The sequence below is a fragment of the Diorhabda carinulata genome, chromosome 2 (assembly GCF_026250575.1).
Source record: "Diorhabda carinulata isolate Delta chromosome 2, icDioCari1.1, whole genome shotgun sequence".
Taxonomy (NCBI): domain Eukaryota; kingdom Metazoa; phylum Arthropoda; class Insecta; order Coleoptera; family Chrysomelidae; genus Diorhabda; species Diorhabda carinulata.
The window spans coordinates 6,866,970-7,076,318 of record NC_079461.1 but is presented as its reverse complement, the minus strand read 5'-3'; the positions used below and the strand labels follow the sequence as shown (position 1 = coordinate 7,076,318).

General features: G+C 32.8%; 2 protein-coding genes across 2 annotated transcripts; one reads left to right on the top strand and one right to left on the bottom strand.

The window, feature by feature from the left end:
• Positions 1 to 7,659: 7,659 nt before the first annotated feature.
• LOC130903706 (visual system homeobox 2-like) lies at positions 7,660 to 174,620 on the bottom strand. The gene is made up of 6 exons (XM_057815943.1): positions 174,012 to 174,620; positions 135,774 to 135,830; positions 88,043 to 88,127; positions 84,592 to 84,715; positions 11,600 to 11,774; positions 7,660 to 8,039 (listed from the first exon to the last, which is right to left on the bottom strand). Exons 1-6 carry the CDS (start codon positions 174,412 to 174,414, stop codon positions 7,660 to 7,662), a joined length of 1,224 nt encoding a protein of 407 aa, XP_057671926.1. The 5' UTR covers positions 174,415 to 174,620.
• LOC130890755 (uncharacterized) lies at positions 29,550 to 31,012 on the top strand. The gene is made up of 3 exons (XM_057795050.1): positions 29,550 to 29,706; positions 29,781 to 30,215; positions 30,821 to 31,012. The coding sequence occupies exons 1-3, from the start codon at positions 29,635 to 29,637 to the stop codon at positions 30,932 to 30,934; spliced, it is 621 nt and encodes a 206-aa protein (XP_057651033.1). The 5' UTR covers positions 29,550 to 29,634; the 3' UTR covers positions 30,935 to 31,012.
• Positions 174,621 to 209,349: the final 34,729 nt, after the last annotated feature.

Sequence of the window (209,349 nt, the reverse complement as noted above, 5' to 3'; positions counted from 1 at the left end):
AATTACAACAAACAAATCTTTGATTTCTTTGTTATTCAACAAATTTGAACAAAGAAAACCAAATAACAGAAATAAGAAAATGAATTAGATTGTATGTTAGTATAGGTTCAAAATTTTCATGCAATACGCTAGGAAAAAGAAGAGAATAGGAAGATTAGAAATGAACATCTATACTCATTAAATTTTGCGGACGATCGAGCAGTCGGAGCAAAGGATGAGTAAGGTTTGGGTTACATGGGGAGGAAGCTGAAGGAGGAGTATGAGAAAGAAGGATTCGAAAAATTTGTTGAAAAATAGAACATCTAGTAACGTCTTATGAAAGAGTAAATGACATAGAAGTGGATGAAATTTATAATAGAGTAGATAAATTGGAATATTTAGGATTTATCATCACAACAACCGAAGAAGGAATCAAAAGTAGAATGGGGAGACACGAAGATGCATTAAACAACTAAGTTACGGATTGACGAGACAAAATAACGGATAATATAGACTGATGAACTTGAGTAAGAGTGCTATTGAATATGAGTAGAAGGAAGCAAGAAAGACCAGAAAATATTGACGAGATAATGTCGATAAAGTAATGAGTAAAAGAGAATTAGAGGACAGCCACTGGGAGGACAGAAATAGATGGGGAGCACGATTGAGAAAATGGAAATAGCGGCAGCAAAGTATATATATCAAACATGGATAATTACAAGACGGAGATCAGTGGAAAGACAAATGCTGTGTATGAAACTGATAGATAGGAAAAGAAACAAGTGGATAAGAAGCAAAATAAAAGTAAGAGATGCCAGAGAAGAAGCAGTAAAATGAAATTGGAAATTCTTCGGTTTCAAGAGCGGAAAAAAGTAGAAGTACAAAAGAAGAAGAGTAAGACCACAAATAAAATGGAAAAACGACTCTAAAAACGCACGTTCGATCAAGATGGAGACAAAGGTATCAAATCACTTAGAGTAACTTTACGTATTGAAGAATGCAAGATAAGGTGAATTCTTTTTCTGAAAAATCTTATTAAGTTTATTTTGAAGACAAATAACAAAATTAAAACAATAAAAAGTATGGTCCCAGTTCACGATGACGTAGAGTACTATAATTATTAAAAACAGTCAACAAACTTAAAGAAATCCAATAATATCCCAAAGATGCAATTGCTTAAGGAATGTTTAAACAAACTTATTGCATTTTGGTTTTAATTTCAGGCTGCTTCACCTATTGATCTTGCAGAGACATGTGCTGAATTTCGAAAATTATAAATTGATGACATGAAAGATTTCGATTCGGTTCTTTCAGTGAAATATAATGATACTTAAAGCAAAATTCCTTGTTTCACAGTAACAGAAGTACTCTACCAAATTTGCAAATATTCGACCATGTATGGACGAGATTTTAAATTACCAATACTGCCAATATAAAAAACAGCCCGTGGGGATGAATAAATTTGATACCATGGAAAAGAGACTGCAAAATTTTTGCAATTGCCTAATCTGGTCATCTGCGACTATTTTATTAAATTTAGAAGCCGATTTTTTAACTTTAAAACACTATGGAATTTGGAAACTCAACAATGTTGTTGAATTCTATATCGATAACTCTGTGACTAACAAAATGAAAATATCAAAATTAATAGTAGAATCGTTTCAGCCACCAGCACCACTAGAACAATGCTGTGAAAGCCCCTTCATTTTCGACCTCGGCTAACGAAGCAACCTACCAGGAATTACTTTCCAGAACTTCGATTTGAACACATAAAATCAATGCATTCATAGAAAAAGTACAGTGTATTACACATGAGAAAATGACATTGCATTTGAAAACTTCTCTGACCGGGAAAAAAAAATTGTAATTTTCCTCACTTGTACAATATTCTGTTATTAAGTATACAGTAACCTTTGCATTACACTAATGTCATTGCAAAGCATTTGTAAGCGATTAAAAAGTAACCAGAACCAGTTTAAAATGAATAACAATCAAAATCTTTTTTATACAAAGACTAATAACGTTTTCATTGTCATTCATAATATTACCTATTAATACCAGATTATTATTTCACTCCACCTATTGACTTTTTTAGTAAATATTTCTGTCTAGATATATTGCACATATGCATATTCTCTAATAAGGGTGCACATTTAAGGTTCAGGTTTTATTCCAAAACGTAAAAAAATAAGGATAATAAGATTAGTTTCACTCAATATTCGATGTCGATTTGTACATATTTTCAAATTTTTTAAATTGAAATTGTGTATATAATTGAATACGGTAAGAGAAAGAATAATACAAAAGGCTTTTTGAAACCTATATAATATACTAAAATACAATCACACGTCAGTTATAAGAATAAAAATTTGAATCACATTATTTTTTTACTTAAAGAAATATGTAGATGTACTGCACGATTTGTTTCATTGATGTCTTGAAAAAAATTGCAATAATATCATTGAAGAGTTTCTAATTATAAATATTTTATTATTTTCCTGTAGGGATATTAGAAATCAATAGAAAAAGGAATGAATCTCACTGTATCTGAGTTCAGGCAAGTCACATAAAATAGCGAAGCTTCGAGGACGGTCCCCTGGCCTGACCTAAAGACCGATTGACATGATGCAAGATAACATGCAAGAACTTGCATGCAATGCCTTGTAAGATGAAAATATTACATAGACGAATATTGCACGTATTTTGCCATTATGCAAGTCTCTTACCATTGTAGCATGGTTGCCACTAATCAAAATTTCAAAAGTAAACAACTTCCTAACCTCAAACTTTATTATTTTGTGGACAGTTTAAACATGAAAATAACAAAGCTGAGTAAAGTAAACAAAAAAGAAGTGGTCGGTGCATCACTGGCAATAATTATATCTGCTGCTGCCTTGCTTGAGTTTGATGGACACTTTGACTAGAGAATTAGAAGGGAAAACATTAAAAAATTAGTTGAAAATAGATGAAGAAAGATTTGAAAAACTCCAAACGAAAATATAATAATAAAAACTCGTTCCTTTCTAAAATTTCAACTTACACGCAATAAAAATGGTACAAAATTGATAAAATTGAACGAACTTCATCTGCGCATGCTTTTGATCAAGAAATATGGCATCTAGATGTTGCATTACACGTTGTGTTGCATCATGTCAAGCGGTCTTAAAGATGACGATAGTTGCTTAAAAAATACCAATGTATTAGAAATTACACAATCTATACAGCATACGTTTCAAGTTTGAAGACGCCACGTTATTTAATATTTGCTTGGCAGTCATCAATAGTGATCGTTTTCGTCCACTGAAATTGCCTGAGCTAGAAGACATAATAGGCATTTCAAAAAGTGCGGTTTATCGCATATTAACTGAAAATTTGGACATGAGAAAGTAGTGGACTGCGTTTAATCATAATAGATCAAAAACAGCGTCGTGAAGATGTGTTTGGCAATGTTTCACAGAAATAAAGTCGAATTTTTGTTCCGTTTCATAACTATGGATGAAATGTGGGTCCATCACTTCACACCCGAAATAAAAGAAAAATCAAAAGAAATGGACTGAGAAGGGAGAGCCGGCTCCAAGGAAGGCAAAGACCTCTCCATCTGGAGGCAAGGTAATGGCGTGCGATAATTGTCATTGACTATTTTGAAAAAGAAAAACTATCAACGGCGAGTATTATGCGACTTATTGCAAGGAAGAAATCAAGCAAAAATGGCCGCATTTGACTAAGAAGAAATTTTTGCTTCATCAAGACAATGAACCAGCTCACAAATCCGTTATTGCAATGTCCAAAATTAACGAATTAACGTTTGAATTGCTACCTAATGCATCTCATTTGCCAGATTCAACCCCGTCGGATTATTTTCTGTTCCCGGACTTGAAATAAATAGCTTTCTGGACAAGACAGGGCTTTCAAATATCATATTACTTCCTCGAAAGCATGAAAGCTACAACTTACAACTCACCAATTCATTCTATTTAATTGAAATAATCGAAATTTAGGCATCGAACTTCTATAAGTCATTTAAACATATCATTTACTATAATTATATTGTAATAGATTGAACGGAAGCCTATTTTTGTCCCCTATCTTGAATTAGCAATTTCCATGTAAATAATATTACAAACGGGCCTTATTAATTATTAATAAAATAATTATTGAACATAGTGCTGTTATCAACATATTTTTTAGCGGCAACAAATTTACATATTTTCTTTCAAGAAAATCTGTATTTTTTAACTTACTGATAATTTTCATTTATTGATTGTAATTTATTGGCGTTGCTATGTTGGTCTTTACATCAATTAAAGTGGTTGTTTAAGTCTCAAAAATACGCTTTATTGTTCTAGGAAGAGAATAATTTATGTTCTTAGCCATACTTTGAAACGAGACATCATTATACCTTTCGTTGTAATGAAAATAAAAAAATAAATTACATATGTAGAATAAATGGATTCGTACCTTCAGAAAATGTTGGGGCAATGCAAGACGTTGATTATGTACGCTATTCATTCGAAATTGCAGAGTAAATTAGGCTAACAGTTGCTATAAAATTTGAGAAAAAACAAAGCTAAGAAGACATAAAAATTCAAAACGATTGAATGTGGAGCGGTATCTTGTGGAATATGTGAAATGTTTACATAACAACAACGAAAAAGCTTCCTTATTATTGCTTATTCGACTTTTCAAGAGGGTAAAGTGTTACCCACCCCTTAGTGCATTAGTTATGAGCATTTGGTGAAGCAGTATTTATTATTGCGGCTGTAAAAAATACTTATATAGGATATATGATAGTTTTTACTTCAAATAAGTAAGCAATTTTGTAAAAAATATCAATTTCAACAATTTTTTGAGATTTTTCAACATTTCATTTCATAATTTTGATATCATTTCTTTAAAATGCTTAATCTAGTTGTTTTTAAATCTTTTTGTTGCCTTGAAATGGTTATTTGATTATTTATTCTGAGATATTATGAGATAAAGTTATTTTGAAATAATCAAAACATACTGAAAGAAGAGGCACCCTCACAAGTTAATCCAGATATAAAAATTAATTGTTGATCCAGGGAATCTGACAGGTCACTTAAGGTCACTTAAAGTTCTACTTTATCAATTCTAGAATCTTCTACAAACTCGGAATGTATCTCTCTAGAAGCCAGTTGGTTCGAAACTAGCGCAAGATGTTGAATTGGGCATTTTTGGACCAAAAGGCAAGCTCTCCATGCAGCTAGGAAATTCACTCACTATTTTTCAAATGTTGCAAGTTATAAATATGTTTGTTTGGAGAAAAAAGTTTCTAGAAAGCACATACATACATTGTATCCGATAGCCAAGCGGCTAGAAAGCACATACATGCATTGTATCCGATAGCCAAGCGGCTAGAAAGCACATACATACATTGTATCCGATAGCCAAGCGGCCTTGAAGACCATGAAGACTATTGAGTGCACGTCCAAGCTACCTTGGGAGCTTAAACAAACTCTAAAAGCACTAGCTAAAAGAAAGAAGGTAGTCCTAGTGTAGTTGTACCAAGCAATGAGGAAGCAGATAACTTTGAGAGAAAAATGGCAATAACTTATTAGATCTACTGTGGCGTCCTGTGGTGTCGCACCAACAGCGAACTAAATGGATGGCTGAAGAATACTGGAGAAATACTAAGGCCTACGACAAACCAAAAGGGTTAAAACCATATCTTCCAAGAAGTTTGAGAAATGACATTAGACACATAGCAGAGGACGACAACTGCAGATTAATTGAGCAAGTCATAGAGACAGCAGAGCATCTACTCTGTGAATATCAGTAAAAAGCTCATGTATCTCGAAGGAGTAGTGATAATACCTTGGGAAGTGGGACATAAAAAACTAGAAAAATGGCCTACTTTAAAAGGAGCATACGTATTTTTGAGGCAGAACAATAATATGCAGAGTCATTCATAAAATATCTCGTAGCTATAGCTGGAAAATAAAACTAATAATCCAGAATCTACAAAAAACTGTTTAAAATGTGTTTGAAACGTTTCAGCACTATGTTTGTATTTCGTAGATCTATCAACTAAAAAAATATTTTTCTATCCATAAGTTCAATAAGAATTTGGCCAAACAACCAAATATAAGACTAGAAATAATTTAACTGAAATAGGTAATTTTAAACTAAAATTCCTCTTTTTTAGGTTAATAATAAATCCAAACTTTTTCAAATATTTATCGAATGAGATAGATCTAAATGCCATAGAAGCTAACATTGAAATTAGAAAGATTTCACTGAAAATAAAAATAATGAACAAACATATCTGGTTTTCTCAACTCCTTTAACTCGATTTAGATAATTACGTATATACGTATGTAAAAATATTGAAAAACTTTGCTTTAGTAAATTTTTACTGTAATTATCATCTTCTAATTTATCAATTCTAATTTATCCCAGTATTAGATACTGTAATCAGACCATATTTACGTCAAAAGTATTATTATATTCTAAATTGCCATGCTTATCACTATTTTATAAGAATTATTTCAATCTAACCTAACCTCACTAATCTCTATAAATAAACTAGTATATGTATAACCGAGATAATCACTGAATCTGAATACCTCTATGCAGCACGGCCGGAATAAGTTGCTATAGGCCTTTTCGGAAACTATAACCCGGGTTCAGATAGATTACCTATCAGCTGATCCTGATCCTAACCCAAACCGAGATTTTGATCACAGTTTCCAATCATCGCGTTCAACTTTTGATTTCTATTGAGCGCTAATTTTTCAATTATATTTATTTAGTTGTAGTTTTTCTCTTAAAAACCCACCCTCTTTTCTTTCCCGACCTTAGTTCGTCCATAAAATTACTTTTTCTTTCATTTCTGTTGTATTCTCCACCTTTTTTCATTAAATAATTTACTATTACATTAAATTTTAATGATAAAAAGCTATTTTTATGTCATTTATAAAAGAACAAAAATGTCAAGAGTCATTAACCTGTCAATTATGCTACTGAAAATAACCATTAATAACTTTTGAGGTTAAAAAAAATCACGCATTTACCCACTTATACACTAGAGTAGAAACAAAAGTATCGAATGTTTATGCTGAATTCGTTTCGATTAAGCTTATCACATTTTCCAAAAAATTTCATGGGTACTAGTTTATTTGAGAATTCTTGAGGTATTTGGTTATATCCAAAAAACTCTTTTCAATGCAAGAACTGTGAATCACCCATAGAAAAACGCATTCATTTGAAAACAATTTACTCCCAATGTGATGACCACATTTCAAAATACTCTGCGTATATTCTGTTTATCTCATTAATTTCAATTTATAAAATTTGAATATCATGAAAAGTAATGAGAGAATCTCGTGATGTTCAAGGTCAATAGGAGAAAATTCCCGTTACCTTCGCTAAGCTGATCTGCTTTGGTTGATTGAGAAACTTGATTGACTTATCGATTGTATCGTTGTGTCCAATTAGAAAAGTAACATGAACGTTCCCAGTATTCTTAGCAAAAAATAATTTATCTATGTATGACTTAAATACATTAAAATTTCACATAAATAGCCTTAACTGAGATTTGACAAATTGAATTCTATAAATTCCATACAGATAATGAACACCGAATATCTACCAAAATTTTATAATTAAAAGAAATTATCATAACTTACAACCTTAACCTGAACCCTCATTGTCACCCTGTCAGAAAACGTTATGAGTCTCCCCCTGACTCGCTACCTGTAGATTATTAGCATTCGCATCACAATTCGTCGTTGGGCCAGGTCTGACCTGCATCATTAGATTGTGATTCATCAACTTGGCGCTGTGCTCTTGCGCTTTAGCTCGCAAACAAGCTATCGAGTTATTTCGGAATGCTTCGGGATCGTCCGGATAGGAAGGTGGGTTTTCTTTTTCTCCATTAGCGCTTGGAGTCACGTGATTCGATTGAGAGACCGGGGGTTGATTAGAGGTGATGCTGGTATCGCTGTTTTCGGTACGCATCGAAGTGGTTTCTTCGTGATCGCTGTTGATGTTATCGTCTTTTAAGTGCTCTGCTGCTTCGAGGGACTTTCTGTGCATTCCTGGAATAATAAAAGATATATTAGTGTTGTTTTTGATGTGTGTTGCTTGAAGTCACACAAAAACAACTTTAATTCTTTATCTTTACGTAGAATAGATCTAAAAATTGTAATCGGAATACTAGGTCTCTATCTAACAGAGATCGATAATATCACCTTAAAGTAGGCCTATATAATGGTCCCTTGCATCTTTCAACTTCTCTCTCTCATCTTTTGACGCTCCATCTGTTTGCGGCGTCTTTCCTTCTTTGACTTGCTTCACCTTATATACTTTCTCTTTCTTAGTGTAACCACGTGCTCTGTTTCAGACTTGTAATAAATTTGGTTATAGTCTTGGATCTTGTTTACTTACAGTACGAGTACATTTGAAATGTCAACAGTATAACCTATAATACAGCAGTGAAGAGAAGTGTTTTTTGATCCAATGTAATCGTTTGTACGTCACCAGTAAATTGACTAACATTGAGCACACTTGGAAGTTTGAAATTGAATCCCTTCAGATAAAAATTTTGAGATATCTGCGGATTAACAGAAGCCAATTTGTCTCATCACACCAACAAAACTAAAAACAGTGCATTCCTTATATTTTTTGAGAAAAGTAGTAGACATCTTGAAATAATATTTTAACCGGCTGTCCAATAGTTCTGTCATTTAATAAAAGATGTCGGTATTGAGTTTGTTCATTTTGTTTTCTCAAATTGTTAGGTCTTTATGAACACATGTGAATTATTCGTAAATTCTCAGTTCAGTTATTGTTCTTAGTGTTGGAAGGTGCAGGACAAAAATAAATACTCGAAGGATCATTAGAATTAAATAAAAACTCCTTAGTTTGCACTCGAATAGTAGAACGGTGAGGTTTCTGTATTTAAAAGTAGTATACAAGTAATGAAGGCGATTCACGTGAAGAACGATTTTATTAACAAAATTATCAAGTTCCATTGGCATTGGCTTATCAATTATATCCAAACAATTGAAGTTGAAAATTGAGCAACAATACTACAATACATTGAAACCATTCCAGGTTTTAAGTACTCTGAACTTTAAGTACTTTTAACAGAAGAAAATTCGTATGGTATTAACGAGGAGACATGTAATATTTCACCATTTAGGGAAATCTCTTGCACTCAGCCAAAACAAGAAGTAGAACAAGAATAAGAGGTAGGAGAAGTATCAGACAATGAATGATTGAACCTTAATTTTATATCGTTTTTATTATTCCCAAAGGGATACTACTATTTTTGGTTATTTAATAGTTTTACATTAAATAGGATCACAATACGATATCTCAGAAACAGCGATTTTTAGATAATACAGTATTGCAACCTTTTGAGACCTTTAACTTTAAATAAAATTTGATAGGGACATTTTAGCATTTGTTTATAACGAGGTTCCATACCAATTTACAGCTCTATACGAGCTTTTGTACTATTGGACAATAATAGTCTGACCTCCCGTCATTGGAATCGCTGTATTTCTATCTTTTCTCAAATTTCATTATCTCATATCTGTCATGACCGCATCGCCCTCTTATTTCCGTGTATTCTGATTTAATTCTATATTATTCTAATTATTTCCTCCAAAGTTGACTCTTGTTTTAGTTCAAGTCTGTTTTCGATTATTCTAGTGGAACTTTACTAAGTAGGTCCACCTCTGTAATTTTTCAAATACTTATTTATTGTTAAAGAGCATTTTAATGTCTATCAATGAATTCTTTTTTGGTTTAATATGTGAAATAAAATTGTTCTTTTTTATCTTTTCCCAAGTACCCGTTCATTTCAAGTTGAATATCAATTGAATATGAATTTCTTTTTAGATAAATGTTTGTAACTCATTTTCATCCTCAATTTTTATTTGGCTCTAGTTCTCTTAACCATCATATAGTTTTCATAGTATTATTATTTTAACATTTCAACAAAAAGATATATTTTATTCAAAATAATTCTTTCATTTACTTTCTTAAACATTCACATTCTACGTAGAGAAAAAACGAATAAATTTCCTCTTTAAATTTATTCTTATGAACATAAAAACACATAAATACTTTATTTTCATGCATGATCCTTTTATCCTTCAAACTACGCCGGATATTCTACCGGATGTTAGCTACATAACCGGTTTGTTTATCGCGATTAAACGATATTGGAAATATTGCACAATTTTTGTAAGCTAGCGCCACCAAGCATTAGTAAGATGAAGCTGGGGAGTAGAAAGCTTTTACAACGTGTTAAGTTTATAGGGTGACTATTAGAAGTACCGCTAGAGGGCGAGAGTAAATAGTTTTGAATTGACGAAAATTTTGAAGGTAATTCATGATTTACTAAATATCTAAAGTGAAATAATAGACAGCGCAATTTTATTTTGTGGCAGGATTGAACTTTGTGACTACCTATATGGCAATTCTTTGTTTACATGGAAATGTCAAAGTATTGATACCAAAATTCAACAGGATAATTGTATCTAGATAGTCCGGAAAACTAAAACTGACATTTTTGTAACTTGTAGTACGTGTGTCTGATCGTTTTTCTAGTTTCCCATACCAGTAAGTTGATAAAGGAGTCCAGCGTGGGGTATTCATAAAATTTTTGAAATAATAAGACCATTTTTTTTTTCGGAAATCAAAGTAGGTAAGCAGTAATTTTATTTATAACGTTTTTTGAGTCTTCATGTACACCCAAAATGGTTCATATATTTTTTACTGTGACTTCAAGCAACATTCAAAAAATTTATATAAAAATTCGACAATTTTATAACAGCATAATTATTCCTGAGATATGGGAAAGCTTAATTGCTTTTAAGACAACAGAAATCGGATATGTGTGTGATAAACTCACTCACTCAGATTGAGCAGAAAAGAATTACAATCACCAGAGTATGTAGTAAGAACAAAAAAAGGGAATAATATCAGGAATAATGTAACGTTAATTGGTCTCGTGGAGATACGGAGAAACAGGCACTAGCGATAGACAGAACTTAAAACAAAGAATTTAACAAAGCAGTCAGTGGACATGTTGTTACCTGCCATATGTCACACTAAGAAAGAAGAAGAATATTACAAAATATTCAGAATATTTGAAAGAAAAATGGTTGGAAGTAAATGGATGAGATTGAATATAGAATTAAAAGAGACAATGGAAGACAAACCAGGTAAAATCACAGAGGCTGAAAATGTGTGGACACGTAGAGAGACACCAGCCTGTTTTTATAATGAAAAAAGTAAAATATGGAGATCAATAGAAGGTAATTCAAGAGGACGACTAAGATTGAGATGAGAAGTTAAGATAAAGAGAAGTTATAAAAAAAATGGAATTTTCAAGACGTTAGATACAAGATCAAAAATAGGAGAGAAGGGACCAAAATAACAGAAGAAGATAAAAGCCTCAAAATTCAATAGAAAAACGAAGACATAAGATCGTATGAGCTATGAATAAAAGAATCGAAGAGTTCTTAGGAGAGAACTAATGTATCGACCTATTTTTATAGCCAAAATATATCGGTAACTAAATTTACGATTTGTGTATGTTGTTATAAAATTGTCAATAAATAAAAAATAATACAGACATTACCTAACAGCCAGGGGGCGACACATTCGTTTTCTTTTGCACTCTTGAGGATGGTTTCTGGTAGAGGAAGGGAATGTCGAACCATTGCACCGTATAGTCCATATTCGGCCATTATTGTACTCCTGCCCCAGCATTTTTCTGTTTTTCTCCATTTCGCCCTTCGGTTTTGAAACCATACCTTGAATAAGATAGATATATAGATGAAAAATAGATAAAACAATTAAGGTGTCCGGCTGTGTCAACTCATATTGATTAATAAAACTTTTCCACCAGACTCCAAGCAGTAACAACTATTAAATATCTCATTGTAGATTATTGGAAAATATAACAGAAAATAGTAAATCGAGTCAAGCCTGTGTAGCCCAAAGTTATTTATACCCCAAAGTAAATTGTTAAGAAAAAATAGTTGATGCATACAATTTTCCTTCAACTTTATCAGTTTGTGAGGTGCAGACTGACGAAATGTTGAGAAAAAATTCTAATTTTCTTGTATAACACTCTGGTGATCCCTCTCTTTTATCATCTCATTTCTCTGCATCTGTTTCACTGTCTGTAACTTGACAGTGGAATTTTCACGAGGTTTTGCTGGGAACCATCCACCAAATCGCATTAAATATATCATTCCAGCATTCATTTATGGGCTAGCCTACAGGCGTTTTTCCAACCTAGTTATCTTTCCATATACATCATATTTCCCTGCTAGAGAAGTACGCGTGCGGAAATCGCCGGCATCCGACATCTGTTACAGATAAACCTTCTATTGTGATTGTAAATAAATCAGTATAGTCGTTGCCTTCATTACATCAGAGATGTTTCCTCGGAAAAATGCTAAGTTTACAAGTAGATCAACAAAATTTCACGTTGAAGTTGAGAACTTAATAATTTATTAAAATAAGTGTACAGGAGCGAATTGGAATGTCTTCGGGACGCAATTTATATATGACCCTTACAGTAACCCGGATTAAAATGTGACTGCGGGTCGCAACTCGTATGCAACCAATTCGAGCCTAGTTAATTTTTAAATCAAAAGCTACCCCGAGCGAATTTTTTGAATATCATTTTTTTTCGTGTTTTATTCTAGATTATTCTAGATACCAACTCAACGAACATTTTCGTTGAAACAACATGTCGGGACACAAGTCACAATGTAAAAATAGGAAACAAAAAAAATCATTTGCTGTAGACTGTCGTTAATGACTTTATCTAATAAACAACAAGAGTTTAAAACTGATTTATGCGTGGCGATAATTTGTGTCAAAATACCTCTTCAAAAACTACATTAAAATATTTTTAAATCTTTTTGTAAAAATATTTCAAGGAAAGTGCTTCCGGTGAAAGTAAAGTACATACACACATAATATGTGCCATTAGGCCGTTATGTTTTTTTTCAAATCTTTTTTAGTTCACTTATTATTCAATAACATCTCTGTGTTGTTTTTAAAACGTCCTCTATCTTTATACATTCTACAACTGATGGAATTTAATATTAAAGTAAATTTAGTAAATTGGTGGTGTTATTATTTTCATATTCCCTGTTTTATAACTACCAGGTTGGAATTAGACTTCCACCAAGGGCCCAACTAGTGCACCACCATCAACCCTCCAGTTCTTATCTTTAATACATAGAAATCTGAGTTGTTTTTAATTTTATTCGATGTGCTTTTTTATATACGCAGTTAATGACAATTTCATTATTTTTCTATAAATTTATTATTTTCTTAAACCTTTCTTATCATTTTCAGCAAAAAATATTGATTGGGGGAGTTTATTCAATTTTATTAATTCATTTCATAAAGTGTTTCCAGCTTTTCCACCTTTCTTTATTCACTTTTAACTTAGTTCGTTGAAAAGCTAGTGGCGTCCAATTTATGACATCACTCAACAAGTCGTGTGACTGACACACAGATGTCGTTGCCATTGTCAAATTCAAATGAGGTACCAGCTTTCAAAAGACTATGTGCAAAATTTCATGACATTAGTCAGAAAAAAGTAACAGCCATTTAAATGAAACCACTTTTGTAATTTTCAAAACAATTTCGTGTGTTAATTTATTGTTGCTTTTTGATGAGAAAAAAATATGTACAAGCTCAACAATGGCTTCAAAAGCCATATCCGGACTCTGCTCCATTGAAAAAAACCATTTGTTATTGGTTTGCTGAGTTTAAACGTGCTCGTACAGAAATCGATGATGGTGATCGTTCTGGTAGTCCAAAAACAAAGTGTTTATGATTCAGAGCAGTATTTAGCATGCAAAATATCAGATTTTTTACGTCGATATGTGACAAAGGATGAAGCATGGATCCATCACTTCACTCCGGAATCAAAATGATCATCATATGAGTGGAGTACAGCCGAGCCGGTGAACCACGTCCGAAGCGTCCAAAGGCACAACAGAATATTGTTCATCGACTATCTCCAAAAGGAAGAGACAATCAATAGCGAATACTACTTAGAGTTGTTGGATCGTTTGAATGCAAAAATTAAAGAAAAATGGCCTCATATGTCGAGGAAAAAACCACTGCTTCATCAAGATAATGCACCGATTAACAAATCGATGGCAACGATGGTTAATTTGAACGAATTACACTTCGAATTGCTTCATCATCCATCGTATAGTTCAGATGGCCCCCAGTGACTACTGGTTATTCGATGATCTCAAAAAAATGCTCACCGGTAAGAAATTCAACTCAAATGAAGAAGCAATTGCTGAAACTGGAGCCTATTTTGAGGCAAAGGACAAATCCTTCTGCAAGCACGGCATCGAGAAGTTGGAAAGAAGCGTTGGAATGATTGTATTGCTCTTGAAGTAGATAACATTGATGAATAAAATCGATTTTACTGAGACTTTCGTAGCAAATAAGGTATTGTTTTCAAAGTTCAATACTGAAGACACTACTGCTAGTATAAAGGCACAAAATATTGTAACAAAAGCCTCATTGGCAAATTAACAAATATTTAACAAAATGTATTACAGTTTTGTAATAAAATCTTTAGAAAAACAAAAATTCCCTTTAATAGAATCGAGTAAAATCCATGTTGAGGAAAATATTTTATAAGTTTCAATTAAAATTGATAATCCAGTTGAACCGCTTTAGAAAAAAACAGTGACCACAAAACCCTCAATAAAAATTAAGAAATTTTGAATGGAAATATTGAAATTGATGTAGGTATAGAATTTTCATATAAAATTCACTTTAAATGTATGCTCTAGTTACCTCGGTAGATTTATAATATATTGTTACGAGCAGATAAAAGAAAAATTTACTTGTTACAATAATATTCGAATTTTCCATTCGTAGGTATCTGCAGCTTTGTAAATAAAGGTGAAAAACTGTAACGTTCCAAATAAAACATATTCAAAATATTCATTTTTCGAATTTTTCCAATGTGTGTATTTATATATAAATTTTCGCATATAAATCCGCTTTGTAATAATGATTATATCGTCTATTTTCCAATGTTTTGATAGGCACTCCAATTGACGTGTAACCGTTTTTCGAAAATCTCTCGATATCTATCATAAAATTGCTTAACGAATGAAGCGAAAATTGAACGCCAAATTATTCAATTTCGAGGCAACAAACACATTAAATAATTATAGAGTAACAAAACTCGCGAACAGTGCAATGCTCCACTCTATAGCAATAATCAGGAACACGCACAGGAGTATGCAATAATGAAATAAACGTCAATAACAGGGCTGGAGGGGCGGTACCTGACAACGTTTGAAAAGGGCGCCGCACCATCGCGAATAAGGTGTAATTTCGAAATACAATGAAACCGATTAGCCCCCCGTCTGCGTTCGTTGCTTCATTCCAAACCTACACAGAATTAATTATCAAATTAAATTAGAAATTAACTTGTTCAATGGGAAACGTTAGCAGACGGATTTTTGTTTGTATGAACTTCTTCGTAAGATTACCTAACAGATTAAATTTGCCGATTTGTACAGATCAATTTTGCAAAATGTTTTTCGTATTTACTTCATTTTGTAATACTTGATCAGATAATTTGGTTCAATATCAATTGGCTTGAATTGGATATAAAAATAAGATATAAAATTGTTTACTAACTTGAGTTCATTAAGTGATAGCCTATGTATAACAATATGCAACCAGTTTATCTACGATTATTATTAATCTTGCAAAATAAAATTATATGACCTGGCAACACTGCTATGAATGTTTGTCGCTGAGCGACGAAATTGAAATACGGGTTGTTATTTAAAAGGTTTCCAACCTAGCAAAGAATCATCTTTTTTTCCTTTTTCTTTTGAGCCTTTACAGTTTTCCAGCAATTCTCCTCCTTTTTAACCTATCCAATCCTTCCAAATAATAGTTGCTTAACAATAGGCCTTTACATATGTAAAAACGTCCTCGCCTGATAAAAATATCTCTCTTGCAAGTGATACTTTGAAGTTAGAAAACAGCAGAATCTTCATCATTTTTTAACCTTGCGGCTTCACGTGTCCCTTAAGGTGACAATAACCCAACAAGACTCCTGTTGGTCTTTCAAAATTAAGTTGGTGCAAAATATTACATGATTATGCAGTTGGTAACAAAATTTCTTGTTGCTTGATCCAAGATATCCAAGTCGAAAGAAGATTAACGCGACTGGTGCAAAAAAGTCTCCAATAATCGAGGTTGTTATCCTAGAAATTCATCTAGAGCACTTTAAGTGGTACTATGGGTGGTAAAACGACATGTCAGAAGAAGTTCGGCATGAAAAGAGAACCAAGATCCTTCTGACCCTACCTTCAATTTGTGAATTTTAGCTATTGCTATCACCGAAGTGTGAAAGGGTGCAAAAAGTACTTTTTTTTCTTCAAATGTGTACAAGAAAAGAAAAGTACCAGAAAAATGTTGCCATCACTTCCAGATGATGAAACCTTCTTTTCTTTTTTCAGAGTAGCTTCGCTCTTTGCAATCCACTGTCTTGACCACTTTGTTGTTCCAGAAGTGTCGTGGTGCATCCGGATTTCATCTATAGTTATGAATCGACGCCAAAATTCGACTGATTTTTCTTAAGCTGCGTCAATGAGGCCTAGAAAATGTTTAATCGAATGTGCTTTTGGTCCAAAGTGACCAAACGTAGCACCTAAAGCGACGATCGTTCGATATGACCACGTTTGAATTCAAATTATGGTGCAGAGTCTCCGTGTTCAACTCCTCTTTCAGTTGTGTAGGCGTATTGTCTTTCTATAACAAATTTTCTTCCATTTTCAGAACAATCTTAAGAACTACTCATTAATACAATTGTCCAACAGATACTAGGCGTACGAAAAGTTTCGCCAAGAATCTCTAAACTGACATCTTCAGGATCAGGTCAGAAACTTTTCAGATAATCATCTTATGAAAAAATTGATAATTTAATTAATCATATTTAACAGGTAATAAAAATTCAGTACGAGCCAATGAATACTATTAATGCGATAAATTCTTTTTTAGACGACGCCATCTAAAAGTTGTTCATTCTGTATTCATTTACATACCGAAAGTTGCGTTTTGAGTGTTTCATGGAGTGAAAGTGACAGTTCCGTACTGCAAAACACTTTCGGGACGCTCTGGAGTAGACAACTTCTTTAAATGTGACTCTAGCCACTTCATTGTTGACAGTTGACAGTTTCACTGACAATGATTTTGCATAACCATAAATTTTTAATTTTCTGGAATTATTTGTTTTTTCCGAAGTTTTGTCTAAATTAATGGATAACAATGAATGATGAAAAAGGAAACATCGCAAATATTGTTCTATAAATAAAATGTTTATAATTTTCTCTATTATTTATTTTCATTCAGTGTAATTGAAAAAGTTTTGGATCTTATGCGTCGTCTAAAAAATGTTGTGTACGCCGCGGCTGAAATAGTACTTTGTTGGACTCGTCTGCTGATCGCCTCGCTTCGCTCGTGTCGTAATTTTCAGACTCGTCCAACAAAGTAGCACTTTCAGTCCTTGGCATACTAATAACTATTTTACTTTCTTAAAAATTTTACTTTGAAATTTGTAATGCCATCTTTTCGTGAAATTATAAATCCACTTGTTTCTTGTGCTACCAGTTTTGATTAGAAGATTCCATCTAAGTTTCATGTCTATAAACATATTCAAATAGATACTTTAAGCGCGGTAGCTCTGAAGAGTCCTGCTTTTTAGATTGATAAGTTGATGACTTTTTTTTGACATTCAGTAGAATTTGGTTTATCGATCTGCTATGAAACATCTGCGAAAATCATTTTTGGACGTGATAGGAAGCTTCCTAGTGAAGCTGAAGAACAGAAGGAAATTTCATAGAAGGGGTCAAAGTATAGTTACATAACGCGACGAGAAAAAGAAGATTTGGTCTAAAAAAATCTGGGAAGGTCTGGACTTAATGAAAAATTAGGATCAATGATGTTATCTATCGTATAAGTGATATTCCGAATAGAAAACCGAAAGTGTTCACCAAAATCAACTAGCGCCGTTTGAGGGAGACTATGGAGAAAGGAGTGAACAATATCTAGAAAGGGACGAACCCTGCCTTCGAGGAGTTTATAGGGCGCGTATGAAGGTATTGGGAAAGCTAGATATAGAGTTACTACATATTAAAGAGAAGATTTGTTTACTCTCCCGAAAGATTATTCACTTGCATACAACATCCCAGCTTATATTAAGAATCTATGAGGGTTGGAAACCATCTTAGTTATATGTTTTGGTAATTAGAAAAACACCAACATCAGATTCCAGCCTCCGGCAAGACATTAAGACTCAAATACAATTCGCGGTACGTCTTCTACCTGTTAACCAAACGAATTCCAAGATGAATCCACCTTCCGCTATGAATTGAATCCAAAATGAATAAATTGACTATAACTAAGATAGCAATCAGGTAGATTGACAATCTGCAGGAACATGGTGGAGGTGATATTTCCACATATCAAAAGCCGAGCTTATTTATTAGACCGGAAATAAAGTTTTCGATTTAAGCATCTAGTCCCAGCTATACAGAAGTTTCAGGAGAAATTTCCTTCTACGGAGGGGGTAATGCTACGAACTCGTCAACTGATATATACCGTGAAACAGGTACTGTTCTAATTTGTTTTCGAAGCTATGGCTTTGGCGAATGTGCATAGTTTTTGTGACTATTTTCATACAGACAATTTCTACAAATTAGTGTTTGTTTGTGACATTTTAGAGATCTCAAGAATCCGAAATATCTAGAATGTGATTTTAATACATAAAGTGAACAATTTGATGGCATTGCGAATACATAGGGACAGCGGCAAGTGAATAAAAAAGTAAACTAGATAAATTAGACGTTAAGTGTGTATATGAATATTAATGAATAGTTAGTGTACAAAGTAAGATACACTGTGTGTATAAATTTATCCCACTTGATTCTATTAAATGATGGTTACATAAATAAAAGAAATATTACAACAATAAATTCCATTGTGGAAAATAAATTATATAGAAATGGTAGGTTTTCAATAAGATAAATGGGTTAACCTTAATGGAGATTATATTGAAAAACGTAAATGAAATATTTGCCGATTTTTCATTGTAAGTGGATCAAAGGCAGAATAAATCTTTATCTTTATATTTATTAAAATCAAAGGGGAAATCAATTCATAGTGGAAGCCTCGGTAGAATACTATTAGATCTCGACTATTTAATAACTTTCATGTTTACATGATAAGGAAACAAATATATAGTGGGTGGAGGTTAATACGTTCCACTTAAGGAATACTTCCATTGTCGTATTTTCCGATCCCTTAAGCAGAAGACGCCATAGTAAGACGATATCAATCAAAGGCGTACGCTATTCTTAATTATCAATAAAGATACGAATGAATAAAAATCAATAATAAATTTCTAAAAATTCATAGTTAACATAATAAAATAGAATCAATAAAATATAAAAAGGTTTTAGCAAAGAAAATGGTTAGAGTAAATTATAAATTAGTCTGAGAAGATGACATAAGCAAGGAATGCTACAAAAAAGGGACGAAAAGTGCCAGTTATTTAGGAATACCTTGTCAAATCAGTATTGTAGCAATAAAACCGTTTGAATAAATATGAATATTGGTAAAATGATATCTCCGACGCCTATGCGGACGACGCCAAAAGCAGTAGTCGTTTTCTAGTTGGTAAACTGTATACAAATGGCGTATTTATGCTCTAATATGAATTTATTACTGGACGGCGAATCAGTAGGGTCTTAATGTAAACATTATTCATATTTAAGGCGAGCTAACGACAGACGCTATGCAAATGTAGCGATAGAAACAAAGTTTCGTTCAAGAGGCCTATTTCCAAACGGTTACACTCACAAAAGGAGGAGTTAATAGATTGTGAAATATTTTATGGGTGGGGGATGTAGTGAAAAATTTAAATTTTTATTTTCTCTAGAAAAACTAAAGAGAGTAGTGACACATTAAGTTTTTAAGTAGATACTATTTACATTTTTTCAAAACCATGTCCTACAACAAATCAAATTTGGACAGTTTTATCATGATATGAGGATGGTCCCAGATGTACCTGGCCTGACCTAGAGATGGCGGTAGTTGCTTGAAAAATATTGAAAAATACACAATCCATTCAGCATATTTTTGGGTGAGACTGCCGTACATCGCATACTAACTGAAAATTTTGACATGAGAAAGTTGTGCGCACAATGGAATAAAAACAGCGTCGTGAGGATGTTTGCATCGAGTGTTTGGTTGTATGTTTCACAGAAATTTTGCGCCGTTTCATAACAATGAAACGTGGATCCATCACTTCACACCCCCCAATAACAATCAAAACAAGGAACTGAAAAGGGAGAACCGACCCCAAAGAAGGTTTTTTTGGATGCGCGTGGGATAATTCCCATTGACTTTTTTGAAAAAGGAAAAACTATCGGCGAGAATTACAGTTTGAATTGCTATCTCATTCACCAGATTTAGCCCTTTCGAATTATTTTCTGTTCACAGACTTGGAAAAATATCTTGTTGGTTGAAGATTTTCCAGCAATGAAGGAGTGATGTCGACAGTTAATGGCTGTTTTGAGGAGATTGACGATTCTTATTATAAAAAGGTGCTAAAACGAAATTACTTTGAAAATAAATATATTTTTTTTCTAAATTTTCGTGTTTTCTTTGTTGGGCCAGGTACTGGGATCTTCCTGGTAATTATCAATGCGATTTTAAAAGAGGAAAGTCCACAACAGATCAACTGTTCTCTATCAGATATATCATGGAAAAAATAAACGAATTTAATGTCCAAATGCATAAGCTAATCGATGATTTCAAGGCCGTGTACAACACACACGGTTTGCCTGGAAATGGAGAAGCTTTAGTTGAAATTCATAGGATTATATAAAATGGATATGGATATGAAGGACATAATGTTGCATAGGATTGCAAAGGATCAATTCCAAAAAATGCCAGTGGGCTTATAGACAAGGTGACATACTTGCCTACAATATGACGGTTGATAATGCGATTAGAGATGATATTATAAATACCATCGGCATCGGCTCGATCTACAATGAAAACGTATTGATGTATGGTGACCATCTGCGCTTTATTGGAAACTCACTAAAGACGCATTCTTAGCCAGTTAAATGGCTCTTGAGATAAATAAAAGCAGGACGAAATATATAACAATGACAGCCATCCAGATCAACCCAACGATAAAACTGTTTAGACAAGATTAATAGCTGCAAATATTTAGACTCAGTGAAAATAACTGATAACGATATCAATCAAGAAGTGATGCAGGGACTTGTCTTTTGAACAGAAGTTATCAAAGACACATTAAGTGCATATATTCACACACCACTACCTAGATCAACCACAGTATCCATCTATAAAGTTCTCATATGCCCAGTTCTGACTTATAGGTCGGAAACTTGGACTTTGATCATGACTGTAAATAAAAATTTCTTCTATCTAAAACGTTTCGCCTGGATTCGTGAAAGTATATTGGTTATTCCTAAAACATGTACAGGTATATCGGAGAGGATTAAGTTAATTGCATCCTATTGAGAGATTAAGGTTATAAAAGAAAGGTGACTTGAATTTCCCAGGTTCGAAGGATTATTGTTTTATCCAGAGAGTTGTTCGGGAAAATATCAAAAAGTAAAAAAGCAAAATTGGCCTTCTGGATTCTTCATTACCGAAGCAGGGTAATTTTTATACGAGTAATGTTTTATACATTGTAAACTAATAAACATGGTTTTATAGAATGAACATTGCTCAAGATATACAACTCTAACGCAAGCTACAAAGCTTATATGTTTATATTTTTTATAACCAAATTATTCACAAGAAAAAAATTGTAGCGAGCCAATTTATTGATTACATTAGACATTTTTGACAGGCGTTATATCTATGTTTCCGGTGTGAAAGACAAAACTTGGGATGCGCCTATTACATCGTTAACTAAAAAAATGCTTGTAACAAGGTTCAAATTGGGCGCTATCTTGTTTATTATAAGAAATAGAAATGATTATTTCTTTCTTTCTAAACCGTATGTTACTTCAACTGACACTTCTATTGTTATAAAGTTCAAGTCATGCTCTTCCTCTTTTTAGATTTTAACTCTAACTTAAGAATTGCTTCTCCTTTATTATTCATTTGTAGAGAAAACAAAGTAAATAAAAAAGGAGGTACTATTATTTTTAGACGTACATCAGATGTAGATGAGCAAATTGGATAGAATTTCATTATTTCCCCGAGGTGATGCTACAGATGATATAGATAATTTCATCTCAAAACTTAAGGAAATTAGTTGGAAACTAATTGACAGTTACTATTCTCAGATAGTACTTAGTACTTAAAAATAAAAATAGGTTCTAATTTGATGCTTTTATAAAAAACACTAGTACAAGTCTATATACCCCTGTTGATTCTTTCTATAAGGGGCTTGCATTTTTTGATAATTGACAATTTCCCACTTGATATAACTTTGATTGAAGATAGTTGTAATCAACGGTTATGAGGGAAAAGAGTAGAAGAGTTGATTAATCATTTTGAGTTTCTAAAATCTAATTAAAAAAAAAGAAATTAGTTCATGAATTCAACGATTGTTATGTTACTAAGATAATCTCAATGATATAAATGGATTGTAATTGTTGTGGAGGGAAGTATGTTGGACAAATTTGGAAATCTGTTAGTGTCCGGCTTAAAGAACACCCAGGTCATTTGAAATAAGAACGAACTGATAAGTTAGGTATTGCCGAGCACTGTCTTACTCATAATCATGAAATAATTTTAAATATTGTGAAATTTTCAAAAAATGTATTCAACAATAGATTCCTGCATACATTTGGAAGTATTGAGATTGTTAGATCAAAGAGTAGAGACGGGGGATGACAAATTCCATTATAATTTATTCGGTAGGAATTTAATGTGAAGTGTCCTGCTGAAGCAAGGTTTTCAGTTGAAATTATTTTCAAAGTGAGGAGCTTTAGTGGCGGGAAAGGCTAGAATATGAAGATAGTGTACCAAGTTTTAGTTTACCTCTAGACTCTAAAAACTATCAGTTTAGTGTTTTCATTTCGAAACATATAGGAAACTATTTTATTATTGATATTACGAAAAAACTTTTTCATACGAAGTTCTGCATGGTATAAAACCTGAATTCCTTATTATCATAAATAAAATTCATCAAAAATTGTTAATATCTTATGTTTACATTGATTTTTTCTTTCATTATCACTCAATAACATAATGTTAATTGTCTGAATATATATTTGAGATTCAAATCAAATTTGATTTGAATTTGCCGTTAGAACGCTCTTTTTTTAATAGTTTATTTGCTATTGTATAATAAAATGTCTTTTAAAACTTATCAATTGATGTATAGTACTTAAGTGTACTAATACTTCCTTGAAAAAATCTGAAAAACCATTTTATGTATGTACAGGTTCCTTCACGACGAGCTGAATCGATATGCATATGGGAAAGTACTGGGACTAGTGTTCTGAAAATTTTTCTTGCATGGGTTTTCCAAAATGCTCGTTTCAGCTATAATAATTTCAGTTTTCTGAAACTTCCTGTGGACCCAAACTTTATTATTTTGAACGGAATGCTATGGTTTTCAATAAATTTTTGGAATCTACGCGAAATTTCAATATAATTATACATTTTCGATATTTTCGGACACATGCAGCCCTCCACTAAAAAAAAAATATATTTATAAGATTAAGTGAGTCAGGTCTGATATTTTTGGGATGTGGACAAATAACACTTACAATTTTCAAAATTTGTTGAAACCTTGACAAAAATTTATATAGAGTGTTCAGAAAATGGTGCCGAATTTTGCTATCTAAAAACATGGAAAACTTAATTTTTTCAATTGGCAAACCCCATTTTTCTCTTCACCATTGGATTCTACGCTTTAAATTAAGGAAACTTCGTTAGTAAATTCATATACATACAAATTAACAGTTTTTGTAGAAACTTGAAAAAACTGAAATCTTCATGGTTTTTGATTTCATTTCAAACATTTACTTTAGTTTAATTTTTAGTTTTGTTCTTCTCCTCTTAGTGTAGTATTTTTAAATATTTTTTAATTGACTAAAGTATTTCAATTTTTGATACGTTAACTTTTGTTATTCGTTGTTCGCCATCGGCAGGTGACAATTAAAAACCATGAAAATTTCAATTTTTTCAAGTTTCTACAAAAACCGTTAATTTGTATATATGAATTACTAACGAAGTTACCTTAATTTAAAGCGTATAATCCAATGGTAAAGAGAAAAATAAGGGTTGCCATTCGAAAAAATTAAGTTTTTAGATAGCGAAATTCGGCACCATTTTCTGAACACCCTATATAAATTTTTGTCAAGGTTTTAACAAATTTTGAAAGCTGTAAGTGTTATTTGTCCAAATCCTAAAAATATTAGACCTGACTCACTTAAACTTAGAAATATAATTTTTTTAGTGGACGGTTGCATGTGTCCAAAAATTTTGAAAATGTGAAATAATTAGAAAATGGTGTACTTTAGGAATACGATGCCTTATACAAAGTTATATTGAAATTTTGCCTAGATTCCAGAAATTTAATAAAAACCATAACGTTCCGTTTAAAATAACGAAGTTTGGGCCCACTTTTTGTTGCGATACTGAAGAACCCATTATTTACAGTTGATCTGTGGATCTCCCTTCTTTCAAAAAGTCTAGAATGTGGGATGGCTGTTGTTGCCAGAAATCTTCTCTGCTCTGAAGTTCCTTAGTGATTCACACTTCGATCTGCATGCCGTATTATCTGCCTCTAACGTCTTCAGTGTTTATTGTGGCGATAGTGCCCCGAATGGACTCCTGTTATTATTCGTGGATTGTTCTTACTTAGGTTGATACATCTAGCAGGACTTCTCTCGTTATTGTTTACCAAAAGAGTCTTTGCCTGTCTCAGCACTTGTAGGTTGTCCCAATAATTGGTTTTGCTTCTATCTACCTTCTTTTCCAGTGTTTTTCCCATTGTTATCTAGTTGATAACACAGAAGGGTCCAGGTCCCATGAAGGGCTTGTCTCCCCGCTTTAGCGACCTTATCTTTAAATTTATTTTTCTTGGCTAGCTCGTTCAATTTTCCTAGGCAATCATAAACGAGTTTGAATTTTACGATATTGGAGTTTAAAGCTCTAATGGCTGCTAGGCTATTGGATAGGATGTGATGATCTCTTGTTTGAGATAGCTCTTCTCTAGATTGAACTGGATACATTTTCAAATTGCATAAACTTCTGCTTGAAAAATGCTTCGTTTTCAGAGTGTTTGGTTCTAAGCCCATACACCTCTATTCCAGTTCTGTCTGCTGTTTTAGATCTGTCCATATACCATTTAATGACACTTTTTGTATGGTGTTATGATACCACTTATTTCCACAGCTTAGTATTGAGGTAAATTTTTTCTCGAAGCTTAACCCAAGTCTCAGGTTCGGTCATTATTAAGGGACGGTTTTTACAACGAAGTGGTTACAAGATGTTCGAACAGATCTAGATATCTTATCGGCCACAATTTATATTTGTAATGATTTCTTTGACATCAGTATAAATTATAATATTCATTTTTTTAACTTTATAATATATGTTATTGAAATAATGACATCAAAACTTAGCATAATTAACCCAAATATCATAACTTTGAAATATCTTAATTCAGCATCAAAGAAATCATTGACAGCAAAGAAACCTACCATTGATCTAGTATTGCTAAGTTGGCGCTTTATATGTTTGCACCTGATAATCAAAATACAGAAGACATCACAATTTAGGTATAAATGAACTACAAGACAACAAATTTCTGGTCCTCTGATAGCCAAAACGAAGCGGCATTCAACGGACTGCATCGGGCATTCACTATGTAGTGACGTCACTCCTAGCTGATTGGTGCCCCGTCTGCTTGTGATTACATGATAGAATATTTAAATTTAATAACTTTTTATTGTAATTGTTGTATTTTTCATAAAAAAGTGGAAAAAAATGTTTGTTTTATGAATTTTTGAGAGTTTTAGCGATGGTCAATAATAATTTTTTTTACCATTGTGAAATACGCTATCCAATTTTTGAAAAATTTTACTCTTCTTATGGGAAATTTAGTATATGACGAAAATATTCGATATGCTCGCAAGTATTTTCATTTCTTATAATTAATATTTTTCAAATATCTCTTATATGAATGAAAGTAATTTCAAGATTTCTCTAATGAACGACTTTTTCTCATAAACATATTAATAAGAAAGTTCCCATAATCTCCGAGCTTAAGTGGGCACACTGTATATATATAAACAGAGGTTTTGATATAGAATTGTTTTAAGATACGATACAATACAATGCAGATACAGAGAACAGTGAATAAAATTCGTATGAAAAAGAAGTTGAAAATAGGATTAATTCAGTCTTGTGGAAGCGGTAGGTTATCAATCACTGACTGCGGAACTTATGGCTTTATATTGGGATATAACAAAGAACCAAAAATAGATTACGCTCAAGAAATCCTCGGCAGTGGGTCGACGACGCGGCATAAACGATGAAATATACGATGGATGTTTCTTCATAAATTAGATTATTTTCGTATTTTCCACAAAAGATAATGGGAGATCATCAGCGTGCTTATCGGAAGTAGATTAAGGATTTAAGAAACATATATTATTAAGATGTTTGTTACTATTATTTAATGGATGACACCTTGATTGACTTGACACCTTGAAGTGAATTGACCAAGGTACCATATTCAACGGTGCAAAATCTAGTACACAATTTCGAAAGAAAGAAACGAATCATTGAAAAAATTCGTGAAGATTAATGATTCGCTTGAACTGTAGATGAAATATACCATATAAGATTCATACAAACAAAATGCCAGTGGGTACAAAAAGGACGTTTTCAGCAGATTATCATCTTATCATTGTGTACTCAATCCTCTCGAAATGCCAAATTCAAGCTCCGGTGTTGTAAATTTAATAAGTAAAGGTAACAACTTGTGGAAAGAAGATTTGCGACACGTGGTTGACATATCTACGACATGGATGATTTTTTCAATGTTGCTGGTAGAGCTTAGATGTACATTTCGGTTCATATTTTTATGTAAACTCTATGTAAATAGTTTTGTACATTTTTTTGTATATATGTCGTAGGTCAATAGACAAGTTGGAATTTTGCTAATATCCCCAGGATAATAGGCAGTTGGCTGATGGCGCATGCCTATTCTCCCGGAATATTAGCTTAATGCCGAACAATAGATTATTCTTCGAAAAATGACCAAACGTTTGTCCATTCTCCTGGGACTTTAGCAAAAATTCGGATAACAGACTGTTGGGTTTACAGAATAAGATGAAAAATAGGATTAAAGAAGTTTTATTTATTTATTTTTTTCATGTCAATCATTTATTGCAACACGTGGAGGCTTGGTGACATTGTGATTTACATTTTATTTTATTTTTGAAACAAGAACACCGGTTTGTTCCACATTGTTTACCTGACCTAACCTAACCTAACCTAACCTAAACTGTCTGAGCATGAGCTTCTACAATTTTCTCATAATAATCATCTACAAGTAAGTACACAGCATCTGTTTGTTTTTTTCATTTTACGATTACGTGACATTCATTTTCGATTTGCAATAGTTCACAGCTATTCACATAATGTAAGTATTGTAAGCTTTGGACCCAACTTCTCTGTCTGGAGGACCAGCGAGTAAAAATTGCTTTACTTTGTTTAACTTTTCTTTATTTCATATACCGCGATTACCTATCTGACTATTAAACAATTTGGCCTTTTTCATTAGATATTCTATTATCCAAATTTTAGCTAATTTCCCAGGAGAATAGATAAACGCTTGGTCATTTCTGGGTGAATAATCTATTGTCCGGCATTTAGCTAATATTCCGGGAAAATAGGCATGCGTGGCGCGCCATCAGTCAACTGCCTATTGTCCTGGAATATTAGCTAAAATCCCAACTTGTCTATGGACCTACGATATATACATATGTATTTTTGTTAGCAACTGTGTATTAAGATGGCTCTTTAAATTGCCAGGTGAATTTTTAGAAAGAACAAGTGTCGGCATCTGATTTATTGCGTGGTGGGAAAATGGCTGATTAAATAATAATTATTTGTGACAAGCAGTTATACAAACTTTAGGATGCAGGTTACTTTAGTATCTATACGCATCTGGATGCAATGTGTTGACATGATTCAATGAACACTGTTTCTTTACTCAGTATTTGAGCTACAACTTGAGATTTATTTTAAGGTTTTTTAAGCTATACTGTGAGCAGTATCGTAAGTCATACGATCTATGGAATTACGTTACATCGACGAAACCATTTCAATTTTTGCTTTGACTGCTGCTGTAGGAGTCTACTGATGTATAGTGGTGAGACGTTCTTTATAGCTAGTTGTAGCATCTAGTACACTTTACGTCGCATAAACTAACTACGTGTCTACTTTTTTTGATATTGTCTTCTATATATATCTGTTCGTTTGCTATTCGCCCAAATTTTTAAAACGTTTTCGGATCCATTTGATTTGAGGTTCAAAATTTCCTTATGTTTGAAAACGTAACTCTAGCTTGACCTATTTCGTTTCTTATTTGTCTCAATTGTCATCACAGAACATTTGTCTTGCTTATTAGAAACAATTTTGTCTTCTGATTTATATTATAAATTGTATATCACCAAAAGCTGGATAGGGAGTAATTTGAGCTAGTACAAAACACTTATCATTGCTACGTTTCTGTTTGGAAATCTTGCAGGTAGAAATACTTGTAATTCAAACATACCTTGAAGGTAACAGAGCCTTGAAGATCCATGTTATCGAGCCGACAAAACAAAAGAATGTTCTTAATATGGGTTTGTCGAACAGTAATCAACAGATATGTAGAGGGCAATACAATTCATCACCAAAGGAGAAAAACACTTTGTATTGGCCTAAAGTAGTGTGGGAATATGTTCGGAAAAAATAGAAGCACTTTGGCTTCGTACTAGTGAAATATGATATATGTTTGAAAATTTATAATAAGATATAATTTGCTTATATTAAAAAGAATCACTTCTTAATTGTTAAACTGGTACAGTTGAAGTTAAAAATGAATGTTGAATTTAATAGTCTTTAAGATTGCCTTTTATGTCTGTACCTTATCAAAAATCTACCTTTAAACTAGGTCAAACTGTTCTCTTAGGATTCCCTGGGTTTACAATATATCTGTAAAGAAGAGTGTGTGCTCTATTAAAAATAAATTGCTGATTGGATATCCGCAAACTTTGGCCTTAAACTACTTAGTATTCTTGTACTCAAGCGACGCTATTTCTTTTCTTGGTAGTTTTATCTGTAATATATTCACTATCAAGAACATTCCTTTCTTCTGCTTAACATTTAAATTTTCATTTATTCTCAAAATTATGTTATAAATATAATTCAGACATTTTAGAATAATGGCCACTAGCTCTCTCACTGTTTTTTACACATTTTATGATTTTTAATGTTTACGTCAAATCTGACATTTTGACAATTATAAATTACTGTCATAACGTTGGGAAATGAACTAAATTTTAGTGATAAATACAATACTTGATCAAAATGAGCAGTTCTGATAAAAATACTACAAATACAACAGGATCAAAGTCTACTAGAGCTCCATCAGAAAATTTGGTAAATATTTTTAAATGAAAATGATCAATCTCTTCGAAATATTCTAATCCTCTATTGTATTATTATTTTAATAGGATCAATCTGTTTGCCCAGCTTCGGTGGATAAATGTGTACATAAATGTGTCCCTTCCTCCTGTTTGAATAAAAGAGTACAACCAGCCTCAACAGCGGCTGCTATTGCTCCTCTACCAGACCAATCAAAATTTTCTCCAGAACCTCCGAAACAAACTGCTGCACCTGACAAGAAGGCTGCTTTAGAAAGCAATCAAAATCGTTCACCAATTGCGTTCAGCTGCTCACCAGACAATGCCAGTTGTTCGAAGGGTCAAAGTGGATCACCACAAATAAAGTCAAATGCTGCATCGGAGAATCCAAAAGACGCGGCAGCAAAGGGATCTTCTTCTCAATGTATAAAACCAAAACCTGTTTGTAAGGATTGTGCGAGACCGGTATGTAAGGATACTAGTACCGTGATAAAACCACCTCCAGGAAGACCTTCGTTCAAAACTGTAAGTAGATTGATAGATTGATATGTTTGACGGTTTTGTTGAACTCTTACTTCTCTAATGATGATGCTAATGAATATATGTTTCGTGCAATGGTGGAAAACAAAAGGTTTCATATGTTCAACTTCTTGTGCTATGTCCGTTATCGGATGCCAACAGTTTAACAATGGTTCCGAACGACGCTGTGTTGATGTTAAACTTGATAGAAGGTAATGTTAAACCATCAACGTTGTAAGTAGTTTCTTATCCTGCTTATTTGGTCAAAATGTCAGCTAAATAGTCATCTTATACTTTGATTAAGGTATAAAGTTTGTGAAGTTAGCGCGTGTGAGAGTAGTACAGTTTTCCCAACGTGTACCACACGCGAAAATGGACTCGGCGGTTTAGCCCTTTCACTATAGGCCATTTAAATGTAATGGTAAATCACGGTACCAAATGATTAGGAAGAATGAGACCAAATATAAGTAATTGAAAGCCATAATATCAGTGAATTTCTAAGGAATGACATTTTTATATTTTTATTAAAAGATTTGAAAATTATAATAAGTGAAACAATTTAAGGCTGATCATTAGTATTATGTCACATCCAATTTAACGATCTTTTTCAGATCGCACTAACGGCAGTAGCCCTGGCTGGAGGAATATACTTGTACGAAACTGTTTTGAAAGATTATATATTCGGTGGACCAGAATGCGCTTGTGGATGTAATAAAAAGAAATGACGATGACATTGAATAGAGAATAATAATGTAATTAAACAGCTTGTAATCGAATTAATTCTAATAATAACAATACTAGGACTTGTTTATTTTATCAATAATAATGTTTCAAATTGATGAAAATTAAGGAGGTTGTAACAATAGAAATTATTCAAGTTCTGGAAATGATTTTCGAAGGTTGAGTAGAAACCCGCTAGTTCCATTACTTTTACATCGTGTTACAGTTCTTCCAATATCAATTGCAAATTATAAAAACCCTTGCCGAGAAAGTATTAATTAAAAGGCAATCGAATCATTATAAATTGGACGGCATTATATATCGTTATTTAATTAGACAGATGCACTTTATTGTATTCCTACTTGGAAGATAGAAAAAAATCATTATTATACCTTGATAACTTGCTACAACTAAATATTAAATTATAAAACGTAAATAGACGAGTAAAATATAACTTCCTGTAAGGGAGTTTGGTTTAAACACGGTACCAGACGTTAACTGATCCCTTTTTGTACCACATTCGTCTATTAGAACTTCGGTAGTCTTTTATCAAACGCAAATACTCCTTGTCGACATTCGGTTATCGAAATCCGTTTATTTGTATTTAAAACCGTATGCCTACAAAACTTGACGCAATGTTTCTAAACTAATATGTCGCAACCCTTTTCTCCTTATATAAACTATAAATTTCCCCACGTATAAACACTTGAGTAGCTTTGTCAACCAATTTCAGTTTTTCTTTACACGTTTTTCGGTTCTGTGAATGATCCACAGCAACCCCTTTGGTGACTACCTACTCGATACATGGTAAATTTAACTAGTTAATCTGGTTAATTTCCTTTTTCAAAAATTCGAATATATTTAAAATAACTTGCTGTGTTTTATATCTAAATTTTCATTATTAAAGTCATACCTGCATTTGCATGCTACACTGTCCAATTTCATTGTCTTCATTCACCCATGGTCTAGAGAACGTCATAATTCTATTTATTTAAAGAAATTTATGAATTAAATGAATCTCACCAACCCACGCCCTTGCTTATCGCAGACTGTCTAGCAGGAATATTACAAAAAAAATTGTGTACATACGACTTTCTGCAGCTTCAGCCAATAGAAATGCATTTATGTTTACGATTCGATGTTTTCATTGACAAACAGTGGAGATGATGAGTCCACGTGGACTGACGGTTTATGAGATGTTTACCGAATTTTATACGGGGAGTAAACATTATTTTTCATTCCTTAATTTGGTATGAGTACATAACTGTCTTCTACAATATTTATACTGTGGTTGTTTTGATTGTTAAAAAGTATATCTCTGAAATAGAATAATTTTTTACCCACATAATTTCTCATACATACCCTCAAAGTCAAAATTTCTCTTAATTTAACTTCATTGATAAAAATAAAAGCTGCAGAAAGACAAATATAAGTATAAGTTAATGTACAGTCAGCAGCTTGTATAAACCCAAAAGGAAATTTCTATTGCAATGTGTACGTCTCTCCTCATTGTCTATAAAGTTGGTCTAATGGTCTTTATCTTCTCCTTGGATGAGTAAAAAGTAGGAGATATCTATATCACTAAATCATTATTTATTAAGTCAAGTTAACGCTTTTTTACTCCAACAGTATAATTACAATAATTACATACAGAACGAGAAAAGACTGTCGAGGGAGCTGCTGGATGCGTTATGCATAGGTTTGTGTCAGGGAGAGAAAATATGGAGAAGGAATTAGGGAAACTATGTGTGCGAGTCGTGAGTTGATGAAGATTAAAAGGTGAATTAAGTAAGAAATGATGGTTACAAAATGGATTTAAAGATTTAGGAGGTGATTTGATACTGTAATGGAAGGAGATTAATTCAAATTGTATATTGTCTCTTAACTTACATTAGTTTCTTTCCTATCTCGAAAACTAGCATATTTATATTCATCTTTGTTCCGAATTACTTTCACATTTTCCTATTATATATATAATAATATTGTCAGTATTTTTATAAATAATATCTGAAAAATAATTATATTTTTCTAAAGTCTTGCGTGTTCGACAAATTGAATTAAACAAAGATTGTTCTTGGCGTGGACATGGGATTAGGAGAATTTGTGTCCAATTTGTGAAAATCGGTTGAGAGATTAGCAATCGTGTTGATCGGCTTAGATCCTTTAGCCCCTTATGTTCCACCGGCAAACCAAGAGCTGGATTAAATGACTCTATTATGTTGCAACCCCTTCTTCCTCACTTACAGGGACGCATTTATTCAATATTCAATAATACCTATATCTTTCCATACAAAACATTATCGTAATTATTAAAAAATTCATAGTAATAAATGAAGAGAAATTATTTGTTTCATGAGTAACAACATTAAGTATGGGTGTTTGATTATACTATTATGTGTTTCGAAAAGACTATAATCTATGAGAAAATTAAATTAAAAAAAAAGTCTTGTAAAACATGAGATACTCAATGTTTGTCCATATAATTTCCTCTAGTTTTAATCCGAAATGCTGAGTCAGTTTTAAAAGAAACATATTGTACAAAGCATAAATGATATAATATGCTAGGACATAAGTTTCTCCAGCAACTGAGATAAACGATAGCAATACAACTTTAAATCTTGTGGACAGTTAATTCTCAACAATGACAAACTTTTCTATTATTTTAACCCCACTTCATGACTGGATAATCATTGAGGTACTGATTTATTTACGTTTGTGCAGTAGGCTCTCAGGTTGCGTCAATTTCGATTGACCAATTATTAATTGGTGAGCATTGAAAAATTTTTTATTAACGGTTCCAGTTTTTCAGGGTCATTGTGATATTTTAGCACCTCATTCTCAAAAAAAAAAAAAAAATTCCACCTATGCGTGATCGAGAAGCATTTGCTGATATTTGGTCAGCTTATATAAATATTTGCTCAGTTTAATTGGACCGGTTCATTGTATCAGGGCACAGATCTTTACTATGAACCAGACGAATTGGGGGAAATCTTCTTTTATAAAAAAGAAACTTAAACATGTACTGCTATTAAAAATTTTAATAGTGGACGAAGAAATAGGATACGTTTTTAAAATAAGTGAAGGTCAAAGTGCAAAACACAACTTTTACAAAAGGAATATTTTATTCACTTAACAAATTACTATGAATATTAATTTCTAAAATACAAAACAAACACGTTACGACAATGATAACTTATGAGGTGCTAAAATTTCTCAATGACCATGAAAATCTTTAACATTAAATAAAAAATTTTCTAGCGCTGATCAGATAATAAGACCAACTGACCTTTTATGACCAATTTCTGTCCTTTCAGTTGGTGTAATTGGTCGATCGAAATTCCACACACGGGCTGCTAAGATCGCGGAACTGGAAATCATTGATATTCATACGGATTTTGAGTCAAAATTTTGAGTGAGTTAATGTATTCATCACATCAATTCACTTATATTACGAAATGGGACACGGTGTAGGTATTGACCTGTTCCACAATATGTCTCCACGGTCCTCTGATCTCGATAACATTTCTTCATCATCTGTCAACTTCTCCTCCTCTCCTTAGTGAGGTGAACTTTCTCATTTAAGATTGTATTTTATATTCCTCCATCCTCTGTACAAATAACTAAGATATGAATGAATTTTACTGTGTTTCCTCCATTGAGTATATAATTTAGTTCATCATGTGTCATATGTCCTTAAATCCTTATTACTATTCTTCCAAATACTTCGATTGTTTCTAGGTCTACCTTGATAAAGAGTCCATCTTTCACTGCTGCACGTTATTATTAGTCTGATTATTGTTCCAAATTCTTTTAAATTCCTCAACTCATAGAACTTTTAATATGCTTTTGATGTTAAACGGTCTTGAATTCATATCTTTTTCAATAATGGATTTTAGACAATCTTTTTCTATTGTTTTATAGATTTTCATCTTCTTTTTGGAACATTTTTATTTACAAATCATGCTTTGTTTCTTAATGCAATTCTTCTTCCTTAAGCCTATTCCAGAAACACTAGGGATGAGACAAGCTAAGGCATACATGGGCCTTTCGCGTCTGTTACCAATATACTATATGCTATGCTATACTAGGCTAGCTAAATCTCCATCCATCTTCATACTACAGGCATCACGGAAGATCCGGGATACTGCTGGTAGTCAGAGGAGGAAGGAACCGCAGACCACATCATTCGTGAGTGTCTAGCAATCAAGATACCTAAATCATTTTTTTCAAGTCAGGAATTACGGGCCTATCAGAAGGCCTATTTGTATGCCGACTATTAACCCAACTATGAACTATCATTAACAAGTCATCTTCAAATTTTCGACTCATCTCCTTTCATTATTCCTCCACCAAAAATCCTTTACATGTTTTTCTGTTGAGTGATGATAATCGTATGAATTTATGAAATGATTGTATTGTAACAGGTCTTTCACTTAAAATTGAATAAAACTGCGATATTTTTGTGGCCTATGTCGTTTTCTTTAGTTAATTATGTAGTTTGATCACTTATATTCAATAGGAATCTCAAAATTGATCCTGGAATTTCTGGGTTTAGCTAATACCAATCAAATGATTGATAGTAGTGTATGAGAAAATTTGAAAAATGAAATTGCTGTTTAACTAAAATTTATTATCAATTTCACAAATCACTCTGTAAATTAATGAGTGTAGTTGACACTTTTTAGTAGCTTCATGATATCCTACCTAAGGGATTTCACATATAGGAAAAGTTCCTGATGACACACTGTATAATAGTACGAGTAACGACTATCAACGATTACAAAGAATACATTTTCATTATATAAACTTTGTCACTCAATGTATTTAGATGATAACTTCTCATGATTTTGCAGTATGCTCTTTTGACTGAAAATTTATCATTAAATAATTGAATTCCAAAATTTTAAGAGTTGAATACCCTTTCAAACAATGTAATTGATTTTTTTCTCCAATATATGATTTTATTTACCGGAATAATCACCTTGTATAATCCTCCTAAGCCATTCCTCGAGCAGTTGGATATTTCAAGCGTGCATTCCAGCTTTCCAGCTCTAGTCATCCAACTAGAACATTCATCCCGAATGATCCTTTTGCCTAGTTTGAAATGCAATTGGCCACCCACTTCAGAACCAGTTAATCTGAAGGACCGGAGGGCATTAGTCAATTATTGCATGTGTTTGTGTCCAACCCTCAACCTCTCTTTATATATTACTTGCAATATATTGTGTAGTTTCCACCCGAAATAATTAACTCGGAAGATTGGTTCAAATTATTTTCGGATTTTCATATATCTTTATCCGATTAATGTTTCCAATTTAATTAATGTGCATAACTATTAGTATTTCCATTATATTTAATCAACTACCGGAGTGATGATGATAATTTTTTGTTTACATGCCTGTTGAAGTATTGAGAGATGTGATAATGTTTAGCATAATATGAATTTGGAAATATACTGGATTGGTTAGAAGATACCTGATACTTAGAAAGGAATATACCATATCTTTAATATTTTTTCATTCTATATTTATTCAATTCAATCTTAAAATCTGAACAAAAATTTACTTTGTTGAAACCTCGAAACTAAATCTGGAGCTGCTAGGAGAGCTAAAATGAATATAAAGATAAAATATGAGAAAAATTAACATAATACAAGAAGAGGGAAATAAAAGAAAATAAGGAGAGTCTATGGAAGTGTATTAAAAATGTCGCAGAAAAAATTGTTGGCTCGAAAAAAAGAATTGGAAGATTGTCTGAAATGTTTCCGACTTCCGCATAAAAATGTCGGTAGTTTTCAATATTAGTTAAGAAATGTATTTGCGCATTCAGTCATTTTGGACGCTTAGTAAAGCCATACGTCTTGGCAAAAAAAAAATGAAAAAGTTAAAGTAGATAGTTAAGCTTTTCGTAGTGGGAATGTGGCAAAATTAAACAGGAAAGTGCACTAACTTTAATATATTCCGAGTTTTCGAATGTATTCATGATCTGGGAAATTATTAGTTAAGATTTGTGGAGGTTTTAAACTGTGTTATTTCTTTCTAAAAACTAAATACATGGATTTCAAACATCAATATTCAAATTATGAGAATATTGATTTTTGAAATCCATGGATTTAATGTTTTTTTTTAAGAGAAATAACACAATTTAGAACCGCCGCAAATCTTAACTAATCATTTCAGAGACGATGAATACATAAATAAATATTCGAAAGCTCCGAATATATTAGAGTTAGTAAATTTTGGTGTTTAATTTTGCCACAGTCCCACTCATAATCTAGCTGGCCTCCAGTTCAGATCTCTTTTTTTCAGGTTTTTTGCTATTTCTCCATTCCATTTCCTTCTGGCCCTACCTCTTCTCTTCTTCTTGTTTGTTTCGGTTTCATATATCATTAACTGATCTGTCCGCCTTCATGCTCCCTATGTGTCCAAATCATCTGAACTGTTGTTCAATTTTTTTTTCAGTGCACTCACTATGTTTACCTACCTCTTCTGGTCTTACGATTGTCCCTAGATACTTCAGCCTTTTAACGTTCTTCTTTTCCATTTCTTGTATTAGCACAGTTATTTCTTCTGCTTTGTTTGATATTTTCTTTATTTCTGTCTTTTATTTACTTATCTGCAGCTTGTATTGCTTCATTCCATTAATCCACTGTACTCTATTTTGTAGCTCTTTTTTAGTAGATGATTTTGAAAATTCTTCAAAATGTTTCAAATTCTTCAAAATATCTACATATGTCTAAGTTCGAGGAATGCTAATTTCTTGATTTATTCTTGCACGGAGACCTTCTTGATACCTAACCTTAATAAAAATCGAGCTGAGTAGGTTCGGAGGATCTCGGAGGTAAACATTTTGGTATTCAGCGCACATGGAATTATCGATTCAACCAACCAACCAACCAAGCAAAAACTTGTTTTATATCGTCGTCACACTTTTCCAGTATTATTTTATTATTAAATACCTTAATCGTTTGTGGTAATCAATATCAAGTGTTATTGTAATTTTTTTTCATAAGGTAAATTTAAAATTGCATAGTTAATATTTCAGCTTCAATGACGCTTTAGATTGAATCACAATGAACGAAAGTGTAAACATTCGAGTTTAAAGTCAACAAACCCGAAGGCAATTATGTTATAGAGACGTTAGTATCTTCAGAAATTTCAACTGTCATCGCGAGTGGGTATATTCTAGATGGTCTGAAATAACACCACACATAATTATGTTTTTTTTTTTTCATTCGAATTCAACAATAGAGTTCTGTTAACTGGGAAAATTATTTATTTTGAATTACCATAATTATTGTTGTTAAGGAAACGCCTGTAAGCAGCAATTTTAACGACGATTTATGTATGGATTGTATTAAATAGGCCACCATTTTTATTGTTTCAATAATACTGGTCTGTTTTTCTTACATAAGTATAAAAAGTCAGAGCCTGTCTTTGCAAACAGTCTACGTTATGTTTTTGGCATATAGTATTTTATTACCCCCGTACGGTTTGTTAACCATTGGGCATGAGCCGCCTCTGGTTTTCAGATAGTTGTGTAGAATTATTTATTACGTCAAACACACTAGATAGACATACGTAATCATCTTTTAAAATCTCATAATATTCGGATGCTTAATTTAGAAAATATACTTAAATATAAGTTCTGATTTCGCATCTTTAAACGACTATAACTCAGAAACGAGGGGTCGTATGAGAAAAATTTTTTTGTATGTCACAGCATTATTTTCATGTCATCTACTAACTCCCGAATTTTTTGTACCAAGTACCGGAACACGTCATTTGAGAAACAAATTATCTCCAACAACGTTTTTTTTTGAATTACCAAACCCCCATAAGAAAATATAATAAAATCGAAGAAATATATGTTAATGACCTTTTAAATTTAGTTGTCTGTTTCTTATTACCTTTTTTTTGTTTGTATAGGTGATTGATTTCTTGAACAGTAATTCTGTTTGTACTAAAATTATTCTTTTGTTTAATGCTACAGAATCATCAATTAATTTCCTAAAGACCGCTTGAAATTTTGTCACACAACGTGTAATGCAATGCAAGACGCAATATTTCTTGATGAAAAGCATGTGCAGATGAAACTCAGCTGATAGTTTCATGCAAGATTCCGCGCTTACAACATTATCGGTTTAGTACCATTTTTATTGCGTGCAAGCTGCATGTCTAGGGATAAATCCAGTTACTTTTGGCTCAACAACCAACCTATCCATCATGCTCAAAAAGCAAGGCAGCAGCAGATATAATTATTTATTAACAGTGATCCACTAACCACTTCGTTACTTACTCACTTGGTTTTGTTATCATCATTTTTAAACCGGTCACAAAATATTGAATCAAATTTTAGGCAAGATATTGGTTTAATTCACTTATTGAATTTTTGTTAGTGGCAGTCATGATGCAATGACAAGAGACACACGACGTGCAATATTCATCTTGCATTTGACCATGCAAGAAATTGCATGCATTTTCTTGCACGTTGTCTTGCACCTTGTAAAGCGGCCTTAATATTTTGATCTTGCAACGATTTGCATGCAATCTCTTGCATGTTGTCTCGCATCATGTCAAGCGGCCTTAATATTGTATTTATTCAACTGATGTATTAAAGATAAAGAATGTTAATTTTTATATTGTGTTATTTTCAATTCTAAACATTTTTTATTTATTATTTTCAATATTGTCAAAAATAGAGTTACTTTTACTCATTTACCCATTACTCTGGAGCAAGAAATTGCATGCAATCTATTGCAAGGTCAATTATTGCATAGATGGATATTGAATTTTATTTAATACTTGTGTGCGGTTTAAAAATGAAAATAATACTTTGCTTTTGGAGTGTGATAGACAGAAAAGAGTATTAATCAAAATTCTAACTTCAAATTTAATTTAATATTTGGTGCATAGCTAAACAATGATAATAAAAATAAGTTTTACGAAAGTCCGCTGATTTGTTGAGCCAAAAGTAAGAGAAATCTTTCTAGAATTGCAACTTGCACGCAATAAAAACATCAAACCGATAAAGATGCAAGTGCGAGGTCTTGCATGAAATAATCAGCTAAACTACATCTGCGCATGCTTTTGATCAAGAAATATTGCGTCTTGCATTGCATTGCACGTTGTCTTGCATCATATCAAGTGGACCTATGACTATGAAATAATAAAAGCGTTATGATGTTCTGCTATCAGGAAGAAATTTGAAGGTTATTGACTTTCTTCGAAATAATTTTACTTTAAATTATCAGGAACTTTTATTAGTTATAAATTGTCAAGAAATTAAAGGATAAATTATCGAATAAATTTTTTCGGTTTAAGATTGACCTTATTTTCAAAAAAATCCCATCGGAATATCATAGCTCGATATAGATTATTTAATCATAGAGAAACACAAATGCATTCCTTCTCGAGCAGTTAGAACTAATAAAGTGAAATACTTCATTTCGATGCTCGACCCCGACGCATTCATCACCATTCCAAATCTATGATGAATTGAGAGTGGCGTACTCATCTATTTTTATTAGAGGAAAATAGGAAAATTTCTTATAGTCTTAGGAATGTCAAAACTCAGTTTTTCTTGTGGCATGAGTCCCGTTTTGTGTGGTTGTATAATGGTAAATTGACTCGGTGCGTTTAGAATTTCTGCCAAGGTAGTTGTGTCATCTTTATAATAAAGACTAATAGCATTCAGTAAAAAGTGAGTAGGACTTATGAAGACACCAAAGTCGACATTCAGACAACATTAGACGTGTGTGTATTTATATGTGAAAGTTGTTGTGTATCTAATTAGTGATCTTTAAATTCAAATTAAATATATCATTTATAGAATAGGGGTATAGAACGAATTAGTAGATCTCCGAAAAATCCTGTATCATCCTAATTCAATATTTTTACCAAACGTGATGAGTCGTATGATCAAATGAGATTTAAAATTAGTTGTCAACATTCGTAAAGTGGAACAATGTGCTATTTTGTTTACAAATATGTGGGAGGACCTAAACTAGAGCTCAGACCACTCTTCTGAACCACAGATGGAAAAGTTGCTGATAGTTTGGATGAATTTGATCATTAGAAGTATTTTCTCATGTTTAAAGATAGACGTAAAGTTTAATGAAGGTTTTGCTTGAGAGACAGTGTGATTTTTTTGGTGTTAAGTATGATATCTATGATGTATTGATTTAGAAATTATCTATATCATATTTGTAGGTTAAGTTGTTGTTTGTTTCAAAAAATAGAAGTGGAAAATAGCTCAAATGATATTATAATTTCATTATATATATTTCAATAAAAAACCAAAAGACAATACTTATCATCGAAGAGATATTGTCTTCTTGGATTGACAAGAAATAACTGATACTGGAAAAGGACTTTTAGGTATCAATCAAGTTCAAGTTCAAAGAACGATTCTATGCTATGTTTGTGACCAAATAATTTAATTCTACGTTCAAACTTTCACTTCGTAGTCAGACAAAACCCATGAACTATATTAATAACAAATTAATTTACTTGGTTAAAGTCTTCTGAAGACTTACATTCAGTAGTTCTAAAAACTGACTCAATCTTCAGGCATAGTAATCTTATAATAAAAAAGCTAAACACAGTTATAATTAACAAATATAGATTATAATCATTTTGGTAGCTATGACCGTCTTTTTAGCTGGTGGTTTGTGTTTTAAAAACTGCTTAAAAAAACTTAATAATGTTACAGGTATCATTTAATAAAATGTTATTTGAAAATGCATCTACATAGTACTTTGTAAATTGAGGGTTTACGGAGGCGACAGCGATCCTTGCTTACTATTCCTTAGTTTTCCCTTATTATAAAATAGTAGGAATCAACCAGAGTTTCTTAACAGATATAATTTAACGGATTAAACGAATATGTAACTATTTAATATTAGATAATCGAATTATTTAATGAAATTAAAGAAAATTTTTAATCAAACCTAAAGCTATTATTTACCGATTCATACTCCAGGATTTTATAACAAAGGGACGTATAGTCTATAATGATCTTTTTCAGAATATGTCTTTATTTAAAAGGAGTATATTTAGTACTCAACCTGATGATAGTAATGCCATCTTGAAAACGTTCCATATGTATTCGTTTTCGTCTTAGAACTTAGAACATCTTAATGCTATTCAGGCAGCATCTATTCGATTCAGCAGAGAATTTGTAAATTTGATATATCTGCCCGACTCTTTCGTTTTTTTCATTCTCTAATTAATTTGGAAAGCGAGAATATTGACTTGTTAGTACCGGGCTCAAATCTGCTTATCTTTTTTTGCCAATTTCGTGTATGCAGTATCCTTCTCCGTACATTAATGATTATTATGATTCTTTATTTTCCACTGTGGAACATTTACAACTTGATTTATTTTAAATTATTCAGCAAAAGATTCGATTAAAATAAAAAAGGTAAGATAGACAAATTCTTTACCAGAACGCTTCCAAGTATGTATATTTTGGCCAAAGACCACTCTTTGGATAGAACTGAGAGAGAGATGGTTGCATCTTTGGTGATTTTTAAGAATATGACCGCTTGTGATAGGGATTAATGTTACAGTGTCGATGGAGTTTTTTTAGAAACTATTATAGAAAACATCAACCATATGAAACTATAGTTTAGTACGTTCAGTCTTCAAAACTACTATTTAAAAACTCAATTTTCAAAGCAGTAAGTACAGACAAGAACAAAGACGATCGTACAGGAGACGCTCCATTAATGATTTAATTTAAAAATATATTCGTTAAATAGTATATGAGTATTTAACATTTAACAATATAAGAAGCTGTAAATGAAACACACACTAGAGAAGGTTAAAAAAAATATTTTTACTAGAGATGCGTCGATACCCAAATTTTTCGATTCTCGATTCCGATACCTAAAAAATCTATTCTCGATAACGATACCATCGATGTATAATAGCCGCTTGTGAAAAAAATTCTTTTACTAGAAATATTCATAATTTGTTTGAACAACCTACGAACCAATTTTAAAATATCCATGCCTATACAGGGATAAATGAGGCAATTTCGCAAATAAAAAACAAACAATGGTTTAATAAACATTTATTCTGAAATTAAATTGGACCTATCCTTAACAGAGGGAAACACATGGTCTACTTTATTTTAAAAGCAGGATTTTTTTATACTCTACACCTAATATATCAAAGACGATATGGAACTACTTTGTGTGCAATAAATGTACCGAGGCAGCCTGTTTAAACAAAGACAAATATTTTAACAAATGATTTTTCAAAATATGATAATAATTTTGATAACAATATAAACTGGAATAAAAAATAATTTTTCCCTCGATTTACTGGTATCAGTATTGACTTTTTGCGATCGATTCTCGATACCGATACCAATGTCCAAGAATCTATGGTATCGAGAATCGGTATCGAGAATCGACTCATCCCTAATTTTTAACCACTCTGTTCCTATGTTCCTCTCGAAATAAGTACAGAATTGCCACACTGTTAGTACAGGTATACTACTTTCATTGTAATGCAAAAAAATCTATGGAATCTTGGGTGTCCAAATCACAAAAACCACTTTTCGAAGAAAGTAAATCTGATCTTTTAGACAAAAAGGGAAAATGTTGTTAACACAAAGTTCAACGTCTCACTACAAATAAATGGACATAACGTCGAGAGGATCTCCATCTTTATATACCTAGGATGCTACAATTCCGAGCTACTGGACCCGAATCAGGAAATTAGATGCAGTATCAAATTAGCCCGTGCAACTTTCCAGAAGATGATATTAAGATTTTGTGATGATAGTTTGAACTAAAAACTGATTAAATGTTATATTTGGTTTGTGTTATTGTACGAAGCTGGATACTGAAGGCCGTCACAATCAACCATATAGAAGTATTTGAAATGTGGTTACATAGACTAATGCTGAGAATATCATGGATCGTTATGCAAGGAAATTAACCAGTCTTAAACAGAGTAAATGTAATTACTGTTTAATGCTGGAAACTATCATACCTCAGCCATATTTTCGTTACCAGATTCTACAATTTATAATGGAGGGCAAAATAAAGAGCTACAGGGATATAGGAAAAAAACAAAATCTTCTGGTATGTATAAACACGTCTACATAGCATCGAAGAATTAGAAGAAACGCTAATTATGAATTGTATGGACACGCTATGATACATAATGGAAGGAAACTACTGTTTCAGTGAAGTACTCAACAAGGAAAGTTATAATACTTTGGACAGTCTAGAAAATTGACTAATTTCGGAGAACAATTAAAATTACGAGCTAGATGGAAAAAATAACATTTCCGATTTTGATACTAAAACAAAAATAAGATCAAAAAGAAATTGCTATTCAACAAGGTATCTTGAAGATTATCAGTAAAAAGTAAATCTGGAATGTGATTTATTCACGACCTTACTATTTTATTGCTTGTTCTTTTTGCTTATAAAGTATTGTCATACAATTAAATCATGTTTTTGTTGAATAAAGCCTATTAATATAAAGGTTCAATCATCACTAGAACAAAAAATGTTCAACCGTTCAAATGTACGGTTCACTTGAACTGTAATTAAAAGAGTAACACACTTCAAATTGTACCTACATTTAAACAGTACAGAGTTTAAATTTGTCACTAGAGTTGCTGGTTTGTGGTCCTCGAAATGTCATGTGGAATTCACTTTTTGTTTGGTGGATTTGGAGCAATAATCGGGAGTGAAATATTTTGTCTTTGAGTGATGTATCTTCTTTTTTCCCAACAAAACGGAATAATAGAAAAATACAGAACGAAATAAACACATTTCGACAACTATAGTTATACATCAATCGCCGATAACTACTGTATGCTTAAGACATCTTATTATTTCTTTTTTTTTAACAAACAAATAGTTTTTTGTTTGCGTTTAGTTTTAATGGGCTTATTTCTTCAGTTTAACACGCGTGTTATATGATTTTGACGTTTCGTTTTACAGTCTCGACGAGCCGTCACTGTGATGTCACCGGCACACCAGCGGTTCGGCGTCCATATAATCCCGAAGGCATTCCAGGCTCGCGAATTGGGATAGAGCCGCATCTTAATTGACTAATTCCTCACATAATGCCCATAATGGGTAATTGCTATGCCGGTGACGTATTGCCAGACTCGACTCCTTCTATCGTCGATTCTAAGCCACCCATTATATTAATACTCATCGTTCGGAGGCATTAATCACTTTTGATTCTGATAATCATAACGTTATACAGAATGTATTGGATTATATCGCGATTTAAAATAAATGCAACGTACTATGAATATAAATTATATAATTATAAACCCGTATGTATCTTTTTGTTCATGTGTAAATTTCTGCCACCAATTTCTCGTAGTCTCCGTCCATGTTACTCTTTTTTGTTTTTAAATGTTTTGTGTTTTTCCAAGTTAGCTTTTAGTGTCCATGTTTCCGCTTCTTCTAACTTGCCCAATCCTCTTTATTTTACATTTATTATACAAAGGTGTCCAAGCAATATTTTTTTTAATTGCAGATTCTATATTCAAGTCTTAATCTCTTTTGCTTCGTATTCGATACTTACCGATGACTCCTCTGACTCGTAAGATTTCTGCTGCTTGAATTTTGCTTTTCATACCATGTGTAACGATTTGATTTATCTTGATTTATACACGTTCGTTTTAGTGTTTTTTAGTATGTCTCTCTTTCCTAGAAACTTTCAGCTTAACGCATATTAAAATTTAATTGCCACACTGATTCTTTCATTCGCCTCTGCTTCTTGATTTCCATCTGTTTTGTTGCTTTCATGTTAAAATGGAAAAATTCTAACTATTTCTATATTTCTGTATCATATTAGTACTTATTTCAATTTTGTGAGTAGCGCCCGAGACTCAGTACTTCCTCCCCCTGCCTTAATTCTATTTTATTGTTGCGAAATCCTCGAATTGGTCATTATTTTACCTTACGTGGTTCATATACATGAGCCACGACGCGTCGTGAACAATGCTCAAACGACCATGACGCGTTTTGGATGATTTAGAGATCTCATAAACCGACTTTTATTTAATTATGTAAATTTACATGGATTGTTTCTCAGGTTGGCTGCTCCTCTTTGTTCCATTTTTGAGTTTTTCGGACGTTGTCAAATGCTTTTTGTATACCTATAAAACTTTAATTTGTTTTCAAGTTTTTCTCTATTATCTATCTCAATGTCTATTATTTTAGTGGGTTAGAGTAAAACTTGAAACGATTAGAGACAACATATTATAAAAACAATATGCAAAAGGAAAATAAGGTAGACAAAAGATTTACGATAGTATACAACAAATCCATGTACCTACCCATTTTAGATCTAAAGGAAGCTTTCGATCGATCGATTGATTAAATCAAAAGTCAAAAATTATCTCATAGATAAATAAATATCAAAACCAAAATAAGAATTATCTCCACCGAAAGAAAACTAGAAGATATACTTGGTCATTGCATTTTTATTACAATATTGTAACAAATAACTGAAAATATGAATGAGGTTAGGTAACTAACAATCCTTGCGAAGCTACAGAAACTAGATCAGAAGCAAAAAGAAACCTTAGAATAACAGAGATTAAACTATACGCCCAATCAAAAGTTAAGGACATTTCTAAATCGCTCTGCATTCGGAACTGAATCGATCTATTTAAAATTATTTGTTGAAATTACGGAACAGATGAATGAGTTTAATTTTGGTGTTGTCTTGTGCTCGTAAGAATCCTCGTAGTACCTACGGAATCCTGGAAAGAATACCTTTTTAATTTCAGATGTGTTTCTGTACAGATCTCAACAATAACAAAAAAAAATTGGTAATGTTCGGAGATCCAGGCGACTTTTAAGAAGAGTACAATTGACACCTGTACATAGGCAACAAAGACTAGCTTAATAATTGGAATACCAACACTAGCGTAATTGAGGGAGGAGCGCAATCTTCAGAGATGGAACTCGTTATGGATAGTTTTCAGATAGTGGACGAGAACGGCATCAACGACCTCGTATCAACTGTCAGTCCAACAAAATCAACCCTTTACAGGAAGTAAAATTAGGGTCTGGACAGGACCATGTTTTAAGAGTCATAATAAAGAGATTGTATTGGATAAAAAAATGTCAGGACCAATATAAAGGAATTAAGAGGTACTACTACCAATTATGCCGCAATATTCCCCAGGGTCATATTTATTAATGATAATGTGAGATTACATCGAAATGCGGTAGTTCAAGAAGGAACAGAAAATGTTCTCTTCATATACTTCATCCACTCAGGTCGCCTGATCTCAATCCCATAGAGCATGCGAAAAAGATTAGATGCAATTGAGAATCACCCAGAATATTATCTATTTTTAAACATTGTTTTTTATTATTGTAACTTTTTTTGGTTAGATTTTTTATATTAGCCCTTTTTTTAATGTGCAGAATCCTAAGATAAGAAAAACTAATTTGATTCCTTTTTGGTATCTAGCAGTCAACAAATTTGGAAAAATATTGTTAACTCTTTTGTTCTAGTTTCTAATTTCGAATTCAATTAATATTATTAATTTTTAAATAGCTTTTTGATTATGGAAAGTTAAAAAGCGACAGAATACGGACATATTAAGTGATAGAACAGGCTCGATCAATGAATAAATCATATGGAACGTATGTTTCATTTTTTATTAAATAAATAATCCGCGGTTATAATTTTTCGAAAATATTCTGATACCTCTAATACTGCAACAGCGCGTATAATCAATCTTAATAGTAATGGATGCAGTTAATAGACATTATGATTGAAATTGGAAAGTCTAGAATAAAACGGAGATCAGAATTACGTTTTTAAGCTGCTGTGGCTGCAGTTCGAACCAGGTACTTTACTAAGTGCCCCAATCATTTTGCATTATCGAATTTCAGGGATTCATTTGATGATAAACTAATATCGATGTAATTTCCTTAAGATAGAGTTTCATGAAATGAAATTTTTTGTAGAAATTATGAATTATCAAATCAAAATATTGTAATGATCTTCTCATTTCTATAAAAAGTATATAATCCAAAACCAGGTGGGATAAATTTATGTTTACTCTACCTAATTTATTTATTTATACACTACATACATGCACAGTTAACTATTCCACTAATAAGCCATTCAGTTCACTTTAGTATTCACTTATCACTGTCCCGATGTATTATCTATGTCAATTATATACTAAAATTACCTTCTGAAACCTGCTAATTCTTGAAATCTCTTTTATTTTCGTAAATAAACAAAGAGTATTTCTTAGAAATTGACTACATAAAAAAAGTTACGGAAAAAGGTGAACAGACTTTCCAATAAACAGAAAAAATATCCGATGCATTTGTCAAAAGTTAGCTTCTTTTACATATGAGAATAGGACCGGTTTCGCTATCTATATCAGTGGACGAATTCGTAACATTACTTCAATTTGGATTATAGATTCCTTCTCAGTTATTTTTCTCTAATCAGCTGGATGACATTTTACAGTAAATACAGGAACATGCAACCTATCAAAAAATATGAATATGTACATTATTTTAGTTGCCTGAGTACCTCGTACATTAATCTAGTATTGAAATCTGCCTGACTGACTGTAACATTATGTGCTGTTTGTTTAGATATTATTTAGATATAATCTCCTCATTGTAAGGTATGATCAAACTAATTTTAAGTCAGTTCCAGCTGTATTTGAATCTTATATTCTCTCGGTTTTTTATCGGCTGTAACATACTTTGCTGACTGTTTACTTGAATAAAAAAGAACTTTCTATTGTTGAAAGTAATGAAAATGTACAATTTTACTTTGTTATGATTTTCGATCAAACAAAACGCGTTCAGTAGCGAGTATTCCCTCCTCTGGCAGTGATAATAGCTTGCAAACGACAAAGCATGCTTTGGATCAGGTTTTGGATCAAATTCTGCACCAGTATGTCGCGAAGCTTTATAGAATTTCTGAAGGCCAGCACATGTTTCCGTAAACGTCACCTCATCTCATCCCAAATGTGTTCAATGGTATTTAAGTCTGGATTGAGAGTAGGTCAAACTTAGTGTGAGGTATGAACCTTCTTAAGATATTCGGCAAGTTTCATGATGCTCAGTCAATAAATATCTAATAATATCACTCAATAAAAGTTATACAGCCTTCAAGACTTGGTAGCCATACCCTTCGCAACAAAAACAGTAGCACATATTTGAGGCATTGATTCAATGATAAATGTTTTGTCATTCTTTCAGAACTTTATCTCACGAAGCAGTTTTACTGGTAGAGTTTTCAAGCCCTATTTTCAATTTCAACCCTTGCCATATGTTCTATCGGATGTAGATCTAGTAATTGACAATGCTATTATAAAACTCGATTTTTTTGCTGTTGTAGAAGCTTCGATCGATGTTTTGGATAATTATCCTGTAGTAAAATCCATCCTCTTGACATCATAACGAGCATACCGTAACATTACCCCCAATATATCATTATAATTAGTAGAGTCTATGGTACCTTTAATTTTGAAGATTAGGACGATTCCTTTACAAGATAATGCCCCGTAAAGCATAATGCTACCTCAGCTATGATTCACAGTTGGTGTTTGATACGTGAATCTTATCTTGTACACTTTTGTTTTCGACCGTCTACCATCTTTAGCGAATAAATCAATTCTGGTTTCGTCAAGAAATAGCACTTTCTTCCAATGTTCGATCCAGTATTGACATTTTTCTACGAGAACTGGTCTACTTTTTTATTTTTTTTACTGATGCCTGGTTTCTTTAAACCAATAAGTCCAAGTCCCGTTTCATTCAATTATAGCGTTGCAGTTCTTCGACTAATATCAGCATAACTCACGTGCAATGATAGCAGCATTCTTCTTCATTACATTTTTTTTTCAATAAGATCATCGACAGGAATGAATCTTTATCTAGGTTTCCCTGGATTGCTTTTAGCTCCTCAAGTACTTGTGGTTTCAATTTAGTAATTATATGGTATATAGTCGATTTTCCTATACCTAATGTAAAAATGTTTTACGAGAAACCTTTCCTTTAGTGTGTAATTTGACTAAGTAACAATGACCTCACTATACAAAAGAATTGAAAATATGAATATTTACACACCTTTTCGTGTCAGCGAGTCACATTGATTTTTATCCATTTACTAACTTTTCGATATGAATTAGAATGAAGTTTTTGCTATCTAGATTATGAGCGTTTTCGTAGTGGGATTGTGAAATTAAAACCATAATATACTAACTCTAATATATTTCCGAGCTTTCGAATACTGAATATGTATACATCGTCAGGAACTGAAATTATGGTCAAGTACAATATAAAAATATGTATAAAGGTATAACAATAATGAAAATTATTTATATTAGTTTTTAAGAATTGCGGCGTTTCAAATTTTGTTGTTTCTTTTAAAAAACATTAAATTCATCGATTTTACAAATCAATGTTCAAATTGACACTTAATAGAAATATTGATTATGGTTGTCATTTGTTAGATTATGAATAACATTAAATTTTGATAGGTTAGATCAGGGTAGGTTGTTGTGAATGATGTTGAATATTGATTCGTTATTCAATAAATGACATTAAATTCTAATGGGCTAGGTCGTTCTGATTTCCGCTGAATATTTATTGGTTCGATTATGAAAGACATATTTTTGGCCGTGATGAGTGAAGTTGAATTCCAGAGGTAGGGTAAGGTTAAGTTGTTGTCGATGGCGTTGAATTTCTTTCATAGAATTTGTTTTCCAAAATATAAAACAGTTTTCTTATTAGTCCATCGATCATTTTGGCCAATAAATGTCATTTCTAAAGCTAGACGTTTCTTTCTCATGATAGAGATGTGCCGCTAATGAACACCTGTCACTATATAGTTTGCTATCGCTTTTGTGAGAGGTTATCCGATTGGTGAGTGACTTTTTCGACTGACCATATCTTTTGGATTTTGAAAAAATAAATTGTATAAAAGAAATCGCCATCGACAACCAATTAACCTTACCTAACCTAGGAAATTCAACTTCACTCATAACGACCTAACCTATAAAATTTAATGTCAATCATAATCGAACCAATAAATATTCAGCTGCATCCATAACTAAATACCCTATTAAAATTTATCGAATGATCAAAAAATTATGTTTGAACGAATAATTTTGTAGGCAATTGTATTTTTAATTAATTTATAGAACAAATTTATGTGTAATGACTGAATTTACGACTAAAATTTTTTGTAATCATTTTTTTTCTTATTCTTTACTGTATTTTTTTTAGTATAATGTATTTCTGCATTTTTCTAATATGAATAAATGAAACTTTTGTTTCCATTAACGATTTTTCTAAGGTTGACTGAATGATTTGTCTGCTCTTAATAGAAAGGAATTTTTAATTTGAACTGTGAAAAGAAAAATCCATCGCTAATGTTTACGATACCCCAAAGACACAAATCTGGCTATTAAATACAATGTAATGATACCGCAAAGTAATTGGACGTTGTTTGAACACGCGCCTTCACGGTTCGTTAGTATAACAGATCGGCGTCGAAGTCTCTGCGTCTTCGACGGCGGCAACAACGGCGCGGCGTCGAGACGCAGGCGTGTTTTAGCGAGTTTTTCGCCGATTCGGCCACGAAAGCGACACGTGCATTGCGCCGGCGGACACGTGGCCATTGTATTTCGAGGCTACGACGGTTTTTAATGCATTGTAGCGTTAGAATAACATCCGATTATCGATAATAACTTTAATGGTAGAGGTGGAAATGACTAGAAAAAATCTACAAGATTACTTTTTTGACAAACTTCTGATGTAATAAGTTGACGTTTTCCTTGAAAATGACTGTGTTCTATTTTTACAACAATATTTTAATGAAAAATAAGAATTGCAAGTAAGCAGTTGATTCAATTTATTGGTTATTGTATTTTGAACATTTAGAATGTTTTGAATGACTCTATTAATATTAACTGCTTGCCAAAAATTGGTTTTTGACTTATTGCTCGTATCACTATAGATAGAGGCGGCTAGTCCATAAAAACTTCAGTGCTACAAAACATTTAAAATAGTTAAGAATAAAAAAATTATGAACATCCGGGTAAAATCGATCAATTGAATGATCTACCTAACTTCTAATTTCCGTTAAAAGTTTTATTAGTCATCTGAGATAAAAGTGCTCTGCGCGCTCTTGCAATTAAGTATTATGACCCATATTATAGTGCCTGTGGCCTAAAGCATTGGCATTCTTAACTGGAGAAGTCAGCTATATTCAGTGCAGCGCAACGCGTAATTAGTTAATTAGAATATCGGCTAAGAAGAAAGTAGTGCTTGCTATCAACGTTTTTCTTGCGTGGCAACCGTTCCAACAATCCATACTAAAACCGATATAATCAATGAAAATTTGACAAAAACAACAAAGACTTCTACTAGATAATTTTTTTTCTCCAACCATCAAAAAATGTTGACATTTTTGTACTATTTTCAGGTGTGAAAACCATCAATTCCCTTACCGTACAAAAATTTGCTCGTCGCTTAGCAACAATTTTAATCCTAGGATTAAAAACGCTACTTTTAATCCTAGGACTAAAAGTACTACTGAACTCCTACAAAAAATTATATGATTAGTACGTCTACTTGACAATCGATATTTACCAACAATACCAGATATCCATGACTACCGACTGTTATAATTAATAGGTGTTCAAATTTATTACCAAATTATTAACGATTTTTGAATAAAACTAACTTTATTTTAATTTTGACTTGGTTGGAGAAAAAATAGGACTAAAAGTGCCTATTTTTACTCGCAATTTTGCATTCACTCGGCTGCGCAGCGCTCCGCCTCGCAACTGCAAATATTGCTCGTAAAAAAAATATATATATACAGGGTGATTCATTAAGAATGTCCAATTTCTGAACTGTAGATTCTAGACCTTAAAATATGATGATTCTGCTCAACATGCCTTATGCAAATATTGCTAGTTTCTGAGATATGGGGTGTTTTGATTTTTTGGGAATTTTGATTTTCGCAATAATTTTTTATGTTTTCACAATTTCTCTTTGAAAATTTGCAATTTTACGTTTTTTGGCACGAGGAATCATAATTTCCACTCTAATTTAACATTGCTAATAGAGTGCGCTAGTTACACTTGTTTGTGTTAATTAAATCAAAGTAAGCTTACTTTGGGCTAAACTCACAACTAAAATAATAAAAAAATATTAAGAAGCGTTAAATTCTACAGAAAAAAGTTACTCTTCTTTGATTCGTGTAGCTCAATCGGTTATCGAGTTATTTGCTTCTAAAAAGTTCAATAAACTTATTCATATCAATATATCAAATAATGCCTAGGCATAAGATATGATTTGTGTGTTTGCTCAGTCAAATTATAGTGGTCCAGCTCGAAGATATTCACAATTATATCCAAATCGAAGGCAACATAATTACAAACTGTACCGAAATCTTTACAACCGCTTAGGTGAAACAGGGTCTTTACGCTCCTAAACTGAGCACGGTGCTACAAAAAAAATCACTGCCGGTGAAGAAGATGAAATTTTAATTCAATTCAAACGGAGAATCCAGATATCAGTACTCGCCGATTAAGTCTGCAAACAGGTATAAGCCAATCATCTATTTTTAGAATACTGAAGAGGCAAAAATTGTATCCATATCATTACATACCTGTTCAGAATTTATTACCTCAAGATTTACTTATTCATTTTTTGTAAGATAAACAAAATGTTAACCCAGATTTACTGGATACAATTCTTTTTACTGATGAGGCAACATTTACCAAACGAGGAATATTTAATTATTTGTGGGATTCTGAAAATCCACATGCTATGAGGGAAACACATTTTCAGCACGTGTTTAAGGTTAACATTTGGTGTGGTGTAATATGTGGGTATTTAATAGATCCTTTTGAACTGCCAACCAATTCAAATGGACCTCTTTATTTAGATTTTCTTCACGAACATTTACACGAATTACTAGAGGATATACTTCTAGCTTTAAGACAAAATATGTGGTTTTTGCACGACGGAGCACCACCACATTATTCTTTACAAGTTCGTCAATACTTTAACGAACAGTTTCCGCATTGAAGGATTGGTCGTGGAAGTGAGTTTGCTTGGCCACCAAGAGGCCCTGATTTAAATCCTTTGGATTTTTCTATTTGGTCACAAAAGAAGGCATTAGTTTACAAAGAAAAAATTACTTCTCTTCCACACCACGAATATTAGAAGAAGCCGTGGATATAATTAAAAATAATAGACAAGGATTATTTGATATTAAGAGATCTTTACGAAGCGGATCATAAAGTGTATTGAAGTAAATGGTGGGCATTTTGAGCATTTGCTTTGAAGTTTTTCATTTTTGTTTACAAATTTGTTATTGTTACATATTTAAGGAATAATAACATTTTTTTATGAAAAAATTAAAATTTATTGAACTTTTTAGAAGCAAATAACTCGATAACCGATTGAGTTACGCGAATCAAAGAAGAGTAACTTTTTTTGTAGAATTTAACGCTTTTAATTTTTTTTTATTATTTATTTTAGTTGTAAGCTTAGCTCAAAAATAGTTTACTTAGATTTAATTAACACCAACAAGTGTAACTAACGCCCTCTATTAGCAATGTTAAATTAGAGTGCAAATTATGATTCCTCGTGCCAAAAAACGTAAAATGGCCAATTTTCAAAGAGAAATTGTGAAAACATAAAAAATTATTGCGAAAATCAAAATTCCCAAAAAATCAAAACACCCCGTATCTCGGAAACTAGCAATATTTGCATAAGGCATGTTGAGCAGAATCATCATATTTTGAGGTCTAGAATCTACAGTTCAGAAATTGGACATTCTTAATGAAGCACACTGTATATGAGTACTTTTAAAAGTGAAGATCCAAAACATTATGCACATCCATGGGACGAAGCGCTTTCGGGATCATATTTGCGTAACTTTTCCTTGGTTTCTTTAATTTTTCTTACGTTAAAATAATGTCTCATTTACACTCTTCTTATTTCTCCAAAACGAGAACAGTTTTCTTCATATGAGTAATATAACTATGAAATATTGACATAAGACAGCAGTTATTTTTTTAAAAAACGTATCTCATACTTGTTGTTTATTGAAACAATGCTTTGGAAGCTGCCTATAAGTTTTTAATTTGTATTTTCAAAAATAACGGTTACGAAATTTCTTCCACCTCTAATACTGTACATACCATAATAAATTCCTATTATACTATAGGGGTGTTAAATATTAAATAAGGTTTTGATTTGATTAGTTTTTCCATTTAATATGAAACTTGGTGGCATTCAAGATATAAATTTGTTTAATTTGTATTATTGTAATAAATTGTTATTTGTCGTGTTGCGTGTTTTGGGTTTAATTCAATCAAATAGGCAATTCGATTCATTTCATTGGATGTTTTTTCAGTCGACACGTGTTTCGTTCTGTGATACTGAAATTATTAATGTATGTGCTATTTAGACAACAAAAAAAAACAGATATTTTGATAATGGACAATAAGAAACATGAAAAAGTCTCTTGAAAGAATTTTAATGAGAAACGCTGTTCTCTGCAACAACCGAATTGACAATATTTGTCGATAACTATTATCTACTGTTTTTGAGTTAAAACCCCGGAGCAACGTTTTCAAATTGTTTAAAGGATGTTAATGCATGAGCGTCGTACTGCTACAAAGCTGTCAAAATAATTTTTCTTCTCATTTTTCCTGTCGTCCTCTCTAGGGCGACGGAAATGTATTTATTATCCAATTACCCATTTCATCTATCTTTTCCTGTCCTTTGCCAGTATCATCATTTGATTTATTGCCTGTTACCTTTGTTTTCTTATATTTGCTACTTGTTCGTTCCATATTTTTTTTGGTCTGCTCCTTCTCCTTCTATGTATGTCTATGGCGTTTACTTTGCTATTTATTCTATTCTATTCGTACAGTTTTACTTTCTTATTGAGCACTGTCTTATTCAATGCACTCGTGGTATATATTTGTTTCTTTTTTTATTCTGCTATTAGTTTCACTTTGTTAACATTTTTCTCGTTTATTATCCTTGTTTTGCAGTTTTCTATGTTAATTTCTATTTGCAGTTTTTCTTTCTCTTCTATAAACATTTTTGTTAGTGCTTCCATCTTTCTGTGATCGATACATTTTTTAGCATTATAGCATTGTTAGTATTAACAATAGTGGGCTTTGACTGTCTCATTGTTTTATCCCTTTTCCATCATAAAGGTTTCTGATCTCCATTCAGTTGTATTTTCTTTTCTACTCTTTTATATATGCTTCTTGTGGTATTCATAAATTTTTTGATATCTCTAGTTTGATGAATATCTTCCACACGTTCTTTGTATGGATTGAGTCAAATGCTGCTCTGAAGTTTTTGAAGATCAAAACAATTAATAATAATAATCTAAAATAATAAAAAATTTTCAATGACTTATTTAAAAGAAAATTCACAATTCTTCGTTGTAACCTCAGTAGAGTTAGCTAATTGAATAGTTTATCTACTTTCCCAACTATGTTGTGCAGTATTATTATTTATCTGGGAAACGCAAAAGTCTTCTGCAAGGACTTTTTATGACCTATTATGACCAAAGTTATAGTACCGGTGGTCTAAACCAGTGGCGTGTTTAACTGAATCAGTCCAGCGCAAAATATAATATATAATACATTGGTTAGATTCCGAGTAAACATTCTAATTTAATAAATAATCCTCTGCCAAAATGAGTTTGCCACCCTTGTTCTACAAAGTAAGTTTTTTGGAAACATTGAAGAACACCTAAAATTTTTCACATTTTCCACCATGACCTCCAAACGAACTGGTTCAGATTTAGTTTGAATTTTAGGTTATTCTTTTCCATTTAAAATTCAGTTCATTATGAGTGAAATGTTCATAATACGACGTATTTCGGTTTTGTTTTTAATAGAAATATCAAAATTTCTTTCAACGAACAACTAATTAGCGTGTAAACCGCAATAAACTGTTAAGTCATTCTCGCACATTATTCTTATTCTTCCTTCTTCCAGCATTGTTAACTTCGTTCGCGTCAATACCACCATTCACACGTCCATCAACCTTGCCACTAGATCATTTTAAAAAGATTAAACACCTAGTATTTTGACATCGTTATATTATTAACACGCTGTAATACTAATCCAGCACCTTTTCTTCGTTAGAATGATTTTGAAGATGTATCACATGTTGATTTTGGAGAGAGTAAACTTACCTGTAATAGGCCATGTGGCTTTTGTGTTTTTAACATTTGGTATTTACAGAACACGTTGAGAGATCGGTATTATTTTGTTGTCAGTCGATGTAAGGGTTAATTAGACATAATAACAAGAGATTTTGTTGATCTATGCGTATGGCTCTTAAATTATTTATAATGAGATGTATACCAGAATTCTTCTTATAAAATTACATTGGGTATCTAACATATAGTCCTATGGATATATACAGTGAAAGCTCAAAATAACAGATGCTTTGTCCACTGTGAATCGAATTTGTTCTTCAGCAGCGAATTTTTGGAATTGCAGAATCTATTTTTGCTAGGAACAATGACGAAAAATGGTCACTACACGATTACATATCTGATGCGACTGTACTGCTGATGATACGACAGCAGATTAATTTGAAAATTGTTATTTTTGCTATCGGCTCCTTATTATCTCATTTTTGGTGAAGTATAGCTTGAAAGACATGGCATCCGTGATCAAATGGGCAACTTACATTCCTTTAGAAAGCTGAGATTCCCAGTCAGGTCACCGAAATAATATTCTGTTCCTTGTAGGTCTTTATTTTCCACTGTATTGCTTCAATATCTATGAAAGTCTTCAAAGTTGGCAAGTCTAAGATGATTTGTAGTTCTGCCGTGGGACATGACCGTGTTGCGCCCGTTATTGCAAGGCCACCCTTTGCGACTTATCTCGATCAAAGACCAAATTTTGGTTTTTGTTCTAACCGCCATTCCCTACTGCGAATAAAATAATCACCAATATATTATAATAATCAATAGATATCAATATACTCTCATTACTGTACGAAGATGGTCCCAGAAGTACCTGGCCCAACAAAGAATATACTTTTCCCAGTGATGTTCAATAAATTAGAAAACCTCTTGTTTTGTTGGAAAATATTCGATGGGGCTAAATCTGGCGAATAGAGTGCATCAGGTAGCAGTTCAAACTTTAATTTATAAATTTTGGCCATTGCAATAATAGATGTGTGAGCTGATGCGTTGTCTTGATGAAGCAACACTTTCTTCTTAGACAAATCCGACCGTTTTTCTTTGATTTCTTCGCTCAAACGGTGAAATAATTTCGTGTAATTCTCACCGTTGATAGATTTTCCTTTTTCAAAATGTAATGTCATACTTTCATCATGACTTGCATTGATTAGGTTATAGTTCAATATATACATTTTGAATATTTATGCATGCATATTTATTTTCGCTATACTTTATAGGAATAAAACAAATCAAATAAAACTATTTATTTCTTTGTATTGCCATACTTATAATTATACATTAAAACCTATTAGATAATATGAGTTCACACGTTGTAATTAATTTAATGATGTCCATATCTGCCTATAAGTAATTTTTTGAACTGTGGGAGGTCGCACGTGTCGAAATAACGAGTATAATTCTCACATGTTCCTACTGTTATTATTTATACGTTATACATACCCCTCTAGCTTGTACAAATATGATACAAAAGTATAATTAGGGCTCACTATCCATAACACATAAAATATAAACCTATTCAAAGTTAAGGATATTTAGAAATCGCTCTGTATTCGGAAGTAAATCGATTTATTTGAAAGTATTTATCGAAATTTGTTATCATTCGAGAATGAGTTTTATTCTTATGTTGCTTTTTGAGATTTATTTTTCGATTTCATTTATCTGTGGTTCATTTTAATAACATTATGAAGAAAAGTAACTATTAATGAGTCTTCTCGAGCTATTGGATAATTCGAAGATGGCTCTATACAGCAAATCTACCAAATATATCTCTAAAAGTCCATTTCAACGACGCTTTATCGTTTCCAAGAAATTTGAACTGTTGTTGAAAGACGAAGGACTGAATGACTCATAGTTATAACTGCCATTGATGATCGTTACCGAAGACTCATCGAAATTCTCGTAATATCTGCTGAATTCTTAAAACAAGACTTTTCCATTCTCGGAGGTTTTCTGTATCGTATTCAATAATAAGGAGATGATATAGGCAACTTATGAGAAAAGTACAATGACGCCCGTGCATATACAACAAAGATTAGATTGGGCTCCAACACAAATGAGTCTCGTTATGAATTATTTCCAGATAGTAGATGAGAACGAATATGGATTAATGCGTTCTTCATAGACCTTTCTAATTATTTTTTCATGACAGTCTCCATTTTGTTTTTAGTCACGAATGATAATAGTGCCAAAATCACTACAAATGAGTTACGAGAGTGGTTCAAATATAAACCGGAATATTTGCATAAACGCATGAAAAATTTAGTGTCGTGAAAGAGGTTGCACTGGATGTTAGAGCACTTATAGCCATGAGCGAGAAATATATACCAGTTTCTGTTGCTCAACGTATTATTATTCGTTTTTTGATCAAAGATAATGTAAAATCCGGGAAAACTTATTTAAAATTACTTGAACAATTCGATTATGAGTGCCTCTCCGAGACTCAGGTCCATGAATAGTGTTCCGCTTTCCAAAGATGCCGAGAGGTGGTAGAAAAACTCATTTTGGGAGACCGTCGCAGTATTATACGCGATATGGCTGAAGAATTGTGCATCATTGTAGCAAATAACTCATGAATGGCTCGGTTATGGCAAAATTATAGCCAATGAGTGCCAAGACTTTTGAGCACAAATTCACACGCTGGAAAGTTTGCACGGGTATGAAGAAGAATATTCACCACAAGCGCGTATACGGAGTGGAAGAAGCAAGTCGAAGGCGCGCCAGTTAAAAAGAAGGTGTTTTGAGAGATGAGGTTGATTTTTTTACTGAACAATGAACTTTGAACTTAGTATTATAGTAATCCCCTAAAAGCTGGGTGAAACATTTCTACACATCAAAACGACGAGATATTTCAATCTGTAGATCGATATACGACGCCAGACCGCATACAGCTCGGCCTACGATGGAAACGTTGAATGAATTGGATTGAGAAACACTGGAACACACTCCTTATAGTCCTTATTTGCCCCATGCGAATATTATTTATTTGGTCTATTGAAAGAGGCACTTGACAGAGGTAGAGTCCTTTGTGCGCGAATGGTTACGTGACAAGACGAGAGATTTTTCGAAAAAGGCAATCGAAAGTTTCCGGAGAGGTGGAAAAATGTGTATAATGTGACGGCCATTATCTAGAAATCACATAATTTTTTATAGCAAAATTCCGGTTTAAATCTGAACCATCCTCAACCTTAACCGTTGTCCTTTTCTCTTTGACATCTTTAAATCTCCGAGCATTCTTCTACGTAAACTTCTTATCTAGTCATATTTTGATTACAGTATGAACTTTAGTCTACGTAAGTCTAGGTAAAAACAGTTTTTCCTTGATTTCCAGTGAGATAATAGGTTATATTAAAATATATTTCTATTGAGAAAATTCACAAGAGCGACCTAATTTTATTTATTGAAGAAAAATAGAAAACCAAAACAATGATCAGTGCGTGAACAGCACGTGAACATCCTGGGTGAAACGCAGCGCGAAATCGTTGTGTTCCAAATCACTGGGACCATAATATATCACAAATAAAAAGCCGCGTGGGAGGGGCGAACACCCTATTACTGAAGAAGCCTTTGGAGCAGGTGTAGTACAGGGACGGCATCGTATTATCGTACTGCAGTTTACATTTGTCCGTTGCGTAATTTTCTTTAACACGGAGACAGATAATGAAGTTGTGTACTTCGCTTAAGAACCTTCACGTAAGAAAATGATGATAAGACTGTTCAAGATGTTATTTCTGAAACGGAAAATTTTTCGGGAGTACCTTTTTCAAGTGTCTACCGAAATAAAACATTATTTTCATGAAACTACAAAGAATTACACTTATAAGTGGAAAAGTGTATGTTCAGAAAAAGGTTGAAACATATTTTCTTTCGATTTCTGCTAAATATAACTGATTTTCAAATGAATGTGTTCCATATTTTGGCCGTTCACTTTATATCTATTCCAAACTTCACGTATACTTTGTATATATTTGTAATAATAATTGTGTATGATTATTTATAATTCATGTTATTAATCTGCTGTATGAAAGCATAAATTATTTCTTAAGTGCGCAGTGCGGTTTTACATACTCGGGTTTGGCGCTTTCAACTCTATTCATGTGCTCAATGCGTGAATATGTTTTGGTTTACTATTTTTCTTCGATTAATAAACTTTAGAATTAGTATATGTTACTTGATTATTAATTTTTTTCCTTGGTACAATGTTCTTTTTGACATTGTCCTATTTCGTATATTGCTCTTTTCACACGCCAATAAATCTTGAGCTGCTTTCTGAGTTTCTTATCGGTATCAGGAACAAACTAACATTAATGATTTTTGATGAAATTGCTGTCAGAGTGAAATATCAAATCAATTTGAATGACATTATATGAAATGTAAGCAATCTGCATAAGTATGATGGATTAAGTAACGTTTTACATTGTTACTTAATCAATTTGTCTGTTCAATAACAAACTGTAGAAATTATTTTAAGGTTTCCGTACGATTTTCACTTCTATTTTCACTTCTATATCCACTCACCGTACTACTAAGTTACCAGTTACCAATATAAAAGGAATCAGTGAAAAATTCGATCTGAAATGCATCTAACCAATGTCGTTTCTTATTTTCAAGAAAACTTCTCCAGAAAATATATATATCCTACAATAGTTGCACTTCAACAACAATACTATGTCTATTGATCTTTTCAAGTTGAGATCTCGACTTGTTACTTTATTTTTCTTGGTATAGTTGCCGTATACTTCTCGAGCAATACACAGCTCTCAAATTTAAACGTTAGAAAAGATTTCGTTGATATAGAAATTTTTACTGAAAGGTTTCAAGTGGATTCCAATACAATATAAGATTTTTTTTTCTATTTCACAACTGAAATATCACTCTAATTAAAATAATTACCGAAACAGACATCTTGCAAAATTTCTAAAAGAAACAATAGTGAGTTTTTCTGTTTTTACCATTCCTTAGAATCTCATTTGTATCTCGCACATTAGTAGTGGTATTAATGCATTCTTTAATGTCTTTAAAGCTCAAGGGAATATACCACTTTGAAACAGGAATTTAGAATAAAGAATAAAGTGACTATACAGCCAAATTGAAATTCACCATAATTATAAACGTCTTAAATGGTTACAAATCCTTCTTTACAAAATTTTTGCTCATGTTTGGTGAAATGTTTCTTGTTATTCTAGTAACAAAACATTTAAATAATGAGGCTAGTGATGCTACAGAAGAAATGCTGTTACTATTGTACTATCTTTTGGGAATGATCAACTCTCGCAACTACAAACAAACCAGTACAGTCGTTTCTTAACGAATTGTTCTGAAAGTCCAACTAAAAATTTGGAAAACGTAACTAAAACTTATAGGTTTTTGAAAGAAGTATAAAAGCCGTGAATATTTATAACGTGTACGTGTTTGTAAGTTGTTAAAGATTGCCCTTCATGAATGACTAATATTGTCATAAATCGATAATTTGATTTGGTTCAATATAAAACAAAAAGTATCTCGTGAAACTGTTTGTTCTGATACGACCATTGAATGACCCAATATTACTGGAAATAATGGGCTAAAAATAATTGTACCTAACCAAGCCTAAACTAGCGCCAATTCAGGCAATGGAGGGGCAAAGAAGTATAAATGAACAAATCGAGGTTCAAAGTAATGCTGATGTATTTTAATTGATATTCATAGAATGGTGGTTACGTTGTTACAAATGGCAATATCCTAGAAAATCCTATAAAACTAAAAGAGACAGAAAACAGTATTTTTTTCTTGTGGTTTTTTAATGGGGCAACCTTAGGCTTCTCTAAGCCTCCAGAAAGAGGGGTGAGGTATAGTATAAATTTTATTATCAAGAGTCTTAGCTTAGCGGCACCGCGCCATCTGATTTTTGCCCAAACCTGAGTTTCTGTTTACTTTTCCCTGTAAATAAAAAAAACAGGGAAAACATAAACCTTCGAACATATGCAACACATGCAACTAAAAAATGTTAAATTTTCCGATTGAAATATAATAAATATGAAAAAGTCGAGTTTAGAAAAAAATAAAAAAAACATTGTGAAGGAAAACTTGAGATAGCTATCCGTATTTGATATAAAGGGTGAAGTTTCGAGGAACGGAACCCACCGATTGGTTTTAAACTTTTACCAGATATTCTATCATACACTAAATGATTATTCCATAACGGTTTTTAACGTCTCGCAAGGAAATAGGATGAAGAAAACACAAAAAAAAAATGAAAATTCCTTAATGCAACACCGTCATATTCTTTCTATGCTTTTTGCAATATATTTTCACAAAATATCAGTAGCTGAAAATACGAAAAATTTTTTTCATCTCCTCTCCTTGCGAGACGACAAAAATCTTTAATAATAGTTGTCGACTGACGTAATTGATAAATGAGATAAGTATAAAGTTATGTTAAGGCTTTAAGAAAATGTGAACAACTAATATTTTCCATTTCAGAATATAAACATATCTGAAACTTTAAGAAATCATAAATTAAAGAAATTTTTATATATTTCTTGGGTTCAAAAACTAAAAATGATTAAAAACATGTTTCTGTCCCTTTCCCTTGCTAGACACAAAAAATCCTTCTAGATACAATCTTCTAGTGAGTAATAGAGGATCTGGTAAAAATTTTAAGGCAATCGGTGGGTTCCCTCCTACTCCATTCGATTCAATAAAACTCCAGTTTCGTTGTGTTCTTTTGGATACACAGTTGGTGCGAATTTATTTCCGTTTGGTATTCCATGTCGATAAATTATTGACTAAAGTGCTTAGGTATTTTCTTTTCGTCCTAAAAACTTAATTAAATCAATTGATTTTGAATATATCGCCGGCTCTTTTATTCATTCTTCTTCTGTTAAAACCGATACTTTTAATTTATCGAGTTCGTCATAATTTATGTGTCTTTTATAATTTTTAATTTGATTTATCAATAAACGTCGACTTGTAAGTAAAACAAAAATAGAATGATGCGAAAAACCATTTAAAATCTTACGAAAATTCTCATGAGATCATAAATGTAGCAGTATCTGATACAGTTGAAGAAAATCGACGATTGCTTACTGGTTTGTTAGCTCGTGAAAAAGCTAATCGTAGTTTCCCATTTTCAATAAACAATTAAGATGACTTTACTGGAATTCCTAGTACAATTCAGGATTTTTCTGAACGTATCAATAATTTTAATGGTAATAAACGAGAGCTCGAACTCATTCAACTAACAGAGTTAATAGAATAAATGTTGACATAGATGATGATCAACAAGTTCATCTCAAAATTTTGACGAACGACGTTAAAAGTGAATAAAAAAGATGGAAAAGCTTGAAACCCCTTATGAATAAACTTAATAAAAAATGAACAAATGATCCCCAGACACGCTTCATCAAATTAATATTAATTGCTGTGAACAATAAATGAACAGAGGATTATTCAAAATATTTGAAGAAAAACGTAACACGCCGAATGGCATGTTACGGCCGGATTAAGATTTACAAGGCTCAGAGCTAAAATAATGACGGGGGCCCATTAAGGAATTCGAAAACCCGGAAAAATTCACGAAATAATATCAATACCTTAGATTTGTGTTATCAACACATCAAAAAATACAGAATGATTTCCAAATGATGGGGCCCTCTTGGACCTGGGGCCCGGTGCTATAGCCCCCCCCAAGCCCCTAGCTTAATCCGGCCCTGTTAAAACCCAATAACAAGTCATGGAAATCCACTGTAGAAAACTCGGCCGTGGCCAGGGCTATTGCCAAAAAGAAGGATCAACAAAACTTAGACCAGGACGGTCTATGAAAGAAATTCCAATTCAATTATATATGGCAGATTTTCGGATCAAATATTTCATCTTTTGAGGTCTATATAGTGGATTAAAAATTCTTAATCCATAACAACGATTTTCAAGTCAGATTATCCACCAAGTCTTCACTGAAACAACAATATCAAACATTGAATTTCTATAGTTGATCAAAACTACTCTCTGTATTAGAATAGCTTTAAAAAGGTTCTCAATCCAGCAACACCACAATTAACAGTCAAAATCAGTTTTAATAATACCCTTGAATAAGATCCAAAATTAATGTTTATCTAATTAGTTCAATTTCGGTGGGTTCCCGAAGAACTATTAATCAACATTCATTAATAGCTTCATGTTTCTGCCGAAACTCATGGAAAAGTAAGAAAAAAACGATACGAATCTAGAAAAACAAGTCCTCTGTCCTCATTATATGTCAAGAATTTTTCAGTTTTGGATTTCAGTGCTAGAATTTGTACCGTGTGGTCTCTATTTGTTCGTGTGTGGTGCTTTTAGGATAGAGGTATGTATTGTGTGATAATAATTCTACTTATTCTTATATAATATCAACTAGTTTGAACAGATCTTCTGGTTAAGCACTGATGTCTTTGTGTGTATTTTCTTTTTCCTTCCAGCAACAGCGGCCTTCCGTCTCGATCGTAATGCATATAGCTTGTAAGATGTAGTATTTCTCGCCTCTTTAAACAGATTTGTTGATTGGTGAGACAGGTCTATCAATTTGTATCTCAGATTTCCTCATTCCAAGCGTTACCATCTATCTTCATAGACACTGTTATGCGAGCAGGGGGTCGATTCATATAATACGTTATAGTGCTAACAGAAGCATTTATAAGCATGTTTTTGATAATTTCAAAGACAAGACAAATATATTCATTACGAGAAACGTAAACACTCTGCAATATTTTCGAGTAAATTTGATTTAAAGATTCCTGATAGTCTCGAATTAATAACAGAATCGTGAACGTATACAAAACAATATATTCGATAAGAAAAACGTTCAGATATCGATTGGATTGAATAGAGTAAGTGATATGGATAAGGTGATGAGATATCTGTGTGAAAATGACGCACTTGCTACAATCAGTAGCTCTTACTAATAGACACTTAGCTTTTCGAGCATATTGGTTGGAAAATATTGTATTACTTTAACAATATGTAAACCAATATCAGTGTAACACGAGGTGAAAGTGGATACGTCAATTTGGTACTTCAAGTATATCGTCGTAGTGATATTTTCGCAACAAGTGTTTCGTCAGGCTACAAAATCCACGGTAATTTAATTGAAATTTTGTAATCTGCATACGATATTCAATTATAATTTCACTTTATAAAACGATACATTCCTTACGAGTTATTCCTTTGTTTAATAGGACTTTACTTAGTTTGGTTCTCATGATTTAGTTGAGACCCTCATATCATATTTTTCGTCTTTGTGGTGGATTGCCTAGTGTTTGACTATACCCGTAACGGTTGCTAGTTGTGTGAGTTTATGTAAGCTTAAGCTGATAATAAAAACCTATCTACGATCGACAATATCGCAATTTAGATTTACAAACTTGGCAACTTTATCAATCGAAATTTAAATTGCTTAAAACATCGATTTTGATAACTTAATTGAAATCATCGCTGGCTAGAAAAGTCAGATTTTTTTTCACAATAAATTGTAATTAAAAAAATGGTCGTTTTGTTATAGCCTTTGTTTTTTTTCCTTTAGATTTGAATAGCAGCTGAATGTAGAATGTTCGCCCAGGGTGCTGGTGGTGCTAAACAAAAAATGCATTCCGGTGTTTACAAGCAATATTTTGAAATATTTCATAAATAAAACTAAAAGAGGAAATATTTTGTTGGTTGATCCGTAAGTTATAAAAGATCAGCAGTTTCTGTCCATTAAGAAGTTGCAAGAAATGCCATTCAACAAAGTAGAGTCGAAGATTTTTTGAGAAAATTATGAAGATGTTGGCATGTGAATGTCAGTTTTTTCCCTAACAACTATGAGTGATGAACATCAACATTGGTGGCGTGCGAGGAGCGCACTTGCATCGAGCGCACAGGCACATTTACAAAACATTTGTAAATTGATTTGAAATTGAAATTGAAACAATTTGATCTGCCGAAGTGAGCTCTAGATACAAATTTTTGTATAATTATTATCATTAAGAAAAAACGAAAAACCTTCAGAAACATCCAAGATTTTCCAAAATGAGCAAATTTTCAATATTATCTAGAATATTGAAAAAATTATGAGTGCATTTTTGGTATTAGGTTCAAAATAATTGTAAAATTGCGTATTTTGAATTTTCCATAAAAAAGCCTTTTAATTTAAGAATAGTTAGGTTGGGGGTTAGGTTAGATTAGCTTAGGTTAGATTAGGTTAGGTTGGGAAACTATGTTTGTAATCGCCTTAATGAGAAAGTATTAAATCTTTGTTACTCTGTTGTACATTTCAAGCTAAATATGGGGATTGAAGATACCGTCTTTATACCCTGCAAATGTGCGCTCGATGCTCCTATATAATCTGTGCGCTCGAACCACCGTGCGCTCGATGCACGCATTCGAGTGATGAACATCAAACACCAAAAGATTTAAGAATTTCATCAGGAATTTTGGAATGATAATACGTTAGACTATTGGTCTATAATGAGAGAAACTGACCAGAAAAAGTATAAAAAGAGAACCACAATCTGTTTTTTTAATCATTTTTATTATTGTAATGTTTTTCTTCTAGAGTAGAAATTAAACAGCGATTGAACTTCACTATTTTTCTATTATTTTAATAGTTTGGAATTACCTTTTTATAATTAATGATGACACATAATATTGGTTCATAATTACGATAGTTTACCTACGTAGACAGTAAATTGCAATATCACCAAAACATATGTGACCTGGTTATAAATAATTAACAGTTTGTGTACAGGGTATATACATAGATAGAGATATAAAAGAGTAAAATAATTGACTTAAAGGGCACCACATCTGGTAAAACTGATTTAAACTATTTCTAGCGGCCGGGTGTTATTATAAATAGGTACCTTCCTCACTAGCTTAATTTGTTTAAACGTTTACACTAAACACTTAACACTTAACTTAACACTATATACAATAATTAACATTATTATTTAACTATTCATTAACATATATAAATTCATTGGAATTCACAGGTAATTTTTTAATATTTTGATCTATTCACTATGATATACAATTATTTACTGACTTCCTCGCTAATAAACGATCTAGTATCTATATCAAATAGAATTTCTCGAATAATTCGATTCTAAAAAGTAAGCAAACCAATAAAAACGTTTTCTGGATATTGCTCTTATAAAAACAGTATAAACAAATTAATGTAGTGAATAATAAAGAAACAATATCTAAAGGCTACATCTCACTTCCACGACATTTTCGATTCTATTGAAATAATCGAGCAGGACCTGCACCAAGGTCCATGTTTTGGACGAATTCGTAACATTATTATTCCTCGCTATTATAGAAACCGTGTAAACTAATATGTATATAGATCAAAAATTCTTATTTAATATATCTGGAGTCTAAAATAACTTTCTAGAATTATTAATTTGCGGACACGATCGAACTTTTAAGATTTCAAAAACTCAAAATTAGAAGTTTACATTCCAGAACTCAGATTCCCGATTGAGGAATAAAGAAATTTTCATTTCTGAACGTTTTTGAGAGACTTTTTAAGATATTCAAGATATTCCAATACATAGATAAACTCAACAGATGACAAGATTATTTTTTTGGAAATATTAACGTTGGTATTCGATTATTACCTAACAAAAAATCTCTTTATGTATGAAATTTTTTCATTTATTATTACCAACGTTGTATTTGAGATCCTTCATTGTAAAAACTAATATTTAGCTACATAAATCTGATAAATCGTTCTAAAAGATAAAGTGAATTGACCTAATCTATTTATTACTAGAATAAACTTGTAAATTAATTTCGATGTAATGCCCTAATGACTAGTCAATCCCTTCGGGGGCTTTATAAACTCCCTCAAAACATCCCTAAACTCTGAATAACATGAGTGTTTCATGGTGGGTGCTGATGCTGGTGCTTTTCCCCCTTGTCAGTTCATTTCCCCCTCAAAAACCGGTTTGTCATGAAATCGTTTTACTAAAATCTATCGAAAATTATTCACACAAATTTTTATATCTCCCAAGAGGGAAGAGTTGAATCGATGTGGAAAAGAAGAATTATTTCGTTCTGAGGGCGTTGAATTTCTATTAATTTGAAAAGTTCGAACGAACTACTACGACATGTAAAATATTTCTTAACGAAATTAAGTTATTTTAGTGAAAATAAACAGAATTAGTGTTCAAGAAATTAATCTCCTATCAAAGCTAAAATATCATGCATTAATATACAATTTTTGCGTAGATAATCTATTAAAAAATTATAAGTCTTCTTCAGTATTAACATCTGCAGAAGCATTTAGACCATATACATCAACCGGCTAATGACCTAGAATGTTGAATATAAAAACACTCAGCGCTTGTATTGAGCGCACGTGAGTCTAGCGCACGGTGGTTCGAGCGCACAGAGTACACATTTGCAGGTATAAAGGCGGTATCTTCAATCCTTTTAATTAGCTTGAAATGTTCATTATCGCAAATAAAAGAATAACCTAACCTAACCAAAAATGCACTCATTCTTAGAAAGGATAATTTTTTCTATCAATTTTTCAATAATTAGTCAAAAGTTCGTATGACTCACTTCAGGAGATCAAATTATCTTTTGCGCTCGACGAACGGTATTTCGGATTCGACACAGGTAGTGTGCGCTAGATGTTATCTAAATGTGCCCGTGCGCTCGATGCACGTGCGCTCGATTCACGTGCACTCCTCGCACCCCACCGAGAATAACATGGAATTTGACCAATGGAGATGTTTTGAGAAAAATGGAGGAGGACAAAGAGATCCTTCATGGATTGAAAAGAAGAAAACTTCAATATACTTATTAGCCACAACTTGAGATGTTTAAAATATGAGATCCTATAGCTCATAATTCAGAAAAACACCTTAGCAAATGGCGTTTATACATTGAAAGGTCTACAAAAAGCTCAAAAGCTGTTTCATTACATAGAGCAGAAATAAATTTTGATCAGATCTTGCACGAATAAAGAATCGCAAGTATATGGCAACTGATTGGGTATTTTAAAATGGTGGACGTTTTAATCCTTAAACTGGCAAGATATTAAACAATGATTTTTTTCTTGTTTTCATGATTTCTTATTATTTAGACCTCAAGTAAGATGTCAGAAAAAAAATTTTTATTTCAATTTTTGAACCATACGTTCCAATAAGGTATCATATATGATACCAGTAAATTTAGATAGTAATTAGTTTTGATTGCTTTTGTTATATATTTTTGTATAAATAACGGTAAAACAAGGCCCATGGTTATTATATAATTTTATTGAAAATTTTGTTTGAAAAAAAGTCATTTTAACTTTTACCGTTAACGGGCAAAATATCAAATATAATACGTTCACGAAATGCATTTTCTAAAACAGAAAATCACTTATCACGATTTTTCCTTTCCATAATTGCATTCAATACAGTATTATGAAGCTAAGACCATTTACCGCATTTCGGAAAAAACCAGGTCCGAAGGTTTACCGCCGATTTTTAAAAAAATTATTGAACAGATGGTATCATATGTGATACTATGCCCGTTTAAGGGTTAATGGGACTATAAGGCGAATATACAAAGTATCTGTGTTATATGCGCTTATGGGGTAGCACTATACACAACAGTCGTGGTCTGTAAGAACTGAACTTTGTGTCAGAAAACGAAACGAAAACTTTGACTCGGAAAAAACAAGGCTGAAAACCACGAAAAAATAGTTGAAGATATTTCAAGAAAGTTCGAGGCGATGGATTACAGAACGTAATTAGAAGTACATAAAGTATGCAAGCTCATTTAGTTAAGGAGAGTATTCAAAAGAGCAAGGAGAAGGTTTTCATTAGAACATTATGGGCTATCAAGGTTAAGACAATATAAATATCATGAGGGAACTATATTTGAACATGCACATTTAAACTATTTTCCCCTCTTTTTGTAAATTATTTTGTTAATAAAAATTCAATCCGTCTCAAAAGCATATTTTTTTGTTTTCTAACGACCTAAAACAATAAAATTCTATGATTTATAGTCAAAATAAAATTCTGTATTCACTTGTGAATAGTTTTTCGATTAAAAAAAAAAAACTAAAACATTTCTGATTTTTTTAAGCGTTTAAAATTGTTTTCCATTTTTGTACAATAATCTAAAAACAATTCCGAACCACGAAAGCATTGAAAACGTTTTTCGATTCTTTTAGAGTCATTAAAAATTTCCAAAAGAATATTATTAATCATGCATAGTCGTTTAAGTTCGTTTCGACGTTAATCCTTTCAGATGATTTGCCACTTCCTTGACTAAATACCTGATAGCGCTTCCATTCTCAAGTAGGATGTATTGATATATTGATTATTTGGCATTAATTTTAAACGTTACATATCCTATAAACATATTTTTCTAAAAGAAATTTATTCCAAAATTTTCGTTCTGTATACTTTAATTATCAAATCATAAATAGTTTTCAAATGAGGGACTGTAAGCTTACAATCTTATTTTCAAACAAAACCGTTTAGCGTCGCTTGAAATTCCCCTATTTTGTTTTCTTATGACTTGATCGCTTCAGCGCATGAAACTATCAAAACAGTAAGTGTTTTGTAATAGTGTAATAGAAATCAGAACCTTTGCGGTATTAGTAACCTTCAAATACCTTGAAAATCTAATAGACAACAATGCAAACTCAAGGAGTGAATCCATCAAGATGGAATCAGGGTCAACTATGCAAATATTAGGCGCTCCGAGTCGCAGTCAGAGCAGTACTGCTCGTTAGAATGCAGAATAGGGCACTCCCGCACGTGGACTGCTCCACACTTGACAATGAACCCCAATTTGGCAACGTCTTCACTAGCCTCTTTTCTTCAGATCCAATCGGTTTTTAAACATTACATCCCTCAGAATAACAAAGAAGTTGGATCATACTGTGAAAGTAGTTCATAAACCATTCGCTGCAAATCTCTTTTGCTACGAGGTAACCTGTGCAACGTAGATGTTGCCTTGTGTTGTGCTGCGCTGCTTGGACCGTGACACAAAGCTGAGTCTACTAAAGAACAACAATTTTAAACTGCACTGTCACAATGCAGATCTACAAAACTCTTATTCGCCCAGTAGTCTTATACAATGATGGAACATGGAGCAAACAGAGAATTCGAGAGAGAAATCATTAATAAGATATATGGAGACGTGAGAGTGGAAGATGAATGGAGAATCAGATGTAACTCTTAGCGAAATTCTACAAAATTAAGATTATTCGTTTCAAAGGGGCTCGAATTCCAAAAAAAGTTATTCATGTTAAAGCGTAATATACGAGGAAAAAAGATATGGTTAGTCAATGGCACGGATGATATTCGAACTATGCGGATTACAAGTCAAGAGACAGAATGCCATAAGGGTCCATTGTTGAGGAAGCCAAGACCGACACAGGGCTGTCGTGCCGCGTGGTAAGGTATAATAATTCTATTTATACCCAAACTTTTGGCTCCATTCTTTCCTTTCAAATTCCAATCAACCTTGTTCGTTGACTATTTTAAATGTATGGCGGACGCGGGGTAAATTTTAGTGCCACGCGCCACAGCCGGCTGCGCACAGTTTGAAAGGTAGGTAAAATTTAAAAAAAAGTGTATATTGTTCTAATTTTTAGTGGTTTTTAAATCGAGGGCCAGGTCTGTATACTAAGTGATGGTAAAAAGTAAATATTTTCTATGGATATCTTTGTCAATGGAGTTTGAATCGCCAATTCAATAAACTATTATTAAATTAATCAATAATTGTTCATTTTTAGATGCCTCGGAAATATATAAGATAAAAAGAACAATCATACACCATCGAATCATTACGAAAAGCTGTGCAAGAAATAAAAGAACAGAAGATAACTTTTCGTCAGGCGGTAGAAAAATATGGTACTATTCCTAGAGCTACTTTGATTGACCAAGTCAAAAAAGACAGTGTTTCTAAAATGCCAAAGAGAAGTAAAAAATCTGTTTTGAACGAAATACCTACAAGAAAACGAACTTTCGACTTCTCCACCGCATACAACGTAAAACATAATTTCAATAAAGAAACTGGTATGGCAGGAATGGATTGGTATTACAATTTTTTGGTTTGACATCCAAATATATCACTTCGAAGGCCTGAAGCTATTTTCATAAATAGAATTACCGCTTTTAATGAAGAAGAAACCGATATATTTTTTGTGAATCTGAAAGCTCTCATGATTAAATACAAATTTAAATCTGATCAATTTACAATATAGATTCTTGCGCCAAAGGGACTAAAACAGGTTGGAAAATGTACCAGTGCAGAACGTAGTTCTTTAACTACAGTTGTGAATTGCTTTATTGCTGGAGACTCGTACATTCCACCATTTTTGATCTTTAAAAGAAAAAGGATGAATATTCAGCTTATGAAAAACAGTAATAGCAACATGGTAGCTTGTGTTTCAGACTCTGGTTGGATCAATGAATCGATATTTGTTGATTGGCTCCAGCAGTTTAAAGACTTCGTTAAAACATCGGCTGACAATCCCGTTTTGTTACTTCTAGACAACCACGAGAGCCATATTAGTCTGAAAGCTTACGAGTTTTGTCGTAAAAATTTTATCCATGTTGTGACGTTGCCTCCACATACATCGCATAGAATGCGGCCATTAGACTTGACCTTTCATGGACCACTAAAAACAGCATACAACAGAGAACGTGGAACCTATATGGTTAATCATCCTGGAACAAAAATTGCTGGTCTTTATACAAAAACTTTTAACCGATGCTCATCTATTGATAAAGCTATAAATGGCTTCAAGAGTGCTGGAATTTACCCAGTTGATCAAGATAAATTCAAGGGCACTTTCGAACCAGAAACTCTATGTGATACCAGCCATGTGGGTCCTGATCATAACAGCCAAAGAGAGTTTCATAGCAAATCTCAAATTAGTGATGCAGCTAATACCAGAATTCCTAGTGAAGTAAGATCTCAACAAGAGTCTCAACCCTCTAGTAACATAAACAGGAAGCAGGAAGTTCTTCTAAAGGCTTTACCTGTGATTTTTGTCTATGATGTGGACCTAGTCCGTAAATACCCCATGCTGTCCGTAATTAACCCAGGGTCAGTCCGAATTTACCTCGAGAGCTACGGGTAATTACGGACAGACAAGGTTTTGTTTTCGCTGAAAATATTCTATTTGTTGATTGATTTCGTTTAATAAGCATAATTGTTTTTGTAGATGTATAACTAAAGATTAATAATTAATAAAGATTATTACTGATAGTACGAATGTAGTGCGTTATTTCCCTTCAGCGTCCGCGATTCCCCCATCATCCCCTAGTCTAAATTAGCTTCGTCGGTGCCGTCCATAATGATAAAGTGCTGTTGAAGAACTATTCTAACTACATCAAATTACTTAATAAATGTTTTTCAGTGCTGTCTGATGGAACTAGGTTTCATTTAAAAAAAAAAAAATGTAACACCGAAACGACGCTATTATAAAAAAATATTAGACGAGATAGTCGACAATATTTAAGGTTTATTTACCGTATAAATAGTATAACTTGGCATTTTTGCTTAATTTTAAATTACTCTAGTTGATATTAACTATTGGAATTATCATCATTACGGTTTTCTTACATTTTTAGCAGAAAATTGTCGAAGTGAAAACTTGAGTCCTTGTACATACATTGTATATATAATTTTCTAATATCCATGCCATTTTCTCAATGAGTATACGGGATTTCTTTTATACATTACGGCATACAATTCGAAAGTCAGTTAACTCATCTGTTTAGTTGACGGCAGCCATTGGTGGGCGTCACATTACCACACCAATCAACATTCATTTAAACAGCGCCTCGAAGCGCCCCCACTGCGAACTAAAATTCAAGTACTCGCGCTCCACAGAGGGTCCTAGTCATTGCCATGTTGAATTTTACTCTTACCAACAACCGTCCTTTTTATATGCATAATTCCATCACAGAGGATGGAGGATTCTATTTAGCATAGAGTGTGCCGTAGCTCTCGAAATCTTGTGCGGTAATTAGTGAGATAGATGCATTATGATACCTATATGCATCTCATCTGCGGTTTTTTCTTGTTCTTGTTGTTTCCCTCCTCTTTATTTGCTCTTTCTTGTACTTTGTTAGTTGAAAAGTAGGGTGGTAATGAATGGCGCGTCTGAGTATGAGGAGGGACAGAAAAAATTTTAAGGGAAAATATGAGTACAAGACGCGGTGTTGAAATTGAAGCGATGATGGCTTCTGTTTTTTAGAGAAAGGAAAATGGTGGCGTAAGAGCGGTTGCATGTTATAAATGCCAAATTCATTTTCAAAATATTACATCAAAACATATTATCTAACATTATAAGAACTATATCTTTATATACATCAAGATATAAGCAATTATAAGTAGTTCAATTGAAAATGATATATAATGATAATAGTTGTTATTATGGAGTCTATGTGCAGAAGTTCAATTCATGAAAGGCAGAGGTTCCAAACTCAATATTGCAGAGGGCCATATATTAAATTTTGAATTCGTAGGTGGGCCAGATTGAAAATAAAAGAAATGAACTGAATACTGTCCGATTGAAGACCTATCAACACCAGTTGCGAATGAACTGGTGCCTTTGAAGCTTCAAAATTGAATGGATTGTTGAAAATTGGGAATTCCATTTCATTCATTTTGTGAAAGTCTTCAAAACGATTGTTGATTTCCGTAATCAAGTGCAGAAGTTGAGAATATTCATCTAATTTTTTTTTGGTTCACTTTGCCAAATGATTTGGAATGAGGGAAATGGTCTAAAGTTTTTTCTTTTACCTGATTTCCCACAGCTTCAACTTTATTTCAAAGGCTTGAATATATGAATACATACAATCAGATTTATAACTTTATATTCAGACCAGTCAAATGTTTATTCATATCTACCAAAAAGGCACAATCAATCCACTAGTCATTGTCATAATCAATTGGTTTGCCTTTTTCTAACATAAAAGCTTGAAAAGGGTCACGTAATGCAAAAATCTTTCGAAAACTACTCCTCGACCGAACCAACGAACTTCGATGAAATAAGAGACATCAGAAAACAGTGAAAGGTTTTGATCTTTTTGCAATTTCTAATGTAATAATAAAACTTGCTTTCAGGGCATTTTCGCTCTCTGTATTAGCTTTACTAAACATCGATTGTTGACCTAGAAGATTCTTATTTTTTCAGTGTAACAGTCGAATTTTGACTTATGATTCGTATCATAGTGTTTCCTTACAAACAGCAACTGTTCGATTATAAGTGGTTTACCTTTCCATTCTAAGAAAAAATATGCAATTTTCCATTTAGACTGAAAAACTTTGCACTCATTATCAACTTTACATATTTGTGACATTATGTCAAGATCGTAACAATTATGAAACTCGACACAACAATTATAAGGATGTATTGATATCTAGTTAGCCTAGAACAGTTCCATGCATAAACAAAATATTGCGTTACCATAGCAACGAACAATAACTTATTAGAAGTGTAAGTGTAAAGTTTGACGTCAAAAATTGCGAAAATCGAAAAATTGGAGTATCGAGCCATCATCAAGTACCTGTATTTAGAAGGGTTAAGAGGTAAGCAGATTTACGAAGATGTGCTTAATACCCTTGGTGATCAATGTCCTTTGTATGCGACCGTGAAAAATTGGACTACAAGCTTCCAAAGTGGTAAATTTTTCATTGAAGATGATGACCGATCGGGAAGGCCAGTTTCTGTGTCAGTCCCCGAAAATATCGATGCAATTCATGACATGATTTTATCAGACCGTTGATTTGGGCTAAAACGGATGAAGCACTGAATATTTCATACGAAGGCGTCCACCATATAGTTCACGTCAATTTGGACGTGAGAAAAATTGCTGAAAAATGAATCCCCAAATGTTTGAATGTTAACCAAAAGCGTGCAAGGGTAGAAGCATCGCGTTTGATCTGTGCTCGATTTGAAAACGATGTAGACTTCTTAAACCGAATTGTTACTATGGATGAGACTTGTGTATATTTCTACAATCCATAAACGAAGCAACAATTGATAGAATGGCGACACTCTGATTCTCCAGACCTAAGAAGTTTCGTGTCAAAAAATCTGCTGAAAAAGTTCTTGCTTCAGTTTTTTGGGATTGCCATGGAGTAATCATGATTGATTTTTTGGATAAGGGTAGAACAATAACTGGAGATTACTATTTGACATTACTGAACACTCTACGAAAAAAAAAATAAAGAGAAAAGACACGGAAAGTTATCCAAAGGTGTTTTGTTTTCGCAGGACAACACCCCTGTACACAAATCTCATGTTGCCATGCAAAAAATTCGTGATTTCGGATTTGAATTTCTAAAACACCCTCCTTCATCACCAGATTTGGTTCCGTCCGACTATCATCTCTTTCCTCAACTGAAAAAGTATAAAAGGTCGTAAATTTTCTCCCAACGAGGAGGTAATAAAAGCTGCGAAGGTCTGGTTTGCGGAGCAAGAAGAAATATTTTTTTTAAGGTCTAGAGACGTTGCAGGTTGTATCCAGTTAAGAGGAGAATATGTTGAGTAATAAAGTATTTCGACATTTAAATTTTGTTTGGTTCTGTAGAAGGCTAAGAATTTTTCAATATATCCTCGTATGGATATTGCACGCGCACGACACAAACAAAGGCATAATACCTTCACAATCACTACTTCACAGTATAATTAAAATCCTTCTCCAACCGTATCTCTTCGATTACTCGACTCCACTGACTTACGTCGCGCCGACGCACTCGTTTTATATGTTTAAGGAAGGTTCTAATCTAGACTGGAAGTGCGTGGAAGATTCTATCGTCTCTCGACAAAAATAACAGGATATTTCCGCTTGCTGCTAAGAGATGGCGATACTGTCTTTTTCTCTCGCTTGTCTAGGCACGCGCTGCCCTTGAAATTACTTATATACATCCGTAGACTTCAGAGTACGAGTATTTAAAACATCCGTAGGGGAATCGAATGAAGTCTAAAAGCTCTAAAAAACATGATTCTTCTTTTTGTGACACATTGCGATCGCGGGCATTATCAATACGGCCCAGGGGCCGGAAGCGGCCCGCGGGCCGTACCTATGGACTGACTGATGTAAGGCTTCTTCAGAAATTGTTTTTCAATGTTTATTGAAATACTTTTCGAAAAAATCCTTGATAAGATGATATTATACTGAACTTTGTTTAGATGGTAGCATCGAAATTTTTCCCCGAGGGGAATACTGTGGTATTTGGTTCCATTTCTTTGAAGTACGTACCATATCTTCGATTGTTATTCTACTGTCTCAGAATAAGTTGAAAACATTATTCTACGACATTAAAATCGAGTATGCTAATTTAGAATATTACTATAAGAGTAATCTATTCAGTAGTATTAAGCCCAGTTTATTTATTAATTCTCATTCGAAAGAAAAGCTGTCACAAACAGATATCTCTTTGTTACTCTCAGGAACTCGTCCTGTTCGAAATAAACTTTTTATACACTTCATAGACTTAGACGATTGATCTGCCAAATGCAATTTGCTGCCATATCCAAGTCACACAGCATGATGTCTCTAAAAATATATCTATAAAGTGTAGAAGTGTGAGAAAAAGCGAATTTTCTCTAAGGCTGGAAATGGTATTAGTCAGGAAGGAAATTAGATTACAGATTGAAAATTGGTTTTTAAAAAACTTTACTTAGTTTATTATATGAAGCTTTACTTTTACGTTTTATATAGTTTTAGATACTGTTAAAGTGAACTTGTTTATTTGTACCGGAAATTAATTATTGTAAATTTCAAAGCCTCATTTCCTCAGTTCAACATTCAATAAAGTTTCGTTCCATATGCAAACGGAAATGATTAAAAACATTTCTGTGTGGCAGGTGGGATTGATGTACAGAAGAAATTACCATACCCCTTTCTTGAAGAATTATCTTACACAAAGACACTTTCAACTGAAATAAAGGAAATCACACATATTTGGTACCGATAAAATCAGGGATACCACAAGGCAGCGAGCTAGGACCAATTCCGATCTCCCTACAACAGACATCACTACCCTTGCCACGTTTGTAGAGGATACATTGATACTGCCTTTAGATGTCTGCAATATCATCTCGACCAAATCGATTAATGGAAGAAGATCTAGTGCGTCAGAGCTAAAACCTTCAAACCTGTTCATGTGACATTCAATCTTTAGAGAGATACTTGTCCAAAAAATGAGAGGCTGTAAATAAAGTCCAGAACAAAGAGTTGACCTTACGTAAGGCAGAGATTTTTGCAGTACCGTTCACGAGCTTTCAGAGAAGAGTTACTTGATCCAGGAGTATTCTTAATCGTGGAGGTGGACAGCCAGTTTTAGATGAGACCGCAGAAAAGAGGTTAGCTGATCGACTATTGTACTTGGCAAATCGTGGCTTCGGAATTATACCCAAAGTAAGTACGTGTTTGAATTTTAGAGCGTCAAAACATAGGAGTGCTAGAATGGCTGGCTAGGACTGGTTTCAGAGTAAGACCTGAATGTGTATACCATGTTGATGAAACGGGGATGCCGTTTAGTAACCGTCCACCCAACATTATAGCCCAAAAAGGTGCTAAACCAGTGTTGAACGATCTCTGATTCACAGGAAAACATCATTTTGTCACATATTCATAGATTAATTTCATTTAAGACGTGTACTGTATTCGCTAATAATTAAATTTACACCAATTACAGAATATAAACATATTTCAATACATCCCTCTTATTTAGGTTTTTCATTAAAAACCTTTGATTTAGTCCTTCAACAAACTTTAATCATTTTCTATCACGACTATGACGAACTTGTCAACAATTTACATCTTACCTCTTATTTAATTAAAGCTCTAAAAGATGGGGCGACGCAGTGGTGTAGCAAGAGAAATTTAGTCCGTTTTCGTCAAATAACTTTTTTCTTCGAGCATATAATAATAACTAATATATAAGGATGGCTAGAGCGATTACAATGTAAAATTATAGCAACGCTTTATTATGGATTCAATAGATGGGAACTCTCATTTTAATACTTATTTAATTTGACATTAATCAGTTTCGCATATGGATTATACCTCATTATGTACTTCGATCATATTACAAGAAACGTAAAAGTTTGAACTTAACGCTTTCTAATCATATATTACAATTTATCTACAACTATCTTTCAATCTACGGATCACTGGAAAAATATTGATAAGTAATAACAAGTCTTACTTTTGTCAATTGAATAAAATTGACAATTTGATGGAATAATTCCGAAGGTCATTCACCAAAAAAGTGAAGACTTCGGGGGAACTGAATACATTTCTCCTAGAAGCAGCAGATCATTAATTTTTCTACGTCCGTTATAATATTCAAGTTTTTTTCCATTCATTTGTATTTATAAAGAATGTAATTTCTGAATCGTTTAAAAAGCGCGAAAAAAAGTACCGTAACGTGTCATTTTTTAACGCAATTATAAAATTGTTTGCTGTGAACGCTTTCTTTCTCATGTCAATTCGTTTCTCCGATAAACTGTCACACTTTTATTTCTTGATATTCTTTCAAGAAAATCCGTTTTATGTCTGATTAAAAGGAGTGTAGTATTATTATTAACGATGGAGAGTAATAGTGAAGAAAGTTTAAATGGCACACCAGAAGATGTTGTTGAATCGGCAACTGCAGCGACTATAAATCTTCTCCCCGAGAAATCCAGGGAACAGCCCATAGAGGAAAGTTCCAAGGGCCCAAGCTTGGCCCAGGCTTGGCCTAACTATGTAGAACTATGTAGAAGCTTGTAAGCCAGGCTTGGCCCAGTCTTGGTGAAACTCTGGAGTGATTACGATGGGCCAAGTTTGGTCGCCAAGGCTGGGCCAAGCTTAAATGCCAGGACAGAAATACCAAAACTTATTAATTACATATCTTTTTCTTCTTTATCGTTATTCATTTTTTATTCACTATGATTATTTTGATTTTAAAAATAAGCAAACATAAATTTTCATATTTTATCTTACTCTTATTGTACCTCACTTACAGAGCTGGTGTCCACACTTAAATTATTTAAGCTTTGCCCGTTCACAATTGAGTGAGCATCAGACATGGTAACTTTTAATAGTAATAAATAATAAACAATGTGATAATAAAAAAAGTTTTGCTGCCGACGAGGTGTTGGCACAAGCTTGAGTAATCATTGGTATGGCCAAGGCTGGGTCAACCAACCTTGGCCCGAGTCTGGGTAATCATTGGTATGGCCGAAGCTGAGTTAAGTAGCCTGGCCTACGCATGGGCCAATACAGGTACGCCGAAGAGAGGCTTCGCAGGACTGGCCCAGGCTTGGTCCCTTTGTCAACTCTGGGGTTTCCTGTATGGGAGTATTTGAAGAAATATAATCCTTTTATTGAGTGGTGTACTAAAAAAGGCATAAACAGCTTCACAGAAAGAGTGTTACTAGTTTACTTTCAAAATAAATCCAAAATGTGGAAGTCTTTGGTCAACTTATGCAAAATTGAAAGGTACCCTAATGGTAAATAACGTAGACATCAGTAAATAGTCAAAGCTCATTGCATATTTGAAAAATAAATCAGTTGGCTATAGACCCAAAAAATCTAAAACATTTGCCCGTGAAGAAATTAATAATTTTCTATAGCAAGCTCCAGACGATCATCTCATGCATAAGGTATGACAGTAAAAAATTTTAATTTAACCTTAGATATTATTTGTAACATCTTTCAAGTTGCTTCAATATTCGGAATCGTAGGAGCTCTGCGGAGGGAGGAATTATATAAATTGTAACGATATTAAAAACAGGTATCATCAATACCTTTTCAAGAATTCCTTCGCTTATCGCAACATATTTGAATTTACCTAATCCAAAAAACTACACTGGGCATACATTTCGACGCTCTTCGGCGTGTCTTTTAGTGGATTCCGGTGGTGATATAGTTCAACTAAACAAGCAAGATGGGTGGAAATCCAACACAGTTGCGGAGGGTTACATAGACGACTCAATAAAACAAACAAAATGGATTCCGCAGTGAAAATTTTAACGGGAACAACTAGTTCGAATTCAAGCAACATTGTAAATGATCATAATCAATTAAGTATTAATACAACTATAGACGATGTTATTTTTGGTAAGATTACCTAAGAAAGTTAACCGTGCAGTACAGTAACTTTTATTTGTATATACAAATTAAACAATTTTACTAATAATTTAAATTAATTAAATGTCAGTTACGCTACTGAAATGTTGAAAGATGTTGCTCGGTATGGCGGCACGAGTCTTTCTCACGCGAGCTCCGTAGTTGGCAAGAATTTTACTAACGAAGTAATTATGTTTCTGCTAATAGAGAGGAGGCTATGAAGTTGTGCAAGTTTCGTTCTGACGTTCGGTTGTTTAACGCAACTAATGACGTAACTTGAACGAACATCGGCCACGGTCTTATTTAATGAACCGGCATCAGCTTTTAGTTGTTTGTTATGTAATTGGTTGTTGTGTTCAGCGTTTGTTTGAATCAAAAGATGAAGACTTTTAATACATTGTTGGTTATTCTCAATTCCCTAATTAAAATTATAGTATAAACAAAAACAAAAATTATATTTTGAAGCAGTACAAGATATTATTAATGACAATTATGTCACCAAAGACGAAGGCTATCAATTGCAGATTATAAAAACTCTCGCCGACAATTTTGTTTTATCTACCATAGGCGTAGATACCTCATTTTATAAATTTATTATTCTTATACTAATCTTCTTCTTTGATAACATATTCAACACAGTTTTTCCAAAGCTCTTGGCGGTCTGCTGCTAGAACTTTACTCAGTTCTGGAGACTGATTACATTTTCGTAATTCTGATTTTTACGTTTGTCTGATAAGAGTAAGACCCTGTTCTTTGCACAGCTTGTCAATATAATAAATTTTTTAGTTCAGTGAATGATCCACAACAACCCCTTTCGTGACTTCTCGATAAATGGTTAATTCAGCAATTCTTATTGTGATTGCATTTCAGATTGCTGAATATTTTCCTTTCTTAAACATTCGATTATTTTTAAAATAACTTGCTGTGCTTGTGTATCCAAATCTTTTATTTAATTCATGCCTGTCTTTATTCTCACTACACTCTGCAATTTCATTGTCTTCATTCGCCCATGGTCTACAGAACGCAATATTTCTATTTATTCAAAGAAATTTATGAATTAAATGAATCTCACCAAGTGACGCCACTGATTATCGCAGGCTATCTGGACGCAATATTTCGAAGAAATTGAGTACATACGCCTTCCGACAACTTCGGCCAATATAAATGCGTTTATGTCTTCGGTTCGATGTTTTCATTGGTAAACAATGGAGAGTCCACATGAATTGCCGAGCGTATTTATGAAATGGTGATTGTTCCTCGCATAACTGTCTTCTGCAATTGACATTGGAAGACTTATATATCCAGAATGTAGTACTATTTCTACTAGTAGCAGCGCTACGATCGTAGTTCCAGGTATGCGCGGCAGTTACTCCGACTCATCGTACTCGCTGCTGCCCCGACTTTGCTTACGTTGGGTACCTAAAACTTCTTACTGAATAATATAATACACTACGGATTGGCACTGCACGACACCCCAGAAACTAAACGGCAGTTAATGGAATGGAGGCACCGTAAGAAGAGCCTAAGCAAATCTTGACATTTCGTAAAGTTTTGTGCACCTTTTTTGGGATAGAAATGACATTTTGCTGATTGATTTCTCATCGTGAGACCAAACAATTAATTAATATGGTTACTGTAAGTAAGTAATTGTGCCGCGAAGTACAGAACAAGCGCCTAGAGGTACTGACAAAAGGTTTGTTTTTTATTCACATTCATGCCCGAACTCACTGATAACGTGACACAAAACTTCTACAGGAATTTGGCTGGGACTTGTTTGATCATACTCCGTCCATCCTCTTAGCGACTTTTATTTCTTCTTACACCTTATATCTTTCCTTGGTGGTCAACACAACGATGATGACGAGCTGAATGAACATGTGGTAGACAAATGTGGCAAACTTTTATTAAGGAGGCATACAAAAACTTGGTTAATGCCAGCAAAATTTCGAAAGCCTTTTAGAAAATTATTTCAGCAGTTGTAGATATGTAGATTCTGTACACCAAACTGAAGTCACTTTATAAATATACCTCGTATTAATGATTACACCAGCTCGGTTCTACTTTTAGGTTAACGGATCCGATTTCCTCTACCAGAGCAAATTTGTCAAGCTTTTGCAAACGCAAAAAAGTACTGCTAATAATAACGGAGCGCTATCATAAAAATTAATATTTTAGGTTGACAAAATGTCATGTTTTACTAACGTTTGAAAAAACATTATCATTATGGAAATGATTTAAAAATATTTCCTTAATGAGGTATATTTATTTAAATTTGTATTACGTATCAAACATTTTTAAATATAATTTAAATCAACTCACCTGTATCCTATCTTCTGGTAAATCGGTCTTTAAACTGAGCATCTCTCTAGCGTATACGTCCGGATAGTGTGCATCTTTGAACGCCTTCTCCAGTTCCTCCAGCTGATAGCTCGTAAAAATCGTCCTGCCACACACCCACCAAGGGTAGTTAAATATGTAACAACATGGTATCAGAACTTAACTATTTAAACTGTATCGTCTCTAGACTCCTAAACCTTTCCAAATAATTTATACATAAAAGGGTCTACTCTCGCGTTAACGTATGATTTATTCAATTTAATTTGATCACAATTTCAAACAAGAATTTGTTTTATCAGTACTGGATTTCGTAAATTGATTATAAACAAATTTGTGAATATAAACATTTCCTTTGCTTCAAGTCAAATATCAGGAAATACTTTGCCAGTTTCATATAAATTGCTATAATGAGTACATTACAGAAAAGTTTGCAGTTGAGATACTGCTTCAATGTCGTAACAAACATCAAACGATAATTGATCCAGTATGGGTGGCAAATATGGAAGAATACAAGCCAGAAAGGCATACAGTAATAATCTGATTTAATTCTTCTTGTGCTTAGCTCATTTCTCATATATTTATTGATGACCTTTCTACCTATAATTAAAAAAGTATCAACATGGGGAACTGGAAAGTAATGTCGCTTTCTAAAAATCAAACTAATCAATTTTGAAGAAGTTTTTATTTCAATTAATAACACTGGCATACAATGTTTTTCTCACGCGAACTTTGTGATGATTTTTATTTGTTTTGATGTACTCTCATTCAAAAAAAAAATAATATTTTGTTTCAGTTACATCCAGTTTTTTTTGACAGCTATATATTCTTTTCTGACCTAATGTCTTTTTATTTGAATAAATAAATTTAGGTGACTCTATAACGATTGCATTAATCTGAATTACGTTTGTTACATTGTAAATATGCTACCAAAGTATTCTATTAACCCGGACAGTTTTTTTTGAGTATGAAGAATTAACTTTTACATCTCACACCAATCATTGAAACATTAGACTATTTTCGTTTTCCTGTGCGCCACCAAAATGAATCCTGGGCTCCATATATATGTGAGACCCCTATTAGGTTGAGCTAATCTAGACGTTTACCTTTTGGTATAACAATGATTTGTACGGAACCAAAAGATCATGTAAGTGATTATTATTTTTATTTGATTCAACCAAAAGACGTTACAACCAAATCCAAACACACTATCCAGTACTCATATCTATCATCGGCCAACAGACCAATCCAACAGTGCCGAACACAGATTTTAAAGTCGTTGCTGTTTTGTTTGGGTTACAGCTTGGTTACACAAAATATTGCTGATTCATTTGCGAATGGGATAACAAGGAAACAGAAAAAGTTATTATACAAAGAAACTATGTTGAAAATTATCCTTTAGAGAGCCCTGAATACTTTTATCACTGTTGCATATAGAGCTTGGCCTGCTGAAAATTTTTAAAGATGGTAGTGGATTTCTCAAACTCAGCAAGGTAAAAATTAAAGAGGGAATATTTATAGGTTCACAAATACGGGAACTAATGAACCGATACAAATTTTGAAGGAGAGCTGGATGATCTGAAAAAGTCTCCTGGAAATGTTTTGTGACGGGACATTTGCTTAATAGAGAATCGCAATCGAGGGAAAAAAGTCCAGGAATGCTATAGTTGTATTACCGTTGGGAACTTTTTATAAAAATATACGTATTGATGTCACAAAGAAGGTTTTTTGCTACTAAAAAAATGTATTGATCAAAATAAAAGGATATCATTATGGTGGATGAAGTAGTACCTTCCACCCTAACTAATTAACTTCTTCAAAGGATCGATGTGTCGCAGATTAACGCCTTTTCTATTTAGAATCGCCGGATACTTTTCGATTAAAGATTGGTTCATTCGACTCAATAATTCACAATAAAGATCAGCATTAACAGTTTGTCCACGCTTCAGCCCTTCAAAATGAAACATTCCGCGTAAACCAAACACACTGAAGTGCCTTTTTTGGATGTTTTGGATTATCATAGATATTTCTTGTAAGAATCCCGAAAGAAACAATCATTAAAAATATTTCAATCTGGTGGTCTGAAAGTTCACAATCTAGCAATTAGAGAATTTTTCGTTTCATATTAACATTTATAAAATGTTAATATGACGTTCAATTTATCAATAATTTAGTCTTATTCAATTATTTGAAATTCTCAGGCTCTGTAAAAACGTCGATGAAATTTGAAATAAGCTCCTTAAAGTACCGCTTTTAGCTAATAATCTAATTGAACTCGTTATATTCGTCGCTTTTAACACATTTAACATTAGGAAAAAGAGTCAGAAGTCTCATAGTGCTAAATTTAGTGGTTTAGACGTAGTCTCTTTTATCTAGTGTTCTACTACGTCAATTGTTTGTTTTATCGAATAAGTTTGTCCAATTTATGCACATCTTCAACGATTGTTTCTCGTTTTTAACCGACTCATTTTCAATTATAAATCGCTCATACCATACCATGATATCACCATAGACATATTTGACTATTCTTTGAGATTATTTGGCACTTTTTTCAGCTTGTTAGAAAACTTAATGTTATTACTGATTCAAACGAACTCGGCTCGGCACGTATTCAAACTTATTGCTGCTTATTTCGTACCCAGAAGAAGAGTATTGTTGAATAGATTTACTTTTATAAAAATTGATTTGTGGATGTATCAATCACACTATTTATAAATTCTTAGCAAAGTCTTTTCGACATCATAAGTGCGTACTGGTCATAGGTTTGTAGAAATAACCCTAGGTTCGAAACTAATAATGTTGTGATTGTTGTTTATTGCTTACATATTTTTCATTCTTCAAACGAACTTTAATTCACTCATTATATTTTATATTTGTGCGTCGTTTTTAGTCTGCGTCTATATGATTCGGAGGTTATAGGAAGAATACGTAAGCGTTGATAGGATTGAAGTTATGAGAAAAAGTAAATGCGTCGGAGAAGATGTATTTGGTTGCTGATGATATATGAAATGAAGATACGCGATTGATTGGAATCATGAAGAATAGACGATTGTCTCCCTAATAGATTTGTTGCCAGGAAGGTGTGTAATTCAAAGCTCAATCAAGAGCTCTTTGACTCAATGCTTGTGGTGAGTCAATCCACGTTCTAAAAACTATTTTCTTTTATCTATGTCTCTTTTCAGACCGGTAGGGCAAATATATTCAACTGATATTTTGTCAGTTTTATCGTTTTAGTTATTTAATGTTATCGAATTATAGTTTTTATGTATTTTTTCTTATACCTGACGAGTACGCACTGATGCTGAAGAAGAAATAACTACAACGAAGATGTGATGCTGCTGCTACCATTTTTTTATCCAAACATAAATATATTGTTATTTTCTGGACAATTTTTTATTTATTCGTTTTATTGTAAGTAATCGGAATAAATAGTTACCTATGACGCCGCTTCTTTTTTTTCTTTTTATTGTAACCACCTAAACCATCTGCAGATGAGAAGTCTTTGGAATTATCTAATTGCCCTGGAACAATAATATCAAGTTAGCTGTAGGCTTATTATTATCTATCATAATAAACTAAGTTGTAGTAGTAGCTTGTCATAAATTGATCATAACCAAGCTTCAATATAGAAACGTCTCTAAATACCTGGTAAATTCAATATTTAGTTACTTCGAATCAAGAAAGATAGTCTTAGAGAACAAGGAAACACTTGAAGTGGGCTCATGAGTTTTTCAGGGTTCGGTACTAGGCCCAGCATTGCGGAACATCCTTTACAACTACAACCTTAGCCTGGAACTGGGAAGAAATTCTACAATCATTGCATTCACCGACGATTTAGCATTAATATGTTCGGTAAGCAGCGATCAAGAGCTTATATTGAACAACAACGAGAACCTGAAGCGAATCAATACATGGATGGAGGAGAATGGACTCAAATTGGCTCAAAACTAAGGCAACGCTGGTAAGAGGAAACCAAAACAAAACCAATATTAGCTTACGCTGGAAAGAGTTACCATATTTCCCACTAATATTAATAAATTCTAGTGGAACACAAGGCAGAAGAGAAGATGTCAAAAAAGTGGTCATTAGCAGTGCTCTGCACAACATGATTTTGTATGTGGCACTAGTGCAGGAAAAGATTACTACTACTACTAAAAGAACAACATCGGGAGCGGCATTGCATGTGAAAATAGGTATAATACTAATAGATCTAATGATTACCAACAGAAGCTACATACATAAGAGCTCCGATAACGATCAAAACAAAAAGCAGAGCCAGAGCCAGAACTCTAAGAACATGGCAAGAAAAATGAGAAAATGGGTCAACGAAAGCCGCGTGGACCAAACGCGTAATGGATAATATCCGTGAATGGGTAGAGTGCGCAGAACTGACTTATTCCCAAGCCAAGTTTTATCAGGACAAGGGGTATTTCGCGTTTATGCAAATAGATTTGGTAGAAGCGTCACAGACAATTGGATGTATCGCTCCAAGTGGAGCACACTATTTCCAATATCGTAAGTGGGAGTGGAATTGAATCGAAGCATGTAGATAATTAAATCGCGAGATAAAACCCGATAACAATATAGAGACAATGAGGCAAAGGAATTGGGAGGTAGTGCAAAGTGATAAGGATCATCATGTCCAAGAAGGAGCAAGGTGATCTCAGTCAAGTGATAAATGATAAAAATAATATGATAAAAATACGAATTGCTTTAAATTTTGCTCTGTAGCTCAGAGCTGTTAAATTTAAATCAATGTTCTTTGGAATTTTAATTGTTTTCCACAGAAAGGATTCCATTAAGAATGAGTTGTTTTAGAAAAATATACCCTGAACCATTCTTGCTATCAACATATTTCTAATCATCTATTAGTTCGTTTCTCCAACATTACTTTTAGGTCTTCTACAAATATTTTTGTTAATTATAACGCAACTTTAACGTTACTCGGCTCATAAAAGGGTTGAAAGCAATAACATCCGAGGTAATCAACGGGACACGGGACATGTGGAGGCGCGGGGGCCCTCATAAATTGTGCTAATGGCCCAATGGTATTTCATAAGTCACGACACGCCTGCTCGTCAGTTAGCTTAACCCTCATCTCCGGCAAACCGAGGTTAAATTACTTGTGTACGGTCAAATAGTTTACAAACCTAAATTGACTGACTTTGGTGATAACGGATTAACTTAAGTAGTTTATTTTAATCAATTTGTACATTCCTTTGTTTTAATTAGTTATTATGAAAATAGTTGTTGGAATTTTCACGCGTTCAGTATCAAAAAAAGTTAGTAAAGTATTAATGTGAATTGAAGTCACCAACTTTTTATATCTTTCAAACAACAGCTCTCAAGCCAACAATGAAAAAAATTGTGTATTGTATTTTTGTGGTACCTATCCATGACGAATGTCAGGGATCATTATGACAATATAAGGCTATCCCGCCAGGATATTCGTCTTCTTCCTGAACCGCTTTATCCAAATATTTTACCTTGTAGAAAGGCTTGGAGCAATGTCTATCTGGATTCGTTTCGCATTATGTGGCCGAAGTACTGCAGTTTGTTAGTTTTTGTGGTTATCATTACTTCTGATTTTTTTCATTCTTCTGAGAACTTCTTCATTTGTTACCCGAGTGAGCCAAGGGATCTTGAGTATTTGTCTATTTCGAATGCTTGTAATCTTTTTCCCGTATATTCGTTCCAGATCCAGGATTTAACTCGAGCAGAACAGAGAAAACGTAACAACTCAGCATTCTTATTTTTATTTCAGTAGAGAGATTGTGACTCGTGAAGAAAACACTCATGCGGTTAAAGGTGGATTTTGCCATTTCCTAGTTGTTGGTCCAATCCTCGTTTATATTAGTACCAAGATATTTATATTGTTTGACTCTTACTATCCGAAATTTATCGATATAGAGATGACCTCACTAATAATAATGACTTTTATCTTTTTGACAGCAAATACAACGGTGTCATCTGCATATCTGATGTTTAATTTTGTTTGTTTAACTGGACAAACTGCAGTTGATATAAAGGCTTAGCATGAAAACTATTATGGTGAGTCTTCTCCTATAAAATTAATCATCACTGACTTTGCAGAGTTTAAAAGTTACCTCGCAAACTATGATGATGTTTAATGATCAGGAATTTTAAAACAAGCCACATAGGAAACAAAAAACTTCTTTTTCTTTAACCCCTGACTTGTTTGATTTCAACTATTCAGATTCTTCCTGATTTCTTCTTCAGTCGCTGAGCTCCAGCTCTCACACTATCTCTTTGGTGATCTGACTAGTGGTCTCTGTTAGTAGTTTCTGGGTTATTGCCATTTTGCACATTTATTTACAACCTCATTCATGTTTTCTGTATTCTCATTCAATATTAGAAGCTCTCTCCCTTAAATATTCTCAGCGTTTTCATTTCAGTCATCCTCACTATTAGTTTGTTGTTAATACTTCGGCGCCTGTTTCCGTTGCATGTATTGTAGATTCTCATCGTGCTTTGTGTACTCATCATATTGTTTTTCCATATATAATTAATGTTTGTATCGCTTGAGTTCGTGTTTCCTCTATTAAATTCTTCTCACTTGATATTGCTACTATAAGGTAACTGAATTTCATTGTTTGTTGTATCATGTTGTCTGTAGATGGATTATATCTAAGCGGATCTTTGACTGTGACCATTGATTGAGACTTCTTAGTTGAGATATTTTTATTTTGGAAATCTGTAATGTAAAATAAAAAAGATTCTTTGTATCAGTAGACCACCATAGATGCAATATGGATTCCCCCCTATATACTTGAATCAATGTGGTGGGAAATGGACTGGACGAAAGCGAAAATTGATAGTAACTATTACTTTGCATTCTTCGACCGATTTAAGAAGAAAAGAATCAATAGACAAAAGAAGTTCAGTGAGAAAATCTTCAGCTTCCGCACCATATTCTCGAGATTTAGCTTAAGAATTGGGAAAATTGCTCTGAATGAAAAAATATCGAAGAGGAGGTCGTCGCAAAACCAGAAGCATCTGTACATATTTACTTTATTTGATTGTTTTACTTACGCATTTCAAATGACACTTTTCAAGTTTTAGTTTATGTACCTTCATATTTTCGTCTACATTTTTCATACATTAGCTGAGACCTCATTCCTTATTTAGCTTGAAATCATTCTTAATTTTCTCTCATTTAAAGCAATATTCGTGCCTTGTTAAAGTAATTTCTCTTCGTAGCACTTTGTTACGCTCACAAATTAACCCCGAATGTCTTTCGTTTTGCATTTAATTATTTAAAATTTTGTTTTTATTGCAGGTCAAGTCAAGTGTAAATTCCCACGAACATATGTCTTCGAAATGTGATTAGAGTATGGCATCGATAAGAGATTAAACTGAGCGAGTCGCACTCGTAATTCAAGAGATACGCACTTTCAATTGACGAAAGCGATAAGAAGAATGTTAATTTTGGAAATTTCCATCGTCGCATTATATACACTTTCCGAAAAATCACTGAATTTTGGAAATACAATCATTATGTGAAAGATCGATTCTTGGCGAATTAGCACGATTGGTTTGATGTATGTATGTAGATATTGGGGTATCATAAAGGTACAGTGCGATCCAAAAAGATCTATGGTCTCCCGCTTACTTGCTGCCATACGGAGGAACCCAGTGTATACAGCTGATCCGTCAAACCCACTCCAAAAGTCTAGAATATGGGGCTTCAATTGCCAGAGGTCTTCGTCTTTTATTTCATACACTCCCAGGTGTGTTTCGTCCTCTGTGCCACAAAATCTGCACGCTGCAATATCTGTTATTGTTGCCTTATCATTCATAACAATAAATTGATTATATCTCTTATCTACGGCTTTCATTCATCTCAGAAATAAGTATTTTACATTTTTGTCGCGCCTTAATATGGGCGAAGAACCAGTGTGAACTGGTGGAATGACCATTTCGGTAGATTTTTCAACATTTTGTGATATATTTCTAATTAAGCATAGGGCTCGAATTTGAAGATATGTTTTCTAGTACGACTTATTGGTCATCATGAAATGATGATAAATGAATAAAACATAACTACTTGAACAATAAAATCGGAAATAATGCACTCACTTGTTCAATAATTTCCAGAAGTAATCTCCGAAAATAATAAAAAAACCAATTCCATTCTCCTATCGGGTTGGAGCGGTGCTCAAAGAAATCGAAGTTTATCGAACTTTAAAATTACCCATATGTCGTAATCCGGTAGAACGAAACGAAATAACTAATCACCGCGGTGTTGCCGCTCCGCACAGGCAATCTGCCGCCCAATAAGCTACCGGTTCGAAAATTCAATTATGCCCAAGTGAAGAGAGTCCCTGGGGGGTAAAGACGGCCCCCTGTTCACGATCGGGGGGTGTACGAATCTACACCCTCCCATCCTACTCTCTTCGTTCCGCTTTGGACACGGAGAAATGATAACTTCATTCGATTCGGCTTGTTTTCTACTACTACCATCTCTCTCTTGTTTTTTAGAGGTTATTTTTAAAACTAGAAATATCTGATAATATGTAGGAAATGCATATTTTGAATAAGCATAATAACACAAATAGATTTCCTTCCTTTCACAATTGAAGTTTTTTACTTATAGTGAATACATAAAGTAATAATATTTCGGAATACAAAAATAATGTTTTTTTGTTCCAAATAATTCAGACCACACGCGTAATTAGAAATAAAGCCCTAAAAGATCGCATAATTTTAACTTTATTAATTCTAAATTTAATACAAAAATATTTTTCGGGATCGCCTTCTTTGCAGAAATAACTAAAAGGAATAAAAAACATCAATTTGAAATAATTATATGTTCAAAAAGTCTCTTATCAAATGACATTTTCCAAGTCTATTTTTATTTATAACAAAATTTGCAAAATTAAGTTTATGGTCGAGATATGTTGAAGGTAATTTTTAAGGTAAGTAATATTTTATTCAGGTCCTTTAATTTCACGTATTGTTCCGAGTGGTAGATTTGATGATGATCTTTCGAAGTTAAGGGATGGACATTCTACGATTATATGTTTTATAGTCAATTTGCAATTACAGCTTTGTGTCAGTCGCGTATGGCCTAGACGGAGACGCGTTAGAAGAACTTCATCTCTGCGATTTTTCGGTAATATTGACCATGGTTTTACTGAGTTTTTCACTTCTCGAAGTTTAAGCGTGGACGTTGACCGTTTGTTCTCCCATTCATCAAGCACTTAACGCTTTAGGATTGATTTAATATCGGCAGTAATTAAAAAATTCACGCACTCCTCAGTATCACTATTTAAAGCATCCTTAGAGGTCAGGTCTGCCTCTTCGTTTGCTTTTATTCCAGTGTGTGAGAGTATCCAACAAAATGCTATTTTTTTGTTGTTTATTTAATATGTATAAAGCCAATACATACCCGAGGGAGTTGGGCCGCTTCTTTGAACTTTTCGATTCTTTTTGATTTTAGAGCTAAATTGTTGATCTTGTATCTAACGTCTTAAATGTTCAATCCTCTATGTCTTATATCACTTCTGCTTTGTCGTCTTTTTGGTCTACCTTCTATTGGTCTCCGTTTTACACTTTTTCCATGAAATATGTACCATATCAGCCTCTGGGGTTTTCTCAACTTAACTATGTCTTGTCTTTTCATTATCTCTTGTACTTTCTTATTCACTATCCTTCTATATTCATTCTCATCTACTTGTCTGAGCATCCTCTTTTCTAGTATTCAAGATTTTTAACTTGAGACTCATAGTTTCTACAGCGTATGTGACAACAGGTTTGATGACTGCTTTGGTTTTGGTACTTAAGTTTTTCTCTTTTTCTTGATCTATTCCTTTCCTATTATTTTTCACCACATCTTCTAGATGTTTTTTATTCCTTGTCATACGCATATGCTACTGACTGCGTACAGACGTTCCATTGTAGCCTGTTTCATTGTTCCTTCGAAAGCTTCTTCTTTTTTTCTCTCCTTTTCGCTTTTAATTTTGTCATTGATATTTTTGTTAATTGTTCCAATATCATAGTGTATATTTTTTTCTTCTCACCATTATATTTGATATTTTGTATTTGGAGGTTCTAAAGCTTTATTTCCTGGTTCACTACTGAACATTGGGATCAGTTTTCCATCCTTCATTCTTCAAGCGTTTGCTCCCATATTTCTTGTTTAAATCTTTTCCAATAGTTTATCTCCTCTTCGTTGTTCACTTTATTTGGTGTCGTTGTTTGATATTTTTTAGAAGTCTAACGATTCTTTCGAATTTTTCATAGCTAGTGGAAATTTACGCTCGGTATTTCCTTTTCTGCCCTTATTTATATCTCGGTGTCTACCGGTCTTTTCAGGTTCGTATTTTTCAGTACTGTTATCCCCAGAAATTGATCTCCTTCAAATGACTATTATTGAAAACATCAATGCGAGTTTTATGTTGAGAATTTCGTGGTTCCCAATTTGATATTTCAGTAGCCATTGGAATTGAATCAAACCAGATCCAATTTGAGGAACTACCAACACATTTTAACAAACTATACGACGTTATAAAGAGATTTGAATCCAATAATCTCTGTGACTCCTTGGAAATATTGGAATTCAACTTCACCAAGTTCACAATGGAGTTCCGCGAACAATGGTATAGTATTCTGCATAAAATCTATAAACTTAGGTCATGAGGAAGTAAAGAAAGTTAACGCATTAATAAATGGTACCAACTAAATATAATCTCGATGACAAATCAAGTTTTGAATGTGAACATGACAGCAGTCTGAATTTTTGAATTGGTTAGAGTCTTAACTTGTATCAAGGTTCAAAAGCAGAGACTATCTTCTGTCAGCTGTCTGTTCTTCCTGGCTAAGATTTACACGAACTAGCCGAGTGACGTGTTCTATAAATTCTTAAGCTTAAAAGAAGCTTTGCTTCACAATGACTATGTCTATGCTTTTTCACGCCTCAGGTGAACGTACTAGAAGATGGAATTGAATAGGTGTGAAATAAAATATAAAAACCACGATTGCCAAGTATTCAGTGATTTGTAAATGTAGCTCGGATAACAATCTGGACTAACCAAAATTTCTTTGTTGTTAGTCTTTAGGGATTTATTGATTGTAGAAAAGAACGTTATGAAACTTCTCATGAAGTTGTTCTACCATTGCTTCAGGTAAATCTGGGATTGATGAAGCAATTTATAAAGTCACTTCCAATTATTCATATACCTATTATTAAAGTTTACAGACCTGTCGAAGTTTTGTTTTGTTGAACCAGATATTAGACGTGTTATGGCCGATACACAATTCATCACAACCATGACGGATCCTTAACAGTGGATTGCCTGTCATAGAGAAGTCATAAAGAATTTTGTACTGAGAACAAATCGTAAATAAGAATGCATTTGAAATTTCTAGGTTGCCTAATGGGTTCAAAAGTACATTTTTTTCATTCATAAATCGACTACTTTCTAGGAAATTCAGGTGAATGATAAAAATAAGATATAAAAGAGGTGGAAAAACGATACCAGGAAAGTTGAAGATGGTAGACTAGTGCTTTAGAGAGACCTTCAAGATGCTTCCCACTAGCGAAAATGTACAAAAAGGAGTCTTATTGAAAGAAAGAAATGGGTTCAGTTCTCACTAATATATTTTAGATAAATAAATTTTCACACAATTTTGATTAAAAAAATTTTTTTAGTTCTTTATCTTTTATTTTGAAATGATATCAATCAACATAGATACCTACATTGGTAGGAAACGTCAAATGTTAAAATGCAAGTCATTTTCGTAATCAGAATACTCAACAATTCTTTTTGCAAGCGTTCACATCATGAATATCTTGCTCTCTTTAACATAAATTTTAATATATAATCCGATATCTATTTATAACCTAACCTAACCTAACCTAACACTATTCATATATGCATAGTTATTTGTGAGTAAACAAGAGCCGGTCCTGCATTCACTTCCACTTAAAACCTTTCAACAAGACGTAAGCACTAATTAAATAAAAACATAATTAAGGTGTCATTCCACAAGCTCATGAACACACATACATATACGGCACACTGAGACCACAACTACCTGTTTTTGTTTTTCTCTTTTCTTGCGTGTCATATTCCGTGAACATTCTCCTCATTTTGAAACCGAGAACAAAACCCACGAAAAGATTAAAAACTCATGGTGTGAAAAACCATGAAGAAGGCGAGGTGTTAACACGAGAGACGTGCCCTACCTCCGCCTCTTCTTTTTAACGCCCCTACGAAGGGGTTATCCAAGGTGTGAAAAAATCGGCATCATGGTTGACGCTTATTCATTGTTTTTCTTTTATTGAATTTCGAGTTGAAGAATTGTTCTCTTTGTGACCAACTGACGCGTTTCCTCTTCCTTCGTATTTATCCGCTCCCAAGTCAAAGTATTTGTGTGTATCGTATTACGAAAAATATGATAATAATACAGGGTGTCCATTTGGAAATGTACCACCCTCTATATTTCCGCCTCTATGAAAAATTCAAAAATATATACACACTTTCCAGTGAAGACGGTTTGTCGGTTTATTTTGATATCAACATATGAAGAAATTTGTAGAGACTAAGTTGGAAGATCGCTACAGCCATTCTATCGGGTCCATCTTATGATTGTTGCTATCGAAAACCAGTGTAACAATTTTCTAACATTTTACCACATGTATACTTTATTCAAAATTTGTTATGGTCAAATTCTTTTTGATCCAATGATTCTGGATTTAGGAATCAGTCTATCAAACAATAATCCAGACTGTTACAAGCGGTATCGAAATACTATTATTTCAATTTATCCCTTGATGTAATTGAGTCATATCCAAGCAAAATGAGGAATGGAACAAAACTTTATTGAGGTAACTATGGATTAAATTGTCTCACAAGGACTCACACATTTTTGGTAACTCATGGGAAACTATTGAAGCTTGGCTAGAAAGTGATGCCACATCCCTCATACAGCCCTGATCTAGCACTATCTGATTATATCTATTATATATATATATATATATATATATATATATATATATATAATCGATTAAAAACTATTCTTTGTTTAAAAAAGTTTTTTATTTTATACTACAAAACCGAAATTACTTTGTCGACAACCTAAAGTATGCAAAACAAAATATAAATTATAACCATTCGTTTAATAAGTAACGATACTAACTGCGCCAAACTTTTTGCAGCTTTATGTTTTCTTTTACTGAAAGGGATGGTACAGGCATCAAAAGTGTTTAGTTTAGTAGCACAGCGCTACGTGTTGAATTATTTATACATTTTATATAAGAAGGATCCCTGTATAGTTCGGAGTTTTATGTTACTGCAGTGCAGTTTTTTTTTAAACATTTAAGGTATAAGTCGAACTGCATCAGTTTATAACCTTTCTAATCGCTGCAATGATAGTAAATATTTAAATAGTGACTTTTACGATTTTTATACTTTTTGCCGTGGCCATTTGCTTGTCAGGGTCACTGGACGTTTTCTTCTTAATAAATATTGTATGCAAACGAGTGACTCTCTCGGAAAATTTTATCACTACCAAGTAGAATAAAAATTATCCGTCAATCTAGACATTAACACGCAAAAATAGAAATTATTACATTATATATTGATAAAAACATTCGAAGTCAAGCTACAAAAGTGTGTGTTATAAACTAGAAGAGATATATATTGGTTTTCAATCAAATGGCAAAAACAACATTGTAACAAGGGGTTCGGGTACCATGGACGTATTTAATTGGCCAAAAATCACTTAAATTTGATCTAAGTTGCAATAACGATGTGATTTCTAAAATTAGTTAATAAAATGTATTTAACTTTACCTTAGCTAATCATAACTAGCGACTTAACTAATGGCAGAATTTCATTAAGAAAATCGAATTTTTGAAAGCTGGTCTTCATCATCCCTCCCAGTTGCAGCTGGGCAACCATTGAAGCAAACATAGGACTAAGTCCTAACGTACGAAGAAGAAGAAGAAGAAGAAATAGAACAGCGGCTTAAAGTACATAGGAAATGACAGTGGCTCTAACTGTGGCTTGAGTCCATATTACAAACTATCGAGCATATTTTCACTCCAAGCAGTCTAAAAGCCGAAAAGAGGATTGGATACATATGGAAATTAGGTCTTCCAATGGGAGTTACAAATATTTTGTAATCGTCAAATCTCAAAACAAAGAGCCTTTTTATCAGAGGTTTTTTTCTGTGATGATGAGATCAAAATTCCTCACAAACAATGAGCCTGTGATACAACCCTCAAAGACTCCCCTGTTTGATGAGGTAAATTTGGCAATAAAGTATTCTATTAATTATTCTATTTGCTATTCTATTCACTATTCTAGTGACTATCCTATAGACTATTCTATTGATTAATCTATTGATTAATCTATTGATTAATCTATTGACTATTCTATTGACTATTCTATTGACTATTCTATTGACTATTCTATTGACTATTCTATTGACTATTCTATTGACTATTCTATTGACTATTCTATTGACTATTCTATTGACTATTATATTGACTAATCTATTGACTATTCTATTGACTATTCTATTGACTATTTTATTGACTATTCTATTGACTATTATATTGACTATTCTATTGACTATTCTATTGACTTTTCTTTTGACTAGTATGCGAAGTTTTAACTTGCTTTTGTGATGCTTAACAATCAGAATGTCCATACAGTACTGAAAATCGCGATGAAATTTGCAGAGTGAAAACTGATTGAAACGATGATAAAGAAGTGTTGACAAAATTTTATAGCAGCAATTGAACGTGAAAAAACTTTCAAGCTAAATAGACTAAATAAAAGTATTTTTGTTACCACGGATGAAACCTGGATTGGCACTGGGGTTTAATTGGTTTAATTAATGTTTTATATATTGAAGATGTAGCTGACTAATTTCATTTTTAGTTAGTTAGCTTATAGTAAGTGTACATTATACCAAGCTGTTTATTTTGGCTTCTTGAGCTTATAAATAATTAAATACAACAACAACATCATCATCATGATCATCAAGCCTTTCAATCCTTTGGATTATGGCTATCGTTTTTATCGCTTTAAAATAGTTTTTTGAGGTGGATTACTCATCGTTTTCTGTTTTTATATACAACATAGAGCACTCAAAATGGTTACTAAGACAATATTGATACTAAACATTGTTATTTGTTCTTTGTTTTCTAAAAGAAAACAATGTAACCCGTCACGGCTGGAACTAAATTTTCATCAATGTCAGACAACTGATTTGATAAACAGTAAAATATATATATTAAATTTCTTTAATGGAATACATCCAATATGCTGTAGAATTTCTAAGCTTTAATTTAGAAACTGCAAAATTATCTAAACCGTAAGTCTATACAGGTTTATTCAATGTCGAGACTATCCAATAATTTTTTTAAATTGATACAACGCTTCTCTTTTCTCTCGACATGAGGTTTCCATAGGATTTCTAATGTGACATTCAGGTAATCATGTAGTAGCGTAAGATACCTCAACATTATTCAATCCACTGGCACATGTGAATTTGTCTTGTTAGTAAAGTTTATGTGCACTGATTTTGAATTGCTTGATGGAATAATGGATACATTTCAGTGTCAGATCTTTATTATAATCCTCACAACATAAACCTCTCAGTATTAAATTTAAAATAAATATTTTCAATATATACATATAATTATTTATCAATTTTTCAAGTATATCACATCGATGGTTAGCTTTATAAATTTTCCCAATATTTTCCGAGCTGTATCTGATTTCTCCTAAAAAAAACTTTTAATAAAAATCCCTTTAAAATGTCTTTACTTTCGCGACTCCCCTAAATAAACTCACTCGACATACCTACCCTCTTCGGTTTCGTTAAAGAAGTATTAATTTCGCCCTAACATCTTTATTTTGCGTTTTTTTTTTCGGGTACAACAAACCTCCTAGCATACTCTTTTGATTTTTGGAGGAAATCGATACCCGAGATGTAAGCAATACAAATTATGTCTTCAAATGATGTGAATAGGTTTAGTTTGACGGGAAGTATTCGAGGATGGCGAAAATAAAGATTTTTTTTCGAATGATTTGATTGAAATGGTTTCTATTGTATAGTTTTAGCATAGAACAACACGTGGCTGGAAAATAGAGTAACGGTAGTATTGGTAAATAAAGCAGCTTTATATTTTTCATTTTCACATCAACTACCATCAATTTACTTTCTTTATTTATGTGATAATTGGAACAATTTTCTTCGTTTTTTTTTCTGATAATAACATTGGAAATTATTGAGGGATATCGTGATAAAAATGACGAAGCAACTGAAATTTGCAGACAATTGAATTAGGAATTAGATTTAAATTTTTAGCCGTAGTTTAGGAAATGATAAGCCTTGTATATTGTGGCGGACTAATGCTCAATTTAGTGCATGAATCCATTATTTAGGAAAGTTATAAAAAATCAGGGATTCCGGTCACCTCTCAGTACAGAAACAATAGTGTAGTAAGTAAGCATTGGAAAAAGCGGCTTACGGATAGAAAAGCTTGAAACTGAAAGATATGGAATGACAATGAAGAAATAACCCCGGTTTATTTGAAAAAGGTTCACCGATTAGCTACTACCAAGCATTTCAACTTCCAATTTTTTCTTTTATATTTTTTTATCTTTGTCCCTTTCCCTGCTTTTAATTTTTTTCGATATTCTGTAGTTACTCATCCAGGAGTCGTATCCCAGCCATCTAGCTCGTTGTGCCCTTAATACCTGGGTTGACAGTTGATAGTAAACGGCCAATACTTCTTTATTTATTCTTCTTCTTCAAAAGCCTTCATCAGATTGAATTCGCACAGAAACTTTTCTCAATGTTTTTCACTTCCACACCACAGTTTATTTGCATTCGCGAGAGTTGGATCATTGATCATTTACCCACGTAAATCTTCGATCATTTCGAACTTTGGTCCGTCACGCGACCCTTAAAAAGCTCCTAAATACACACACACAGCAGGCAGGTATCTTCTTCAATGAATATGTGAGGATTCTGGTCGTTCCAGTATACGCAGTTATGCCGATTGATCGTACCGTTTAGCTTGTAGGTTCCTTCATACGACTACAAAATGGAATGCTAGACTGCGGATTATCTTGACTGTATTTCAGGTACTACTCGCAAAAATCTAATCTGCGATCGAAATCATCCTCGTGAAGTGGAAGAGACGCGGACGATAAACTCGTTTGCATTTCAGCATTCGTTAAATAACGATCGGATATTTGATTTCTCGAGATCGTTGCCTGACGTATGCCGTCCTCTGTATAAGCATTTATAAATACGGGCAAAGTTCCATCAGTGAGGTTCATTTTCTTTCGTTCCCAATACATCTTTCTTACCGAATATACTTTGAAACTATCTACCTATTCATGATAGTAGAAACATATAAATGCGCGGTAAAGAATATTAGAAAGCTTACAGATTAAAAAAAATGTAATGTCTTCGGCTTTTCACTTCACTTTATCGGATACCTCTAGTAATTTGTATTCAATTTTTGAAGCTAAATCTACTTAGATTTAAAGTATTTTCTTTGGTCCTGTTCCTATTGTTTCTTTAGTAGTTTTTTTTCTAACTTTTTTCTTCGGAAGCTGTATTTGCAGGATTAGTCAACATAATTCTAATAGCAATATAAACAATAGGATAGATGTCTTTCAATTCACTTGTTTTGAATCATCTAATAGAACATCTCTACACTCATCATCTCTGCAATATTTTCCTGTCCTGTGTTAGTATCATCATTTGATTTATATTGTCTTTGCTCTTGTTCCATCCTTGTTAAATACTGAAACCAGTTTGATATTTTCTTATTTATTTGTTCTTGTTGAAAATTGTGTCTTATTTTATCCATTCAAGTTTCTATCACCGTTCCAAGATATTCAAAAAATGTGACTCGTTCTATTTGTTCTTGGTTTGTTATTAGTCTGACTTTGTTTCTATTATTTTCGTTTATTATCATTGTTTTGGTTTTTTCTATGTTAATATTCATTTACAGCTTTTCTATTTCTTCTATCCAAATTTTTTGCTATAATTACGATGAAATCTGCATATAGTAAGCCCTCTAAGTTTATGAAGATCATGTTGAGATATCATGTTTGTTTCTAGGTATCTCATGCGCTTCTTCTTAGTATGAACGATGCTGTTTATATTGTCCCTTTTTTCATCATAAAGCCGTCTGATCTTTGTTCATTTAATTATACTTTCCAATTTACTCTATGATATACGCTTCTTGTGATAGTTATTATTATGTTTGGTGTCACTTCTTCTTTCTTTTTTAATAGGTCTAGCACCTGCTCTTTCTTCAATATCTTTCCTCGTCTTGGTTCTAAATTGTCACTCCACCTCTTTCGAAGTCGACCTCTACTCCGTATTCCAATTGGAAATTTCTCCTTTGATATGTTTACCAGTCGTCTGTTATTCGACTTAAATATATATTGGTTCCATCTCGTTCTAATAGTGTGTTTTCCGAGAACCGCCTGAGAACTTTGATTTCTGTTGTCTCCAGGAGTTGTTTCATTTTTTGATGCATCTGTTCTTGTTTCTGATGTATAGATCATTATAGGTCTAATTGTCCCTTTGTAAATTCGTGCTGTGTTTCTTAACTTAAATGTTTGTTCGGCCATACAGAGTTTAATGTTCTGATGTCTTGTATTAGGTATTTCTAATTTGTTCAATATCTTCTACACGCTGTTTCTTTAGAAAGAAAATGAATCAAATGCTACTTTCTGGTCTATGAATGTTTAGTGCAGTGTTTCTCCTTTTTCTTAACGTCTTTCTATAATATTTCTTGGTATGGAAATATTATCTATTGTTTGTCTTCCGTTACTGTATGTTTCTTGTTCGTCTTCAATTTTCTTGTTTACTTCTTCTCTTAGTCTTCTTAGTAGGCCACTTCGCCACTGTTGATCAATTACATAAACATTGAATACTTCGATCTAGTGAAAAGAGGACTCATTTTATTCGTTATTCTCTACATATGCCAATTTGAAGAAAAATCCAGTATTTCCCTCTATCTCGAGCATAATAATAACATAATACACAGTAGTAAATAAAACTGTATCGAATATAAAGTGAATCGATTATAGTAGCATGTGTACAAGTGGCAGAAGCCACCTAGCATCCCGTTCTAGTGTCGAAAGAAAAGTCTATTTTCGAGGGTAACTATCCCTATCCCTTGAGACCGACTTAACGCTCGATTAGGACCGTTCGGGGAATGTAATACACTCGCTAACATGTTCACATTTACTCACATAATGAATTGCATTATGTGACAATAAATAAAGATCTATTGGATTGTAGAGAAGCAGATGATTGATTTAATTTTTAATTAATAGTTTATGGGAGAGGAGAGAAGCGGTGTCCGGAGATAGTGTGGGCTAGAATAATCTTTCTTTTGTATAGCATAATTGAAACAGAATTTGATTTGTTTGAAACTGAATTTTTAATTAGAATAAAAGGTGGTTGTTGGTAGTTGCTTCAATGAACCACAGATTTTTCAAATTTCTCTTTCAAACTTTCAATGTCGAAATTTTGCGAACGATGAATCGATGGAACAATGAATCGGTGAATCTTTTATTATACTTTTTGTTCTAACGTTCTGGTAAATCTTATATAAATCACTTGGCGTTAAGTTTGGACTATAATATAGGTTATTGAATATTTTCCAGTTTATTACTGCTGCGTTGCAGCTGCTGTGTTGGCCTAGAGTGATCATGAAGAATACCTCGTGGATGTGAAAATCTCATCTTCTGCAATAATACTGAAGCTCAATTTGATTCAAGATACCGCAGGTTGTTTTCATAATCTGACGTCCGTGGCCAGCAGTTAATCCGCAGACAATCGTATTTCGGCTTTAACAAGATTTTCTCTGCCCCTCTACCTCTCTTCATAACTTGTACACCTTTCTTCGGGGCGTTATAGGTGACAATTTTAAGCAAAGACGTTTCTCCTTGTTATCCAAAATGCGATCTCGTGCGACTTATTGATCATCAGCAACCTTGGAAGCCAAAGTGCTGAGATTTTCTTGAAGTCCAATTGCTATATGATTATTGATTAGACACTTCCATGTATGACTAAGTTGATCCGTAATTCACAGCACTGTGAATCGTCAATCGTCAAGGAACAGTTTCTTCGAACAGGGCAAGTGGTCTGCGGACCTTTTTGATTATGCAGTGGTCAGCAAAACCAGCATATTTCTTCCAATCATTAGAAATACTAATTTAACCACTGGGCAGGCCGGGTGATGTGGCTTCGTCATGACAAAAGCTTAATCTCACACAAATACCATTCTCCACTTTGAGCCACTAAAGGCTTGTTCATATCTGATTGACTCTAGTCATTCCATAAAAAAAATTTGTAATACTTTGAACACAGTGCAATATTTGGGAAAGAAACTATAGACATGTGAGCGATTTTCGACTCCCTTGGTAGTGGTATTTTTCTGTAATTCCAATTCAAAAGTTCTCTTACTTTGTTTTTTTTTTGCAGTTGCAAGCTTAATAACGCCGCACTATTTTCGACAATAATTGGAAACTATTATGATCTGAAGAGTTTGAAGAAGGTCGTCGGAAGATCTTAGTTCCTACTATTCCTATCAGTCTGGAAAGAGCGGTTTCTCAGCCAGGCATCAAGCGATAGAAATTAAAAAATGGGAACAAAAGATGAAGATTAGATTCTAGTGAATGATTTGACTCCCCAATTAGTTTTTACAATATTTTAACCCCATATGAGAGATCATTCTTCAGGATTACAGCTACATTGAATGTTTTTTTTCGTTAATCAATATATTACTTTTTTCTTGATTGTTTATTATAACATGTATTTCCACAATCGTCTTCAATATTTTTAATTTTCCATTGCGACAGTTTTTCCTAAATCTCGACAATTCAACATATTCCTGTCATTAATCTTGCACCAGAAGCTTCCAAAACTTAAAAGCTAGAAGCTCGTCATATTTGGAAGAGCACCGAAAAACGAGAAAATGATCGATTGCCTCATCCTTCGTCGAGAAACATCGACCACGTGAAAGTTTTTTTAGGTTAAAGAATAACCAGACAGAATGAGGCAAATATGGTAGATGTTCAATGACTATGCAAGAACTGAAGATAAACATGTTGTCATGTACCAGTTTGCTGTGTATGAAACTTCGTGAATCCACACAGGGCTTCCCTAGTGGGTGGAAATATCATATAATGTTATGCAAGTTACATCACCTGTTAATTATATAATATAATGTCCACCATTATTTAATATTTCTAGCTTTTGTCATCCGATTCATAACAATTGTTTCACATGAAAACGATCATGTAAAAATCAATTAACTGTTACAAATCCAACATTAAAAGTTGCCTCAATTGCTTGATTGCTGCATCTTAGATCAAAATTCTCATTATCTCAATGTTTCCAACATTAACTGAAGAACAGGCCTACCAACAATTGTATCATCACCAAACGATCACCATCCTCTTTTAAATTCGCTATACCAGCGAAGCAAAGTTGCTCGTAAAGCACTTTCATCGCCAAATGAACATTGCAATTGTTTAAGACTTTATTATTCACTTGAACCGATCTTGAAACTCATATTTCGAAGACAAATCGTACTATTTACTTTGAGATGGCAGAATCTCAGTAGAAACTTACTACAAAAGGATACTTAAAAGCAATATTGCCAGATCTAACTCCTCTAGTTTCGTGGCATTTCAAAATATACAAAGTGATGTTCCGAATTATAGATTATCTACTAAGACATCGCTACAGGTAAGTACCCAATGATTAATGAAGTATAAGAAGAAACTTTTCTCTCTATACAGTACTGTGTATTTTTAGTGGGCGTTTATAATTCGATAGAAGGCGGTAAACACACATACCCGAAGGAAAAAATCAAATCCTCGATTGGAGAATCGCGTGTTTTGAAAATAGATGTGATACGCTATATAAACACACGTGACAGCATCAATAAATCTAAAATGTGGTAAATTAGAACAAAAAGTCCCTCCCAACTGTGACGACAGTTGTTTACCGACGACTATCTATAACTCAAGCTAGAAGATTTACGCATATTATATAGTTTCTTGGTCTCGAATAACAGTACAATCGGCTTAATCTAGTATGCTGGCACAATTGAATTTGGGATACCGCCCGTGGTGAAATTTAGAAGCTTTCTATGTCATAAATCCAAGCTTATTGGATGTTATGGCCGCATTACCAATATTACAGACCGAAATTTACTCGTTATGGGCTCGTTTTGATTTCAATTCGGGGTTTGTTGCTTGTCCTAGATGTCGTTTCTTATTTAGTAGACTGTTATATAAATTCTCCAAAAATTGTAAAAAATTTAGTGAAAATATTGAAAAACTATTTTTACAAAACAATATTTTATACAAAATATAAGCCTGAATAGGATATATTCTGGTAATTACATGGAGAAATAAGTGAATAGATTGGGGGTCAGAGATCAAATTTATCACGCGTATGAAATACTATGTTAACATTTCCAGAAAAAAGTTTTTTGAATGACTCCGAATTACGACTATCATAGTTGTGTTTCTAACACGTCACAAGCTACCTATCAGGTATGCATACTTTCCATTAATCAAAAGCTGCGAAACTCGAACGGTTTGGTAATTTCTCAACAAAAATTTTTTGTGGAATTCTTGTTATTACTACCTCCTCAACAGTAGGTACTACCCCTAGGACATTCAGGAAGGGAGATAAAAGAATATGCGAAAATTATAGAAGATACCACTTTTGTTGAAGGTGGTATATTGACTTTTGAATGAACTCATTTCGGTGACTACCATGAGGACATGAATGCTGATGGTTTTAAAGAATGATTCGAATAGATGGATAATGCAAGTTGACACTGGAAACTCCTTGAATGATGGTGGTTCGATTTCCACCACATCATTGCGAACTAAACCCAATTGAACTGGTACGGGCATAAATAAAAGAAAAAATTCCAGGAAAAATAATTGTTCTAAAATGAGTGAGCTGTAAATAATAGAGCCTGAAATTGGGAAAAGGCAATTAATCATACGATTAAAGAAGAAGAGAAAATGTTTCGTTGCAAACAGTTCATATTTTGACTGATTTGAATTTGTAAGAAACAACTCTACTTATACTGGTGAGTTTTTATTTTAAAATTATTCTTTTTGGTTGTTTATAGTTGTTCACAAATCAAAATTTAAGCCCTTATACCTATATAAACATTTTCATTCAGCTGTTTGGAAATTGTAAGCAGGTAAGTCGGACTTTCTGGAACCGTTGGTGATAATCATACTGAACACACTGTTTACACTACCACTACACTAAGACTCACAATTACACTGTCTGACGCGCGTTTCAAAAACCAAGAAGGTAAACAGTTTACCTCCAGTCTCTGAAGATAATAATTTGGTTATCGAAACGTGCGTTTGTCAGTGTAATTGTGAGTATTGGTGTAGTAATAGTGTAAACAGTGTATTGAGTATAAGTTATAAGCAGTTTAATAAGATGAAAAAAGTGTAAACCCGATATATTAACTACATTTATCCAAATATTATTTCATAAGAAAATATTCAAGGTAAAACTTGAAAACATATTTTAACTGTCTACTAAAAGACAATGTTCAAGATCTGTTTTGTTTGTTAATTGGTAATAATATTTGTTTATTCTTATTTTTAAGTCTTTAATTTATCAGTACTGCAAGATTTAATAAAAAAGCGAATAGTGTTCGAGGGTTTCTTACTTACAGGAGAAGAAAATGAGAAAAACGAATTTCTCTGGCATTTTCCATTTAATTTAATATATTTTCCCTAGCTAGGCGTCCATTTTAGCTTAACAAGTTAATTCCGATTCGATCGTTATGTGAATTTCCTCAGATAAGTTTTTCGAGAAAGAAAACTCTGCTATGAATGAATAGAGGAGACGTAAAAGGAGGATTTTAAACTTGTTTCCCAACCATCAGTCGTCTGCAATTTTCCAGATTTTCTTCACAACAATGTCGACTTAATAGAAATTATGTTTCCCTCTGATTTTTTTACGTCCCTATATGTGTACAACTTTATCTGATAATTTTTTTTCTCAACACAAATCCCATCATAATGAGAACAAACTTACTTTTTGATTATTATTTCGAAATAAATAGAAATTTATCACGTTTTGTCTTAACAAAAAAAAATCGAATTGATAGTTAAACCGTGATCTTTGTCACATTCTCGCTTGCCGCATTCTTTATTAGCAAGTTTATTAATTCTACTAACATTACTGACGAGTGCATTGAAAGCATCTGATTACAGTGATATAGTTCTTTCAATATCAATTACAGATTATAAAAACTGTTCGAAACTTTATGAATTTATTAGAGAAAGTAGTCCTACTTGGAACTTGGAAAAAAATCATTATTATACCTCGTTAATTTGCTCCAACTGAATATTAAATTATAAAACGTAAATAGACGAGTAAAATTTACCCGGCGGTAATAGAGTTTGGTTTAAACAAGGTACCAGACGTTAACTGATCCCATTTTGTACCCTATTTGTTTTTTCACTGGAAAACGAAATTTTAAAGCAAAAACTGTAAAGGAAAATTAATTCTTGGCAAATAAAACTAAAAAACATTCCAATTTGAAAGTATCTTTATAAATAATAATGGTAGTCTGAATCGTCTGAACTAGAGTCATCATTTGATTGAATTTTGAGTTCTTGGCGGTCTGCTACTAGAATTTTACGAACTTTACGAGTTCTATAACCTCTTTACTCAGCTCTTCTCAGTTCTTCTTTACTCAGTGGAGACTGACTACATTTTCGTGATTCTGATTTTACATTAACCCATATTAGCTCTATAGGGTTGAATATGTAATAGTAAAGAGATAGTCTGAGAAAAGTATGAGACTGATCTTTGCCCAGCTTGTCAGTATAATAAATTTTCTCTAAATTTAGACCTTTAATAACAGTAAGCAATTTTTTGTTTGTTGGGCCTTTGTTACGATCGCTGACAGGAATAGGAGTATTTTTTTCAGACATAAATCTCCTCACATAAACTATGAATTGTCCTACGTATATAATATTGAGCTTTGTCGACTAATGCAGTTTTTCTTTACATGTTTTTCGGTTCTTTGAATGATCCACAGCAACCCCTTTGGTAACTACCTATATGTTTAAAATAACTTGCTCTGTTTGCATATCTAAATCTTCATTATTAAAGTCATACTTGTCTTTATTCTCACTACACTATGCAATTTCATTGTCTTCATTCGCCCATGGTCTAAAGAATGCCATATTTCTATTTATTTAAAGAAATTTATGAATTAACTAAACCTCACCAAACTACGCCAATGCTTATCGCAAACTTTCTAGCAGGAATATTTCGAAGAAATTGTGTTCGACCAATAGAAATGCATTTATGTTTATTGATTATCCTTCGCATAACTGTCTTTTGCAATTGATTTGGAAGAGCTAAATTGGTACTAGAACATAAGCAAAGAGGCAAGAGCCCCAATATACAGCAATCTGTCAAGATTAATAGAAAACAAATGCAGATAGTCCAAGTCGAGTTTTTCGTGAGTTTTAGATTTACACACCTACAAAATTTTGTCAAGAATCGAGGTTTCATGATATTTTTCACCAGAATTATTGGTCTCGAAATAATTACTCTTGTACTAATATAATCTCGAATTCCAGAGAAGAGAAAAAAAAGTAGTAATGGTACATACTGCCAACTGATATTTTTTCGTTAGTTTTAGCATTTATCTTTTCTGGTGGTCAATACAGGAGTTGAAAAGGAGCAGTATTACATTGGAGATGTATATTAGGGATCACATGTAAAGCATATTATCCTTATCCAAACTGTATTCTTGATATCTACGACTTACCACCCAATTGAAGACTTTTAATAAACTTGATTATATGTGCTGGCTTCAAGGAGGTTAGATCTTTGCTCTTGAATGTTCTTTTTATATTTGAAATGGTTGAGCATTCTAGAACTAAGTGAACTAGAAGCTTTTTCCTCTTCCTCGAAGAATCTATACTCGTCAGTTTTATGCTAGACCTAATCTCATCAAATCTTTCAGATGAAGAAGCAGTGATGTATATTTCGGATTTTTTTGAAACCCGCGTAATTTTTTGGATGTGAAGGTATCAAATTTCCAAGCCCGAGAAGGCCACTCCTTGAAAGTTTGGATATATTCCTTTTCACATCACCGTGGTAAAGTTCTTCCCGCTGCTCAATTTCTTACTAATTAGTTAATGAAATTTGCTTGGTAAAAGAGAAACAGGCTTTCTGATTTTCGACACCCTCAATATCTGTAGTTTTCTTTAATATCTAGAAATCCTCATAGACTAAGGTGGACGTCGATCGTTCACAATGTACAAGGTTGTATCGATGAACATGCTGTCGTTTACCTAGATTCTAGACTGTCCGCTACTGGATAAACTTAGGTAGTAGCACATAGTTGATCTTAACAAAAATTAACCCTGAATTTCAGAATGAAATATATATATATATATATATATATATATATATATATAATTCATTACGAATTAGGTAGTTACTTAGGCCCCAAATTGAACTTCACTTGTAGTTTCATTAAATTAAAATTGAATATGAAAGTAAGTTTTCCTACTGGAATTCTTTTCCTCGAATACGGTTACATTGGCGCGTGAAATTTAGTGCATAATATACAAACTAGAGAAGCTCCACGTTACTCTCAATCCCCGAAGATCATATCTTGGTTATATGAAAGTGCTACTGATAGATAGAGATAATATATAGGTATACAAAAATGTAGAAGATAGCAAAATATTTCCATTCAAAACTGCAAAATATTTCAGTTTATATTTTTGTAGAATTACTTATTTACTTTCCCTTATATTCCCCTATATTCCATAATGGAAACTCCGTCGTATACATCCATCCAATTATAAGAGAAAACGGAATATCCGAAGGAAAAAAAATTAAAATCTGGCTCCTTGCTCGCTTCCATTAGCAATTACCTGTGTTACACATAAAGCAAATTCGGATGGCAATAGAGGGGCGAAGAGAACGAGAGAGTCTAAAACTGGGGAAGCCGAATAATCATCCTTCCTCTTCCCCATATTTTTAAGTCATAACTGAATTTTAAACAGATCCGGAACAACCCTGGCAAAATTAGAATCATCGCGCTGATAGAAGTTGATTTATACTTATAGATATACATGGTTTACCGCTACATATATTTTGATTATTTTAACCACTGAATACAGAAGAGAAATACACATAGTTTTTTATTGACTTCAGAAGTGCTTTCGATTCAATAAAAAGAGATAAAATAACAGAAGAACTAGAAAGAAAATTAAGAAAATTATTAGAAACAATACTAAATAAGAGTGATATTTAAGTGAGATTCCAAGGCACAACATCAAACTGAGACCCAATGTCATCAGCGCTCTTTAATATAATATTGGAAGGCATTGTGAGAAACGCAGGATTATAGAATAAGTATATTACAACAGGCGTAATACAGCTAGTAGCATACGCAGTTGATTTGACTATCATAGCAAATGGACAGAGGAAATTAATAAAGGCGATCAAGAAATTAGAAGAAGAAGCAATCATTTACGGACTGGAAATAAATGCATAAAAAACAAAATATATGAAAATAGGACGAAAACCAGAAGAGATAGTAAACAAACTGAAAACTAACAAATACAATTATGAAATAGTATCGACCTTTAACGTTGGGTCAAACAACTAGAGACAGGATAAAGGAAAGCATACAAAAAGACTATGAAAGAAACAAGAAACTACTAAAAAACACAACCAAACAAAACAAACTAACAGTAATTAACAAATGGGAGTAGAAGCTGGAATAACCGAGGGAAAGATAACGAGAACTATAACAGAACAAAAGAAGAGAGAGAAAAAGCTGGAGAATGAAAATATGGTGAGATACACAAAAGCTCAAAGACCCAACTGGGCTGGGCATACAATGAGAACACCATTAAAATGATAAAAAAAATAACGCAATGGACCCATTGTGGCCAAAGAGAAGAGGCAGGCCAAAAAAGACTTGGAGAAACGAAATAGGCGGATATAAGATCACTTAATATAGAGAACTGGAAGGCAAAATTCCGGAACAGAAATGAATGGAAAATAATAATAAGACAAACGATAAACTATAAAAAAAACAAAAATAGAAAACGAATAATCCACCTCGAAAAAGGATCTTAAAACGCTATAAGCGATAGCCATCATCCAAAGGATTGAAAGGCTTGGTGGTGATGATGATGATGAACCAGTGAATGTAATCGTGGAACCTTAAACCAAACGTTTGTACAACTCTAAATTGAATCATGTATGTTGTATTTTCTCTACCTTAGTTTTCTTCTTTGACTTCGTGCCAAGAGCTAATAAGTACTATTATTTCCAGTCTATCAATTGTATTTCTATATATAAGATCTAACCCCAGCCAACGCCATCTTATCTTTCATCATCCTTGGAAGCGTTGGTGCTACAACTTTTTGTGTTTATTGTTGGTACAAATACTAAAATTTATTACATTTTTCTTAGAATGATCTGTTACCAGACTTTTCTATCTTAAATTATTCTTTTTTCAATATATTTTCGTATATTTTTATATGATATGTTTTGGTTTCAAGTCATTCAAAAATATTTCATTTTCCTCGAATTGATAGCGTAGCAAATATATTTGAAGGAAGTTCTTTATTTTTATTTACTTAAAATAATTAATTATTAATTCACTTGTGTTTTTGATTTCATGCGTAACAGTCACACAAATTCCTAAATTTTTATTTCGTCCTTGAATTTCAGGTGAGAATTGTTTGATAAGCGCCGAATCCGCTTCTGCTTTTTTAGGAGTATTATGAACCACTTCTCATTATTAAGCGTTGCTCCCCTAGCTCCAGATCTGTCTCGGAAAAGCTAATTTAACGGCGGCCATATTTGTTAGATTTTCGTCTCTTGACTTTTACATATACAGGTATTGCCTTTTGGAAACCCTTCAAACATTCGAGTTCAGTGGGCGAGACTTAAAAGTTGTGATAAATGCAATGAGTCCGTTTGACGTAACCTTCTTCAATTTAAAAAAAAAATCTTAGGTTAACCGAAGTGAAAAATATAATTGCCACTTATAAAAATATAAATATCCGTTTTTTATATTATTATACTAGTTTTTAGTACATCTGTTACCGAAGAAATTTTAGCTGTAGCTGACTACATATGCTATTTTCAAAAATATAATTAGAAGATTTGAGATCTAACGAAACTTCATTTAAATACTCTTATCTGATGTGAAGACTTTGGCAATTGACGAAATAATCAGACATCATATTCGTACTCCAGAAACTCTGCTGTTCGTTCAAATCTCTTGAGTGTTCAGAAAATATGTCCAGGTGACTATGGAGGAAGTGGAGTTTGATGCTCGTATTGCATCCCATATTTGTTTATTGTAGCATAAGATCATTTAAAAACTCAATATAATTTTAAGATTTTGTATTTCTGAAAAATTGTGCATCATAGAGACAAAAGTTGTCCAAGCCTCTAATTCTAACTCAGTCATAGAATTCCTAAATTGAGTATCCCTCGTAAGTTGTCTGTTATAACGCTTCAACTTAGACGATCTAGTGACCATACGTATGTGTTCTTCCCTGATATCCCTTCAAAAAATTGTGACAAATAAAATTGACTGTGCAGAATTGCTAGATACTTCCTGGGTTGCCACGTTCTCATACGTTTACTAATATACAAATTCGTTTACAAGAGACTGGAACTTTTGCTGCGTATACAATATTGTCAATATTCAATCAAATTTTCAAGACATGCCATTATGAAACTGAAACTTTTTTCGTATCTTTCTGTATGAATAATGACCACATATGGGTATATGTTACAGCAACAGCTGTAACACGGTTCTGACCTTTTTATTTTCTTTCTTTCAAGGTTGATCGATCAGATATATCTCAATTTTCAGTAATTTTAAAAGATGCACCTCTTATTATTGACGGTGCCTCTACACATTTAGCTGTGATTGTACGCGAATTTTTAAATAACGTTTTTCCATACGAACCAAGATCTCCACACCCGGGGCCTCCTAGGTTACCTGTTCACAATCCTCTAGATTTTCAAGCGTAGGAATATGGAAAAATTGCTCATTTACACAACTCCGATATAACCTTACGAAATCCTTAAAATCGTATGATACAAGGTTGTGATGTTATTCGTAAAAATCCTGGTATCTACGAAGGTATTCGGAAATCCATTAGACGTCGAGTGTTTACTTTTTCCGTATCTTTATGTATGACTAATGACCATATATGAGTAGATGTAAGTCCACATGCAACAGTTGTAACACAGTTCCGACACTCCTTTCCAATCAGATATATCTCATTTTCTGTAAAATGAACTTACAGTTCTTTTGAAAGATATCCCTCCCATTGTTAGAAGGCGCATGTGGTTCATACATGACGGTGCTCCTACACGACAAGGATCTCCATACCCGTGGCCTCCTAGGGCACCTGGACACAATACTCTGGATTTTCCAAATTACCTTAGGAGGTCTTCAAAATTGCATTTCGGCTGGAGGTGCCCATTTCGAAAATGTACTCTGAAATGTACTATTTTTTCTTTAATTTTAAAACATGTTTTTGCTTCTAACACGATAACCTGCACCTCATTAACTACAAGACGTATCACACATGTTTATAAGAACTTCTCGCCTGGAGAAAATGGAGTGACGAAGCGCTCACTACAATATTTTAGATTACTTAGAAAACTTTCTCATTATTCGTATTCGGCAGAATTATCATGAAACTGTTATGTTTACTTTTTTCGTATCTTTCTGTTTATATTAATTACGTTTCATTATAATGTACCATTGTTTATTTGTACTTTTCAACTTTAATTCTTCAATTGTTAACTCTTGGGTATGTTTTCTCTTACTTTTTAATTGGCCCTTGTCCTGTGGAGGGCGTAAATAAATAAAAAAAATATAAATAATTTCAAGGCTCTAATAGATAATAGAATGTCGTGGTGCAACTAATAATTTCTCGAGTATATTTTCCTTTCCAGGTTCCATATCTTCTCTCAAGGGCCAGTATTTTCTTACTCAATAGTCTATTGTCCTGAAAACATACAAAATAGTAAAACTTGTGTAACCACTTTGTTGACCATTCTTAAATTGATATAATTTTGCCTCTTAAGGTTTTTGTATTTTTATTATTCAAGACTAGCCCAAATTTACGATTTGGACATTTTAGCTGTCAATGAATACTTGCCAGTAGTTTGTATATGCTCGTACTATTTTAAGCCCATTTATCCAACAAGTGTTTGATCTCGGAACAAAAAGTACTACCGATTTTTTCGATGAAAATAACTTCGTAACTTTTTATCTTCATCTCGGTGAAAACTTATATTAGTGTCTGAGGAAGGAAATTATGTCAATTATGGAGTTTGATTAGAAAGATTTGACTACAAGATCATCTAACTCATTCTGGAAAAAGTATTTTGGCTCATTTGACTGTCGAAGTCCGCATGATTTTGTGATGAACTTGGTTCTTCCTTGTCTTGTTCTAAGGGTTTTTGGGTACTGTAAAGTCAGGCGAGTGCTGCACTGAATGTTGACAATACAATTATTACTTAAATACTTCTTTTTAGCTCGATTTTTAGTGTTTAAATATTAAAAAAATAATTCATCTCCGAGATTATTTCGTGGTTTTCCCCAAAGAGTCGGTGTTTCAAGTTTATTACTTTTCCGTAATCTTGAAGATTGCATATATGCGGTTTACGAAAATTTTTAACAATGAGCTTCACAAAATACTCAAAATAGTTATTTTCCACTATCTCTGATTGAACTTTTCAACAGTCTTTATATAACAAAAATGATCCTAGATCATTTACTAATCGTACAGTAAAATAGGCCTGTTATCGATTGATATAGACACTTAAATGATCAAAATTGAAAACAAAGTAACTCAAGCTGTTTAAATTTTTACGGTAGATTTGATAAAAAAAATTCATAAGTGAACATTATCAACCGCAGAATTTGCGGTTAACAGAAAAAATTATAAAGTTATCAATGTTATTGATAGTCCAGCTATAATTTATGATTTTACAACTATTAAATAATATAGATATTATAAATATTATTCTTCGAAATATTGCAAAATTTATTTATCTATTTTTGTGTACACCACTGCTTTAAACTCTATATCACTACTAACTGTGTACCCTTAGTCATTCACCACCCTATAAAATCAGGGTGCCATCATCCACTAAACTAATTACACGTGAAAATCTTATTGGTTCGAACTATATTACCTGAACAAAGCAATCCCCAAAATTCCAAATAATGTCAACCCTTTTACCCTTCTAGCTGTTCTTAACCCCCCTTTTCTCAACCCTTTTTGATCGGGCGTGCCCGATAACTATACATAGGTGATGCGATTATAAAGGAGATATCTCAATAGGTAGCGTTACGTACATGGTTGGCGGAATGGTTGGCCTTTGTCGTTACTAAAGATAATGACAGGTTTGGCGATAAATGGGAGGTATGTTGACAGATGTTTACCTAATAAATACAATCACATCGGGCAGTATGTGTATATGTTTTGTGTTTGAGTGAATATGTAATAACGTCAAATGTTATATGTTGGCTTACTCAATCATAACCGTCAAGATTTTTTACATTAAACGAGTTTATATGATTAGACATTCATGAAGATTTTTCAATATCAAATTATTTGTTATTTTGTGTGCGTTAATCAAATATTTATTGATACATTTCATCGATGCATACTTTGAATAAGACAAGATAAAATCTAACTACTTGACTTTAGATTATAGATTACCTTTAGTCTCTGAAGACGATAACTAAGTTATCGAAACGCGCGTCAATTAGTGCAGTTGTGAGTGATGGTGTAAACAATGTATTCTGTATGAATATCGCCAATGGTTCCAGAAATTCCAACTTACCATTTTATTCGCAAGATGTTGAAATGAGGCTATGGTATAGCTTAACGACTAATTCTATGTTTTGTGTTTGTTGTCTTAAGTGCTCGTCAAAATCCAAGTTTATTCATTTCAAATCATACGTCGAGAGTTAAGTCACGAACCACCATAAATTGATAAATTAAATAGCGACACAATTCAACGGTTCATCCTAGTGCACTACAACGTCCCTCCAACAAGTTAAATTTGAATAAACAAAGTGTCAGAACTATTATTTTAACATATACATGACAATAAAATATATGTATAACTACTTTTCTAGCCCTTTTTCGTAATTTTGCCAAATATATTAATATTTCATCATGTTATGCCTCCAACTTAATAAATTTAAATGCATTGTTCACGATTTCACGCCTGTGTGCATTTAAACTCTTATTCTTAATAAGCTGAATGAATTCCATAACAAAATTTTTCCACTGAATGTACCATCGACTTGATAAAGAATGTATGGCGTTTTGTTTGTATATATTTATGGATTTGGGGTCTCGTATACACTGTGACCCAAAGGATCAATTCTGTCCCCCTTTCTTGCTGCGATACTGGAGAACCCAGTTTTTACAGCTGATCCATCAATACTACTCCTTATAAAAAGGCTTGATTTGACACGTTCAGCAAATCTACTCTAGTTATAGTTTCCCAGAAGACTTTTTGCCTGTCTCAGCCCCTGTAGGTTGTTCCAATAATTGGTTTTACTTCTATCTACCAGAGCTTTTTCCATTGTTCTGTAGCTGATACCAAAGAGGCTTGCCTAGCTGCGATGGCTCTTTTCTAGATTGAACTGCATAAATTTCTGCTTGAAAAATACTTGGTGCGTTGCCCAGGCTTTCAGAGTGTTTGGTTCTGGGCCAGTACACTTCTATTTCAGTTCCATCTTCTGTTTCTGATCCATCATTATAGCATTTAAAGGCATTTCTGTTCATTTCTTGCATAGTGTTTTGATCCCACTTGCTTTTACAGTTTATTAATGAGGTAAAGTTTTTCTCAAAGCTAAACTTTTTCGATGCAACGTCCTGATGCATGTCCTAGGGTTGGACGATCTGTTTATGAATAGATAAGGTGTGGTATCAATTTTTAACATTTTTAAATCAAATTTTAATCTACAATCCATAGAAATATTTTAAAATCACAGCAAAATCCTATTAGACAATTCCAACTTCTCATATTGATTCTCTATTTTCTTCTATCTTTTCAATAATTCCAGAATTTTGCTGAAATTAAAATCTTCTTTCAGTACCTAATTTAAATAGCTAAGGTTAAACTTGCACTAATCCATCTTCTTTAAAATTATCCTGGAAGCTCCAGGTAACTATCTATCCTTAGGATTCGCCTCGTCGATTCGAAGTGCCTTTTTTGTTGTAAAATGAAATCCTTTTTGCATAATATATCCTTATCCGTAGCCTAATTATCCCCTTTACATTTCAACGCATCCTCAAATTGTTTGCAGACAATGTTTCTAGAGATCACTCCAGATACTGTTGGAGCGTGTAAAGGTGATAATGAAGTATATCGTAATCGATATTTTGATGGATGGTCCTCAAGCATTCTAAATAGCTCGTAGCTCCAGAATCATTTACGGGCGATGTTCATTAGAAATTATAATTGAGATAGGAGGATTTGAACATTGTTGAAATATTCAATTCGCAAACAAATATTCTTAGATTCTTCCGATTTCAATTGATATAATATAGATAAAATCCAAAATTGACGAAAATCTGATTTGTGCTAAACTCTACATATAAATCTACATACGCTGATATCCCAAATTCTCCGCTTCAAAAGTAGGAAGCTACTAAGAAAAATACACAGTTGTCATATCCGTCAAAGCGCGCAATCTCGTCAAGCTTTGTTGACTTAATGAATGGTATATAGGTTTTTGAAACATTTTATACAGGGTGTTTCTATTTTTGACCAACAACGCTCTACCACAGAGAGATCTCAATAAATGATTCATTTTGACATAGGAATACGAGACCTTATGGGGCTGAGTTGCTGAGATATAGGATGTTCAAAGTTTTAAATCAAAATCAAAAATTTACCATAAATCAAGAACGCATTTAAATTTTTTCTTTAAAATTTTGTGACCAATATGCTTCTTAATAAAGTAATATTTTGACCTAAACAAATTAAAATTAAGGGCAAGGGTTCGTAATCCCAAATCAAACTGAATTAATTATTGAAATCTCTCTGTGGTAGAGGGTTGTCGGTCGAATATAGAAACACCCTGTATATAAAATTCTCTTGTCACAAAGTTAGTTACCATACTCCTCAGTAGGTCTGAGAATCGGCCAACATCTATTTTTCATACCATCAAATGTTAAGGTGGTCCACACCTCAATACTTTTTATTTTTTAGATGAAATTTTTCATTTTTATTTTTTTACGATACAGCATTTAAAAATATATACAACCCTAAATTTTTACCTTCTACCACCAACCCTAATTTTTTATTTATAAATTATAAACTTTAATTTCCTTCGATTTTTATTTTTTTTTTGTCATGATTAAGAGTACAAATATTCATATTGCTCTCACTTTATTATGTTTAATTGTAAGTTATTCTTGTCCCCTGGCACCTCATTCATAATAATGATCATGGGCTTGACAGATGACAGTGAGTCTTAATGTCCATCAGACATACCAACTAAAGTCACTAACACTTAAGGTATGACTACATATAACACTCTCTTTTCTTGCTTGAAAAGAGTGAAGTACTATTTAATATAAATATTAAGTCTAGAAAAGTTCTTCTATACTTATTCAGCTCTAATGGACAAGATTTCATACGACGAATGTTTTGTAATGTTTTCATCATTTAACTTAACCCATTAAAGGACAGAGTGACCGTTAATGAAACCTAGAGTGAAAATTATTTCGTTACGCAGCGTGATTTGCAGTTGGTACTAAAAGTAGGTCCACCTAAAATTCTAAAACAACGTTAAAAAAAAAATAAAGTGAGTGAGTAGCTTGGAACTATTTGTAGATCTGATGTTTTTAGGAAGAAATCACTTTCAGTTGCTAGAGCTGAACTGCTAGAGGAAGTCGGAAATTTGGATGAAGAAGGTACTCAAATTCTTCCAGGAGGCATATACATAACCCGTCGTATTTATCAAGAAAGAAAAAATAAGAAAGGACTATAGAAACTTGAGGCTTTTGGGACTGTATTGTGCTTGAAATTTTCATCTTAGATTTCACTAACCAAAAATTCCTGAACTGAACTGTCTGTGTACTATATCACATCGAAAGAATTCCACTAGATAATTTGTGGACAGAAAAGAAACCACTAAATCATTGTTGTCTAGCTCCACTATATGATAGATGGTTTTTTTTTCACTATAAAATATGTCTTTTAACTATTCTAGGTGAAAATAATCAAGGTTTTTACACGAAACCTTGGTTCTCAAATTATAATGTTTTATTGATGAAAAATGATTGTGGGCTAATTTCGGAGGTCAATAAAGGTGGCGAACGATTGATAGCCTACATTAACACAATAAAAGACATCCTCAAAAGTCTTTGTTTTAGTTTGTTTGACTTCTATTCAATTGAAGTAGCTATCTATCAACAAGTGACAAGTACTTTTGGTTACGTGGATATTTTTGGCAGACTAAGTATTTATAATGTTTCATTATCGTTTAATTATTCGTTAAAAACATAGCTAATGAATGTTTATATATCTAATTTTTTTTTCTACAATAATAAGCTATCTGAATAAACCTAATGCATATCATTCTATGAGTTTTCCATGAGATTTTACTGACAACAAAACTTTTTTCTACCGTTAATTACTCAAAACTCACGTGTGTATAAGGTTGATGGTTTTTTAATAAACACTTTATGACATGTGATCACAAACCCCAATCTCTTTCAAAAACATTTTTGTCTTTATAGAAATAAAGGTGAGTAAACCCACACCGGCTATATACAACTTTACCTTTATCAAACATCTGGGAATAACACTTAGGAATGTTTTTATTAGATTTGTTTGGTCCAAATTTCAATGAAGCTATATCAAATATCCTTTTTTTAAAGTGAATGAGGTGTTGTAAGATAAAAGGTGTGAATAACCGTTTATGTGTAATGACTTTTTTTATAAAATATTTATGTCACATGATCACATTTTACACTATTGCTAATTCCTATATGTTTTTCGTCATAATAAGAGATCTGGACATGAATGTTACAGAAAAAAACGCATGGATGGGGTACAAAAAGGTTTCAGTTCACGTCTGGTACACTGTTTAAACCAAACGCCCTTACAGACAGGTATATTTTACTCGTCTATTTACGTTTCATAATTTAATATTCATTTGTAGCAAGTTAACGAGGTTCAATAATGATTTTTTTCTAAGTTCCAAGTAGAACTACAATTAAATACATCTGTCTAAATAAACGGCGTTTAATGCCGTCCGAATTATAATTATTCGATTGCCTTTTATCACGCAATTTTCAATTTTTAAAAGTATTTTTAAAAATCATAAATTTATAAGATGAGGTATCTACGCCTATGGTAGATTAAACAAAATTGTCGGCAAGGGTTTTTATAATCTGCAATTGATATTGGAAGAACTATAAATACTTCTCATTCTCATTTATTCATAACAGTTCATAGATAATTATTCCATCTCTAGTTCCAAATAAGAAATATTTTTTGCTTAATTGGCCGCCAGATTGAGACAAAACAAGAATGTGACAGACCCTCATTAGCGATGTTATGACATATACAAGAGTAACACAACACATTATGAATGTAACGGCGCCAACTTGGATTTGTAGTATTCGTTCGGATTATGTTACTTGTCGGCTGGTTTCTTCTTCCGTTCCACCGACATTGGTTTGTTTTCATTTGTACCGAAACGGGTGTCTCTTGTCAAGTTCTTTAGTTACTTCTAGTATTTTTTGTTGAAGTCCCTAGTTAATGACAACAGCTGACTTAATTATATTGAATTGGTTGTTAATTCAATGTCTTAAACATTGATTCAATTTTGTGTTCCATCAATGAGAATATTACTACTTTAAAGTTATACAATATGATCTTGGAAGATATTTTCTGATTTCAGGTCTGTCCTCTATGAAAATCAGTTCAAAATAACTTGTAAAAAGTGAAGTTTAGACTTACTTCGTTTTTCATCAAAATATGATTCGACATTGACAATTTATTTAATTATATTAATCGATAGATCACCTACATTACGAATATGAAAATAAAAATCTTTTTCAACTAGAGAAATTAATTTTTCCTTAAAAATATGTGGTAACCAACAATCAAATTATTCTTAGTCACTTAAATTTTTGTACAAAACTAACTTGGTCATCAAGATATTTGAATTTGTGATTCTAAGTTTGGCTGTTAGAGCTATCCCACTATCAGATTCTAAATTTAGATGTTTAGCTATTCAAAAAGCATTGAAAGAAAATAATTATCCGGAAAAATGTGATACTGTCTACATAGGGCAGAGATCTAAGTATTAAGAAAATAGATTAGAAGATCATCAATACGATAAAAAGAATAGAACTGCATTAACAAATCACGAAAGATCAACAAACTTAAACTCAATTATAAAGATTTAAAAATTCTTGAAACGGAATCAAATACACGAAAAAAAATTTTTAGAAATGGTTCACAGCGAGGAAGCTATTCATGATAAAAAAATTGATAAAAGAAGTACCTTATATTATATATCTAGTACCCATAGTACCTAGTAATAATTGTGATGCTGTATACAAAGGGCAGAGATCTGAGCATTTGGAATATAGATTAGAAAATCATCAATACGATAAAAAAAATAAAACTTTATTAACAAACCTCGAAATATCGCAAAGGAAAACTTAAATTCAATTATAAAGATTAAAAAATTCACGAAAAAGAGAATTTTTAGAAATGAATCACAGCGATGAAGCTATTAATAATAAAAAAACCTAAATAATTAATAAAAAAAGTATCTTATATTATATATCAAGTACCTTGTAATGATTGTGATCCTGTCTACATAGGGCAGAGATCTGAGTATTAAGAAAATAGATTAGAAGATCATCAATACGATAAAAAGAATAGAACTGCATTAACAAATCACGAAGGATCAAAAAACTTCAACTCAATTATAAAGATTTGAAAATTCTTGAAACGGAATCAAATACACAAAAAAAATTGTGTGTGTCAGATCCGACGCACGACTGGAGTTTACTCCTTAAGTTCGATAGTCCAACCAGACGCAAAAAGAGTTTATTTAACTTAAAAAAGGTTGGTTGATTGCCAGAATATTTTGGGCTTCCTTCATAAATTTTTTTTTAATCTGTAAGCTCGCTGTCTCTCGGCTGGAGTTTTTGGAGGTTTAGATTTTTTCCTAGTCAAAAAATATAAAAAAAAATTAGAAAATTTATAAATGCATAATTATAAAAATTTTAACCGACTTTAAGAAAATTGATAAGAAAAGGTTTTTATAAACATTTTTTTTAAATTATTATAATTAATTTTCTATTTAAAATATAATATTATCTTAATAATTAACAAAAATGGTTATAAAAAGATAATTATGTCACTAAATCTTTTACATACAATAATAAATAGTACATGAAAATTATTTAAATAAGTTAAAAAATAACTTTTCGAAAGAAAATTATATAAAAACATTATTATAATGAAAAAATATTGTCGATTTTTCTGATAATATTATCGAATTATTGACTACAGTTGTTAATATTTAAAAATAAATCATAATAACGTGGAAGAATTTATAGACATCGTCAAAAAAATTAATTTTTGGTTAGATTAGAAATTTTCTATTTTATGTGGATGCGCTCGATAATTCATATTGGGTTGATTATCTAATTTTATGTGTTGTTTTCAAATATATATTTATATGAACTACATCGATAATTATTAAAATATTTAATAAATACAAATTGCACATGCTCATACATATAATACATGAATTATAACGTACCTTGCAACCACGTGTTTGTTAGATGTTCCAGCAATATCATCTACACCTCTTTCTGCCATAGTTCTTTGAAAATACTTTCAGTTCACTTTAGCGGAAAACAATGATAATGAAACTTCACAATGACAGCAATATAAGTATGTTGACACTGACAAATTAGAAAGTTGCGCATCATAGGGTGCGCACCAAAAACGTAACGAGGTCATTCATCGATGGATTTTACTCCTCACATTTTTCTCATACCGGTCCCCTTATATATGCAAATCGATTCTTAAGAAGTAAACTCCAAAAAATTTTTAGAAATAATATATATAATATAAATAAGAAATAATTTATAGTTTTAATTCAAAAATTTTAATTCTACTAAAACTACGAATAATTTAATTGATGGAGGCTAAATAATTTGATTGTTTTGAAAAAAATTTCTATTTTGATTTATGTTTATCTTAATATTGATGAGGTAGGTAATCTATTCACTAATATAATTTATTAATAATTGTCAGTGTCAAGTTATATTTTGATAAAGACTGAAGTAGGTCGAAACGTTAAATTTTTTCGTGTCATTTCGAAATGATTTTCTATCAAGAAATTATCACAAAAAAGTTCCAATCTAATAGAAACAATTACTTCCTTTTCCCCTACTCTTTTGAGTTCATAAATATGTAAAAATTTAATTTTTTAAGCACATACATACACATACAACAGTACTAACAACTCTCTATCTATTTGTGGTAATTATTTCGTTCTTTCCGCAGTTACACTTTTTCTAAACGGATGTGGAGTGTTGAGGTAGAGGGGTAAGAAGAAAAAAAAAGAAGAGTGTGTTCGTTAAAAACGGCAAACGGCATGGAAAATATTTCATTAACAAAGCTTTCCGTCCTTTGCCTCTTTGTCCTTTTAAACATCGTCACGACGGCGACGCGATTTGTTTTGATGGCCAGCCACAGTGTGTATTTTTCTTACATATTTACGTGTAAATTATCTTATAAGTATATTTTTTAGAGCGTTATCATTTTCTCATAGCTTGTTTGATACTGTTTACTTTTTGTTTTAGGATATCACTTCTTAAGACTTACTATAATTGTATCTCAAATTATACAAGGGTTGTTTTAAAAATTTCCAACCTTCAAAGAAACAACATATGATTCTCCATAATTATTTTCATTTTTTAACACTTTATAGCTGCAACTTTCTTAACCTTTCCGAATAATAGTGACGGACTTTTTTCTCAAAATAGGCGTGTACTTCTTAGCCTTCAAATGAGTTCTCTTTTTTGTAATTTCTCTCCTTATTTTATCAAGCACCAAGAAAACCATTACCCCTTTTCCGTTTTCGGATACTTAAAGTTTTTGTACTCGCCCGAGAGCCAAACGTCTAAATCAAAAACAAAATTCTTGATAATCATTAATCATGCTATATAAAATCTTATACACATTTTATTGACTTGAAATTTGTTTGTTCTACCGAACGCCAATATAAGAAAAGAAAGAAGTGCGAGAAGGAAAAGATTTCCGCTGCGATCATAGCAGAAGGGTACTTAAAGATCTTCAAACATTTTCATGTTCCGAGATTATCATCGAATCGGTATTGGTATTCGGGTACATATCAAGTATGGTAAAAAACGTCAACTGAAAGGGGGTCCTCAATAACTATGGACACTGAAGGAACCTCTGACCCTGTTTTAATAATAGGAGCTCCTGTAGGCTCTATAGGTAAACCGCACTTATCAGGTTGGATCCAAACCAACGTTTTTACGCAATGGTTTCATGGTTTCAACATTTTGTTCATTACGTCAATCCAACACCAGTTCTCTTGATTCTCGACGGTCATTAATGGACTATGGAAAAAACGTCAGCTTGAAGGGGGTCCTCAATAACTACTGTGGTATGTATGGACACTGTAGGAATCTATGTTAATTTTTCCGTGTAAAAATATGTCTGTTTTGATGAGAGAAGCTCCTGTAGGTTCAATAGGTAAACCGTACGTATAAGGTTGGATCCAAACGAAGGTTTTTACGCAACGGTTTCAACATTTTCTTCATTACGTCAATCCAACAGAAGCGTCAGAAGTTCTCTTGATTCTCGGTGGTCATTGAAGCAATACGAAGAATATAGCTCGAGCTTGTATGGTTCGTTTTAAAACCTCTTATAGCGAAGAAATCCGAAGAAACAAACAGGAAATCATATTTCCATGTTGTTGTGTTAACGCTGAGTAAAACGACAAGGCATATTTGAAGTGTTGAACAGAAGAAATAGCAACAAATAGTTTTATAATTCATGATATATACCCATTAAATCCTGTAACATATTTATTGAAGCTGATTACATAGCCATTTTCGACAATTTTGAGGAATACGCCTCTTCATCCGCTCTACCTGCTGTAAATCCACCGCAACTCAGTTATTTTAATGATAATAAACAAGGAATATCTGCTTCTGAAATAGAAAATTGCTTGATTGTCTATAAGAAAGAAAACATCTAGCAATAGAGACTCCGTAAGCCATTAAGATCAGCAATAATTTCAAGTTCCTCATATCAGAAGTACTTAAAAAGTGCACAGTTTGAAAAGTAGAAGAAAATAGGAAACGTGAAAAAGCAACAGAGAAAAAAGGTAAAAGAAGAATACCTAAAACAAAACAAAAGAGAAATAGGACAGAAATTGAATAGATTTGTCCGATGATGGGTGCAATGTTTGATGTGTGAACTATGGGTTCACCATGCTTGTGCTGGTTATAAAACTGGTGTGATTACTGCAAATATTAGGAATATACAACTGTGGTTGACATGACTGAGGAAAAATAATATAAAATATTATAAAAATCTTGTTAATTACGTTTAAAATTTAATAATAATTTTATCATGTTTACCGAGTCACAATTAAGATGAAGATCCTAATTTTTAGGAAGAATTTGTTGTTAATTTTATCTACGAATTAAAAATTATCATTAAGGATCCATATTTTATCTAAATTATTGGGATGAAATAATTTTTTTTTGTTTTAAATTATTAACGAGGACCAGAATATTTCTACGACTACGAGAGGTCACACGAAAAAGCCAGAGTAAGTAAATGTTCCAAATGTATTTTTTAGTCATTGTTAAGTCGTTGTAATTTGAAATTCGTTTTGAGAATTAGATGCGGATAAAGACATCAACAAAATTTAGTTCTTTTTTTAAAGGATAATTATAAAAGATTCGCGCCCTTACGGATGCGTCAAATCGGGTGAAAAAATATAATGATATAAAAATTGGATATTAAATTTTCTTTCCGGAACTGCTTGGACCGACAGTTCTTTCTTTGTAAACAAAGGAAAGTCGATGCCTTTGACGACATAGAAATCGCACAAAATTGCATAATTTTTATCTCGCTTGGAGACAAAAGAAAAGAAAATTTTGTTTTCTCTGCGTATAATTATGTTGTTAGAAAAATAGCATCGCTCAGCGAATAATCTAAATTACATTCACGCTCATTTTGCTATATTGACTCATATAATCAGTAATCAGTTCATACATAACTTACCGCCTTAAGTCGATGAATGTTGTCTTACAAATCAGCTGAACTGAATTGATGATTTGATGAAAGTACTACATAGGTCTTTTCGGAAACTATGATATATGTTGAGGTTGATTATCTTTCAGCTAATTGTGTATCCTAGCCCAGATCACATTTCCCGAACGTCGCTTTCAATTATCAGTGAAAATTGTTATCGAGCAGTTCTCAACAATTTACTCAAACAGATTTGAGGGATGATAGGATCCTTTCAACAATGAAAGAGATCCGGGTTAATTTCTTAACATTCAGATCACGATCGGATTGACCCGATCATAGTTTCCGAAAAACCCTAATGAATATAAATATACATAAATACAAACAATACCAATAACGTATCAGTAAGATATGATTGAATTAAACTATATCCCATCTAGGAGCCCCAGACTTGAACGACGGGGCTTAGCTTGGGCCAACGCTGGAACACCCGGCCTTGACAAACCAATAATGACTCAAGCCTGGTTGAGGTCTGGGTAACTTAGCCCCGCAGCAGTTCTATAGTCAGTCAAGCCTGGCTGAACTATTTGCAACTTTACTTTGGTCATCCCATATTCGCCTGGCTAAACTTTGAGTAACCCGACCTTGGCCTTCCTATAGTCAGTCAGGCTTGGTAGAACTCTGAATAACTATATGAAGTTTTGTTCTAATATCTTATCCATAATAGATATCTAACATTAAAGGTAATATTTTTCATTCATAAAAGACAATAAAAAATAGAATAATAAAAAAATAACATCATTTCTTTATAAGTGTAATTATTTAACTAATATTTTTATGTACGTTAATTAGTAGACTACATTAATAGAAATTTGTCATAAAACTATAATTTTGTTAACAATATATTAAAAATCTATTTTTACAATCAACCAGCCTGGTCCAGGGCTGCAGACCAGTCTTGGGTTTATCTAGACAACCAGGCCTGATCCAGGCTTGCAAACCAAGCGAGGGACATTGTTAGCATCCTAGAATCCCACCAAATCTGGGCCAATAATGGCTTCCAAGATAGGGCCAGAGTTGTACAAACTTGACCCAAGTCTGGGCCTCTACTCGGCCTATCGCAAAATTCTGTATGGAATACATATTTTGCTTCAGGAGAGGTGCTCAGTTCAATTCTATTCATTGAAGCATCTTGTGATGTGATTTACCGAGACGTGAACATACCATGTAACTTGATCATAATAAAAATATGGATTTTCTAGTTGAGACCACAAGCAGTCAAATATTAGCTTCGTGATTTGTTAATTGTAAAGGCGAAAACAAGACGAATCGAGAACTGAATTCATTTAAACTCTTAGAGCATATCTGTTGGGATCGTTGAAATCCTCGTAATTGCAACTAAATCCATCTTCAAATTTTCTCTTGAGTATCTTCACGTGGATCACATTACTTATCAGCGTCCTATTGCATCGGTTTGGTTGATTTAGATTTCGAAATATGTTGACTATCGAGACTACCGTCAAGGAGTTTAAAAAACGCTTGGAGGATCATTTATTAAAGTCACTAGATTTGGTTCTAAATAAAGTCATCCATAAGTTTATTCTTGGCCGTCAAAATTACTATTCCATTTAAACGTTTGTTATTTTTGTGGTTAGCAATGGTATTCGGGAATACTTTGCTGATGAGATGAAATCGAAAGTTCGGAGGAAATGAGATCAATTCATTAGTCGAATACGAATAATACGATTATTTCCGATAGTCAGTAATTTCTTGGAGAAATCTTCAACAGATAAGTCGTGCAATAATTATGTTTGCTGTCAGAAGAAGTTTCTGCACACAAGACCATGTTAGGGTCAGGATTTTTTGCTCGTAAGAAATTAAGATGGATCTTTCCCATAACAAAATTTCCAAAATTACATATTCAGCATTTATTATGAATCATATTACATTTTACATCTTTACTGTTTTCTCTCAATTTACTAAAAAAATTATAAATCATGGTGTTTCCTTTTTCTTTGCAGCTATTGTTTTTGGGAAAAATTTTAAGAATAAAAAATATATTTAAATAGAACAAGGATTTTAAGTTATAATTTTATTTCTTAAATTTTCATCTTGAAAAAGGATTGATGTGAAATAAAATGAGGGCTGCTAATTTTTTTCCCTTATAATATAAAATTGGAAAAATGCACGAAAATCACAGAAATTCAAGTTTCTGGCTTAATTGAAATTTAAAAAAAAAAAAATGAAAAATCAATTTTAGTCACCACCATCTCTAAAACGGGTGGGCTGGGGAAATTTTGTTATAGGAAAGCTTTATCTTAATTTCATACGAGCAATCACCTCTTGAGTTTTCTTGCCCGAGTTTAGAAAAGTTCACAGTAAGTAATGTATATTCTATATCCTTCGACTTATATTCTGGTTTACCGTAACAAAAAGGCATTCTTAGAAATTGTCTTTATAAAAATAGTCACGAAAAATTGATTAAGCAAGTCTTAAGAAATAGCCGGCGGATCCGCAAAACTCAAGCTAGTACAACATAATTAAAACAGGACCGTCTTCGCGGTCTATATCGAGCGAATTCATAACAATTTCAAAACATAACTTTTTATAATTTGGAGCAACTTCTGTTTTGTGGGAATCTTCTTGGGAATATTTATCTTTCAATTTCCATAAATGTTGATAACATTCGCTAATGATAAGATGCGTTGTCTACAATGATTTCATTTTCATTACTCGTCCTGTACCTACTATCTTTCCCCAAAATAAAAACCCATAATTATCTTAAAAAGAGAAAAATCGTTTACTTTTCCCACTGTAAAATTTTTCGGCTGTCGGAGGATTCTAAAAGGGAGGTGCCTCGGAGCCATTCTCCAATTATAATATTATCAAGTTATTGGAGAGAGTCACTCTAATTGTCACTTTGGTTTCCAATTAAGGGTTGACGTACCTAAACTGAATTCTCTTCCGAACATCCCCAATTTACCGAAGGGCTTTATACATTTGTAAAAAAGTTTTATCTCGGTTCGTTTTTGATGCGACCGGCATTGTTTGTTACAAACTGGGTATCGAAATGCGGTATAATTATAACAGAAATAATTAATTTTTTTTCGGAATCCAAAGATGGTTAACAGTTGATATTTTTAATCGAAAAGCTCTACTTTGAACTGGATTATTTCTAGACTTCTCCAACATTTATTATTGAAGTTTTTTAAGGAAAATTTGTTGTTGAATTGATCTTATTATTATGTCGCTATGCATATTTGTCTTTTAAACAATGAGTTCTTCTGGATTCTCTATTATTGTTATTAATATAATAAATTAAAGAAGCAAACAAAAACACTTCTTATAGGAAATCAAACTAAAAAAATCGAAATAATTCTTGATAAATAATAAAATTAAATTTATCTGAAACGTTGGAAAGCTCGAAAATCGTTAATAAAAGAATTTTAAGTGAATACCTATTTTTTGAGATTTCCTTTTGTTGTAAAGAATTATATTAATTACTTCTAAGATGCTCTAAATACATTTTAGGTCTATTGGATATATTGAAATAAATTTTTCAGTCAAAAATTATGTTTTTCTGACAGTAATTTAATTTTTATTTACTATCCAACCAAGCTGTTTGTGATTTAAACACACAAAAAAATATCCAGATTTTGTAAAAAGCTACATCTATCATACTTTGGAATAAAACTAAAATACATTACAGAAAAATGTTTATCCAGATTAAGCTCATAGACTTGGCTAAGCCTCCAAGCTTAACGACAGAAAAAACTAAATTATTTGGCTCTATACTGGTTGGAGTTATAGAGAAGAGGCAGCAATTTTTAGCAAGTTTCTATTAACAAAAAATTCAGTGTACTACTTAGACATGTACCCCATGAATGATTTTTTAATACAATAAGAAGATTGAGTTATTTTGCCCATATAAAAGATAATTTTGAAAAACTAGAAATAATTTTACATTTAAATGGTAGATGATTTCGCCTCATGAAATGATGTATAAAAGTTTTCTCTGAATATGGAAAAGGTTTCAAGTATATGTGCCAAAAGTTTTTACACGTTTCAGAATCTAAAATAAAAAGAGAGTCTTTGTCGAACTTCATATCAGAGACATAATTTTTGACGTTGATTTTGAATGCAGAATAATAAATTTGATCTGCTTCTTTTTGGTCCAAGCTAGATTATCTTCCATCTATAAGAATTTTGATCTCCGCAGTTTCAATATCAGATCAATTTTAACAGATGTTGATGCAAAGTTTCTAATCTTTTATTTCAGGGATTGGAATGTTTTTTGTTTGATGACTTATACAGGGTGCTTCGTATAAGAACTGACACAGAACAGATGCGTATATGGGGGGCCCAAAATATGACGTTTGGGGGCAATTCACCTCTAAACCATTAGTTTCTTCGCAATAAACATAAAATATATAACAACATAAAAATTGAAAATTTGGTCCACTAAAATGGAAAAACTTGTTGTTCTCTGATTTGATAGAGGTTTGGTGCATTCGGATAAATAAATCAGGGAATAAGATATTACGTTCGTCTTTGTTAGCTGCTCATACTTAAAAACAACGTGTAACAATTTCATTTTACGTTTTTAATTTTGTGGAAGAAGTCTTTGTATCATATTTGTACGATCCCAAGAAAATATCTAACGCAATACGTAATATTATTTTTACTTTGTGTTGTCATTGAACAATTGAAAAAAAATCTCGACATTGCCAAACTGCCTCTTTCAAAACAATACAATGTAAGAGCCCTTTTGCGATTCAATGGATGAAAACAACTTAATCTGTCATTATTTCTGAGAATGTAACAAAATTTCTCCGAAACTAAACGAGGTGCAGAAACACTATTACAAATTTAGATTCGGCATATATAAATCTATGAAGAGTAACTACTAAATTAAAAAAAAAAATGTAGATAAGTATTTTGTTGACATGCGAAATTGTTAATCTGAAAAGTGTTCATTTTTAAATAATATGAGAACTAACAAACTATAGAACAATCACAATTAGAACCAATATTCCAAGAATCATTTGTTTAACTTCTTTAAAAAGAGATTGATAAAGAAAATGGAAACATTCTATTGGCCCTCGATCGGTATCCGGTGGCGAAAAGCAAACAAAGATCCCATCAAGATTAGCAATAAGAATTTTGTTATCGATCCTGCCATGCGCATAACAGACGTTGTAACTCTCACCCATACTCACACACACGTTCACATCCAGATAGAGCCTCTTTTGCCTCTAAAACAACGCTATGTAAATTACCACCCAATTCCAGGAAAGGCTCGTTCACAAAGATCTCCCCTCTATCCCCGACGATCCCTTTCCGGCTGGTTGTAGGGGCCTAGGAGGGGTGAAAAAGGGGTGTACGGGCCGCAGACGCCTAGCGTCGGTTTGCTACAAACAGGGGTAATGTGTTTGTTTGCCATTTAATATTATAGTACGCAAATATTTTAATTGATTAAAGCTAGAATGGATGTTGAGTCCGTAGTAAAATTTGTAGAAACCATAATTTTTTACGTCAACTCAATTTCCTGCTTATAAAGGATGTCTTTAAGATTTTAAATATTATTTCAGTTAACTTGTGTAACTGATGACTCTTATTATTCCGAATTAGAGTCTTTACAACAAAAATTGTGAAATTAACTAATACGAAATATAAATTACACAAATTGAAATATATATCTAAACTTCGAAAAGCCCGGGAACCTACTCCATCATGATGAGAAGATAAAGTGATTTACACCACCAACGTAACATGTTCTCATTGTGATCCTGGAAATGATAATAGTAGGAATTTATAAAATTATTATTAGTCCGGGGAAGTAGGGTTAAAAAGTCAACCTCTCGATTTTCGAATGCGCTGAGTTATATAATACGGAATTGTTTAGAGAATTTAGGAAAATGATATTGGATATATTTTCGAATAGGAGCATATTATTCTATTGGAAAAAAATATGATAATGTGCAAAATTTTAAAGTAATCCGACGTACAAGCAAAGTAATTTAGATTAGTGCGTTTATTTTACTAATTATTTTAAATGGTCAACATCTGCTTTACATAATTTCGTAACGTCGACTTTTTTCAGATCAATCACGTCATTGTTACGTAACAGTTTCGTAAAAAAAGCATCGCTAATGATGTAAATCGCATGACACCCCTACAACGAGCACATTTTACGTACCATTAAATACAGAGTGTATATAATAGATGTTCGAGTTGTAATAGTCACTTGCTACATTAAAATTTCGATCTATCACATTACTATCATGTTAAACGGTACATTATTCACAAGCGGAAGGACAATACCAGCCCGTTTTGCGTTGGGGTGGCTTTTAATTTGATTATTTCTTTCTCTTAATGTCTATAACTCAATAAACTATGCAGATACAAATTTTATCATCAGAGATCATATATCATCATAAAAGGACGTGTTTAAAAAAATTTGTACAACGAATATTAAGTTTTTTGTTTATTGGACCAAAGCTTAATTCGATATGCTTGGAAATTGGAGCTAATGGAATTAATTAATTATTTTTGAGTACTAGTTTTACATTCATTTCTTCACTTTGATCAGTTTGAGTGAATTCGCCATCTCGTAACACAATTTTAATTTAAATTTTGAAGTACTTAAACTACTCAAACCTGTTTAAATTTACCTGAGGCGAATGTTTATTAAAATCTAATGTAGCCGTAACGGATAATGTAAAAAAACTTTCTAAAGCTAGAGCCATTGAACAATATGGAGAAACTGAGAACGTGTGACCAAACAAAATGAATCACATAATATTTTAAATTTAGTTGATCGAGATACAATAGTTAGCGTACGGAATATGATAAGAAAAACAAATACATCTTCTTCAAGTACTTGAAGGATTGTCAAAGAGTAGTAGCTACATTCCTATTATTTAAAACAAGTTCTAGGGCTATTGCTAGATGATTTACCGTTTAGAGTCGATTTTTGTCAAACATTACAAGAAAGCATAACCTGAAATCCTACACATAAATGGATAAAAGACTAAATATATGAAGATAAGAAAGGATTTGAATAGATTCAACCAATTAAAGGTGCTGATAGAGCAAAAGAGGGATTTCATACAGTCCAGGAATTTTAATACCTGAGAAAGACAGTAATAAACGAAGGGGATGAAACCAGGGAAATCGACAAAAAACTGGCGTTTGGAGCCCTAGGAGGACTATTAACATCAAAAGAGCCGCTAAGCATTTTCATAACCAACGGTGCTGTATGGCAGCGGGTGTTGAATTATGAACAAAAAAGAAGACGACAAAATAAAAATATGGAAGAAGGTACTAAGAAGAATTTTCGGAGGAGTGCAGGAGCAAAACGAAGAAGAAAAACGTACGCAGAAATCAAAGCACTGTAGGGTCAAGCTGAGATGGAATATGTGGTCAGAGCAAAAAGATTTCGTTGCATGAGGTAAATAGACAGAATGGACGAAGATAGTTGGGTGAAAAGTTCCTTATTAAGGGGAGAAGGAGCGAAAAAGAAAATATGTCATCCCCGGAAACAATTGATAGAATGTAGAGAATATTTGGAAAGAATAGGAATAGAAAAATGGGTGAAGCCACCGTGAACAAAAATGATGAAGCAAAGCAGTAAAGCGACTCAACGCCTTGACACCTTGACACAATAGGAGCATATTTTAAGTATTGACAAGAATTGTACATTTGTAGTTCGATTTTTAAAATCAAAAAGGATTGAAAAAACTTACCTGATAAACATGAACCAGGACCTGAGGAACTAAAAGAGTTTTTGAATTGGGCTAAACCTGGAACAAAATATACATTAAAAATTTCCTCAGGTATTAACTGTGTGAATTTTTCACAAATATAAAGTGCTTGACAGTGGAAATTACCAAAAATCAAGTGTTTATAGTTACATTAAATTTAAAATTAAAGGATAATCAGGAGTGAAATTTCAAAAAATGGCAGTATTAAAAATGACATCATACAAAAATTAATTTTTAATTGCATATTTATATAAAAATTATGAGTTTTCAATCTTGGTTGACAACATTTTTGACAGACATGAGAAAGCTTCCTTATATGCTATAGTGAAATGATGTTTTTTCGTTGTCAAATATAAATTAAGTAAATTCAGTGGTAAAGAAAGTTGCAAGTAAAATTGAATCCAAACATATGATATAATTTAAGTGTCAAATGTAAAAGAGCCAGTTGGATATCAATGAAGACAAAATTTATATTAACGACTTCATTTGCAACTTGACTAAATCATCTGAAAGTTGCAAACATCTCCTTAAAAACCCTTCCAAATTAAAAACAACGGTAACGAAAGAATTTGTTGAACAATCAAATATGTCCCACAGAAAATAAATACATCCAAAGTCAATTGTTTTAATTTCTGACAAACATATTAAGTGCTTCTTTCTTGATTCATGATTGGATTCTCAATTCGTTAGACTGCAATAAACATGAGGCCCCGATAATTCTTTATATAATTATTGATGCTCCTAACTTCAGTTCTGATGAGATAGTTGATATCTCCTTAGGGTATTTCATTCCAAGCTACCATAACTTCAATTCACAGCATCCTCCACAGAGTTTAACAGTCTCAACCCTTTTCCCTAACCACCAAAATCACACGATTTCTTCATAATGGGACTTGATGTAGTGTTTGTCCATAAATGCGTTAGATTCTTCAGCAATATGTGGTCTACATAATTAACAGCGCCTTGCATTATGGAAAGGTATAGATTACCATATGACATCACTATTTCCTGTGTTCATTGCAGATTCCAGTGAAGTATCTCTCTACAGAATGTAGATGGATACGAAGATTGAGCTGTAGTGTATATCACCCTGTGGGGGCAGTGGGAAAATGCTTTGAAAAGGCAACTCAATATCCGACAAAACGCATAAAAACTTGATGCTACACAAGTCTCCACAAGAGTCCACAAACACAAGCAAGTAAATGTGGTGTTTGGATGGGCTATCGTGAGCTTCTAGATCCGTTTTTGAACATAGATCAAAGAAAGTTTATGGTAAGCGCTTATGATCAATTGGCGCGTGATTAGTCTCACTCACGAGCTTTCGCCGAAATGATGCGCTGTGTATTTGTTCACATTTTGTATGAAAATATGTCAAGTAGAAGGCAGTAGCCCACACAACGTCAACGTCTGCCATGTTTACTTGTCCAGAGCATACTAACGTAATCTTATGCGTGTTAATGGCAACCAAGTTTTTCTTGTTATGGTTGTTAAGCTTTTTTATAAAATCTACGTTTGAAGTGACTTTAATTATTTATTAAAGATCATACCTAAAAAAATATGGAGTTAAATGATAGATAAAAAAAGTAGTTGAATGTCAAAGTTCGATGTATGAACTGAGTAGATAATTTAAACGGTAGAAAATCATGTTGAAACGACTCAATAAAATTAAATGTTTTGACTCGGGAGTATTGTAGTTATACAAAGAAGTCTGTAAAACCGTCGTTCAACCAATATAGGATTACATTTATTCTGACATAAAGACCTGAATATGGTCTATTATCCAAAAAATCCCAAAGCTCCTGCACGCACAAAGCTTGGCATCTCTTGCGGTCAAAACATTTTTAAATCGATCTACCGTTCACAATTTTAGTCCTTTTCGTCAATGATGATAAGGTCGAGGAAAGCCCTTATGCCTCATTATTTCTCAATAGAAGCTTATGCTTAGGTCTCAGGTTATACCAGTGACGTACTATAGTAGAATTGATCATTTTGAATCTCATACACAATATTTCATCAAAGATAATATTAATCATCCATTTCGATCATAAAACAAATGTAGAAATTCCTTATCTTTATACTTTCATTGATAAACTTTCAATAAATTAAAAATTTAATATTTGCTACAGAAAGTAACGCTGATGATCAATCTGTAATCGCTTCTTCAGGCACTATACCGAGCCCAATTCCATTGAACGGTTTACCCTCAAATCCATATGTTTCGCTTTCTCTTTGTTGCTTTGAGTTCTTGCAGCTTGGGTACCAGAAGATTCGAAAAGACCGAGAAAGAAATTACACTGTGATCACGTTGTCACGAACAGAAGAATAGAATATAGAACAGATTGAAGACATCGAGGAGAAACTTACAATTTACGGAAAATGAGCTTCGAGGGTAATGATATAAAACGGAACATTCTTAGATTTACACAAGCTCGAGGCTCTACTAGTATCGAATGGATATCGTCTCGGTTTACGAGAAGTAGTTTACGTGATACCAAGAGCACATATGGAAAAGACAATTGTTAGCACTGATTATTTCTATATCGAGCGTTCTACAAAATATGAATTCTGGTATAATTTTTTCACATATGATATATTATGGACTAGGAATAGTGGCTTAATCCTCCTCCCTACAGAATCTACACTCGATCTAAATCCTTAGAGTGATCTAATCCGTAAAGACACTACATGATTACCTTTCAGTTTCTCTATTTTTTCTTACACCATAAAAAAGGATATCGGTCAATAAGAGGCATTTGTGTTCTTTCTCTGTCGACTTTATTGGATTCAAGTCCTTTGATTTCTGTATGACCAAGAACCCAAGGAAAATTCTATGATTCTTGTCCTTTTTGTCATGTTTTCTTCGATGCTCCCACTTTTACTTTGAATCGAGGACATAGTTTTTTCTAATGAAGTTTTATTTGTCACTTCGTTGTCAACTTTGAGTCAAACGAATAACGTATTTCATCACGGTTTCTTGGGCACTTCAATGTCAACTTTGTGCCGCTAATAAAATGCTAAGTTAGATATAATGAAGGTTTGGTACAACCAAAGAGAAAGATAAATTTCATGCAGAACAAAACTAATCCTATAATTTTAAAAAGAAACTATTCAGCTTTATTATCACCATTATAAAACAAAGGGTTTATGGAGGTATTTGCAATCCGTTTTCTCCGGAAAATATAGAGTTTAAGGTGGAAAATGGAGCTGTGATGCCCAGGTACTTCATTATTTCCGGTATTTCCGGTACTACAGCATTATACTTTATTTCTTCATGCAGGATTCTTCAATACTTTCAGTACTAGTATCTTTAGTATACGCCTTTCTTTACAATTAACAAGATCATCATCAATATCGATCATAGTTAATATTTTATATTTGGGTTGCTTTATTGGAATAGTGACTTTCAACCATTGTTGGCATTCTTTTCATATTACCAAAAATGAAGATGAAGCGATGGGAAATGATTTGAAGCGAAATGTTCAAAATGTCAACGAATCATTTATTCATATTATCGCCTTCAAAATTTGCTCCTTTGAAGCCAATAAAATTATGCCAATCCTTCATTTGTGTCTTGAGTGAATCAATAGACTCAAGACGCGTACCCCGAGTTGATTTTTAAGTTATTAAGATAAGAGAAAAAAGTCACAAGGAACCTGGAATATGATGGCGCATTATCGTTGTGAAAAAGCAATGAATTGTCTATCTACGACTCCTACTGTTTACGACGAATTGCTTACTGACAATTTGAACCTATGCAATGAATTCATGGTGAACCGTGGCAAAGTAATCGAAACTATGAGCATTTCCCTGATTTTCGACTGAATTTGCCGTGATTAGGTCGGTTTCAGTGTTTTTGAGCGCCACTATATTGGTAGGCTTTTTGTACGTCATTTTTATAAATCCACGTCTCGTCACCAGTAATTAAGATATAATGATAGTAATGTTTGACATCTTTGTAGTGACCTATACCTAACTTTGTTTTTGAAAAAGAATCGGGTCTTTTGGTACGAGTATAGCTTTATAACCAAAACATCAACCAATATATGTTGAGTCTCTCGACGACGAAAGTTGTAGTATGGTTCTTATTAGATGTTACTGATGAAAAACAATGTTCGAGGATAAGTTTGTGTTAAATTGTTTCATTTGGAACAGAAATGATAGAATAGAGTTTTTCACTGCTACAGTCCTCACGAGAACTGTCACTCTCATATCACTTCTCTACATATCTAGTTTGTTACATAAAAAAATTCACTATTTTTTCCTTCAGTTGCTACTATTGTTTTCTTTTATAGTTGAATCGTTTATTGATTGATTACTGAACAAATAGAAAATTAATGTTATTTAGATAAGCGTTGATCAAAAATACTCTCATCAAATTTTCTGAAAACATTATGAGCACAATTTTAGTCACTTTGGTTTTATTTCCACTTCATTCTGAAGATCGATATTCACGTGACATTACGTAGATTGGGATACGATGACGTCCACTGTCTCACAAGAGGTTAGTGTCTTTGAAGCTGTTTAAGGCTAGCTTCTTTGTAACACTAATTTATTCTCATTACTTATAAAAATATATTCATGTATTTTTTTTAAATATTTTAACAGGTATTTGTCAAAAATTATTAAAAAAATAGAACTTTTCATGCGATTTTATATTGATTTCTATATCGACGAAAAAATGACCCGACACTGGCAGTAATGGTTAATAGTTGGGTTGTCGCATCACACCACAGCCACTTAACATAGGTGTAGGATAGGCGGTGAGGGGTACAAAAGTACAGATAATGCGGAAGCCAAAATGTACCGGTATTGTACCAATCATTGTGCTCTTGCCTGTTCCGGATGAAATTTAATACTCCTATTAAATCATATAAATTGAATGGAAATTATCTAGATTCCTTTTGGGGTCAAATTCTCGCTCAGAGTTTTTTTTTTCAATGATTTACAGTTGTGAGATAAATAAAAAATAATTGTATTGTTAGAATTTCGAACTATTTTAAAATAATGATGGGTAATTGCAATTTTATGAAAGACATCGCGCTTATATTTAAACCAAAAGATACCAGATGATAATGCATAGGGTTTCTTCCTCTTCTTATTCTTTTTTCTTTCTCTATTCCCTTTCGAGCGTCACAGTATTTGGTTTTTTTTTATTTCCATTCTTTCCGATTCTTTGCTATTCCATTCATCTCTGTGTTGTTTTTTCTTGTTTCCCTTTTCCTATGCTACTTGTTGTAGCCAGTTTTCTTATCTTGGGCTTTCCTTTCCTTCTGCTCTTATATCTTTTTGCTTCTGTCACTTTTCTTATCCGGCTTTGTGCTGTTCCTCTCTTTATGTGTCTATACCACATTAAACATCTTTTCCCTGATTATCTAAAATTATTTAATTTCCTATTATATTCATCCTCGTTTTCTTTGCAATTTTTCTCAGTTTCAGCTTCATCTTCGCCGCTACTATTCTATTCTGTATCTTTTTGTTCATTACTTTTCCATATATTAACGTGGGTACATTTATCGACTTGTTTTTATGTCTTTTCCTATTTCCTTTTTCCCTAAAATTGTCTTATTAAGTGCAAAGTACATAAAATTGGTTTTTTTTTACTCTGTTTGCTATCTCTATATCTATTAATTAGATTCCCACATATTCTTAATTGCTCACACTAGCCATTCGTTATCTTTTAATTATTAAATAATCTCCATGTTTTCATTTTTGATTTATTTATACCCTTTTGCTTTTCTTGATGTTTACTTCGTTTCTCAGGTCTTCTATGTCTTTATCCATATGTCTACTTTCCTTCCATTTTCTTAAATATATCTGCTACGATTATTATATCTTCTGCATATACTAATCCGTCTATTTCGATATATTGATGAATGTAATATGTAATTCTTCTCCTTTTTCTATTCCCTTTCTGTTAGGTTCCTCAATAGGTAATGTTATCTATTGTTCGTTTTCCTTTCCTATATATACTTTGCTCCTCCTCCATTTTCTCATCAATGTATTTCCTTACTTTTATCTCGATTATTCTCGTATATGTTTTCAATCCAACTGACGATAGGTATATTGCTCTGTAGTTTTCACACATTGGACCATCTTCTTTTTTATGTAGTGCTCTCAGTTGATTTACTTTCTAGTCTCTAGATAATTTATTTGTGTTCCATGTTATATTTAATATCTTCAATTTCCATCCCTTTGTTTATCCTCAATATTTTCTCATTTCGGTTTCTATAATGTCTCCTCAATACGTTTTTCCTATTTGGATTTTCCCTGTGGCATCATCCACTTCCTCTTCCTCTCATATCCTTATATCGTCGTGTAATTCTCTTTGATCCTCGTATTCATCTACCTCTACGATTGCAATTTTTCTTCAAAAAATTCCCTCCATGTCTTTAATATGTCTTGTGTGTTTACTTTTATATTGTTTCTTTCATCTCTTACTGTTCTTATTTCCTTTTTTTTTCTTCCGAACATTGTTCTGATTTTATTCCAAAAGCTTTTGTTATTGTGATTATATTTATTTAATAATTGTTCTCCGAATTGTGTCCATGTTTCCTTTTCTGCTTTTTAATTTCTTTTTTGACTTTGTTTAAGGTTTGCATGGTTTTCATGAATAATAACTATGCCAAATAGAAAGTTATTGATAACACAGGCCAACTACTCATAGTTAATTTTTAGGCATAAAATCAGAAATCATATTTTGTGACTAGAAATCTCTTATTTTTATCCCAAACTAAACCTTGAATCAACCAGAAATAAATAAGTTTCTAGTATGCGAAAGGAATAATGATATTTGGACTAAAGATCAACACTTTCACCCAGAAAATAGTGGATATCGTCGTAAATTGAAGGTTATAGGTCATAAGAAGAGAAAAAGGAAATCAATACACAACAAGAAACAGAAAATGCTGGATGTACGGGAAAGGTACTAATATGCCCAAAATATAAGAAAGGGGAAAATACCAGGTGCAAAAAATATAAGGGTTAAAAGATACAGTATGAAAAATAATCGCCAAACTAAATAGGTTGAGGAAGTATGAAGACTATAGATCCGGGGAATACAAAGTAAAGTGGAAATATCGAAACATTGGCACTTAAATAACATTGACTAATGCAAGCAATTAAATTTCAATGGGATACTATTTATTGGAAGAGTGTATGGTGAAGAAACATCACTTTTCTTCCTTTAAAATGCGGTTGCTTTTGTTATTTCTATCTTCATCTTATCAAGCGAACATACGTGGTACTCTCCTGTTATTGATCTACATTTTAGAAGAGAATCGATGACAAAATCCCATGACTATGTTAAAAAGCGGTAGGTATCACTTTACCAGCTGATAAAACTGTTTTTGCCTTTTCGGAGCAGGTTCGCCCCTAGTAATCCACTGTCTCACTTATAGTCAAACGGAAAAAAAACGTCCAAATTGACTGAAATTTTAGTAAGAAATCTCAACGCATCCGCAAAAAATATATTACAACTTATATAAGTTCTGACATCTTCAGGTTGAGGTCGAAAACTTATCAGACAACTCACGTACTCTAACTGAGATCGAATAAAAGATGTTGCTCGCTTGCATCAGATTAATATGAGTTCATCCACAATTATTAGTAACGATTTGAATTTATTCTTCTGCCTAACAAGAGCATCCAAATAAATAGCTTCGAAAATATAATATATTCTCGTTCAGAATCTAATCTGTATTAAAATAATGGTCCCATTTTCTGATTCTTCCGAAAACCCGAAAGGAAGCGACTGTCTTTTTTGAGAAGCATGAAGAACCTTGATCGCATACACAGATAACTAACATTGTTGAAAACAATATGCAATCCTATTATACCTTTTACGTGAGTATTTGTGCGTCAAGAAAAGAATCACTCAAGAGGCGACGAACGAAAGATAAGAGAGGTTTAGTTGTAAGAAAAAAAGAGCGATGCGAAGGGGTCTCGAGGTGTCCGATGTCATCAACAACGACACCTACTTCGACGCCATCCAAAAGAACTGCTGCTAGAAAGTTTTATTTTGGAATTTGGTTTTGAATATTATAACTTCCGAACAAGATATACAAAAAAGGGTAAATGTTTGGGAATAAGTTCCACCCTATTTTTGGTCATAAAGAATCGAAAAATTAATATTTACTAGAACTTTTTTTTATATAGTTTATTTTTTCAGTGCGTTCAAAATAAAAATGAGAGTTAAGTTTGAAAATCAAAGTTTCATTTCTCTTTTCGTCAATAAAAATTTCAAAAACAAGTATTATAGGAATAGTATTTTTTTATATCTTTATTAAATATATACATGGTGTCTCAACGAAAAGTATTTTCAGAAAAATAAAAATTTTAGAATACAATGCACATCATGAGAGAAGTTATATCTGGCTGGGAATCGATGTCAAAAGTTGCTGTGGAGTCCGAATGGAGTGAACAGGATTCAAAGCAACTGTTATATAGTTATTTGTCAACTTGCCAAAATAGAAATGTTGAATACGCAAAAGAAGCAGAGAACATAGAAAAAACTATTAGAAAAATATTTAAAGAGACAAGATTTGGAAAGGAAGGAATGTCTAGCTTAGATATTGAAAATATATGCGCACATGTATGGATTATAAATTCTAATTATGAGCCCGAAACATTTTCTGATTCAGAGAATCAATGAGGAAAAGGAGCCCATTCAATTGTTAATCACGAATGACAAAACGAAAAAAGTGCCTATAAATTAGATATGTAATTCTAATTGCTAAAATAGTATAGGCATTCCAGTAACTTCTAGAATTTACTTTGTCTTAACGCAAGTCTTACGGTCAAGAAAGACGAAAAGGTAACACAATAATCAAAATTCGTCCAACTGCTTAAAGCTCATATATCAAGCAAATTGGAGTTAATATTAGGCTGCTGTAAAATTTGAGTGTATACAAAATGTAATATAAAATTTACCCGATATCCTCCCGCGCGTGTCTAATCTCTAGGAGCAGCGTAGTTGACTTAGTTCGAGGTGTGTTCACTGCAATGCCAAGCGGACTATTGGTTTGATCAATACTTGGTTAGAATAGGTTCTTGTGGTAAGATATAGAAGGGGGGACCCTGAAACAGTGTGGAATATTTCCACAGGTATATCAGAGAGGATTAGGTTAATTGCTTACAGTTAGGTGATTAAGAAGGTTATGAAAGAAGGACAATTTGAATTCCTCAAAATAAAGAAACTTTGTAAGTAGGGTGGCATTTCAAATGCATTGGGAAGGGTGTGCATGGTATATACGTGGTTGGCGAAAATACTAGTTGAAAATGCCTGTATCATACTTTTTCTTTTGGAAAAAAAGTGGGACCTAAAATGTTTTCTACTACAGCTGGAGCTTTAGTTTTTTGAAAATGAAATTCTCGCAACAATGTATTCAACTGAAATATCAGGTAATAAATTTGCAATTACATACAATTTCTGCCCATTTTTTTAATTATCAGTCTGCTCCGCTCTTGCAAATGTTTTGATTGTAATATGTCAATGAGTTGGAGTTGAAACTATTCATAGTGATTTGGATGATTTATCTCTTAAAGAAAATAATGATCATTTAATTAATCGAGCTGAATTAAATGACCTCTCAGAAATTTACAGTTATCAAGATCTGAACCACAACTTCTTGTATGTCGGTCTTAACAGTGGAAATTGTTAAGAGTTACTTGGATTTTTTAAATATTGTTATTGTACTGAAATTAATAAAAAATATTATCAAACAGAATGGCGCTTATTTGTTGATTTTTCCATACATATTTTCAAAACTAAAATAAGAAACCGTCTATCCCAATACTACACGCAGATTAAAGTATATAGAGAATCATCCATGACTACGTTAATGAAATTATTAAAGAATACCGAAGGAAGGAAAATGTGCAGCGACCTCAAAGTCATTGGTTTGTATTTACAAGGTGGATTTACCAAAAACTCTTCTTACTTTTTGTCTGTGTGAGGAAAGAATGTCCTATTAGAAATGATTGCACATGAAAATGAACATGAAATATTGGTCCACATGGATTCTTTATAAGAAATCGTTAGTTTGGGTGTAATTAGACAAGGTTGTCGAAGAGTTTTTAGAAGATAAAAAGAGTGAAAATTATAAAGATGTTGTGGGGGCGTGATTACAAAAATAAATTTGATTTTCGTCTATAACAAGTTAGGAAATTTTCATCAAGACATAAAGATTTTTTAGGAGCGACATTAGGACCGTTAGGATCAAAATATGGTAAAGGATTACTGATCTATAATAAGAGAAACTGACCCAAAAGACTATTAAAAGAAGATCAATATTTTAAAGTTAAGCAAGTTTTATAAGTAATAAAGTATTTCTAAAACGAGACGAGAGACGAGGCAGGATTTTTTGATTATTCTTTTTGACAAATTATCTCCTCAATAAACCATAATTGAAAACTTTCAGCTGTAAGTATTGATTTCAATAAAAAAAAACTGAAAAAAGATCCGTTTTCTCGGAAACATATTTAAATAGCTTTATAATACTCATTTTTTGACAAAGCATTATTTTGCACGAAAAGAAAAACCTCTCAATCGTTCATACATGAATGTAAAAATAAAACATTTTCTCCCGAAAGTAGCCGATTTTTTTTCAAGTTGTTTTAACGTAGACCTGATTACACGTTTCTTGTAAAAGAGTAAAAGGATTCACAAAAGGTCCTTTTAAAAGCAAGTCACGCGAAGCCGAGACATAATAAAACATAAGGATTTAATTAAAGTTATTCATCTCGGCAAAGTGGGATGATGTTCATGGCAAAATTGCATTTAATTAAGAAGTTGGAATTCTTCGCATTTTTGACATAATTAAGTTTACGTCGCACTTTATTTCGAATGGCTCAATTTGTGAAGATTACTTTCGGTATTTTCTTTGAATCTTATTTTCTAGGAGGTCTGGCTGTACAGTGTACAGTGTGTGGCTCTTTAAGCTGATGATACCTTCAAATTTCCCTATTTTAAGAAATTCAACTTTGAAACGTAATATTTTTAAAAAAGTGTTAAAAGTCCTTCCGTTTTAGTTTGAAAGTTAGGTTAGGTTAGTTGAAGACGAAGAAAAAAAAAATAATCCGATTGTTTGGAGATGATTCTCGTAGCATCAGATGAGTTGTTAAAGAGGTTAACTAACATCCCCTGTTTAATCCTTAAAAAAGCTGCTATAAATGTTATTTCAATGAAGCTAGTAGCGTTATTTGTATACATCGTTATGGTAATCGAATACACTTTTCATAGAATTAGGAGATGCTTCGTCCATGACAAGAAAACCGAGGAAAAGTTACCGAAATATTGTCCAAAAGCCCCTTCTTTCCATGGAATGATTTAGAAGTGGTTCCCTGTTTGTAGAAGCGGCCATATGAACACGGATGATGTCTAGAGAAAGTTTATTTGAAACCCGAATATAAAAAATGATGATGTCTCCACTGAAGTGGCGTATACAAAGCATTGGTATAACGTGACGTATTTACACTTTAAATATAGCATTTTCATGTGTATTTTTGAAAATACGTGACAATTACACTTAATAAAGGTCGATGTGAACAATCCCAATCCAAAAAATTGAAACTTAATATCAAATATTTGAACTTTCTGATCTGAATAAGGTTCACATACATCGACATATTTTGTGTGAAATAACCCTAAACAGTAACAAAATGAATGCGGTGTATCCAGAACGGCTCCCGTTGAAACTAATTAATTATCGAAATCCTAGTTAATTACTGCCGTAACAGACCTCTCTCGAATTCCCTTACGTCCCTGCGTTTTAATATACCATACCCTTTTTGCAGCAGCATCCTACCGTGTTTATCAGAGTCGGACTCTGAGGATGTAACGTTTCAATGTTTAGCTACCTCTTCTTTTTCTACTTCTGCTATCCATCTATTCATATGCTATCATGTTCTCAACGAAATATATACTTTACTTAACAATAAACTTTATACGGCTTCGGTTTTTTTTCTGATTTCGCTAAAGCCTTCGATTGTATTGATCATAAAATTCTCTTGAACAAACTAGAATATTATGGCTTAAAATGGTTTGTATCTTACCTTGAATGTCGAAATCAATTGGTACGATCTAATGGTAAAGTTTCAAGTAAATTACCAATTGGCAGTGGTGTGCCTCAGGCTTCAGTTTTGGATCCAGTTCTTTTTTTTTGATTTTCATCAATATCACAGGCCTACGGATCAATGGTCAATCCACTTTATTCGCGAATGACACCAGTGTAACCTATAAAGTCCCGGTCTGTGGCAAATGGTCTCTGTTTAAACACTGAGAAAACTTTAGCTCCTATAAAGGAGCTTTAAAAACTCTAAGAGTCAACGATGACTTATTACGATCCTCAAATTCGATCAAATTTCATGGTCTACATATTGACGGTGCCCTTCAATGGTTATACGTATGGAAAACCTGACAAACAAATTAATCTCTGCTTGCTTTACCATTAAATATGTGTCTGAACAGCTCGATTCTCGTACTGCTTTAACAACTTTAATGTGCACCTCTTCGATTCTACCTTCAAATTACAAAAAAGAGCTATTCGTTATATTTATGGTTTGAGTAGTAGAGCGAATTGCGAATTCTATTTTCAAATGACAAAATTCTAACTCTCCCCGTTCTCTTCATTTTAGAATCTGTTGTTTGTTTGGTTCGCAAACACTTCCACAACTCAACTGTGAGACCCATGCATACCTACCCTACGAGATGAACGAAGTTGGATATTTACTTGACTATACCTACTTTTGATCTGGTGAAAAATTCCATTATCTCTAGTGCGAAAAAATTATTCAATCAGCTACCTTCTGAAATAAAAATCGCAAATTTCGAGGTTTGACAAAGGCAATTCTGCTTGAAAGATCTTATTATTCTGTGGCTGAATTCTATAATTCACCATACTCTAGAGACTGGCATAATTTAATTTGTGATGAAAGATATTATATACATTATAATTACTACTATTGAATTCAATCATTATTTTGTATTTTTATATCATGTTATATAAAATTATGTAGATTTGTCCATAAAATTGTAAAAATATTTTCTAGTAACAATAAAGCTGTGTCTCTCTCTTTCATTAATAAATATTTGCGATCACTTTTGACCATTTTATTCTGTCTTTGGTGGTATGAATTAATTCTCTTACCATTCCTGTCCAATTTTTAATATTGTTAAGCTACGACATTCTGCGTAATCCCCTTCTTCCCTCTATCTTATCTTCTATCAAGAGTTGAAGCTAATGTTACCTTCCGCTCCGTATCACATGTTCCAGGTATACTGTTTTTCTACGTTTTATCGCGCCTAGCAATTCACGTTCTCTTCTTGATCACCTCAGAATTTCCTCGTTGGTTTTTCTTGTCCTTGGAACTCCCATAATTCTTCGGAAGATCCACATCTCAAATACCTCCAATATATTCGTGGTGTTAACTTTCAGTGTTCAGCCTTTTATAACGTACAAGAGCGTGAACCATACGTATCATTTCATGAAACTTATTTTGAGAATGAGGTCAAATTCGGAGTTCGTGAACACGTTTATGAATTTCATGAATGAACGTCAACTTATCGGGACTCCTTCCTGTACAAACCTGTAGAATCGGCTACCAAGGAACGTCTTTCCCAAACAATACAACCTACATAAGCTCAAGATCAATATCCGGAGGTATATCATCTATGTCCTAACCAGAGCAGTTGTCTATCTCTAATAACTAATCTCTCATTATTTCCATCCTATAAATCAATTTCTGTAGCCTACAACATCTATATTCTCACTTTCAACACACTATAAATTATAGTGCATTATAGATTTTTATTTTTCTTTCTTAAGTTGTGCTCTGCTTCCAAAATATACCGTTAAACAACAATATTACCTTTCTCTTCTGTCCACTGTCCACTGTCCACAAGGTGCATGGTTTCATTCAAATTAACCTCTAGGCCCTATTGTTTATATTGTTCGATATTTCTACTTGATCTACAGGTTTTTCTACTCTACATTTACGCTTTAGATTCTTCAGTAATTGTTCCAGGCACTATCCTTGCTTCAATTTTATGGATAGCCCTTTATTCAAATGTTTTTTCAGTTATTCAGTTTCTCAACAATATCAGTTTGTTTTGTGAAAAATCATCATAATAAGTAAGCGAATAAGAAGAAAATAAAAATGATGGAATGGATATAAGAGAAACAGCGAAAAAAGATAGATCTCAAGAAATTCTTATTTAATCTGTTTAACAAATTGAGAGAAATTAAAACGAGGAAAGTCCGTATACTGATACTTTTATCGCAGATATAATCGTTAATTTTTTTCCTTCAAAAATCTCCTCTACTCTCGCCGAATTAGTGGTTCGTCCATCACATCGAAAATCCTTAATAGAATTTCATTGACAGCTTGATTACATTTTGAAAGAGAGTATTGCGAATGCTGTGTATACGTAGAAATTAAATTATAGCAAAACAAAGGGTTGGAGTGTATACAACTAGCGAGTGGGTTATTTGAGACATGGAAATAGGGTTACCAACGGCAATGCAGCGTTGAAAACGGCAACAGGAACGGAACGGGTAGAAAAAGTATTGAAATTTTTTGTATATTTTGGAAATTAAAATTGAAAGAGAGTGGAAAGAATAGAGATCCATGTAGGATTCATCCGTAAAAATATAAATATATTGCTTGTGTGTACATCACCAAAGTATTATTTTGGTTATCGAGCTATTAAAAAATTAGCTGAAGAGAAAACTATGTCAATTTTATTGAACCGTAATGATGAAGAAATGCAGGAAGTAGATAGAAATTGAAATATCTAGAACAGATCTTCAATCTACATTGGATTCATCTCAATTGATAATGATGATGAGACAAACAGGTAATTTCATAGTTATAAAAAGTAAGGTCTGACATTCACCGATAATTACCGATAACAAATTAGCTACCTTAGTTATGTAGATAGTTTATTGAGATTCCTATTCATCTATAAATTGATTATTCAATGGCTTTGGATCAATTAATAGACTCTATAAACATGAAACATAAGCAATTTGAATATATTATTTTGATGGCTGCTTTCCATTTTTGTAGATATGACAACTAAAGAAAAATTAAATAAAAAGAATAATTACTGTTGTGAAATATGATGTTTATATTGATCTTCATAATGTATGTGATCTTTTGATCAATATAAATATAAAAATTGTCAATTTCAAATCAAAACATGATACTAGTGGAGCTTCCTCGAAAGTTCATTAGATATGACTCCTTTAAAACTTTTCGTTTTCCTTAGCAATGACTTGGTTGCCTCTTGGTTCGTGCCTGTGAATTGGGAATAGATAACTACGACGCGAAAAAAGAACAAGGTTGATTTGATGTTGCAAAAGATGTTTATAGAATGCGTGGTTGTTACTGAAAAGTATCTTATTCAAATCCTCGTAATAGTTTTTCTGGAGGTATTCACAGTGTGTCACTCTACTGCCTTAGAACTGGTCAATCCAATTATATTTTTGACATAAGTTACCAACAGGATTCTTAAAGTGAATCAGACGATGAAGTACTCTATGGATCTTGATCTTTATCAAGAGCTCTAAGACCTACGATAGCAAAAACTAGCTCATTCTACAGTTTTTACTTCTAATGATATAAGCTGCGTTTGGAAAAACTATTCTGTTATATGATCACATTAGAATACCTCTTGCATTTTTGAAGGTAGGTAGTATAACACTTCTATACAGGGTCTTAATTTAGCAGCTGTTAGTAAAAATTGATTTAAATACAGCTACAATGATACTTTATAGCGGTTGGCGTTCAACGGCTGTGCTTGATGACTCCGAAAAGAAAAAAAGAGATACTGCAAGTGGAATATATAGTTCTAAAACACTACGACACCCACATATATGCAAAAAATGAAGCAAAAAAATTGCTTTTTTCTATCACCACCAACTTCCCGTTGGGGTGGTAAATACCGCTTGGTCACCAGGTTATAGTAAGGGAGTTTGGTCGCGGTGGGTGGTTGTGGGTGGCGAAAATGTAGAAAAATATATTTCTGTCCTTTTCTAATGCATGAGGACTTCTGAAAATATCTCAAAATAACTGGCACGATCTAGGAAAATCTAAAATGTGTTCAACTATTAGAATCGATTTGGAAATTTCTAGAAAAATCTGAAAATTTCTGGAATATTCTGAAATGAGTGCAATTTATTTTGATCGATTTAGAATTTTCGAGAACGTTCTAGAAATGTTTCGAATCATTTGGAAAGTTCAAGAATGAGTGTAATTCATTATGATCGATCTAGAATATTCTAGAAAGTTCTATTAATTTAAAAAATTATCTATAGTTTATTTCAGAAAAGTATTGAGTAATAAAACTCATTAAGTTTGCAAAGGGACCACAGAGTGACCTAACGAATATTTAAGCCACTTTCATAGTTTGGCATTGATTTCATTGTAAAATTCTTCCTTTTTAACAAGTGCAGGTAGTACCACCCGGGTTGGGGTCAATTTTCGGGTTTAGCCTATTGTTATCCATTCACAAACACTGAAAATAGTGTGCCAAAGGCGTGCCGATAGGATACTCGTAAAAAGGAAAGCCGAATCTGAAATAAGGTTGGAATGGAATTAGGCAGAGGCACTAATAGAAGGTTAAACGGTACCTGTTGAACGGAAAACGTAACTGTAAAATCTATTACCTAAGTAATCACAATATTTCGATATTGGTACTTCAGGGCAGAAAATATACTTCTCCTAATTCCCCATTTTATCACTCTATACCTTTCTGAAATAGACTATAGAAAGTTGTAGAAATTTCTAGAACGATCTCGAAAACTCTAAAATGGATGCAATTTATTGTAAGTGATTTAAAATGTATTAAAAATTTTTGGATTGATCTAGAAAGTTAATTAGGTATTAGATATACCCTAATTACACATCATGTTTAATGGCCGAATAAGTCTCCCAATATCGAAAATAAAAATCTACAGTATCTATGTTGTATCCTTATATATTTTTTATAAAATTAAACATGGGATGTTTTCAAACTGCACAACGCCGGGTTTCGTTGCCGATTTTAATATTAAAAAAAATTATGGTATTGTTATAGGTAATTGGTGAATAGAGTTCTTTCTCTGTACTTTTATCTTATTATTGTCGTGCTAATGGTCATAACCCACTTGATGATTTACATTCCATCTGCGTTAGTTATAAATACTTTAAAAATTAGTCCTTTTTAATCTGTTTTTTTTTCTCTTATTTTTTTTTTTGTTCACTTGCATTATTTTTATGATTTCAAAAATAAAATAATCTCAACTTACGTCGTTTTCCTGTGAATTGCTCAAAAATGAAGTAATCCAAAAGCACCATCTGCGTTCCAGCAATCCAAAATTTAATTACGACAATAAAGCTTCGTCGTCTTCCAAGTGGAAAAGTATGTCGCAATTTAATTCGCGCCATAAAATGACGTCGGAGTCGGTACAAATAACTTCGATAAAATGCAACATAATTGTACAAGAATAATACAATGGCTATGGAGAGAATGTGAGGCATTCCACTGCTACGTAGTCAAGGATTAGAATATTGTTCCTTAGATACGCTGGCGTACCTACATGAGGATAACATCTTTATTTTTAACACGATGGAAACGTAATAATCCTGGTTTGTTCCATTCAAATATTGTCAATGAACGGTTGAAAATATCCTTCAGGAATGTATACAGTCTATCAAATTGATGTCAAAAATATACTCTATACATTTCATAGCTTTTTAATGATAAAAAAGTAAGTTTGTATTTACCTTCAGATTTATCATGTCAAGAATTTGTGTGTAATGGAAACAAATTTCATTTTGTTTTAGAACGAGCAGGAAAATGCACAATTGCGTGAAAACTACGGCGCCTGTAGAATAAATTTTTTGTAAATTAACAGAAGATTCTATTTAATGTTCAATGTACTTTAATCTCTTATCTAATTACTTCACTTATAACATGCCATTCGGTTTGTTATGTTTTTTTACACATTTTGAATATTCCTTTGTTCACGTATTGTGGTACAGTAGTCACTTCTGATTTAATTATTCTAGCATTCAAGTTTTTGAGGAAATTACTTTGTTATCGACCTCCCACACTATTCTAAAAATTTAATAAAACTTCAGTTTTGTTGCTAAATCGTCCTCTATCTATCTACACTCTAAAAATATTTAAATGAAATTGAATTCAGTAAATTTAATGGTGATATTATTATACATATTCTTACATCTTTTTAACAGTACTAATTCCAGTTATCTTTATTAATTTCCTTTTGTTTGAAGCAAATTTTGTTCCACTCAATTGAAAAATTAATGAGAAACCATTTGATTGAAATCATCCCATAAAGAAAACACAAAAAATATATTCATTTTTCAACATCATTTCCTTTCAGCTCCATACAAATTTCCCAACTATGTTCAATAAGTTCAATACCTTTTTTATAATAATAATCGTCAATCTTCTCAAAACAGCCAGTAGACTACAGACATCACCTCTTCATTGTTGGAAAATCTTTGTTGTTTCAAATCTGGGAAGAAAATGATCCGCATGGGCTAAATCTGGTGATAGAACGCACGAGGTAGCTATTCAAACTTAAATTCAGTAATTTTGGCCGTTGCAATAATTGATGTATAAGCTGGTGCATGTCTTGATGAAACAATATTTTTTTCTTAGCCAAATGCAGCAGTTTTTGCTTCACTAAAACGTTGCAATAGATTCGCGTAACACTCGTCGTTGATAGTTTTTGCTTTGTCAAGATAGTCAATGAAAATGATCCTCAAAACACCCACGCCATGACCTTGCATGCAGATGAAACAGTTTTTGCCTGTTTAGTCTATTGTTTTGATTGTTCTTTTGTTTCAGGTATGAAGTGATGAACCCACGTTTTATCTATGGTTATGGAACACGCAAAAATTGGTCTTTGTATCTGTGGAACATTGCCAAACACCCAAAACATCTTCATGACGCTGTTGCTCCATACAGTACCGCTTTGTTTTTTCTCCAAAATTTCTGGAGTCGTAACCTCTTTTAGTCGACCAATGCGAAGCTCTGCTACTCAATATTTTACTGTTGATAACGAAGGAGCAGTCTCAACCAGAGTAGAATCTACTTCAGGTACTGGTTGGTACTGGTTGGGCTAAGCTTCATACAATACTGAGTATTGTATCACATATGTTTACAAATTTACTGATTACGTTCAGTATTGATAGTTTCCAAACCAATACTAAACAACGTGGCGTCTTCAAACTTGAAAAATGAAAAATTGAATATATGAACTCTTTAATAGTTTTTAAAAATCTCTATGCGTAGTTTGAAAATTCGTAATAAAAATATTTATCGCTTAACCTAAAAGCTACGCCTATGTCTTGTTTCCAGTAGCCAAACTTCCAACTACAATAAGCTATCTTGGGAACTTAATTACTCCTAACGTTTTTACTTAATTTAGAATTTCATTTGGTACTCGCCAGGTCGCAAATCAGGAAGAAGGTAATTTAATGTCACCCCGTTGAATACTTATGGGAGTTCAGTTGTTTCTTGGTTGGCTGTTCGACTTAAACGTGGAGGTGTAACAAGGAGCGTCGACTATTTTACCTTGTAGAAGAATGTTTCGCATAATAAACAAGAAGCAGAGTTGTTTTTGATGAAAATAATATGAAGAGAAAACGAATACAAAATAGTAACAAACTTTAAGTATTAAGGTATCTTCGTGAAAACAGATAACAACAAAAGATTATAAGGTTGAGATAACGAAATTAACAATAAAACAAAATAAATTTACGGTTCAAATAAAATTGGAGAGGGAGAAAGGAAAAGATTGAACAATTAAAACTTAAATGACTGTAACTAGATAAGATCTTACTCAACGGCAGCCTACACCTCAACACACACACACACACACACACACACACACACACACACACACACACACACACACACACACACACACACACACACACACACACACGCCTCTTCTTTCAGAAACCTGGAAAGTTTGAATCTTCTTTATATTCTCTATATTCTTTCATATATGTTTCATAGTACGTTGTTTGGAAACATTTGAATGATTTGTGGACTACTATGACTAGCCCCAAAGCTGAATACCATACTATCAAATGGGTATGAAGGTATTTTTGTAATGCATAATCTTGTTGTGTACAGACCAAGTGGAATTTCGTCCCATCGGCCAATAATTTTTTTTATATTTAATCCGAAGTTGTTCTCTTTTCTTTTCGATATGAGCTTTCCAGAATTTAGCATCGGGAGTATTATAAGTATTTTGCTGTATTAGTGAATAGGATTGGTAAAGTTCACATATACAGATTTGGATTCAATCATTTTATACCTCCACTTTTTCGACCATTTGCCTATTTTATTTATTGATACCTGTAATTTTTCTTCATGGCTATTTCCTACTGCTAGTATAGCAGTATCGTCTGCAAAGGTAGCTAAAGTATAATTTTCTATTTTAAATATATCATTCTTGTTCACAAGGCATTGTGGAACTCCTACATTAATTTTTGTAAGCTCAGAGTAGGCTCCCTTTTGTTTAATTCTGAAGTGTCTGTGTGTTATGTAGGACTCTAAGATATCAGAGAAGCACATCTTAATTTTAAGTTTCAACAACGTATGCCAAATTTCATCAAATGTCTATGCCACGTCAAGGGATATTGTGGAAGAAGAAAAGAGAAGAAAAGAGATAATTTAAGCTAGCTCTAACCAGACCAATACTAAAAACAAAATTGCAAAACTTAAATCAATCTGTTGACAAATCAATTCACTCTCATTTTTATCAAAGCTGGTATTAATATTTTTATTTTTCATAGAATAATCTAATAACACACACTTCTTAATAATCCTTTGTGTACTGTCAATTCGGCAACCATTCTTATTATTACATTACCACTTTTTTGACATTCATTTTTTAAGGTAAATAAAAGAATTCAAAATCAGTGTTCAGTACATATGAGTCCATATTCCAAATTCTCACTGTCGTTGTATTTTTTTCTTCATATTGAAATTGTTCTTCATATTGAACTGTTTCTTCAGAAGATGTCCAAGATGCAACAATTACAATTATAATTAACTTATCCCAAACCTCTTCTACCATAGGTGTAGAGATAAGATTTCTTTTCCATTCTCTTTGTTAAAAAAGTCCATCTTGACGGAGCCTTTTAGCTGTTTTACTAGGTTTAATTATGGAAATGTTTTTTGCTTTCACAGTTCAACAATATGTAATGATCGGTAACCACCCTCTTTATGTTTGTTCACAATGCTAATTAGGAGTAATTAACTCTTATTGAGAAGTTCATCTACCTGACCCATCATTACCAATTTGCCCTTAAACTCAGAGAAACGCTAGAAGTGGCTGTGAATGACTAGACAGCTACGGCTTAAGGTAGCTAACATTGAGCCTTATAGGCCATCTACGTTAATTGGACTGACGAACAGAACAGAGCTTCGTCCTCTTCTCAGACGAAACCAGAATGTGCCTGCATGTTAGCAATAGAAGAAGATGAGTCTACAGAAAACCTCGAGAAAGATACGCGCAGTGTTTCATAAAAGAAAACGTGGCTTTCGGAGGAGATTCCTGGATGGTTTAGGCGGGCATTCCAATGGAAGCAAGAACCGAATTGGTTTTGATGGAAACCGGCTGTGGAAATCTTCATACTTAGTTTGTTAACTAGTGTATATTATAAACTTTGGACAGAAATCCTCGACACAAAGACTCTTCGTGCATGAGGTCTTCTTCAACAAAATTTGAACAAAGAAAAGTTGCTAATTAAATTAATCCATACCTACACCCTGTATATTTCTACATAGGTACATTTGGGAACAGAGAGAAAGTAATAATTTCAATGAAGAAAAAATGTTCGAAGTAGTACTACTCCACCTTCGAAATAAAAAAAAATAATGATCAGTAGAAACGTGTGAAAAGCCCATCAGTCACATGTCAAGTGCGGGGAGTGGAGGAACTTCCTGTGTACTTATTCAGTACCTATTCATGTCGTTAGACACCGTTTAATTTCTTCAGACAACTGAATGAAGAGGTGGTTCGCACGAGTAAAAATATTTTATACCTGCATACATACTACAAGGTGGTCGCGAAATTACCGAATCATTATTTTTGATTGGGATACTTACATCGAGTGGATGAGTTTAATTTTTTTATGTATATAATTTAGGGGTTTATTTGGTTAGAGTGGTCGAATGTAGTGTTTTATTATACTATAAAATTATGTAGCGTGACTAGGGTTGCCAGGGAATGAGATCTAAAAGCTGGTTGCACTAAGAAACATGATTTGTGAACAAGATATTCGCTCTCTACCTAAAAATAATACAGATTATTTGAATTCTTCATTAAATTTTTTTCAAATTATATTTTTGTTCATTGGCAACCGCTTTCAAGTTGCTTATGAAGAAATTTATGTTTTCCGTTCATTGTGAAGTCGTAAGAAAATAGATATGTTTATATTAAGTTCGAATGTGCCAGGAATTTTATACACGATATACAGGGTGTCCCACGACGAGTTAAAACAATCTGTATATGGCAAAATACTTATAGTAAAATTTCTGCGTTTGGGTTTTCGGATACGATCTTTTTAACTAAAATATTTTCAAACATGGACAACTTCCGGTTCTACCTGAAGTCGACTGTAACTTTCTTATTTTGAATTGAACACCCTGTATATCAATACATTTTTGAAATTTACGTAAAAATTTAGTATACTTTTGTCGAAAATGTTTTTTGTAAATTTTTAGAGATACAAGTGTGGTCCAAATTTTTTTATTCGTTATTAAATTGAGAACAAGCCATTTTCGAAAGTTTCTAAAATTTAGTAATGACGGTTAAATAAGTGTCATTTATTACAAAGTCTACTAAAAGTATATATACAAAAGTAAAACTTGTTAAAAAATACAATTAATAATTTAAAACCTCAAATATCTGTTGGGATAGGATTAGTAAATAGAATTTGATTTGATTTTTTTCACACACCTTGACAAGATAAAGAAAAATACTTTTTTATTTCGTAGTGCTGGTATCAACGGGTCAAAATAAAATTTAGACCACATCTGCATCTCCAAAAATTTAGAAAAAACATTTAATATATGTATAAAGGTAAGGTTCAGGTATAGGATAGTATTAAAATAGAAAAAACCCGGTAGTTCTATTTAAAAAAATAAAGAAATTTGATATTTATAAAGCTAAATTTTAACACTTTTTATACACACCCTGTATAAAAGAAAAAATTTTCAACATAGATTCGAATACGTCTGACCTTACTAAAAGCCCCCGAATAGAAACCATTTTCATATCTTTAAGGGTAAAAAAATAATTTATAGGGTTCTGCAACAATCGAATTTTTATAAGAAAATTAATAATTCAAAAAGTATGCATTTTTCGAAAAAAGTTTTTGGGCAAAAGTATACTAAAAGTTTACGTATATTCCAAAAATGTATTAATATACGGGGTGTTCTATCTAAAATAACAAAGTTACAGTCGGCTTCCAATAGAACAGGAATTCGGCCAAATATTTTAGTTAAAAAGTATTTTGCCATATACAGATAGTTTTAACTCTGTATAAATAACATTTTTTAAACAACTGTGAATGTGAACTTACATCGTCTAAAATATATCGCTTTTAATAAAACGTCATGAATAACAAAATTGAGAAAATGAAAAGTCAATGAATAATTGTGTGCCAAAGCTCGTAACTTCTACACATCGTGTGTTTTAAATGCTTATTGCGTAATATACTATTTTGGAATTCTCCAACTTTTGATTAAAAGAAATGGATTCTTGAATGATCAGGTTTACTTCAAATAATTGATTTGGTGTTTCATTGTGTTTTTTATTAATGAAAAATAATGAAGCATATAGGAGCCAAATTATAATTATCGTTTGTGCTTAATTAATAATCAATCTAAACTAAAATATCTATTCAACAGTTATCAGTACTCTCCTTGCTTACACTTTCAATGAAGAAAAACTGATTGTTGTTTCTCCTTATTTCAATGCATATCCACTAATAGATGTTCGCGATAATATTTTCCATCGCTTTTCCATTCCTTGTGGTGTGAATTAAGAATTGTATAAATGTTGTCCTGTCCACTACCTTATGTTTAGCAGCCAAGATATTTTCTTCCTTCCGATCCCTCTCTCCCTCCTTAAATTTTACCTTCGATCAGCAGGTGCAAAAATTGATATTTAGGTTCGCCGTTTTCGTCTTTATTGATTCAAATAATTTACGTTGTTTGCCGATGCGTCTTAGAATTTCTTCGTCTAGCCATCCAAGACAACATCTCGAAAGCCTCCAACTTGTTAATCGCAGTCGTCTTCAATGTCCAGCCGTCCACGCCGCAGAGAAGTACCTTCACGAACCTCAATCAAAATGGGAACAAGTAAGCAGTCTTCGAAGCCTCATGAATGCCTGTCGGACTTGTTCAATGCAACATTTTATTTTTTTGTCTGATGCCCAGTCTTCAAAGAACCAGATTCCCAGATATTTGAATTTATCCACTTTCTCTTTTTTTTTTGGTATCGATTTTTAGGCCCATTGATTTGTTGTGTTCTCTTATGTTATTGACGAGTTGTTGTAGGTCGTGCATATTATCAGTGATTAAGACGCTATCGTCTGCACAAGGGATTATTTGTTAATACACGTCCTATCAACTTTGATTCCCATTTCTATATCCTCTAGGACCTCGTGAACCTAAATTCAAATTTATAACAGCCGAATAATATTGTAATTGATAGTCAAAACTGACAGTATTTTTGTCAGACATGAAAAAGCTTTTATTGTTGAAGAAAAGCAATCAATTTGAGTAAAAAATGAATGAATTCAAGTAAAATATATCGTAATCATAAGATATTCATTAAATGTTAAATATAAAAGGCTTAATATCAAGACACAACAGTATGTATTCGTGTAAAAGAATTATTTTAAAGTGAAAATGATAGTGCTCATTTTAATTAATTACTTTGGCTGCTGTTAGGTTTTTCAAACAAAATAGAGTATTATGAATAGATATCCATTATAAGAGTTTTAAGTTTGAGAAGGAAACCAACGAATAAGAAGCAAATTGAGAAAAAAATTTATTTTTCATACAACCAAGAACCAAATGTTTAAAATCTTAAAATTTAGTAGCATTTAAAAGATAAATTAAAAAAAGTAATGAAACTTTCATAAAATTAATGTGTATAGAAAGCTTTTTTTAATAAAAAAAACCTGAGTATGAGCGAAATTAACTCCTGTTCATTACTTTTGTATATTATCTTCACCCACAAAATTTAAAATATTTAAAACGATTATCATTTTCATCGTACTTATAGGCATCGCTTCCGTGGAAGTCAGATATTCGTCAAGATGCATACAGTCATAGGACTATCGTCTTTATATGATCTTAAATTTTAGAACTAAAATCGTTATCAACGGGTATGTTGTGTGCCCGTCCGTAGATCAGGAACCCCTGCGGGGCACGGAAGCTGCTTTTGTGTTTTGTGTGCCCGTCACCAACGGATCATTCGCGTCTGCTTTTCGTCCTAGGATGCCAAGTTTTCAAAATTTTCATTAAATTCCCATCGTTAGTATACAAGATATCGTGTGCCCTAGAGATTCTACAAACTTATACATATATTTGTTTGAAACTAAATTCTACCTTATCTAAACAATATTAGAATAATTATAATAGTGTTAGAACTATATATTAAAACAGCAGTTGGGAATATAAACACTTAACGTGATTGGTTATAAAAAATGTTTTGTATCTATTATAATTCCTCTAACAAAATAATAGTTTTTGAAATACCATCTTGTTTCCCTTAATTGAAAATAGTATAGAGTATGAAAAAGCATTGATAGCAATTATATAACCAGAAGTTAACTAGAAAGATTATCTCTGCAGGAGAACTTGTCTCATACGATATCACTCTCCTTCGATGCTGCTCCTCTTGAAACCATTATCTTCCTTTTAATATTTTTCACAAACAAATCTACCAATTCTCCTCATTATATTCCGATACATTTTGTTTGGCATTGTTAAATTGCACTTTTCTCACCTACTTCTGAAATTATCTAAAAGATATAAATACATTCAAGTGCTCTATTTATATCGTGATAGATTTCCTACCCTGCTTGTTTGATCTCACCTGCATTTTAGAGTTAGAGGAACCTAGGCAAGTAGAGAGTAGAACGTTTTTATTTTTTATTAGAAGAGGTATCAATTTTTGTTGTGTCAACCCGTGTCCAGACTTTCCAGTATCTTTGAGTATTCTTTTCTTATCATTTTGTTCCTAGCTCCTGTATAATCGTTATAATTAACACGAAAAGAATTTTTATCAATGCTGTACTTCTTTTCCTTAGTCTCCTATTATTTAGAAATAAATAATAATATCTGTTTCAACTTCTACTTTCAACTATAATACACTCTGAAACAAGGAAATATTTCATCTGCAAAGTTAATACTTTTCATCGCGAATTTCATATCGGCAGCACTGTTCTGTTAACGACTGAAAGGGGTAGAGTGTGAATTTACAGTCGACGACTGAACATTTTTGGTAGAGTTTTAATGAACAAAGATTTTATTCTGTCTACTAGGTCATAAATACCAGTCATACATTTTAAAGTATCACCTCGATCGATATTACCCTTGTTTCAGTTTGTTTTACAGTAATTTTTGTTTTATCTTCTTTTTAATTTCTATGAACTTGGTAGGAATATAAATGAGATGTCGAATTTGTGAACAATATACTCAGACATAAATTTTTGTACTTTTGGAAAGAAAACTCATTTCTAAAAAATGATATTGTCCAAGTGGCAACCGCTGCCATTTTCCAAAACTCTTCGACACATAACGCCAAGTTTGTTAACCATTTCTTAACGAGAGCTGGAGCATTGTTCTTGGTAGACTTTTAAGAAAACTCTTTAAAAGAAATCAGTTGGAGATAGATCTGGACTACGAGGAAACCATGAAATATTTTCTCTGAGGAAAATCAATTTATTCGGAAACATTTGGTTAAACACGGATTATGTTTGTATGAAAGTTCGATTGTTTTCACATTTTGCATTTTGCAGCGTTAATAGTTAAGGTCAATTTACAAACTTTTATGCTCGTTCAAGTTCGCGCTGAGTTCGCGCTCGTAGATATGTTCAACGCTCACGTTTTAACGCTTAACCAATAAAACCAGGATACCGTTTTTTTTTGAAATTATAGTTCTCCTCTTTGGGCCGACTTAGAATTATCAATGTCGTTTCCTTTTCAATTTTACCAAAGCATAGAGGCTCAAAACACCAGTGAACGCTACTACATGAGTTAATACTATATTTTCTTGTATAACTTATAACAAATGGAACATAGAAGAGTCTTTTCTTCTATGAAATGTCTAAATACGAAAAATATTTAGTGGTTATGCGTTTCTGATTGGTTCAAATAGGGCCAGCCGATTAAATCTACAGCGAAGCAAGAAAGTCAAAAAATTAATAAATAGTTTCCAAACGCGAACATGAAGGCGAACGTAACGCGACGTGAGCGTCAGCGCGAATGTAAGAGATTAAAAATCCAACTTTACTGAATCACTGCGTGTAAACACTTTGAAGTTATTGTCGCCCGAACCCCCACGTTTGGAGAATGTAGAGATCATGATTGTGTTAAATGAGGATATTCTTTCTATTCCAAAATTTGCAATTTTGTTTGTTGACATTCCAATTTAAATGAAAACGGGCACAACTAAAGCAATCTGAATCGCTGAGACGAAAAACAGCACCTCAAAGATCTTATAATAACCTTTATTGAATCCCTTGCAGAAATAGGATAATTATGAATGCCGGTATGATGTAAATGAGAATTATTTCATGTTCTACACACGGATACAGATTAAAAAATAATGAAAAACATTGTTTTCTATGACAATAAAAGGTGAAACATTCTCAATCAAATACGACATGTGTTGGAGCACAACTAGCAAAGAAATATGAGTATTATGCATACAAAAAGCGATGATCATTCAATTCGAAGAAGAGAAGTTCAAATATAAGAATAGGCAGCGTACAAATTCACACCACTGAATTTTAATGTTGGGGTCGATTTAACAGCACATGAAATAGAAATATCAAAGAATTAACAATATTCGTGTATAAAACTTGAGAACATAAAAAGTATTTTAAAGATTATTGAAATGTATAAAAAACTTTCTGAGTTTGCAATGTAGTTTAATTTGTGTTCTTTTAGGCAGTTGAAAAACAGAGGCATACAGCCGCGAAGTTAGAAAAGCCAGAGCTCATGCCTCGGGCGGCTAATTTAGCCAATTTAGTTACAAACATTCATTTGTGATTTCCTACGGTTTACTAGGTATATAAACCTTGTTTAATTTTGACTTGGAGCTTTGGTCTAGTCTCCATGAAACCATCACGTCAATTTTATTTCTTCACAGTGCCTCGTAGTGTTAACTCAAGTGATAGTGTGCCTGTTATTTTATCATACTTTGGAAGGAACAGTCTCGAATGTTAAGTCTCTTTGAGTGCTCGCCTGGATATACATATTTCCTTCAGTTCTGTTTTCAACTTCAGGTTCCATGGAGGAGCTCTTAACTAACCACCTACGTACTGGCAATCAGATTAAGAGATCATTGTTTAGACTCGTTCGTTCCATAATACTTGAAAATTCAGTATAGAGTTTAAAAGAAAAATAGTTATTTCTAATTGATTGGCATTATAACTAAGATTTCATAAATATAATCCATATTCATTGAACCTCCAATTTATTTTATCAAAATCACTAATACAACTTTGTTGGAAAATATATATTTTATAGATATACGTAAAAAACGCTGATAACGTAATTCGAGCTTCCGAACCCGGTAATGACGCATCACTGAGGAAAATTTTCTAATTATAAGATTGTTAGTGGCTTCTGTATGCCGGTACAAGTTAAACCGATACATAATGAGGATCAATGGCTCATTAAACCCTGATCTGAACATCAATACTAATTGGTAATTTGATGTGGTTCTGATTAGATCTGCCGAACAGGCAATGTTATGTAAATTTTTAGTATATTGTACTCATACGCAGAATATTTGAAAAAAAAATGTTTACGGAAGTAACCGCAAATAAATAAGTGAAATGGAAAAGTGAAAACGTTAAATTTGGGTGTAAAATATGAAATATTGAAACATTATAATCTAATTATCGTAGAATCGCGGACATGTGGAGTGTATTATGCATCGTCAAATAGGCGAATTTAAAAAAAAGAGGACAAAAAAATTCTAATTTAAAAGACCTAACGACTCACTTGTTTACAGTGTGTGTCAACACGATGTGTCACAAGTAGCATTTAATTCAAAACATTACGTCCACTAAAAGTAATCTAGTCTGTCCACATCCGCCTCGTTCACCAGATTTTCCACAACGTGACTTCTGACTGTTGCACTAAAAAAGAAACGTTTTGACACCTTTCTTGGTAACGAGAGGAAGAGAGACAGCGCATAAGAAAGCTATTTCAACGTTGAAATAAGTTGATATCTAACGACAGAACTATGAAGAGGATCAATTCAAATTCGATATTATCTGAGAAACATACTTTTGGTACAGTCCCAGAAATTGTGTTTGAAGCACGCAGAAGTCTTGGGGGTGACGTAATTAGTATTGCACTCGGGCACTTGAATAGCTAGCGTCTTTATTGCAACTTTTCGGATACTATTATCGTTAAATTTTTTATATATATTTACTAAATATTTTTTTTTTTAAACGAATAGATAAAATGGCTGACATTAGGTTACCTTGAAACCTTTTCTAACGAATGCAGTTCTCACTAACTTAAGCAAATTAGTATAGCCGTTATCTTCATTAGCGCTAGAGTTGTTTTTTGTTTTATCTCGAAAATGAATATTTATGGTGTATGCATGTTTTTAAGTAGTTTTCCGGATTACAGAAAAGATATTCCAGATGATTTCTGTACATCGACCACGTGAAAAACTAATGATCGAATGGGTAAACTGATTCGATCAAAACGTCTGGAAGTAATCCTGTGATTACAGAAGCTATAGGAATTGTTAAAAAATTGTTATAGAAGAGAAAGTGATGGGTTCTGCATAAAGACAGTTGTGCTGGATCATTTCGCTGCCAAATTCAGTATTCCAGAGCCATATTTATTCACTGGATCACACGCTAGGCGATTTCTATCTTTTTCCTAATGTAGAATCTCCTATAAGAGGAACAAGATTTGAATCCGTTAAACTTGTGATAGAAAAAAAATGCGAAAACAACCGACAGAAGAAAGCTTCGAGCACTTTTTCGAAAAATAGTTGAAACTCGTTCGCTCTTGGTGGTGGAAGAACATTATCATTTTCAAAATTTTGAAAATATTCGTCGATTTTAGACGAATTTTGGATGGACAAAACAATCTCTCTGTCAGTTAAATCTTCTGTCAAGTTTGCAAAATCTTCATTGTACCATCTCCATTTTTCGCTTCAACTGTTGCTATTGAAGTAGAATCATTTTCTCTAGAGCAACTGAAAATTGTAATTAAGGTGTCGTTTTTCCATGTTGTTACCATCTTATACGCAGAATCGTCAGAAAGATTTCGAAGTTTCCATGACAGTAGCAGCTGATATTGTAGAGTCATCGATTGCAGCCACAATTTTAATGGTTTGAATAATCTTACGATGCGTAGTATAGATAGAGGAAGGGTATACGTTAAAGGTGATAATAAGTATTGCAAAATATTTCAAAGTGCCTATTGGGAAAAGTTCCTTTTTGTTATATTATTCATAACATCTTTATACCAATTTTAACTACTTAAAATATTTTCGTATATAATAGAAGAAAAAACTCCAACGTGATTGCTAAATAATGAAGTACACGAAGAATAATGCTTAACTCAATTCAACGTAACATCAATGTTCACGTTGAATTGTAGATATTTCCATCGAGATAGCGTCCATTGTTAATTTTCCACTTAGTGTTTCCTGTTTATTTTAACCCAGTTGGAAATTAATAAATTATTTTGTGGTGTTGAACTTGTTAACTATTGTACTAATTTGACATAATTACATTGAAAAATTTTTGTCTAGTCACGACGATTTACAAGGGCTCGCGACCGTTGTTTCGCTTTGAGTAGGTTTCACTTGGTAGAAATATGGCTGTTTACTGTGGACCGAACTGGCCCATTTGATTTCAAAATCAATGTTTACATACATTTCATTATTACATCTAGTGTACAAAATATTTGGACTAGAATTTAAGAAAATAACAATAATTGCCGCAGTTGAAAAACAATATTGATCCATTCAATTTATTCAAAGGAAAATTGCACAAATTGTACTATGTACATAAACATTTCAATAGTACTGTTTCGGGGTATATTTTCCAAGTGTTCAATATGATCAAAACGATACAAACAGATAAAACAAAAAGATACGGCCCACGGGCCGCTTCCAACCCCTGGCCCGTTTCAGTAAGGCCCGCAATCAGTAAGGCCCGCTTTTAGACTTCATTCGATTCCTAATTTAAAATAATTTCGCACAGTGAACCATAAAAAAATTGGATGAATATTATCAACTTCTGCAAAATTTGATTACGAAATTAAACAATCGTTTTGAAGAATTTCGCAGAATGAATGAAATGAAATTCAATCCACTCAATTTTGAAGCTTCAAAGGCACCAGTTCATTTGCAAATGGAGTTGATAGATCTTCAATCGGACAGTATTTTGGAAGAAAAATTTAATGAGATTAACGCTCTTACGTTTTATACACAATATTTCAAGAGTTCTGATAATTACCCGGAATTAAAAAAGCATGCAGCACGCATTCTCTGCATAACATAATTACCTACCATCTTTTATAACTTTGATATGATTTTTAACAACCTTATATTATATATTTATATAATTTAATAAATAAAATGTTATAATAATTCAGTTCATTTATTTTATTTTCAATATGGCCCACTTACGAATTCAAAATTTAATAGACGGCCCTCTGCAAATTTGAGTTAGGTTAGGTTTGTTTTAGGTGGAAAACGATAAAAAATATGCGCCAAAAGATAAAGATTAGATAAATAGTATACCATACAACAAGTGAGAAAAATTTCATATTTCTCCCTTACAACTATTATTGTTTCCAGCTCTTGTTGCTTTCCACGTTGAAACAATTCAGATTTGTTAAATACACTTTCAGTTAATGTTCCTGCGCATCCAAGAATAATTTGGTTACACTTACTTTTTGAACTAGATAATGCAAGCCATGGAATTTTCTATCTGATAATACTTTATTTATGTATTTTGAAGAGTTACCAAGAAAATTAAAATCAACATTATGGTCCCAGTAGGTACTCGATGTTGAGGTGTACCATAGAAACAACATCAACAGAATTAATAACTGGATCAAAAAAAAATCAGACTAAATGAAACGATATCTATACGCAGCAATTTCGCCAATGTTAACATTTACCAGTAGATATTAATAACAGTGTACTACCATTTTCAAACAGAGCAAAATACCTAGGTATACACTCGATGCAAAGCTGTGATGGAAAGTTCAGGTTACAAAGAGACGAGGAGAATTTGAAATCAGATATAGGAAAATGTATTGGCGTATAAAGTATCTATAATACATGCAAATATTAGAACTAGTACGAATTTCTTGTAATTAACAGTTATATTGGGGCAATTCTGGAAAGAGAAATACTGAGCTTGCATAGCATTATTGTATTCAGATGCTGAATCAATTCTACTATTAAATTTTGATATTTTGGTAGTCGTAGAGATATCGATATAGGATTTAGCAGCTTTTCTGGATTTCACAGCAAATGGCTTTATAATTTTTCTGGATTTACTAATTGCAAAAATTATATATCTTCGTCCATACCTGGTTGAATATGGTAGAATTCTTCTGTCACTGTAAAACTTCTAGAAATTTTGGTTTTAGTATCGAGTAAGTTTATTGAAAGGGCTGATTTGAAACCTTATATGTCATCAATGTTTAATTGTCGAGGTTTATTACTACAGTGTGCCATGTAGGTTCAATAGCTAAAGCAGACTGAAATTGAAACCAAAAATTCAATATTGCATAATATTTTTTCGAATATACTGCATCTTTTAAAACAAATTCAGTAGTTAATGTTTTTGATTATTTTAGAATACAGTTTTTCAAAACTGGGCCCAATTTTGATGTATCAGCAAGGTTTTTAATGATTATGGTACTCTTGATAATCGAGTACTGGGACCATAATATTAACAGTTTATATTTATGTGTTTTTATGTTTCAATTTTGGTGGTGGGATCTTAATTAATCGCCTGGCATTGATTCACACTTTCATTTCACACTTTGATTTCATCACTCACTCACTCACATTTACAAGATCTAAATTGTTTTGTTTTCTCTAGTATAAGATTTGTCTTTGGACTTCTTCATAAGTCTAACTACAGATTCAGTGAAAGGTTGTTTTGCAAGATAAAGCTGAATAAGTTTGACACTCTCAATCTTGTAAATACAAACAAGTTCGACCCTGAAAATTGAATACAGATGACGTATTGCTTATTACTATTATTATATCCGATGAAACGTCTCTTTAACTTTGTTTTCTTTGCTGCGAAAATATTATATTTAAACTCGATAATGATTTTTGGTTTCCTGTTTGAATTTTTACACCTAAGAAAATAACACTGACGAAATTGGACAGCCGAGCATATTTGAGCTAGGAATAATTATGTTGGTTATGGTAACTGGAGGTTCATGTTTGAAGGGTTATTTCGTGGCAATTGTTATTTATAAATCAAAAGTCTGTGGTTCCGGTGGTCGAGCGTATCGGTTATTAAATTGTCGTATACAATTGAAGGAGATTATCAATTTATAACTTTCCAACAAATATAAACACTGAAATGTTACACGAGGATGGTCCCAGAAGTGCCTGTCCCAACAAAGAAAATTTTTAGAAAAAATATATTTTTTTAACGTAATCTCCCTTTAGATTCTTACACTTTTCCCAACGTTGTTCAATAAGTTCGATACCTTTTTTATAATAATAATCGTCAAGCTCCTCAAAATAGCCATTAACTGCCGACATTACCTCTTTATTGTTGGAAAATCTTTGACTACCGTGCCTATTTTTCAAGTCTGGGTATCGAAAATAGTCCGAAGGGGCTAAATCTGGCGAATAGGGTGAATGAGGTAACAATTCAAACTATAATTCATTCATTTTGGTCATTGTAATAACAGATGTTATGAGCTGGTGCATTCTCTTGATGAAACATCACTTTCTTCTTATCCAAATGCAGCATTTTTTGCTTGATTTATTCACTAAAACCTTGCAATAGATTAGCGTAACACTCGTCGTTGATAGATTTTCCTTTTTCAAGATATTCGGATGGAACAGCTTTTGCCTTCTTTAGAAACGGTTCTCCCTTTTGTTTCGGGTATGAAGTGATTGACCCAAGTTTCATCCATGGTTATGAAACGACGCAAAAATTCGACTTTATTTCTGTGAAACGTTGCCAAAAATTCGATGGAAATATCTTCACGACAATGTTTTTATTCCATTGTGACAAACGCGCCATCTTGCACACAGCTTTCTCATCTCCAAATTTAGCTCGTGCTTTGTGGACTTCCCTCAATATTTCAGTCATAATCTCATTTGGTCGACTTGGTCTTCGATGCCGGTCTAGTTCTGCTTTCATTTTGGTTGGGCTAAAGCCTTTCAGTGGTATTTTTCAAACAGTTTCCGCCATATCTAAGCGAGACCAGGTACTTCTGGTAGTAAGTAGAAACAAGTTCACATATTTCTCTTTCAGTAATTTTTAAAATCGCAGGAGGTATGTCCCAATATAACACCATGAATGAATTATAGAGAATTTCTGTTCCTAAAATTTGTGAAAATACAAATTAATTTCAGTCGCAGATTTACAGAAGTTAAATTGAGGTTTGCATTTGTGTTTGTATAGTCTTGATATTTTAACAAGCAATAAAAAGCGATCCTAATCCATTACAACAAATGCCTTAGTCCAGTTTAAGCGTACATTTGAAAACTAAAGTTTTCAATTTACATTAACTTCTTGTGTATCGATATTTCGCTAACACTGTTGGGAGTATAATTTCTAATTGTTCAAATTTAACTTGAATTGGAAAAACAACAATTTAATGATAAATGGTTTCCTAAACCGTGAACTTATTCAAATACTATGGAGAAAAAACTGATTCGATAATAAGTCTATGAATTTTATTCACCATAATATTTGAAAAGTATAGTACAGATCAAATAGCAGAAGAACATGGAATATACTTATTAATACTAGAAGGACTACAAAAAGGAGCAAAGAGATTCGACCGAAAAACTGATCTATCGATGGGGACTTTTTAAAAAACGCTTATAATGCCCATTTGCACGACAAAAGCAAAGAATTTCACCAGTTCGTGTTGACAAAGAACAAGTACGTTCAGATGAAAATATTAATAATTAAAAAGAGGCCACCCTGTTATCCTTTTAAATAAATTATTTTGTTTGGTTTCAACTGTGAACAGTGGCGGTTGGCAGGGTTATATTATCCAGGGTGTTTCTAAATTCAAAAGACAAAATTCATGAGATGATTGATCGTATGAAACAAAGATGGGTCTTTCCTATAAAAAAATTTCCTCAGCCCATACCTTTCTGAGATATCACACTTAGAAGGTGGTGACTAAAATTGAGTTTATTCAAAATTTCTGTAATGCTAGAAACTTGAAATTCTGTAATTTTCGTGCAATCCACAACGGACTAACTACGGGTATTTTTTTTTTCAATATTCCTGTTTTATCAAATTTAAAAAAAATACATTATGGTGTTTTTTGTACGATGAAAAATATTTTTAAGCAAAAAAGGATCTCAAAACTTCATTATTTACATATAAGTTTGGACAAATTTTGCAAAAATAATTTTGTTAAAACCAAGTAGTACACAAAAATTTGATTGAATATATAAATACTTCACTATTTAATTTGTAAACTTAATCTAGTTTCAAGCAGTTTGTACCAAAAATTGATGATTCTGCAAGATGTTGAAATTCGTCAAACGAAAAATATGAAATTAAAAATGACATTTATTTTAATGCTACAATTCCTAAAGTTTTTTCAATGTCTGAAATTTTATAAAAAAATAAACACTCAATTTTAGTCACCAAATTTTAATGGTGATATCCGGGGGACTGAGGAAATTTTGTTATAGGAAAGATCCCTCTCATTTCATACGGGCAATCACCTCCTGAAGTTGTTTGTCGCATGAATTTAGAAACGCCCTGTATATAATTATTTTAATTTGTTTTCGGGCATCAGTTAAGTTTGTGGCTTTTGTATTTTTAATAATTGAAGGAGACGACTATTTGGCAACCATGTGAAGTGAATATACAGTGTCAAAAGCTTTAGTACGGTAGTCAATCAATATTTTTGATAATTAACTTTAATTCTATATTATACCTGTCGGAATATCAAAAGAAAAGAAATATCTAAGATAAATAAAGTTGTATAATAGCTTACAAGCCCTTCTAGCATTCCTTCTAGAATTATTGCCCATAATTAGTCCTCTTCTGGTAGGGTAGGTACTATTCATAATTGTATTCTTTAAATTCTTAATATAATTAGTTTGATAAGAAAGGATCTTTTCCCTAAAGAGTGACCTGCGAAATATTCTTGTGTCAGTAGACTTAAATATATGGAACGTACAACAATTGAAGTATTTGATTTTCATAACCCAAACCAAAACCAATTTCAGTTATACATTTATCTTGTTGTACCTACAGGAAGCGTATGTTGTATATAAAACACGAAAACGGAAGAAAGTTAACTAGTTCATAGAAATTAACGATGCCACCAAAGATGTTAGACACGAATGGTTTTGGACTATTATAAAGTCAATTTAGCGCCAACATTGGACATCGTTTAACACAAACTGCGACAAAAAAGACGTTGGACAAAAAAAAAAGGTTTATTTTAATTAAATTCAAAATGAAGATTTTGAAAGATGGATTATTTGATAGCCCTTAAATACGAATGTTATGAAAGATGAAGATCTTATGAAAGTTTTGACCGTTTCGGAAAGTTAAGTTCGGAAAATTGTTGTGTTGGTAGTTGAACATGTCTCAGAAAACAATTAGCAACAATTAGTGAAGAAATTGTGTGAAATTTGCTGAAAAACTTCCATGAACAAATATTGAAGTATGAAGTTAAATCATCACCTCAATCATCTAGATACATTTTCTGATAATTTACAAAATTGTAGTGAAGAACATGTGGAGCGCTTCCGGGATTTTCAAAAGTGATGAAAGAAATGTTAATATCTTTGATAAATTATAAACTAAAAACCTATAACAGGCATTTTATTGAAGTATAACATATGCTTCTTGCATTCTCCTTTGTATTCTAATTTTTCCAAAAAAAACTGACTTTATAAACATATCTGATTTTTATTTCACGTTTTTCGATGTTAAGAATGTAAAATGAAAATAACTATCAAATAAACAAAAGCCTGTATCAGGGATACTTAGATCAAACTATCAAAACTCTCATCACCCAGAACCTGGGTATTCCAGCTTCTCGCTGCCGCCGCAGACTACAAATATTACAAAAATTGATAGAAATAGAAAAACTTAAAGAAGCTAAATAACTTAAGAAACCTAAGGGATATTTTATGTTTTTTTTTTGTGGAGAAATGTATATTGAAGAAGACAACAATCCACTTAAAAATTGGATTTGATGTGACATTTGTCACCGTTGGTGTTTTGCTTTTGAGGCACTGCAGTTTATGTGGTAACTGTTCCTAATTTTCTTTCAATTAAAAGCTATTTTTTCAGTTTATAATTATTTTCAGAAATTGAAAAGTGGATATTCATTCATTCGGTCAGTACAAAGTGAATAATTTCCCATTTTTTGAAATTTCAGTTACGGTTAATTACTTTTTATTTGCTAGAGCCATTAATAAAAACCGATTTGAGCCATTAACCATGTTTTGTTCCTTAACACTATTTCTGCTAAAGCCATTTATATCTTAAGATATTCACTTTGTCCTACGTTAATTTTATATCAAGAGCAACTCACGATTAATTTTCTTTTGTCTTCCAATAAATTTGTCTAAACTTCGTCTAAAATTTCACTGCTTATTTTATTATTCTCATGACATTATTTTCTTAATGGAAAATGCATATTGAACTGATCTGGATCCGTAGGTCAAATTCTACAAACAATTCGGCGAAATAAAAACTTACCAGCGCCTCCGCTTTGGTGTCCAGCTAAACCCAAAACAGCAGCTGGCGAATGTGCACCATTCGCATTCATACTAGCCGCCGCTGCAATGTTATGAGGCAAAAAAGCCGCCGCTACAGCCGCTTGTGCGTTAAAATAGGCCATACGACTGGCCGCCATGGTCATGTGGTGATGGTTGAAGCCGTGATCGGAAGGGAAGCAAGTGGGTGCTTGCAAATGTCTTTGCGGATATACATTCGGAGTAATTGCCGAAACAGCAGCTGTAGGTGACCTATGGTGGCTATCACTCAACCCCAGTAGCTCCTGTATAGCGAAAGGTGATCTTTGAGGCATGGTTTGAGACGGCTTGTTGAGGATACTAGGCGCCGTGACGTGTATGGTACTCTCTAAAGTTTCATTGTTCATTTTTCGATGTATGTAGTTGTAGTAGTCAGTTACCGACGGATAACGAACCTGCACAAAATCGACATCTTTCCCTGTCAAGTTCTAGAATAAACTATCTCACTAAATAGCCGAACTAACATCACAGTCTATTTTCAAAAAAAAATTGTTAATATTAAACCCGCGGTTTGATTTAGTATATTATTTTTTCATTAGACGTCTCGAGGTGAACCTTACATGGCCAAATATGAGAGTAAACTGACTATTTCCATTTGAAAAACGAGCCCTGTAAGGTCTCTTACGTACAGAGATACTCCCTAATATTCCGATGAAAAGGACCCCTTAAAGTAGGCGGGGTTTCTCTTCTACCAATAACTCACTAAAAGTACGAGGCTTATTCGCATGCCCGAATGCTCCAACAAACATCCATAATAACCAGGCTCGAAGCGCCAAACTTGCTTGCGGTAACATAATAGAGGTGGAGCTGAAAAGAGTGCATTGGAGCGTTCTTCGACGTTATGTTGATCAATATTAAAGCTCCTTTTAGTTTACAACGTATTACAATTACTGTCAAATAGTTTAGCAGGTTTAATTAGTAGTGATGTGTTCAATTATGATGATTAGATTCGTTTAATTGGCCTTGTTTTCGTATCGGGAAACGAAACTAGTTTTTTTTCTAAGTATCTAATTTACGCAGAATTTTTTTTTTGTTTCGGACGATTGTTTTGTAACAATAATAGGCTCGTTATTAATTTTGACATGTTGTCTCTCGGCCTGCTCGATGGAAATATAATTGGTTTTTGTTCGACTATTTCCAGTCATAATCAATGCTGCTAAATTGAAAAAGTTTCATGTGACGATGTATACGTGTGTTGTAGTAAATGTCAAAGTCTTTTTTATTTCGGATAAAACAAATGATGTTTTATATTTGGATGCATATTTAGGGTACGTATGTTGGAATATCAAAACTGAATAAAACAAATAAATAAGATAAAGTCACTTTGTCAACATTTCTTTTGAACTCTTCGCTCGTTATTCGTCCTTCTCTGGAAATATTCAAGTTTAGTTGAATCTAATATAGAAAACGCGTAACATCTAGTTAAGGGTTTGATTTATTAATCCAAACCAAACCAATTTCAATAACGTGATGAAGAAAATAATGAAAACCATTGTTATAGTCGAAGGTAAGCGTTGGGTGTTAGTAAATTCGGCCAGATAGTAGGTAGATGACCTTTTGGTGTAAACAATTCGGCCAGAGGAACTTGGGATGCAATATTTGTACATCTAAACTCGGTCGGATTCTAGGATCATATTTAAAAACTGAAAATTGAAGTATACAGCTGCCAAATTAGTATGTGTAAACTTCACATATGTACAAATCCATTCTAAACGTTGGAAAGTAACTAACAAATTATTTACGTAGCACAACCAAATTCGTTTTGGTTCCAAATACAATAATATCTTTCCCACTATCATTTACAAGCAATAAATTTCCATTCTTTGACGCCTCAGTTTGAAGATTGTCCAAATTCACATGGAATCCTGCAATTAATCGAAATAGCCGTGGTAACATCTTTGTTCTATTGTTGTACTCTAAGCATTTGATACGCTACACATGACGAGGTCCTTGGTTTCTTCATGATCCTTCAAATATCTAGCGTGGGTGTTCACCTATGTCATCCGCGGACTTTTATTTGCAGGTATGGAAAATTATTTGTCAAATTATATTAGTGGCCTGATGTTCTTTTTGATTTATCATAGTTGATCTTAAGGATTTACCAATAGTATAAATTAATGTTTATTGTGCACTTCCACCTAGTTTCACCAGCTCACCAGCTTTAGGGTAAAGTAAAATAATTCTTATTTATACCACATTTTCAGCGTCACTAACATTTCTTTCAGCTCCACCTCCATAATCTCATCAGGGCGAAAATATTTCAATAACTGAAGGAATAAAATTGTATGTACCCTAAAAGTGTTAAGAGCTCTAACGATGATTTCGATTTTCAAAGAATTTTATCTAATTTCTTTATTTTCTTATTTCTTAAACCTTTTGATATATTAATGCATCTAAATATTCTTGATTATAGGTCTCTTCTGTTTTAAAATTAGTTTTCTTAATAATTTTTGGACGAAAGATCAAATTTGACGTATCGACTTTTATTATTATGTTGATAAAGACTTAAAAAGAAAAATCGAAACGTCAAATTTTATCTTTCTTCCAAAAATTATTAGAAAAACTAATTTTAAAACAGAGAACATTAAGATGCATTAAAAATCTAATTTGGGGATGACATATTTTATTGTATTAAGTTGTTGATTTAAGTTTAACGATTCCGTGAAATCCGTTATAGTTTTTCCAGTTTTGGATGCTTACCTATTTTTGGCCGAATTTACTAGTGAATTTAAAACGATCTTTGTGACACCTTAAGCCAAACACTTTTCAAAAAATGGCGACAATTTTGCTACGGTTAGTTTCATTATGTTTCTGATATCATCTGCCTAAATTTTATATCATTTTGATCTAGCATTAGTTGGTACTACGTGAAAAACGAATGAAGAAATCAAGAAAAAGTTACTTAAATGTTATCCTGAAAATGTTTAGTCTCGTGGGTTGATTTGATTCAAAATCGCTATTTACTGTAACTAATTCAGGAATAGTTAATAAACTTATAAATAATAAACTATAATCGAGTATAAAGTGAGCTTAAAACACGAAAAACAATGTTTTGATACCTGCAAATGTGATTTAAAGAGCAAAAATACTCTAAAAGAATAAAATAAAAAAGGATTCTGCCGTTATCAGCGGCGTCCTATTTTGAAAATAATAAAATAGGTAATGATGAATAATACTTTTCAAAAACTACCAAACAAAATATTTAATTTAATGCAAATAATGGAACGATTTCTTTGAAATAATCGTCCAGCTTTTGGATTTGAACGTTTCCAAAATCACGTGTTTAATAGCGACAATTTGATGTCACTAAAATTATAACTGATCATTTAATATACGTCTCGGTTTACCAGTTTTGCGATTGAAACTCTTTGATAGTCCTCCTTACTGCTAAAAGTATGTCAGACAAGGAACTGTGACCCTAAAATGACAATAATATTCTGATAGAAAGAGGAATGTATCACATAAGGACTCAGAAATACATATCCTCGTTCAATTATCTAGGATATACGTCTAATGAAAGAAAAAATACAAAAAGGATATCGAACATTTTGAAAAAATAAAAATTAACTCAAAAAAAAACAAAATAAATATAATAAATAATAAAATATATAAAACATTAATAAGATCAGTGATTGCGTACGCCATGAAAGCAACTGTCATAAATAAAAAGGAAGAAAAAGATCTGAAGATAATCAAGAGAAAAATAGTGAGAATTATACTCGTACCATATATTACTGGAGAGACTTACTGGAAATAAATAGAAGAAGAACTGGGGGGTGAAAATTTAATAAGGTATGTAAAAGCACAAAGACTAAATTTGACATCATGAGAAAAAATTGTGTGTGTCAGCTCCGACGCACGACTGGATTTTACTCCTTAAGTTCGATAGTCTAACCGGACGCAAAAAGAATTTATTTAACTTAAAAAAGATTGATACTGTATAAAAGGGTAAATTTGTTAATTAATGAAAATAATATACATATATAAATATATATTTATCCAATTTATTCATTTCATATACATTTATTATAACTAATCGACGAAATATTTTACATTAAACTTTTTACAATTATTATTATCAGACTATTATCATTGTCTGCATTATTAATTACAGTGACAAGTGGTTTATGGTAACTAAAATAAGACACATGGACGTTCGTAGATACGTGGTTCACGAATCTTGAAAATACCGCATCAATGGTTGTACCATACCTCGTTGTCCCCATTGCTCTATCAGAAACAATATCTAAATTCAGTTCAGATTTTAAAAATTTTATTAATGTCAATCCATCATCTTTGTTAAAATCGACATTAAAATGGTATTCTTTTCTAAGTAATTTTGATCCACCTTCTGTATAAGACAATAATGCCTCATGAATGAAATCTATTACATCATTAATCTTTTGATTAACAGGAATGTAAATCGAAACTATAACAATGTGATTACCGTTAGACAAAGCACATCTCGATATATATTTATATGAACTACATCGATAATTATTAAAATATTTAATAAATACAAATTGCACATGGTCATACATACATATAATACATGAATTATAACGTACATTGCAACCACGTGTTTGTTAGATGTTCCGGCAATATCATCTACACCTCTTTCTGCCATGGTTATTTGAAAATACTTTCAGTTCACTTTAGCGGAACACAATGATAAAAATTAAAACTTCACAATAACAATATTAATTATTGATATTTATAATAAAAACAGCAATATAAGTATGTCGACACTGACAAATTAGAAAGTTGCGCATCATAGGGTGCGCACCAAAAACGTAACGAGGTAATTCATCGATGGATTTTACTCCTCACATTTTTCTCACCTACAGAACTAGTGAGGAGGATAACACAACGGATACTTGTATGGACAAAAGACAGAAGCAGACCAAGAAATACCTGGAGAAACCAAATTGAAGAAGATACCAGAATCCTAGAAATAGTAAACTGGAAAGACAAATGCAAAATCAGAAAAGGTAGAGATGGAGAAAAAAAAATAAGGGGATTAATCCACCCCAATATAGGGATATGTATGTGACAGTTTAGAGTGACTCAATTTGACAGTTGAAACAATTTTTTCGTCGGAGAATCTCAAAAAATAAAAAATTCCTACTTTTTTCCAGTAAAATCATGCCACAGTTGTTTGAGATTTAATGTGTAATATTTTTGGTTATTTAGAAAAAAAGAAATTGTAATTAATAATAAATATTAAATCTCTTTTTAGAAGGAAGAAATTTGTAAAACCGCTATTTTTACGCCCTGGTTTCTGTGGTGAATATAAACAGCTACCCTGAAATAAATTTTTACATTTGCTTCTTTTCATTGTCATCGATGACATGTGGCATCAGTTAAAATCCAAATTAAGATGTCAAAATATTTCACCCGCGTTAACACGACTTGTGGTAAAATTAATAAAAACCACTAGGTCATTCGAATCTAAATGCGAATTTTTCTGTTATTTTCTGGGTAATTAACCTAAATCGGGGCACCAGCATAACTGAAATAATCAGTTCTCACTTATATTGCGTCTTTTTAATTCAGAGTTCTATAAACCTTCGTCTTTATCTTTCATCCAACTATTTCAAGACATCGCTATCGCAATGGGGGTCGCGATTCGCAGTTTTCTGGAACATATCCCAAATGATATTGGTAGAATCTACAAGTATGCGATTTCATTTGTTGCATGACTTTTAGGTTTGCAAGACTATAAACAGAAACAATCGAGTTTTGTAAGATCTATTGGCAAAATCATAAACGACGACGCGTAGGACCCAAAAGTGTCATTCGTATTTAAATACAAAGCAGTAATGTATAAAAATATTGAGGTTATATCTTCGATTCTTATAATCATTGATTTAACACGAAATTTAAAAATAAATGAATGATTACCCGAACAATGAGATTCAGAAACTAAAAATGTTATTTCTTGTATCATTTTCGATATTCTGTCTTCGTTCACACGTTTGCTAGAATAACAAGCAAGAAATTGTTAATTCTACGTATTATGAGTGTGTACGAAACCGAGTTACGTTATCCGTTCCGTCAAAAGCATCAGACATAGAAATAAAGCATGTTTATGCTATAATTTCCGCAAAGGAAGAAATCAACAGAGATGCATATACAAATCACAACATTCTAGGTGCCCTATTAAGAGTTTTTTTACCTGGTGTCCCTTTGTTCATTAGTTTATTATCGTTATTGTTTTGTACAGAGGATATCTCATAAGTTAAGAAGGTTTTCATATGTGAAAATTTCTTGCTAAAATTAGTCTCTAATTCTATGAGGAGTATAAACTTTAAAGCAACCGTGACAGCAAGGCAAATAGTGAAATTGAAGGTGAAGACACAGTGTGTAAACGACACAACGTTATCACGATAGTTGGAGATTTGATGATTGAAAATCGTTCGTACTGCATGGGATATTGAGGTTACAAGTAAAACAGAAGAAAACCAATCTAGTACAAGCCATCGCTGATTATTAGACTCCCTTGGACAGTCTAAAGATGTCATACATCTTCATTTGGGTATGATCTATAAAAGTTAAAGTCAAATAATGCCAAACGAATTAACCTAGACTCAAGTGAAACGTCGAGTAGATATTATATGCAATAAAAAATGGAATCAACTACACAACCCAAGAATCCGTCGAGAAAAGAGACCGTTTCGAGGGAAAAGTTTTGTTGTGCATCTAAATCCAAATAATCACGGGTGGTCGAGATATCAATATCGAGGCATATAACGCAGAGCTGATGCGAATGTATGAGGTTTTATCCAGGTTTAGTTGACCAAAAACGGAATCTCTCACAACAAGATAATGCTAAACCACGTACCGCTGAAGTATCACAGAATAAGATCGAAGAACTTGGTGGTATGTATTGAATTCCTACCATATACTGCATTCAACAGGACCTTGCACCGTTAGATTACTATTTATTAAGACCCATGGCAAAATTCTTGCGTGAGAAAAAATTGGAATTGCCTCTAAGCCCAAAGAATGGTTTTACCAAGGTGTCAAAAACTTTGTTGAACGTCGGGTTAGAGCCATTGACATGTTAATATAGAATAGAAATATTTACTCTTGCTTTGTCTAGACAAAAAAATATAACTGGATGTTTTCAAACCTAGTTATTTTTGCTAACTAGATAATAATATTTCGAAATAACTCTAAAAAAATTGCTGTATATTTATGATTTAGAGTCTAGACAATTCTAAAGATGCAATACAGTAAATTCTAGCGTAGTAGCTTCAAGTTTTCCAAATTATCCAATTTAATGAAGAAAAACATAAACTTCGACAACTTAAACATTATTAACGTCAATATTTTATGGTGAATACTATCTAGTATTACGTTAAAGAATATAGATACATTTGATTCAATCGTTAAGACAAATTCCGAGAAAAAGACGTTAATCCGATGCCCTAAAGGGTCCTTGCACATTATTTAAGTCCCCTACATTAAATGTAAATTGAACCGAATTGCTGAATCTGTGCAATTTTCTACCATAAAAGAGAGAACGTCTATATTGAGAGCATTAAAACATTTTCTTTAACAGTAAATTGAATAACGTTATGAAATGTTGATCTAAATTTTACGGAAAATTATATCTTCGAGAAAACGATTGAAAGGATTTGAATTTCTATTGATGAAAATTATTTTATGATTATGAATATTAAGATGAGACCCCAAACCCGTTCTTTTTATTGTGAGAGTGAAAGTATTCTATCTATTGAATAAAAGATTTAATTTTTATTATTTCTCTTAAGAATCCATTGGTAGGATTAAGAAAAAACATGTTTTATGGGCTTTTTTTGAAGACACATTTGATTATTAGTATGAAAAACATCGATATTGAAACACAGTAAGTTTATTAACATCAATAAAAGTTTGAAGAGTTAGTCTGAGTCCTGTTTCAAACGTCTTTTCTCCTTCTATAGGACAGCCGATGTTCAAGCATATATTATATTATACGTTTACAGCTGAATCCCACAACGAGTTTGGATTGATTTGGATTTTTCTGTTATAGAAAGGGACACTTATAACTTAAATCTAGCATTCTCTAACATATCACAATTAATTATCAAAATTAGAGACAGAGAGAGAAAAAGAGAGAGAGTGAGAGAAATGCTTAATTGTCGAAAAATTGTTACAATTTGTAGATAAAAGCTTGTAAAAACTAAAAATCAAACATAAAAATAACTAAATAAAGATACAAATACAATTAAATTTCAATATACAGAAGAAAACCACAATGAGTAACAAAATTGTAGTTAATAATTAATATGTAAGTCCAAAGCCAAATTAAACCAGTATGCAGTAAGCCTATAATAAATATTCAGCCGTTAAATAATTCTGAACGTGGAGTAGGTACGTAAAGGTCGAGCTCCACGTTCCTAAGTGGATAGCCGTACAATGACCTTTCTGAAATTGGAGAAGCGTGCTTACGAATTTATTTTCCAGTAAATATGTCCTCAAATTATTGCGAAATGCGGGAAAATATGATATCGATTTAATTCCAATTGGCAAATGATTGTGCATTTTTTTGCATTGTAAAATATTGAACCCTTAACTAATTGTGAACGTGGAGTAGGTAGGTAAAGGTTATAAGATTCAAATATGAATAAGGAAGGAAGAATCATAAGTTCCTGCAGTGAGCCCTGCTGTTTAGTCTGAGTAAATATCTAACAGTTCCCTATTGTAGTTTGAAGATTCGCACAAATTGAGTCGCACCACACGTACTCAAGAAGAGCATAATAAACTGTTAAGGAGACAGAAGATTTTGAAGCATAAATTGAAATAAATATATCGCTTCATTTGTTTTAGAAAATTATCAGCCTATCATCTCATCGAAATAGGTATAGCCTTCTCCTCTAGAAGTGATTATGTTTTGAGGGTATAAAATACATACACAATTTACTCTTTAAAACCAATTTCGCAACGCTGCATCATTCACATTCTTCACCATCTAGCATCATTCTTCACCATCTAGCATCTACTAGCTACATTGTTATCTTTTCTAAGATGTTTGTGATTTCTTTTCAATTTAGAGTAATATGCCTACAATATACAAGCATAAGAAAAGCGCTCAAGTCGGGGTAGTTGAACCGAATATGTATTAGAGGAAGTGAAAATAGCAGTACAAGGAGGCTCAATTATGAACCAAGCTGACCCATATTTCAAAGTTCCTCGCACTTCACACAAGCGAATGATATCTACAGGCTGTGTTATCAAGAAACTAGAGGTGCAAACCAAAATTATTTAAATCATTGTACTAAAAATTTTTAGTACTTTTAAAATAGTGCAGTTTCTAAAGAAAATTTTACTTAAGGACTTGTTGTGGTAATTCCTTGAAATGAGATTTACATATTGTCGCCTTATATAAAAAATTAAATTCCTTCTGTTTTGCGTTGAGATTAATTTCCAAAGAACTGAACTTATCCACCTCTTTATCAGTTTATTGAGTCGCATCTCCGATATCCCCTTCCCTTTTGGGGTGGGTGTGGTGCTACTCAATTTGAGAGTATCTTCAAACTACAAAAGAGAGCTGTTAGATATTTACTCGGACTAACCAGCAGGGCTTCTTCTTTCCTTATTCATCTTCCAATCCGTTTGACTAATTCGTAAGCACGCTTCTTTAATTTCAGAAACATCGTTGCACGGCTATCCACTTAGGAACGCCGAGCACGAACTTTACCTACTTACTCCCCGTTCATAATTATTTAACGGCTCAATATTTTACAATACAAAAAATGCACAATAACTTGCCAACTGAAATCAAATCGATATCATCTTTTCCCGTAATAAATTGAGGGGTATATTTACCATCTGTCCTGTTTTTTTTTGTACTAGATTATATACGTTCAAAACAAAATAACTAAGGAGAAGGCTATACTTCGATATGTCAACTATATTGGAACAGTATTAGGATAAGAGGGGGAGTGGAGTGGAGCGATATATTTGTAGTAATTTATGCTTCTAACTGTTCTTGATTTTAGGTTTTTCTGTCACCTCCTTAACAGTTTATTATGCCCTTATTGAGCCGCATCTCCGCTTTGGGGTGCGTGTGGTGCGACTCAATTTGAACGATTTTTTAAACTAAAGAAGAGAGAGCTGTTAGATATTTAATCAGATTTAATCAGACTAAACAGCAGGGACTTATGATTCTTCTTATTTAAGAAACTTCAGTACATAACTATCCCCTTACGAAAGTGGAGCACGATCTTTATCTACCTACTCCACTTTCAGAATTATTTAAGGTCAGAATTATTTAACGGCTCAATATTTTACATTGCAAAAAAATGCACTATCACTTGCCAATTGAAATCAAATCGATATCATCCCGAATTTCGCAATAATTTGAGGGCATATTTACCGGAAAGCGCCATCTACCCTGTAAACGACTTCTATTTTAATAATGAATGCTGCATACTGGTTTAATTTTTGCTAAGGACTTATATACTGATTATTACCTATTACTATAACCTAAAATTTTGTTACTCATTGTGGTTACCTTCTGTGTTTTGAAATTTTATTGTATTTGTATCTTTGTTTAGTTACTTTCATATTTATTTTTTAGTTTTTACAAGAGTTTTTCTACAAATTGTGTACAATTTTTTGACAATAAGGCATTTTCTCTCTTTCTCTTAATCTTAAATAATTCTTATCACTCACTTTTAAAATAAGTATTCTAGTATTTTTCATAAAAAAATAAACTTTCTTTCCAACCTTTTCGGTTCCAACATTATTCGCTAAAGTTTCTTATATTTTCATATATTTTACGAAGTAGATAAAGATGTAAAGTTTCTTCGTTATATCTGGATGATGGCGACGGCGTTTGTTAAGTAAATATTATGCTCGTACGCCAGTAACATAGTTGCATATTACACGCTTACTTTGTATTACGATATACGATAAAAGCAGTAAAAATATTTACAGATAATCGAATATCTTCTGGCATATTGTTGGTTCCAAACTATCGGTTGGTAAACTTGATGAAAATGTAAAACTAGTCATGGAAAGTGTTTCCTGCTATGATCTTTTCGAGTAGTATGAAACGTGTTCGGTACAATTTTGTTTCACAGGATTTAGTCTTTCTCATGTACAGGGCGGGCAAATTTAAAGAAAATCATTTTTCAGGATATTCAATTTTTTTAAAATTTACCTACGCAATAAGTGGCACTTCATATACGATAATCGAATTCTTCAACAAATTCTGCGCATTTTTTAATCCCCAAGGAATGGACATCATACAAGAGTTCAACAAAGAATAGCGTAAAGGATTATACTAGTCCAGTTCTATACTTGATCTATAAAACTGACCTTCTAGTATCTAACAAAGCAGTAGTGGCAACATTCACTATATTATTCCTCGAGGAGGGTCTAACTTAATGTTAACAAGATCCAAATTTGGCTCAAAAGTAACTCTTTAAATCAATGAATCATGTTACGCTTACAGTGCTAAATATTTCACTTAGACCGAATACTAACTTGACAGAAACAGATAAATACCAAAAGGAAGCAGTTAGAGCTAAAAATAAAGTAAATATATTGGCTCAACGGCAGAAAAATGCTAACTATCAATTAAAAACAATGTCCTAATATATAGAAGCATCTTTCTGTCTATATGGACATGCAACACCAACCAATAAATTGACCATCGTTTATCAAATTCTTTATTTAAATTATAATAAAAAATCAATCGTCGTATTGTCGTAATCTTTCTACCAAATCAATTTTTGCAGTGGGTCTATTAGTGTAAACTTTTATTCGACCCCATAAATAAAAATCTGCGTAGATTTGGTTTGGAGATCTAAATGGCCCAATAGATAGTCTTCCACGTCCTATCCACTTCTCAGAGTATCTTTGATCTGAAAAATTCCAAACGTATATGGAAGGATCCAACTTGTCACGACGAATAGCTAAGGGTTTGTATATGACAATTCGTTTCTTTAAAAGTCTAAGAAGCTTCCCCTTTAATTTTCTGATTAAAAAAATGTCCACCAAGAATTTCGCAACCACATATTGATAGACCAACGACCTTGATGTTGGATTTCCTGCATCCAACTCTATCTTTACTATGAAACGTAGCCTCTTCTGTCCAAAAAATTCGTGAAAGCATCCCAAGATCGTCGTGTTTCATATTAAATAGCCAGTCGCAATCATCCAGCTTGATTTTAAAATCTCTCTAAAATTCGTAAGTAGAACCACATGATATTGGTGCTATTCCGCCATTTACACATTTTTGAGAATATCTCGGAGAGGAAAAGAAATTGGCATGCAGTATCCACTATTTTAATGTTAATTTAATTCACTCTCAAAAGACCCAATTAAACTTTTACGCTCCTTTTCAAATTCGTCAAAAGAAATCACGTTGCTAATTAAATTGTCTAAAATTTATATATTTTGTGGTAAATTTCGCTTTTTATTTTATACTTTCAAAATCGCCCTCTAGCGGTGGACTTAAAATTCTAAAAATCATGTTTTTCGGAACCAATTTTCGTAAATTTTTCCATGAAGCTGTAATAAAATAACATTATTATTAATTCTCTATATTCTAATACTCAAAGTATTTTCTCAGTCGATAATAACGTCGAATTATAAATGGCTTCCAACTTGTGGTAGCCCTGACGGAGATTATCGAAAAATTAACCATGACAACGAGAGTCATGCATACCTACCAACTATCGAACAATAAAATTCCTGATTATCTACTGATTTTTCGCATTAAAAACATTGTAATAGTATTGCAAAAACAGACGTATTTGCTACTTGTATTCCAGTAGATTCTCTAAGTGTATACCCAAAGAAAATGCTTCTTCATCTCTCGCTATTCATATCAGTGTCTTCGTGCAAATTCCCAGTCCACTTTTAACCTATTTGCCCTTAATATTTAGTTGAAAACACCCTAATATCAAAAATCAAATGTTTGTAGTCCCTAATATTTACTTAATACCTCATTAAACTTTCTAATTAATTAAGTTTGTAATAAGAGAAAAAAATGATTACCCCCGGTCCTTAATTGAACCTCATCTCCATCCCACTACAGATTCACATTGCTAGACATATTAACGATTGTAAAACCACAGCATAGAGCCATCTTTGAAAACAACCCTTCCCTGCATATTCACAAAAGTACTTCTCAAATCATCGCGGTAAAAACAAAAGAGTGTGGGCAGGCATAATTAAAAATTCACTACCGCAGTAGGCCAGGCTTCATTTTCATTGGGTCTCATTTATATGCGACGTCTTTTTCTAATGTACTCGTTCTCCCCCCACTTTTAGTCCGAATAGTTCTCCTTGGAGATTGTTTTCTACATCACGAAATTGGTTTTCGGGTATTTTGGTCCGTCAAGACGAATCTGGGTTATAATTACGAGGAGAAAGGATGCCGAGATTCAATAGTACTTACAAACGAAACACAATAGTTACTTATTATATAAGGATCATATTTTATTTTTGGACCAATAATCTGTCTCTCGCAAACAAAACGATCTACATAAAGAACAATTTCTATATTTTCCCAAATTACAGCAACTGCGTTTACATACCAATAAGTACATTTTAGACTTTAGAGAGAACGTATGGCGACCACACCATACAAATAGACATTTTCCTTCAATAAAATGATAATCCGTCTACCCCTGACTAACCGATGCCTGACTAAGGAAATTCCAGGTAACCTTCTCAATGTCCAAATAGCATACAATTATATTAATCCTCCCCAATATACCTGACTTTGAGAAAAGCCAAAACCTTCTACCTGCTCTTCTGGCAAGGCGTTCGGAGAAATTCATTCCGTCTCAAGACAACGATGCGATCAGATCTCAAACTCCGTAATATCAGCGAAGCTACGCCGTTTCTAGAAACTTAGCTCACGTGACGTAGTTTAATTTTTCGATGTGTATATTTTTGTGTATATACTGCTTGACCTGCAGACCTAGACGGTTGTTCGCGCCTTCTGAGAAGGTTGTATCAGCAACTATGGGACGACACTGACGTTAAAAACGGTTCAAGGAAGGCAATTCGAATCGGAATTATTCGAATCAGTTTACCGGTTGATGGGCACCAACCAGCCTATCATCCACAAGCCAACGAGATGGTAGAGCTTTTCTACAGGAGGTTTAAAGCAGATATACGGTGCCATCAAAATGAATTTCTCCACGATTCTAAACTCCTCGCTTGGGTTCGTATAAATGTGGAATAGGTAGAAGGTTTTGGTTTTTCCCAAAGTAAGGTATATCTGGAAGTATTAATTTAATTGGATTGTGTAAGATTACTTGGAATTTCCTGGGTCGGATATCGGTCAGTCAGTTGCGGACGTATTATCGTTATATTGATGGAAATTGTTCGAAGAAATACCTACCTTTATATATACATGCAAGATTACATGGCGTAATCATCACAGAATAAATTAGAAGAATTTGGTCATGTGATGCGCAACCCTTTAAAGTGCGTTCTTTAATTGGTATTGCAAGGCAAAATTCTAAGTAAAAAAATCTTCATTATTGGTTGGGGAAATCAACACCTCAGGCTATTCTCCTTAGTACTAAATAATGCAATGATAGTCAATATGATGAAAGCCCTTGATCGATAACGGCCACGGCACGCGAAGTATAGTTTCTTATTAACAAATTATTGCTTGTATTGCCCTCTAAAAAATGGATTTCGATTCTGTGAGTAATGGCACCTCTCACCATGTGGAACAATTAATTACTGGATCTCCGATAGCATACGTGAAAATTTCAAGCTCGTTTAGAGCCGGTAAAAAATTATGATTGAATACAAAAAAGCAAATACAATAGAGCATCGATTATCTATCAGAACTAATGTTGTCAGAGGTGGTTTGGATAATCTAAACTTTTATTTATTTTTCATTTTATTATTTCTTTATACATAATAAGGAGAAGGAAGATCGAAAAAGAGAGTGAGAATGTTGGCACAAAAATTATATCTACACAAAGAACAAAATTATATATTTACATGTATGCAAAAAAAAGATCAAAGTGTATCTAATCAAAGCTTTATCAAAATTAATGCTGTGGCCTAAAGAATGTCTTAACATTGAAGCAGACAATTATTTTTCTCTATACTCGTAGCAGCTAGATATTTGATTCTCCTCAGTTGTAATAACTGCGTGTGTTCCTACTCTTTTTGACGTGCGAGCCACCGGGACGCCAAATCCAGTACTTGGAATGCCTCACCATGAAATGGACCCGAGTCATCATCTTCTCGTTCCTCATTTGCAGTATCGTCTCATGTGAGGAAATTTAATTTTATTTTTATTTAATTTTATACAAAATAACAAAAACCGATTCCGATAATCGAACGTTCGGATAATCGACCCTCTATTGTACTATATTATAGTACTCACTGTATATGATATAGACCAAATTATCCAATTAAGAGAGGTAAGTGTACGTAGTGAAGTAGTGAAACTATAAGCGTTGTTTTTACCCATTATGTTGTCTGGGTGTACTTTCGGTTAATATGACCCGACGATGTGATATAACCCGCCAGTGGAATGTATTACCTTGAAACTGTTTTCTATTTCTTTTGTTTGTTTTAAATTTGAGATGGGGAAGATTTGCAAAAACCTGAGCAAGCATTGGTCTCAAGACCAACTTGAACAAGCAGTAGCAGCTGTCAGAAGCGGAGAATCTCAAAGAAATGTATATGCTAGATTCGAGATAACAAGGCGCACGTTACGGCGATATTTAGTTCAAGGCTTGTCAGAAAAGAAACTGAGTCGTCAAAGCATATTAAATCAGGAACAGGAGAAAAATTTTGTGCAACGGATTAAGCGATACTCTCAAATTGGATTGCCTCTCACTCCCAAACTTGTGCGACATCAAATGTTTTGATATTGTGATATCAACCACACTCTCAATAACTTTAATAGAGAAAAACAAATTGCTAGAAAAGACTGGCTTGTTTTGTTTTTAAAAAGAAGTTGCGATTTTTCCTTTCGAAAAGCACAGCCTATGAATCCTGCCCGTGCTCAGAACAAGGCAGTTGTGAGCGACTACTTCACCAAAATAACCGAACTTATGACAACATTGAATGTTAAGGATAAACCCAAAAATATATACAACATGGACGAGAAAGGCTGCCGCCTTACCATACAACATCAACAATGCGTTCTGTCCGAGAGAGGAGTACGGCGGGTTCATATGGTTGCGCCTGAACACGCCGAAAATGTAACAATCGTAGCTTGTTGTAATGCTATGGGCAACTCCATTCCACCTACGATATTGTTTCGAGGATAACGCTTAAGACCAGAATTTTGCGATAATTTGCTTCACGGAACTCTAGTAAAAATGGTACCTAAATGCCCTATGACAACACAACTCTTCAATGACATTCTAAGACATTTTGCTCACTATAAATCGAACGGATCTACACTGCTTGTGTTTGATGGAGCTATAAGCCATTTATATTTTACCATTGCTGAAACAGCAGAGTCTCTTGGTATCACTTTATTCTGTTTGCCTTCAAATACAACGCACGAGCACCAGCCATTGGTTAAGGTTGTATTTCGCTCTTTTGAAACAAACTGGGATCAGGAACTTTTGAGATACTGGGATACCTTCCCACAAAGAAGCCTGAACAAGAGTAGGTTCAACATAATATTTTCCCGTGTTTGGCCCAAGTGTATGACGCCGGAAAATATTGTGAGCGGATTTAGAGCTACAGGATTGTTCCCTCTAAATCCTGACGCAATACCTGATGCCGCATTCGCACCTTCTTTAGTAACACAAATACCCTTGCCCCATGACATAAATGAAAGTCTTCCGAAGCAAAGCAATTCCTCAACAATCTTCTCCAACTAAGACAATGAATACGTCTTTTCAGGAAACCCTTCCGACTCCTACCGAAGGAAAGACTGTTGGAGGGACTAGGGTTAGGCGAAAGGCGTTAAATTATAAAGAGCAGCAAGTAACAAAAAACCTTTTCACGGAGGGACATAGCCACAGCAGCTAGGGAATATCCAACTTCGAAACTTTCAGTTCCGTCAACTTCCAAGCAACGATCCCACAGTCCACGTGTAATCAAGCTACACAGGAGTCATCGTTATGTGCAGCTTGTGAAACAGAAGACCAACTTGAGATGCGAATGTGTTCAAAATGTTTTATTTGGTATCACGAAGAATGCGTTGGTCGACGATGAAGAGGTCCAATGCCGTATTTTACTATTTTTATGAATTAGAATTAGTATAATATTCTTTAAGTTTGAAGGTTTTTACTGTGGGTCACATAATCCTACCAGATGTCTGATATGGCCCAAGTGTAATACAATGAAATATTGCATATAACTCTACTGTGAATCATTTTTTACTACGCTAAATTATATATATATATATATATATATATATATATATATATATATATATATATATATATATATATATATATATATATAGAGTATCTTATACTGACATATTATATTGATAAAAATTGTCCGGCCAAGCACCATAGTTTTAATAAAAAAAAAACAAATATATTAAGGTGGGCCATATTTGCCTCTACTACCTTACTAATAAAACAAAGATATTATATATAATGCCTAGACAATTTAACTATTTGAAAAGTTATCGTGTGTTACAATTAATATATATTTATTATCTATCAACATAGATAAATCAAAATCAAAGCATATCTTTTTCTGACTCTGCCCAATAGGTGACGGGCATTATTCATTAAGTCCGATTAATTTGTTTATTTCATTAGTTTTATCATACTATCTACTCATACATTTTTTCCAGCTGTCTGGGCATTATGAATATTGTCTTATTAACTTAATCAATAACATATACATAGAACGCCCACACTTTATGATATTACAATTAGTCCAGCCAAATTAGTTTGGAAAAAGATGATGTTCAGTACGCCAATACAGATCTAGCCTCATAACTTTTGGCAAAATTGTTTGTATCACTGTCGTAAACGATCAAAATATGGATTTCCTTATTTTGTGAAAAAACGAATGCCCAGATTAACTTTGATATAAGAAATAAGTTTTAGATATTAACACGTTGAGGCAGTTTTCATAATTTTATTTAATCGCATTAAATCATTGAAAATACTAATTTAAATACAAAGTTATCACTGAAAGTTGTAGAAAATGTGGATATTGTAAAAACAGATTCACTTCTTAGTTGTACGAATAATACCGTCCAGATTGTAAATTATGATTTATCACCTAGTTGTCAGTCAACGTGTTAAAAAACCTACAAAACTAAAGGTTATTCAATGAGTTTAGAAGATTATATTGATACAGGGTGAAGCTTGAAGAGATATAAATAAACAATTGCAGTTAAAAAATATTGTTAGTTCGCCATAATTTTTAAATCAAAAAATGTATCCATGAATCAGAAAAAATCTAAAGTTACTAATTCGGCTTTCAAGCAGAGTGCTATCGCGCGGTTAGTATACATTTGCTGTTCTTTTTTGAATGATCAGTGCTTGATCAGCACGTGAACATCCCGGGGAAAAGCGGTGCGGCATCGTTATATAAGAAGCCGTTAAATCAGATGTAATATAGGGACGTTATCATAATATCGTACGATATCGAACCTTGTCCAAGCCATTCGGTTCTTCAGATATTTTGAATATTCCTTTGTTCACGTATTGCAGGTCAATAGTCACTTCCGTTTTAATTGTAACATTCGAATTTTTGATGGAATTACTTTGTTATCGACCTCCCTGTCCGTTCGAAGAATTCAATAAAGTTCCACTTTCGTTGATAAATCGTCCTCTATCTATCTATACTCTAAAAGTGTTTAAATCAATGTAAAATTAGTAAAATTTTATTTTATAGATAAAAGATTGTACAAAATTTATTTAAAACTAAAGGAAATTAAAAATGATAACTGGAATTTTGTGTGCACTATATAAAAAGCAACGTTAAAAAGATATAAGAAAAATATCATAACAACATAAAATTTACCAATTCACTTTAATTTAAACACTTTTGAGTGTAGATAGATAGAGGACGATTTAGCAACGAATGTTAGAATTAAAATAAAAGTGATTACAGAGCCACAATACATTAACACAAAGGCAGGTACTAGAAAAGCGGTTAGTTCTGTCTGATGAAAGCTGTTATTTTAAAAGACACTACCAATATTTACGTATTGTAAAAAAAACAAATTAAAACCACTAAAACAGTCAAAAAGTCAAGTGGAGAAAACAACGATGATGACTATTCTTGTTTGATTTGTTACGATGTTTCTTCTGACTTTTGACCAGAGGAAACATGAAGCCAGTGCCAAGACTGCAAGGAATTGGCTTTCATAGAATGTGTTTTAGTTTGTGATCTACTTCTGAATTATGTTTTCAAGAACTCATACAGTTGAATAAATATACAATACTAACTACTAATAATAAGAATATATTAATACTAATACTAATAATACATTAATAAATAGACTGTGTCTTGAAGTATTTTGGTAGAAAAATTGCATCAACCACAACACATCAGTCCAATGAAAATTGAATGTGTAGTTTCGACTATACATATGGAAATAGTTGTACTAAATGTATACAACGTTCTGTGCTTACCAAATGAACAACCATAACTTTTTTACTAAGCATAACTAGATATAAATCTCAACGTATATAGTTGAATAGTTAGAGTTTATTCAAAATAACCAAATATAAAATAATTATCAGAAACCAGGTCATTTAGTGGTTAAATAATCATTTCAAAATCTAGTTCTTACAGTTACGCTGAAGTAAGTCGTAATTTTCACATTATTCTAATTCAAATCCCGGTAAATTACTGAAAATACGTCAACCAGTCACTAAAATACAGCTACATGTTCCTTCGAGTGCCTGTTTAGGCGTTTAAGTATAAAATTGCCGTATTCATGTAATGACTGCAATTTTTTTTATTCTATTATGTTCTAAACATACTTACTGCTACAATTTGACATTTTACACATATCGAGAACCATAACAATACAGTAATTTCATAAATTTATTACATTATCCATGCCAGGTAACTAGGATAATATGTAACGGAATATTTGGATTTGTATACCCCTTCAAATAAATTCGAAATATTGCACATTTATCTAGAATCCATGTCGATAGCACGATCGATGAAAACTTACGAAGAAAATTTAGTACAAGGAACTGTCGAAAGTTTTTGAAAGACGAGATATCAGAACAATAATAGGACCCAGAAGAAAAGAAAAGTATAAAACCGTTGATATAAAAGTATTATGCGTATATACAGGAAAGAAAAAATATCAACACTAAATACAACAATAAAAAAATAATCTAAGTTTGGGGTAATTTTGTAATTTTAGGTGTTAAATTAAAACGCTTACTAGATAATGGGAAAGCATGTAAAAAAGTTACAAAACAAAACACACTACGATATTTAAAAAGAAGAAAAACACAAGATAATGTAAACTAATCCACTATATCAAAACATAGAAAGAAACGAATCTATAACTTATGGGCGGTTATCACTTTTGGAGTAGTATAAAACTATAGAAGCTTTCGACGAAAAACGATTTTTTGTGGCTTCTGGACACTCTGGTACCCAAGAAAATGGAAAGGCGGACGATTTAGTGAAAAGTGCTACTACGAGTACGCTACAATTCCAGCACACGATGGTTTTATCAAAACTATAATGCATAAAGGAACCGGACATAGCTGTCTAAATAATTGGCTGGAAACCACAGACATGCGACACATTCAAACCCTTTTGGAGGGACATCCAAGGTACTGGAAGACATTCTCATCCGACTTATGTTGATTAATGGTTATTGGTCACTGACTATAATCCCAGTCTCTACATTTTCGAAACCAGTAGTTTCTAATGCAGTTTTTTGCTGGAATCCACTGGTATGTAACACGCTAATACCCTCTTTAGATTTAGAGGGCCATCCAAGATAGTGGGACATAATATTATCCTACTTGGAAAAGAATAGCTAAGACTCTTGATCGGATTAATTATTGGCCACTATTATAAGGCAAAGTACCTCATGATGATCATTGTTTAACTTGAAAAGGTGAGAAAGAAACTCAATTCCACGTATTGTTGAGATGTGCTTCTCTCCTGAGTGTTAGAGAGAACATGCTGGGAAGAAGCGCTAAATGAAGGAGAAACCAGTTTAATTTTTTCAAAAATATAGTTGCAACTTTTTCAACTTAGATTCTTTCCTCGAATATTATTTACAAAATGTTCAATATCGTAGCAACACCACAAACCACCTATTTCATAGACATAGATGACCCAAGGTTGAATCAGTTTTGTAATTTGTAAGGTTTTAGTACTAAATGGATCTGTCAGTATAAGACCCTGATAACTATTATTTACCCAACAACCAAAAATTTGTATTCTTCACCTTCTAATAAATCAAACAGGGTAGCTACAATTCGTGACGATTTTTAATCTATTGAGTTAAGGATGCGCCAACTCGGGACGGGGATATTTCAGGTAAACGAAAAGGTAATCTGAGTACATAATACATATTAAAACAAGCTGGAAAATCCTAAAACTAAAACAGAGAATTTCTAAATCCTTTAAATTGCATTTCAACATTAAGTAGATCCTAAACAATATCCAATAAAGAAATGAACGTTGAAATTTGTGAAAGCCATAACAGATAACGTGGTGTGAGTGTTTGTGACAAGTTAGAAATGGTATTTGTAGGTTAGGTTAGGTTAGGTTAGGTTTATTTTTAGAAAACGAAATCAGTATATCCAATGAAAATAAAATAAATATGAATGAATGAATAAATTTGTGAAACTGATCTCTTATAGATACAAAATGTAATAATGTTTTTTGTTTTCTTATAGGTTTAGAATGTAAAACATTTTCTTCTAATATATATATATATATATATATATATATATATATATATATATATATATATCCATATATAGTTCCATTTAGTAATCATAGCTGCATAATCTTCCGTCACAAGTCTAATCTTCATGACAACCACGATCACGAGTTGGCACATTGTAACAGAAGATAAAATTTATTTATATAATTTATCGCATAAGTCTGTTTTTTGCTTGTTAGGCACTTGCAGCTTTGTATTTTTTCATATTCATCATATTAATTAGAATAACATTTTTATTATTAAATTTTTCTTTGTGTGCGATGTGGAGGGTTCATTTTCAAACTCAAGCTACTACATCAACATTAACGTTAACAAAACACGTATCAAGAGAATTAAGCACAAATCGTTGTCACAATCACAACTTTTTTTCCATAGTGTTACTATTTGTTAAGAACATAATAAAAAGACAAAGAGATACTTATTAGTTAGTTCGGATTCAAACCAACTAAGGTGAACCAACTGTAATCTTTTAGGCCGATGCAAATGTTTTCAAACAAAGGTTGCAAACCAGTTAATCTTGCAACGGCTTGGCAACTTCAGCGAGGAGCCGCACACGAGGTGACTCGAATGAAACTAGTTTCCAATCGGTTGTACATGACCATGATACCGCGATCGCAGTTGCGTTGCGTTGTTTCATTGGATTATCAGATGTTCTAATTTTTTCAATATGTGTGTCAAGAACTAAACCTCAAATTTGTGGCAGAAATGAAAAACAGCTTTTTAACGACATTTTGTTGCTACGAAGAGTCTAGAGTTCACATTTTGACTTAGGTATGGATGGACCCTATAATTGCTGCACCAACTAATTTAAAACTGATTACGAGTCGTATCTGTGTGCGCTTAAAAGTTTTATTTTGATTGCAAAACTGTTGCAATTTCAACTATCGACTGGTTTGCAGCAGTTTACATATTTGGCACTTTATTCGAACCTGAAGAAACCGGGCCTTAATGTTGATGATTCATTACTATTGTGTTGTACTCGTGTTTTGGTCTTTGTGTATCAGATGGCAAATTTATTAATGTACTGCAATTGTTTCAAATTCTTATAAAAACAGTTTAACAAATAGCTATAAACAATAATAAACTAGATGCAAGGAATTTATTATAAAGTTCAAGTAATAAAATTTATTCATTTCAGTTGTAAACTATTATTTCAATAGAATAGATACTACAATCTATTATTATTAATAAATCTATTCTCATTATTACTTTAATATAAAATTAAATTACAATTTCCCGCGTTCCTTCCATCTTTCCTTATAACTGCAATTAATGAAGGTTCAACATCCTGATAAGCAATTAAGAATCCCGTTATTCAAAGTTTTCGCAATTATCGCCAATCAATTGAAACTTAATACTCTAGGATAAAATATATTTCTATTTCTTGATAATTAACGGGAATTTCTTTCAAAAAATTCCACTAAAGATTGACAGGTTTTTTGTGCAAAATTTAAAAAGCTCAATCAACTCTTTAATAAGGAGGGCAACGACAATTTATTAAATCGATTGAAAAGGGGTTTTTTTTCAACGAACTTTTTATAATTCTTCCATCTTTTTTGTTTCATTGTTCAAATTTTGATTTCTGTAGAATAAATTCATTGTTCAATTTCTAAACTATATAATTTAGACAAAAAAATATCTGTAGTGGTAAGTCTTAAGCGCGCAAATAGGGACGAAACTTTTTCAACCAGTTTTAAACCACTAAAATTAGCATACGACAACCATGAGTAATTAAATTGAGGTTCAAATTGGTCACTATGCCACCACTACATCAACCCGCGCTATTACATTGTTTGACGCGCGTTTCAATAACCAAGTTATCGTCTTCAGATACTGAAAATAAACAGTTGCCAATTGTAAGGTGTTATTTAAGCACAACCATTTCATCTCCCATCTCATTAGTTTTGCAGTTTCCTCTGTAGCAGTTCCTGGGAGGTGGATTGCCAGCTGTCCATCCATCTCTTAGGTGGTCGTCCGGGTTCTCTTTTTCCAATTGGTTTCCCTTCAAGTACGATGCGTGGCAGTCTACTCTCTTCTATTCTTCTCACGTGGGCGTACCAGTATCTTTTCCTTTGCCTCCTAGCCTAACCTTCCTTTATCATATTGCAAAATCTGCCGTCCAACGTGTTTGATACTTTTTTGAACCAGTCTTCAACAACCTTCATTTTCTTCTCGTGATGGTGATTGCCAGCTTGTTTCGATTCAAACTGCAACAAGCCATCATCGATAGAATTGTCGTTACGAGAAGAGTCCTTCCTTCTACTAAATGAGCTGCTTTTGAGGTTATAATGTCTTTATATACAAAAAATATATTTACAGTTTGGCCAGCATTAAACTCGATTTAATAGTAAATCTTCTAAATATGTCCATCTCCGTATTTCAAATCTAAAACATATAAGCAAGAAAAGAAAGAAAAACAAATACTATTTTTCTTTTCAATTTCTTATTAGGAAAGGTTCCATATTGAAATGTAAAAATCTCAATATGCAAAACACCTTGACGTTATTGGATGAACTGGAATTTTGGAAACCACTAGGTACGTGTCAATAAAGGCCCTCTTTAGTTTTTCTCTTTTTACCATCGACTTTGCTTATCAACGATAAAATATGTCTTTTCTCGGAAGATACCAACTAGTTTTTCTTGGAGCAGCCCCCTTATGTCACTTTATAGGACCAAATCTAGCGACCTAATTTTCTGAGTCTGATCGATTGTGAACTTAAGTTATATCATATAAAAATACGTTACAGGTTTTTGTGATAAACCTTTATTGGCGTCTTGAATCTATACAATTCTTAGGACTTGCTTAAGCCAATTCTTTGAAATGGACCATATCGCCGCTTTACCTAAAAAATTAAGTTCTGTTCTGTTTTATTCAGAATAAACAGTTGGACTCATTGCTTGGACTATTAGAAGAAGAAAACATTGACGCACACTTCTCCTATTTTAGAAACTTAATATAACTATCCACTTAGGAACGTGGAGCACGATCTTTATCTACCTATTCCACGTTCAGGAATAGGTACAGGTTCAATACTGTAAAATGCGAAAAAAATGCACCATCATTTGCCAATTGAAATCAAATCTATAACATCTTTTCCCGCATTTCGCAAGAATTTGTAGGCATTATTACTGGAGAATAGTTTCTACGTTGTAAACGACTTGCATATTTAATTCTGAGCATTTTATTCACTGGGTTAATGTTAATATGGACTTTTAATACTAATATTACATATTTTAGGATTGCGTATATTTAATTTTATTATCTGATTTATTTTTGACAATGTATATATGTAATGTATAATACATATAAAAATTTCCACCAAGTTAATAGTGGGCAAATGGAAAAGGTTCTGCGCCAACCGTTTCATACAGTGCAGAGGAATATTTCCTATATCAGGGCCAAATCTGATAAATCGCTTCTCCCAGATGAATAATGTCCTCTGTCATGTCCACTTCTCTGTCTCCTTATATATTACTTGGTTAGGTGTTGAATTTTAACCAAGAAATGGTTTGGAAAAGCATTATAGATACATACATGTGAAAAATACGTTAACGAAATAAGATTATTTCTTGAAACATTGCAATGAAAGTGGAGCAATCTCTTATTATACTTCATGATACATTTTAGTTATTAACTAACAAAATCAGGTTATTAGCACTCGAGGATTGTCTGAAAAGTTTCCGACTTCAACAGGAAGATAAATGAGTTGGGAAATATATTTACATTCAGAGATTTTCATTCAAATTTCAGCCAATTTTAAACTGTAGATATAACTTGGATCCGTCACTACACTCTTGAAAAGAAAAAAGTGTGATTGCATAAAATTAATCTGTAGCCAAAAAGTCGAAATAGTTTTGGCGACCATTTTTAGGTTAAAAGGACAAATTCTAAAAAGCGACCGTATATTAAAACAACAAAAAAGTTAAATTTATTATTGTTTATATGTAGATCTGTCTCATTAAAATTAAATGTATTTTAACAAAAATTAAATTATTAACAACTACAATTATTTCGTCAAAGGTTACTTACATTATTTCTTAACTTTTAGTTTCGACCTGTATGATAAATGGATAATTTATATTATAAATTGAAAACCCTTCAACATTTTTAGAGTTCCTGGCATGTCGTTTTTGTGTTTCAATGCCCTTCATAAGTTCTTCTCGAACTGTAGAAATCTGCATTCAATTTTAGTGTCGGTAAAGCAGAAAACTTCATTTCTAGCTAGCGAACTGCAATTTTATCTTATCCTCTTTAACTGGAGACGACAATGTGGAAGTATAATAAACTAAGAATTATTTAGCTACATGAATAAATAATGAGTCGTTACATGTTATGATTATATTTTTTTCTAAACATATATAATGTGAAGTAAAAAACAGACGAATTAAGTTTAAAGATATTGATTTATTTTATTAAAAATGCAAATACTAAATTTTTTGAAGTTATCAAATAAACACATATGTAATTTCTTTTCTATCGCGAATAAATATAACTACCTCTTCAATAAATGTTTTGTCGACATTAGGAGATAGATATATCGAAGCGACACGTGTATGTCACAAGTTGAGCCAATTTCAATTTCCAAACGAGCTAACAAGTTATGAAACCCTTACTTCATATGTTCCTCATATATTCCCATGTATATATGAAATACTGCTTACTCTTGAAAACTTTCTCAAGGTTCAGCAATTCACCCAAGTGGTGGAATGCAACTGAGATTTTTTATAACAAAAACCTCGAAGAAATATTGATGTTACATTGAAAGGGTTCAAAAATGGATAGTATGGAAATTTGAGTTGAGATTTTTTCCCAGACTAATTAGGAACCTTAACTAAAAAATTTCCATATCCGATATTTCTCTAAAGGATAATTGCACGTTCCTGATAGTCACATTACTAAAATTGTCAGTCACCTCACTGGTGTTTAAGTCGAACAAGAGCTCAGAGAAACACAAGGAATAGCTCTGAGTGGCTGGACGGTCAGAAGAATATTTAAGACAACTAACTTTTCACCAAAAGGCCAGCTACTGGTCCCAAATTAACCGGAAATTTCTGAAATAAACAAAATGATTAGGGTAGGAAATTATGTTAAAACCATATCATGAGCACTTCTGGATTATATGATTCCCATTAAGAAAAATACACAATTTTGTGTTTCTCAAAAATTTTCAACAACTTAATGTCATAGTAGAAATATCCTGGCAATGAAATACATGGAATAAAAAGTTCAGTAAGCTGAAGAAGCTCAGCAAGTCTCACTAAATGAATAGAGAAGGAAGCAACAGGAATCTAAGAAAACCAAGAAAGATGCTTTACATTTTGAAACTTTAAAAAACCCCTCGTAGTTCAGGATTAAAGAGGTAATGTGATGGATTGGAATAGATAATAACAAGTCGTATTCCCTATAAACGAAAAGTCATAAAGCTGCAGAGAGGGATAGAGCTAGAGCTAGAGCTAGACAGAAAAATAACTATCGCTAATTTTAGAAATGAAAGATATTGTGTATTTACATCAGCAGGGGTCTTACAGCTTTCTTTGTTGCATCCCGCATTTCGTACGCCACACTTTTCTATCTATCCATTCGTTTTCCCGGATAGTCTTTCATATTTTGTTCAATTCTTTACTTCCGGGTCCTTGAAGTTCTTCCTCGCTCTTTCTATTCTGCGGTTGTTACATCAATGCTTTCTTCGACCATCGGTTCTGCTCCATCCTCATCCCATCCGAGCAGTTGCTTAGTCTGTATTCTTTCTGAAGACGTGTATACTCAACCTGTTCTTCGTCGTAAATCTGTTCTGGATATCCTGCACGATGTTCTTAAGTAGTCTGTTTCCACAGCCTCTATTATTTTCTTCTGTCTATCCGTCAGTTACCAGCACTCGCATCCATACGTTAGAATGGGTTCCACTATGACTTTGTATATTGTCATTTTTGTGTTTAGGTTAATTTCTCCTGAACACAGCAATGAGTTCAGAATTTGCGTAGCTTTTTTCCTTGCTGTACTCTATTTCTTATATCGTCTTTTGTTGTTCCATCTTCCGAAATTATGTTTCCTAGATATTTAAATTGTCTATATCGACTAACAGTATTTATTTGCAGTTCCTTATGAGCTTACTACTAGCAGATATTCTGTTTGTGATATTCATATTCAAACCCCATTTTTTATATTCGTCGTCGAACTTTCTTAGCATATAATCTACATCGTCTTCGTCGCCAGATGTAATAACTTGGTCGTCAGTGAAAAATAGAATTGTTAAGCACTTACCCTCTATGTCGATTTCCATTTCGCAATTTTAGTTCTCCAACTAATCAAGGCTTCCTGAATGTATATTTTAAATAATGTTGGTGATAAACTGCACCCTTGTCTCAAACCCTCTGAATGCAAAAATGGTTTTTATAAGTTTTTCTACACCTTTTGACTTTCTGTATATGTTCTGATAAGACCCCCAATTGTTTACAAGATTAATTGATTTTTCAGAAAAAAGCTTGTCTATTCGTGAAACCAAAGTTTCAACAAAAATACCTTTTTGGTGTGAATTTGAATGAAAAATGTGTATGATTTTTTTTCTTCGACACTCTTTATCTTGAACATGGATGATGATAGAAAAATTTTTTATGAAGTAAATTATTTTGTGTTTATTCTAGGGACAAAGTCACATTTTTATGAAACACTCGTAAAATTGCACTAGCAAATGAATATGACGTTCTCTTTTGTTTTTTTTTCTTGTAGTTTTCAAGATCCTATATATCAATATTCCTAGTCTGTATGAAGAGCTCAGGCTAGGATGATACCTCCTTTTATTATTTTTTGATAAACGTTTAAAGGAAAATTTTCCTTTCGAAACAAAAGTTTCGAATTAAGAGCAATATTTCAACAAATAATATATATATAAAACCTTCATTTATGTTTAGTGTTGAATCCTTTAATGGTTAAGCATTCTTGATAGATTTTGTTGAGCAACTCCTTCCAGCATTCCAACTATGTGGTCGTAAGGTTAGGAGAACTGTTATGAATGGAGAGAGAAAGTCTCCATTATTGTTGGAGGACTCACCAAAACAGCTCAAGTGTAGCAAGTGGAAATGAAATGAATTTAGAAATTATACACAAAATGAGGTATGCTGAGTTGAAAAAATTAATATTTTATTTGACTTGTACAGTTAAGAAATATAAAGTATTCAAAATCTCAACTACTTACGTAGTCAGAAATAATTTGTTAATTATAACCTTTAAAATTTTTCAAAAAACGTAGCTAGTGACATCGACGGTGCATTTCCATTAAAAAATCATATCTAAATCCGAATATTATATTGACTGTATTATATATTTTATATCCATATATTTTACAGGGTGTTCCGGGAATTTATGCAAAAAAAAAGAGTAGATGATGCGACATAAAAAAATGTTTCTCATATTTTTTTGAGCTATAGGCATTTGAAGTTGCGAAACGTTAACTTATATTTGAGTATATTTTCTAAACTATACATTCGAACATTATGAGTTGTAGATATGTAGATTTTTAGATAGGTGTACATGTCAAGGAAATCGTTGGCCATAAAGAGACATTCTGAAGAAAATTATCATAAATTGTCAGCATACTGTCGAACATCGTGTAACTTACAGAAATAAAAAAATTGGAATGTAGAAAAATTTTGATGGTAAGCTTACAACTTATCAAATAAAATATATATATATATATATATATATATATATATATATATATAATAAATATGCGTGGGCACCTTGAACTACTACATACTTTCGAAGTCGAAGGAAGATATTTGTTTGAACTTGGAAGAGCTTTCCAATATTCTGCCTTATAGTGTTACAATCAGAGCTTATTCTATCTACCAAGCTTTTAACATATCCCAAAAAAAATAAATCCATTGTATTTAATTCAAGGAAACGTGGTGGCCATGCAAACGGACCTTCCCGACCAATCCACCTATTGAGAAAAATGTTATTAAGATGATTTTTTACATCATGTAGACTGAGAATTTTTGTTAGAATTGATCGCAGCTTACGACAAACACGTTTGTCTACATAAATTGAGTGAACTAGTTTTTTTTGCATTTAAAAAAAAATGATATTTTAGGAAGTGTCCTACCACAAAAAGTAGCGAAGGTCAACAACGAACTATACGAATACCGGCTTTAGACCAAAATACATTAGATGCAACAAAACGTTACTAAAATTTAACGTTACAACTCATAGGATTCTCCAGGAGCAACCTCTTCAATCTTTTCTTGCTATCTTTAGATTGTACTAGTTGTCACTGTAAAAGTTAAGTTAAGTTAATGTATAATTCAGAAAATATATTTAAATATTAGTTCTGATTTCGCAACTTTAAAGGCATATAACACAGAAACAAGGGGTCGTATGATAATTTTTTTATGTCACAGCATCATCTTCATGTCGTCTACTCCCTCGAGAACTTTTTGCATCAAGTCTGGAACACCCTCTCTCCTCTTTCTATTATCCTCCAAACTATGAAGTGACACCATTTATATTCGATTCAGCAATTATTTCCATGCCTGCCTATCTTGTGCAATATTTTCGGCATGAGCAGTCTCATATTTATCAACGGTTTTGTTTGGTCTACACAACTAGTTAGAAATCTGCCTCCTGGGCGTTTGCCTTCCACTATCCCTTCTATGATAAATCGTTCCATTGTTCCTGATCTTCTAGCTATATGTCCCAGCTACTGCAGATACATTCGGTTTATTCTGGCTAGCAGTCTTGTACGTGGATCAATTTCTTGTAATACGGATACGTTGGTTCGGTGTTCTGTCCATGATACTCGTAAGAGTAGTCTATAAACCCTTATTTCCAAAGGCTACATTCGGCTTTTATCTGCTTTGTTTAAAGTCCATGTTTCCGCTGAGTGCCACGGTCAGACGAGGAACCAATATATTGTTTACCACTTCGTAGCCTGCAGTTTCTGATGTTTGCCGAGAATTGTTGTCTTCTCTATCAACTATCATATTTTTCGCTAACAGACAGACACTCTGTATATCTAAAAAGAAATAACAAATTGAAACTTTTTAGATCATTATACTATTTAAAATATACATTTCCTAACACCCACTGACAATGCGGTAAGAATACGTGCCTTAGCAACAGAGGGCGCTGATAATTTGCGAGCAAGTAACTAACAACGTAACAAAGTTAATATAGAATTGCTTGGGGGAGTGTCGATAGTAGTGCATTAATAGGATAACAAAACACGCGTCGTATACGGACCCATGACGAGCGTCCCTTACTGCCCCTCGCCGCCCTCAACAGCGCTCTCTGCCTCCTGTGGCGTTACAACGCTTTCCAATGTCACGATTTCGACTCGGGAATTAACTGCTCTTAACTCGCCGCTAATCATTTATTGGAAATCTTCATTCGTTCGTTAATTGTTACTTGTCATTGTCTCAAATTGAAATAACCCAAGCGTTGTAGGGAATCCCTATTATTGCATCTTGCGCTAAAAGCACAGTTTACACTCTTATGATAACTAGGAATGGAATTGGGAATAGCTTAGAGATACAACTGCAATATAAAACTCTGGAATAAGTGAAAATTAGAATGAATAGTTTGAAAAGTTTCCAACCTAACAAAGAAGCAGTACATTTTTTTTCTATAATCATTTTAATCTGTCAGCATAGTCTCCTTTTATATACCTACATGTAGTCCAGCACTGCTTTAACCTTTGTAGTTCTTCTAAATAATATTTTCCTCAAAATAGGCAATAAATTATGTATTAACATCCTCGTCTGATGCAAATCTCTCTCCTGCAAATGAAACTTTTTGGTTAAGAAACAAGAAAAATCACTGGGGGGATTGGATCTAGGGAATACGGTTGTTGGTCACCAAATTCGTGAATTTTAACCATGGTGTTCATGGAGGTGTAAAAAGGTACGTTGTTCTGATGGAAAACATGGTTGTTTTTCAATTTTTCTCTCTACCTTATAAAGTAATTATGCGCAATACTCTCCTACTATTGTTTCACACAGTCGCCATCACTTTTCCGGTCGATGAAATTGTCTTTGCTGTTATTAGAGCAGGCTCGCCTTTTGCAATCCACTGTCTTGACTGTTATGTCGTTTCCGGGGTATAATGGTGAATCCAGGTTTTATCTACAGTTGTAAAAAATGGTTACTTCAACTGATATAGTCATGTTTGAATCCAGCTGCACAAAATTTTACGACCATAACTAACGTTACGTATATATGCACAGCCTTTCAAAAACCAACATCGAATGACAGCTCGAAACTCATATTTTTCTAAATTCAAAAAAATATTTACAACGACTCACTTATAAGATTGTAAAACAGAAACTTCCACTTTTCACCTGAAATTTTCTAGCAGCCAGTGTTTGGCTGATTGACCGATTCTATATTAATACTGCACACTCTGCTTTCAGCTTCAGTTTCCCGCTTAGTAATTTTTTTGTGGTATCTTCTTTTGAGGCTTGGTTATATGCTGCATTTCCATTTCATAAAACGGTAAACTTTCATAAACAAAATTAAATAATTAGACGAAAATTGGGTAAATGTTGGACATATAGTTGAAAAACTAAAAGTTAATCAATAGGCGACAAAAAATTAACAACTTATTAAGAGGGCAATAGATTTGAGTGAGAAAGTAGAATGATTCTTGTTTTTAAAACAAAGTAGCGATATCAATATATAAAGATATAAATTCAGATTTTTTCCAAGTGTATTTCGATGGATAACGCTTCCCACAATAGTTGCCGCAGTCGAAAAATTGAAATGTAACAATGACCGCATGAAAAGAGAATTCCATACGATAGGTTAGATAATACAATGCAATCAATGCGATATTATAAGCTATAATGTAATCGAATTTGCCCCGTATTAACATTTTGACGTATTTTTATATAAATATTCATTATCGCCTTCGAAATAAGCTCCAATACAAGAGTGCTATGCTCAGTCCAATTTTCCATACATCTATTGTAACTCCGCGTTGCGAATGATCGAGTTTTGTAAAGAGAAAAAGTCACAGGGAACCAAATCTGGCAAATATAGTGGCTAAGTGATGACTCTCTTCTCATGTTTGGCCAAAAAATCAGTCATAATCATACTTCACTCTGACGGGGGATTATTAAGTTGAGAATTCTATGAATTGTGCATGAATCGCTTCACGTAGACGCTTCCAAACAGTCAAGAGTACTTTTTATTGACCATTCGATCCTCTAGAACCACACCAAGGAAAGCTATGAGCACCGCTTCAATTTTCGATCTACTCTGACGTGGTTTTTGCTGTTTCGACTCATTCTTGGAGCGCCATTCGCTTGGGCAGCGCCGAAGTTACACGCTACAAGTTTCTTCACTAGTAGTGATGCGTTTGACGAATATGATTAGCTACGTTGTTAGGCACGTCTTTTGCGATCCCTAGTCGACATTGGTTTTGCAAAAGATCTAGGTCTTTTGGTATGAGTCTAGTATTAGCGAAAACTAAATATGTGAAGTCGATATATAAGATATTTTGAGAGCCTCTGCTATTTCTCGAATGGCAACATGATTATTTTCGAGCACCTTTTCCTTAACGTTTCTAATCTTATCGTCGTTAATACAGATCGATAGCAACTCACATTAGATACGTTGCCATCGACCTCACGATCTTCACTTACAAGCTGAGATATTCAAACACACCATTTAAGGTATGGTGTTCAAACACACGAAATTCAAAAATGTTACCAATTCAATATACGCATATAGTTCAAATGCAGCAGATCATGAACTATCAATCTATAGAGACTGTGGTGGTAAAACAAATTTTCGATTGCCACCGTATCATAGCGAGCTTATTCGAGTACGGACATAAGGTACCAAGGTGCATCTTAATGCTACATTAGAATTGCTGATGTACTTCAGTTACCCAATTAACAGGGAAAACGCTATAAATCACATTAGTAAACAGGAACATTTTATATACTTAGAAATAAGTTTTTCTAGCAAATACAGTTGATGAACCAGTAGTTATTGCTTATGTAACCGATAATAGTAGTAATCAAAGAGGAATGTTTTTATGCCAAGATAATGTAGATTACTAATTTTTATGTAGTTTGTTAGACTATGGAGCAACAATCGACAAAATCTACACTTTATATCTTTGAAACTTTTCAGATTTGAAATTGGCAAACAACGACAAGAAAATAAGTTTCTGCATTAAGTATTCTCGAAATTATAGTATTCTGTTATTAAGATTTACAGATTCATTACGTTTTCTAATCAAACCACATTTAACGTTACCCTTTTATCTTTTAGGTTATTCAAAAAGAGGGAAATTATCGCTAAGGAAGCAATATGATAATCTTATAAAGTAAATAAATTACAAAGTCGCTTCTGTAAGCGATATATGATAGCCCCGGTTTCAAAAAAATAATGAATTTCTTTAGAAACTCCATTTGTCGAGGGTGAAAAATGTAATATGACATCAAAGGGAATATATTATGTGTCATTAAAAGCGAAAAAGGATGTTTTTGAATCGATCTTTCGTTTCATCATCAGACTCTAAAGAATTCCATGGAATTGCTCTCGTTATTTTCTTCTCTTCTTATTACATTCGCGATTGTTTTCTGTATTCTTAAGAATCATAGAATTATCTATTGGAATTACGACGCCTACTAATTAACAAATTTCCTGGTTTAGGTTATAAGCCATATACATTTTAACTTTATCTTTTTAAATAATATCATGAAATCAAAATGAAATATGTGAACGTACAATCAATAATAATTTATTGTTGTTTTAAACTGGAACTAAAACTTGATTTTCAGAAATAAGACAAAGAAGAAAACCAAAAAATGGCACAAAATTAGAAGCAATTAGCAAAATACCTACAAAAATAAGATATTACACGTCAACAACTTAAGTATATACTGAGGGTGTATCAAAAGTAATATCGGTTTTAATTCGTGACCTCTACTTTACTGGAAATAAAGCATCCATGGCAGCAAGAAAAATATGTGAAATTGATGGGGAAAAACACGGTTAATGACCAAACGACATATCGTTAGTTTTAATAGTGGAAATTTGACGCTTAAAGATCTTTCCGCGCTCAGGTCGTCCACCTGCGTGGGACATTGATATTACAAGGTAAGCAGTAAAAAACCCACCTAATACCAGCAATCCCTTGGACCTTCTGAAGCCACCATACATCACCGGTAAGATCTTTAAAAGTTGTAGAATAGTGCCACACGAATTGAAGGAGATTCAAACGAAAAGTTTAGCATAGATGTGTAAACGGCCCCTTGTCCTTGAAAAATCACTACATAGACAAAGAAAAATTACTAGAACCCGTCGCAAAGGAGGAGAGTGGTCTTAATGAGTGTCTGGTGAAATTATGAAGATTTAGTGTACTTCAAAATCACTCCTATCAATGCTGAGATGTATAGTG

Bases quoted from the DNA above. Each gene is read 5' to 3' on its own strand.
- LOC130903706 (XM_057815943.1), bottom strand. From the start codon at position 174,414: ATGAACAATGAAACTTTAGAGAGTACCATACACGTCACGGCGCCTAGT. The intron at 88,128-135,773 runs GTAAGTTTTTTC...TTATTGTTCCAG, and splicing joins TCCTGGTTCATGTTTATCAG to GGCAATTAGATAATTCCAAA. The intron at 11,775-84,591 runs GTGAGTTGATTT...ATCTTATTCAAG, and splicing joins TACCAGAAGATAGGATACAG to GTATGGTTTCAAAACCGAAG.
- LOC130890755 (XM_057795050.1), top strand. From the start codon at position 29,635: ATGAGCAGTTCTGATAAAAATACTACAAATACAACAGGATCAAAGTCT. The intron at 29,707-29,780 runs GTAAATATTTTT...TTATTTTAATAG, and splicing joins GAGCTCCATCAGAAAATTTG to GATCAATCTGTTTGCCCAGC. The intron at 30,216-30,820 runs GTAAGTAGATTG...GATCTTTTTCAG, and splicing joins GAAGACCTTCGTTCAAAACT to ATCGCACTAACGGCAGTAGC.